The sequence below is a fragment of the Sabethes cyaneus genome, chromosome 3 (genome assembly GCF_943734655.1).
Source record: "Sabethes cyaneus chromosome 3, idSabCyanKW18_F2, whole genome shotgun sequence".
Lineage (NCBI taxonomy): Eukaryota > Metazoa > Arthropoda > Insecta > Diptera > Culicidae > Sabethes > Sabethes cyaneus.
Genome location: NC_071355.1, coordinates 234057622 through 234301414, shown reverse-complemented (window position 1 = coordinate 234301414; position 243793 = coordinate 234057622). Strand labels below are relative to the sequence as shown.

At 41.3% G+C, this 243793-nt stretch overlaps 1 protein-coding gene across 11 annotated transcripts; it reads left to right on the top strand.

The window, feature by feature from the left end:
- The first annotated feature begins 3190 nt into the window (after positions 1–3190).
- On the top strand, positions 3191–154166 carry LOC128743934 (uncharacterized). Of its 11 annotated transcripts, XM_053840645.1 has the most exons (30): positions 3191–3687; positions 95908–96651; positions 107512–107730; positions 119769–120088; positions 128309–128831; positions 128991–129138; positions 129199–129305; positions 129369–129593; positions 129659–129964; positions 130303–130683; positions 131090–131238; positions 131301–131576; positions 131639–131926; positions 131991–132077; positions 132168–132233; positions 132390–132434; positions 132974–133015; positions 140988–141077; positions 141143–141222; positions 141300–141460; positions 141524–143655; positions 143720–145074; positions 145177–145292; positions 145357–145469; positions 151959–152080; positions 152199–152349; positions 152421–152677; positions 152769–153720; positions 153789–153910; positions 153992–154166. In XM_053840645.1, exons 2-30 carry the CDS (start codon positions 96531–96533, stop codon positions 154149–154151), a joined length of 9114 nt encoding a protein of 3037 aa, XP_053696620.1. In that variant the 5' UTR covers positions 3191–3687; positions 95908–96530; the 3' UTR covers positions 154152–154166. The 11 variants fall into 11 exon arrangements, with proteins under 11 accessions (XP_053696620.1, XP_053696613.1, XP_053696615.1 ...); XM_053840638.1 differs by having other exon boundaries at positions 3191–3484; positions 129199–129593; XM_053840640.1 differs by having other exon boundaries at positions 129199–129593; positions 141300–141448.
- The last annotated feature ends 89627 nt before the right edge of the window (positions 154167–243793 follow it).

Sequence of the window (243793 nt, the reverse complement as noted above, 5' to 3'; positions counted from 1 at the left end):
AATTGATGAAGGGACGGTAAGGGAAAGTAATGAAGAAGGATTTTTTTGGGAATGGCGGCGAAATAGTGGAAAGGAGGGGGGGGGGGTTAGTAGGTAGCTACGATTAACAAGATGTCGTTGTGACTCCTACCTTTTGTCCAATGCTGGAAGGTGCATGGGTCGAAGCAAGCTATAATCTGGGATTATAACCGGATTTGAATCCACAACGATCGATTTAGTTTTGGAAATTTCGAGGGGCAAGACACTGTTGAAAATATATTACTTTTCCCTGTGGAAATATTTTTTCAACCTTAATATATTGACCTTTCCCATCCATAACATAACCTAAAGCCTTATAAAGTTATACATTTATAGGGCTTTCATAGGGCCTAATATATATCCACCTTTTCGCGTGCTTAATGGCGGCTAGTGGGTACACTTTTCAAAAATGTTAATTTGCTTTTTGCAACTCTGCTCACGTACGATTGATAGTTGCACAACAACAATAAAAGGTCGAAATGTCAACTTGACGCAAATAAAGTTACCAAAGGCATACTAATGTTTTCCGAAAGGTTGTACCCACTAGCCGCCATTGCGCACGCGAAGAGGGGGATTAATATATGATAATGTTATGAAGTGTCTTGCCCCTCGGGAAAATTAACAAATGTCTGCCACATTAACAAATGTATCCCACTTGAAAAAAGACGGTCTCAGCTTGGCTGAACCGTTTTGATCGCTCATAATGACAGGTGGTGGTTTCAGAAGGCAAGATTTTTTTCTATGATGAATTGAGACCCCTCCCATCTTTAGAAAGGGGGGCTCCCATGCAAAAGAAATACAAATTTATCATAACTTGAGAACTAATCAAGTAAAAGAAACTAAATTTGACATGTGGGGGGTTAGATTCCTGCATCCAATCTAGTAAAATCTTCTCGGAGCAAGAGACAGTGAATCGACGCCGCTAACTTACGTGCCTGTTGCCATTCATGTCAAAAGAGAAGGACATTCGAATGGCACGTCATATTTGGCCCTTTTAAAGCGAGTGATATAATCCTACGTCACCCTTTCGTACAACCCTTAGGTATACACCTTGTAGTTTTTAAATGATCGGTTTCAATGAGCCAGAAAGCAGTGAGGGAGAGACAATAAGCTTACACTTCATAAGTTACAGATTACAGCTTACAGCTTCACACATTCAAAACTTTGACATTTTCCTACTTTTTTTAAAACTGGTAAATTTTGCATCCGGACAACTTCGCACTTCCGAACCGTAATAGAACGAAATCGGACCTGTTAACCGGACCGGAACTCGGACTGCAATTTTCGTTCCGATGTCTAACATTTCCAAAAGTTAAAAACGTTCTAGAAAAATTAGTTGTTTCGTAATAACAGTTTTCTAAGGAATTGCGGAAAACGCGCTATCCTTAAAAGGTTAGAGTGCACAATTCCAAAAGCACGAGAATAAACGGAATGAACATGGAAAGCGACTAGATTTTGTTCCTTGTTTAGTTGGTGTAACAAATTCATCAGCTTAAACGCATATTTTGTTTAATATTTATTATCTTCTTTAGGGCTTAAAATAGATTGTGAAGCTTAAGCGGAATAAAACAAACTATTGTTACTTGGGTAGTAACGTCACAGTTCATTTTTATGACCCAAGAAGTTTGCGAGTGCTAATTGATATCCATAAAGTAACCATAAAACAAATTTCACATTATAGAATTAAATTCTTATTTAGTTTAGTTATTTAAATTATTACTCCTATTATGACTTATTTACTTAGAAGTGATAGGGTAGTTGATCCAATAGTTGTGGTAGTACCAATAGTTGCGCCACTATTCATTATTAATGCATATTTTCGTCACCGTAGCATTTTAGATAAAACCATTACATTCATTATATAAAACAGGTTTTTAGAAGTATTGGTAGTTAGACTACACCATTTAAAATTAAAGCATTATTTGCTAAAATGCAAATTTTCCAAAATCTAACGCGCAGTTGGAGCGCACAACTATAGGCGCTCATCTATAGTTTTGCTACGATGTTTTTTCACTTAGCAACCTAGCAATGTATATGGAATAACACAATTAAAGGAACATCAAACTTAATTAAGGAAACATTAGCGCAACTGTTGGTACAATATAATTGAATCGGAAAATTCATTTTTTCTTTATAAAGCTTCTCGTACAACGAAAGCAATTGTCTTGCCTTGTGACTAATACCTTGTATTTGATAAATTTATATCCCACAAGCATTAATTGAAGCATATAGCTCAATAAACAAGCAAAATGAAGTTATATTGTGCTTAGTGGCGCAACTAATGGATCATCTACCCTATATTTATTCATTTTTCATTTTTTATTTTTTATTATTTTCATCTAGTTTATGTGTTGTGGATAATTTTCAACAAAATTTATTAACTTTGTCTCATAAGAAACGAGTTGTTTTGCCAGAGCATAACAAACAGTGGATTTGGCTGCTTGTTGTTGTTGAACATTTAGAAGAAAAATATCTGTTTAAGCCCCTATTACAATCTGTGAAATTTTATCGTTGTAGTAAGCATAAATCGGTATAATAACCATTCTAATATCCTAAGAAAGCTGATTACAGTCTTGGTCGATTAATCGATGCTGTTTGGCTTGCGCAACTAGTTTCACCATGCATTCGTAAACTTCCCGCAGGAAACCCCCAAACAAACGGCAGCGAGCATTTGCGCATGGGACCATCTTCAATCGCCTATTCTTGCTCGGCGCGGTCGGGCAAGGATTCCGTTCCGTCCGTTCGTCCGTCCGGCGTAGTGTCATTCGCAGGGGGCTACCTACCAGCTAGCAGCTACCATTGCATTGGCTGACACGGCACGGAAATTCAGCAGTTTCAGTTGCTGTCTCGCGCTCGCCTATCGCTGGTCGATGTCATCCGCAACAACGTTCGCCGAATCTCGTCGTCTCGTGGTATAGTATAGTCTATAGTGTGGTGGCGGTGTGTTGTCGATTGGGTGAGTTCGCCAGTTCGCATTCACAGAGTTGCGAGCTGAGAGCAATAATCCATTCCCAACCAGTCACAGCACAGTCAGTACAGGCAGAGTCGAGCCACAGCCGCGCGACGAAGGTGGCGGCGCTGCCATCAGCAATATAAGCAGAAGCCAGAGACTCGTTCTTTTTCTCCTTTTTCTTCTTCCCTCGCGCGCTGCCTGCCCTGCCAGCACTACCGTACCGCCCCGCCGCAACTGCACCACTTTGTCAGGCCAACCAGCCAGCAGCCTCGTCGGCTTCGTCGTCGTCGTTGTCGTCGTCGTCGTCGTCGTCATCCATGCCTTGTTGCCCTGCCGTACCGTGGCCTGCTGCTTGCTCTGCTCTGCTCTGCTGTGTGTTGAATTCACATTCATTTCGTGCGATGTGAAAAATAAAAATGGCTGTAAATATCTTGATATCCGAGCGATATAGGTGAAAAATAACAGTTTCATAGTGTTTTTCGGGAAATTTTACCCCAAAACTTGGTGTCGTAGGTACAGATTAGTGCCACGGATAGCTGAGTGGTGGAGTTTGAAGGATTTGAGCAGGTGGAAGAGTGTTTTTGTGAAATTTGAAACTACTCATTTTTGTACAGTTCTGGAATAGTTTTTTTTTCTGGTGCAAATCAGTGGTCGTTTCGAATGGCAGAAGAATCTTTGTGATGCTGACGTCGGTTTTTTCTGATTGGCAGTGGAAGGTTTGTAGAAATGGTGATATTTTAAGTTAAGAATTTTGGTGGAGTTTATTGAAGCGGAAGCAGCTGTCATTCATCATCGCATATCAAAAGACGCCGACTGCGACTGTCGCAAACTTCCAGGGCCGAATCGTGCAAGATGAAGGTGAGCACCTTACTATTTTAAATGTTTTTGCAATAATGGAGAGCTTTGGTGGGGCTTGCGTGGACACTGCCTCGGGCTTTGTCTGCAGCACTTTGGTCAAGAATAGCATGTCCAGTTCTAGCCCGTGTTTCCCCTCCCCGTATCCTAGCAGGGTGCTGAGTTAGGTGTTTTCCAGTTTTCTGAGAAAATCAATAAAATCAAGATTCGTCGTGTAATTCGTAATGATCGCGTTAAATTGGAAGGGGCTCACAAAGAAGTAGGTACTACAGATAAAAGGGGGAGCCGGAGCCGCAGTGAGTCGGGGGAGATGGGTGAAAGAAGTACAACAGAGCAGGAAAGCGAGCGGCAGAGCGTGTTAGCGAAAAAGAGAAAGAGGAAAGCGTAAATAAATCATTCACTTTGTACTTTTATATTGTCCGGACAGCGGATGTGCGTTCAGTTCCAATTGTCATCGTAATTGTTTTTCTAGAAGCCAAATCGGGGAACATTTAAAATATTTTGGCATTCTCTGGCTTAATATTTTGAATTTTTCTCTCACGCTCATTGGAAAATTTTTCAGATCATTTGCCTGCTAGAGGAAAGTTATCTGATAAAGTATCGCTATCAATTTAAAACCCTTTGTTTGGGGTCATTCTTTCCGGTGTATTTGACGCAAACTTCACTATTCAGAGAGTGGAACCAAAGACAAGACAGCGCAAACCGAGTCAGAATGCTGGCCGCTTTCTGCAAATGGTGGCTTGATTGCCCGTTGCCGTGCCGAGCCGAGCCGAGGGTGACTGTGCCCTGACAGCATGTCGGCTGGGGGGTGTATATGGGACGGAGGACCGAATGCTTGGCACTGGCATGGCAGAGTCAGCACAGGGAAAAATTGGAAAACGAGAATAATGAAGAAAAAAAATAACGCCGCGTGCGGCTTTCGGTGTATTGGAACTGGCATCCCGACTCAGGTCGAACGTTGGGCATGAGCGGGGACTTGCTCGCTGAGGGACGCTCCGCGCGTGTAGTCCGGTGAATGTTTTATTGTGGTGATTGGGTGTGCTGTGTGCTGTAAAAGCGAACGAAGTAAACGGCGGAGAGAGACAGGTTTCCGCGGCACCGAACCGACAGCAGCACCGCGGCACCGAGAGAGATTCAATGTGTGCTCGCCTGCTGTGGGAAGACGGTGCTCGAGCGACTGATTGGAATGGCAGAGGTGAAGCGCGCGGGGTGTAACTTTGGCCAAGAAGGGTGTTCTTGATGAAGCGTTCAAACCCAACGAGGGGTGCATCGATTGTGCGGAGCGGGTAGATTTTGTGTCACATAGAATTATTAATCCAATTTCACGTGCACGGATTCGAATGTAGGTTTTTATGATTAATAGATTTACAACAGTGAATTGTTGGGCAGTACATAACTGAAGCTGAAATTTTAAACTACTTGAAGATAACATCGATTCGAAAAAAGGCAAAAAATATATTTTAGAAATACAGTAACAATTACTTGGTCAATCCACAACTGTAATGCCCCTTGCTAGTCGGCAATAATTCATTCGATTTCACATTTAGCTGGCTCCGACAACACTGCGATCGCTTGTTTTTGTGGATGGATTTCGTATTTCCACCCTTTACCTCACGTTGCGTTCATTTATATTTTTTTTTCCATATGTCTGGGCTACACGCCAGCCAGCCATATCACCAGTCCATCAGATCGCAGTTAACCTGCGGTCGAATCATCGAGAAGAGGGCAGCAAAGCAAAGCAGCCGCGGTTAGTGGCTGGCTGGTAGGCGTTCGAAAGAGGTTTCGTGTGTATGACCGTTTCTCGCCTCATACCCATCGTCAATTTGCTCATATCTATCGGCGCAAATGGCGGAGTAATCGAAGCGCACAATCTATGCGACTTTGCGTGTCGATATCTGCTGCGTTATTGATGGAAGTATTGGAGCTTGTTTGAAATCATTTTGCCTCAGAGCATTTTTCAATCACATCTTTTGGAAGGTACCCAAAACGGATTTCTGCATGTATTTTAGTTAAGTAATAAACACGCTATAATTAGTTTATTCTTTTTTCAAAAACGATCCCCGCTTTTGCCCAGCGTAGGTGAACCTATCCTGCTAAACGTGTCTCTAGCTTGGATGGACAGATATCTGACGCGAAGAAAAAGGCTATCTTCCACTGGAATCGATTCGATTTTTATTACACCTATTCTCTGCAGGTTTCATCTTCTTCGGTCCGCTCACTTCGTCTCACCTGTTGGCCAGTTGGCGATGATTGGGCGACCGAGCTAAACTGAGTTGAGAGCATTTCTCTTTTATTCGCTAGGCAGAAGTTAAACTTCCCATCCTCAGCTCCATACTTGTGCCTGCCCTCTATAGGTCGTAGCACAGCACATCTTGCCAGTTGTTGCCACATGCTATGTCGTCGTCGTCATCGCTCCCGAATCTCCCGGTCCCGGTCCCGGAACCCAATTGCGAATATATCGGTTTTAATTTTGGCCTTCTTCCTTCAATCAATTCAGCGAAGTTCAACTACCCATTTCTCCACTCGGCGAGTGAGTACTCTCTTTCGTCGTATCGTATGTACAAACCAACCAGTGTGCACATCTCCAAGCTAGTCGGAAATTTGAGGCGGATGATGATGATGGCAGCGGCGGCGGTGACGATGACGACGACGACAACAACGACAACGACGACGACGATGAAACGAGGATGAACAAATTTTACACCGTCAGCCAAAATCAACCGAACGCAGCTCCTCTATTCCCATGTGCCCGGATGATGATGGTGGCCTGGCCTGGCATGAATCAAGAAATAACGACGACTGCGACGCCATATTTATTGTGCAGTAGGACCACCGGAACGGCGCAGTGTGAAACTGTAATCGTTTTATGATTGTTATCTGTTGAATTTCTCGGGCATATGTGGAAAGAAAAGAATTACAGATTTACAGGGCTTTTGTTTGTTGAACTTGTTTCACAACTAATGCCCAATTAATTAGGCCAATGGTTTAACTTTGGCCATTGGAGAATAATAATTGCTAAGAAAAATTTATCTGTGATGGCATTTTAAACGAGAAAAGTTTCTTTGTATGCATCCATCTTAAAAACGAAGGATTAAACACTACTTTGACAATGTCACCAGCAAGAACAACAAATTTTCTATGTTTATATCAATAAGAGTCCAGCCGTATGGTACGTGGAAAAATATGCACGATAGTGTGGATTTTAATTCAGCCCCTGTCCTTTGTTCTAAAAATCGCCATTTAGTTTTTTGCCCTATTAACTATAATAGAAATTTTAAAACAGCTGTCAATCGATCTGGAGTGGCACTTTAATATTATGATTCATATTTATCTCAATAGGCTATTTAGAAATTTAAATACATGCTTGCCCACTTCTAGCAGCAGAGAGCCGGGGCGGCTCTTGCTGAATCAAGAATTCCTCTTCCCTGTACTCGGTCCTGGGCTACCCAGTCGGGTCGCCAATTCGTTGCGCGTCTCGATACACGCAAGCCGGCTTCAACCTGATCTAGCATAGCACGTTGGGCCCCTCTATTCCTGGTACATGGCGGTGCATGCACAGTCGTCCGGCATCCTTGCGACGTGGCCAGCCCGCTGTAGTCTCCTGACTTTCGTCAGGTGTACAATTAGAATTACTCCAAGTAGTGCCTGCAAGTCGTGGTTCATATCATACGCCTATTCCACTCTCCGCTTTCCGTTTGTACTCCGCCAAAAATAGTCCGCAGCACCTTTCGTTCAAATGCGGAAGTGCACGTACGTCTTCCTTAAGCAAAGTTACTGTCTAGAATCCGTAGATGTCTTAACTTAGCGTTTTGTACATCGTCAACTTTCTACGGCGGCGTATGCTCCTTGATCGAAGGGCCTTGCGGAGGAAAAAGTAGGCTCGATTTCTAGTTTGAATGCGTCGTTGAATATCTTACTCGTACTGTTTTCGACGGTGACCCAATTATACGAACTCATCAACCAATTCCAGTTCATCGCCGTTAATAGTTTCTGTCCATGAGAGGCAAACGATGCTATCTCTGGAACCTCTTCCTATCATATATTTGGCTACTCGTTACTCTCGTTGCGTTGCCCACTCGCCGGATCACACCATCAATAGCGATATTTGTTGATAGAATAACAAATCGACCACGTTCTGACAGATGGTCCGCACTTTTCAGACATTATCGACGTCAGAACATATCGGGGCACTAACATCGATTCGGATCACTACCTAGTGATGGTAAGGATACATCAAAAACTATCTGTTGTGAACAACATACGATACCGGCGTCCGACACGGTATAATCTAGCACGACTGAAGCAACCGAATGTCGCCGAAAACTACGCGTTATCTCTCGAAACCGCGCTGCCGGAAGAGGGTGAGCTGGATGAAGCCCCTCTTGAGGACTACAGGGATACCTCGATATAAGACAATTTATAATTTCTAAAAGTTGTCTTATATCGAAATTGTCTTATATCGAAACATGGTTTTTTCAAAAAAAAAATGCATTAGCGGACGCCAGTTTTGCTCTGTGTTATGTGTTTACGGTTTTTGAACTATTTATTATTGTTTGAACTATTATTTTTTTACTATTTTTGGGGTATTTTGAAATAATGATCATCTTCATGGCATCGATTTCAGAATGGAAAATCAGCTCTGGTATCGTTATCAGCTATGTCAAAGGGATTTGTTTCGATATAAGACAAAATTGTCTTATATCGAATTGTCTTATATCGAGGTTGTTTTATAACGAGGCTGTCTTATATCGAGATATACCTGTATTGGAATGCCGTGAACACAGCCATTAACGCCGTAGCGAAGAACGTCCTAGGCCGTCTGCTATTGGCTGAGAAGAACGCAGCGCAGGTACTAATGCTTCGTAGAGCCACCCGTCAGAATGTGGAGCGATTCAAACAGAAGCGGAGGCAGCAAACCCGACTCTTCAAGGAGAAGAAGCGCTCCTAAGAGGAGAAGGAGTGCGAAGAACTCGAGCAGCTGTTCCGCTTTCACGACTCACGGAAGTTCTATCAGAGACTCAACGAATGGCTATGCTATGGGAAATGTTGGACGAAAACGGTTTTCCGGGTAAGCTTACTAGACTTATTATGGCTACGATGGATGGGATCCACTGCTGTGTGAGAATCTCGGTGTGAGTGTCGGACCCATTCGAATCTCGCAGGGGACTTCGACAAGGAGATGGTCTTTCCTGCCTGCTATTCAACATTGCGCTTGAACGTGTTATAAGACGAGCGGCGATCGAAATGCGGGGCACGATTTCCAATAAATCCAGTCAATTTATCTGCTTTGCTGACGACGTCGATGCTGTCGGCAGAACATTTCATGCTGTTGAAGATCAGTACACCAGACTAACTGTACTGTCCGCTAGGGCAGTACCGTGGTAATCGACGGGGATGAGTTTGAGGTAGTCCATGAGTTCGTATACCTTGGCTCACTGGCAACAGAGGACAACAATACCAGCCGTGAGATTAAAAGGCGTATTAGCAGCGGAAGTCGGGCCTACTACGGACTCCACAAACACTTGCGGTCGAACAATCTGAGCACACTGCACAGTGCACACTGTACAAAACGCTAATTAGATCGGTTGTCCTCTACGGGCACGAAACGTGGACACTGCTGGAAGAGGACCTACGAGCAGTCGTTGTTTTCGAACGGCGGGTGCTAAGAACCATATTTGGCGGAGTGCAAGAGAACGGTGTATGGAGGTGAAGAATGAATCACGAGCTCGCGCGTCTCTACGGCGAACCCAGCATTCAGAAAGTGGTTAAAGCTGGACGAATACGCTGGGCAGGCCATGTTGCTAGAATGCCGGACAACTATTCTGCAAAAATGGTTTTCACGTCGAATCCGGTAGGAACAAGACGAAGAGGGGCACAGTGAGCGATATGGCAAGACTAGGTGGAGCGAGATCTGGCGAGCACTGGGTGCGCGCGGAACTGAAGACCAGCAGCCATGGATCGAAATAGGTAGAAAGATGATGTTGCGTAGGCCTTGTCGTAAGACGTTAGGCCAATTAAGTAAGTAAGCGATGTTGAACAACTTACCGGAAAGTTCATCCCCTTGCCCCAACACTGCGCGATTTGAAGGGACTCGAGAGTGCCCGCATGTAACACATCACTCGCTCCAGGATAGCTTTGATCAGTCGCGCCAATTTGTCCGGAAAACCGTACTCGTGGATTATCTGCCATAATGCATTATGCTCGACTGTATCGTGAAATCCACGAAAATATGATGCGTGCCGACATTTCTGAAAAATTTACCGGAGAGTAAAAATTTGATCCGTAGTAGCACGGGTCCCCATCGAGACCGCCTGGTACGGCCCTACGAATTTTGTTGCTATTGGGGATAGACGACGTAACAAAATGTGGGAGAGCACCTTGTAGGTGGTGTTGACCAACGTAATACCGCGGTAATTACGGTAGTTGCGGTAGTTCCTCCTCTTCCCAAATTCTTCAAATTATCCAGAGAACTGCCATTGCTAGAAGTTCTTGGCCATTTTTGTAGAATTCTGTCGGGAGTTGGTTGTTTCTGGCAGCTCTATCATTCTTCAGCTGGTATATTTCTTGCCGGATCTCTTAATACTCTTACTCTCAAGCTTATTCTACTTCACCGAGTCTTTCGTCACACACTAGTGCTATCTTTAGTTATAACGATCCCTGGCGAGTCCTCAGTGCATTATTCTGACCAGTACACTAACTATAAGAGTGACAAAGAAGCTTCATCGGGGTTATATAAAATACATCATGAAAGAAATGTGATGAGTAGCCTGAAAATAAACCCATGTCAAAGTCACTTTGACTTCGAATGACCTGATTCTCCTAAGATGCCAACCCGCGACCGCTCGCTTGTCAAAAACAGACTCAGTAGCCTTGCAGCTTCCAGAGCCCCCCTCAAATCCATTTAATTAAAGTCCCATCCTCGCAGCTTCCTCCCTAAGTTGTGTATGAGCGAAGACTGCTCAAGACTGGGTATATTTATTTATTTATATTTATTTATTTATATTTATTTATTTATATTTATTTATTTATATTTATTTATATACAGTCAACAGGTTAAAAACAACCCCAATGACTCACTTAGATTAATTTACAGATAATACAAAGATTATTTACAACATCAGACCGATAACGCTCTTATAAAATTGTTTTTAATAACACATCTACACAAATTAAAATCGAAGCACTCGAAGTAATTCTCAAAAACACGACACATATTTATTACTGGTTCATGCATCCCGTAGTTTGTATTGGATCTCCCTATATCGAGGAACATACGGGAGTGCACGTCTTCCGATGTTTACGACCAAAAGAGTGAAAAGTTCAGGACAGTCAATGTAGGACGTTAGTAGGTAGGTCGCTGATGGAACATCCCTTGGCGACATCTCTCCTAACGCTGAGTGAGTCATACTGGATTAACGGCATGCAGTGACCGGCATAACGAGGTTGATTATTTCGGTCATTTCATGGCAGGTGATGTAGTGCATAACGTACAAATTTACGTTGCACGGTTTCGACTTTGATGATCCCAATGTGATAGAACGGCGCCCAAACGACCGACGAATATTCTAGCGTTGAACGCACAACGCACTAAAGCACAGTTTAAGCCTTTGAGGCAATAAACGTCCTGGAAATATTTGCCGAATCAGAAAATAAATCCGAACTGCGACAAGACCTTGGAAACAAAATATGACACTTGATCTTTGAATGTCAGTGAGGAATCAAGAAGCACACCAAGATCTTTTACGATGTTCTCATGTTTTAAAGATGTACCATCGAGAACGTAGGCATAAAGCGCTAGTGATCGCTTGCGTCCAAAGGAAATACACAGCATTTGGAAGTGTTCAAAACCATACGATTTGTCTTATACCAAACTGCAAAAGCTTGTAGTTGTTATTGAAGAGAGAGGGCATCACTTGGTTTGTTGATGATGTAATAGAGCTTTAGATCGTCTGCGTGAGATTTTTCATAACAATCCAGGATCAGGTTTGCATCACTCATGCATAACAGAAAGGAAACGGACCACGATGGCTGCCTTGTGAAACTCCGGACTTAACTGGAAACGAAGACGAAACATAATCTTCTTTCTTAGCGGACATATTTCGTCCGTATTTTCAGGTATGGAAGCAACCATAAGTATAGGCTCCCACAAATGTCTAATCTCTCGAATTTAGCCAGCGCACTATCGTGATCCATTTTGTCAAAGGAAGCTGACAGATTAGTATAAATGGTGTCTACTTGAGAGCCTTTTCCATATGGCGAATGACAAAAGAAGTGAACGCCACGACAAGGTTTGTGGTAGTCGATCGCTTTGGAACGAAACCACTTTGTTCTGGTAAGAGCATTTCTGCGTCAAAAATTCAACAACAATTAATTCAAAAAGTTTCGAAAGACACACAAAGCGATAACTTCTCGATAGTTAGATACGGAACGCTTGCATCCCTTTTTGTGAATCGAAAAAACGTAGGAATTTTCCAGCAGCTAGGAAAAACACCGGAGGCCAATGAGCACTATCTAATGTCTATGGACAGGGTTATTACGTCCTCCATGGACGACCGCGTCAAGTGTTATTTGGTGTATATGCCGTGCTCTTTATATGCTTTGCCCAGTCATGAGTTATGCAGTTTACAAGGGCCAGTGTAGAACAGACCCAGAACAGAGTAAAAGCGACTACGACTTTCGCTCATATGTCGCTAACTGCACAATTCTACTTCGAGCGAAAAAGGGCTGCGCGTATAACTACAGCCAGAACTCTGGCGGTACCCTAAGTCTTTCCCTCAGCTCTGCAAATACCACTGATGATATTAATGTCTGTCACAGACAGTCTTGCGTTTTAACATCTTGCAGTGCAATGTTGAACAGCAAATTCGACAGCCCATCGGTTTGCTTGAAACCGTCTAACGTTACGACTAACGCTTGACTCTGATTCGTCAGAATGGTAGCCTAATTAGTTTTGTTTATCACAATAGATCAACTGAAAAAAATAATTAGTTTTGTTGGATAACCATATTCAAGAATAATCCGCAACAAACCATTTCGCTTTACTGAATCGTACGCCGTTTTAAAGTTAATAAACAAATGGTGAGTCTTCAAGCTGAAAGTTGCCGAAGATCTATCGCTAGGCGAACATTTGTTTGGACTCCATTTATCTTTACCTAGCATAAAAAGATAGTCTAAAATACACAAACCAGGAACCAAAGTGCGGGAAATGTTGACGGCAAATTGCTATCTGGTTGAAAGATGAGTTCCAAAAACGATCATACATTAGATTTCCATATCGAATGACAAACAGCTTAAGAAAACTCCGAGAATATCTTAATTCATTAGGAGAACTATCGGGTGGCAAAACGACTCTTTTGTGTGAGTGGCTCTGAACCGTTCATTTACTTCTGCGACCCGTTTCAAATGAGCGGCTCATTATTCACGGTTCGTTTGTCCGATTAGCTGACAGTACGGTAAATTACGATTCACGAACCAAGCTTTGCGTCGCCTTCGGGTAAGTTTAAGGAACCGTGGTTCGTTTTGAAGAAACGTTCATTTGAACACTCTTTCTTGTGAACGGGTTCATTTGAACGGCTTGTAAGCCGTTCGCCCATCCCTAATGTGCAGCATCACTTAATGTTCAAACTTATGTTTAAACTGGTATTTTATTTTGGCTATTCATGGAATATTATCGTTCAATTCCGGGAAGTACTTTCGTCGTCCAAAACAAAGCTTTTTCCGGAATAATTATTTATCAACCAGCGGCATTGACATTTCAGCGTCGAAATCTGTCCCTCGATTCCGGGGCTCTTATCATCTTTCGCCACTTTATTCCGACTCTTAATCTTTTGCAAATGTACTGGTGGGAACAGTTGAACTTTTTTGTTATATCCCGTTGGCTCAAAGAATCCTTTTTGTTGAAGGCATGAAAAAGAGAACGTTGTCCTTCTGCGTTCATAATTTTGTCTGGTCCTCCATTATTTTGCTTGCGAGTAGTTGTTCTAGATCTTAGGATGTGGTAAATAGTGGAAACCGCAACATTTTCGGTTTTAAAACGTACCGTAACTTCTTACCGAGATCTTTGTATCATTCGTAGAAGTGAAAACGCGATCACGAAATGCTTCTTGTTTTGACGCCATTTTGAGCTGGCAGGAAAATGAAAGAGGCCTGACACATACACAGTCTCATTTCTCACTGAGCTCGTTTATTATTGTGCATTTTTCTTTTTTTTTTTTTTGTTAGGGAGGACTTAGACTACTTTGTCCATTGAATTGAACTTTTGTAGTATATCCTTATTTGCTGTACGTGGCAGGCAAACCAAACACCATTATACAAGTGATTGGCTGTTTGCCGCTACACGTTCCCAGTCAGGTATGATATGGTTTATGAAACCAATAACCTTCCCGGGATTAGCAGACCAAAGCTCACCGGGAGATAAACAACCCTTGTCGAGAAATTTAAATCTGCTCGTATATAACGCACCACAACTGCATAACAGATGTTCCGAAGTTTCACTTTCAAGATTGCAAAAGCGACAGATATCATTACCAACCCGACCAATGTTTTTAAAATGATATCTACTCGGACAGTGCCCAGTTACTAGGCCAGTGTATGTACAAAGAGCTCTCTTATTGAGCTCTGTGAGCTTTTTGGTGGTTTTTGCATTTGGAGTTATGAATCTTTTGGACTGGTTACATCTTCTGACTGCCATCCAATTGGCTGTCACTTTTTGTTCTTCCCAGCGTCTAAGTTCCATTTTTATTGTGCAATTTGATATTCCGCAAAAAGGCTCCGGACCAATAAATTGTGAGTTAGAGCCTTCCTTTGCTAAGTCGTCTGCTATTTCATTGCCTTCAATGCCGCAGTGTCCTGGAACCCAATACAGATTGACTGAGTTCATCTGACACATACGTCGCAAAGAAAGAATGCAATCCCAAACTATTTTAGAAGTACATTTACAAGCACTTAGTGCCTTCAGTGCTGCTTGACTATCAGAGAAGATGCAAATATTTGCATGTTTATATTTCCTCCTCAAGCAGACATTTACACATTCAATTATTGCAAAAATCTCCGCTTGAAACACAGTTGGCCATGTTCCCATTGTCACTGATATTTTTGTTCCAGGATCGTAGATTCCAGCACCAGTTTTTGAACCAATTTTTGAGCCATCAGTGAAAAATATCGTTGAGCCTTGACGAACCATAGGAACTCCAATCTCCCAATCGTGGCGCGTTGTAGGGAGTGTCATAGTTATCCTCCGGTTTCATCCAATCTCCATTCATACTTAACACAGGCCCTATTTTAAAGTAATTCAGAATGCTCATGTGACCAGAATGATCCGATGAAACATTTTTAAATTTATAAAGCCTCAGAGCACATCTCTCTGCTTCTAATTGCACAAATTCATGCAAAGGAAGCAGATTGAGAATTGCATCTAATGATTTCGAAGGAGTACTACGCATTGCTCCGGTTATTGAAATGCACGCAAGTCGTTGAAGTTTTGCAAGCTTTGATTCAGCAGTAGCCTCCTTTGTTTTTGGCCACCAGACTAACGAAGCATACGTAACTTTCGGTTTTATAATAGATGTGTAGATCCACATTATCATTTTTGGCTTTAAGTCCCATTTCCTTCCGATGGTTTTTGAACATAGCCACAATGCACTGACTGCCTTGTTTATCGCTACGTCGAGATGTGCATTCCAGTTTAGCTTTGCGTCCAGAATTAAACCTAAGAATTTTACCTGTTCACTAAATTTTATTTGTTTTCCTTCAAGCTTGAGAAGCTTTAAGTTCAGTTTTCTCCTTTTAGTGAAAGGGACAATTACGATTTTTGTCGGATTAATGCTTAAGCCCTCCTTCTTACACCAAGATTGGGTAAGCCTTAGAGCCTGTTGCATTCTTTCCGAAACTATGTTATCAAATTTTCCTCTCACCATGATGACAAGGTCATCTGCAAAGCCGACAACTTCGAAACCTTCAGTGATCCAAAGCGAACGTGGTTTTTACCGATCGGCATCGTTATCAATCCTCGTAAGCCCGATAAAGTGCGGATAATCTGGGATGCAGCAGCGGAAGTAAATGGAATCTCCTTCAACTCTATGCTGCTGAAGGGCCCGGATCTTCTGACAGCTATAAATGCCGTTCTATGTCGCTTCCGACAGCGCCGTGTGGCCGTCGCCGGAGATATTAGGGAAATGTTTATGCAGCTCAGCATGCGTCGGGATGACCGTTTCGCTCAGATGTTTCTCTTTCGTAAGGATAGGTCTATGACTCCAGAGGTCTACATCATGGACGTGGCGATTTTCGGTTCCACTTGTTCACCATGCGCCGCACAGTATGTGAAAAATAAAAATGCAGAAGAATGGAGTAAGCAGTTTCCCGATGCAGCAGTAGCTATCGTCGAAAATCACTACGTGGACGATTATCTGGATAGTCGTGATACGGAGGAAGAAATAATCCAGTTAGCCACCGAGGTGAAAACCGTGCACGCTAAAGCAAAGTTCGAAATTCGAAACTGGATGTCGAATTCCAAGGAAGTGCTTAAAAGAATTGGAGCAGAAAGTTTGGAATCGCAGAAAGATTTATCGGTGGACAAACAAAACAAAACAGAGCGTGTCTTAGGTATGACGTGGAGACCCGACGAGGACAAATTCATGTATTTCCAATGACTTGTAGCTGGCTGGGTCATATCCAGGAAAATAACAGCGAGGGATTCGAAGTTCATTTAAATGCTGTAGCTTGTCAATCCATTTTTCCCAGAGTTTCAGAATGGTTTCTGGTACCTCGTCATCCCAATCCGCACCAGATCGCCAGAGTTCTTGGATTATGATTTTACCGTGTATTAACAGATGGGAAATCAGACCGAGTGGATCAAATAGGGACATGACCAGGCGCAGTATGGTCCTCTTCGTGGGTGGAGCTTCTCCCAACAATAAACTGTAGTTCAGCCGGTAACACGAATGAAAACATGAATATGTCCTCGTCGGGTCTCCACGTCATACCTAAGACACGCTCTGTTTTGTTTTGTTTGTCCACCGATAAATCTTTCTGCGATTCCAAACTTTCTGCTCCAATCCTTTTAAGCACTTCCTTGGAATTCGACATCCAGTTTCGAATTTCGAACTTTGCTTTAGCGTGCACGGGCCAGTTTCGACTTGATCATCGACTGGAATCATCGGAAGTATGGCCATCAAAACTCAGAAACAGTTGTGAATGAAATGCGGCAAAAATTTCACATTTCTGGACTTCGCTTAGCGGTTAAGAACGTCGTGAAACAATGCAAATGGTGTGCAATACAAAAGGCTAAGCCACTAGTACCACGAATGGCAGCTCTCCCTGAGGAACGTGTAACTCCAAATGTGCGACCGTTTACCCACGTTGGGATTGACTACTTTGGTCCATTTATGATTAAAATAGGCCGTAAGCAGATCAAACGTTGGGTGGCATTGTTTACGTGCCTAACGATCAGAGCAATACATCTAGAGGCTGTAAGTTCTATGACAACGGAATCCTGCAAGCTGGCCATAAGAAGATTTGTCACACGACGAGGTGCGCCTCTACAGATCTTCACGGATAACGGGACCAACTTTGTAGGTGCTAGTCGAGAGCTTGCAGATCAGATCAGAGGGATTAATAATGGGCTCGCGACAACTTTTACAAATGCCGATACGCAGTGGAAATTTATTCCACCAGCCTCTTCGCACATGGGCGGAGCGTGGGAGAGAATGGTGAGATCTGTTAAGTCAGCAATGAGATCATTAAATCAGTCGCGAACGCCTTCTGAAGAAGTTTTCCAGACAATTCTTTGTGAAGCTGAGTCGATGGTGAATTCGCGACCGTTGACATATATGCCATTGGAACCGCCGCAGTATGAAGCTCTTACGCCTAATCATTTTATTCTACTCAGTTCTAGCGGAGTGAAACAACCTGAACAGCCACCAACAGTAATGCAAGATAGTCTACGAAATGGATGGAAGCAGTGCCAATACATGTTAGACCGGCTTTGGGTAAGGTGGGTGCGTGAATATTTGCCGACAATAACGCGTAGAACAAAATGGTTCGCTGAGGTGCGATCGGTGCAAGAAGGTGATGTTGTATTGATACTGGACGAAGGAGTACGAAACCGATGGATGCGAGGAAGAATACAGAAGGTGATACCTGGAAAGGATGGGCGCATCAGGCAAGCAGAGGTTAAAACTGCTCTAGGAGTTATGCGCAGGCCGGTAGCTAAGATAGCGGTTCTAGACGTTGCTGATACTGGTAAAGCTGCGAACCCGGAGCAGCTTTACGGGCCCGGGAATGTTACGGCAGGCGTTACGACCAATACGCTAGCGTCGTATGTTACCGAAGGGCACGCTGGTAAAATGAGAACTGGGACCGGGATCAGCACACAGTCATAATGACAAGATCATTTGCATTCAGTCCGTTAATAGATTGTCATCTCTGGATAAGTGCTAATTAATTTTCTTAAAATTTCAACATTATTAAAATAGAGTAACGAATTTCGTGAGTAGCTTAGGGTATTTTGTATCTATTATTACTTATTTTGTTATTCGGACCAGGTTCCAACATTATTAATACGCGGCTGCACGGAGTAGGCCGACCTAGCAAGTGAGGTTAGAAGCACCGTAGGACAAATAAAGTCACTAAAATTGTAAGCCCTTTTTGATAACACGTGTTCCGCATTAAAACTAAAAGATATAAATTTACAGCTTTAAAGCTCGTTATGGAATAAACCATTTAGCTGACAGAACGGTGACTTTTTCCTATTTGCCGGTGGCAACATTCAGCTTCTAGACTCCTAAGTAGATCATCTACAACTAAAGACCACAAAAGTGGTGAAAGAACTCCTCCTTGTGGACATCCCTTCATTGCCTTTATTGTCATAGAGGACCCTCCAAGCTCAGAAGTGATTTCTCTTTTTGCCAGCATGGTATGAATCCAGTTGATTATGTGCGTATTATATTTTCTTCGTTTCATAGCATCTTTCATAGATGAATAGGAAGTATTGTCGAAAGGTCTGAAGGATTTGGGATTCATCCTGTCTCTCTTACCAGCTTTCGGTATGAAAATGACCTTAACTGATCTCCATTTCGATGGAATGTATTTGAATCTTAAACTTGCCCTAAAAATCTGCATGAGCGCCGGTACCAGGACTGCTTCACCTTTTTGAAGCAGTGCTGGAAATACTCCGTCAACACCTGCAGATTTAAATGGTTGAAATGATCTTACAGCATTTGCCACTCTCGCTGTTGTAAAGATTTCGTCAGATACATCTGGTGCTATACCGTCTGCTCTACTAGATTCTGAGAAAATCTCTGTAGAACAACTTTCTACACCTATACCTTCCGAGATCACACACACAGTTGAGCCCGGAAAATGTGTTTCCATCATCAAGTTTAAAGTGTCACCTGGATTTTTAGTAAAATCTCCGTCTTGATACTTAAGATTACCTAGTTCGGTTGTGTGATTTTTTGCAAGGGTTTTCTGTAGTCTTGCAACTGTTGGTGTGTTATTTATGGATTCGCATGTTAGCATCCAAGATTTCCTCTTAGATTTCCTTATTTCTTTATTATACTCAGTTAGAGCTTTCCTATATTCAGTCCAATTTGACGTACGTTTGGCTAAATTGAACATTTTTCGAGTACTTTTCCTAAGACGTTCCAACTTCAGGTTCCACCACGGTACATCCCTGTTAGAGGACGAATGTTTGATAGGACAACTATTGTTGTAAGCATTAAGAATCACTTCATTTAATTTTTGAGAAAATGATTCAAGTTGTTGACTCGAATCAATATTACACGTTGTAAGTGTGTTTGAGTTTAAGTGATGAACATACTGATCCCAGTTTGTTTTCCTTGGATCACGAAATGTCACAGGCGTAGTGTCGCCTCCACTCCATTCAAACATGATGTTTTTATGATCAGATAGTGAAGTTTCATCTGAGACATGCCAATTCCGAATTTTCTCAGAAATTGCAGAGTTGCAAAGTGTCAAGCCCAGTACTTCTTCTCTGATTACATTTGAAAATGTGGGTTTATTACCCAAATTGTATATATCTATATTGTTTGATGACAGGTATTCAAGAAGATTTTCACCTTTTGCATTTATGTCGGTACTGCCCCACACTGTGTGGTGAGCGTTTGCGTCACATGCAATGATAAACGACTTATTAACTTCGCGGCAGTATTTAACAAACGATGCGATTTCAGGAGGAGGCACCACAGAAACATCACCAGGAAAGTATGCGGAAGCGACTACGACTTCAGTTTTCCCTTTGATGGTTGGTACCTCCACCATGACCGCAACGATATCACGTTTGATGAATTCCGTAATAGGATAGCATTTCAGCGTATTATTGACTAGAACTGCTGTTCTGGGCGAGTTTTGATTCTCGTCATAGAACAACTTACATCTTTCAATTTGAATTCCGTGTATTTTTCCTTTGTTGGACCATGGCTCTTGTAGCAATGCCCTGTTCAACCCCTCTTTATTAAACCTCCTACTTAGGACCGCCGAAGCGCCTCTAGCGTGATGGAGGTTAGCCTGCAAAAACTTAATTGGCTTCATTTTTATTGGATATTCGCTCCTCATTCTTTTTAGGCGGAGCCGTACGCCAAATATGCAAGTTTAGTTTAGCAAGTGACCGAGTTACATCCTTTAGCCATTATTGTGCATAGGGGCCTCAAAAAAAATCCAACATTTTAGCTGCCACCCGTTAAAAGAGGACGAAGTGCCGATGTTGCAGTTTTATTTCTTAGGGACACTAAAAAAAGAGATAAAAGAGATTATTGAAACAACAGGAATGTTAACGCATGGTAAAAAAGAGGAGAATATTGTATGGAGGACAACGCATCCCGAGATAATTATTATAGGCTATAAGTTAATTGTTTTCTATTTGCTCTATTTACAAGAAAGCTGACGAGCTGGATTGTGAGAACTACCGTGAGACCACTATCTTCAATATTCTCTACAAAGAATTTTTCCAAGTCACCGTCCATCGACTGTCGTCACTAACTAGTAGTTATTATTGAAGTGAAGTTATTGGATTTCAATAAAAAATTTCAAAGTATCAACATTGTAACCACAGGCGTATGTGGTCTTAATTTAAGACGAGAATTTTACAAGATCTGTTCTTTTAATAGCACTGGACAATATTTACATTATTCCTTTAAAAACAAATTTGCAGTTCAGAGATTTTTTGGGTAATGCAGAAGAACACGAAAATCTAATTTAATACCTGGGCCTGAAACTCTTCAATTCATTGAGCTCGAAATTTCACATGCAACAGTGATTTGTGTCAAAGCTGATTTAAAAACTGTTTAGCTCCAACCGAATCATATTATATTCAAGTTGTTATAATATGATTCGGTTAGAGCTAAACAGTTTTTATAACTTTTTAGAATATATAAGATACTCGTTTCTGCAGATTGATAACCCAAACAGATGCGGCATGAATGATAGCAAATTTTAAGCATTACGCACAGCGACAGCCAAAGGATGCAATAATATTGAAGATGTCGTCCACAAGCTGGAAAGCATAGTCGGAATATGGCTTTGACATTGCATTTTACCATTGGGGCAATTGAAATATGTGGACTGCGGTGCTGCTGCCAGCGCAGCTAGGTGGGCGGCCAATTCTCGATACATCGAATTCGATTGCCAACCGATACGGGAAAATATCACCAACCCGACAGCGGTATTCGGTATATACAATGGTACCGGAGCGTTGGCATATGGCTTACCGTGTGTGTATCTCATCACAGCATGGAATATGAACCAGAGGAATGAGAAGGACCCGTTTCGACACCACGTTCTTGATGGGGGGAATCTGAAGCTGACAGTGGAAATGCGTACGTGGCTACGGAAAAAGTACACTACTGCAAATAAGAGTGGTCAAACGGGAGCTTATGGCATTCGTCACTATACCCATTCCCGATGCGAGCCGGTGGAGAAGCGGCAACTGCATTTTCCGATGGTATCAAGTTATGTGCCAGCCTGCACCAGGTGCTTGCAATGAGGTGCTGTTTCAATACATATATTAAGAATCGTATGCACACAGAATAAGCCCTACAGAAAAATGTACATTTTGCCAAAAAAAAATTTTTTGTTTTCATCTTCAACTGAAACAAAATTATTGTTACTATCGAAAATGCTCTAGCAAACTTGTTGCGAAAGTTCACTGACTGCTTTTGAGGTCGAACAATTTCTATGAGGTCTAGCTACAGTTCAACTTGCCAGTGCCAACAGTGCCAAAAATCCAATGAGTGCTCTCTATCTAGTTGGACCTTCCAGCAGTATCAATCCAATATTCGACTGAAATGAACGCAGGGAAAAAGATGACTCCACAGCAGGACAAAGCCTCTTTTAATTATGCATATAGCCGAGACCCACTGATGGTAATTTTCGATTTACCATTTCGATTTCGAGCCGGCATATTCGGTTACATGTGTGGGTATGTGTACGTTTATACGTGTCCCATCTAGCCACAGATTCCATCGATCCACACTGGCCATCGTACGAAACGCTCTCGTCAGCATTTCGCGACTCTTCGGGCAAAACTCGGTAAAATTAGTAAGTAATAAATTAAATTTATGGTCGTCCTGTATTGATCCGGCCCGTCAGTAGGTAGAACAGACAGAAGCTTTCCGCTTCCAGAGCAGAAGTCCAACCCACCGGTGAAGATATTGGCGTAAAGTGTTGGTACGCTTCTGTGCGGCGTTTCCCCCCTAAAAAATCGATTAATTTTCCTTCGTCCTTTACGGTCTGACGAGATGTGTCGTGGTTACTGGTGCCTGCTTACAACGACGACGACGACAACAACGGCGACGAATATACATCGACGCTTCGTTAGTTGGAAAACTTCCTTTCCCCACCTTTTCGAGGCGTATGTTTGTCCTGTGTCTATCCTACGGTTGCTGGTTGTTTCTGTCCCATCATCAGAACTTGAAGCTACTTATACGAACACAACATCTACCCCTTCCCAGCCGTGGTCACCAAGCAGATGGATTGCCGTATCCGTTGTGAACTGATACAATGAAGCATTTGCGCGGCGGCGGTGAAGGTGAAGAAAGGAACGCCCGAAGGAAGCAGAAGCAACGTGTGTTATTTTAACTTGTATTGGGTTCACAATCTTCTCGACTCGCACTCATAAATCCTCGAAGAAAACATGTTTCTATTTAAATAACAAAGGAAATATATTACACACCTCACCCGACCGATCCATTCGCACTCACTGTTGCCCTGCCCGAGCTTTCGTTCGACCATCACATCACTATTACACAACGAAAGGAGTCAACGATTGCGATTGCTTGATCCGAGCCGAGCTTCTCCGGCTTGGCTTGTTTCGGGATTGTTATCTAGTGTTTGTATGCAGCGCGATACAATTGAGTTCCGACCCCCGGGGGCTAAAGGGTTATGTCAAGAAGAAAAGGACGTTTTGTTTTTTTTATTTCAAACAATCTAGCGATAACATAGGTAAATTACTGCAAAAACAAGGTAGAAGCCTGTGACTAATCTGTCCCCTGGTGTGGCAAGTCACTGAGTGGTGGTGAAAAATAGATTAAAATTTACTAATTCCAATTATTTGCTAATAGTATGGTCTAAAATTTGTTCTTAAGGCGTTCAACGGAGTGACACGCTAGGATTTCAGCGTAACGAACATCAATTTTCATTCTGCTTTCTCTAAACCTGTACAGGGTGCTCCACCTTTTATGTCAGTATGAAAACATTGAATAACTTTAAGAAAAAACAACCGATTTCTATTAGTAATGCATTTTTATTTAGTTTGGTTCCTTAACTTCCTGGTTCCTCCTTCTTGGTTTAGTTTTTGAAAACAATATCAATTAAGTGGCCACCTTTAAGGTACCCCGGGGCAAGTGGGAATACGGGGTAAGTGGGAACGGAGCTCATAACTCTCTTCAACCTTATTTTCTCCAACCGAACCTTTCTAGAAATGAAAGATACAACTCAAACGCATGTATTAAAATTATAGATTATTTATAACAGGCATTCCAAACATCAAAATTGGACTTCAAATTTGAGCGTTATTTTCAATTTGCGTTGTAAGTTTGACGCACCTTTCTATAAATGATATTTTGGCCACAGGCTTTACGAAAAAGTACATGTTTTTCTGACAGTAGGTAAACACAATGAGTGTATTAACAAATTACACCCGAAAACTAGTTGTTTAATTTGACAAACGGCATTAAAAAAATTGGGTCGAAATAAGGTCGGCACTTCAAAGCACCCGGGGCAAGTGGGACCTATTAAAAATAAAGTGTTTCAGCACAAAACTTCCTGTCCTAATACATTTTTTAGATGAACTACCGAACATTTTCAGTTCAATTACATAATTATTATACCAGTAAAGCTTTAAAATAAAACCGAAGAGGACTAAACCAAGGGCCCAAAAAAGAAGCCCATACGCACAGCTTGTGAGGGAGCAAACAGTTTGGTCACATTTTGGTTACACCTGAACGATGTTAATTGAATTTGGAAAGGCAAATTTGATATAATTAAGCAAATCTGCAACTGTAATTGAAACAATAAAGTGTTGTGGTTATTATAGCGTAACTATCTCTTATGAGCTCTACCGAATTGGGCATGGTAGAACAAACAGATCATAATCGTATTTTCGAGCTATTAAACAATGGTTAATCCTAAATTACGTCTCGCAAGAATTGGATACTTACTTACTTACTTACTTAGGTGGCTTGCCGTCCTAAGACAAAGCCTGTTGAACAAAATTTCTCCATGTAACTCGGTTGAGGGCTTCCGCTCTCCAATTCCTCGGACACCGAGTACTCTCCGCCAGATCTCGCTCCACCTGGTCTAACCATCTTGCTCGCTGCGCTCCTGGTCGTCTTGTTCCTACCGGATTTGAGGCGAACACCATCTTTGCAGGGTAGTTGTCCGGCATTCTTGCAACATGCCCTGCCCATCGCATCCGTCCAGCTTTAGCCACCTTCTGGATACAGGGTTCGCCATAGAGCTGTGCGAGTTCATGGTTCATCCTCCGCCTCCATACTCCGTTCTCCTGTACGCCGCCGAAGATCGTTCTTAGCACTCGTCGTTCGAAAACTCCGAGCACTCGCAGGTTCTCCTCGAGCATTGTCCATGTTTCATGCCCGTAGAGAACAACCGGTCTAATAAGCGTCTTGTACAGGGTGCACTTTGTACGGGGACTTAGTCTGCTCGACCGCAATTGCTTGTGGAGCCCATAGTTATCACGACTTCCGCTGATAATACGCCTCCGAATCTCACGGCTGGTATCATTGTCCGCCGTTACCAGTGAGCCAAGGTAGACAAATTCATCGACTACCTCAAACTCATCGCCGTCGATCAATATACTACTGCCCAAGCGGTGTCGTTCGGCCTCGGTTCCGCTGGCCAGCATGTACTTTGTTTTAGACGTATTTACCTTTAACCCAATCTTTTCTGCTTCGCGCTTTAGTCTGGTGTACTGTTCAGCCACCGCCACAGATGTTCTGCCGATAATATCCATGTCATCGGCAAAGCAGACGAATTGACTAGATTTGTTGAATATCGTGCCCCGCGTGTTGATATCCGCTCGGTTCATTACACCTTGTAGCGCTATGTTGAACAGCAGGCATGAAAGACCATCACCTTCACGAAGCCCTCTGTGTGATTCGAATGAACTTGACAATCCACCCGAAATCCGAACACAGCACTGCGTACCATCCATCGTAGATTTAATCAGTTTGATGAGCTTCCTGGGGAAGCTGTTCTCGTCCATGATTTTCCATAGCTCTTTCCGGTCGATGGTATCATATGCGGCTTTGAAGTCAACGAATAAATGATGCGTGGGAACTCTGTATTCACGGCCCTTTTGGAGGATTTGCCGCAGTGTAAATATTTGATCCGTTGTAGACCGACCTTCGACGAAGCCGGCTTGATAAGTTCCCACAAATCTATTCGCAATTGGTGATAGACGGCGGAAAATGATTTGGGACAGCACTTTGTAAGCGGCATTGAGAACGGTGATCGCTCGATAGTTCTCACAGTACAACTTGTCGCCCTTTTTATAGATCGGGCAGATAATCCATCTTTCCACTCCTCCGGTAGCTGTTCCGTATCCCAAATTCTAACAATTAGTCGGTGCAGACAAACGGCCAGCTTTTCTGGTCCCATTTTAATAAGCTCCGCTCCGATGCCATCTTTTCCAGCTGACTTGTTGTTCCTTAGCTGCATGATGGCCTCCTTAACTTCGCCTATCGTTGGGGTTGGCACCTCTTCCCCGTTTGTTGCACCGTCGAAATCGCTTTCCCCGCCGCCTGGGCGCCATTCAGGTGTTCCGCCTGGGCGCCATTCAGGTGTTCGTCGAAGTGCTGCTTCCACCTATCCGTCACCTCACGATCGTCCGTCAGAATACCGCCAGTCTTATCCCGACACATTTCGGCTCGCGGCACAAAGCCTTTGCGGGATCCGTTCAGCTTCTGGTAGAACTTCCGCGTTTCCTGAGAACGATGCAGCCGCTCCAACTCTGCATATTCCAGCTCTTCCAGGGTGCGCTTTTTCTCCCGAAAGATTTGGTTTCGCTGCATCTTCTTCTGTTTGTGTCTTTCCACGTTCTGACGTGTGGCACTGCGCATCTTGGCCGCCCGCGCAGCGTTCTCCTCATCCATCACCCTCCTACATTCATCGTCATACCAATCGTTCCGCTGATTCCGGGCCACATGCCCGATGGAGCTCTCCGCTACACTGCTGATGGCCGTTTTGATAGTGTTCCAACAGTCCTCGAGAGGGGCTTCGTCCAGCTCGTCCTCTTCCGGCAGTGCAGCTTCGAGTGAATGCGCGTAGTTTGCGGCGACGTCTGGCTGCTTCAGCCGCGCGAGATCTAACCGAGGCTGGCGTCGGTACCGAATGTTGTTCACAACGGAGAGTCTTGGGCGCATCTTAACCATCACTAGGTAGTGGTCCGAGTCAACGTTAGCGCTTCGATAGGATCTGACGTCGATAATGTCTGAGAAGTGCCGACTGTCGATCAAAACGTGGTCGATCTGTGATTCTGTCTGATTTGGTGGCCTCCAGGTGTACTTATGGTGGATTCTGTGCTGGAAAAAGGTACTACGTACGGCCATATTCTTGGAGGCGGCAAAGTCGATAAGTCTTAGGCCCATTTCATTGGTTCGCTGGTGTGCACTGAACCTTCCAATCACCGGTTTGTATTCCTCCTCCTGGCCGACCTGAGCATTGAAATCCCCGATGACGATCTTGATATCATGTTTTGGGCAGCGGTCGTATTCACTCTCCAACTGCGCGTAGAATTCATCCTTGTCGTCATCGGTACTTCTGAGGTGAGGGCTGTGCACGTTGATGAGGCTTATGTTGAAGAATCGGCCCTTGATTCTCAACCTGCACATTCGAGGATTGATTGGCCACCACCCAATCACCCGTTTCCGCATCTCGCCCATCACTATGAAAGCTGTACCCAGCTCGTGTGTGTTGCCGCAGCTCTGGTAGATGGTATGTCCATCTCTGAACGTACGTACCGTTGCACAGTGGGGAATCGCTGGCCAGCAGCCAAAAAATGAAAGTTCATTTCGACTCTCCGTTGTATTTTTCCTGTGATTCTATACTATTGAAGTGTTCAAATCCAAAATTTTAGATCAATATGACAAAATTTGAATTTTCTATGAATCTTGAAAGTATGCTATCTCAGCATGTTTTAGCGTTTTTTTGAAAAATAACCCAATATTTCAAAACATGCTAGAGGTCTAATGATAGCTCAGATTTCAACGGTGTCTAAGGAAAAGTTCTTCAAAAAATAGTGCTGAATAAAGCCCATTGATTGAGTATGCAGTAATTTTATCATAGTATGCCACAATTTTAATTTTCATTAAAAAAGTGCCATATTTTCGCGTAAAACACGCTTAAAAGTTTTGAAGCCAAGGTTCGCCACTATTGGCACTACCGGTAAAAGTTAGCGTAAAATATGAGCTTTCAAATGGATATAGTCTCATTTAGCGCAGAGTAGCGCAGAGCACAGATATTACGCTTGAAAGGCTACTATATCAGAATTCAACAATATAGACAAAATGCAAACACTTAAAGTAAACGGTGGATATCTTAATTATGGGTTATCTCCTTTACATTGCTGGACAGGCTGCTTCGAATGTATGGTCAATATTGCATATTGACCAGATTTTAGAGGCTGGAGGAAATCTCGAGGATACAGCGATAGTAATGACGGAAATCCAGCTCGAAGATCTTATGCCAATCCTGGTATTAGTTCTGAAATCACGGGTATAGATATGAAATTAATTAAAAGGTTGAGAAACTTTCAAAGAGCAAGTTCTTGAACACATTATTTTAGAAAAATGCGAAACTTATGGTTTGTATACCAAAAACCTTTATCTCAGGGTATTATAGTCCTCATATAATACGTCCACTGCAATGCAAAGAATTTGAATTAGCGGTCATAGGACGATAGGACGAATGACAGAAGAAGCACCAAAATAAGTTTTTTTTGTTTAATTATAGTCACTTTAACAACTCGGGTCATTCGTGACTTCTGCGGGGTTGGAAATTGCACCACGATCTTCGGTGTGAGAGGCGTAAATGCTAGCCACTACACCGGTATTGACCCTCACAAAAATAAGGTTATTGCCCTATGCTAAAAATAGTAATAAAAATACAAGATAATATTTTACATGCAAATATGAGTGTGAAAATACAAATCGTGATAGAATTATTCGTCTTCTTATTTCTCCGGATAAAGCTTATAGCTTCTTCGAAACGGAAAAATGTAATTAAAAAAATCTTTCTGAGAACGCTATATTACTATTGAAGACGAAACGTAAAATCAGTGATTCTGCAGAATGAGAAGAAGAAGAAGAAGAAGGAGAGAAAGAAGATGGAGATAAAGAAGATTAAGAAAACTAATAAGGGGGAAAGTTTTGATTTTTTATTAATATTAACTTGGATATATGGATTGGACTATGGATTTTGTGTTGATTATTAAAGCTCATACTTACTTTGTATTGTATTATATAATGTTTTATCCTATAAAAATCCATCTGCAATAGTTTTCTAAATGACCCTCATTTCTTATACGTCATTATACTTAAAAAATACTTGAAAAATAGTTGAAATTTCTCCCTAGCACAAAAAATATACGTTCTAATGCAAAATAAACCTGAAATTCGGGCTCAGCACCCCAAAATTACTTAAGAACCACATATTATCCTTGATTCAAACAGATTTTTTTGCTTGGCCAGCATTTGTATGGAGTCGCCCCACTGTGCGTTGAGCTCTTCCAGCACACCTCCTGCAGCGCTACGACGTCGAACTTGCGGCTCTTCAATACGTCGAGAGCACTCGAGTGCTCCCTTGGAAGTTGAGAGATCGGCAGTTCCACGTCCCGAGTTTCCAATCCATAGTCCTTTTCCGTCGCGTGGGTCTATTCCGATTGTTCCAGTAAGAATATATTTGTTCTTAGTTCCATGCTTTAGTATTTTTCGTGGTGACGGCTTGCAAAGCCTGCTACACCAACCCCCTGTTTCGCCGGAGGGCCAACGAAGCTCGAAAGAGCCCTCCTTTCCTGTCAGCATACGACCTTGGCTTCCACCGGGGTTGGTTACCCGATCTCCACCAAAGTTGCTCGTATCCCGGCTGGTACCACGAGGCGGTAGGAATAGGAGTTGCTGAATAAGAGGCTATGAACCACTGTAGGGTCTATTTTATGCCTACACGTGCACAAGGCACCGACGGTACGCATTCAGCCGTTTACCAGTAGAATTGGATACAATGACATATTCAACTACATTTCATTACAATAATGTTTTACAGCGTAATTGCTCACGATCTGTATTTTATATAAATTAGAAAGTCGCCCGTTGTGATCTGATTTTGTTACGCTATTTTTGAATGAACCCTTCGTACAAATATTGCTTTGATTGCTTCTTGCAAAACTTTAGCATTGTTGTATATTAACTTACACAATTTACTTTTTTTATGCTTTTAAAACAATTTTATGCTTTTAAATCAAATTTGAATATAGGTCCCACTTGCCCCGGTAAGTGGGGCAAGTGGGGCCTATCGCCATAGTTTTGAAAATTCTCCTCCAGATTCATTTCATGTAAATTGATGGGCCTTTTTCGTAATTAATCCTTCGAAGTGATACCACTGAAAAGTTTCAGTGCTGAAAGAATTTTGAAATAATCATAGGTATAGAAAACACAGTGGAATAAACCCAAACTATGCATTTTTTAGGTCCTACTTGCCCCGGTGTACCTTATTAGAAATTACAAATTGACTCCTTTTTTCCGCGTTTCCGATTACCTTTTTGAACATCTCGGGTGTTATAGCGTCGATTTCCGTACGAATATTTGCCTTGAGCTCGTCAATAGTTTGTGGCTGGTTTTTTTTTTCATGTGTGGACTCATTACTGCGACCAGTATAGTTGATCTATTGTAATATCGCCCGGGTGTTTGCTGTATGACCTGCACTGCATTTCTTTTTGCTATAATCGCTATTGAGTGAGCGATATGCTTATTAAATTTTATGCGTACTTGTGTGTATTGAGGTTTACTCTTCCTTCAAAACTTGATCTACTTTACCCACTTATTCCTCGCTGCTAGTACTATCCCATATTATAGCCGTCCCTGGTGAAGACTTATTCGTACCTCTGACCAGTACACTTAAACTATAGGAGGGACATTTGCATTGTCAAGAGGCTTCAGAGGGTAAATATAGAATTCAGCATGAAGGAAGGGTAAATGGAGGGGCCTGAGAATAAACCCATCCTAAAGTCACTTGACATCGAATGGCTTGATTCTACTAAGATTCGAACCCACGACCACTCGCTTGTCAAAGCAGACTCGGTAACCTTGCGGCTACGGAGCCCCCTTGTGGCTGGTTGGCGTAAACCTTGCTTTTGAGATAACCCCACAAAAAGAAGTGTGTGGGGGGGGGGGGGGGGGGGTTCAATCAGGTGATCTGGGTGGCCAGTCAATATCGCCTCTTTTTGACACCAGACATCCCGAAAATTTTCGTTGTACAAATTGAATTGTTGAATTCGCAGTGTGGCATGGTGCACCGTCCTGTTGAAACCAATAACCTTCTAGACCTTTTTCGCGCATTCGTGGGCAGACATAATGAGCCAACATCGAAATCACAGTAAACAGATGGTGTGTTTAACTGTCGTCCCTGTTTGTAAAGTTAGGCGATCACAAGCCGATCAATTTTAGACTTTTCTGGTTATTTTGACACTAATTTTACCACGATCCGCCCAGGGTGAATATTGCGTTACTAGATACGCTCTCCAAAAATGTAGTAAAGAGATTGGCTACCTCCTAACTCGAGTGAGAAGGTGCTTCTTGAAGTCGGAGGAACATTGTTGCCAGTTTTCCATTTTTTGAAACAGCAGAAATGCGATCTTTATAGAGCCTTATATCGTCTAAGAGTGAATCATAGAGAACTAATAGCTTCGATAGACAAATCCTTCAGAAATGTCGGGAGTACAACGTCGCTCGGTACGGTCGTATTTTCGCGGATTTCAGGGTTGCATACGATACAGTCGAGCGCGAACCGCTATGGTAAATATTGCTGTTTTTAGTACACACGAAATGAACCCAGCATTGCCAACCTGAACCCAACGATTCGAGCGAATCAATTGCGTTCGTGTTCGTGCTGTTTTCTTCATTCATTCATTCTCGACAATAGTGAATGCAATCAAATGTGAATCGTAACGACAAGCGAATTTACAACAAGCGTAAACATTGCTCTGAAATTTGAATTAATTTCCTACAGCCATGTTTTGGATGATTTAAAAAAACAGGCAGTTTAAAAAATTAAACTTTGAGAAATATCAGTCAAGAGCAAGACAATTGACTGACAGGTTTTTTTTTGTATGGGCTTATCACTTTGACCACAACATTATTGATCTATTGTAATGTTGCCCGGGTGTATGCTGTATAGTGCAGAATACAGCATACACCCGGGTATTTCTGTGCTTTATCGTTATTGAGTAAACGATAAGCTTATATTTTTTTATGCGTGCTTATGTGTATGAGGGTTTTACCCCTGCTTCGATGCATGTCCTACTATACCAAACCTGTTTCGCCTCGTTATAGTTAGAACTGGTGAGTCCTCATGAGGTTCGACCATTACCTCAATAGGTCCTCATACCAGTATACTAACCATAAGAAGCGTCTTCGGGATAATGTAGAACTCACCATGAAGGAAGGGTGATGAGGGGCCTGAGAATAACCCCATGCTAAAGTCACTTTAACATCGAATGGCCTGATTCTACTAAGGCCCCGTACAGAGTAAACGCGACAGCGACGCGACACGACCTCGCTCTCATGTTGCTAAATGCACAGTCCTGCTTCGGGCGAAAAAGGGCTGCGCGTATAACTACAGCAAGAAATGTCGCGTCGCGTCGCATGTCGCTTGCACTCTGGCGGTACCCTAAGATTCGAACCCACGACCATTCGCTTGTCAAAGCAGACTCGGTAACCTTGCGGCTACAGAGCCCCCGACTGACAGGTTAGTCGAGTCGAAAACAAAGAAAGGCAAATACTGTCAGCAGTTCAGTAGTCATCATGGACTGACAGGTAAAAGAATACTACTAGGGGTAAAACTGTACGCGTTGATTACGTTTTATATTCGCCTTCATGCAGGGCTGTCAGTTGGCCTCGAGGCCTAATGCGCCAGTCGTCGTATGTACGAATCTCGACTGGGAGAGGCTGTTAGAGTCAATAGGATTGCAGCAGCTGGCCGTGCAATTGTTCTGTACTTTAACAGTTGGCTGCGAGGTCTGTCGTACAAAAAATAGAAGGTCAAGTTTTGATAACGGAATGTAGCACCTGGGCTTTGCTTTTTGCAGGGCTGTCAATATTTTCGAGCACTGCTCCTGAAATGGGAATTTTTCTAGTAGGAAAATCGAGCCTTTCGGCCATTACTCTGGAGTAACAAAAAAATGCCATCGGAAAATTTATATCACTAAAAGATTAAAATTGGCAAACAAAAAACTACTTTAAAAATTTTCTAAGACTTAGAGCATGGTTTTTATGATTGCGAAAAGTTTGTTCTGCGGTGCTTGGCTCAAGAATTCAGTTTACAATTAAGCATTGTCAGAAAAAATCGGATAATTTACCGAGTTTTCTGGGAAGATAGAAAACATCAAATTTTTCGAAAATTATTTTCATTTACAAGCCTATCCACTTACCAGTGTACAAAATCTTAAGAAAAACTAAGAACGTTCGGTTATTTTCGTACGATAAAGGGTGTCCCACATCAAATTGCACCACGGAGGAAACGCTGTAGAAAATTACCCAGTGGGTATTTTCTATTGAAAATGTGCGTGGAAGTAGATCTCTATTTTTATCGCGGTCACTTTTTCGAAAATTGTAAAAAACGGCGTCAGCCGAAAAGCAACGTCGCGAATTTATTTTGCGCAAGCACCTGGAAAATCCTCAACTCTCTCATCACGAATGATGAGACTCACGTCAAGGCGGACTTCTGGCAGCTTCCGGGGCTACTGTACTTCACCGCCTAGCACAAGTTTGATGTTCCACAGGAAGTAAGGATGCAGAAACTACAAAGTTTTCCAAGAAATACATGATTTGGCAAGCGATCTGCTGATTTGGCAAACGGAGTGCGCCGTTCGTGACTACCGGGACTGTAAACGGGCAGATCTACCTCAAGGAGTATCCACAGAAGTGTCTGCTTCCTCTGTTGATGCAGCACGATCTTCTGGCCGGACCTAGCTCCGTGCCACTGTTCAAAAGATGTCCTGAAGTGGTACGAAACCAACGGGGTAACTTTTGTACCCAGGACATGAATCCCCCAACGCACCGGAACTAAGGCCCATCGAAAATTACTAGGCTATTATCAAGACGACATTACGGAAACATTTCGAATAGGTCAAATCTGAGGAAGACATGAAGAAAAAGTGGTTTTCCGTACAGATGAAGCAGTAGCCAGGTTGTACAAAAGTTTTTGAGTGGAGTTAAGCGTAAGGTGCGAGCATACGGTTATGGTATTGAAGATGAAATAAAGATGCCAAAATCTTACTAATGGGTTATATTTTGTTTTCTGAAAGTTTGAAAAGGATCGGTCAATTAGGTAATTTTCTACAGCGTTTCTTCTGTGGTGCAATTTGATGTGGGACACCCTTTAATCTGGAAGAGCAGCCAGCTTCCACCAGGAATACAAATTTATTTCCAAATTAGTTGTCTTGACAGGTGGACATCTTGATCCTAAAAACAGCATAATGGTTGCTTAAAATGGACGTTTTATTAAGGCCTGAACCGGGTTATTATTTTAAATACTTCAAAACCTTGTTTATTTAGCCGGCTGGCTTGCCCCGGGGGCTGAGCTGCCAGAATGGCATTCATTTCTCCGTGGCCATTACCTGGCATGACGCCGCAGACTCGCAGCGAAAACTCTTATTGCGCTCGCTCATGCTCCGCTGCACACACATAAAACCACTACCGAACTGTGTCGAGTGTTGCTAAAACTACTACCACACGAAATAGGGATCGGGATCGGGACATATTTTTCCTCACCTTGCGGAAGCTGCAAAAACTGGAAGCATCCTCCCTGAGCGTTGCAACTGCAGATGAAAATAACCGAAACCGTTCCTATTGTGGACCACTTTCGCAATCAACTATGTGAGTGTTTTTTCTCACCTTCTGTACGAAGTCGCACGGGTAAAATTGGTACCTGTACGCTCATTTGGAAAAGGGGCGAGAGATAATTAATTCTGTTGTCAGAGTTTGTGCCTTAACAGGAGCACGGCTCGAATGGCACGTTGTGCACACTTCGAATTCCGCCCGAAATATTTGACTTTCCTTCTTAGTTAAGATGCATGCATAAATATTCTCCGAAAGCTTCAGAACAGATAATTTATGACCTTCCACGCGGAAAAACGGTTGTCGTCAAAAAACAGCACAAAAACAGTTTAATTGTTGAAGCATTCGGTAATGGTTCGTACAATTCCTGACCAGCAACGGTGGCCGCTGTAAAAATGATACACCTTTGAGTGCCGCAGCATAGCTATGTAGTTTCCTGTTCAAGAAGGCCCGGTTGAATAAAAATAGCATAATCGCATTTCCTGCATTTTTCTGCAGTGGTCCTTCCCACACATCGACAAAAGTTTGAACCCATAATCTTCCCGGTAATCATATGCACATTGCACGGTAAACGATTCCGTCCATGGTGTATGTTGTTCTCTCCGAAGGGCCTTTCCCTCGAGCGAAGCATAAATCCGTTTCTCGTTAGTCAAACGGAGGATTTTTTTTACGGAACGCGGCTCTCCATTCGATCAATAGCCGATATCTCCTGGATTTCTGATTCCCTGCTGCTTGTCGTTGATGATGCCTTTGCTGATGACGATGTTGAGGTTGAGGTTGGTTGGTACAGCACGCCATATCTGGCGAAGCAGAAACAGAATCTCACTACACTGCATGCATGCAGCAGAGCAAACGTACGTAAGGCGTGGGGTGCTGTGGTGCTGCGCTGTGCTCTCTTGCAATTGCAGCTCATCAGCCGGTTCTTTGGGTTTTTGTCGGGGTGCCATGGCGAGGTGTCGCAATGCTCGTGTGTGGTGAAACGTTGGGTCTGCTGCTGTTGCTGGTACCAACACAAGCAACTGCCAGTCCAAGGGGATATTCGAATGTGCAAACTAGATACGGGTCGGGTATAGGCAACTCAGCTGGATGTCAACCGCTCCTTCAGTCACCACCGAACGTTTCAGAACTACACGTATGTATGCAGCCCTTCCCACGGCTTGCATATATTTTAGATATGCAAAACTTCTGGAAATGAAACAATGGCAGGTTTTTAACAACTGGAATTTTAGTATAATATACTAGAAGGATGATGTTGTAGAAGATGTAAGTCACAAAGCTATACTTTTACTACATTTTTTTAATAAAGCAATGTGCTCTCAAGATTATTCACTTAAAGTTTTATCACTAGAACCAGTGTTTATAGCTGTGAAACATAATTCATGGATGTAGACACAAAAAAAACATTAAACTGATGTCACTGGCTAAGTTTTTGATTTCTTTAGTCCATTTAAATTGCATCCGATTTCTATATGCTTCCAGTTCCAGACCTGTGCGATGATTCATTCAAAGTTGTTACGCGATATTTTCTAAGTGCTCGGTAACTAAGAGAGAAATTTCAAACCCAGCGGATTTCAGAGTTATTGTTCAATACATCTTTGTACTCCTAGAAAACTAGGGTAAAATCCCCTTCATTTGGCCAAAACTACTAGAAACAGGCACGCGCCTGTATACAAGGACCACACCATTGGGATTCTTATAAAAATACCTTTCTTTTGATATTAAAAGATTGATCCTAGTCCAGCGGCATTTGGAGATATTGAGATAAAGGACTTTTTTGCAAAAAAAATCCCCATTCCTTTACTTTTTGGACATGAAAAAACGATGGATAGGCCATGGAAAGACATCAAACAAAAAAGGGCGAAATGCCGAAAGAAAAGGTTCAAAAAATAAAAAACAAAAACACGACAAAATGATGACGAAACTGTTCCAAAACATCAACGAGAAAAACGACAACAACCATCGAAAAAAGCGACATAAATACCAAAAACTGAGGTTAAATTGGGTTAAACTGAGACCATGAAAATGCAATCAAAAGATGCCAAAAGATCATAAAAAAGACGACTAAAATATTACAGAGATGATAAGAAACGACTAAAAAGAAAAGAGATTGAAGAAATGACAAAAGACGACGAAAAGGCGTCGAAAATACAATAACAACAAGATGATGAGAAAAGATGAACACAAAAGAACGACAAAAAACTGCAAATAGACGACAAAAATATGACAAAGAGGCGTGGTGAAAAGAAAACGTGAGCACGATGGAAAGATGACGAAAAAGTGGTGACAAGTAGGTGAAAAGATGACGAAAAAGATGAAAGGCGATAGAAATAAAATGGAGAGACGCTAAAGAAACGAAAAAGTTGAGACAAAAAATGTTAAAAAAGACAATATAAAGGACAAAAAGACTTTATAAGAAGGCGACAGAAAGATGGCAAAACAATGACAGGAAATGCTAAAAAACTTCACGTGACGACAAAAAGACGCCATCAAGAGCAAGTAAAACCGCCACAAAAGACGATAAAAATGACAACTAAGCGCCAATGTCAACACAAAAATGCTAAATATTAGAGAGAACGGAAAACAACTAACAGGCGTTAAAAAGACAACATAAAACGATAAGAAGTCGACAGCAAAAGGTAACAGACCGCACATAACAAAAAGGACGAAAAAACCAAACGAAAAACCGAAAGATAAACATGAACGACCGAAAAACAAAGACGAAAGGTGAATGCTAAAATATCAACAACAAAAGTGGAGAGTAAGCGTCCTTGAATAATTTAGGTCAAACCTCAAATGTACCATAAACTAATTTGATTAAAAAAAGTATTAATGTACTTCAAATGCAATCAGGAACAATCTATACCTATAAAAGAGGATTTCTGTCTGTCTGTCTGTCCGTATGTTCCTTTTAGAATCGAAAACTACTGGACCGATCGGCGTGAAAATTTGCATGTAGGGGTTTTTGGGGCTACGGAAGGTTCTCTCGAAGGCAAAAGTCCCCTCCCCCACTAAGAGGGGGGGGGGGGCTCCCATACAAATCTATGCCTAAAAAAATGGATTTCTGTCTACCCGAATGTTCCTTAATGAATCGAAAACTACTGAACCGATCGGCGTGAAAATTTGCATATAGGGGTTTTTGGGCCCAGGGAAGGTTCTTATGATGGTTAGAGACCCCTCCTCCCACTAAGAGGGGGGGGGCTCCCATACAAATGAAACACAAATTTCTGCATAACTCGAGAATTAATCAAGCAAATGGAACAAAATTTTACATGTGGGTGTTTTTGGAGACAAGGATGTTTTCTATGGTGAATCGAAACCTCTTCCCACTTTAGGAGGGGGGCTCCTATACAAGTGAAATACAAATTTCCTCATAACTAAAGAATTAATTAATCAAATGGAACCATATTGTGTGGGTGTGGGACCATATTGTGTGGGTGTTTTTGGAGGCATGAAATTTTTCTATGATGAATTAGGACCCCTTACCCCCTGGATTCGTTTAACGTGTATTCTTCTGGAACTCCACAATCACCGGAACCCGGATCACCGAAATTTTCAAAGCGGAAACTCTTAAATGTATAAACAACGTCGATGGTTGCTAACCAACCGTTTCGCGCACTTCTGTTCCACAAACTGTGAAAACTAGATCACCTATTTTAACTCACCTTGCGGAAAACCTTATTCATGCATTATCGGCCATAGCTATTTGCGTTCAACTGTATCGTATGCTGCTCTGAAATCCACGAAAATATGATGCGTGGGCACGTCGCACTCCCAACGTTTCTCCAGGACTTGTCGGAACGTAAAAATTAAATTCGTAGTAACACTGGCCCCTATAAAGCCTGTCTGATACTGCCCTACGAATGCTCTTGCTATTGGGGATAGTCAACGCAACAAAATCTGGGACAGACTACACGTTCATTTCAACCTTCCGGTAGTTTCATATCCTCCCAAATCGTTAAAATTAATCCAATGAAGTGCCGTTGCCGGGAGTCGGTCCTTTCCGGTGGCTCTATTATTTTTCAGCTGACCGATTTTTCGCCGGATCTGTTCGAGATCGGGAGCCGGCACTCTGTTGGCGTTTGTAAGCATATTTAGGTTAATTTTAGTTGCGTTTACTTCTGCTATATTGCCGTTGAGATGCTCGAAGAACTGCTTCCACCTGTCGACTACCTCGCGCTCGTTTGTGATTAGATCCCTTCCCTCGTTTCTACACATGTCAGCTTCAGGTGTGTAGTCCTTACGAGTTTGGTCCACCTTCTCGTAAAACTTGCGCGTGTCATTAGCCTAGAACAGTTGACGATCCCTGTCCTCCTTCTGGACTTGCGAGTGCTCGGAGTTTTCGAACGACAAATGCTAAGAACGATCTTTGGCGGTGTACAGAAGAAAGGAACATGGAGGCTGAGGATGAACCATGAACTCGCACAGTTCTATGGCGAACCCAGTATCCTGGGGGAAGGTGGCCTAAAGCTGGACGGATACGATGGGTAGGGCATGTTACAAGAATGCCGTACAACTATCCTGCAAAGATGGTGTTCGCCTAAAATCTGGTAGGAACAAGACGACCAGCAGCGCAGCGTGCAAGATGGTTAGACCAGGTGGAGCGAAAACTGGCAAAGAGTACTCGGTGTCCGAGGAATTCGAGAGCGGTAGGCCACAACCGAGTTAATTGGAGATTAAGATTGTTGGTACTTAGAAAGCACATGCATCTTCCAATTGTAAGCTGGAACTAAAATCAACGCTGTGTTCACAGATATTGAGGCCGCTTTCAACACATAGATCGTCGGTGTATCTAATAGACTGACCTCATGGTTGACCTCAAATCTTACATCTTGCATGTCGTGCCTTACTTATAAAGCTGGATTTCATAGTTTAATGTACATTTAGTAATGCTTCTGGAACTCCACAGGGCAGTAACCTGGGGTCTTTGCTATTTACCTTATACTTCAACGACATTTCTATTCTGCTGGGTTCCGGATTCGTACTGATATATGTCAACGATCAACGAAATATAAAGAAACCATACCAAAAAGCAAAGGCTTGGATTATAAAGGTCTTTAAAACTTGGCCCTGCTGGCATATTTAAAAATACAAAAGTTTGGATTTATGGTCAGAGCTGCCACAAATACAGGTATTTTTGCATGCATAAATTTGGGACCCATCAATTATTTCTGTTGCTGTGATTTCTGGCTCTACTAATGTTCCTGAATTTTAAAGTACTCCATAAACTATTTATGTTATTTAAAAGATTAGACCGAGAAAATCAAATACCCCGAAGAAAACGGCAGGTCCCAAATTTATACATGCACAAATATCTGTATTTATGGCAGCTCTGTGCATGGTCACACTAATAGTGTAACACGATGCTCTATATTTTATTAATAAGCTACTCCATGGACACCTCCCTTGAAAAATTTCGCTTTTCTTACGCAGTGCATTCTACCACGAGTAAAAATGGGAAAATATTGTAGCCTAATTTTCAACATTTACATGAAGGACAAAATTCACGTCAAGGTCGGTCGGGTTATGTTGGATCGTCGTCGAAAATGGAAGAAAATATGTGTTGAAATTATAAATAGTGACATGATCAGATTCCATGAAAAAATTTGTCATCCAAATACAGCATATTAGCTTTTTATCCATTTTATCGAAGTTTTACGTCTGCTACCGGTTTACAGCCTTTAAGTAAATGATCATAAATTAAAATTTGGGTATGCAATAAATATTAGCTGTAAAAAATATCAACTGGACTATTAGCAATGGCGGCGTATTGCACACGGAACCGACCGATGGGTGCGTCGCTGGCCTGCCGGGCCGTCATTCTCTTAGCTGTTCCAATACGCAGCAACGCGGTGGAGTTCGCGTCGGAAACTTACGGTGTATTAATTCACTCACGATGGCAAATAAAATAAATTACTGTTCGCTGCAGTTGAAGGCAACTGGACTTCTTGCTCACGTCGCTCACCGGTATGGTGGATCGATCGGGTGGCCCAGGGGTGTAGTTTGAGTCTTCTTTCGCTTGTTGCTGCCCGAAGAGCTCGGAACCCAAATGCAAAGATCCGCACCTACCTACATTGGGTTGAGAGCCAACGAAAAGTTCATCTATCCATCACATTCGAGCGTTATCCGGTCCTGCCGGACTCGGTAGGCAGCAGCAACGCATCTTTTCCAGCCAGGGCTTTGGCTTTTTCATTTTCGCGAATGGCTGGTAGCGCGCGGGTTGGGAACAGAAAACGGTCGCCAGTGCGGGAACCATGCCGAAAGGGTCGTCGGGGGTGGTGGGGTGGCTGTGGGACGAGGCAAAAAGGCATGTACAGCAAAATATATAATTTTCTCATATTTTCTGAAACTGACACAAAAGAGAAATGAATTAAAAAGGTTTTGCAGCGCCAATATGCGGGCTGAGCTCAGCGCTGCCTGCCAGCAACAGTCAGCGAACCGTCAGCGAACGGATTTTGCCGTGCGGTGGCTTCTGAGGGTCAGTCTGCTGGCTGGCTGAGGCTTACTGTGTTTCTCCCGTATTCCCCGCGCGCGCACCCGTTTTGTGTCTTCAAGGTTGGGTTGAACAACTAGCAATTTGTGTACGGAGAGTGAACCGTATAAATATAGCATACGACCACGACGGCAGAAGTTTTTCTACGCTCTATCAAATTTGCTGTGTTGTAGTCCGTTTGTATACCGTTTATGGTTTAAGCTAGCTGAAATTTTGTTGTATGAAATAAATTAGATCGGCAACATAATATGAAGCACTAACCTCTCGCCTTTCTTTTTTTTTTCAGGTACACTCGATTGTTTCAGTTGATTTTTTTGTAAGTACACATTGAATCCCCTCCTAGAGTCCTGAAGCACTTGAAAAAAACGGAATAATGGCCGTTTTAAGTATCAATTTTGAACCATTTTATTGGAACTGTTGTATGTTGTGCTAGAAAAACCAGTATCGACTTACGCTCAATGCAAGAATATAAAACACTAAAGGATCATTTCTGTATTGCTCAGTCCGAATTGGTACTCTTGCTAAATGGGTCGTAAATTTTCGACATGACTTGTGTTCATAATTTCTTATCCGTCTGCATGTGGCGAAGCTGCATCATTCTCGGGGCGACAAGGCCGGTTCCATGTGCACAAGAGACCGGCTCTTATCTTACTGTGGTTATTCGGAAGATTGATTCCCTAAAGGGGAGCGATTTTGTTTCACTGTGTTTTTTTCTGCTGGTAAAGTACATCATGAAAAGTATTCGGTTATTAAGTATTGAGTTAGAAGAGATTTATTCGCAAAGCATAAGTTTTTTGGGCACTACTCAAGGTTATTTGTTTGTCTCAACTCAATAGAATCTGTAAATTTAGCAACACGAACCTTTTCCTTTTCGAGTAATAATCTTCAGCAAATTTTCCGACATATTGTCTTGAAAAATCTTGTGATTTAATGCCATATTTCTAGACATAATAGAACACCATCAACTGATTTGCTACGATTAGCTAGAAGTACCTATCCCAAAGAGTAAAGTTTTGGGATTAAACATCTTTCAAACATTTGACCTTTCTTTATCGATAGACTTCGTAACCGACCGGTAGAGTACAGAACAATTACGGGGCTAGTGCAACGTTCCTTCTAACTCTATCTAGCAGTATCGCCTAGCCAAGAATCGAACACACGATGACTGGCTTGTTAGACCAGTATCGTGCTTCTGTAGTATCCAAATCAGCCTAAAACGCATATTGATTTCCGCCAAAAAATTCATCCAAATCTAATGATTAGATACTCTATTTACCATGGTTTTAGGAAAATTTTTTAATGCTCAGTTTTGTGTTTCGAAAAATCTTATGATTTGCTGTTTCTAGAAAAAATTGACAATGACCGATTTTGGGTCCGGGATGTACTGTCAACGGATCTTTCGGAGTGTGCAGTCTGATTCACCGCGCTACAGGATAGTGTGTGATTCATTCTTATTGACCAACAATCAACGGGCCGGCCCATTGTAGCCTTTAGACCAGTGATGACCAAACTGCGGGCTGTAAGTGGCCCTTTCAGATGATTCGTGTAACCCGCGGACTGATTTGAATGGTGAAATGGTGGATTTGATGGTGGGTAGGAGAAAATTTTTTGATGACATAGGAGTCCCACAGTTTAATCGGTATGCCTTATGCATGTTGTAAATCTGAATGCTTTCCAGTTTAAATCTTATGGTGATTGCTAGAAAATGGTTTTTGTTGTTGCCTATTTTACATTTTGTTATGCTCAGGAATGGCCAGAGTTTATTGCGGCCCGCGGCATTCATGGGCGATCTGATTTGGCCCGCACCATGCCTATGCCTGGGCACCACTGCTTTAGACATTCGCCAAGTGTACGAAAAGCTTCATATCGGTTGGTGCGTAAAGAGCGCTCTTTGTGATAGTACTTTGTGTAAACCGAGAGTATGCCGTAAATGAAAAAGATAGATTCAACAATTTTGTAGATAATAATAAGCTCTATAAGTGCTTCAAAGTTAGCTTTTTCAAATTTAGCGTTGTTGATGTGATGCGGAAATAAAAAAAAATAAGGGAAATCGAAGCACAAAGAGCAGGACAGTTGTTAGATTTATACGGCGGCATATGCTCCTTGATCGAAGAGTCTTGCAAAGCGAATAATAGGTCCGATTTCCAGCATGAATTATTGTCGGCTGTAACTGTCCGTCCGTCCGAAACGTCCGCTGAAAACACAGTATTGGTCTAATTTTCACCGAAAATATCAAGAAACTCAGATTATAAAGCGAACGGTGACTAACTCAAACAATGGTAATAAATGAACTCATCGACCACTTCCATTTCATCGCCGTCTTTTGTTGAAGATAGTTTCTCTCGCTTCGATAACCGCTCGCCAGATCATACCTTCAATTACGATGTTAAATAACTTTTGTCCATTCACTTGCAGCAACCCTCTGCGCGATTTGAAGGGACTCGAGCAAGATTGTTTCCATAAGTCTATTTGTTCGGAGAACCGTTCTCGGGCTTTGTATCTACCATAGCTCTTTGCGCTTGATTGTATAATATGTTGCTTTGAAATTCATGAAATTTGCGTGAGCATGTTTTACTACCGACATTCCTGCAGAATTCGTCAGTGTGCAGATTTGATCCGTTATATAACACGGGCACCCATAAAGCCCTCCTGATGCTGCCGTACGAAATCTCTAACTATCTAAGATAGACGCCTAACAGTACTGGGAGAGCACTATGTAGGCGTCGTTAATCAGCGTAATGCCGGGGTAATTACTAGATTGCTGTAATGATTGCCCTTTTGTAGAAGGATTGCCCTTTTTGTAGAAGGGATCTCAAATCACACCTTTCATCCATTCCTCCGGTAGTTTCTCCTCCTCCCAAATACTTCAATTTTCCATTGAAGTGCCATTGCTACTGATTCATTGCCATGTTTGTAAAGTTCTGCCGTGAGCTGATCCTCTCCGGCGACTCTGTCAGTCTTCAGCTGTCCGGTTACTCGCAGGATTTTTTCGGAATCGGAACCCGGTACACTAAAGATTATCGTTTGTGAAAAGTTATCTTTAATTCCGCCTTACTAAGACAAGGCCTGTTGATCAAGGTTTCTCCATGTAACTCGGTTGTTGGCTACCGCTCTCCAATTCCTCGGACACCGGGTATTCCCTGCCAGATCTCGCTCCACCTGGTCTAACCATATTGCTCGCTGCGCTCCTGGTCGTCTTGTTCCTACCAGATTTGAGGCGAGCATCATCTTTGCCGGGTAGTTATCTGGCATTCTTGCAAGATGCCCTGCCCATCGTATCCGTTCAGCTTTAGCCACCTTTTGGACACTGGGTTTGCCCTCGAGCTGTGCGAGTTCATGGTTCATCCTCCATACTCCGTTCTCCTGTACGCCGCCGAAGATCGTTCTTAACATTCGTCGTTCGAAAACTCCGAGCACTCGCAGGTTCTCCTCGAGCATTGTCCATATTTCATGCCTGTAGAGAACAACCGGTCTAATAAGCATCTTTTACAGGGTGCACTTTGTAAGGGGACTTAGTTTGCTCGACCGCAATTGCTTGTGAAGCCCATAGTAAGCACGACTTCCGCTGATCATACGCCTCCGAATTAACTCCGCCTAAGGTTATCTTTAATTCCGCCATCTTTTGTTTTACCGCCATTGAGATGCCAATCGAAGAACTGCTTTTAGTTATCGATCGCCTCGCGCTGCTTCGTGATCAGGTTTCGGTCCTACTGCCGGCACATAAAGGGTCTCGATGTATATGGTTTACGAGATTAATTCACCTTCTTATAGCAATTGCACGTGTCATTAATCTGGAATAATTAATCAAAATGGAATAATCAAAAATACATATACTCGGGTTGCACATATCTTCCCTTCAACCTGAGTTTTACTTTGCCGGCAGTGAAGGTAAGTTATAAGAACCTTCGCGTCTCTAGAGATTCGTGAATGGTAGTAGAAAAATCTGCGGTATCTGCAAGCTTAACGCTAATATTTTTTTTTTGTTTAGATTATAGTTACTTTAACCAGCTTGGGTCATTCGTGACTTCTGTGGGGTTGGGATTTGAACCCGGGTCCTCGGCGTGAGAGGCGTGAATGCTAACCACTACGCCGGGACTGACCCCTTTAACGCTAATAAATCTCACAATATTCTGAAACACGTACCGTACACTCAGGAGCAGGGATGTAAAAAATGCTTTTAGCGATCAACAACATAGGAACGATCAGATTCAGATTCGTTGACATCACTACTTGTAAGCGACAAATACTTTGTCGCGATCTGTACAGATTATGACAATTATTATATCAGATCATGTGCATTGATTGATTGCGTTGAGATATATAGCAGATGCTGACGATCGGTTATGTGCACCGTAAACCTCAATACAGTAATAACTCGATATAAAGCCACTTTATTTTTGTTTTCGTTACGTTATATCGAAGCAAAAACAAAATTTATTGCTATTCGAACGAAATTGATTGCAATTGAAAAAAGAAGTTGAAAGGCGTTCCCATCCAGCACCAACAACAACCCGTATATCGCCACCAAAATAGTACGAATAAGCCAGTTTTGCCGCATCAAATACGATTTATTAGCATGTGTATATGTACGTAATGCTGATTTTTAACTTTTCACTTTTAATTTTATACATATAAAAATGCTAGCTGGGGTTAACTGTCAAATATAATGATGATTGTAGTTTGAAAGATACATTAAGAAATTCGTAGAAGCGAAGAACATGTTAGTTGAAATTTGAAAATCTAAATTACAGAATTATATCATGACTTACAAAATTTTAAAAATAGAAATGATTGTCACACAGTAGAAATGTACACCACAATGGAAGTTAATTCAGTTTGTTATTGATTTATTATTGATATTGATTGATTGATCGACTGTTACGAGTTAAGAGAACAACATTTTGTGGTTAAAGCTAAAGATTCACTGTTTGTCACGATCTGTACGAATCGTGATCTGTACGTGTAACAATAGCTCACAGATTTGATCAAAATCATTGATTTTCCATCCCTGCTCAGGAGTACCACAAGGTAGCCACTTAGAGTCTTTACTGTTTGTGATTCAAATGAACAAATTGCATGAAGTTACCTCACACGCAACCGTTTTAAATTATGCCGACGGCGTAAACATCTTTTTCCCATTAAGACTATGCAGTCATCCATAGCATTTTTCCTGAGCATTTTGGAAAGTTCTGTGAAAACTGCGGATTACATGTTAACACGTATATATGTTCAGTGATGACATTGTGAGCTGCAATACAATTAGACATAGGCTTTTAGGTTACACAACAGAGAACACACATAATGGCATTGGCGACTTGCTAATGAGATGATGCCATGTGAGTATGATCAGAACCTTATCCTGTAACGTAACAGGGTTACCGTAAGGCAGTCAGTTGGAACCACATTTGTCTGTGCTACTGGGACACGCTCTTGATTTGTTAGAGTATGAAAGAGTGTAAAAATAGTAACTTTCAGTCATATTTAGATACCGTTAATTCCGCAAGCACCATTTTGTTGTAAACTAAAAGGTATTAGTGGATTTAACCCAGGTACTGTGTTTTGACTGCTTTAAAGCAAAGCCTGGGTGCTAATTCCGTTATCGAAATTTGACCTTCTGTTTTTATACGACAGACTTCGCAACCAGCTGTTAGAATATAGGACAGTGCGGGGTCAGTGCTACGATCCTATTGACTCTAACAGCCTCTCCCAGCCGAGATTCGAACATACGACGGCTGGCTTATTAAACCAGCGTCTTACCGTGACTGCCCCAAATTCTGCGCAGCTCCTAATTCTGCGCATTTTTTTATATAAGTATTTTTTAACATTGTGCATAACTATGATCATTGCGTTATTTTTTTAATAACGTTAATAAATATTACGCCATTATTCACAAATGGGCCATAATATTTGAGTGCGAGATAATTTAACGTGAAACTGAAAGTATTTTATATGTCAGAAAACATCGTCGTTAGCACCAACGCTAAGATTGTCCTGCTAGAAAATTAAGAAATCTATGATAGAAATTCTTTGCAATGATCAAATTACCCAGCATAATTAGAAAGAATAATTAGTTTTACTCATGTTTTAGACAAAAAGAGTGATTGCATGTATTGCTTTCCTCAGAAAAATGCGATGCAATAATGCGCAAATTTAGGCACAGATTTTTTATTCCTGTCCCAAATTCTGCGCAGTAATGTATCCTATGAAGAAAGCGCGAAAGAAAACGCAACCTCACCCAAATGGCTGAGGTATAGCGGCATGAAAATTCAAGTAGAATCTTTAACTTGCATTGATTTGAATCCTGTGCTGTGTCTCGGGGTCCGAACCCACGAGCGCCAATTCATGAAACCATGTCTTCTTCTTTTTTTTTAAATGTCCAACCTCAAGGGGATGTCAGAGAGTGGAGCAGTAGAGTGGAGCAGTGGTTTCTATATGAAATCACAATTTTTGGTATTAGTCTAAAGTGTAATGTTCAGTATGCAGAAAACCCGAATCAATTCGCCCTTCACATTATCGAGAATAAAATATTTAAAATGAAGCCATCAAAATGATGTTCCTTTGCCACCCGGACAGCACAAGAAGGCCGGATCATGAATTTAATTATGGTATTGTAATGGCTAATGCCGGATTTTTTGGTGTGCTTTCAGCGTATAAAGACATAAAAAGCATGGCAGGAGTATTTATTTTCACTTTTTAGGTGCGCAGAATTAGGAGCAAACATGCGCAGAATTAGGAACATGGGCAAGAAAGTGCGCAGAATTAGGCACCGTGGATAGGTTTACAAAACGAAAAATATAGTAAATTGTTGGTCGACTTATAATTCCCATATTTTTACCAGATATTATAGACCGTAGTACTACACGTTGCTGCTATCCACGTTGTTAATTTAAATCTAGAATACTTAGAATAGTGGAAAAATCATAAAAATGTCTTAACTGCGCAGAATATGGTACGTACCTCGAGACCAACTGGGAGGGCCTTGACTGCTTTAGAAAAGGCTAAATAATGCACATAAACGTTGCAAGAATGCAAGAAATATATATACACTTTTTTCCAGTTAACTATGCGACATTTTTTTAAATTGTACAAATCGAGGCAAAAGGTATCAGAATTTCATGAAAATTTGTACATGGATATAGTTTAAAAAACTTAAACGTCCTTAAGACTTGATTTTATATGGACAGACCTCACACAGCCGGCTGCTAGTATACAGGGCAATTACGATTACGAGTTTCAAACATACCACGACTGGTTTGTTAGGCCGGCATCGTACACCGAAGGTAATCGGAAGGGGGGCTCCCGTACAAATGAAACATAAATTTCTGCATAACTCGATATTCATAGACACACATTAACAAACGAAAATATTTTAACAATAGTCATTCCGAGAAACAACCACAAACATGCTAGTTCTATTAAATTAAATAAACATCGAGCCGTATTCAGCTAGCTTATGAATAAAAAACCACATTTAAAAGATTCGAGGTCTCGTATGTTGCCAAAAACCTGGTAAGAAAATATTCCGATTTTCTCGAACATTGATCAAAAATTCATGTCTCGTGAACCCAGCATCGTGAAACAATTTTTTTATGGAAATGGAGGCACATTTTCTCAGTAAATCAGGAAAACCATTATCTAGAAAATTTGCATAATTTTTTACGGTGGTAAAAAAAATCATATAAAAATTCAGAAAAACTTTATTCTAACTTATAGAAAATTTTCCAAATATTTTTTTTAGTGATTTTTGGGAATTTTGTGGAAAACTTTTCTGATCATATTTTTTGGTTTTTTACTAACCCAAATTTACTCACATATTTATAAAAAAAGGTTGTTTCATGGGATATACGTTTTTCAACACATGAATCGTATTGTTACTATATTCATTACATTGTAACATAGTACATAGTAGAGTAAACATTTTTATGATAATGCAGAAATCTGTTAAAATTATTTGAAAAATGTTTTCCTCAATATTTTTCCCAGTCATTTATAAGCCTGTAAGCTGAGCACTTGAGCCCAAACTTGTACAAAAATTTTGAAAAATGCTCTAGCTCAAGACTTGCTCTACCTTCCTCTTAGAGGTGTGCGCCGGTCAGATTATCGGCGGCGGCGGCGCAGGAATAATTTTTATTCGGCGGCGGCGGCGTCGCCGGCGTGACGCCGTGCGTTACTATCGGCGGCGGCGGCGGCGGCGTGCATCGGCGTGCGAGTATTTCACACCGTTAAAATACCGCATTTCGTATTAGTTTAAACAAAATCTTTTTGAAAACCGGACTAAAGTTGACAAGTAAAACAAATCTTAATAATGCTAATCTATTTATTTTTTATTTGTATGTTTGTGAATACGCAATATGGTAGGTAGGTACGGGTACATAAAGGGCAGGAAAAGTTTGGATACGCACCCCATCTTTCGATTTTATGCCATACATATTAACGTCTGATTGCTATAGATCGAATTTAAATTTCTGCTTTCTGCCTATGTGTTTTTTTAAATTAAGGGATATTACATGCATTGCGTATAATAGACGACACCTAAAACTTTGCGGGTGAAATCGGCAATGTTGCAAATCGAGCGAGAATTAAAGTATGCGCAGTCTCATGCGAGCGAGTATAAGTAGCATCCAACGTTTACGCAACGACGCAAGCGCACGGTACACAATCGTCGATGCTGCGTGCATGCATCCTACTACCTACTTACTAGCGAGCGCATAGCTTCAAAGTGTCTTTCTGCACAGCCCACTCACAAAGCCAACAACTCGTGAGAAGCCAACAACCTGTGCGGGCTAGCGGCATACTAGAATATATGGATACATATTTTACGTTTTTTTCCTCTTTGTTCACCTTACGCCCTCACTTACACACGCGGACTGCGAGCCCTCGCGAGTGATCGGTGTCAGCTGCTCGGATTGCAATTACGAGCGAAGGCGGCAACCGTGGCCGATAGTTGAATACACACTCGCAAAAACTTGTCGCAGGGCATGAAAAAATAAGAGCGAGAGTCCCAAGGAGATGCTCATGCCGGCGTGTTCGTTAGAACAAAAAGGCGCGTGTAAGAAAATTAGACCCCACGAGTGCGGGCTTGCAACACTGGAAATCAGTATCAGGGTAAGACCGGCACCTAAGTTTGTCAGCCAGTTTACAGGCACGACAAAAGTCAAAACATGTCCCGGATACTTTTGAAGAAATGGCTTGGTGACCGGACAATCTGTACCTATAAAAATGGATTTCTGTCCGTCTGTCAGTATGTTCCTTATAGAATCGAAAACTACTGAACCGATCGGCATGAAAATTTGCATGTAGGAATTTTTGAGGTCGGGAAAAGTTCTTATGATGGTAAGAGACCCCCTCCCGCACTAAGAAGGGGGGCTCCCATACAAATGAAACACAAATTTCTGCTTAACTAGAGAACTAATCGAGCAAATCTAACTCATCCCCTTTTTAGGAGGGGAATTATGATCTCTCCCACCTATAAGAGAAGGGCTCCCATACACATGAAATACAAATTTCCTCATAATTCGAGAACTAATCAAGCAAATGGAACCAAATTTGGCATGTGGGGGATTTTAGTGGCATGAATTTATTTTATGAAGGTTTGAGACCCCTCACCCCTGTGGTAGTGGGGGCGGACTCTCATACAAATGAAACAGAAATTTTTGCGTAACTAAAAAACTAATCGAATTCGAGAAATTTTAGGCTCTTCCTTAAAACCACAGACAAACAGACATAACACTCGTTTTCCATTCTTCGTACCGATTAAACCGTTATTTCAAAATTGGGCTTAGTTGGGAATGTCTCCGTTTTGGTCAAAGTGGCGCTTTTTGACAACAGAAGGGGAATTCCCTATAAAAAAAACTTACTACTTCGTGGGATACCCATGTTGCTATTTGATATTTGGGAATGTCGATCATAGATGGTGCTAGTGTTCAGGCTAAATGTGAGGTACGATAATTTTTGTTGATTTTTCTTCCAAGAGTTATATCAGTTTGTCTGTGATAAAACATTAGTCAATAACAAGACCACCAGAAACTACCTATAGTAACACTAGATGATTCAGGGCGAGACGGCCGCGAGTGTTGTCAGCGACCTGCCGTCGGAAGTGCCGTCCACTGCGGAGGGTAGCCCCCAGGATTTATGTACAGCACAGTTTAATTTTTGGCAATATGAAGTTTGTCGGGTCAGCTAGTAGTTGTATATACGGTATATAAGTGGTAGCCATAACAGCCGTAACATTGAATAACATCTGTTTTCTCTGCAAAAGACTGTAAACGAGTTGCAGATCATTCAAGAATTAGAGGTTAAAACGTACTCGCGAGTCCATTCAGTCGGGTCCATTTCGCGTACATCCAGTCGGCGGCACTCGCATTATTTTGGTTTATATTTCGATATTTGACGGTTCATATCGGTCATGACGTCTTAAAATATCTAAAGTAATGAATACTAACAAGTTCAGTGTATAAAAACACAATTGATGCTATTCTAGTAAAAGTAAGAGTTGCCGTTCTTACCCTCACTGCCAAGGAAAGTAATCATACCTCCCAGACGAAAAGCAATTTTTAAAAAGAAATTAACACCGGGAAGCAAGACAGAAGTTTGACGGAAAATGTCATACTGAAGTTTATTTAAGTTAGGTATTTTCGATTCGCTCTCAGTTGGATGCGCGGCAATACTCAGGGTACATCTACGCGGCAGTTAAATTGAATCTAAATTAAAGGTACAATATAAGAATGAATTCACAAAACGGGTTTACTATGTGCTGTCAACATTTTGACCCGCATTTTTGTCAATGTTGGGTTATATCGTCGGCGTGGGAAAATGGCCTCGGCGGCGTGGGAAAAAGGACCTAGGCGGCGCGCCAGTTCTAAATCATCGGCGGCGGCGGCGCATGCAAAAGTGTCGGCGGCGGCGCGGCGCGGCGGCGCACATGTCTACTTCCTCTATTCATAGAAAGTTTGCTTTTGGCAGTGAGAGGTGAAAGAGCTGCTTATAAAAATGACAATTTACAATATGTTTACCATCAGCTATTATAGCGGAGCACCGTGCGTCGTCATTAGTATGTTGACCGCCGTAAACAGCATGCGATCGCCATGAATTAAACATTATTTGGATTGTTAAATATTTTCCCGTTTTTCCCCTCCCCATCCTGCGTCGCTGCAAACCGCTTTATGTTGAACATGAAAGAAATTGCAAGGGCAAGCAAAGGATCGAATTTATTTGTTGATGACGGATCGACGAGTGCCTTATTGTTGTGTGATGTAGTCTGCACAATTTGGGCCTCTCAATTTTCATAACAACATTTCCTCAATCCAGCGGAAAACAAAAATAGTAAGTAGGTTGGTATGCACGTTTCAGTTGAGGTTGCTTTTCATTCCTACTCAACATATTAATTCGGAAAGTGCTGAAACTGCCCTTTGAAAAGCTATTTTGAAGTATTGTAAATTTACCCGAGTGTGCTCATTGTTTAGGTTTAGCCGTCGTGCCGTGACTATAGTCAAGTTCGAGGTTATGCTGCTTTGCTATAGAGTTTTACGCCACACCACCGAGTGATTGGTTTGGACTCTCATAAATGTTCATTCATCTGGTGTGTGCTGCGAAGCATAGCCCCTTTTGGTTGTTTGCGTGTATGCTTGATCGCTCTCTCTCTCTCGCTTTTTCTCTTTGTCCATGGTTGTGCTGTTGCCGTTGCCGGATTTGGTGGTATCCGATGCAATAATGGAAACAGTTTTCGCACTAAATAACAACCCCAACAGTAACAGCTAGGGAAGGACGGCCCTGCGGTCGTTCCATGAGGAATGTGAGTGAGGAGGAAATGAGGACCTACAAGAACAAAAAGAAATGTTTAACGACGACGGTCCTCTGATGTGAATGTATGTATATGATACGTACGAAACAGTTTTGAAAACCGTCCCAACATGAGATGACGCGTAGCATAGCATAGCACAGCGCTTCCGCTGCTGAGTTGAGGTGCGATGTGATGTGGGCACTCCGTTTCGGACTATGAATGATGAGAGCGCCGGTCCATCTTCCGCTGTGTGCTTGACGTTGTCGGAGTGTGTGTGAGCGTGTGTGTGCGAAGCAGAATTTGGATAGGGCACGATATCGGAGCCGTTGTCTTGTCGCGTAAAAACGGCGAGGAGCAGCAGCAATGTTGGCTGGCTGGCTGCCTGCCTGCTAAACGGATTGTATGCTCTTCGGTCGGTCGGTTCGGTAGTCAGTCTCTCGTTGTCGTCGTCGGTGATTCGTCGCGTTGGTTTAGTAGTGCAGTGCGGAGCGAGTTTCACCACCGTGTGATTGAGTTAATTAGTGATCAATAAAATTTTCTATGCGATAAAGTAACGTTAGTGCTAGGCATAAGTGATCGTAACATGTAATCTTTATATAATAAAACTGCTAATCGCCTTGTGTGATGTTCCTGTTTAATTATTGTAAGTTGTTTTCGAGATGGAAGGAGGAGCATATCGAAATGGATTTAGGTGTCAAGTAGAATTGGGAATATGCGAGCGTTTTGTACAGTACTATCAATAAAGCAAGCAATTACGATTGTGTAATGAGACAACGAAGGTACTGCGCTCTTGGTAGAGTGTACCCGCTGCTACCAACCGAACCGTGTGTTTTGTCTTGCCTTTCGATGGTCAGCAGCGTTGTCGCGCTGTGGCTCTTTGTAAGTTTTGCACTGCCCATTAGAGCTGAGTGGTGCAGGCGGGGGTTTTTTTTTCGTGTTTCAATCTGATTCCTTCAGCACGAATTTCGAGCTTATACGCCGCAGGCTTTTCTGAAAGTTCGTCCGTCCGTCCGCTCTTTGCGCTTTGGCTGGTTTGGCTGGCTGATGAGTGGTCGTCTCCGGCGGCGTTTTGTGTTGGATTGAATGGTGTTTTGCTCTGTGCGGCTCTGCGCTGCACATGTTTGCGGATGTGTTGGTGCTTACTGTGAAGCGCGCGACCGATCCGAAGAGCCACCAGCCAAGCAGCAGTGAAAAAATAAACACTTGTGTATGTGTATCCACATTTTAATATGTGTATACAATATTTCTAAGGTGATTTTCTTCATATTAAATGTTTCAGATGCATTTTTTCGTGCTCTCGCACGCCAAAAAGGCAGCCATTTTGACTACTCTCGGTGTGCGCTCGATTGTGTCGCCGAACGGGGCAACCGGGTCCCGTTTTAGCAAAGCCGACCCGACCGATGTACAGCAGTGAATATACGTACAGTGGGATTGCAGGAAAAAGAGACACACACGGCAGCGGCGGCGCGACAAAAGCGATCGGCGGCCAGACTGTGCAGAATACGCGAAGAAGACGGTAACCGCATTCGTGTTTCGATCCCGTGAACTAGTCAAGTGGAATAACATTCTGAAAACATGATTTGATTGGTGTGATTTAATGCACCTGTCAAACCGTAGAATATCGTATCTCTCAGGTGAGCTGTGAGCGTTACTATTGTTACCAGATATAACAACCTAAGCGTGTAAACAAACAAACAGCTGGTGTTTGGGAAAGTGCGTATGTGTGTGCCCGCCTGGTGTGAGATTGTGTACTGTGAAAAATATTCAATCTCGTTTTTCTTGTATTTCCATACTAGCTAAGTATATGTTAAGCTTATCAGTATTGACAAGTGACTCATGAAGAACCGCGTAGTGCGATTATTATTTGTGTTCATCAACAAATTAAAGAGATAATGCCAATTTTCGCGAAAGAAAACGACACATGTTCCGACCGCAGCCGTCGCCATAGGCGATCGAAAGAAGCAAATTCGCTTGAACGAACAGCAGCTCCTCGTTCTTTGTCTCACAAAAGCTGTACCAGCGCAGCAGAGATAGCGAGACTCACACGTTGATTTGCCTTGGAATGCTGTACATCCAGCGGGAGCCTACAAAGGTAAGCCAAAGCGACAGCAGATATATTGAACCATTTAGAAAAATCAATATTCTTCCATAACACATTCTGACTCGGTAGAGCTTGGTGTCTTTTTCTCGTGCTTCCTCTCTCCGCCCCTAGTCAGCACTACTTCACCCCCTCCCCCCACCAGTTGTGCTGCTGCTGCTGCTCGAACGTTATCGTCGTTGTCGTCGTAGTCGTTGCCGTCGACCGTCTTGTTGTTCTTGCTATTTCTCTTTCAGTTGAGGTTATTATAGAGTAAAGCGCTTCGCTCTGGTTTTACTTCTTTCGCGTTAACCCACCCATCCCCCGCCCGGCACTGCTGCTTGCTACCACTTCTACCTACAAGGCAAATGCCGTACGTACCCCCAAGTCACCCCAGCCCCGAGATTCGGATCGGAGCTCATACCGTCCACGGTTCTCGCTCGCTGGCTGGCTTTGGCTTGTAGGATTCTGGCTATCGTAAGCACCACCTCTCGCACCGTCTGCAGCAGCACCCTGTTCTTTTGATTCGTCAAACCGAACCGAAGCGCGCGGTTGTTGTGTAGTTCCATATCCAAATCATCCACGGACACGGACAGCAGGCCATGCTGGGATGGTTATTTGTGTCGCCGCGATTCCAGCCCTGTGCTGTTTGCTCGACCTGTGTACCACTCTGATGATGTGGTGCGTCGTCCATTCCATAGGAAAGAACAAGTGTGACGCTGCGCTGCCTGTTGGCAGGGGGAATTATTGCGATTTTTCAGTGTTTGAAGCTGAAAAGAAGATGAAAACGAAGGCCGACTTTTGGGTGATGCAAATTAATCTTCCCATTCCGGGGAAGTTGCCTCATAAAGGGGAGGTTATTTTTTGTGTGTGAAAAATGGGCTGGATTTTGCAAATCGTATTTTATGTTTTGTTCGATTCTGCGGTTTGAATTAAGTCTTCAATATTTAAACTCTGCCATCGATAATTACTAATCAAAAACCTCGGACCTGGGTTTTAAAGAATCCAATGCCTCCCAGCATGGATTTGGACTTTAGAAGAGTTACCAACGTTGCTTGATAAAATCGGCCAGTAAAAAAGTGATGTCAATAGACGAAGCCAAGGAGGGCTAAGGAACAGAAATCGGTTTAAAACGTGTTATTGACTTTTCTGGATGCCTCATGTAACTTTGTTCGCAAATAATAGTAGCGTCCAGGCTTCAAATGGCGAAGAAAACTGGCGAGACATTGGCCAGTTGAAGACTCTTAGGAAACACCGACTCCTAAAATTCTATAAAATAAGTAAGAAACCAACTTCATTTAATATTTTCCATGATTTGAAAGAAGGACAAACTACCGGAGTAAAGAATGGATAGTTTAGATTACTCCATCAATGAAAAGTAAAGATCTTTTTCCGTCGACAAAAAAGCAAGAGATTTCGTAGGACAGTATTAGGTGTGCTTTATGGGGTTTCGTGCTGCCTACGATCAGATTTTTGTGCTCCGATAAATTCTTCAGAATTGTTGAGATTGCAGGACAGTATACGATACAGTCAAACGCGTACAGCTGTGGCAGAAAAGGTACGATAATTTTATTATTTAAAGCTTACAGTGTTCTAGAGATACAACAAAGCTATAAAAGCACTTGTTTTGAAGTAGGGCTACATCTTACTACAAGGTGCCATTTCCAAATTTATATTCTGGAGAGCGTCACGAAATAATGAAAGATTTTGAAAACTAATAACTCTGCCAGTTCTGAACGGTTTCCAATAGTTTGTATACCAATCGATTCATAAAAGATGTAACCATTGTATGGTAATTAGTGAAAATTACGATAAGCTAAAGTTTTTTTCCATACATTTTCCGTGTGATAGAATAGCCTTACTTCCCAGGCAGCAGGCACAGACGACAATTATACACACTTTTTAGCTACTAGAATTTCAGTTATTTCCATTAACAATAAAAAGCGACCAAATTTCCTCGTTCCAACAGGCCGTAGATTACTTATGTCGCTTGAACCAAGACTAATTTGATGTCTTGAAAGTAAACCGGTTGGGGAAAGTGCGCAACGACACCCTCAATTTGAATGATTGTATGGATATGCTGTTGTAATGTGCTCAGAAATGATGTCTTATAAAAAAGGTGATGTACTTACTTTACGTTACTTTAATAGCCGACAATCCATATTAGCGGATCCTAGCCGAATGCATTCGTGATTTCCAGGATTCTCGGTTTTGGGCTGCCAGTCTCCTGACACCCTGCACTCCTGCTGCGCGTGCATCTTCCTCGTTCGCACACACCCAACGAGTGCGTGGTCTACCTCGAAGTCGACGATCTTGCACAGGTTCTCTGCTGAACACTATTTTCGCTGGCTGTTCTTCTGGCATTCGGGTTACAGGTCCAGCCCACTGTAACCGCCGGCGCCTGATCAGTTGCACAATGTCATCATATTTATACACCTCCTACAACTCGTGGTTCATGCGTCTACGCTATTCACCGGTTTCCATCTTGCCGCCAAGTATTGATCGCAAAATTTTTCGTTCAAATACACCTTCTTTCAACGTCCATGACTCATGAGCGTAGAGGACCGGCAATATGTACGCGTACGCAAACTTCTTGACTTTAGCTGGCTACGAAGCGCCCAGAAAGCCCTATTTGCAGCCAGGGATGCCACATATAATTCTGTGTTTTTAGCTGGAAAAATTTGGCCATCTGTACAACGAGGAAAAATATCTGTGTAAAAATCTGTCCAATACCATACAACGGAGAGTCATTTTTCTGACTATTTCCGTCTCTTTCACTCTCATGTAAAAGCTCAAAAATCTGTTTAATCTATGTAAATTGGCGATGTATTCTATGCATACAGATTCTGTACAGGCGATTTCTTTCAAATATCTGTTAAACACAGAATAATCTGTGCATGTGGCAACCCTGTTTGCAGCAGCAATACGTCTCTTCACATCTCGAGTGACGTCATTGTCGCGTGTTAGCAGAGTTCCTAGACATGTGAATTCGTCGAAAACCTCGTACCGTTCCCCATCTATTTCCACCTCAGACCCAACACCATTCAAACTTCCACGCTCTCTGCCAGCAAACATATACTTCGTTTTGGAAGGGTTAATGATCAGTCCGATTCCCGCAGTTTCTTTTGAAAGGCTTAAATGTCTCTACAATAGCTCTACGATCAACACCAAAAATGTCGATGTCATCCGCAAAGTCTAGGAGCATGTGCGATTTAGTGATGATGGTTCCATTCCTTTGCACGCCTGCTCTTCGTATCGCCCCTTCAAGTGCTATATTAAACAGTAGGTTAGAGAGTGCATCGCCTTGTTTCAATCCGTCTAACGTCAGGAATGCATATGATATAGACCAAACTTGTGTTTTTAGCCTTTGACCTTGAAATGCGGTCAGGCATTTATATATTAATTTTTTTTGAAACGGTGGTTATATTAATGCCTGGACCGCATAAAAGGTCAAAGACTAAAAACACGAGTTTGGTCTATTTCATAGGAACGGAGCCTTTCTCCGAAAACCCGCGCTGAGAATCGCGGCTAACACGCTGACAGACGAACAGCGTCACGCCTTGCAGTACCTCAGTACCGTCAGTACCTTGCAAGTCGTAAGGGCCTGCATAGTGTCGTCGTCCTGAGAGTAAAAACAATCGCGGACAAGCCACTTCTATCTCTTACAACTTTAACATTTTGTAAGAGTTAGAAGCGTCTTGTCCGCAATTGTGTCTAGTGATTGTGGTGCTCTTACGTTAGCACGAAAAATTTATTTGTCAGTAAAAACAAGTTACATTAAAATTTCTCAGTCGGTGGTTTCTACAGTAGATGGAGAAAGAGGCACAATTTATGTCTAAAAATAGCCCAACCCATGTCGCTAGCTTAATAAGGGGACTTGTGCAGTCTCCTTTTGTCCAGCGCCTCTATGGTTCAAAGGTACAAGTACCAGCGAACCACATGCCCTGGCGGGTGTTGTGGGTTCGAATCCGGTTATAATCTCAGATTATAGCTTGGTTCGATCCATGCACCTTCAGGCATTGGATAAAAGGTACACACCTAAAAAACTCAGCAAAATTTGCCGAGATTTGGACAGCCGAGCGTTCGGTGAAAATTTCAGTTTTGCAAATCGACGTTTACGGATCTTTACTAACGTTTGGCATCATAAAAAATTTTACCGAACACTCGGCTGTCCAAATCTCGGCAAAATTTTGCTGGCTTCGGCACTTTTTTTTTAAGTGTGTAGGAGTCACAACGACAACTTGTTAAGCGTAGCTACCAATAACCCCTCCCCCTCACCTTCCCGCTCTTTCCCCTCCACTCAAAAAAAAAAAAAAAATTCATTGCTTTCCCCTACCGTCCCTCCATCAATGGTAGAACCACCGTTTCAAAAAATACGAATGCATCTGATAGTTCACCAGATATTGTGACGCTTGATTTTGATTTGTCTTGCCGCAGTTTATTAGCTTGGTCGGAAACCCGTATTAGAGCATTATCTGCCATAGTTAATTTCTTTTCAGTGAATCACACGCTGCCTTAAAATCCACAAACAGATGGTGAGTTTGCAAGTTGTATTCCCGAAGATTGTCAAGGATTTGACGCAAGGTGAACATTTGATCCGAAGTCGATCTTCCTTCTCTAAAACCACACTGGTAATCGCCGACAAAGGATTCAATCTGTTGAACAGAATACGGGAGAGTACCTGATAAGCTGGATTTAGAAGTGTTTTGCCCCGATAATTACTACAATCGAGTTGGTGTCCCCTCTTGTATATCGGGGAAATCAAGCCAGTCTGAAGGCCTGAAGGCATCCTTTTTCCAGCTATAGCTGCTTATTCTCCACTTTTAGAAGTTCGGCTAGAATTCCTTCCTTCTCAGCAGCCTTTCTGGTTTTAAGATTTTATCAAAATGGAAAAGGTGATTTCGTGTTTGTCTTTTTGCGTTTTTTGATTTACGGGTTTTAGACGTAACCCAGAATGAAGAAAGGAATAAAATGAAGAAATTTTCATTCAGTTACAAGAATACACGGTATCAAATTTTCCATATTTCCTTTAGCTTAATTGACATAATTTTTGCTAATTTGACTGCATGTTAAATAAACCACAGATATCGCTAGAAATATTTTGTTGTAATAGCTTTAAAATTGATCCTTCATTGTTTTGAGTAATTTATCTAATATTTGTGCCTACTTCCAGTAGCGCGAATGTTGTTTGCTACTAGAGTCAGTTCAGTAGGATCGTTGCACCCGTAATTGTCCTGTACTTTACAACCGTTTACAGCCAGTCTGTCTATCGATAAGGAAGAGTAATGTCAGAAGACGTCTATACTCATGGGTTTGTTTTATATACGTAGCCCTGGAAGTTATACAGGTTTATGTCGCTATAGCAAGACGGAAATGACCGGACATGCACTGCGATGCCTGGCGCTTGAATTAACACATGATGGACAATATGCCAAAACAAAACATGCAATGAAACTGAATCTATTAAAATTAGGTAATAATTGCAAAACCTGTAATTGAATTGTTTATTTGAATTTCTGGCGTTTTATACTGCACGTGGCTGTATATCGGCTTTTTGAATGCATAGCTGTTGCGAATTACCATCCATCAATTCTTTTCAAATTCTCCTTGTCTGTAAAAAAGTAAATCCTAGGTGCTTCATTCCGTTGTTTCGAAACTTGATCTTTTATTCGGAAGACTTTGCCGCCAGTTGTTAGAGCACAGCGCACTACTGGCTTGTTAGGCCAGCGTCTTACCTCGAGGCCGTCGGGAGACTTTTTGTCAGTATTTTAATGTAAATTAGCATTATCAGTACTATATGTGGGTTAGCAGTAAAGTAGTCATATATTTTGCCAAAATAACTTTTAAGTAGCATTTACGGTGACAAATGCTTATTGAATTGCATTTGAACTGCATTGCTGATGCGCATTGGTTGTCGCAGATTTGCAGCAGAGTGAGTTGTGTTTTGCCATTTAAAATATTTCAAAAGTTGAATTGAAGAGTAGAATTGATACATCGAATTGTAGTATAATATTTGACCTTATACTATAATGCACAAACTTGAACTGATCTTTACACGAAATCTATGAAAAGGTTAAACGGCATTGAGGGGAGAAACGGTACGTACATTCGCTCCTTTGAAGATATGCTATTGAAACAACATGGAAATGAAGGAAAAAGGTCAGTAGGAGGCTATTTCAAGCTAACACGGCTGTATCTGGCTTGTCCAGTTAACCTCAGAGTACGATGCTGGCCTAATAACCCAGTCCTCGTATAGTCGAATCTCAGCTGGGCTGCTATAGAGTCAGTAGGATCGTTGCACTAACCTGTAATTGTTTTGTACTCTAACAACCGGCTGTGAAATCTGTCGGTAAAGAAGGGTCAAGTTCTAAAGCTTGATGCCTATGGCTTTGCTTTTTATAATCGTAAAAATCAAATGTGGAAAATAAATATGGATGAGCAATATCTTACATTTAAAGATAACTTTTACAAACAATTTAAGACAGCACCAATGGGCATCTTACCGCTATCACCGTTCCAGCGCGAACTATTTATGGCCAGCGTTGAAAATAGGCCAGAAAAAAATCCGAAAGATGGGAACGAAACATCGATAATGTCATCAGCATTTTATAAAGGGAAAAAATGGAAACCACTTTAACAACCATAATTGTACAACTCAGACAGTTTTCCGAAAAATGAAAAAAATGCACTGAAACACTGATCTACACTGGCCGAAAAAACCAAATTACAAACAGGTTGGGATCAACAAAGGGTACGAACGAAGAATTGAAGAAATCAGTTGCCGACGCTGAGTAGTAAAGTGTACATCCGCCAGACGAGAAGGGATTTTGAAGGTGAACACAAGGAACATCGTAGAGGCACAGAAGTAACAAACAACTGTTTTATGCCAGAAAAGTTTATTTGCAAATCCACTTATTGTGCGTTCACCAGAGGTTGGAAAACTCACAAAATGAATAGATACGCCGAGCATCGGCAAACGGTTTTTATCATGATAAAACAGCTACGCGAGTGGTTCAATTCGCCTATAACAATGAGCAACATACACTCACGCTTCGTAGCATCGCTGAATATACGAATATCGTGAGCAACGCAAAAGTGCCAAATGACGCTTTCTGCTGCTTGTAAAGCCACTAACACTACTTTAAACTATTCCCTTTTCGTGGTAATATTATTTTGAATAATTTCCGACGTCCCCGGGCATTCTATATCCGAAAAATCGAACACACTCAATGTTCAATATTCAATTTTTGAACGAATTCTGATGTTCACATTGAGGTTCTGTTCGTGATAAAATTCAAAGCTGATGCGTGCATTATCGGCGAGGCAGGCGAATAGTGTATGTTCATGAGGGATGTTAATCGATTCAAATGATCACTTTTTCGCGAATTCTCCAACCACTGGCGTTCACAGATTTTAAGGCGGCGTGTGATTCAGTGAAGAGAAATAAATAGTGTGGAAGATAATGCTAGAAAATGGTTTTCATGACAAGCTTGACGGTTCTACATTGTGCATGAAGATAGTGGATGTGATATAATGCTCATTTGTACCGTAACATGGTTTAGACTCTGGAGCAAAATGACGGGTTTAGTGTTTGTCATGACATCGATGTATGAAGGATAGATATGTAGAGAACCGGCGTTATCATCAGATTTTACTGACGGCATTGACATAAACTTTATAAGAAAAAATCAATATTTCCACAAAAATTGTCAGTTTTACGACGCTTGTTTCAACAGTTACTAATTCTTGAAATAAACGATGTCCGAGAAAATCTCTCTAAAGAAAATTCTCTGAAAAAATTCCTACTTTGGCAACACTACATTTGTGTGCAACGAAATACGTGTAATTTTACATCCTACAATGTTCAGCTAAACTGATGATTCGTTAATTCCCGGTACGGCTCTGTAATTCAGGATTAGGTTTTCGGTAGCTCAAAATTGGTGAATGGAACGAAACGTTTTCCTCAGAAAGCAAAGGTCAAAGGTGCCTGCAACAGGTGGGTGGGTGGAGCGACCTTCTTGCAGCAATAGTAGCAAGCGTTAGGCTTTATCCTCGCTTAGAATTAAGCAAATAACGAGTGGGCTTTTTGAAAGCGGTCACGGTAAGACGCGATATGACGCACGTAGTAGAATATTTATTCATTAAATTCAGTAATACAAAATTTGAATCTTCTACGAGATGTCGGAAAGGTTGCTAAAAAAGTTTAAAAGTTAATCAATACAATTCACACGAACAGTAAAGAAATTAAAGCGTGATATGTTACTTTTTTCCATTTAGTTGCCCACTAACTAAACACTCAACTAACTAACCACAGCTCTGCTTATCGAAGGACGAATAAATTTCATATAATTTTCTTGGAAAGTATGAATTGTATATTTATTATGTCAATACGAAAGTCGTTATGCTCGCTGCATCGCCGATGCAGAAAAAACGAATCTCTGCTGTTCGGTTTATGGACGAATCGGAAGATGGACGTTTTTTACGTGCAATAACTGTTTTAATGTCGAAAAGATTGCCGTATCTTGCTTGATTAAATACCGTATTATTTTTATTTCTTCAACCAAATTGTGATGAAGTTAAAGCCGGTTCGTTAATGCTATGTTGATTGCGATACCTTATTACTATTTATATTTAATATGCTGAAAACAGCTTTATTGTAACAACTAATGCAGTGCAATAGCTGCTTGTCTATGATAATGTTAATAACCTTGGTTTTATGATTTTTGTCATAGTACAATTATATGAGGGTCATTGTACGTACGATTGCTAAATTACCCTATTAGCTGTTCTGGAGTAAAATTATCTCATTTTACCCATTTCTTTTCGACTGCACTTGTTGTCTGTGTTCCGCTAATTTTAATGCCGCCTAAGCTGAAAGCATAAGGCAAGCAAAATTATTGTTTCAGCATTGGTTTAAATTATGGTTATTAGAAGTTGTTTAAGTGCCATCTATTGTTTACTAACCGCCCAGTTAGCTCTGAGATACATTGTTGGCCTAACAAGCCAGTCATCGTATGTTTGAATCTCGACTGGGCGGTGCTGCTAGAAGTCAGTAGGGATCGTTACGCCAGTTTCTCTACTCTGATAGCCGGCTGCGAAGTCTATCGATAAAGTAGGTTCAAGTCTTTTTAAGTCCAAGTTCTTGGTAAAAGCATTTCTTATTCTGGTTTTCAGTATTAAGGGCACGAATTGTATCTGCATTTGTAGTCCTACAGCTTGCCCGTATTGTTGCCTCTAGATATATTTCGTTTTATCTATTTTCATTTGCTTATAGTAAGATATATTATTTAATTTTGTCATTTGTTGACAACAAAAGGGTAGGCCCAAATCAGAAAAACACCGCAGAAACTGGTCAATGCCTATTATACTGAGAAATTAAAACAATCTCCGATTGTTATCATAACCATTTGACCCAAAAAGCACACTGATCCTTAGATTCGGCTACTGTACCAATTTTTTCCAAAGATGAAAATATCAAAATAAATAATGTGGTTTGGGGAAATGCAATTCATCAGCAGCAAAAACCAACTCCACTCTATCTTTCTTCCCTTTCCCTTCCACGTTACACATACCGCATCCATCGTCACAGGTCAGTCAAATTCGGCCCGGTTTACTCTCGCGATGGAGGACAAAAAAACCCGTTCGTGGCGATGGCGACGGCATCTTTCATGCTCTGGTGATCCTCTGCTGCTGCTCCAAAACATCACTGAACCGGTGCGGCGATGCTTGCGCAACTGTAGGACATTATGCTGTGCTGTGTGCTGTGTGGGGAATATCTAATTTTCCACTTTTCATTTTGCGTGCGCCTAGCTTTCTCGTTCCGTTTCGTTCCGTCCCGTCCGGTGTCCCGGAGTCGAATCTTTGTCCTAAGCCGCCCACCAGTGCCTGTACTGCCAGGCGGGAGTGCAATTTCTCAAGGGATTTCGGGGAAAAAACGATTGGCCATCGTTCTCTTTCTTTCTATCTCTACCTCGCCTGACGTGGTCGGAAACTAGAAGCGACAGCACCTGGGAAGGCGCTTTGTGGGAAAAGACATTAGCCGTCGTTTTTCAAAGTTTTCCGGCTGTGCTCTAGCAAGTTTCTGTTTCCTCGGTCCTCTGTCGAAGCGGGAGATGAAGAGAGCCTGTGTGAACGAGAGAAAACGGTGCCTATTTGCTTGAATGGTCCTTTACTCGCTCGATAGCGGGATTTGACAACAGGAGGTGATGGGTAACCCGAAATCCATATCTCCGATATATTGCTGCCTACACTCGCTCGGAAAATCATTATGACACACCAACAAGCCAGGCATAGCAGTTTCTGCTACCAGGGAAGCGAACGAAAAGCGTAGCCAATTCGGGATGGAACTGTAGTGCCGCAGGGACGTGATCCCTGGCAGTAGCACACAACAGTCAGAGTCAGGTCTTGCCTATAAAAGCAGTTCAGTTGTGTGTTTTCCCTTCTACACGATATCTGGCCTTTCGTTTCGTATTTCGAGCGAGTACGAACGCCTGGCCAAGGATATATGGGAGTATATATTTTCATTTTCGCTTTATTTTTACTGCCTCGCCCGCCAGTGCCGGCTTCGCTCGCTACCGCGTGTCCCGAACCTTTTTTGCAAACCACCCCAAAAAGCATGCGGCGGGTGGCATTCATGAACCAAGAGGGACAGAGACATATACACACAGCGAACATGCAAGTCGAGACACAGGAACTTCCAACTAAAACCACTTTCCGCAGGCACTCGTCCTTTTCAGCATGCGATTGTTGTTTTCTTCTGGGCTCCCTGCCTATGTGTTCCCCCCTCTGTCTCTCTCGTCAGCGATGCTGCTCAAGCGAAGTGACATGCCCAAGCCCAACCGAGCAAACTCTGGAAGGATGGTTTTTATTTATTCCTGGTGCGATAAAGCTCCATACATAAATCCATCCACATAGAATCACAACCGAGTGTGCAATAGTTTGCACCCTGCATACTTCTGTCGGCTCGTCGCAAGCTAGAGATCTTGTCGATTGTGTAACGACCCAGCGGCTGATGATGTACACAGGTTCAGGTTGCGGGGGTTTAGGATCAAATTTTCAACGCCGTTTCGCAACAGCCTCCGCGAGAAGTTACCTCTGGAGGTTCTAAAATCAGAGCTTCAAGTCCGAAATAGGTTCGTTACCGGTACATGTGGTGTGCGATTGCGATGACTTGTACGGATGGGGAGTGAATCCTTGCTTACCTGCCTACATCGTGCTGTAGCAGTCAGGGGCAGCACACGCGCGAGAGAGACAGAGTGCTTTCCAATTTTCGATTCGTTACATTCAGTTGGACGGCGGCGCGGCGGCAGCATACCTGGGATTAAATTTGACTACCTCTAGGGCCCGGTAGAAATCGTCGACAGCGTCAGCCAGTGGAAGGAACGAGTAGGTTTTTTGTTTGTAACGCTGCTGTGCTGGTGGAATAATTTTGATAGATTGCCATGTTGGATTTTGCCTTGTTCCGTGGGATGGATTTCACGTTTAAATTGGCAGTGAATGTTGCTGTGACAGTTTGCTGTTTGTTTAGCCGTGCTAGAATGAATGCTTGTATGTTGCATTTGCACAGTTAATTCTATTAGCGAAATTTATAGTGAAAATGGATTGTTCAAATACTGGATGTTTGCAGTTTAATGATGCATAAAATTTATTATTCACTTGAGAATATATGTTGAACTAATTTATGTCAGAAAATATCTAGTAAAAGTGAGATTGTATTTATTCCTTCATCATTATATTCATCAGATCTGATTTGTCAGTACAATTTGTCTGTACATTTGTGCATATTCCAAGTAAATTGACAACATTGGTATGGATGGGTGACTACTTTCACAGCTTGAATCTAACGTAAACTTTGGTTGCTGGTAATCTTACGAAGCATAGTTGCTGAGTTATGTGCAAATGATATTTTAGGGCGGTTTTGGTGTAATTTCTCGTTACAAGGCAAATACGATATCAACAGGAGGATATTACTTGATGAAAATGCATGTTTTCATAACTCACATATCTGTTTTGAAAATACGGTGAAAATAATTTACAAAATATATTCCGCTTTTCCATAATTTAATCAAACCCCGTCAAGCGCCTAGCGGGGTAAAAGTGCGATTCACGGACGGGGCAAAAGTGCGATTCATGGACGAGGCAAAAATGTATAGGTAATTATATACAGCTTTAGGCATTATATTACAGATACTAGAAATGAAAAATTTGCAGAAAACTGTATGCTCTACAGATGTTGGCCGAAGGAAAATAATGTTTTTCCGCTGATGAAACAAAAAACAAACGTTTGGAAAAGTTTCGATCTGACGGTGGTTGCAATACACCTGCGCAAAATATGAAAGGTCTAAATTGAAAATATTCCTTACCGAAATATACCGCAGATTGAAGATAATATGGTTTTGTTAGATACTGCTGTGCCAATTTCATGGATTCGAGCTTCGCACTTTTCCCCGCGGTATTCGCACTTTTGCCTCGCTAGTGGGGTAAAAGTGCGAATCGGCACTTGATCAGAAGAATAAAGAATTTATATTGCATAACACTATAACACTATTATTCCAGATGTGAATGTGAAGACATTGAGTTACTGCATCACTATAAAATATATTTTATTGTTGTCCTTCTTTATATCTCACAAAAATTGATGACAGCTTCAAACATGGCACTTATGCCCCGCCCTACTGTATTAGAACAAAGTTCTGTCTATAAAGATAGTCTTGTTAGTTCTTGTGTTAGCACGAATCAAAAGTGAAATTAAAAAAGAATGAGAAAAATTCAAACAACATCCAAAAAATTAAAAATAAGACGAAACAGGGTCGAAAGCGTTGAAAAAAATAAAAAAAGAGTCAAAACAGAATTAAAAATAAAGTAACAAGTGTAAATACAAATTTAAGAAAATAAATTAAAAAGATTCAAAATCTGCCAGAAGAGTTAAATATGATTAAAAAGAGATAATCAAAAAATAATCAAAAAAGAATTGAAACGGAGCCAAAATAGAGTCAAAAGAGGGTCTAGAAAGAATCAAAAAGGCACCTAAAATGAGTTCGAAAAAAATCAGGGATCAAAATAAAATTGACAAAATTGAAAAAAGATTAAAACGAATTTGTAAGCTGTTAAACGAAGGTCAAAAAGAATTCAACAGTCATAAAAGTAACTAAAATTCACACAAAAGTCAATCATGACTTGAACAGACGACAGAAAATACTCAAGAAAGCCATAACATTCAACAACAGATCTCAACAATAGAAAAGTTCAAAAGTTGAAAAATCAGTCAATTAAGTTTTTGCATTAAAGAAGGCAAAAAATGTAAAAGAGTCAAGAAAGATTCAAAAATATATACACCGAATTAAAAAAGAGTGAAACAAAATTCAAAACAAAATTTAATACAGGCTAAATAGAACAGAATAACGTTGAAAATAGTTAAAAAAATATAAAAAAATAAAAAAGAAAGAAAGCGGTAAAAAAAGTTAAATAGTTAAATCGAAAACTTCAAAATCAAAAATATACATAAAATTAACCAAAAGAGAGTCAAAAACAGTAAGAAAAAGGCGAAAATAATTCAAAAGAGATTCAAAGAAAAATCATGAACGAGTTAAAACTAAGTGGCAAAGGTAAGCAAAGTTGCCGAGTCGGCTTTGACAGGCGAGTGCTCGTGGGTTCGAATCTTAGTAGAATTAGGCCGTTCGTTGTCAATTGATTTCAACATTACCGGTAATAATGAGAGTTTTATTGCGTTCTTATGATGGTTTAATGGCCAAAGTTGGTCGTTAATGCCATCAATAAAAATAACAATATGAGTTTAGGATGGGTAGAGTTTATTCTCAGGTCCCTCATTAACCTTCCTTCATGCTGAATTCTATATTACCCCTCTGACAGTGCAAAAGTTACTCTTATAGTTAAGTGTACTGGTCAGAGGAACGCAATGAGTCCTCGCCGGGGACGTCTATAATAATCCCATTACAAACAAGCACGCTCACTCAATAGCGATTATACCAAAATGAATGCAGTGTAGATCATACAGCAAACACCTGGGTTATATTGCAATAGATCAATGGTACTGGTCGCAGGGATGAGTTCACGCATGGAAAAAAGTGAAAAAAGAGAGAAAATAAGTGAACGAGAAGGGTCGAAAGAATCACAAATAAATCAAAAGAGTCTAACGGCAATGATAAAAGGACTTGAAAAGAATTAAAATAGATCAAAAGCGTTGAAAACAAAGAATCAAAAAAGTAGTAATATGATTCAAGGGAAAACCTAAAATAGCTATGAAAAGAACCAAATAGGTATCAAAAAGTGTGAGAAGGAGTTACAAAACGTTGACATCTTCCTCCACTTTGAGTATATGCTCGTCAATGCAACTTTGTGCTCGAACAATATTATGCTGACAATTGTTATTGTAATGTAATTTAATGTGTTCTTGTGACATTGGTTGAAACAAAAAAAAAGTCCAGCAGGTTTTGCAGATTGAGACAGCTTTCAATAGACGTTACAACTACGAGTAATTTTGATTTGTCTGCGTAAATATAATTACATCCATCATTTGAAAGCAACGACACGTCTTTAAAGTATATTGGAAAAAGCAATAGACGAGCAATATCGTCGCCTTGTGGTACCACCCGATTCGGCATAAAACTCCATAAAACCATGGTAGGGTTTATTTCTAATTCCCGTCGTAGTAAGTAAAGCCATACTAATTTTCATCATTTGTTGGATGGATTTAATGAATACTGCAAAAGTTCTTGTGCTGATTTGACTAAAACACACTTACCTACCGATCCGTGAACTTTGAAATCACTGAAAAGCGATTATTAAAGCATATTATTGAAATTACGCAACTGACTTTATTTCTTAAATTCGTCGCACCGTTTTAAAATCCGTCCATCAAAATTTTTCATCGTCCGAACTAAAAATCACAACAATGTTTACGATGCTAACGTGCATGTATTTGTGTAGGACGACATGACGAATGTTATTCTGCAAAATTTCTGCAGGTCAGGCAAGTTTTCCTGGCTGTAGAATAACGACAATGCCTTGCGTGAGTTCTTTTCATTTATGAATGACGGAAATTAAAACGATTAGTCGACATTTTCTTCTTTGTCGCACGAAAAAACGAAGGAAATTTGGCTGGTAGGACTTCTTTAATGATAAAAAGCATTTAAATAGATCTCAGCTCACTTTGATTGATCGCGTATGATAGACAACAAACAAATAAAAATGCTGATATTTTTAACAATTTGCTTTGTATAGGACGGGAATAGGCAATTACGACGAAGCAGTAACATACGCTACATCTGCTTTGGCATTTAATAGCAGTAGGTCGAAGAAACGGGTTCCGTACGCCAATCGAAAATCACGAACATTTTGACGTAGGACCATGTCTTATGGGAAGGTTTTGTTCTGCTAACTGCTTGTTTTGAGCACTGGTATCTCAGCGATTTTCCGAACGATCTTCAATATTATCAACCGGAAAATCTTCTATGCTTCAATCTTAATAATGAAAACTATAGATTTTTGAATATGCGCTTTAGAAAAATTGTTAAATGTCGTCTCATGTCGCTTTTCTGCTTTTCATCACTTTTGAAACTTTAGGTGGAATAGTTCGCTTGCCAAAAATATTGTACAATATCAACCATATTTAACATAATGTCTCCTAAAGAACACGAAAACTTATGATTTTGTGTTCAGCATTACTATATATAGTTTCCTTGTGTCTGACTGTAACGCTAGATCCAAGCAAGCTGTTGAATAAAAAATTTTCTAGACTCCAGCACGCGTTGTGAAGGTAACAATGATTTCAGTCAGTGGGTGGGTGGGTGAAATAAGAAATTTGATGGGCTGCCACATAATGCGATACTGATTTTAACAAGTCCTGCGCTTGAATAAAAACATTTGATTTTAAAACAAATTTTTGAAGTAAACGTAAACCGTTTGAGATTGATGGAGTAAACGTGTGATTTGGCACGTGATGATAAGGACAGCCTATGATTTAATCAAGCTATAATTGATTATCAGATGCTGCCAAATTAGCGCATACTCAATTAAACGCATATCCTGTTGAGTATCTTTATACCTGCATTTGCTTCTTTCGGAGTTTCTGACGAGAAGCGTAGCTAAAACCCTTCTCGAATTAGGTGTGGGATGAATCACACAGAGGTAATGTAGCGTGTTTTCTTAAACACAGTCTGGTGTTTTATCAAGGAACACATTCAAACTTTGATGATAAAAAGGCAAGAATTTACCAAAATGTGGTTTATGTGGAACGTGTTGTTCCATGATTTCGTTGCTAAACTGACCCGACCTGAAATATCTCAATATAAAGTAACATAAATATTGAAGTTCGCAAATTTAGATTCTAACTATAAGAATTTAGTAGAAGTAGGTTTAGACATTTACTGTAAAGTATTTTATTTCAAGTATATTAAAAGTATTCTATTTTTTTAAAGAACTAGGTCGTAAAAAAGCCGTCGAAATCTCCAATATCCAAAGATTTTGTATTGCATTGACTCGATTTCAAGCAAATAACTAATCCAAGAGTTTGTCCAGTTTACTAAAACGAAGGTTGTTTTTTTAGTTGTGGTCCAACGAGTGATAGCGGATTGGACAGCAAGCGTCTGTCCGGTATATTTCAATCGATATTTCTACAATCATAATGTTGGCGAGACTGAATCGAGACACGGTTCTAAAATTGAGTGCTTTTTCAAAATGTACTCCCTCGAGCAGCACGACAGATTTTTGCCTTTTTATCTAAGCCCCATTGGCTTCCTTTGTAGAGTACATGTGTTTTAATTAATAGAAGGTTGCCAATTTGAGAGCTGTTTCGCTAATAAATTTTAAGATTTTGGAATCGTGGTTAGCCACGACGGGTCAACCTAGTAAAAAACAGATAATAGTTTTGATTGTTTAGGAAGAATACAATTCTTTATGCTATTTGCGTTTTCATCGACTTGACTTGGTTCAGTCGTGAAAAAAAAATCATATTTAAGGTTATAGTAGCAAAAACGGAGCGGTTGTGTCTGTAATACAACTTCTTGAGTTTTCAAAAATAATGCCGGCAAGAAACGCTACAGGCAAACTATCGTCGATTTTTTTATACCACAATTGAGCGCCCTTAATGTGGAGGAACTGTGGTTTCAACAAGACAGTGCATCATGCCACATCGCATGTGCCGCAATTGATCTATTTAAAGAAACCTTCGGGAACGAATTATTCCGGCCTGCAAGATCATACAATTTAACACCGTTTGATGAGTCCCCATGAGAAGAAAAAACATCGTTTAATTATTTTGTTTGAGGCTATGTGAAGTCGTAGGCAATTAACGCTTTGGAAGGCGTGTCGCTGATATACCGTATCCATTGCTCCTGGGTACCTACTTCCAAGTCATGTAATGTTGAATCGCTATAAAGTATTTCTACTAAGTTTTGCATTGCATAATGGCTACGAAATTGCAAGGAAAAAATCCACAACTGAAATGTTGATAGGAAGAAGAAGAATTTAAATCATATCACATTCTTTGCCCTCAACCTTCGAAATCAATTTTTATGTTGCTTTCCCAGCAGGCTTCTGACCTCACGTAATACTTTTTCGGATCAGGGTCAGGCATCGGGGAAAATAAATTAAGCAAAAGTATTTTGAAAGCAGTGAGTAATGGATGGCGACGACTTCTCAGTGCAGTCATTACTGTGGATTTTGATTTAAGTAAATCGTTAACAAAGGAACAGTATACCTGTGTTTTAAAGTATACATATGCAAGGACTAGAAAAAAAAGGAAATGTATTTAGTTACACTGGTTGACATGATTTTTCTTATGAAATTCACAAATAAGAAGCAATATTTAGGCTCTGAAGCATACAACTTGCTACTTGTTGAAGACAAATCGATCTAATCACAGTTCGACGAACTGTGAACCGATCAAGCACAGGCGAAAGATAGAAAATTACTTCCATTTATTTCCTGCATCGTGTCGCCCAGTGTTATATTGGTTTCAAACCTTCTAACATTCTTCTATCTTTCTCTTTACCGGTCTTCGGTATACCTGCTTGTATTTGAATGGTTTCCTGGCGCATGAACCAATCCTTTTTCGTTCATTGCAAGTCTTCGGATAGACTCGCTGCTGGACAGAGAGATATCCTTTTAGATTTCAGACACTGGTTGGCAGCTTGCCGAAGATTTTTCGATTGTTGTGTGAGACTTTGAACTTTCTGTTGGTCTTCTCTCTGTATGTGCATCGATTCCCGTTCGGTGGTGCAACTCATCATCGTATACGACCGGTGCTGCTGGCTGGTGGGTTGCGGAGTGACGTGGTCCCACTCTGTGAGCTGCGCTCGGCGTATACCTGTGTGACCGGTGTGGACCTTTCCCGTTTCAGCGAAACTAAAGCAATTACCTCACACACACGCTCGACGATAGTGGACGGACGTGGAATTATACACACTAGCAGTTGGGCCGCGCAGCGCTGGTCGTTTGGAACAGGAAGGCCAGTGAGGTGGAACCAACCGACGCACGAAACGCGTCGAGTAATAAAAAAAAGCGGAGTTTATTCGTAGTCGTTTTGTTCGATTCCATTTCGCTCTGCCGGCCACCAGTGGATGGGTGTGTGATTTTGTGCGTCTGTCGAAGTATATATCTGCTATAACACGAATCGGTCACACAATGAGTGATGAGGTGATACGTCAATTTCTTGAAAAATCCCATCGTATTTCACCGGTCGACGTGTCAATATTTCTTACAAACGCAGCTTCCAACAGTTTGCCGAGGAATAATTTTGCTCGGGTTTACAGTTGAATCAATTTGCTCTTTGATTGACCGTACCTTATCGGTCGGGCTTTTCATATCCCCTTAAAAGTGTGGTTCGTGTCTCATTTGAAGCATTACTGTACAGTAAAATAGTAAAATGGTCACGTTTTACTTCCAAACATCGCGAAATTACGTACGCGTAAATTGTAATTTGCAAACCTCCTTCTCGATGCAATCAATGTTCAATTTAACGAACCAAAACCAGACCCGGCCGGCAGGTTCGCGATGAAGGTTTTGGATCTTATCTTGTGCCAGCAGATTTATTCCTATATAAATGTTACACGGTTCGGACCAGCAGTAGTAGGGCAATCTGCCGAACAAAAGTACACGCTCGGTGAATCGGGGTGCAAAATGAGAATAAGTTTCCGATCCGCATCTGACTCATCGCGTTTTTTTCCTGTCTTCAAATAAGCCGCCGCTTTCCAGTGATGTGTCCGTTGGTTCTCCTGTGCTGTGCTCCTGGCCGATTCGGTTTAGCCATCTCAGAGCGAAGAAGCATCGTTTTGTTCGTTCGTTCGGTGAACGATTCCAACGATATATTTGCTTGAAGATAAATCAGTGCGCGATAGCTGTGTAGTATGTTGTGGATCGCGGAATCCACGAAGGAGGAGGGGGTGAGCTTCGATCGAAAAAGCTGAAGTCATTCCGCGAGACGGCGGTACCCACGGTTGGCCACTCGGTGAAATGGTACACAAATGTGTACGACCATTTAGGGTAAGAAAATTGCGGAGGCAGGCAGGCTGTGGGCAGTGGGCACTGAACTTGAAGAATTTATAAGTAATTACTGCTGCTGCTGCTGCCGTTGTTGGCTTGTTGAGGTGTGATTGGCGCGACGTGAAAGGGAACCCATGAAGACAATCGCCGGATGGTTCGAAATTTCGATGAACCCCATTTTATACTTGAACTGGATTGGATGGTTACACCATCTTTGCTGTGCTCTTCTGCAGAAGAGCGAGGTGAAATTGAAAATATCTGTAATTTATCCTCTTTCTTGGAATCCGGAATATGTCGAGCCGTGATGAAGAAATTTCCGTTCAATTTTATTTTAAAGGGAAACACGACAGCGTCATTGTCGGATTTTTTCTCCCATTCTAAGAGTTCGATGCCAATTTAAAAGTGTGTTCAATTTTTACTAGATTTTATTAAGTAAGTTTTGTATTGCAACTATAGTCGTTGAAGCGACACTGTCTGAATTTTCGATGAAAGACTAATAAAGGGCAGTTAGTGGATATATCTATTTGTCGTCGCGGGGTTGAAAAATACTACTGTGGTGTGCTTATATACAGTTGATTTTATTAATACTTGAATTTACTAATGTACCTATAGCGATAATACACCATTTTTAGAAAACACATTCACAACATATTTTTGTCAATCCTTATTTTATGCAATCTAATCATATTTTTTCTCTTTTCTTTGCAGGTGAGCATAACAAACATGATTTATGTGCGAAGTCTATGAAGGTACTTCATTACATTCGTTAGTAAAGTTTAATCTTGGATGTTCAGAGATATCCAAATATTATCTTCTTCTTCAAAAAAAAAGCAAAGCCTTGGGGTTTAACGTTTTTCTAATACATAACCTTTTTATCAACCGGCTATTAGATTACAGAAAATTTTCGGGGCTAGTGCAACAATTCAACGGACTCTAGCAGCACCACCCAGTGAAGATTTTAACATACGGCGATTGGCTTGTTAGCCCAACATCGTACTTCGAAACTAACTGGGCGGTCTCTGTCGGTTTTCCAGCTGAATACTGTTTTTACTGGTCTCTTTTTCGGCTTCCTTGCTACGTGACCAGCCACTGAAGCCTGCCGTGTTTTATTCATTTGACAAAATTCGCGTCATTGTATGCTTGGTAGATTTCATGTTTCATGCGCCTGTTCCATACTCCTTCTAATACGCCGCCGAGAATTGGTCACAGGATCTTACGGTCAAAAACACCAGAAGTTCGTCGATCATTCTCTTTCAGTGTGAATGTTTCGTAGCCGGGCACTTCATAGAGACGGGTTTCGTACGGAGCTGCAGGCAACAGAGTCTCAGTTGGTAACATTCTCGGTAGAAGGCTCCATAGCTATATCCGCCTTTGTACTTCACGACTCACATTCACATCATTATCACATGTCACTAACATACCAAGGTAAACAAATTCATCGACCACTTCGAGTATCGCCAATTACCACCATCCACCACTGTAGTTCTAACACCCGAAGCGCTACCACGCTCTCTACCAGCCACTTGTACTTCGTTTTGGCAGAGTTTATGATAAGCCTTATCCTCGCAGCTCCGCGAAGCCTAGGAGCATGTGAGACTTCGTGATGATGCACGCCTGCCCTTCGAGTAGCACATTCCGATGCAATATTGAATGGCTAATCTTTTTTTTTTTTTTTGAAAACCATTCTCAAGTATAATCCGTCACAGCTCATTTCGTTTAACTGAATCATACACGGCCTTGAAACAATCTATAAGGCAAAGCAAAGCCTAGGTGCTACATTCCGTTATCGAAATTTGACCTTCTGTTTTTATACGACAGACTTCGCAGCAGACTTATAGTACAGGACAATTGCAGGGCCAGTTGCTACGATCCTATTAACTCTAAAAGCCTCTGCCAGCCGAGATTCGAACATACGAGGGCTGGCTTATTAGGTCGGCATCATACCTCGAGGCCAAATGGGAGGAAATAATACAACTAAAAATCGAAACAATTTCTTTCAAACCTTGACTTCAAAGCATCAAGGAAATTACTTCGATTTTTAGTCGCTTGTCGATGGTATGTATGGGATAGAATGTGTGTGTGTGTGTGTGTGTGTGTGTGTGTGTGTGTGTGTGTGTGTGTGTGTGTGTGTGTGTGTGTGTGTGTGTGTGTGTGTGTGTGTGTGTGTGTGTGTGTGTGTGTGTGTGTGTGTGTGTGTGTGTGTGTGTGTGTGTGTGTGTGTGTGTGTGTGTGTGTGTGTGTGTGTGTGTGTGTGTGTGTGTGTGTGTGTGTGTGTGTGTGTGTGTGTGTGTGTGTGTGTGTGTGTGTGTGTGTGTGTGTGTGTGTGTGTGTGTGTGTGTGTGTGTGTGTGTGTGTGTGTGTGTGTGTGTGTGTGTGTGTGTGTGTGTGTGTGTGTGTGTGTGTGTGTGTGTGTGTGTGTGTGTGTGTGTGTGTGTGTGTGTGTGTGTGTGTGTGTGTGTGTGTGTGTGTGTGTGTGTGTGTGTGTGTGTGTGTGTGTGTGTGTGTGTGTGTGTGTGTGTGTGTGTGTGTGTGTGTGTGTGTGTGTGTGTGTGTGTGTGTGTGTGTGTGTGTGTGTGTGTGTGTGTGTGTGTGTGTGTGTGTGTGTGTGTGTGTGTGTGTGTGTGTGTGTGTGTGTGTGTGTGTGTGTGTGTGTGTGTGTGTGTGTGTGTGTGTGTGTGTGTGTGTGTGTGTGTGTGTGTGTGTGTGTGTGTGTGTGTGTGTGGGTGTGTGGGTGTGGCGCGTGTGTGTGGCGTGTGTGTGTGTGTGGGGGGGGTGTGGCGTGTGTGTGTGTGTGTGGCGTGTGTGTGTGTGTGGGGGGGGTGTGGCGTGTGTGTGTGTGGCGTGTGTGTGTGTGTGTGTGTGGGTGTGGCGTGTGTGTGTGTGTGTGGGTGTGGCGTGTGTGTGTGTGTGGGGGGGTGTGGCGTGTGTGTGTGTGTGTGTGATAAAGAAAATAGGTGTACGAGGGGGAGAGAGAGAATATGTGACAGAGAATGAGTGTGTTTGAGAGATTCATACCATCCGTTTAGTGGCGAAATACAAACGCAATGCATAACACAACCGATCAATCATACCTCTGATTGTGCAGCAAAACGAATGCATTATATTCTTTTTTTTACATTTCTGTTTCCATCAAGTTTCCTTTACCGTTTAGAGCAGCGGATGACTGCGAAACAGTCAATTGACTGGCACTAACGAAAAGCAACCGCGCTATCGTATAAAAACAACCATTACAAGTGCATGGAAGAAGTCGGTCGGAACGGACGCCGTTCGACACAAACGAACGTTTTGCTTGCGTCGGACCGACACCGGCTGACAAATTTTTACTGTTACTGTTTACTGTGCCGATTTGGAAAGAAAAAGAGAAACGAAAAAATACGTCACCTTATGCTCCCAGTCAGTTTACAGTTTACACTCTTCAATATGAACGCAAAGCGGGAGAATGACTGTTGACATCTCTTGAGAGACCACATTGATGGTAGGTGTAGGCAGCAGTTTTCGCAAGCAGTCAAATGATAGTTTACGAAGCGCAAATTGAATACAGAAAGCCCTGGTCTTGACACAGTTAAACAACGGACTGTAAACGAAGAAGTATTCAAGTTTCGATTATAAAATCTGACCGTGTGGATAAGACTATTCGAATATCGTATCGAATGTTGATACTGTAAAATCTGTCGTAAAGGGTGTCCACGGTAAAATAGCAACACACTCAAATTGCTCTAGCTTTTGAACCGTTGGGTAAAATTAATTGAAAAATTGCATGGAGAAAGTTCAAAGTGCATTGTTTATACTGTGTGAGTCTTTTTATCAGGTGCGCAAAGATATGAAAAATGCCGCCGAAAGAACAGCTCGTTTGCGAAAAAGTTCTGCACAAGTACATCGAAAATCAGAATCTGTCACATCGTAAAAGCAAAGCCTGGGTGCTAATTTCCGTTATCAAAATTTGACCTTCTGTTTTTATACGAGAGACTTCGCAATCAGTTGTTAGAATACAGGACAGTACGGGGTCAGTGCTAGGATCCTGTTGACTCTAACAGCCTCTCCCAGCCGAGATTCGAACATACGACGACTGGCTTATTAGACCAGCGTCTTACTTCGAGGCCAACTGGGAGGTTGTCACATCGTGCCATCGGTAAAAAGTTGAGTATCCCAAATTCTACCTACTGCAAGGGATAAGTTTGATGTTCCAGAGAACCTCTGAAAACAGAAAACGTCGCACTTTGCCAAGAAATTCTTGATTTGGCAAGCATATTTATGTTTATGTCGAATGCGGAGTACGCCTTTCGCCAACCCATGTACCATGTACATAGACGGGTGTGTTTGAAAGAGTGTCTCCAAAAGCGATTTCTTCGTCTTCTGATGTCCCACAACTGTCCTACGATCTTCTGGTAGGATTTGACTTCATGCCATTGTGCAAGAGCCGTGATGGAGTGGCATAAGGCAAATAATGTCGATTTTGCGCCGAAAGATCATAACCCCTCAAATATACCGGTGCTGCGGCCAATCGAGAAATAGAAGGCTATTATGAACCAGAATCTTCAGAAACATCCTAAAGTAGTCAGAACAGTTGGAGAAATGAAGAAAGTATGGGTAAATATGCAAAACATGTCGATTTTGTGGTTGTGCAAAATCTTATTTGAGGAGTTAAGGTCGAAGTAAGGCCATTCGGATACGCAGGCGAAATTCAATAAAATAAATACGCTAAAACTGTGAATGAATAATTTACTTAATTTCTCGTCGTCACCTTTTTTTTAATTTCACAAATAAAAAAAACTCCGTCCTCGAAACTGGAAGGCACCCTGTGGATAATTATGCAAAGATTTTCTCTGAATATATTCAGATAGAAACCCTAATTTTACGGCAAGCGTATTGTGTTGTGACGTATTGAACGCTCAAAATTAACGGGATTACCCGAAATAAAACGCTACCTGAAATTTGTTAGCTGCTCGTCCCAAGCCGTCGGTTTTTTTTGTATGGGTTAAAGTTTTTCCAATCGCATAAGCTGCTAAGTGGCTTTTAACATGCAAATTTACCTTGCAAAAATAGCATCATCTCTTGGGGAAATCTGGGTAAAGCGGACGATATTTTATTTTTGTGGTTTGTACATATCCATTTTGAATGTATCCGCTGGTTTATCCTGAACAAATTAAACCTTTTATAAACTATAATTGTTACTCACTGCAAATAATTTAATTTTATACAAATTATAATAATACTCCGTAAAACTCCAGGAAACACCCTCACTTGTCTTATGTTTCTCCCCACGGTAGCTGAAAAAAGGCAGTAAACCCCGACCGATTCGGTAATGATGGGCAACTCCCTAAATGAATCTGCGAAACTATTGCATCACGTTCGGAGTCTTAATTCACCTCTACCCAGCCGAGCCGCGCACACTGGTCGAAACCGATCAATTTTATGTGTGCGAACTGCGAACAGACGACGACGATGGTGGTGTGGTGAATTGTCGTCGGAAGTCTGGAATCGCCGGGCAGAGGGAAATTGTTTAATTTCATTTCTCGACGTTTCGTAGCTCGTTGCTCAGGCTCTCGACTCGACATGGAAGCGACAACGACAACGGTTCGGGGTGGAAGTGGAATAGTTTGGCGGATTCATTTTCAGCGAATGACACACTGGAACCGTGGTGTTGGTTAGCTGGCCTCGATGTTCTGTGCTGTGCTGTGCTGTGCGGTGGTGCCTTTATTTCACCGTTCAGTGGCACTTACCTCCTCCAGCATGGCTACATAGAAGGAGAGAGCACATAAATTCATCACTGTCATGCGAATCGGTCTTGCTCTGCTCGGCTCGGAAACTATCAGCAATAATAGTAGCAGCGGCAACAACAGCACCAGCAACAGCAGCAGCAGCAACAACATCAACCCGATGCATAGATCACACTGTTTGGATAAGCGCGGAACCAGTTCGCTGAAGTAAAGTACGGTGGTCGTATGCGTGACCTGCAGGAATGGGGTTTACCTCCGGTTTCGACTTCAGAAACGGTGGGGCAGTGTGCACGAATAACGGCTTTCTTTTTTAATTGGTCAATGGCGGTTGGCTCGATCGCATCGGTACGGCATCGATTTTATTTATGCGGTGACTGCGGGCAGATGATTTGCTACCTGAATGTGCGCGAAACCTGAGCCGGCGAGACGTGTATTCCGCTCAGTCGGTACGAAACGAACTATAATTAGTTACAGGTTCGGTCGAAATACATCGGTAATGTGTCTGGTGGCCGCACTCTAAAATAGACCACTCAGAAATGTATGCTCGGCGGTCTCTGTGGCTGACTGGTCGAGAACCGTTTCGTGCTGGAATGGAATGCTTTTTGTTCCGAACGAGGAAGGGACGGCAGAAGGGCAACAACATGTTGTGGTGATATGTGCCAAAAAAGAAGTTATCAAATTCACACTATTAATCGCTTATAATTGATCGAGACCACCTTTGGGTACAATCTCTGAATGATTTCCAATTTAATATATTTTAATGAAATGTAACACTTCTCCTAACGAGAAATCACTAGCTTGGCCCAGCAATACATTTAAGAGTTATTAATATCTCAACTTCACCGTGGGCGGTTCATTGAGAGGGCTTTAACATTTGCAGTATGCAGTGATTGATTCTTGTAACTACTGGACAGTCATAAATTAACGCTGAGGTTAAACCACACCTCGCTTTTCGTGAAAGACAGTCTTTGTTTGTGCTCAAATTTCAGCAGCAAGGATAGTTACAAATGGTCTAGCCTGAAGTACTTTCCGTAAATGAAATATTAAAACGAAATATAAGACCAACCGTTTTCTCGCAGTTATAATTCAACCATCGCGGGCCTGCGTCAGAATCCGAGCGAACGACAATTTAATTACACAGTTTGCACAAGCAAAAATCTACCATACACAAGTCCCCGTCCTCGTCCCCGCCAACTTTCCTGCCATACGCGAACCGTCCTACCGTTTGGTGGCGTCTGTGTCTCTCCACCCGACCAGGCCAGGCCAGGCCAGGCAACGGTGTCTATCTCTACCGTTCACCACTGTGTGTCTCTGTCTCTCTCTCGCTCTGCGATGCCCCATTCTACTACTGATCTGCACGGTTTCTGCTGGCTTTGGCGCAATAAAGTTGAAATAAAGCAAAACTGTTCGGCAGCGACGACTACCAAGAAGCAGTTGCTCTCGTCGTCGATGATGGTGTTGGAAGAGTGCTGATTTGTCCCTCCGGTCCCTCTGCCTCTGCCTTTGCCACCACCACCCCGTCATCCTTCACACGAGAAAACACGTATAAACCCTGATGGAAGGTGCGGTCCCTCGCCATCTCTCCGGCAACCGACAACTGCTTCTATAGTCTATACGAAATGGCACACACATGGCAAGTAAACCCCGAGAATAGTGTCTTTCTCTCCGTCGGTTTCTGTGTGTGCCTCTGTGTCTCTACCTCGACCGACGATTCGATTCCGATGCCTGCCTGCCTGGCTTGGCCTGGAAAAATGGTGTACTCTCTATCTCTACCCCGGTGTGCTTGCGCCATAACCTCAAAGTGTATGCAGCGGTTCGCTCCAGTGTGAGTCGGGAAAAGGGCGAAGTGAAGAAAAAAAACTATATTAAAATATGTAAATTTTACTCCGAGGAAAAAGCGAAGGAGCAATCACACAATGATGACGGGAAAGCGGACGAAAGTCGGGTGTTGTAGGGACTTTCGAGGAATCAGCTGAAGTAGGTCCGCACGGGTTCTCTCACTGGCAGGAACGAAACCGGGCACCACCAGCAAAGGGGCGAAGACATATTTCAAATGGGAACATCAACCACTTTTTCATCCCGCGGCATCTCTTTCTCGATGTGTACTTGTGTGGCACGTAACAGGATGCCAGTTCGATTGTTGTGCGACCGCGTTCCTTGCTGCTACGAATGCGCACCCGTCGGCCCAGGACAGGATGTATGCAGGAGAATGTGCTGGCGTAGCAGCAGCACCTACACGAAGTCTTTCCCTGCCCGAGCGAAGTGCTGCCGGATTGGAATGATTGAGCGAAACGAACAACTAATCGATCGAGCGGCCGCTCTCGAGCATTATTCCGGTCGGAGGGACAGAAGCAAGCTCGAGTGGCGAAAATGGAAGGTTATGCAGAAGCAGCAGCAGCAGCAGCTTCAGTGCAAACAAGCATCGTTCGCAATGCAATAATCGAAATGGATTTGAGCACTGAGTTTATGGTAGTTCTTAGGTAATCGTACAATTACCGCGTATAATTCACATAAAATTATGGTTGCCGGTTGTAAAGCAATGGTACCATTTCCTTGCCCCGTTATTACGAGTGAAGTTCGCTTCGTGAGGTTAGTAGTGCGCTTCAACCACTAGTTCGCGTACTGTTTTGTGAATCCAGTTAGAAATCGATTTACGACTATTGTATAACGTATACTCTTCTAGTCCTTGTGGTTCGCTTCGGACGACCCGGATGGATTTCGAAAACTTTACGTTTTACCGAGGAGGTGTTATTATTACGCCTCGTAGCTCTAGGGTTTTAAATGAAAAAGCTGCCCGCGACGATGTGAAATAACGAGTGTATGAAGTTATTATTTTCGATTAAGTCAAGAGCTATAATACAATTTTAATTCAGATTATAGAAAGGAATTCTTCCAGTGATGAAGTAAGCCTTAGCGATAACATCATTCTAATGATGTACAACAAATGCCTTTATGTCATACAAACGAACTTCAAATTGATCGCACACATTTTTCAAGTACATATTGAAAATGCGAATTGTGTAAAGAATAAAAAGAAGTGGTCCCAAATGAGTTCTATGGGGAACGCCATCGAAATAAGCAAAACCAGCTAAAATGTTTCACCACTTTCTCCCGTAACAACGCAAGCATTCACACAACGTGTTGAACAATCGATTTTTCGAAGAAGAAGGACCATTCTATGAATTGATTAGCATGTAACATAATTCTGATGAAAAAAATATTTTGTTTTTTTTTATTTAATAGACTTGCTTTGTTTTTACGTTAAAAACCCCAAAAAAGTCATCGCAAACATTTTCGTTGGCCTCTGGTTTGAATTTGATTTTAAACCATATTCATCCACAGTCACCAATGTCCTCTAAATGAAGTTTTTTCTGCTATTAGACAATTTTTGATAGTAATGAAAGTTTTCCAATTCTACTCTCTATTTGTTTTCAAATAGGAGGCGTAATATATATATATATATCTTTCAGAATGATAAAAAAGCAAAACCTTGGACACAAACGTTTTTCATAGACTTGACCCTTCTTTATCGACAGACTTCACCGCCGGCTATTAGAGTACAGGATAGTTACGGGGCTGGTGCAACAATCTTACTGACTCTGTCTAGCAGCACTGCCTAATCGAGATTCGAAAACAGAATGATAAATACATGGTGAATTTAAAAGGACAACTTTAATCTTTCTCAATTTACAGACTATACTACTATACTCTACGCTGACCAAATCAATATTATTCCTAGAGGTTTCAAAATACAGTAATACATATTCCGATTTTATCAGGCTATAAATTTTGATTAACTTTTGAGTTTTTTTAGTTTTTCAGTCTACTGACACCATTCCGATTGCTTGTGGAACGTTTTTGAAAAAAATATGACTTTTTCTTTTAAATTGGACAGAGGAAACGGTAGAAGAAAGTAATGAAACAAAGGTGTTGACTCAGGTGAGGCAAGGCTTGCAGGAGAAAGAGCGGAATATTATGTAAGGGAGGGTCGTTGAAACCATGCTTATTAAGTTTGTATAATGTTCCCCTTTACCCTGGCCAAGGCCCAGGACCATGGAATACAACCTGATTACGAATCCGGTTATAATTGGCTTCCATTATAGATAGGTTCCATCAGCGGACCCTTGGGTAAAGAGGAACAGTACGCATACTTGATTGAGCGCTGCTTCAATGACCCTCTCTTACCTAAGAATGATTTCTTCACAGTTTTACTAACTTACTTTACTTTTTTGGCGATGGTCCGTCATCGATCATGCGCCGAACGAATTATGGCCCTCCAGTACTGTCGATCCTGAGCTGCCATTCTCAAATCCCCTCAAAAACCAGTTGACCGTGCGTCGTCTTTGACAGCGCACATCCATCGGATGCGGGGTCTGCCCCGAAGTCTACGGCCTCTGCTTGGTTCGCTACTGAAAATAGTTTTGACAACTCTTTCGTCGGGCATTCTGGCTACGTGTCCAGCCCGTCGCAGCCTGCCACATTGTACTACTTTCACTATATCAGCCTCCTTATATTATTGATACAGCTCGTGGCTCATATGTCTGCGCCACACTCCGTTTTCCATTTTGCAACCAAGCATTGATCGCAGAATTTTACGCTTAAAAACTCCAAGCACCTATCGGTCAGCTTCCTTTGGCGTCCAGGATGCATTCAGGGTCACCAAGAGGATTAGTGTTCTGTAGAGCGCCAGTTTTATGCGAATATGCAAACGATGGGTTTTCAGCTGGCTACGTAATCCTTAGAAAGCCCGTTTCGCATCTACAATTTGTCGTTTTACTTCGCGGCTTTTATCGTTGTCTCATGTCACGAGCGTACCAAGGTATATGAATTCTTCAACTACTTCATATCGTTCCCCATCCAGCTCCACCTCGGCACCTATACCGTTTGGACTCTCACGTTCCCTGCCAGCAACCATGTACTTCGTTTTGACGTTGTTAATGGGAAGTTCCGATCTCGCTTAAAAGGCCACCGCTCTACGGTTGATTCCGATGATATCGACGTCATCCGCAAAACCAAGTAGCATGTGACATTTCGTGATGATATCCCGTTCCTGTCCACGTTTGCTCTTCGTATTGCACCTTCTAAGGCAATGTGGAGTAGCAGGTTAGAGAGTGCCACCCTTGCTCACCCGCTATTCTAACGCATGATTTTGACTCATCCAGCGTCGTACGAATCAGTGTAATTAGTTTCGTCGGAAAATCATGTTCTAGCATTATATGCCACAACTCATTTCGTTTGACTGAATCCTACACCACCTTAAAGTCCACAAACAGATGCTGAGTCTGCAAGTTGTACTCCCGGAGCATATTTATTAATTGACGTAGTGGAAACATCTGATATGTCGTGGAGCAACACTCACGTAAAGCAAGTTGGTACTCACCGACGAAGAACTCCTAACGGTCTCAGTCTCAGTCAGTCAGAACAGAATACGGGAAAGCACCTTATAGGCTAAATTGAGCAATGTAATGCCTAGATAGTTTTTGCACTCGAGTCGATGTCTCTTTTTGAAAATAGCCTAAATGAGGCCATCCTCCGGCATTTGTTCTTCCTCCCAGATCCTGAAATTGATCCGGTGGATTGCATCGTACAGCCGCTCACTGCCCGCATCTAGAAGTTTAGCCGGGACACCGTCCTTTTCAGCAGCCTTACCGTTTTCAGCTCATTGATTGCCTTCTTAAGCTCTTCCTGGGTTGGTGGCTTCACAGTTTGGCCATCGCTCACTTCTTCATTACACAGTTTTATCGAAGTAAAATGCTGGAAGAGTGATGGATGGGCTAGAGAGTATATCCATGCTTACTTAAGTCAATAAGATTCGATGACCATCCGCTTGTGTCAGGGGTTTGGTTTTCCTTACAGACGGAATAAGGCTCTTGTAGTATTAGATGTTTTTAAAGAGGTATAGAGCCTTAAGTTAGGCTCAAGGTAGGACACTGGTCTAACAAGCCAGTAGTCCTATGTTCGAATTTTGATTGTGAGAAACTATTCGAGTTAACAGGATCAGAGCAGAAAGTCAAGTTCCGTCGAACTGTTGCACCAAGAAAGTCAAATTCCGTCGAACTGTTGTTTTGGTTTTTGGCTTTAAGTTGGCAAAACGTTTGGTAAGTGCGTATCACAGCATGGAATGCGTAGCCAGAGACGTCGTACAGGGTGTACCGAAGAAGCTATGGTTTTATAAGCCGGTAAAATCATTGGTCCGTTTTTTATTTCAAAAATAATACCGGCCAAAATGTAACAGCTAACGTTAACCATCGCTACACGGTCATGATCACCGTGTTTTTTTGTACCACAATTAAGTGTTCTACATTAAGGACACTGTGTTGGAGCTATGGTTTCAACAAGATGGTGCAACATGCCACACTGCACGTGCCATAATAGATTTATTGAAATAAACGTTCGGTGAAATAATTTTACTTAATGGATCTATGAATTAATCTTCAAGATTTAACGTTGGACGTTGGATTTTTATCTGGGGCTGAATGAAGTCTATGGTCTACAGTGATAAACCACAGCGGAATGGTATCTGACTGATATATGACTGATATGTGACTGATATATGACTTCCATTGCGGTATAATACGATGTGAAAACTGGATTTTCCGATTGGAGCAGAGGTGATCGTATGTTGGAAATCATATTTTGATAAAAATGGCAAAGAATTCTCTTCCGATGATGCCAATTGCATCACAGTTTTGAACCATGACACAGGCAAGGAGTCCAGTACTACAACTTTTGCGCGATTATTATCACTAACCGGGTTTTCATTTTTACCATCGGAATTTTTACCACACAAGAAGGTAAATCTAGTTTGTGTAACAACAATTTTGAAAACTTACAGGAATTTTTCTACATGCAAATTGTTCGTGCATGCGCGAACGCCAGGTGCCAGGCATCGCGTGATCCAAATATTCGTGTTCAGGATCATTCCTTCGAAATCGATTTTACCCTAGGTATTTTTATATGGAAATGAATTCACGCTCTTTCCCATTAACACCTTGTTTCCTTCTTAGAGCTCTATACAAATCTATAAATTCTATAGTTTATAATATTTTTTTCTTGGCATATTTTGAACCATCACTGCATAACATAATTAGGAAACAACATTTTGAACAATTTAACAACTAGCTTCTGAGCCAAGTGCATTTCAAATATACCTGGAATCTTATCTGAAATGTTTTATTTTTTTTCTTGCTGGTTGATGTTACCACACCACATTATCTTGATCATATCACGAATTACTCACGCTTTTTGAGTTTATCATGCAATCGAAATCAAACAGTAGTGATCCACTAGACTGTGACCTGCCTTGCTGTTACTACGAACTCTCCAGACGGAATTGGAAGTGTGAAAATCGAGATAGTTTGTTACCGTTCTGTAAAATAACACATTTTTATGCCTCACTTATGCAATTAAGCATCCGATTAAACCTATTGTCAATAGTGAAGCAACTTTTCCATGTCATCCACTGGTGCAAATCTAAATCGATTAGTATAAGTTACTTTATTTCTCCATGAACTTCGCTCGCGAAAGCTACCTCAGTAAAGTTTATCAAAATTTATCAGAGTTGCTTTCGTATGTTTGAATTCTATTTATTGTTTTGAAGTTTCGGAGCGTAAACTTAGGATGATGGTTCGTGGTTAGGCGTCACGAACAAGTCCGGCGTTCCACAAGGCAGTAATCTGGGGCTACTGCTGTTTATTTTGTGTTGTAATGATGCTGTTTTTGCTCCGGATGAAAGCTTTAACTTGTTAATTTTTGCAGATGTTGTATTCGTATTGCTAGAAATCGTTGTATTGTACCTATTTTTCATTTTTATTAAGTGGCATGGTGTAGAATTGAATGAGTTCAGAAACGTTTGACACTGAGAAACCTGCCTTGGCGTGACCCTGGCTATTTTCCGCCTCCTCGACATTTCTATCTTGCTCTACAGACTTTGACAGTACCCTGATTAAGATGAACCTCTCGATACTGAATCCAAAACAGCAATGGACGCTCCATAGAATTTCTGCGAAGTGATTTTCCGCCCAGTGTTATGACTACATATGAAGAACTGTTGTTAAAATCACAATCCGCGTGTGCTTTCCATTTCACATAAAATTTGTTCTAGTTTTTGCCTCCTCATCTGAAGGGTCGTAACTTTTCGGTTCATGCTGTCACGTTTGCTGGTCCGAAAAACTTCTCGCATCAAAATAAACTAAAACATGACTAATAAATAACGAAAACATTTCATAAATTGATGATAACTGTACACCGCACTTCGGCGGGGTTTATTTTTTTCTCTTCTCGGAATACATTAATTTGCTGTCACACTAGCATTAGCCCGACTAGACAGGCATAAAACGGTACTACCCATTGACTGCCTGCCTTCCACGGTCCATTGCTTTAATCTCGTTCAATCACGTTCGACGGCTATCCAATTTAGTTGAACCCCATTACCATACCACGTATCATACATCGCCGTGTATAGCGCCAGCCAGCATCATTTCGCTTTTCACCATTTTATTTCACGTTTCATAGCCGTCGCGTTGTATGCCACGCGGTGCCGCGCAGGACGGCACGCGGGGGAACTGGCGGATCCCTTCCGCTCAGTGTACCGAAGCGAACTCATTCGCATGTTCTCCAGTTCCAAATTACCGACTTTGACTAAGTTTTCTAGAGGCTCTCACACTCACGGGCTGTGTTTGTGTGCGCTGCTGCCTCCTGATGACCGCAAATGGCCATTTCGTTGCACGGTCACGACACAACGGAACGCGCTCCCGCTCAAGTGGAATATAGTGGTCACAGCCATGCACACGAAATAATGGAAAGAAACAAAAAAAAGCCAGTAAGAGCTGCTATGTCTGTTTCGTTTCCTCCATGCCGTGCGTGCCGGGTGGACAGTGAGACCATATGTCGAGCTCCGGGCTCGAGAGCTAGGGTAATGTATGTGCACATAAATATCTGAATAAACAATCGAATGGCCCCTTACGCGGCGTTGTCAGTATGTACAGAACGACGACGTTTTTTTTCTTCTCCGGAATAAAACGGTGACCATCCACTCAGTACTGATGCACACCACCCACCAGTTATACTGGCTCTCCGCGATCTGAGCCCAACCGATCGGCAAGATGGTTGGAGCGAGCGAGAAACATCGAGCCGTACCGTAAATCGCATGCACTGCCATTTTGCCATTTCCGATTCGCCAGCAGTAGAAGCACCCAAGATGACATGAAGTCGACAGAGCGGGCCCATTCAATTTGGAGTGAGTTTTATAGCCGGGTTTCGTTTACTAATTGGGTGGTTATCTGCACTATAATTTCGGTGCTGTTTGACGTTGAGCCAATCTGAGTCATTAAGTGTGTGGCGATAAAAATTTGGGAAAAACTTTAAACATTCAACTGCCTGACTCACTGAGGTTGTTGTTTTTAGAAATTGCAAGGAAGCATTTGATCCGATTAAGCAAATGTTAGAATTTTGAGTCAATTATACGGAGAATTTTACAAATTCACAAGCGCCATGGTCGCCGTATTCGCTCTAGCGAATAGAAAGTGCTGCCAAATCGCCTCAGAGAGAGGTGCAAAGTGTACGCGCATGGACTGGACGTGTTGGCAGGCAGCAGTTTTGCATTCATTTCATAACCTGAGCCGAGAAGCGAAACGAAACGCGTGAGGCATCACCGCGCACTCATAACCGTTTTGTATCCGATGGGACAGTAAAAGAAAAAAATAAATAAAAATAAAACTATATCCAGCGCCCATACGAACACACATTATAATTTCAAATGTCGTCTGTTTTCTCGCTGCTTGAAATCGCTTCTACATCACCCCGTTCCCGTTGCCTCGCCGGCGCGCACTCGTAGCTCGCCTCCCGTACCTACACGTCTTCCTGCTGTTGGTTGTACTGCGTTGAGGCTTTATACCATCCGGCCGACCTGCTCTGAACTTACATTTTTATATTTTATTTCGAAGCCGTAATAACCCTCCCCGGTTCCACTCGGGATGTGCGAAACGTTACTCAGCTGCTTTTATGGCTCATAATTAGGGGACTTGCACACACTGAACGCCTGGTTGGTAGCTCTTTTGTGCTGTTTATCACTTCTGCACGCCATCCGTACGCCATCCCATCCATCATTGATCTGCACACTGCACTCGCACTCGCACTCGCACTGCACCCCTACGGTCATTGCGCGTCTCAATCGCACTCAATCGCTGGGCGAGGTGAGCGAAATGAGGTATCAAGCTCGAATACGAATGACAATCCGAAAAAGTGATTTGTTCGGTTGGGAAAATGTCAAATTTGCTCGCTCGGTGTCCGCGCAGCGGGTTTTTTTTTTGCATGTTGTATGACCCATTATCATCCTTTCTGGTTGGAAATGAAATCACTGGCAAGCTGCAAGCTGGGTTACTCTAAAATGTGTTACCTATCAACGAGGTGAAAACATCGCACGGTCAGAACATTTAGTATAATTTGGATAGAATTAGTAATTGATGTAGTTTTTTAGTAGAAAGTCCCTTGTTGATCACTTCCTCATTAGAGGCCATCCCCCTTTGTTTTAAAGTCACTTGCACATCTGTTTTCGTATCGTAAATTCCCAGAATGCAAAAAACAAAGCTTTTTTCTTATTTGGGTATTCATACTCCAATCCGTCCCTCCCCCAGTAAGCTTCCGCGCTAATAAAAAACAACAACAACAATCATCAAAATCATCATCAAGACCACTTTGGCATACAGAGCAAAATTATCATCAAGATCATCATCATTGTGACCATCATCATCAGTGAAAACATCGTAAGAAAGGATTTTTTATTACCTTAGGGAGGTTAATCAATAATAAAATGACATTTATGATACCCAAAGTCCAGAAACATGATATTCAAGAATTTTCTTTTGGGCAAAAAATGATTCGATTAACTAAACTAATAGTTTCATACTAAAACAGCCAATTCTTGGAAGCATCCTGGAAAATGACGATTACTGGAACTATTTTTCTTGTCGACGACTAGGCCAACTGAGCAGCATGTACCGCAGAGAGAATTCCAATGAATAAAATGGAACCAGTAATAATACCTAATTGCATTCAACTCCTTGAAATTAAGGGGAAGGAAGAAAGCGTGGACCTCCCGTACCGAACGCTTCCTGTATAATATTTTTACAGTACAATCGCTGGGAGTATCTTTGGTTAAGTGATACTCGTGGTCCCTCGGAGATGAACTAATGGCATTTTGACCAGAAGCCATTAGTTTTTTTTGTTAGAATATAGTCACTTTAACAGTTTGGGTTTTTCATGACTTCTACGAGATTGGGATTTGAATCCGGGTCCTCGGCGTGAATGCTAAAACTACAATTGCAAGATCGCGCACATCTTACCTTGGCTATTCAATTATACAAATTGGACTATTTCCAGGTATGACGCTAGGTAGCGGCTTGGGATGGCTAGAGCTATATTGGGCGTTTCTTCCTAGTTGCCTTCCCCTAATTGCCTTTTATACCCGCAAAAAGAATGAGATTAAATAGTCCGGACTGACAATATAAGTAAACACCTGGACAGTCGAGTCCGGGCTGTATAGACCAAAAATATATTGGGTTGATCAATGGCAGGTGCGAATTAAACCCACCTCTCTCGATTGCCGGCCGTAGTGCGATACCTCTACACCGCTGCCGCACCCGTCTATTAGGTAGCCTAATTCCGATTTTGTCAGCTCCCTATTTTGTCTACCCCAGATTTTATCAGCTTTTTATACAGATTTTGTCAGCCTATAAATTTTGTTAAACTTTTGTGCTTTTCAACATGAAATATAAAACTTTTCAGCCTGCTTGAAACTATTCTGATTCTCTGGGGAGAGGTTTTGAATAAAATTATGCCTTCTTGCGAGTAATTCGAAGTCAAACTTAAGGTATTTTCATAGTAAAAGTTCCACAGTTCTTAAACAAGGAAAGTTAGAGGTATACTATATTCAGCAATGTTGTGTATTTTGTGTTGTAAAAAACTGATTTTAAGGATTTTTTCAAGTATGAGAAATAGGATTTTTCTATCTTTGCTGAAGAGATAGAAGGTTACTGTCTTCAGCAAAATTTCTTGTAATAATATGTTGAAAAACTTTGCAGAACACATCAATGTGTTATATTGAAACTGAAGAAAAGTAAATTTTTTATTGCACTTTTGGGGGGATAAATCAAAATTTGAATTCCGCTGGACGATAGAACTTTTAATTTTCAGAATTTTCAGACTCTTCCAAAGGTTCCATAAACCTAAAATCAAGTTTTCCCGCTCAAAGCTAATGCGCACCAAAAAAAGTTCTGAACCAGTGTGTTGTGCCCGGTTCATTGAGCTGTCGGTTGACCAATTGAGGGTTAAAATTTAATTTTTAGTAGAAATCTTCGATATTGCAAGGTCTTAAGGTGAAATTAGTCGTCATCGATTTTGCAAATTTCAAAAGCAGTTTTCGTGTTGCTACATATGCTAATGCTAATTACGAAAAATTTCATTCAACTTTTACTTAATTCCTTGGTTGCAATTGGTTACAAATAACATCAAAGCCAAAGCACGTTCATCGCACATATGACGTGCCAGTCAGATCTCTTTCCCTTTTGGCGTGAATGGCAACCAGAGGAGTTGCCATTGATTTTGGTACCTACTTACTGTTTGATTCATCAGAATCACTAGTCAGAAAGCAGTTAAGCACTGCCTATTAGCTATAATTTTACTATTACTAGCTGTTACTTTTAATATATAGGCTACTTTAGCATTGTCGTCATCAATGGATGTTTAGTACGCCAAATTTTGACAATTTAACACCCCTGATGGCAACAGGATTACATGTAGGTTACGGTATCGATTCACTGTATCCTGCACCGAAAACCTTTTACTGGCAACTATCACTGCAGGCTGCCCCCGCTAGCCATCCGTGCTGCCCGCTTGCCTTCCGTGTTAACTAAGTTTGACCTTGAAACTTTACATATATTTTCACTATTAAGCGTACATTTTATCATGGACATTTTATCTATCCAACGACATATTAATAGTTATGTTTCGTTTAGTAGTTTAGAAGTTATAAGCATTTAAAATCTTTTATTCAAACGTTACACTTTTATTTTCGTTTTCACAAAGTGCTACCCACTATAGTAAACAAGGACGTATTCCTACGTCAAAAAGGATCCGTTAAGAGCCTGGTTACAAGCTGGGCAGTATCAAGTCATTAGATGCAGGCTTGTCATTTCCTCACTCATGCAACTTTTTTTGTTCAACACAATGAGCAGAACTGCTTTCAGAAATGAGAAATAAATCCACACAATGAGAAACAGACTAAACATAAAGAGAAAAACTGACGCGCAGAAAAACTTCTTAATGCGCTCTTAAAATGAGAAACTTTCGGTTTCGCGCTCGGTCCTCTCGGTAACAGCAGTAAGCGTGAAAACAGAACAACCGTGCGTGTACAGAAACTATAGACTCAGAGGCGTCAAGGCAATTAAACGTCGTTAAATTTTGAATCTTAGCGGAGAATTACCTTTGTTTATAATGGGACTTTCCTGCAGGTTCGCGTCAAGAAGCAAGTGCATGGGAATTCCAATGTTGTCATATATAAATAACATTTTTTGCACTGTTGCCGTTGTGACATGTCTAAAGGGCCAAACAGAATGCTGCATCAACGCGTCCGTCAGCGTTATTCTGTCAGTTTTCCCATGGGTTTGCTGCCAAATTGACGCTGACGGATGCGTTAACGCTGCATTCTATTTAGGCCTTTACCATATGCTGCAGTTGCGTTCACGGGCAGCCAAACTCAACTGAATATACTAAATGTAAGAATCATGATTCAACTGCATTAAGAAATAATATTTTTCTGATGGCAATGACCGCTATTTACAATCGTCGTTTTTTCTCAACGCACTACCCATGTTAAAACTACTCGTAGTTGTCATTCGTCAGCGCATCGCATCAACGTATTCAAAGTGTATTAACATTCTGTTTCTCCTCAATGAGTAGCGCAGTGTGCGGTTGCTCATACAATTGCGTTCAGCAAGAAAGAGAAAACTTAAAATGAAACAGAGCAGAATAAATCACGTTGAAGACTGAGCACAGTTTGAATTTTTCTCTTCTTTTTTTTTTTCTTCTGAGGAGGAATCATCCCTGATTAAATGACAAATTACTTCGAGATGAATTCTTCATTACTCCGATAAAGCCTCTTTTGATTGTTTGAAGTCATGTTTATAGATATTAGAGGACAGATAAATGTGATGATTCGCTTAGAGTCAGTTGTGCAGGCTGATACTGGCTTCAGAAACTAGAGCTTTAGAATGGTGATTACTTTGAGTATTTGGTAACACTATTCGACAACACTATTCTTTTGACCAAAAAAATTGCTACAGCTGTTGGATCGAGTAGCAACTTCTGAGAATTTTGTTGGTTTCAGACAAAGCTAGCCTCTGCTCATGTAGAATCACAATTTTGGAAAACCAGTTTTACGTTCCGTAGGGAAGCAATGTAGGACCATCACGTTTTCTCAATATTCCTATAACGGAATTTTCATGATTCCGGTGTGAGTGCAAGCTATTGATAAGCATATAATCTGTAAGTGTTTATTTCAAATATTTGTCGGTAAATTTCTCAATTATTCGATTTTTGATTTTAATCAAAAAGAATGTGTGAAAAGGAAACACAGTTTTAACAGTTTATGATCAGCATATAACCTGTCAAACAGCTTGAAATGCTCCTAATAGAAAATGATTGCAGATTTAGAACAGATTTTAATTGTTTTTCCTTTTTAATATTACTCACAACTTAGTCGTGTAGTCGGGAGACAGCGGTAAACATATTACTATCACTGAGAGGGACAACAGTCGTAACTAAAACACAATTTTCCTAGTTGACTGAGGACGCAGCATGTTCTCGTTAAAAGCGAAACTAGTACCTAGTTAAAGACGCGTATGCGCTTCTTTCAGGGTCGTCTGTTACTTTTTTCCTCACTTCCAACACAGCAGTAATCGTCGCTTATCAGCGGCGTAATTTAGCAGCTCGTTAAAATGAACATTGATTCTCACGTGAGGCAAACAACTTGTGTACGATTTGTGACTAACAGTTCGTTTCTTTTTCCGTTATCTCTTTTCAGAAATGACACTACTGCAGATCCATCGCAATTCCGCTCGCTCGCTTGCTCGCTCGGCTCTAGTGCTGTGTCAGAATACAGTTGCGTTGCACTTGTTTTCGAATATTTTCACGCGCAGGATTCGATGTGTGTATTGATGATCCGTCGGCGGCTGGCGGCGACTTTGGCTAAGTGCATATGCGACCAACTAATCATGTCGGGTATATCCCCCGTGCAGTGTTCCTACCGTTCGAAATGTGCCAATCTGCTTGTACTCTTCCTAGTGGACCATCATATCATAGCTACACGACGTTTTTGTTTCCTTTGTTTAGAATGTTTTAGTTAATCGTTTTGTTCCTTCTTGAACATGCCATGTTTTCTCATCTGCTAACTGAATGAAAGCGGGCAGGAGGGGGTTTGTTTTAATGAAGAAAAGGTCGACTGACGACGAGAATGCCCACTAAGAAGAGCACAGAGAAAAGAAGCGAAGGTTTTGCTGTTTCTATTCGGGCGTCTGCTGAATTGAGCCAAAAGAAAGATCTGTAATGGTGATGGAGAGCTGCTTCACGAGAACAGGAAAAAAGAAAACGACAGTCAGGTTTTGACTTGCCGGCAGTAGTTGGGCGGACGCAGGTCGTGCTGAAGTGCTGCGGTGTTCGGTTCGAATGTGGTGTTATTTCAGTGACTGTGCATACAAATTTTCTGTCAAAATGAGGGAGTATGCCAACCGAATGATGGCATTGTTAGGAAATGTGATATTCAGTGTGCTATAGAAGTTGAGATAAAACACTCGCTACATTGGAAAGTGTGTTTTCAGTGATTGATTGGTTTGATTAGATTTGCTCCAGTGTGTATTTTTCATTATATTTGTTTACGTTTCAGTTAAGCATCATCGCTCGACGAAGGAAAAATCTCTTGTGCTATAATCATTAATCAGAAGGCGAAAAAATAGAAATTAGTGCTAGTGCGAACATCTGCGTTCGGCTGTAAATATATGATGAGCGAGAAGAAAAATATCAAATAAGTCCATTATCTCGCTCGATACCTGTACAGAGTGCTAAAGAATAATTCAAATAATCGATATCGTTAATCGAGAGTGCTACGAGAGTGAAAAGAAGAGGAAGAATCGAATTTGTTGCTGGTCTTGGAGCGAAGCTCTGCAATCAGTCGCGGTGTCCTATCAGTGTGAGCGTGCAACCAAGACCCCGGCCCTGGAATACGAAAGGGGCAGAATCCGATGAATTGTATTGAGGAAAAAAAGAAGAAAAAGGAAAAAATAACCCAAGTGATGTAAGGAAGCGGCAGACAGAAGAAATCACGTGCAAAAGTTGAACACAGCTTCGTACCGGAAAACGACCGTAAGAGCAATAAGGAAACCGAAACAGAATCGCGCAAAATCTGGTTTTCTCTCACCGAGAAACCGTCCGTCGTCGTCGTTGTCGTCGTTGCAGTAGCGCTTGAAGCGCGCATCGAACGGAACACGCACACCTGTCAAGATAGGGAAGATGGACAAAGATGGTGACAAGAAGGGTGGTGACAAAAAAGGTGGGCAATCCGGAGCCGGCTTGGGAGGCGCAGCCGGTGTTCCGGATCCTGCCTCAATACTTGACGCAGCTTCGCTGTTCGGTAAGTTTACCTGCTCTTGATCTAGCAGCATCACCGATGCAAATTTTCATGCAACATGCTTGCTGCTATCTTATCTGGTTGGTTAGGTTTCTACGCGTATCATAATGTTTGTTATCCTTATCCGACTGTCATGATTAAGCTGCAACGGAAGTTGTAATTATTAGTGAATAGAGTGTAACAACTGCTGAAATGATGATTATGATAATCAACGGCAATCTGTGCACTGACTCAATGAATGTATGCTTTATTAAACGAACAATTCAACATTTGCAGTAAACATGAATAAACTGCAAATCGTAACATATATTATTTTAGGAACTTTTACCATTAGTTTAGTTACCACAACTAGTTGAACTATCGTCTTAACTTCACTCATATATTCGTTTCGCCGAAATTTGCAAATACCGCCTGTATATATTTATTGCCTACAACAGTGTTATGATTAGGAGAGGAATAAAACAAATATCAAATAACCGTATTTCGCCGAACCATTGTACAGGGATTTAAAAGAATGTAGAATGAACCTTGAAGGAAATCGGTAGGCATGAAATGCTTGAGGTTTCCTCGATTTTTTGTCAGCACGGGTTCAACAGAAATTCTGCGGAAACATTTCCAGTTTCAGTAAACGAGTTTCTTTCAATTATTCAATTGTTTGGTTATTTTTGAAGATGTTTAAAAAGAGCGGGTACTAATTTTCAATTTAGAGAGTTCGGTTAAATCAACATTAACACTGTCTAAATAATTGATAGAAAATTGCCAAGCTGAGACAATTCCATGATTAACTGCTGCGATAAATACTATTTGTATTCGTACCTTTGAGGAAATACTGAAAGGGTAGCTTTCTAGTGGAACGTTTTTGAAGCATCCGTTTAACGATTGCAAATATGTTTCCCATGGCATTTGTGGCGATGTGGAAAGTGAAACGCGGCCTCATAACAGCGAACGTTGAACTTACAAGTCTTCCTTTCTCTAACGATCACTAGGACGTGGCCGGGGGAATATTTATGTATTCAATGAGAAAGGCAACGAATTCTATCACTCTAAATTCGTAAGCAAATTGCTTACTATCCGTGCTTAACCCCTCTAAGGTATACATCATTTTTAGCAGTTTAGCAGTTTATCAGTAAAGTATGTCGTGTCGCATATCAAAAAACATCAGTATTCGATAAAATTGCGATTGGTGATCATCTCATGTCTCTCAGAGGCCGTATGACCGGTTCCGGGCCTGGGGACGGTTTCTTTTTACGGAACGAATTTCGGAGGAACTTGTCCGGGACCTGGAATCGGCCATATGGCCTCTGAGAGACATGTGATGATCGCCAATCGCTATTTTATCGAGTGCTGATGTTTTTTGATATGCGACACGACATACTTTACTGATGCTGCAATGACCATTTATGGGTACCGGTTCTGGATTTATAGTGTCCCCCCGGATCCGGATGGCGCGCAGCATGGCTCATAACTGCAGCAAAGTTACTGATATATCCACAGTCGATGATATGTTTACAAAAACCAACAGATTTCAAACAAATTTTAAATATTTGGCAACTTTATCTGAAAAAGCCATGTCTCGGTCCCCCAAGGAACTCCGGAATAACTCCGGGACCATATGACATATGGCCATTATCTATAGATATTATGAAAATAGAAAATATTTTCGTCAAAATTCCTAAATTTGGTGAAAAAATATGGAAAGATAAAAAAGTTATAACCATTTTAGTGAATTTTGCGGTGCTAAAAATGATGTAGACCTTAGAGGGGTTAAGCATAAATGAGTCATTGATTCTATAAATTTTAAAAGCAGTTTTTTTATTTGAAATAGAAATTCTGTTCATGAAAATTTTTTTACTGTGTACAGATTGGCAAGAAGAAGTGAATACATTTCCAAAAACAGAACCTCTGTTTGGGCCCAAAAACTGCTTCCGAAATGGGGCTTTCCGACGAAAAGTTAAAGACTGTTCATTTTCTCTTAAGTGTCGGTATTTTCACCTCTTTTTCTTCTCTACTTTTTATTATTTTTCAACCAATCTCGTTCCCTAGAGTCAGGAAGTGCCGAGATTAGTTATAAATTTGCGCTTGGACAAGAGCCTTCATTACGCACCTTGAGCCAGTACCACTTTTATAACTTGCTCTTGAAAGATGTTGCTGTGTTAGTAAATACAGAATTTACTTCTCTTCTTCAGCAGCATAGAGCCGGGGTGGCTCGTGCTGTTTCAAGCACTCGTCTCCATTCAACTCGGTCTTGGGCCACTCGTCGCCAATTTCCTAGTCGTCTCAGAAGTCGCAAACCGCTCTCGACCTGGTCGAGCCATCGTGCACGTTGGGCCCCCCTGTTCCTGGTGCCGGTGGGGTTGTTGAAGAGGACTATTTTCGTCGCACAGTCGTCCGGCATCCTTACGACGTGTCCGGCCCACCGTAGCCTGCTAACTTTCGCTAGATGTACGATGGGAGTCTCCCCAAGCAGTGCCTGTAGCTCGTGATTCATACGCCTCCGCCACTCTCCGCTTTCAGTTTGTACTCCGCCAAATATCGTCCGCAGCACTTTCCGCTCAAACACGGCAAGGGCGCGTATGTCCTCCGTAAGCAGCGTCACGGCTTCAAGTCCATAAAGAACTACTGGTCTAATAATGGTTTTGTACATTGTTAGCTTCGTGCGGCGGCGTATGCTTCCTGATCGTAGCGTTTTACGAAGGGCAAAGTAGGCCCGATTTCCCGCTTGGATGCGCCGCTGGATCTCCTTACTAGTGTTGTTGTCCGCGGTCACCAGCGATCCCAAATACACGAACTCTTCTACCACTTCTAGTTCGTCGCCGTCAACGGTTACCGTCCGTGGGAGGCGCACATTTGTTTCCTTTGAGCCTCTTCCTTTCATGTATTTGGTCTTCGACGCATTTATTTTTAGCCCAATTCTCCTAGACTCCGCTTTCAGTCTGGCGTAGATTGCCTCCGCCGTCGCAAAGTTCCTGGCAATGATATCGAAGTCATCTGCAAAGCCTAGAAGTTGGCTACTCTTGGTAAAAATCGTGCCTCTCGTTTCGATGCCCGCTCGTCGGATCACCCCCTCAAGAGCGATGTTGAACAGCATGCAGGATAGACCGTCACCTTGTCTCAACCCTCGTCGCGTCTCGAAGGGACTCGAGAGTGTCCCCGAGATGCGTACGAAACACATCACTCGATCCAATGTAGCTCTGATCAGTCGCGTCAGTTTGTCCGGAAAACCGTATTCGTGCATTATCTGCCATAGCTTGTCTCGATCGACTGTATCGTATGCTGCTTTGAAATCAATAAAGATGTGATGCGTGGGCACGTTGTACTCCCGACATTTCTGCAAGATCTGTCGGAGAGTAAAAATTTGGTCCGTAGTTGCGCGAGCCCCCATGAAACCCGCCTGATAATTCCCTACGAAACCTTGTGCTATCGGTGACAGCCGGCGTAACAGGATCTGGGAGAGTACCTTGTAGGCGGCATTTACCAGCGTAATACCGCGATAGTTGCAGCAGTCTAGCCGATCACCCTTTTTGTAGATGGGACAAACCACTCCTTCCATCCATTCCTCCGGTAGCTTTTCCTCCTCCCAAATCCTCGAAATAACCCAGTGTAGAGCCTTTGCTAGCGTTTCTCCGCCATGTTTATAAAGCTCTGCCGGTAAGCGGTCCTTCCCAGCGGCTTTATTGGTCTTCAGCAACCTGATTTCTCGTTTGACTTCTTGGAGATCAGGTGCTAGGACATTACTATCTTCCATGGGCGCTCCTAGGTTAATTTCCGTTCCGCCTCCTTCTGCGACTTCGCCATTGAGGTGTTCATCGAAGAACTGCTTCCATCTGTCGACCATCTCGCGCTCGTTTGTAATTAGATTCCCTCCCTCGTCCCTACACATGTCAGGTTTCGGTGTGTAGCCCTTCCGAGTTTGGTTCACCTTCTCATAAAACTTGCGCGTGTCATTAGCTCGGAATAGTTGCTCCAATTCTTCACGATCTCTGTCCTCCTTTTGGCGCTTTTTTCTCCTCAGGATCGTGGTCAACTTGTTCCTAGCTCGTCGGTACTTGGCCAGGTTCTCTCTAGTGGCAATACTTAGATAATTTTTCCAAGCATTTTTTTTCTCCTCCACCGCTTGTTGGCATTCCCCATCAAACCAATCATTTTGTGTACTCCGAGGCTCAATACCTAGTGCCGTGGTAGCGGCCTCTCCGATGGCCGAGCGTATTCTGCCCCAACCGTCTTCGAGGTTTGAAGCACCTAACTCCTCGGAAGAAGGCAGTGCCTCATTCAGTACTCGCGCGTAGTTCTCGGCAGCTTGTGGGTTATCTAGCTGCCTGATGTTCAGCCGAGGAGGGCGGCTTTGACGTGTCCGGTATACGGTGGACAGCTTTGAGCGCACATGTACTGCTACTAGGTAATGGTCAGAATCGATATCCGCACCCCGACGGGAGCGTACGTTCGTGATGTTAGAGAAGAACCGGCCCTCTATGAGAACGTGGTCAATTTGGTTCATTGTACGTTGGTCAGATGATCTCCAGGTGGCTTTGTGGATATCCTTGCGCGGGAAAAAGGTGCTTCGGATCACCAGGCCTCGGGAAGCTGCGAAGTTTATACATCGTTGGGCGTTATCGTTTGTGTCGGTGTGCAGGCTATGGGGTCCTACCACCGGTCTATACATTTCTTCCCTACCGACCTGGGCGTTCATATCCCCGATGACGATCTTGATGTCCCGTGACGAGCAGCTGTCGTACGTTGCCTCCAGCCTCGCGTAGAACGCTTCTTTCTCATCGTCGGGTCTACCTTCGTGCGGGCAGTGCACGTTAATGATGCTATAATTGAAGAAACGACCCTTTATCCTCAATACACACATTCTCTCGTTGATCGCCTTCCAATCTATCACGCGATCCTGCATTCCGCCCAGCACTACAAAGCCCGTTCCCAGTTCGTTGGTAGCGCCACCGCTCTGGTAAAACTGGGCCTTTCCGCCACGTATCTTCCATACCTTCTCTCCTTTGCGACAGATTTCCTGCAGAGCTACGATACCGAGTTTGCGGGGTTCCAGCTGTTCAATCAGCACCCGCTCGCAACCTGCGAAATTTAGCGATCTGCAGTTCCAAGTCCCGAGTCTCCATTCGGGACAGAATTTACTATGAAGGTAATAAACTCATGCTAAAGTCACTTAACATTGAATTGCCTGATTCTGCTAAGATTCCAACTCACGGCCGCTCCGGGAAGCACACCATAAGATATATGCTTCCCAGGTCACTGAGCGAATCGTTTTAATTAAGGATATGTTCGTTCCTACGATAAAACTTAACCTTGACGTGGTGTGGGGTTTTTAATCAGTAAATAAACAGCGGTTACGCTTAATTCTGAATGTGGGTATATACATATTAGAAAACTATTGTGAACTATTCAATTCAGTGTTCTAGAATGTATAAAATCATCTTTATAAGCAAGGAAATTTAGATAAAGTTAACCAGGAAGAAGGTGAGAAAAAAGGTAGGAGCAAAATAATAAAAATGTTTGGTTAAATTCATAAATCCCGAAGGAAGAGAAAAACGACAAGGTATACAGCCCTATGGGTTGTACGTAAGGGTGACGTAGGACTATATCAGAGCATTAGATCAAAAACTAATGCAAACTGCATTTCTAGCATATGTAGGGGAGATAGCTGCAGGTTGAGACCAATTTTGTTTTCGGTCCACAAAACTTCATCAAAATGTTTCAATTATGAGTGCTATACATCATTGGAAAGGTATTTCTATTCGATTCAGAAAAAAGTGCAAAATACTTGATTTTAGAAAAATAAAGAAATTATGGTCATTTCCGTGAAGGTCTTTAAAATTCGCAAAAAAAAAATTGTTGCTGCAGGTTGACACATTTTTTGTTTTTACAATAATGAAAACCAAATCCATTTTATTTGTACATATGGTATTTTTGGAGTATCAAGCATTAAATTTAGACCATTTTTTTAAATTCTGGGCAAGATAAGACAAGAGCGACCGGTAAGGACGTCAATGTTTATTTGACCTTCAACCCAGTATAAAGCATTGAAATTCACAAAACTTATTGCAAACAAGTTTAACTTGCTTATATAGCAGTTTTCAATATATAAAAATGGATAAAATCCAGAAAAAAAATTTTGGCCTGCCAAAAATTGCAATTTCTCAACTTACAGCACAACCAAGCCATTTTAACATAACCATTTTTATATCATCACAGTACATATAAATAATCTTTGATGTAGAAGAGCACTTCAATATGTATCAAATACCCGCTCGGCTCACAAGGAAAATATTCATCTAGTTTCTTCTAAACCAGCTTAAACAGCTGCAAAGGTTTAGGTTTGATGCTTAAACTAAGATTTGAGGCGCTATTTACATTCATTTAAAAATAATCGAATTTTCTCAACCTGCAGCAGTCTACCCTATGTTTATAAAAATCTACAAATGTCTTTGTTTAAGTGTCTCTTGCTCCGGTTAAAGTTTTAGTGGTTTACTTTCACAGACTACCGCTTTTTACATGCTCACATGCCAAATTTGGTTCCATTTGGTTAATTAATTTTCAAGTTATGAGGAAATTTGTGTTTCATTTGCATAGGTACACCCGGGGGGGGGGGGGGGTACAGGGGGGGGGGACCCCTGTAAAAAGACGGATGAGTCTCAGTATACCATAGAAAAAATTCCTGCCTCCAAAAACCCCTACATGCCAAATATGGTTTCTTTTGCTTGATTAGTTCTAGAGTTGTGAGGAAATTAGTTTTTCATTTGCATAGGAGCCCCCCTCCTACAGAGGAGAGGGGTCTCAATTCATCATATAAAAAAATCTTGCCTCCAAAAACACCCAAATGTCAAATTTGGTTTTATTTGCTTAATTAATTCTAGGGTTATGAGGAAATTTGTTTTTCATTTGTATAAAAGCCCACCCCTCTTAGAAAAGGGACCCCTTCCTCAGTACACCATAGCAAAAATTGTTGTCTTCTGAAACCTCCACATGCCAAATTTGGTTCCATTAGCTTAGTTATGAGTTAATTTGTATTTCATTTGTATGGGAGCCCCACCTCTTACGCCCTCCATAAAATTGCTCTCTTACCCCCTCAATAAAATTTCTATCCAACGCCATATAAATTGTTCAGTTTCGATCAGTAGTTTAGTAGTTATTACCATTTGAAATCTTTCATTCAAACGTTACACTTTTATTTTCGTTTTCACAAAGTGATACCCAGTCCCAGCGTAGTAAACAAAGACGTAGTCCTACGTCAAAAAATTTCGACGTCTTAACGTTAGCATGATTGGTCATTCGACCGTATTACGCAGCTGTACAGGCTACCGGGATACCGGGACATTTGGTAGCGGTCGGTTTTTGTGGTTTGGCGACAGATTCCTGTTATAAGTACTGCGCATTACCATGTTTTCGAGGGTTGGGAGCCGGGTGCGACTTTATGGTTTAAAACTTCTATCGACTACCGCGAACGTGCTGCGTTCAATTTGAATTTATGTACTTTGTGAACCTATCTTGGGACAGTGCATAAATGCTAGCGGGATGAAAAGTGATATTTTTTTTAAATTTTTCGTATTTATTACAATCATTATGCTAGTAACATAAGACATTGTGCATTGACTTTTAAACCGTTACTCCGAATTGACTGAGCAAAATGGTGTTACTAGTAACATAACAAAATAAACATTACTTGAATTATTTTAATTAATTTCATTTAAATTTTTTTCGTGGGACGAGCCCTGATAAACTGTTACCCACTAGTGGTCCGAGATCCAACTTTCTATTGGTTCACTTGTTGGTGGTCATTGGTTGAATAATTATTTCTTGAGTTTTGCAGAAATTTGTGCTTAAATCAAAACTGCGTGAATTCTAAAATTCTCGTATAAAAACGTGTAAATTCCAGAATTCGCGCAAAAACCGCGTAAATTCTAAAACATCACATCACATTACAACAAATACACAATCGACTGGTTTTACCGTACCACAAAAGGAACACAGGATAAATTACAAGCACACAATATAATATATGGAATTAACTGTCAAGAGTGTAAAGCTATGTACGTTGGACTCACAACCAACAGACTGAAAACGAGATTATCTGGCCACAAATCGGATACAAACATGTTAGACAAAATAACACAGATACAAGGCCAAACTACAAGAGAAATACAACCGGCACAAGTGAAGGAAAAGACAGCGATCATTACACACTGCGTAAACACCAACCACCGATTCAACCTGGAATCAGCATCAATATTAGATCGAAGCAACAAATAAACACGACTACCCATATTGGAAGTTTGCCCCATCATAACGACAGACAACATCCACAAACGCACCGACACAGAAGAAATAAGTATATGTTACTCAGCAATACTAAACATACTAAAACATAAAAATTATAAAACCCTCACACAGACAAATACAAATTAGTACGTACATAAATGATTAACACTGCACACAAACAGAATATAAACAGCTAACAAGAAATGCAATAGGAAAAATCAAGCCAAGAGTTAAGAATATCGTGACCAAAAAACTGCTACAAATGAGTGAAATTGCGACACAATTAACATATTTTAGAGATTACGGACAAACGAGTGAGTTCAAATAATATCAATTACATCAACATTAATGACTATACAATATTTACTAGACCATTATACATCCAAACCGAAAGTCAGACAACACTATAGGCCAGAAGTTACTAGACAAAGACGGTTTAAACTTTGTAAGTCATACAAAAATTACAAGATAGGCTACGATTAACTAACAAACGACACATTCTAAAAACCCTGAAGAAGATCTAAACCAGAGATCGAAACGTTGGCGTAAAATAAAACAAATCGTCCACTGCATTTAAAGATTGAACAGCCAATCCTCCAACCTGCTACTATCACAGTCGAAGAAACTCTCAAAAACATTAGTTTAAATAATTTAACTCTTCAAAATAAAGTCGTGTGATTCAATGATTATTTAAAACGTTCATTTGGCCGATCATTTGACCGACTTCCTTCGTAGTTGCGGACTTTGACCAGACAGACCAGCAAACAAGACCAACAAAACAATTTATTCTATTCGCAGTGAATTTCGTAGCATTGAACGCTGGAATTACGGTGCATTTCTTTTCCCTTCAATTTGTATACGAATTTTAGTTCCTACATTGCAGGACGCGGTACTGCACTTTTCGCCTACATCAACTTTTCTTCCATATTCCGTGTGGCAAATGGTCGTTTTAACCCATTATGACCCGGGTATACCTAAATTTAGACCAACTGAAGTGAAACTCTGTAATCTATTATATTATGGCTCGAATGTGTCGGGAAACGCAAACTCGTCATTTGGAATGATTTCCAGGGCTAAATGTCGCAGGTTTAATATTTTATAGACTCAGTTTCAAGCAAACAAATTACAAAGTTGTTTACAGATTTCTTATCGAATTTTGTGATAGACTTTACATATAAATATCAATTTACATGTCAGGTAATGCTTCGTCACTAAATGTAGACTTTTCGTGCGTTTTGGAGACAAAGTTTTTTCGCCATTTTTTCCACTTTTTTTCCGCCATTTACCACAACTTTGCACTGTTAAAAATAGAGATGAAATGACAAAAACTGACAGATTATCTCACACATACATAAGATTGATGTCTTATCTATCTCTCTTGGAGTGATATATTAACAATGCTAACTATTGAAATTCAGCAGTAAACAGGTTTTGAAGACGAGGTATGATATATCATACGCTAGAACATAATGGGTTAAGATATCGCTCACGACACATTTCTCGGCTTCCATGATAATTTACACAGAGCTAATGCACGATTTTCGAAATAACAACTGTATTTTAACTATGAGCCGAAAATTTTTGTTCAATGAACTTATGAACCAAATTCAAGAATAACAATTTTACTGCGATGCACGCAAACGTTGGTTTATAACTATGCTGAACACCACAAGCAATATGTGGTTAGTAAGTTATTCATACTATGCGTCTAGTGCAAAGATGGTCTCCAACCCAAATGTTTCGATATCTATCATAAAACATAACTCTTACTCGTTCATTCAATCTTTATTAATACTCAAATCCCCAAAAAAATCCCAAGTTTCATTCAACGGTAAGAAAGTATGAAGTATTTATATGCATAATAATGAAGGTATGCAAAAACGGTATACCCTTAACGCCCAGCGTTGCGTTTTCGCAACGTAGCGTTGGGGGACACAGGGTCAAAACTAAAAATACATGTCAGCGGCTTTTTCTTAGTTGACCTGAAAGAGAATTTTCCTGAAAGTTTCAACTTTCTATCCCTGCTGGGAAAAGTGTGGGGGCTTAATGGGTTGACAAATTAATTATATGCCTGACCTCATTAAAGGTCAAGACAAAACACGAAGTTGGTCTAGGATGAAAGTAAATTATACACCTAAGTATTCCGGTGACTCGCCAAATAAACTCGATGCAACAAAATGTCGTTGTCGTTAAAATGGTATTTCCTAAACTTCTTGTATCTTTTTCTATGAAATTGCATTACGCGTTGAAACAGCTTGTTTTGTTTTGTTTTGTTGGTAGACGTTTATAAAAGACAGTTTTGTTAACAAAACACAACTCAAGAAAAATGAATCTGCAAACGATTTTCGACAAAAATATTAATATAAAATGTGTCATACTCTGTTACCCTAGATAACGATTTCATAATTAGCGAAAGCAATCTATTTTTGGGCCAGTTGACGTCGGTTCTTTGAACAATAAACTGTATCTATTTTTAAACGCTTTTTAATGAATCAAAACCATTGATTACGCTTGTTGCTAATAAAAAATTTGAACTCAAAACAGGTATTTCATGTCTCACAGCTAATTGGATTTCTTCTTTCCCCTCCACAGCATACTGGGGACGTGACCCCTCGGCGATGGCTGCAGCAGCAGCCTCGAATCAACTGTTCGGTTCCCAGTTCGGAATGCCCGGCGGTCTCGGTGGACTAATGCCGAACGCAGCGGCCAGCTCTGCCGGCGGTTCCGACCGCTATTCGATGTCCCACTCGCACCCGAACACAATGGCTGTGGCCGCATCGCAGGCGGCTTCCCTGGCCGGTTTGCATTCCAGTGAGTATCCAATCCACTACATATTTGTTGTTTGTTAGTCATCGTCGGCAGTTGAACGGGCGAAGGGGCATTGGGGGCATCACATGATTTGTACCGGCTGAATAGTATTTTTCAAGTTTTGTGGTTATATGATACGCGGAATTCAGAATGGTGAGATTAGTTATCGAATCGCACAAGAAGAGGAATTCACCTGATTTTCACTTTCAGTTTACGATTCGTTTGCGTGAGAATATTTGCTCTAAATACTATTGTTGGTAGATTTGCTTTGGAAAAACGGCAACAACGCTGTATGTGTATAAGTATCGATGAGATATGTTAGTCCAGGTTGTCTGCCTTATTAATCACAAATTTTGTCATTCAGTGCTAATCGATGTGGACTGTGACTCTTTAAGTTGTATTCATAACATAGTTAAAATATGATGACACGTCAAGCCGCTGTCCATCGATTTTCGGTTGACTCACAGTTTTTTTCGAGAGTCTTTATTTAACGCGGCATAATGACTCATATATTTTGCTTGGAACGCATTTAACATTTAATAAAAAATTACCTAAACTCTAGACGCTATCAATGCCAATCGAATGCCACACAAATTCCATCAGCCATTTACTGGTCGCTCCTATCTGTCCGACAAATTTCAAATCACAATCAAACGTACATGATTCACTAGCACTAGCTGCTGGAAGCAATTTAATCGTATGAGTATTCATGCATGAAAGTGCCATGCAATTATAGCTTTAAAGACCACGTAAATTTATGCAAGCAATAATAATTGGCACGTAATAGCCTAAACACATGCAACAGCTTTAATGCTATTTTCGGCATGTTTGTACATTAAATTGTCTGCATATGAAAGAACTCATTCATTTGATGTCAGTTTTCATGCAATCCGAGAGTGGAAATTCAAGCGATATGTCAACCGCTTACGATGACAGCCGGATGTTAGCGACAGGGTCCATGTTATCATTAGGTTCAGATTTTCTGTGCTGACCACCGACCGGATAGATGATGGCTTTAAATGCCAACCAGATGTAGGCTGGATAATCACTCTCCTCCCGCAATCAATTGAAATCCGTTCGTCATGCTACTAAGCTGGGCTACTTTTTATTTCACACCTGCAGCAGCAGCAGCACACTATATGTACTGGGAAAAGCGCTATTGATTGAATACTCTAGTACTGTGCCGTCGCGTCACCACGCTTTGCGGGCGGCGGCGGCGGCTGCATTGCATTGTTACGGTTCAGTGGAGCTTAAATCGTATTAAAGTTGATTCGTATACGGCGTTGAGTTGACGTTACCGGATCGGGGCCACTTTCGACAGGCTGATTAATGCTCGGCACACAGCGCGATCAGTGCCGATTGCAAAAGTAAACCGTGTATTGCCAGCTGAATCGTGACTAAACAATATTGTCGGTTATGTGATTGGTGTGAAGATTGTGGGCTAAGCTGACATAACGAGAGCCGAGTTGGGGTGGGGTAATGTGGTTGGGTGTTTGTTTTTTGCTGTACAGATGAGATTTACTGGAAATGTATTCAGGTTTGAAGCGTTAATTCAAGCGAAATATGAACTGATTGTTGATCGCGTAAAAATTAAAAGCTGTAATAAAAGTCATGTAGATAGCACTGTTGGAGGTAAAAGTTACATTCCTATCATTTTTGTAATCATTTGTTGTGCACGTGTACTTTGTTTATACATTTCCATGTTGCCGGTAGCATGTTTTCGTTCCTGTGAATCGATTAATGTGAAATTCGTGAGATAGAATTATAGATTCATTCACTTCAGAGTATATCCATTTAAATTAATTGGATTAATTTGGTTCAACTGCTTATTCAGATGCGCTTCAAATTGCCCATTAATCCGCCGCTCGTAAACTTTCTGGGAGTACTTTTCAGTAGCTTTCCGCTGATGATCGCTAGACGTTCAACAGTATTTTCCTCAATGGCTTTTAGTTGTTGGTAACCCGCGTGTTTGAGCCGTCTGAAAAGCATCGTTTATCAATTAAAGCGCCCAGAATCCTTTCCATTTTTTGTATGAATCTGGTTTAGCTGCATCACTGCTTTTAAGAAACTGAGAACAGTTCGAAATATTAAAATTTACCCGAAAATTCAATTTTACATATTTGCCTTCCAGTTGGCCTCGAGGTGCTACCTAATAAACCTAATAAGCCAGTCGTCGTATGTTCGTATTTCGGCTGGGAGAGGCTGTTGGAATCAATAGGATCGTAGCAACTGACCCTGCAATTGTCCTGCATTCTTACAGCTGGCTGCGAAATCTGTCGTATAAAAAAACAGAAGGTCAAGTTTCGATAACGGAATGTAGCATCTAGGCTTTGTTTTTTTTTGTATATTTTCATCTTGACAGCTCGACCGATCTGTAGTAGCAAAAAGATGGCGCACCATGCCGTCATGCCAACGTACTGGTCGACTTTGCATTACGTTCAGTTGAGTCATCAAACATTTTGGTAATATGGCACCCGGGCTTTGACGCGCTGTTGCACTTTTTGCAAAGTGTCACACAGTGACAGTAGGATTTTTTATTCGAAACAGATGCTTACTTTAATATTACCAAATGTCGTTGATGTACACTGTTAGGCAAATTAAAGCTGTCCATCAGATTCCTTAGATTCTTCTGTGGATCTAACTCTTCTCAGGACCGTTCCAGGGATTCAAAATAGTTATTTTTATTGGTAGCACCAGTTTTGTCAACCCTGGAATTGTAAATCGCCCACAACTTGATGGCGTTGAGGTCCGGACTTCATGTTCTTTTATGCAACAAGACTGGAAGAAAGACTTGGTAGCATGCTTCGGGTTATTGTCCTGCTGAAATACGAAATTCTTTTCAAGGCCCCTCTGCACTAGCGCAGTCTGCAGGTTTTCCCGCAGGATGTTGATGTAGAAATCTGCCGTCTGCCGTCATTATACCGTCGATTTTTAAGAGGCTTTTCGCGATAAACACCCATATACCATCCCATTTCCTCCTCCATGCTTTACGGTGCTTTGGATGCAGCGCTTCTTAAGCTACTCAGCTCCTCTATTTCTACTAATTATAGACAAACGTAGGCCATTTCACCAATGCGAATACCAGTGCGGCTTTCGATAGGGACGCTGCATGATGGACCTTGCAGATGCACAGATCCTCAATAAATTCCAAGAATTCAACTTGCAGACTCACCGTTAGTTTATAGACTTCAAGGCGGCGTACGATTCAGTTAAATGAAATGTACTGTGGGGCAGATTATGCTTGAACATGGTTTGTCAACAAAACTTCATCTTCTTCAGCATAGAGCCGGGGTGTCTCGTGCTGTTTCAAGCACTCGTCTCCATTCAACTCGGTATTGGGCCACTCGTCGCCAATTTCCTAGTCGTCTCAGAAATCGCAAGCCGCTTTCGACCTGGTCGAGCCATCGTGCACGTTGGGCCCCCCTGTTCCTGGTGCCGGTGGGGTTGTTGAAGAGGACTATTTTCGTCGCACTGTCGTCCGGCATTTTTACGACGTGTCCGGCCCACCGTAGCCTGCTAACTTTCGCTAGATGTACGATGGGAGTCTCCCGAAGCAGTGCCTGTAACTCGTGATTCATACGCCACCGCCACTCTCCGCTTTCAGGTTGTACTCCGCCAAATGTCGTCCGCAGCACTTTCCGCTCGAACACGGCAAGGGCGCGTATGTCCGTGAGCAGCGTCACGGCTTCAAGTCCATAAAGAACTACCGGTCTAATAAGGGTTTTGTACATTGTTAGCATCGTGTGGCGGCGTACGCTTCCTGATCGTAGCGTTTCATGAAGGGCAAAGTAGGCCCGATTTCCCGCTTGGATGCGCCACTGTTTCTCCTTACTAGTGTTGTTGTCCAAGGTCACCAGCGATCCCAATCTAATCTAATCTAATCTCTAATCTCACACTAACGCAGCCAATTCTTGAAGGCATCCTGGAAAATGACGATTACTTGAATCAATCATTTTTCTTGTCAACGGCCAGGCCAACTGCGCAGCATGTACCGCAGAGAGAATTCCAAGGAATCAAGTGGAACCAGAAAAAATACCTAATTCCATTAAACTCCTTGAAATCAAGGGGAAGGAAGGAAGCGTGGACCTCCCGTACCAAACGCTTCCCATATACATAGATAATGATTTATTTACAGTCGTAGGGAGTATCTTTGCTAATAAAGGTTAAGTGATACTCCGGACCCTCAGGGATGAACTAATGGCATTTAGACCAGAAGCCAGGCTGCAATTGGCCAAGGATATAGCGCCTTATTTCGCTCTCTGAAAATAGATTAGTTTGCCAAAAATATTAGTTTAAATCATATAATACTTGAAAATAAAGTCGTGTGGTTTAATGGTTGCCTAAAACTACATTTGTAAGGTTAGGAACTGAAAACCGCACGACCCCGCACCTCCTAGCTTGGCTACTCAATTATACAAATTGAAGTATTTCCAGGTATGGCCACGTGGAGGCGCTAGGTAGGGGCTTGGGATGGCTAGAGCTATATTGGGCGCTTTTTCCTAGTTGCCTTCCCCATTTCATACCCCCAAGGTCACCAGCGATCCCAAATACACGAACTCATCTACCACTTCTAGTTCGTCGCCGTCAACCGTCCGTGGGAGACGCGCGTTTGTTTCCTTTGAGCCTCTTCCTTTCATGTATTTGATCTTCGACGCATTTATTTTTAGCCCAATTTTTCTAGACTCCGCTTTCAGTCTGGCGTAGATTGCCTCCGCCGTCGCAAAGTTCCTGGATATGATATCGAAGTCATCTGCAAAACCTAGAAGTTGGCTACCTTTGGTAAAAATCGTGTCCCGTTTCGATGCTCGCTCGTCAGATCACTCCCTCAAGAGCGATGTTGAACAGCATGCAGGATGCCCTCGCCGCGTCTCGAAGGAACTGGAGCGTGTCCCAGAGATGCGTACGAAACACATCACTCGATCCAATGTAGCTATGATTAGTCGCGTCAGTTTGTCCGGAAAACCGTGTACGTCAATTATCTTCCAGAGCTTGTTTTGATCGACTGTATCGTATGCTGCTTTGAAATCAATAAAGATGTGATGCGTGGGCACGTTGTACTCCCGACATTTCTGCAAGATCTTTCGGTTAGTAAAAATTTGGTCCGTAGTAACATGTGAAAAAAAGGCAGATAGCGGCTGCCAAAAGGGCCTTCTACGGATTAGGTAGCCAGCTGAGGTCCCGTAGCCTGCAACTCCGTACAAAACTCGCGCTCTATAATACGTTAATTCGCCCGACTGTACTCTACGGCCACGAAGCGTGGACGTTGAAAGAGAGATCAATTCTTGAAGGAGTGTGGCGCAGGCGCATGAACCGTAAAATATACCAAGTATACAAAGATGTGGATGCTCAAAGAAGCGACTAAAACACGGCAGGCTACAGTGGGCTGGCCACGTAGAAAGGATGCCGGATAAGAGACCAGCGAAAACAATATTTAGCAGAGTACCCGATAGAGGCTGACGACTTCGCGGCAGACGCCGTACCCGTTAGATGAGCACTGTTGACGAGGATGCTAGAGCAGCGGGCGTTAGGGGCAGCGGAGAGGAGGTGGCTCCTGAATTCGGCTTGGATTCGATAAGCGGATTGTCGCCGAAAAAGTAAAGTAAGGCCATTTCACGGTGCCTAAAACCGCCCATCTGCTAATAAAAATTCATCCCTCTGGGCTTGATGGATCAGCTAATCAGGTGTACTCCGGGTGGCGGATAGGTGACAGATATTAAGAGAGTTAGGTTTTTTGTTTTCGGTTTCTGCCCGTTGCAATCTCTTTATGTGAGCAGAATTCACACTGCCCGGTAAGAGTTTGTCGGACGGTGTCAGACGAACGCAGGCGAAAGGTTCGTTTGTGTCGGACGACGTCTGACAGACAATTATTACCGGATTCAATTGTGGTTAGTTCGGCAAGGCAATATCTACTCAGTTTGCTCGTGAGCTGTACTGAGACCCAATTAGCAAAACGCTACAGTCCAGTACCTGCTAATAAAATTGCTTATACGTTTTTAATTAGTTGAAAATCGTTGAAGTCTAGTTGTGTTCAGATCGACCTATCAAAAGACCCTGCTATCATCTATATTTTTGTTCTTTGCCGTTCACGTGTTGCCCTATCCTAAGGATACTACCCACACTTTTAATTTTTACTTCTTCCTGCTATTTCCTTCGTCTATTGTAAAGATTGTAAAGATTACAAAATATTAGAAATGTATAAAGGTCTTTGCTTAGCGGCACGGGTTGACGTGGAACTACGATGTAGATTTTTAGTTATCTTGAGCAAGAGAAGCTCCTAACCTTCCCAGACGACCTCGATATCATTACTAGAAACCTAAGAAACCTTGGGACGGCGGAGGCAATCTACGCCAAACTAAATATGGAGGCTGGGAGGATTGGGTTACAAATCAATGCGTCCAAAACCAAATATACAGTAGGAAGGGGCTCCAGCGAAAACAACATTCACTTCCCACGGACAGTGACTATTGACGGCAATGAACTGGAAGCGGTTGATGAGTTCATATATGTGGGATCTCTGGTCACCGTCGACAATAATACGAGTAAGGAGATTCAACGATGCATTCAAGCTGCAAGTCGAGCCTACTTTTCTGATGATGATGTACAAAACGCTAATCAGACCGGTAATCCTCTACGGACCTGAGACAGTAACTTTGCTTACGGAAGGGAAGACATACGTCCTTGCCATATTTGAACGTAAGGTGTTGCGGACTATTTTTGGCGGAGTACAAACGGATAGCGGAGAGTGGCTTAGGCGTATGATCCACGAATTGCAGGCACTACTTAGAGAGTTTCTCATCGTACATCTGGCTTGGGAGGTTGGGAGACTACGGTGGGCCGGCCACGTCGCAAAGATGCCGGACGTTCTCTTCAAGAATTCCACCGGCACCAGGAATAGAAGGGCCCAACGTGTTATAGATGGCTCGACCGGGTTGAAGTTACCTTGTATGTGTCGAGACGTGCATCGAATTGGCGACGAGTAGCCAAGGACCGAGCATAGTGGAGAGCGATTCTTTATACGGCAAGAGCCACTTAGGCTCTCGGCTGGTAGAAGAAGGACATTTTTTAATGCTCAATAGTTTATTGCGGAAATTTATGATGTTTGCTAGGTGAGGTAGAGATTAAATTTACCAAATTCTTGTGCTCAGTGTATCATCATTTTTCAATTTATTAAAATTTGTACAGGGATACCTCGATATAAGACAGCCTCGTTATAATACAACCTCGATATAAGACAATTCGATATAAGACAATTTTGTCTTATATCGAAACAAATCCCTTTGACATAGCTGGTAACGATACCAGAGCTGATTTTCTATTCTGAAATCGGTGTCATGAAGATGTACATTATTTCAAAATAACCCCAAAAATAGTAAAAAACTAACAGTTCAAACAATAATAAATAGTTCAAAAACCGTAAACACATAACACAGAGCAAAACTGGCGACCGCTAATGCAATTTTTTTTTTAAAAAACCATGTTTCGATATAAGACAATTTCGATATAAGACAACTTTTAGAAATTATAAATTGTCTTATATCGAGGTATCCCTGTAGTCATAAATACTCAGACCCCCTAGTGTCATCGCACATTTCTGTATAACTTATAACACCAGTTAACTTTAATCGAATATGGCTCTATACGCAGTCATGACGTAAACTATTTTGAAAAGGGAGGAAAAGTAAATAAAAAGAAAAAACACACCCGGTGATGGTTTCATCACGAGACTTGCCGGGGTGACTGTCGACAACGCAGTGCTTATTTCTATCGCACTGACTGAGTAGATAACACTGTATCTTCTGTATCTCACTGTATCGGCGTCAGCAGTAGACACAAAGAGCAGTCACACGAAAATAATATCGTTGCATAGTAGTGTGTGATGTGTATATGCACATGATAGATTTGGGAGACTAAAACAAAACTAGGTATTAGACTACCTAACGGTAGTTTAGTGAGTGAAACATTCGGGTACCAACTGAAAGAACGTAGGCGCGAGTTGTAGCGTAGAAATTGCTTTTGCCACAATAAAAAATGAAAAGCTATTTGCGCTCAGTGCGTAAATCGCCACAGGACTACCCATTCTTTGCATCAGACACTTCCTCCGTTTCCAAAATATAAAGTTATAATCAATTAATCAGGGTTATCATTGACAACACTGATTCGCTCTCGTCAATATATTCGAAAATAGTTGAAAACACTTTATTATGACAGATTTATTTGCAATATGATTGCCCTCCAATAGGAGAAGTTCAAGATAAGTTCATTCATTGTTATTGCTTAGACAATTATAGCGGATTTGCATACAGTCAAGTTCTGTCATCTCTTCTTCCTCCTCATTAATTCATCATTATCAACGCATTGTGGCACTAGCGTTGTCCACATGGACTCTTTCATCATTGTCACAACCACATTCTCTCAGCCTTGGACAGACTTGGCTCTAACTGCCCCATCTCGTGCTGCAAACGGAAACGGAATATAATTGCCATCCAATTAACATGTGTGATTCCAGTTAAAAATTATTATTGTCCCGTGCAAGTTTTCTTGACACTCTGCTTTTCAGTTATGTTTCTACTTGCCAGCAAAGCAATACAAACGAAAGTATGTAAAGAATTCCGTAGCTAGTCTTTGAGTGGTGGAGAACTCACCAGGAAAATCTAGGCATCACGTCACGTGGTCGAATATTCCATACAAGACTTTAGTTTCGAATAAATTCTTTAGTGTATCGATATCAATCTTTTTTCTCTTTTTTTCAACGGTTTACTCTCAAGACATCAAGTTAGTCTAGATTTTATATTCAAATGGTTAAATCGTTCAAAGGAAAGACATGGTTTAATACTTTCACAAAATTATTTACTTTCAGGGCATCAACTTCATCTAGCTTTTTTCGAAATCAGTAATTCCTGACCTGTTGGGATGGAAGGACTCGGTTACTCTATTCTTTCGAAATGAACGAAATTGCAGGTGTATAAAATTATCGTACCCGGCTTGGGAAGCACAAGCGTACTTTCATGTGATTGGCTGATTCGTTCAGTAGTGGCAGTGCCTAATATTTATGCTTACTTTAACTGACTCGATCAATTTGTATTATATTCTCCACATCAATCAATGCATAACAAATTTTCTGACCGATCTATGTAAATACATCTTTGAAATCCATTGAAAAATGGCTGAGTTACGCAAAATGTAACCACTTTTCGTTACATGTTCATTTCTCATCCATCTAGAGTGCTTCCCATGTAATTTTCGCAAATTTGAATGTAAAGATTTGAGTGGTTTCCTACAAATTGTCTAATATGTATTATTGGCTTTGTTGCTTACAGCCACATGTTCGCCGCATGAAGCAATCTTAGTCTCGCAAATAATAACGAGATAAACTCATTATCTGCGGTACATATAACAGTTCTGTGCATCTGCTAGCCGTTATACAAGCGAAAATCGCCATCACGTAGGTAGATTGAGGCTTCTTTTGATTCCGTCAAGCTTGATTATGATAATGTTTTCATGACCAGCCGCATAATTTCTTTCCTATTAAATCTTATTCAAACCAAATTAGGCCCTCCCCTCCGACAAGCAGGTATGCTTGATTTGTTTCAAGTGGGCGAAAGCGATTTCTGGCCCGCCCTATGCCGCTCGATAGCATCGTATCGACCGCGCTCGCCAGTATGTTCACGATTACGCCATAAATCCATCAGTTATGTGCTGTGCGGCTTGTGTGGCAGTGAAAATTCGAGTCACGTTTTCAACCTGGTTGAACTTTGGAGCAGCAGCGTAGATCACATGAATGTGATCCGTAGACCTAGATCATCTTTTTCTCCGGCATTCGGGTGGTTTGCTGTGCTTCTTTGAATCACTTTGTTAATGTTTCGTTATACAACAATGTTTCCTAATCACTCCAATACTGCTCAAACGCTGTGCAGAGTAATTCTGACTGTTTGTTGTTTGATTTCATTGAGATTTTTTTCCAATTCCGTCCTTCCACGGAAATTCCGATTCCGATAGTAAATCCAGTATCAATGTTATTTACTTTATCGAGGTCAATGAGATCAAATCATCCCAACCAATCCTACATAAAATGATATGCAATCTGATATACATTGACCTCCAACCTCCAACCGCTCCCAACCCCCTGTTGCATCGGCAAATGACGGCCACATAGCTTCCTATATCAAGTTCAAGGTTGTCTGAAATTCTGTTGCCACTTTAAATATCGGCTTGAAGCCGGTTTGATGTTCGAATGTTGGTATGTACATATGTATGTATGCATATGATACGCTCCACGCTCGAACACATTATGTGCGTCGTTAGTGAATTCGGCCGCGTGCTGAGAAAGGGCCTTATGTATCAGTACCGTCATCATCACCGTCATCATCGTCAACAGCACATCACCATCAACCGAATCGTTATATCAAAAGCCGGTTTCCATTCATTGTTAAACGCACGCTTTCGATCAAACATGTTTCGTGTGAGTCGGCACTTGTGAAGTTTTGTTCACTGTTTGTGTGCCGTATGTTCACAAGCTAGGATAAGCATTAATTTATATAAACTCGGGGTAACACGCCGTGAAGTTTATGTCCAGGGTTAAAAGCGCTTTTTTCTGTATTTATTCTATTAATGCTTTCATCGCAAAAGTAATGTTTAATATATACATACATACACAATTGTGGTTGCGGTTGGATACCGCTTACAAATTGTTCACTTGTGTGAACACATACAACATACTTTTTTATGTTGCTCATTGTGTCGTAACTGCATACCACCCTCGAAGGGCACTCAGCGACACCCACGCTGTATACACTATTGCATTTCATACAATACATATATTAGTTTGATACATACAGATGGCGACAGAGGAAAATGTTGCGGTTCATCGAACCGGTTAACACTCATCGTAAACGATCGCAATGAATGCGTTTTATTCCCGTCTTCTACAAATACTACTGCTGAAAAGTGCATTCAGTTATGGGGTGCTTTCGCACACAAATCTGTTATTTTTCGCTCTCTTGATCATTGAGAAAAAGAGCGAGTGTTTGAGCATTGTTCACACAGTCTCACAGTTCCTCCCCTTCCGAGCGACTCACACGAGTACGCATTCGTCACAATACACATACTGCTGGGTGAGTTGTGAAAAACAAGCGAGCGCGAGAGCGATCGGTCACTTCTCCCGTTCTCATTCATCGTCCACATGTTACTCTTCGATGACAGTTTGCTGCGATGGTATGTGTGCTGCCGTGCCATGCCAGTTGCCGTTGGAGTGGTGCGACATTCTGTGTTGTGTTGTGTTGGTGGTACACCGAGAGAAATAACTTGTTAGCAAACACTTCGGAAGGGTTGTATCAAAACAAACAATGATTTGTAAAAATTTATGAATGTACATACTCTCGCTATGTTGGATAATGCTATGAGTGGATTCTAAAGTGTGTTTAAATTGAAGTAGTTTGTGGGTGATGTAGAGTATTTATCACTGTTTTACGCTATGTGAATAAGCTTTGCTGGATTGAACTTACCCATATTACCCATTGTACTTGTATTAAAATTGTTTTTTTATTTTGGTTATTTTTCTTTTGAAATTAGAATTTTTTTACAAAATCTTCCATGATGATGAAATACTTCAACAACCAAAACCATGGAAAAACCATGTTTTACCTCATGAATTAAAAGATTTTTTTTGTCCGTCAATTTCTAATTTTATAAGGATAAAAATTTCACGATAGGGTGGTTTTTGTTCCTAAGTAATGACCGAAAAGTCATCAATGTCCCTGAATATTACCTGTCTTAAAAATCCGTTTAAATATTTTAGCATTTCGCAATTAAAAACTTGTAATTGCGTAAATGCAAGTAACTTTTTTCGTAACTCAGGCAACATAGGAAGAAATCTCAAAAAAATCGGAAAAGTTGGGAATGTGTTCTGAAAAGTGCTTATCTTATCTTTTCGTATCACTAAAATAAATTTAATGATAGATTTTTTTCGCTCTTGACTCATTGTCGAAAAATTAATGTCCGAATAGAAAATATTCTAATTCCATCGAATTTTCTTTCCATTATAGGCTGGTGGTCCATGGCGCAGCTAGCGGCACAGGACTACTTTGCGCGGCTGCAGGCAACCGGCATGTCGCAGCTACAGTTTCCACACGGTGCCGATTTGGCCGGTGCATTTCCCGGCGGGCTAGGCCTCGGCGCACTCGGTGCGGCCGGTGCCGGTGGCGCAGGTGGAGCCGGCAGCACCGGTGGCGCCGGCAGTGGAGGAAGCAATGGAAAAGGCTCCGGCGGTGGTAAAGGCAAGAAACGGGACCGAAGTAGCAACAGTAACAGTAGCAATGCCAGTAGCAGCGGAGGAGGCGGAGGAGCAAATTCGTCATCATACAAGGTATGTTTCAAGAATAATTATTCAAATGTATGATAGTAATAACATTAACATTCATTTGTCAAAGTGGATGAACTCAGTCAGAACGAAAGCACAAAGTTTTCCTCTCCCGTTTACCACAGGTTCGGTGTCCCTAACTTCTCTACTTCTCTGCTGTCGCTGCTGTGTAGGGAGTGAAATTTTCCGTTTTTTCCGTCATTTATTTAAGCACTTGAATCCTACGCCATAAATGAGTTTTCCCGGGTAACCAAAGACCGCTCGGAACTTTTTAGTGGGATGGGTTTCCGCCGGTAACCCCGCAGATAAGGCTAAAAAGTATCGTTGTAACGTGCACGGCACGCGGTAGGAATCACAGATGAGGCCAAGATCTCCGATGCTGTGCCAGAGAGAACGAAAGAGGACATAGGAACAAAGCAACATAGTGTTGTTGTTGGTTGCAGGAAAGCTTTATTTCACATTTCTCATTATAATTTGATGCCACTGTTGGCTGTCTAACTCTCGGACGCCGCCGCCACTGTTTGTGTATGGTCGGAGTGGGATGGGGGGTGGCAGGGCAAACGCTCTTATTTTGCGGCGTACCCGACCCTGCCCTGTTGTCCTGGGGGTGCACATTCGCGGAATCGTAATTTATCTTGCGTTACAATCCACGCAATGCTGTGAAAATTCACCGAGCGTGGGATACGAACGAAAGTGATGGATCAATAAAATTATTTAATGTCGAACTAGAAATGAGGTGATTGGCCATTCATGGATTGAGTAGCAAAAGTCGCGACGAGGTGCCGACTATCGAATCAATGTGAAAATATAACTCCTTTGTTTTGGTTTGGTTATTGCCACTGATTGTAAGGCCCGGGGCGCTGCAACGTCGCCGACGGGGGCTGCAGAATTGTTGTGCTGTTCCGTTTCGTTCCCTCGAACCAATACAGCAATTGACGATCGTAAAAAGCGTTCATGGCCATTTAAGTCGATCGTAACTTGTCATAATCTGTCGTGTTAGTTAGGAAATTTTATGCTTTTCCAATGCCCTGTGATTGACGTCTATAAACAGTTTTTCTGTTCACAGAATCCAAGTGATATTATCGTTAGAATTGCATTGGTGATTGATTTGAATTTTCGTAATTTCAAGCTTTTATTTCTGGTCATAAAATTTATGTACCTAGATTATATTGATATGCTTGTCTTTTTTGGTAACATTTTACTACCGATTTAAGCGAAATGCATTTTTAGTATTGCTTGTTTTATATATGTATGAAATTTTAGTAAAAGCTTTATATTTGGTACGAATTTAAATTTGGTATGTAACAGGTCAAAAGACTGAAAGTTTGCACGTTACTTTTACTTTAATTTATTCTATCATCTTTTTAGAACTGCTCTGTAATATTTGGGTGATATATGTGAACTGCATTACTATTCACTATTCCAAACTAAAATAGAAAGATTAAGAATATGATTTTGGTAATACATACCACTAATGATTATTGTTGAGAAAATTTTATTGCCGTTTTTGGCACAATCGGGATGTGTTATTAAATTTCATGCCCATCCCACAACGTAACATTCTCTGTTATGCAATGTGAGAGCAGCTGAGAAACTAACTTTAGATAGTTTGTAATAGTCAAACTTTGCGTCGACAGTATATTCATAGACGAATCTTTGGGAGTACAAATATTTGGTCTAATTGAGCGATTTCGTGTATTTTGTTTTACCGGATAGCACTTTGTAAAAACAAATAGGGTGCTAGGGGATGGATTCGTCTACGGCGGCGTTCATCTACTTTCCCGATATAAAGACGAATAAACATCATTAGAAACAACTTTGATACGGATTAAGCATAAGCATAGGATACCGCCCGTGTGCTGCTACTCCGTTATTGACCGATGAAAATTGCAAAATGATGGCTGGAAAAAGCATGCTTGGGACAGCACACCGTTCCTCATTGCGTAACCTTATCAGGTCCCTGCATGCTGATCAATACCGACGCCGGCCACGGTCCTGGTGGGATGGGAAGGAATGTTAGTCCAATACTTGTTGCTACTAAAGACCAGGGAATCCTTTGCATCTTCACAAGCATTACGGGAAAGGAACTGTTGTTAGTAGAAGGGAGAGCTAGATAAAGATCCAATTTAATTGAAAAGTAATTTGTCGAAAACTACGCGCGGTATCGGTGGGAAATAATGCAACAAACGAGGCACATAAATAAACGACGCCAAATTGCCATACGAAACACTGTTCGTTATGTAAACATCATTTATTTGAAATTAATCTGGATGTACGAAAATTTTCTTGTAGTCATTAATTACGAAAAATAAGATCAAAAATACACCTTTTTTGTAAATTTAATCAAATTAATAAATTTAATAGAATGTAATGGTACTACCATAAACAACCGTGATTTGTTAATTTTTATCGAAAAATACTATGCACATGCAAGATTCACGGTGGCTTGAAATCCAGATGAAAATTAAAAACCAGGCACAATAAAACGAGCCAATATAGTCCCTAAGTTGATAAGCATTTCCTCTTACCAACGCTAATATGCAGAGATATAGCGCCCTACGCGCTTAGAACCAACTTTGATACGGATTACATTCAAACTATTACTTGACTTTAATATTTATGGAATGCCTTTTCGTTATCGACGAATAGATAATGTTTTGAAAATAAGTTAGGTCCATGAAAATCGAAAAATTTTCATTAAAGTTTTCTTGGAACTTATATTTTGATTTTTTTTAATATTGTCTTCGACCATCGTCTCACTATACCCGTTTGGCGTATAAATTTTATGAAATTTTGGGACACCATTCGGTAAAAACCTGTACTGTAATTAAAAATAACAAAACAAGAGTAAAATGGTGGCTTCACTCTGTCCAAAGTCCAAAGTAGAGACTCTATATTGCTTCCTTGTGGAGCACTTCGAAAACATTCTTAGGCCATTACAAATATTTAAAAAAGTTTTTGTCCCTCCGGTGTTGGGCCACTGAAGGGGGGGGGGGGGGGCGAAAAAAAATTTTTTTTATTTTTTAATCGAGCAAAAAAAATGGATTTTAGGCATTTTTACTTGAAGTTTAAACGTGAAAACAAAATCTATTCTTGCATTTATTACGCTGTTATTTTTCATGCAAAAATCTACGAACAAAAAGACAAAAACGAAAGAAAATTTTTTTGGCCGAGTTTCGGAAATTCCACTGTTTGAACTTCCATTTCTATTTAGTGCAAGAAGCGTTAACTTAACTCGTACACTCATTTTTCGAGTTTTTCAAGCTGTAGAGCCCACAGACAATTGATTTTATAAAAAAAATTTAACTTATATCCTACACATTATTTTTTTGCCCCCAGATTTTTCAAGTTAATTTCCAAGGGGGGGGGGGGGCGTGACAAAAACTTTGAAAATGATTTGCAATGGCCTTATTTCGAAACGCCTGACTTTTAATTCGATGTCCTATGTCCCTTTTTTTTCTAAAAAGTTTTGCAAATTAAGCTGAGGCAAATTTTTAAACTATGTCTTTTTCGAAATATTTTTCTGCATTTGGCATAACGGGTGACAAATAAAATTATGGATTTTTTTCTCAGGCTGCCAAAAAAGACAGAAATACATGAAGAAGATCTCATTTACCGAAATTAATGATACATTGTCCGTTGTTGAAAAAAAATTAGTGTACATTTGGAAACGGTCCGTAAACGAATGTTCCGAAGGCGAAGCTTCCGTTTGATGTCGGAACAGAAGCGTTGTACGGTCGCCATATCAACTTTGCAAATGCATCGCTTGATTTTATCAATCAAAAATCGTTTGAAATTCGTGGCTCTCCAGTTATTTTTGTACACCAAAGAACTCAAAGTCCCGAAGAAATCTTCGTTTGGGCGCACTGAGACAGATTTTTAGGGTGGTGGTTTTTGGGTACAAATGGGATCGAATGGGTATTCAGGAACGATTGTGGTTTTTGGCGTAATGCGATGATGCTCTATCCGGCCAAAACACGTATTGTCCATCTGCATGATGATGTTTTTGTACAAACGGGATCAAAATTTTCTTTAAACATTTTTCTGGTGCACATCTTAATTGATAGCCAAACCAGATGGCTTGTTGTTGAAGACACGAGAAAGAGAACGATGTCCTTCTGCGCCCATAATTTTGGCTGGTCTTTCACTACCTTGCTTGTGAATAGTTGTTAGGCATCTTAGGATTTGGTAAACAGTCGAAGCCGCAACATATTCGCTTTTTAAATGTTATACCGTATACTTTTTGCCGAGATTACTATGGCAGTTCGTAGAAATGTACAACGCTCCCGAAATGCTTCTTGTTTCGAAGCCATCCCGAACAGGAGCGAAGAGCAAAATAATATCAAAATGTGTTATTGGAAATCGAATACCTCATATCAAAATTTGGTCTTGTTTTGGCTGACATAGTTGGTAAAATAACAAAAAATAATATCAAAATGTTACTCCTTTAAGGCCAAAAGAATAACTACCTGAGTTATTTGAACAACAAAGCAATAACATGACTGTATTCAGAGTTTAAAATAACATATTTTAGTGTTATTAGGTATTGAATAACAAATGCAGTAGTATATGAGATATTAAAAAATCATTTTATAAAATATTTATAATCTAAAATCTCTTTAATCAATAAAAAAAATTGTATGATATATATCGAATGTCATTTTAAGGCTAAAATAAGATATGATAAGAAAATCAGTTATTAAACTCATCTTCCAACCACTGTTTTCTATATCTACTCAATAACAAAATGTGTTATCATTGTATCTCCATATCTATTTAATAACAAAATATGCCATTATAACACAGTCTGTTCGGGTTTTTAAGCAAAACTGGGCAAGCATAAACAAAACAAAAAATATTGACAAAAAGAGGAGAGAGAGCGCGCTAACACATACATACTCTTATTTCTATTTGACCTCGTTTGTTGTTGAGTATAGGGGCCTTGAAAAAATTCCAAAATTTTAGTTGTCACCCGTTGCTTTGCAATTATTATTATTATTTTTTTCAAAACGGATCTTTCAATGCAGAATATTATTTTCATAACTCCGTAAACTTTCAAACGCCGTAAACTAAACGAGTTTATATTACCTACTTGCTTTATTTCTTGGCGACAATCCGCTTATCGAATGTGGGTCGTATTTAAGAGTCGTCTACACGCTTCTCGATCGTGGACTGCCACTCTCCAGTCGCTCCTACCCGAGCAGCAGAAAATTACTGAAGAATACCCGATCCAGATATTTTTTGGTGAATAACTGCATATTTAAATTAGGTATTGACGAGCTTGACATAAGAGCAGGATTTAACGCTCAAAAACGCCAAGAGCTCGTCTATCGCTCTCTTTCAACGTTCACACGCTTCGTGGCCGTAGAGTGCCACCGTAGAGAAATGGCATCTTATAGAGCGCGATTGTCGTACGGAGCTTCCTCTTTAAGATGTATGTATGCTGCTACCACCATGTTAACTCTCCGGTTAACACCGATGATATCGTCCGCGCACTCTAGGAGCATATGAAATCTCGTGATGATGGAACCGCTTTTCTGCACGCCTGCCCTTCGAATGGCACCTTTGAGTGCAATGCAATGTTGAGCAGCAAATTCGATAGTCCTTTATCTTATTTTAAACTATCTAACGTCACAAACGAGTCCGATGTTTCACCTGCTATCCTGACGCATAATTTTGAACCATCAAGTGTAGCACATATCAGCCTAATCAGTTTTTTGGAAAACCATGTTCAAGCATAATCTGCCATAGCTCATTTCGTTTAACTGAATCGTACGCCGCCTTGAAGTCTATAAACAAATGGTTGAATTCTCGGAATTTATCGAGGATTTGTCGCAAGCTGAACGTAGAGCGTCCCTCTCGAAAACCGCACTGGGTTTCGCCAACAATGGTTTTCTGTAACGGCCTCAGCCTGAGAAACAGGATACGGGAGAGAATTTTGTATGCAGAATTGAGGAGAGTAATGCCTCGGTAATTTCTGCATTCGAGTCGATGGCCCATTTTGTAAATAGGGCATATAAGACCTTCTAACCAGTTCGTAGGTAGCTCCTCCTCAGTCCATACCTTCAGTATAATCTGATGGTTTGCACAATACAGCCGTTCGCTCCCGGCTTTCAGAAGTATGACGGAGATGCCGTCCTTTCCAGGTACTTTGCCGTTTTCCAAAGTTGGTGGATCCACAGCTTGTCCATCATCCTCAATCGTTATTTTATTTCTGTTCACCGCTCCATCTTGTTCACTATTCAACAGTACATCTACATATTGTTTCCGTCGCCTGGCCATTTCCGATCTTTCGGTTATAGGGTCCCCCTCCTCGTCGGTGCACATAACAGGAGTTGGCACGGTCCGATTCCTGATTCCGTTGATCGTATTGAAGAAGCTTCTCGTATCGTACCTCTCGAAGCATTTCTCTGCCTCCTCAAGAACGCATTCTCAGTGCTGGCGTTTCTTATGAAGGTGAAGTCCCTCTTCGGCAGCTCAGCTGCAGTACTGATCGCGTCGCGGATGTGTCTCCACTATTCGTTCAGGTTCTCTTCAAGTTGTTCACCGATCCACTCACCAGTCGTCCTAGAGTACTCTGCAGCAACTTCTTCCGCTGATAACCGCCAAATGTTTAGTCGCACCTTTCTCGGTGGTTTCGATCGGAATTCGTTGAACAATGATAGTACCACCGCGCTCTCCAATATTTCCGGTTCGTCTGAGATGGTTTTGTGTTTTAAATTTTACGTGGTGAAGTGTCTGTTGCGAGGAAATAAATATTGGATAAACTGGAATATTTCGGTATATAGGCTAAAAATATATTGGGTCGTGCAATGGCAGGGCTCGCACATACACTCTTTCAGTTGGTACCCAAATGTTTTATTGACTAAACTAAACACTTATATTGGGTGGTCTGATTCCTGGTTTTGTTTCTGCCAATTTTATCACATCACACCTGCTCAAGTAAAAAAATAAAAAAAAACTCCCGGTGGTAAGAGAAATACTAAACTTGCCGTTGCGGCGTCCGGCAATAGACTGCCTGTTTCTATCACACTGACTTAGTAGTTAACAGAAATAAAAAGCAATCATATAAAAATAATTATCGTCGTCAAGGCGACCTCATATAAGGGCAGTAGTTTAGTCAATAAAACATTCGGGTACCAACCGAAAGAGCGTGGGTGCGAGCTCCACCCGCGATTGAACGACCCAATATATTTTTGGTCTTTGGGTTGCTCATTTGAAGTATAGTTCTACTGGGTGTTGTTTCCAAAACTAATTCGATTTCATTAAGTGTCACGTAAAAAAAGACTGGCATTTAATTTTCATGAAGTGCCACTGGAGAGATCTGGATTTAGCAACGATAGTTGTTTTGTCTTTCAGATTTTGGAAAAAAAACTGAATATTTTTAAATCTCCGTACAATTTTGAATGTTTCAACAACTACATTTGGTCGGTGCTAAATCAGACCGAACCAAGTAACAAAACTCTGATTTCGAGAAAAACGCGTTCAAAGTTTGCTGCTCTGTATGGTTTCTACTTATTAATCGTACGAAATCATCTCATAACTCTGGATGGATGGTTAGAAAATTCTTGATCGTTTGCTGTCAATTACTCATTTTTTTAAATTTTGTGACTTGGTCCGGTCTGATTTAACACCGACCGTTTAAGAACCAGTCTTGATTAACTATAAGTTCAATTGCCATTTTTTAGTATCGATCATATTTGTAACAATTGTTACGTCAATTAAGTTTTTTTCTTGTTGTTACGAGTTCTAGTTCGTTCGTTTTTGAATATTCGAAAGAATCTCTTCCCGAAAATAAAGAAAAAACTGTAAATTTTAAACTAAAACATTTCTCCCTATGCATCAAATGAAATTTCACCCATTGTAAATTACGGTTTGATTGGCAAGTGTTCAAAATTGGTTTTTTCCTACATCAATTGTGCTGAAAATTCCCAACAAAAAAAAGTTCAATTATTTCGATTGAGCGACATTATTGATTCCGTTCCTCATCCGTTCATTCGCTTCACCATCGAATTGTTTTATTCGCAACTGTATGTAATTTTAATTTATTCCGCGTCGCCTAACGGTGCCGGTAACGTAAATTAATTACCCATTTCCACACACACACATACCACTCACACAAACGCCCACCACAGCAACAACCCCGTCACACTTTTTATCTGCTGAATTAACAGATCCAAATGCATTCTCTGATCACCTGTATTCCCCCTTTCTATCTACTTTCAGAACTCACCCTCTCCGTCCGTATCGCAGGCGGCAGCGGCTGCAGCCTATAAGCAGTCTCTGTACAGCCAAGCCACCCTGCACAAAGAACTGATGGCCATCACGGCGGCGGCAGCTGCAGCACAAAGCCAGCAGCAAGCTTCGGCCGGTGGAATCGGTGGCGGTGGTGGCGGAAGTGGTGCTGGCTCCGGCATCGGTGGCGCTAGCAATCAGTCTGGTTCGTCAAAATCCAAATCCTCCTCGTCATCCCACGGTGGTGGCAGCGGCATCGGTGGAAGCAATCGGGGTGGTGGTGGTGGCGGCAACAGCAGTGCCGGAAATGACGTACTATCGCTCACACGAGGATCCTCATCGTCGCCATCGGTCAATTCGTCGTCCAAATCGCAGCAGCCATCGCCGAGCGTCACCATCAGTGCCAGCAATCTGTCCAATTCGTCGCCCGGGAACCACCTGCAGAACCTATCGCGGTCTGGCAAGGATTCCGGAAAAGGCGGCGGCGGAGGTAGCAGTTCAGTATCGGACTTAGGTGAGTGTGTTTTATGAGTATTTAATGGGAGATAAAATGCAATTGATACGATCCGGTGTAGAACAAGAGTCATTATGTTGTAAATAATAATGACTTTCCAATGCAGCTTTTAATATACGGTAGAGTAAAAATCGAACCCATATTGATGTATGATTACAGGTCTGAGTGCATCCATGAACGCCCTCAGTACACTTTCGCAGTTTGGCAATTTGGACCTGTCCACACAGCAGAATGTTACGGCAACGATGAATGCGTTGGCTGCCAGCTCTGCCAAAGCGAAAGACTATATGTCATCCGGAATACTCAAGTGAGTTGTTTCTCTAATTTGTATTGCATCAAACTGCACTAACTTTTTGTTACATTACAGCGATCCGTCTTCGTTGCTCGGGGTGCGCCTACCGCCGGACACCGAGATCATTAAATATACCAGTTCAATCGCGAGCCCGAAAGTGCCGGGATCGACCGGGCGTGGACGTAAGAAACCCGTATCGTTAGATGAAAGTTCAATTTTTGCTCAATTACATGGTTTAAGTGCAGCCAAACGAGCGAGACTGGAATCGAACGATTTCGGACTGCAGGGTACGGTTGGTGGTTCCGGTCAGGGTGGCGGAAATGGCACCAGTGGTGCCGGTAATTTGTCCGCTCATGGTGCGGGGGGTTCGAGCGGTAGTTCGACGAGCACCAGTGTCAACAACGATCGGATCGAAGTTATCAAATTGCCTCCTACAATCACGTCCAACGGAGTGTATAACGCCGGAAAAGGTAGTTAACTGGTGAAGGTTTTTAATTATTTATTGATTATTGATGAATGTTTCTGTCTTTACTAGGAAAAGACTCCTTATCAGATCCGGTGAATGAGTGGGCCGGTTTGAATCTCAGTGCAAAATCTTCCCCATCGATTGCATCCTCACTAGCGGCGGCGGCTGCTGCTGCAGCAGCGGCAGTCAACGAGCCACAGGATGATGCACCACTAAATCTGTCAATGAAACCATCAAAATCGTCCGACAGTCGAGAATCATCCGTGCCTCCTTCCGGCTCTACGACCCCCAGTGCCAATAGCCTACAGAGTCTCAGTACAATCACGGCAGCTCTGGGAACTTCTGGTGGAAGCTGCAATTCGGATACGCCACGATGTAAGTTTAGCGGAATATACGCAAGATATGATTGCTATTTGTAACCATAGTTAGCCAAAAATTAGCTGAATTTTAGACAGGAATGCTTCAAAATTTTACCTTCTAGGATTGTAGAGTCCCATCTTGCATGTCGAATCCCAAACAATCCCTAAGCTGATCCTGCCACACTGACCGTGTCACATCTCCAGTAAGCAATGCGATCACACTTTCACGCTTCTCACCATAACGCTGCTGATCCTTAGAAAAAAAAGTTGTATCAAGAAACAACATAAGATTTTCCACCTTCTCTCTTTCTCTCTTCCACATATGAACGTGCCGTGAAAAATAAACACGTGCAGCTCGTCGAAAATCCAACAACAAAAACCGCTCGGCTGCAGCAGCCTTTGCGTCCTCGCTGGCCACTGGCAACGCTTTGGGTGGCAGTGCTTCATCCGGCGACACTAGTAACGCACTAAACAGTAGCATCAGTTCACTGCTGTTGGCTGCAAGCGGCGGTGGCAGCAGTGGCGCTGGTAGCGGTACCTCCGCTGCGACTGGTAGTGGCAACGGGAACCAAACGGCTGGTGGAAGCGCTGCCACCGGAGCCGGTGCTGCCGGCGGAGGGGGAGCCAGCGGTGTGAACAATCATTTGGCAGCCCAGCTTGGGCTGAACAGCTCGCTGTCCGAGCTGCTGAAGATCTCCAATTACGAGGAGTACGATTATGCGGCGCTCACTGGATGTTAGTATATCGTGATTCGTACAATTCCTAAGAATACTTGCCGTGTCGTATTAAACAGAAACCTGTTGTGGGATGATTTGTTTCAAAGCACTTCTGTATTTAGTCTCAGTGGGTTTTTAGGGGCTTACCTGTAGAAAAATGCGGATCTTTTCATTGTGTTACTAGAAGTAACAATATTTTTGAGACATATTTTGTAAATTCCATAAATAACTACAATAATCGTCAGTAGTTAAGCAAAACTAAATTTCGTAACGTATTTCAATCCAGCAAAATGCTGTAACAGACCGGTAATTACAGTCACCCGCATTAGGCCCAGTAGATGTGTAGTTTTTCACTACAAAATGTTATTTTTTGTGCGTTAATTCGGTAAACTTCTTGCGCATTAATAAGTTTACTTCAATTACAGCTCAGTTCAAGGAAGGCCGTCCACGCAATCTCGGCCGGGGAGTATCGAAGCCGAAAAAGAATACGGTAGCGTCGCTGCTGGCACAAAGTCGGGCCGTTGGTTCGAAGCCATTGACCGCGCAGCAGCTGCTTACCCAAGAGGCCGAAATAGTAAGTAGTTGTTTAACCGTCTAGAAACAAGAACTCATCATCGGGTGTTGTTATTCGTGCAGGAAAAACTTCGCCAAGCAATGATCGAAGCTAGTCAATCGATGGATAGTACATCTAACACAAACACGGATAGCGAAAGTGTAGCCGAGAGTGGAATGTCCGAATCGGAAGGGGAAGAGCAGATAAACTTGAAGGAGCTGCGGGTTCCACTGGAAAAGGGTTGGCGGCGGGAGACGGTTATCAGGGGACTCACCAAGAATGGTCAGATAAAGGGCGAAGTATTCTACTATCCACCCCAGAGTTTGAACAAAATGAAAGGCATGAATCAGGTGCAATTGGTAAGATAGTAACACTTCAATTGACAGGGCGGGTTTTAAACTGGTTCGCTCTTTTATCGCAGTATCTGGATCAGTTTAAACCGAAAGATCTAAACCGGGACCACTTCAGTTTCTCGGCGAAAGCAATCGTTGGAACGTTCCTGCAACCGGCACCACCACCGTATGCTACTGATGGTGAGTATATCAAGATGACCGACGTAGAGGTCGCCCGAAGATTGGAGGAGCTGAAAATGTTCACGCGTCATACCGCGTTGGGGGTGGAACAGCGAATCGAAATCGCCAAGCAACAGCAAGCTTTGAGGGATGCTAAGAAAATGGCCAAGGACGAAATCAACAAGAACAAGGAGAAGGTTTGTTGTTTTTCAGTGGCACAATGATGAAAACAAAATTTAACTTGTTTTGTTTTTGCTCCAGGCTCGACAGGCAAAAGAGGCTGAACGCAGCGAGCGATTGGAGCAGCAGCGAAAGGAGCGGGAGCTCAAAAATCAGCAAGCTTTAGAGGTAAGAAACAGTGTTTTCACTTGTTTTTCATTTTATAATTTACATAAAAAAGCGAATTATTACATTGAATTTCACTTTTTTTTCGCACAGGCCAAGAAAAAGAGGGAGGAAGAACTGGCTCGACAGAAGGCAGAGGAGGCCGCTCGAAAGCAGCAGGTAAGCAAGAAAAAGTTCCACTAGCGTTTCGTTTGTTTCTTTGATTCAAAACATATTTTTCTTTTCATTAATAATCGATTCAATCCGAACATTGGCATTTTTTACTCGCGCAAAAAACTTATTCGTAAACCGATTACCAAACAAAATTGTGTACAGGAGAAAGAACAGAAACGGCAGCAGGCACTATTACAGAAAGAACAGGTACAGCTCCGACACCCTGTTACATAGTATTGTCACCTCAATAGGCAAATAGTCAATAGCAAATGTGTGTGTCATTTTCCACATAGTTTGTAGACCATCGCCAGCCAACACAATAAGATCACACCTTAGATTTGTTTTTTGAGTACAAAAATTACGACTTGTGTGCGTGTCTATTTTGTGTTTTCGTATGTAATTATATTTTTTTTTAGTTTCAAGTAATATTTGTTCAATTGGTAGTTATATAATCCTCACATAATTTTCCCTCGCCCGTCGTACCAACGTTACCATCCGGCATTTGTGACTAATAACGCTCCAGGCCAGTGCTGTTTACCAGCCGAGGATGGAGTCATGGGTGATCCCATCGAATATCAGTGTCTCTTCATTTAGTCGAGTATGAAATGCCACCAGCAGCGCCTGTCTGTCTATCTATCCAAATGTACATTTCACTAAATAAGCCTTACCAAAACCAAACCGACACCAATAGAGATGCTTTGTAACTTATATCTTTGGAACAACTTTTCTTCTCTGCTACCATTTAGGAACTCGCCAAACAGAAAGAGCTGATGTACGCCGTTGAAATGGTAGGCATCGACAATGTCTTTCTAAGGGATTCTAGCTTTCATTTAGTTCAACTCAAAAGACTAACGTTTTACGATATTGGTTTGGCTGTTTCCAAGCTTTATCTTTTCGTTCTCCTCGTGTTACTTAAAAACAACTAATAGCTACCTAGATAATATTTTTTCCCACACACTTTGCTAACACACTTGTTTATTTTGCGCCGTTCGGTTAATAATGGGGTGTGTAAATCTAGTGCTTCTATATATATGTTTGAACTAATCGGATTACATAATCACTCATTCATTAAAGTTTTACGCATTTTTGGGCAGATCAAATAATTGGATTGGTGTAGGGTAATCAAAAAATCTTGGGTTGTGGTAAAGTTAGAATAAATTGTTTTATTACATGTCTTCATTACGGTCTAAAAATATGGAATGCTCAATAATACTTTGCGATTAAAAAAATGTTTTTATAACTAGCAAATAAATTCTGAAATCATCAATATCATCAACGAAAACAGCGTTTTTAACTTCTTCTATTGATGAGAGAAACTTTTGTTACTCTGCCACAATTCCCAATTTCCAACGCAATTCTTCTCCTATTGAGCAAAACTAGTTGCTTCTGGGCGTAGATCCAGATAGTTTGGCGTTAAAGCAACATGAAAATTTATCAAATTTCGAGGATTGAAAAAGTTTTCTTGTAATCGCGTTTCTTGCGCAGTTTTTATGTGATTTTTGTTTGAAAATACACAATTTTCAACAATTTTTCCTTTGAGGTGATTGATAGATTGATGCGCATGTGAACTCTGTGGAGGAACATGAAGCGAAACTAATTCATTTTTATCGTTGAACTACGTTTTTATTTGCATACTGCCCATAAACGCATAACGCATCTGATTATTCACCAGTTTCGAGATAAATCCGGGAATATCTTTCAATATTTCAAACATAACATAAGTTTACAACATATTTGTTCCCAAAATGTTGAAAAGAATACTAAATTATGTCGGTCACAAGTAAACAAATCACAAATCAGTCAGTCACAAATAAACGCATAACAGTCTCAGTAGTAAAAATCTATCAACAAACGATTTTTTGGGAATGGCTGGACCGATTTGACTGCAACAACGGATTATGTTATGACCTAGAAGAACGTTGTTGAACAGAATTGATGAACAGATCAGATGTACAGTCCCGAAGATATAGCCGGAACAAGTTCCGGAATTTGAGTTATAGCAAACTAATCTAAGTACTCGAAATCACAAAACTAGCACATTTGTCATCATATTAAGTGTCCAGGATCACATTGGTCACACTCGGACACGTTCTGGGAGTATTCTGGACACACAGAAAAGCGAGCAATTTCAAAATTGAACCAAACCTATCATGTGATAACACAATAAACTCAAAATAACAAGTTCAGGGATGGAAAATCAGTGATTTTGATCAAATCTGTGAGTTATCGCCACACGCACAGATCGCGATCCCTACAGTTCATGACAAACTGTAAATCTTTAGCATTGATCACATTGCGTTGGTCTCTAAACAGTCTCAGCAGTCGATCACAGTGTTACATCTTACCTAGCTGCGAGAAAAAAGGTTACTCATATTGTTTGTATTGAGATTCATACGCTGCACACAACCAATCGTCTGTATCTGTTATATTTCTCAACGTAATCATGCAATGAACATGATCTGACATAAGGCTTATCATAAGCTATACAGATCGCGACAAAGTATTTGTCGCTTACAAGTAGTGATGTCAATGAATCTGAATCACTGAACGCTCCTATGATCTTGATCGCTAGAAGCGATTTTTTCCATCCCTGAACAAGTTACAAATAAAAGGAGCAAAGACTAGGGAGAGATTTCAGTCAAAACAGTTCAAAGAAAAGTCTAAATACGATCTTAATTAATGATACATTTTATTTAAATTCAAGCGTTGAAAATTCGAAGAAAATACTCAATACAATTATCGTTATCGACATCATCACACTCTTTATCGCCCAGGTTTACCCAGAATAAAATTTTCTCATCATTTATTACTGGGCGAATAACGTTCAACAGAGTATTCCTCCGGTTATTGTCGATCCCCCGCGCTTGCTGTTCAAGATATCGGGTTGTGCATCCACGGTACCGGAGATGCCATTTATGGACATTGTTTACCGGTCGGTTCAAACTTCGAGTACTTATGACCACCCTTTAGTACTGAATCACCACTGGAAACTAATAGATCATCTTTGGAACTATCCTCACTCCCATAAAATGGTCCAGTACAGACATTTTAAAAAAGTTGAAATAAACGAGCGCGTGAATTATCAAAACAACAGCGACACGTGGTCTTAGAAAAACACTGCAGAGTCACAGGCAGCGCAAGTGGATCAAGGCATGCTGTGACTGTTAGGCATCTATTCTTTCTAGCACAAGTAACGCATACCAGTAACTCCGATAGTTTTTCTAAGGTTTGGAACAAATTTTTTCTGTGTAGAAGTATCTTGTGAAGTTATCAAAGTGAAGTTAAAAGCTTAAAAGCATCTCATAGACATTTTTTTTTATTTTCAAACTGCGTCGTATCCTGTCAGCACAGACTAACAGACGTAACACTTCGAACAAATTTTCTAACAAAACGTCGTTTCAATAACACCCCTAAAACTTAGACACTAGCATCGCCTGGCGTAGCCTTCGCGCTACGCAGAGTTGGTCGCTATAAATTTAGCAATGCTATAAATTTACTTATATATTATTAGATAACAGCGCCAGCGCAGGCGAGCGGCGTTCTCGCGCAGCGACTGTTGTTTAAGTCTTGGCTTAAGTGAAAATTTGAAATGATCGTTTTTATTGGCGATGGAATGAGGCTTCAGTGTTACATCTGTTAGTCTGTGCTGTCAGTTTGAGCATAATTGCTCTTGACTAAGGAGGGGTTCAACCTTTATCAGAACTTGCTTTTGACCCGAGAAATACACATTTTGTGTTTTAGTTGACTGGATAATAATATGTTCGATTGAAATTAGTGTTTCACTTGTATGAGAGCCCCCTTCCAGAGTGGAGAGGGGTCTCGAACCACCACTAAAACATTCCTTGTCTTCAAAAACCCTTACATGCCAAGTTTGGTTTCATTTGCTTGATTAGTTTTCGAGTTGTGCAGAAATTTGCGTTTCATTTGTATGGGAGCCTTCCGTTTCAGAGGTGGAAGGGTTCTCGAACCATCATAAGAATCTTTCCCGGCCCCAAAAACCCCTACATACAAATTTTCACGCCGATTGGATCAGTAGTTTCCGAGTCTATAAGAAACATACAGACAAATTCAGTTTTATAGGACTGCGGTCTCGATCATTTTTCTGAAAATATTTTTTTTAAATTCTGAAACGAAGCAGGAATTATCAAATACTTGAACACAATTAGTTGCGATACTGGTCATTTGTAATAAATTAGCTGTGCATTATTTGAAAAAGTCTGTCTAAATAAACTTGAAAACAGATAAACAAATGTTCATCTAAAGAAGAGAATTGGTTTGAGAAATCTGTGACTAATATTCTATAATGATAGCATTTCGAAGAAACGATGGAAATTGTAGAAGAAAGTAATGAAATAAAGTTGTTGATAGTTAGGGCGATAGTTAGTTAGGGCGAGGCAAGACGTGAAGAATTGAAGTAACACTTACAGGTTCGTAGTTCGTTCCTTTTTACCAAAGTGAGAGATTCGTAGATTGGACCAAACTATAACGGGAGCCGAATTTGACCGCAATATTTTGCCCAGGCTTTATGATTTGCAGATATGGTCGGTGTTAAGTCAGACCGAACCAAGTCACAAAACCCTGATTTCGAGAAAAACGCGTTCAAAGTTTGCTCTGCTCTCTATGGTTTATAGCTATCAATCGTTCGAAAACATCTCATAATTCTGGCTGTTTAGAGTAAAATGTGGCTTGGAAAATTCTTGATCGCGACTTAGTTCGGTCTAATTTAACACCGACCATATTATGTAACCTTCAAAGTACAACGGACTGGTTTTGTGTGCCAGAAGGGCGCTGGGTTCAAAAATGCCACTGCGACAGTCACGAAGATTGTCTTTTGTTGCTGGCCCCGATAGCGGTTTGCTCATACCCATTGCTGGAGTTGAGCTGGGTTGTAAGACTGTGCCCCAATTAGGTATTACATGGTTAATAAAACCAACTACCTTCTTGGGATGAAGATTCCATACTAAGTAGATAAACTGTTTGGCTTGTCTACAGCTCTGCGCTTTATACCAACTGGATGCTATTTCTAGCTTTTCGCAGGTCAGTAATTCGCTTTTGACAGCGGATATGGAGGTGCCCAGAAACGGTTCGGGGCCAATGAACTGATGAGCAGATCCTTATCTCGCTAGGCTGTCGGCAAGCTCATTGCCCTCGATTCCGCAGTGTCCAGGCACCCAGAATAATGAAACTTTGTTCTGGCGGGAGAGCTCTCTCAAGGTTGTGCTGCACTCCCAAACTAATTTGGATGCACATTTGGTGGACTTGAGAGCCAGTAGTGCAGCCTGCCTGTCCGTGAAGCTTCTGATTTCAGCATACCTATACTTTCGTTTTAGACATATCTTGGCGCAGATGTATATTGCATATACTTCCGCTTGGAACACGGTGGGCCATTTGCCCAGTGGAAGAGCTTCCTTTATTCCGGGTCCGTAGACTCCAGAACCTGTGCAAGTCCCAATTTTTTTATCTATCTGTAAAGAAGCAGATGGTACCGGATGGAAGAACAGGCCCTCCATTGATCCATACAGCGCGATCAGTAACAATTACACTGTACGAAACATCCATGTTAGGCCGTGCCTCCATCCAGTCAGAGATTGTCGTTACTAGGGGTGATAGTTAGAACTCCCTTAGTACGCGAAGGTGACCAATTTGATCCCCCTCAAGTATGTTACGACATCTCTGCAACCTTAGTGCACCGAGTTCGGCTTCCTTCGTCACATGAAGGGTAAAGGTGCAAAGGTCGTCGACGTACGCAATGACCTCATATCCATGCTGTGATAGCTTGTGCAAGAGTGCGTCGACCACCAGTGCCCAAAGCAAGGCGGAGAGAAGTCCTCCTTGAGGACATCCTTTGATCGCTGAGATTGTGATCGACGTATCTCCCAATGAGGCTGTGATTTCCCTGCTTGACAGCATTGCTTCAATCCAGCTCATTGTCGGCTGATCAGTCCCTTTATTTTTTTTCATGTGTGGACTCATCACTGCGACCAGTATCGTTGATTTATTGTGATATCGCTCGGGTGTTTACTGTATGACCCGCACTACATTTCTTTTTGCTATAATCGCTATTAAATGAGCGATATGCTTATTAAATTTTATGCGTACTTGTGTGTATTGGGGTTTATCCTGCCTTCAAAGCTTGATCTACTTTACCCACTTATTCCTCGCTGCCAGTACTATCCCATATTATAGCCGTCTCTGGCGAGGACTCATTCGTACCTCTGACCAGTACACTCAACTATAGGTGGGACATTTACACTGTCAAGAGGCGTCAGGGGGTAAATATACAATTCAGCATGAAGGAAGTGTAAAATGGAGGGGCCTGAGAATAAACCCATGCTAAAGTCACTTGACATCGAATAGCTTGATTCTACTAAGATTCGAATCCACGACCACTCGCTTGTCAAAGCAGACTCGCTAATCTTGCGGCTACGGTGAGCCCTTATTAAGGTGAGCCGTGTTAATTGAGGCGAATGACGTGTTATCGACGGACTGGTTAGCAGGAATCTATATAACATTCCTTTGTATTAAGTGTGCGACACTTGTTTAGACTCCATCATCACTGGCAGAGCTAAATTATTTTATTGACACATATTGTGTCATCCCCGTCTACAGTACTCTCCATAAGAGTTTTGACGTACGACTACGTCTTTGATTTCAAAGCAAGTTTGAGAATAACAATAACTTTCTATACTGAGTTACAAGCGGCTCTATACTGAAACTATACTGAATTTTCTTCTACAAAGTTCTAAAGCATAAAGTTTGTAAGCATAAGCATAAGCGTAGGATACCGTGTGCTGCTGCTCCGTTATTGACCAGGGCCGATGAAAATTGCAAAATGATGGCTGGAAAAAGCATACTTGGGACAGTACGCTATTCCTCATTGTGCAACCTTATCAGGTCCCTGCATGCATTGCTGATCAATACCGACGCCGGCCGCGTCCGGATGCGGATCCTGGTGGGATGGGAAGGAATGTTAGTCCAATACTTGTTGCTTCTAACGACCAGGGAATACTCTGCATCGTCACAAGTATTTCGGGAAAGAAATTGTTGTTAGTAGAAGGGCGGAGCTAGATAAATGATAGATAGATATCTTAATGGACAATGTAATCTGTCAAAAACTACGCGAGGATTCGGTGTGGGTTTATTAACATGTCCGCGAATTCACTTAGCACCGACTATCTCGGATATGAACATGCACGGAACGTGAAAATATATCCCCTCAACCTACACATTGTATCAATGAGATAGCTTGATTTGGCGCTAGTGTACATTAAATTGTCCATATACACTAGCGCCGTAAGCAAGCAAGTCCATGTTGTAAATAACAGCTTTTGGTAGAACGACGATTTAAAATCGTTCATGTTCACCTGCAACGTACTATAGCTGAATTTAGCTCGTAGATTACACTTCGTACTCCAGTAGTTAAATACGGTCTTGCAAAAGTTTTGATTTTATAATAAAGATTTTCTGAAAAATTGCGGAAAACGAGCTGTACAGTAACGACGTGAGAAGAAAAGTTATATTTTTGCTGTCAGATCATCGCGATCAATTTGATCTATGGCTATCAAAGGAATAAATAAAATATTTTGGGACTGTCCGTAGTTGTACAGAATTGGTTCATAAAATTTTATTGTACAAATTAGAATGATAGGTGCCTAAAATTAACGCGCCTTCGAAGTACTGCAAATTTAGAATGCCAGTTGGTCAAACTAAATAAATAAATAAAACTCGTGTTTTGTCTTATTGCAGCAATTTTAAATGGCTTTGTTAGATTCTTCATAGCAATCAAAAAACCATTTTCGTATCAAAAATGCGTTTGGGCGCAACAGTTTTATAAGGGTTTTATAGCTAGATATTAGTATTTTGTATGACTCGTTCATATTGGTAATGTGGGCACATTGGACAAAGTGAGCTTGCCTACAAAATGGAACAAATTGAAGCATCGAGGTGCGCGAAAGTAGGATCAAATTGGAATGATATATTTTCGAACGCGTATCTTCATTTATTTATTTTTATAACATAATTTGATACTAATTTGAAGCTTGTTTGAGCAGCTGAGTATTAGTTTTAATTACTGCTTTGTTACCTTGAAATTAAATTAACAATTTTTGAATTTTTCATTTTCGACCTCACGCCTAAGATTATTTATCTTTATCTTTGTAGGAAGAATGAATTTAATGTAAAGATGGATAATGGATGAATTAGCCAATTTATAATTTTCACATTAAGCAATTAAAATAACTGCGTTGCTTAAGAAGGCTATTTCAATTTGCAGATTAAATTGACTGCAAACCAAAAATTGTTGGACTATAATATGTAATATTGTAAATAGATACTGGGATAAATTTTTAAAGTTGGCATGGGAAAATCTTATATGCACTAACTAACTTGAACATGGACGCATGCTTGAATCTCTGTTAGAAGCAATTGTTAGAGTTAACAGGATTGTAACAATAGCTCCGCAAACGGGCCACGCTAACAGAACTTCACTTTACTTTAATATCTTTACATTACATTTCCCCCATTTTCTATTACAACTAATAAAAATAAAGAACACAGACCAGAGCAGTAAGATTTCAAAGCAGTATAGATATAAGATAAGATGGTTTTTCGCTTTGACTTAACATAGCAGTTAAACAGTTTGCTTTTGCTTATGCACTAGATTTAAGGTTGAAATGCATGCAGCTCGCTTGTTGCCTATATCAGAAGCTAACAATCTTGTGATACAGCATTTGTAACGCATGTTTTACCATCCAATCACAGGAAAGGGAACGACGGCGACAGCATATGGCCCTGATCAAGCAGCTAGAACTTCGACGGAAATTCGAAGAGAAGGAGAAAAAGAAGCATCAGGTAGAGACAAAATTTGTTGCAGTTGTCCCTATCAACCACTAAAATGTTCATGTTTTCCCACCTAGGTTATCCTGGACAAACTAATCCAACGTGAGAAGAAGTTAGCCATGCGAAAACGAGATACCAGCATTCTTCAGGAACTAAGGTAAGATATATCATCATTACGTAAAGCTCTTGGAACTTAACTCTAACCGATCCTGTTGTTTCATCCTTCCTCAACAGAAAACCCCAGGAAGATTCGGAAATCGTCGACCAAACCGATCTGCCCGGTCTGCCCCGAATACCGGGACTAAAGCTCACCGGTACCGGTTTTGCCGATCTGCTGATGGTGTTCGAGTTCCTGCACAACTTTGGTGAAACCCTCGGTTTCGGTGAGTCCACGGGTAATCTCTTTCTAATCGAACCCACTAATTTACCACTGACCGTCCGCTTATCCAAACGAACAGATATGGAATCACTGCCTACGCTACAGTCACTGCATTCGGCGCTGACCTGCGACAACGCGCTCGAAGCCGAAGAGGAACTGCTGTCGGTGATGACGCACCTGCTGGTGTGTGCTATCGAGGATCCCGGTATACCGAATCCGGGACGGCACACCACACTGCTGGGGCAAACGCTTCGGCAGGCTGACATCACTCACTCGAATGTTTCGGAAATCCTACGGATATATCTGTATGCGGTCGCGATTGGGGAGGTGAAACAGCAGAGTGGCATCAATTTGGAGCGGGAACGTGAGCGTCATCATTTGCCCACGGAAGAGGATATCAAGACTGCCAGTGATAAAAATAGACAATTCTACGAACTACTGTCGGAGAACATGCGTTACAAGCTGTCAGAGCTGCTCAAGGATAAGCCATTTGTATCTATCAATCCCACAACTAAGGCGCAAATTTTGGCAATGCTGTGCAATGATTTGCTGTTAAATAAGGCGGTTTGTAAACAAATCGAGGGTAGCCTGGAGGCACAAGCTCAACTGAAAAAGGAGCGGTACTTGTTGGATAATAAAATCAGAAAATACAAAATGTTGGTCGCGCGAAAACAACGGTTGGAACAATACGAAAAAGCCCAGGCAGCTGCCCTGGAGAAATCGTTGTCCATGAAGGCGGCTGAGGATGCCAAACGGGCAGAGGAAGCAGCCGCTGCTGCTGCCGCCGCCGCGGCTGCTGATGAAAGTGGTAACACAACCGGTTCAGTTGAACACCAACCAGGGGAGGAGAAGACTGACGGCGGTGAAGTAACCGAGGTAAACGATGATGCTGCAGATCCCCCCTTGGTGGCAGCTGGTGAAGGAGAAAATCCAGCACCTCTTCCGGTGCCAGAATCGGAGCACAATCACAAGGAGGAAACAGTGATACACCCAAGTCAGGAACCGACTCCTTTGAATAACGGAACTAGCACTCCGATGGAGGAAAGCCCTATTAAGGTTCCACCACTTCCACAGATGCACGATGATTCGCTGGCAAAACCGAAAGAGATGAATTTCAACGAAATGGGTGACATGTCTGGCCTAAATGTGTCGCAGCAAACAACTGCTGCAAGCGAGCTCGATAATCCTTTCTCCAAGTCAATGATTCACGATGCTCCGAGCGAGCGAAACGATGAAGACAACAGTGATCTAGAGAGCGAGGGAACTCAACTGGAAGAGGACGAAGACGCACAGCTGACGGCAGAGGAGGCACAGAGAAAATATGACAAAATTTTGGAAGAATCGTTCCAAAACAAGCAACAGCTGGAGTACGCACTGAATCAGTTGCGTGTGAAGTGTTTCGGTCAGGATCGCTATTGGCGCCGGTATTGGAATCTGTCCAAGTGTGGCGGTATTTATGTAGAAGCTATGGAATCCACCCAGTCGGATGTGAGCAAGTATGAAAATGCTCTCGATGAGGTGTATGCTAGTCAGTTGGCACAAGAGGCAGCGACTGCCGCAGCGGACACAGAAGCGCGACAGGTTAACGAAACGGTTGACGAGGAGATACCTCCGGAGGATGATTTACCACGTTTTATTCCCACGATAGCTGATATCGTTAAACGTGATCGAGATAAAAATAAGGAAAACAAAGATTCCAACGAGTTTCCACTTCACGTTGGGCTGGAGGAACGCAAGCGAAAGCGTTCGGGTAGAAGCAAAAAGAAGCACGATTTCTACAATCAAGAAAACGCAAATGACAGTGAATCTCAGGATGTTCAGGAAGAGGATAATTCCAGAACTAGCTTCAGCAATTGCGAAGAAAGCCGAACGGATTCGCACTCCGAAGCTGATCATCTGGCAGTAATGCCGTCAGCGGCAGCCGCACCGTTTGAAGATCAACAGGCAGCGAAGGTGATGCCATCGGTGCCCGTGACTGTGCCACCACCACCACCGCCACCGATGGTGCACCAGGAACCGCCCGTTCCGGCACCGATTCCGCTGGGAGTAAAGAAAAAACGCGAGGATGACCATCTGATGGATATAGAGGACTCTATCCCCACTGCGATTCTAGTACAAAAGGGCAACAACCACGACGAAACCAAAATTGTCGAGGTGAACAACCAGATCGGAGGAGTGAACGTTAATCGTCAGCAGCAGGATGATGGGGATGTAAGTATTGTCTATCGATTGTGATTTGTCGGGGTGAAATGTAACACGCTTTTTGTTTCTTCAGGTTCAGCTGGTTCAAGAGGAAACGCCTACCATTACCATTCCGGACGACGATACGGAAAGTGGTGACGCCAATCGACATAATCCCGGCGATATGCAGCGGCAGGATTGCACCGATCTGAATCCCAACGGCACCGGCGGTCTCGTTGGTGGAAGCAACTGTGATATTAAGCCAAAACTGGAGAATGGTGAAATCGGCTCCGGCTGCGAATCGGGAGAGGATGGCCACGGTAGTAAAGCTCTCTATGGTAACGATGTGGAGATGATGGAACTAAAGGAGGAGAAGGTGAAAGCGGAATTCCAGCACAGTATGAATCAGTATCTGATGGAACGTTGGTTTTCCATTGTCGATAAGGATCTACCTTTGAGCAGTACCGAGTGTCCACTTCCTTCGCTCAAAGGAACCACACCGGCTGCGATGGCTCGGCAGATCTATACGAATATTACCTGTAAAGAGATATGCCAGATACAGGGCAATCGCTGGGATATTGGTAACAATATTCAATTTTTCAGTGTTCCACTGGAGAAAGGAGTGGATATTCACTTTAAAAATGAATCCATTTTGTCTTCGTCTGGATTAGACGAAGAAGAAATGAACGACGTTATTGCGAAGAAACTAAAAAAAGAATCGGAGCAATTGACGGATATTAAGCCGGTAACTAAACGGGAATCCGTTGATGATAATCAGTTGGATGTAAAACACGATATTAAACAGGAAGGCGAATCGGAAGAGTTTGGATCGTTTTCACTTCCGGCCTATATGACGCTTACTTTGAGTAATTTGACTGCCTACGTACAGTGTGATCAGTTTCAGCCATTACAAATGACACCTGAAGAACGAAAACAGTTGGAAGAAATCAAGATTCGTGGAAGCTTGCAGAAGCCGGAAATCAAACCGATCGAAAAACAGCTTCGCCACGGTTGGTGGAAGATCAACGAAATTGAAGAATTAAATGATTTCATAAAATCACTAAACCCGCGAGGAGTTAGAGAGCGAAGTTTGCGCCAGAACCTGCTGGAGTCATTGTCTGATAGTGTTAATCTTACTACGCCGTATCATGTAGCTCATCCGCGGACGGCTCCGCCGCAAACTGGTTGGATCGAGTCCGAACCGTGGAATGCGTGGAATCCGGCGATTGCTCGACGGGTGGAGATTGCACTGCTGGACCAGATCGAAGCGATGGAAGACAAGGTTGCATCTGCTTCAATGCAGATCAAGGGTTGGCAAATCCCGCAGCGAGAAGGGGACAGCGATAACGAAGTCGCCGAGGAGGTTACCATCGATATGCTGCGGGAGCGTATTGCCGGACTGGAGGCAGCCATCGAGAGGCGTTACCTTAAACCGCCGCTGGGAATCAAGTGAGTAAAGTAGTGAGAATGCAATTTTGTGCGTCCCACCATCCAACAGTGGTGTGGGTTCGAGCTAATCCATACTGATGGCCAATTATCCTCCTATTGTAGTACGACGGAAGCCCAGATGGCTGTGATTGCACAGCAGGAATCGCATAATCACAGCGCTGCGATGGCCAACACGTCCAACTGCTCGAACAGCTCCGAGGACGAAAACATTCCGAAAGGTTGGTATTGCGCTTTTTGGTGGGTTGAGTTTATTTTTTACTGACCATATCATCACAATTGCAGGGCTTGTGTCATGGCGCGACGCGGTCGAACGATCGGTCACTACCGCCCAACTATCGATGGCACTGTACGTGCTCGAGTCGTGCGTCGCGTGGGACAAAAGCATCATGAAGGCGGTAAGTTAATTTTCACCTTATTTTTTTGGTCTTAGTTTTTGATTCCCGTTTGAGTTTTCGATTTTTCCTTGTTTGTCCAAATTATCCTAAACCTTTCCGTGTCCACGTAGTTGTTAGAATGGATCCTTTGCCCAAAAAAGATGTAGAATGCGTGTTTACCTTTTTTCGTCGAAATCTTCAAAATTACTATTTCTACTAACAAAAAAGCCCGTTTTATATGGACAACCTGAATCGGTACTATTTTTTTTCCTTTCTTGCTTGCTGTTTCCATGAGACATCTGCACTAACCACTATTGTGATTGCAACAGACCTTTCTGGTAGGGAAAATTTAACATCGGATTTCCAAAAAAAAAACATCTTTTGTAATAAAAGCACAATATTACAGAAAAATTAAAGTAAAAATAAGTGTAAGTCATTGTCAATACGGAAAGTGCTACTTTCCGTATTCAAAAACTGACCTGCTTTTGTTCAACAGACTTCGCAGTCAACTGTTAGATAACAAAACAATTGCGGAGCCAGTGCTACGATCCTATTGACTTTAACAGATCTCCCAGCCAGAATTCGAACAGAACATACGATTACTGGCGTGTTAGACCGGCATCGAACCTCGAAGCCAACCGGCAGATTCTCACTCCTTCTGACCCTGGTTTAATCCTGTTATCTTACCAATTCGGCAATTCAACGGTGGTGATTTTGGTTCATGATAAGTACGAGCACGCCGAAAATAAGGCTCTTATGCTTTAGCCATGTCTATATATTCTACAATTCAGGCAAAGACTGCCATCCAGCTTGAACTAGCTATCAGCGAGATAACGTTGATTCACGAATGATCAAGTACGAAGGCTCAACTGTGGCTTGCATTTCTCATCTAATTAGGAAATGCGTATTAAAACTCAACGGAGTCATCTGAGCAGGGTTTGTTAGCTTGTTTCACGTCCACTTCCCACATTCCCCCGAAGTGAGGGCTTCGAGGAGATGTAAGTGACCATTCGAATCTCTGTCGAGAGCAAAAATTCCTTAATATTGTTCAACTCAAGCTCTTTCTAGTACTCCATATTCAAAGCTTGAATTTCTGGTTGAAAAATCTAGTGCTGAACAAATCGCAAAACGTAAGAAGCAAGCGTGAAGTATACCTAAAGATAATCGGGTGTGTTCGTGCTGTTTCAAGCAGTCGTCTCCATTCAACTCGATCTTGAGCCACTCGTCGCCAAGTTATTAGCCGCCTCAGAAGTCTCAAGACGACAGAGAAATTGGCGACGAATGAGCCAAGATCGAGTTGAATGGAAACGACTGCTTGAAACCACGAGCCACTCCGGCTCTAGGCTGCCAACCGCGCCGACTCAAAGTCGCAAATCACTTTCGACTTGGTCGAACCATCTTGAGCCCCCCTGTTCCTGGTGCCGATGGGGTTGTTCAACAAAACTGTTTTCGTCGCACTTTCGTCCGGCATTCTCACAACGTGCCCGGCCCACCGTAGACTACTGACATTCGCCAGATATACGATGGGTACGATCTCAACAAGCAGTGCCTGTAGCCCGTGATTCATACGTCTCCGCCACTCTCCGCTTTCAGTTTGTATTCCGTCAAACATCGTTGGTAGTACCTTTTGTTCTAACACTGTAAAGGCGCGTGTGTTCTCTGTGAGCAGCGTCACAGCTTCAAGTCCATAAAGAACTACCGATTGCCTCCGCCGTCGCAAGTTCCCTGACTATGATATCAAAGTTATCTGCAAAGCCTAGGAGTTGGCTACCCTTGGAGAAAATTGTGCCTCTAGTTTCAATGCCCGCTCGTCGGATCACCCTCTTAAAGGCGATCCTGAACAGCATGCGAAATAAGCCGTCACCTCAATTCCACCCCCGTTCTACAACTTCGCCCTTGAGGTATTCATCGAAGAACTGCTTCCACCTGTCGACCACCTTGCGTGTGTCATTATCTCGGAATAACTGTTCTAGTTCTTTACGATCTCTGTCCTCCTTTTGGCGCTTTATACTCCTCCTCCATGAACCCAAATTGCTGCAAGAGATGTAACCACGGCAGTTGGGTATAATGACGTTGCAGACATCTAACTCCAAAAGCTTAGATCCAGAACACAGTGTTGTAAATCCATGGCAGTTTCCTTCCAACCGTTCTTGTCCTTATTTCAATACAGGACACGGAGAAAAATTTTATCTGCTCCCATAAAAGGTTGAAGATCCGTAACAAAGGAATTTCAATTATCGTTGCAAGTTTTGAGAATTGCTGAGTGCACTCCATCAGGCCCTGGTGAAAGCAAAGGTTTTATTGTAATGTAATATAGCTTTCATTTAATCTGATTAGCCAGAATATGTCTATCACGTTGATCGGAAACCGTTACACAGGTTCGACAGTCGAAAACTGTGGAGAAATGGTCAGCAAATAACTAGTTCACTTTTCTCCGCATTCGTTGTTACCACAACATCTGCAGCAGATATGGTATGATTAGGATGATGAACGAAGATCTAGCAAGAATCATAGGATGGTCTCAGCGAAACAGACGAAGAGCAAAGCAATGTTTTTGAAGAGTCGTAGAAACACCGATCAAATCAATCTTCTACTTCTTATCACTATGGACGGGCAATTGAATGTACAGAGAGTGCAAAAATTCTTCGTTTCTTGGCTAAAATACCTAGTAAATCAGCAATGCGGGAAAATAAGCGCAAGCCTTCGATCACTCTACGGTTCTGCTTCCGCTGCCTCAACCGCCCCACGACTGAAATTGTTCTAAGTATTGATCGTAACCCAATTGGAGAAAAACGTAAACGGACCCCTGCCAAAGAATTTCTACGCGCACCGTTCATGTGTGTTCCTGCGCAAAATGATTAGAACACAATCTCCACCAGTGTTTTCATTTTAGAACGTCGCCTAGAGAACCTGATAATTCCTTCCAACACCTCGACTAGCTACTTTAATTTACTGTTCGTTAGAGGTGTGATAAGCTATAACTCGATACCTCCGGTTATCAAGCGCTCAACTTCGGAAACAGTTTTTAAGAGGGGCTACTTCGAATGTTGGAACCGCAATTAACGGGTGGCAACTAAAATTTTGGAATGTTTTCGAGGCGTCTATGCACAACAACAAACAAGCTCAGAACAAAATGAGAGTTTGTATGAGTTAGCACTCTGTCTCCTCTTTCCGGCAGTATTTTTTATTTTGCTTCTGCTTGCCAAGCTTTGCTCAAAATGGTGTCCAAACAAGAAGCATTTCGCGAGCACGTTGTACGCTTCTACAAATTGCACAAAGATCTCGGCAAAAAGTATACGATCTTCTTCTTATTCAGCAGCATAGAACCGGGGAGGCTCGTGCTGTTTCAAGCACTCCATTCAACTCGGTCTTGGGCCAATCGTCACCAATTTCCTAGTCGTCTCAGAAGTCGCAAATCGCTTTCGACCTGGTCGAGCCATCGTGCACGTTGGGCCCCCTGTTCCTGGTGCCGGTGGGGTTGTTGAAGAGGACTATTTTCGTCGCGCTGTCGTTCGGCATCCTTACGACGTATCCGGCCCTCCGTAGCCTGCTAACTTTCGCTAGATGTACGATGGGAGTCTCCCCAAGCAGTGCCTGTAGCTCTTGATTCATACGCCACCGTCACTCTCCGCTTTCAGTTTCTACTCCGCCAAATATTGTCCGCAGCACTTTCCGCACGAACACGGCAAGGGCGCGTATGTCCTCCGTGAGCAGCGTCAAGGCTTCAAATCCATAAAGAACTACCGGTCTAATGAGGGTTTTGTACATTGTTAGTTTCGTGCGGCGGCATATGCTTCCTGATCGTAGCGTTTTACGAAGGGCAAAGTAGGCTCGATTTCCCGCTTGGATGCGCCGCTGGATGCTAGTGTTGTTTTCCGAGGCCACCAGCGATCCCAAATACACGAACTCCTCTACCACTTCTAGTTCGTCGCCGTCAACGGTTACCGTCCGTGGGAAGCCTCTTCCTTTCATGTATTTGGTCTTCGATGCATTTATTTTTAGCCCAATTCTCCTAGACTCCGCCTTCAGTCTGGCGCAGGTTGCCTCCACCGCCGCAAAGTTCCTGGCTATGATATCGAAGTCATCTGCAAAGCCTAGAAGTTGGCTACCCTTGGTAAAAATCGCATACGGTACAACTTTTTAAAAGCGAAAATGTTGCCGCTTTGACTATTTACCATATTCTTAGATCCCCAAGAACTACTCGCAAGCAAGGTAGTGGAAGACCAGTCAAAATTATGGACGCAAAAGGACTTCGTTCTCTTTCTCGTGCCTTCAATAACAAGGATTTCGTGAGCCAACGGCATGCCGCAAAAAAGTTTAATTGCTCCCACCTGTACATTTGCAAAATATTTAAAAGAGTCAAAATAAAGTGCTGAAAGAAGACAAGAGTCCTGGAATACACCGAGGGACAGATTTCGACACTGAAATCCCAAAGCCGCTGGTTGATAAAAAAATATTCCGGAAAATGCTTTGTTTTGGACGAAGAAAGTTACTTCCCTCTTTTGAAGACGCACATTCCCGGAAATGATCGATACTATTTCATGGATAGCATGAATCTACTGCATTTCCTAACATAAAATACAAGTTTAAACATAAGTTTGAAAAGAAAGTGATGCTGTACATTGCCATTTCCGAGAGAGGTATTGGTTATCAATCAAGATGTGTACCAGAGCGAATATTTCAAGAAAATTTTGATCCCGTTTCTTCAAAAATATCATGCAGATTGACATAATGTCGCATTACGCCAAAAAACACAAATGTTCCTGAACAACCATTCGAGTCCATTTGTACCCAAAAAACACAAACCTAAAAATCCGTCTCAGTGTCGCCTAATCGAAGATTTCTTCGGGATTTTCAGCGCCACGGTGTACAAAATAGCTGGAGAGCCACGAATTGCAAACGGTTGATTGGTAGAATTAAGAGAAGCATTCGGAAAGTTGACATGACGGCGGTACAACGCTCCTGTTTCGACATTCAACGGAAGCTTCGCCGAACAGCCCATTACGGACCGTTTTTATATCGTTTCGTACCTTTCAGTATTTCAGATCTTCTTCAGCTATCGTTGTCTTTTTCTTGACAGCTTGAGATATAAATTTCAAAATTTTAGTTGCCACCCGTTATTGTTAATTATAAAGTATTATTTTAATTGCAATACGAAGAGATCCGCAGGTAGCAAATTTAAAAACGGTCACCTTAGCGCTACTAGGTAATAAATAGATAATAATATGTTCGCGAAAAGACCGCAAGCTTCGGTTTTGCTTTTAACGAAGGACCACAATTTGGCAGTCGTAGTTGCTCTTGGATTTTGCAAACATGCCAAGCCGATTGTATCGACGAATATTGACGCTGGCAACATTAAGTCATGTTTGTGAAAGGATTCCTTCAGGCCGCACTCAATTTGGAGGGCTATGGGAGACTGTTGTAAAATCTGCCAAACATTATATCATACTGGACAAACTCGCTTGACATTCGACGAAATGTCAACATTTTTGATTCAAGCCGAAACGATTTTAAAAGGTTGACTAATTGACTAATGCGTCTAAAACAAACAAAAAAATGATAGCAAGAGAGCCAGCCATCCCATGGACAGTGACTATTAACAGCGGTGAACTCGAAGTTAATGTATTTGGGGTGTCTGGTTACCGCCGACCGCATTCAAGGTGAAAATCGGGCCTGTCTTTTTCCTCGCACGACGCTTTAATTAAGGAGCATACGCCGCCGCACAAAGCTAATGATGTACAAAATGCTAATCAGACCGGTAGTCCTTACCGGACTTGAGACTGTAACTTTGCCTATGGAAAAAAATACCAAAATATCCATGAACCATCCCTCATACGTTTTGTTCTGGACGCACGCAGTTTTCAATTGATACACTAAAAACTATTCCATGGTTCAATTCTGAACTACCGTTTAAACACATTGTAAAAAAGTCGTCGTAGTATTAACGATTCGAAGTTGTGCAAAACCGAGAAATCCGATGTGTGCTTTTCGTAGTCTAAACCGCATGCTTAAAAATAAAGTTCCCTTATTTTTATTCCTTTGGTTTCATTATCATAATATTCGCAATTCGCTTATCTCTTCTGTTTCTTTTCTGTTCTTTCTTTTTTCGGCTATTTCCTTTTTGGTTTCGCGCGACTAACCAACACTGAAAACGAACGAAACGAACAAACGACGCGGGCATGCCCCCCTATTCAGGCTGTCGTTGCAAACGAACAAGCATTCAAAACACCCACAAAAAAGCAAAAGAGTTCGAAGAAGAAGGCAAATAACGCTAGTCCTGTCCCTCCTATCACCACTAACGCTGCCATCTGTAACTCCCATAAATCACCACAATCATCACAAAGTCCCAAGGGCGGTTGTTTCGCCGGAGGCAGCGGTCTATCTGCTGCCGCCAGCCTCGATTCAGCCAGCCAGCACTACCGCAGTCCGCTGGCGGTCAAAACTCACATACTGCAGCAGCTTAGGAAGAATCGCTCGAAACCAATTCCCTCTTCTAAACTTCTTTTGCAGAATTGCCAGTTCTGCCAGTCGGGTGAGCAGGAGGATAAGTTGTTGTTGTGTGACGGATGCGATCGGGGTTATCATACCTACTGCTTTAAGCCGCGAATGGACAAGATTCCTGATGGTGATTGGTCAGTATAGATGATTTTTTTGTTTTACATTTTAAATATTTTGTGTATTGTTTTTGGGGTAGAATACGAGAGGAATTTTTTACGGAATTGCACAAATAATGTTCGATTTATGTTTTAGGTATTGTTTCGAGTGTAAGAATAAAGCTACCGGTGATCGAAAATGTATAGTCTGTGGAGGCCAGCGGCCTCCACCCTTAGGTAAGATGGTGTACTGTGAATTATGCCCCCGAGCGTATCATCAGGACTGCTATATTCCACCTATGTTAAAGGTAAGAGAAATTAAAATTAGATATTGCCCTAAGAATCGGTTGCTAGATGTAGTTTGTCTTGTTTTTTACAGTATCCTAGAGGCAAATGGTATTGCCAAAATTGCATCTCGAAAGCTCCGCCCAAGAAGAAGCCGCAGCGCAAACCCAAAGAGAAGCAAAACCACAACTCCTCGTCGACCCAGCTTAACCAGTCCAATCTTAGCAATCAGTCGGCCAACCAGTCGTTGAATTCATCGCACGAAGAGATCCCACCGTCGACGACACCAACGCACATGCCGGGCACGCCGGTTTCCAATCCGAACTCGAACGTAAACATCACCCCTCTAAGGTAGCTATTGTTGTTTGAAATGTTCCGCATTTCCCCTTACCCCATCTTTAGAAGAACAAATTAAAATTAAACGAGAAACCCATTAATACAGTCCAGCACATTCAGTAGCATCCACGACCCATGAAGAGCTGTCGTCGACTACTGCCGTCGCCCAGTGTTCCACACCGATGCCAACGCAGTCAGAGTTCAACCATCAAGCTGCTCCTCTTCCCTCGCACCATCAGCAGGCAATTGCCTATCCGCAGCAGCAGCAGCCGTACTCCAACCTCGAAGGAACTCCGGCGTCTAGTGTACTCAACAGCTTTCAACTGCCGCCACCGCCGTTGACCAACAACTATGATCCACAACAGCAGCAACAACAACAACAGCAGCAACAGCAACAACAGCAGCAGCATCAACATCAACAACATTATCAGCATTACTACCAATCTCAGCCACAGCAACATCAGTATTACCCACAGCAGCAGCATCTGCCTCAAATGGTCGATTATAACATGTACGCCCAGCATCCGATGCAATCTCAGCAGCATATGCTGCCGGAATCTCACCTGTATCAACCAGCCGGAAGCAGCAATGTTGCTTCGGTTGCGCCCGGAATGATACCGTACGCAAACAGTCAGCCGCCCGTTGACAACAGCAGCGGTATGGATAGCAGCAGCCTAAACGTTTCGATGGGAAGCAACGACGGTGGTTCTTCGCAGTACGAAGGCCACCACACGCCACAGCAGCAACCCTGCCAGGACAATAGCGGTAGCAGCAGCATAACGACACCCGGTTCCGCTTCCGCTGGGTACTATTCTCCGTCGAGTGCGAATGCATGCGCCTCCGGTTCGGGATACGATTCGGAAAAGCACTGCGAGTCCTCCGAAGAGCAGCTACCGTCCGCTTCGGCAACCGGTGGCAGTAGCGGTTCGCACAAATCCGACAAAAAGGATCGCAAGGAACGCGATGAAGCCCGCGAGCAGGCCAAGAAGGAGAAAAAGGCCACCAAGAAGCTGATGAAGGAGCTGGCCCCGTGCAAGACGGTACTGGAGGAAATGGAGGTGAGTTGCGGATGTTCTCTAGTTTCGTTCATACAATTATTTAAATTATCCAATTTTATCTTACACAGGTGCACGAAGATTCCTGGCCATTTCTGCTGCCCGTAAACACCAAACAGTTCCCGACCTATCGGAAGATCATCAAATACCCGATGGATTTGTCGACCATCAAGAAACGCCTACAGGACATGGTGTAAGTACCTTTACCTACTGGCTGGGATGGACTTCAGAGTGCAGAGCACTGAAACGCATCCTCTTTCTTTTCTTATTACAGTTACAAATCCCGTGATGATTTCATCGCCGACGTGCGGCAAATATTCGACAATTGCGAGGTCTTCAACGAGGATGACTCGCCGGTTGGTACGGCCGGGCACGGAATGCGTAAGTATTTCGAGCAACGTTGGGCCGAACTGACCGAAAAGCACGCGTCATGATATCACGCCGGCAGCGGAGCCGCTAGCCAGAAATCATTGCAACAACCACAACAACAACAGCAACAACATCCGGGTGCGGTAGCAGCGACGGCAACAGCTGCCGCGTCAGTACCACCAACATCAACAGTTTTAGCAGCAACAGGAACGCAACAGACGGAAAATCCGTTGGAACAGACGTTACAACAACCGCTTTCGTCATCGTCGTCATCGTCGTCCTCTTCGGTGTCTTCGATGACGGTACGGTTGGAGTCGCGAATTGGAGGGGAAACTTTGGAACAGCAGCAGCAGCCAGTTCCAGTTGGGGGCACAGTTCCTGAGCAGACCATAGATATTACGGAATCGCTATCGGACGGAAGAGAAGATCAATAGAAGAAGAAGAATTACAGTAACGGCAGCTGGCAGCAGATTGCGAACGATGCTGCAACAGAAGATGGGAACGAGCAGTAGTTTTTTTTAGGTTCACTTACTGGATTTCTTATTACGATTCTCGCCAAGCGAGGACTATTTCACTATGTGAGAGAAAAATACCGTTGCAGTATTTTTTTGTATTTTCTTTTCGTGTCGTGGGTATAATTAAATGCTTTCTGTGAAAATGATTTAATTTGGTTTAGTTTCAAAACTAAAAGCTGCAAATCATCGACCTTTAAAATGGAATCGTTCAGTATTGTTCGGAAAATGATAATAAAAGGAAAGAAAACGATAAAGATTTAAATGTTTCGGAAAGTTTTTTGAAATAAGATCAAAATTACAAAAAAAAAGATATATCAAAAAAATCATAAACTCAACACTAACTTAAATGTATTCAAGCAAGAAAATAGACTGTTCTACAAGTAATGGAAAAAATGATAATTTATTGAAGAAAAAAATAAGAAAAAAAAACTACAAACTCCCCTCTACCTTTAGCGTTAGCAGTTTCAAACATGAGCGTTATACTAATTGAAGAATACGAGTGAAAACAGACAGAACTCCCTTCTGAATTGGCATCAAATTTAGACATGATTGAGCGCGGAACCCGAAAAGTAAAACTTATACACCCATAAAACAGTTCAGCCATGTGACTGAGTTGTGACCGCGCGAGCTCTCCAAACTAAAATAAAAACTATATTTTTTAACGTACACATATATTTATAGTCCTTGTTTCCCGCCCAACAACAACAACAACAACAAATGAAAACTCGTGTGTAGAAAAGCATAAACTGTGAGACTCGCGCACGCGGTGGTGTGAGTAACGAAATCTCCCCTCCCAAACGAACTGCTCTGCTGTGCTTAGCGGGGGAAGGGTGGTCACACCTACTTCACATGCCAGCCTCCCCCAGGAATAAGCCAGCAGCAGCTCGACACTGGTGTGTAAATAGTAGTGTTTAGTTATTTTTACCGTTAAGTGCAAGAAATTTTAAATAAAGGCGCAGATCTATTTATAAGAACCATAAAACTGAAAACAATTGTCTACCACTTATCGTCTGATCGTGGTGATTTCAATGCGAAAGAAAGTGATGCCAGACAAACACACACACACATAAGCTGACGCAAATAGGAACTTATTTTTTTAAATTAAAATTTGACTGGTTTTTGCATAGGTGCATTTTATTCGGTTGTTTTTTTCCGGACAAGTAGAAGCACGCCGTCTCTAGCCTGTAGTCGGTTTTTTGATGGATTTTTTAGGAGAAACTTCCACCTGATTTTAACTTATGTTTCAGTCGAACGAAGTTTGCTACGATGCTTATTTAAAAAACAAAAGAAAGAAGGAAAATTTAAATTGCCGTCCCAGCGACGAAAGCAAAACCTACTGACGCTCTCAATCCCCCATGGGGGGACGAAAAATATTTATATATATAAAAAAACGAAAATCAATCACGTTAGAAATTATGTGTAATTTAGGCACTTTGTAGGCCATTATATCGAATATTATAATATTCCTGTACATTTTTCGATTCGTTTATCGGTTCCCATCTGTAATGTAACACTACCGAAGCAAGTAAGCGTGTATTTGTAAGTAAAAAAAGGAGTAACACGCTGGAGAGGCAAGTAGGCAAGTGACTATATTTATGAAATTTAAGATATGAGAAAATACGACGAGTAAAAAAACCAACAACAAACCAACAATGAGTAGTTAACTTTTTGTGGCATGTTCAACCGCAAGTTCAATGCAAACAAATGGATAAAAGAAACACAAAACACAAAATAACACAATTAATTAAAAACGCAGTAGTAGTGATTCAATGTGAATATTGTCGATGTACTGATTAGCAAGAGTAATACGGGGAACGGCGAGCGGGGCGGGGGCGGACAGCGACGTGAATTTTCATTATCCACAGCGACGCGCTGCCACACTGCACACAGCTGGATTCGCTAGGTTTTTTGGTTTTAAGCGCCAATTGATTGAGATGTTTACTTTGAATCGAGCGGTTCGACTTAGCATTTTTTCTTCTTTCCTTGCTTTTGCATTGACTTATGATAATATTTTCGACACGTAATGTTTAGGTATTTACGCGCAGGCCAGCAGAAACAGGCGCAAGCAAGCGGTCATTTCATAATAAGAGTAGTATGTTATTATATATGTACATATTTTGAAAATTTTGCGAGTAAGGTAATAAATAGAATAAAATTATTGATGAATATAATTTGAGAGGACCTTTTGAGATTATGAATTTGTAAGAAATCATAATGTACGCGAGTGCAAATAGGGTTTATTTCTAATTCCCGTCGTAGTAAGTAATGCCATTCTAATTTTCATCATTTGTTGGATAGATTTAATGAATACTCCAAAAGTTCTTGTGCTGATTTGACTAAAACACACTTACCTTCCGATCCGTGAACTTTGAAATCACAGAAAATCGATTATTAAAGCATATTATTGAAATGAAATTACGCAACTGACTTTATTTCTTAAATTCGTCTTACCGTTTTAAAATTCGTCCATCTAAATTTTTCATCGTCCGAACTTAAAATCACTACAATGTTTACGAAGCTAACGCACATGTATTTGTGTAGGACGGCATCACAAATGTTATTCTGCAACATTTCTGCTGGTTAGGCATGTTTTCCTGGCTGTAGAATAACGACAATGCCTTGCGTGAGTTCTTTTCATTTATGAATGCCGGAAATTAAAACAATTAGTCGACATTTTCTTCTTCGTCGCACAAAAAAACCTAGGAAATTTGGCTGGTAGGACTTCTTTAATGATAAAAAGCATTTAAATAGATCTCAGCTCACTTTGATTGATCGCATGTGACAGACAACAAACTAAAATATTAACGAATAACTAGTTTTGCATTGTGTGTCATAAAAATGCTGATATTTTTAATAATATGTGTTGGATAGGACGGGAATAGGCAATTACGACTAAGCAGCAACATACCCTATTTGTGCTCATCTTGTGACAACATAAATAGAGAACAATTTAGCGCATATAATGAACAAAAGAGCTACTAAATAAAACAATGATTGACTAAAATAGAAAACAGCATAGATAGAAGTGTAACAAGAAAGATTAGAGTTCCATTAGACGATGTCATCGGATTGAAGAAACAATTGACGACGTCGAATGCAAACAGTTAGTGGAGGAGAAGATTGCAGCGTGGGAAAGAATGCTGCGCAACGACTTGTGCCGCATCGAAACGTGTAGAATCCAGAAGGATAACCTTTTTTTTGAAAAAGTATGAAGTGGTCCGGAACGCAGTACTTCGACGAGTATCTAAACCGCGATATTGGACGGAAACAGGTGTCCAAAAAGTTTAGACTGGCTGGAAAACTACTGGCTAGAGTGGTTATTTATATAGATCTGATTTTACTGCACAGTCGTCCGGCATCCTTGCGACGTCCACCACCAGCTTGGTTCGACTGTTGTGCGGGTGTTGTGGGTTCAAACCCGGTTATAATCTCAGATTATAGCTTGGTTCGACTTATGCACCTTCCAGCATTGGACAAAAGGTGGGAACAAAAATGACTACTTGCCAAGCGTAGCTACCAATACCTCCCCCCCCCCTTTCCTTTGCGCTCCCTCCCGCTTTCCGTCCCTTCATTAATTGTAGAACCATCGTTTCAAAAAATATTAAGTACACATAAAGTGTGTTTCAGCTTAGATTATTGAAGGAACTGGATATGCCCTTTGATTTCCTCATACATGAGTAAAAAATATGACATCAGCACTATCTACTAGCGGCAGGGCTTACTAGACTATCATAGTGTTGTGTCGCCTTCTCATCGTACAACAGATGATATAGTTACGTTCGCACTCGGTTCATAACACCTGGTAGCGGTTACAGCTGGCATGAGAGACCATCACCTTGACGAAGTCCTTTGTGGGATTCAAATGAACTTGACAGGGTTCAATCCCGGTGTAGTGGTTAGCATTCACGCCTCACGCCGAGGACCCGGGTTCGAATCCCAACCCCGCAGAAGTCAATAATCGCCCAAGCTGTTAAAGCGACTATAATCAAACAAAAACAAAAAAGGAGGACTGTCAACCTCCCGAAATCTGAAAACAGCGCTGTCTACCATCCATCAGTTTGATGAACTTTCTGGCGAAGTGTTTCTCGTCAATAATTTTTCATAGCTCTTTACATTTGATGGTATCATACGCGGCTTTGAAGTCGACAAACTAATGGTGCGTGGGAACTCTATTCATGACCCTTTTGGAAGATCTACCGTAGTGTGAATATTTGATCCGTTATAGACCGACCTTTGCTTCGACGAAACCGGCTTGATAAGTTTCCACGAGTCTATTCGTCATTGGTGATAGTCGGCGGAAAATGATTTGAGACAGCATTTTGTAGGCGGCATTGAGAACGGTGATCACTCGATAGTTTTCACAGTCCAACTTGTCTCCCTGTTTGTAGATCGAAAAGATAACCCCATCTATTCACTCCTCCGGTAGCTGTTCCGTATACCAGATTCTAACAATTAGCTGATGCATACAAGCGGCCAGCTCTTCTGATCTTCGCCTATCGTTGGGGATGGCACCTCTTCCCCGTTTGTTACACCGTCGTAATCGCAGGTGTTCATGGAAGTGCTGCTTCCTCGTACCGGTCACCTCACGATCTCCTGTCAGAATTCTGCCATTTTTATTTCGACACATTTCGGCTCGCGGCACAAAGCCCCCGCAAAGACTCCGTTCAGTTTCTGGTTGAACATTCGTGTTTCCTGAGAACGATACAGCCGCTCCAACTCTGCATATTCCCGCTCTTCCAGGTAGCGCTTTTTCTCCCGGAAGATTTGGTTGCGCTGCATCTTTTTTGTATGTGTCTTTCCACGCTCTGACGTGTAGCACTGCGCACCTTGACCGCCCGCGCAGCGTTCGCGTCATCCATCACTCTCCTACATTCATCGTCAAACCAATCGTTCCGCTGATTCCGTGTCACAACGGAGAGCTTTGGGCGCATTTTAATCATCACTAGGTAGTGGTCCTAGTCAACGTTAGTGCTTCGACAGGATCTGACAATGAGAAATGTCGACAGTCGATCAAAACGTGGTGGATCTGTGATTCTGTCTGATTTGGTTACCTCCAGGTGTTCTTGTGTAGAAGTTTGTGCTGGAAGATAGTACTACGTATGGCCATGTTCTTGGGGGCGGCAAAGTCGATAGGTCTTAGGCCCATTGCATTGGTCAGCTGGTCTGTGCTGAATCCTCCAATCACCGGTTTGTGTTCTTCCTCCTGGCCGACCTGAGCATTGAAATCTCCGATGACGCCCTTGTTTTGGGCAGCGGTCGTATTCACGTTTCACGTTTTGGACAGCGGTAGAATTCATCCTTCTTGCCATCGGTACTTCTGAGGTGAGGGCTGTGCACGCTTTGATGATGTTTATGTAGAAGAACCGGCCCTTGATTCTCGGGGTATGAAATGGGGAAGGCAAATGAGGAGCGTCCAATATAGCTCTAGCTATCCCAAGCCCCTACCTAGCGCCTCCACGTGGCTATACCCGGTAATGCTCTATTGAGTAGCCAAGCTAGGAGGTGCTATACTGTGTCCCGGCTGCCTGATCTCATAATTGAGGTTTTGGACAGACGCCACACGATCTTGTTAATAGGTAAGCATAATATAAGTTATTTTAATTATTTTTTTCGTTTTAGCTTATGAAGCATTTACTGCTATATTGTGAAAACTTTGGCCAATACGAGTATTAATACTGCACATGGATATTGGATACCAGAAGAAAAATTAATTTACAGTCATCCCAGTATTATGGGCCAGTTAAGCATGATGATGCTACAAAATTATTGGTAGAAACACAGATTCAAATAATTTACAGTTTATTTATAACTCAATTGGTTATAAATATATCATAATTTGATGTTCTGTTGGTAAACTTATTCCAAAATCACACACTTTTTTGCGGAACAACAAAATGTAAGCATGTTCCATTCCCAGTATTATGGGCCACTTTTAAACCTGGTCAGAATTATGGGTCAATGTTCCCAGTATTATGGGTCAGTGAAACAAAATTGGTTTTATTTCGAGAAAAACGCGCGCGCTCGTGTGTGTGTGTGTGTGTGTGTGTGTGTGTGTGTGTGTGTGTGTGTGTGTGTGTGTGTGTGTGTGTGTGTGTGTGTGTGTGTGTGTGTGTGTGTGTGTGTGTGTGTGTGTGTGTGTGTGTGTGTGTGTGTGTGTGTGTGTGTGTGTGTGTGTGTGTGTGTGTGTGTGTGTGTGTGTGTGTGTGTGTGTGTGTGTGTGTGTGTGTGTGTGTGTGTGTGTGTGTGTGTGTGTGTGTGTGTGTGTGTGTGTGTGTGTATGTGTGTGTGTGTAATTCTCACGATTTAGGGATCTTGTTGTATCTTGTACTGAACTCGGCAACTGTCTGGATGAGGTAAGGTTAGATTCAATTTTAGGGAAGCTCATCAAACTGATTCAATCTATGATGGATGGTACTAAATTCTGTGTTCAGATTTCGAATGGATTGTCCAAGTTCATTCGAATCACACAAAGGGCTTCATCAACGTGATGGTCTCTATGGCAAACCAAGTATACAAAAAGCGACAAGCTAAACGGATACGATAGGCAGGACAAGTTGCAAGAATGCCGGACAACTATTCTGTAAAGACGGTATTTTGTTCAAAACCGGTAGGAATAAGATGACCAGGGGCGCAGTGAGCAAGATAGTCAGACTAGGTGGAGCGAGATCTGGCAGAGAATACACGGTGTCCGAAGAATTGGAGAGCGTTGGCCCGCACCGAATGCATTGGAGCAACTTTGTTCATCAGGTTTTGTCTTAGGACGGCTAATCAACTAAGTAAAGTAAGTAAGTTCAGGAAGAGGAAAAGTATTTGGTCCTAGCGTATTAGTTTTGGATGGTTTCCAAAATTAACGCGGAACTGTACTGTACGGTAGATTGTGATCCCTTGCAACTTCCTAAACTTTTTCGGTTTGTCTTGCTAGATCAAGAGCGTGATGCAATATATCAGGATCATAGTGCTTCGATTTCTGTATATTGATTTTCCTTGCACATTTTTTTGTTTTACTGAAAACAAACTACAATTTTAGTCAAAAACAGCGAGTACTGTTGATTTATATGCTTGATCCATAATACTGGGAAAAGTTAATTTTGCTCCCAGTATTATGGGCCATTGTTAAACTTCGTATATTAAAGCGGAAAATGAATTTTTCTAGTTGGTTTCACCGTAATTCAATTAATACATACCTATTCCCTCGATTCCCATCCATTTTACGCCCAGACATAAAAATGTACGCCGCTATTCAGCTTATAATTCACTACCGACTTTTTATAACAACCGCAAAAATAACAACAAATCGACGGTCGATTGATGCCTACTGACAATTATCGGAAAACTAGGAAAATTAGCGCATTGGAACTAAGTGTATTGCTGTCAAGCATGCAGCGGAATGTTGCTTCTGTCTATTAAACTCATACTCGATGGTTAAATATTAGTTTTCTATGTATAAAACTAAAGTAAAGTATAGACTGGCCCATAATACTGGGTGGCCCGTAATACTGGGGTAACCGTAATTATTAGAAGCACTTATGGAAACTAAAAGGACGCAACTCTATTCCATTCGAAGGACTGCTGGTGAGATTGTTCTATTTTTACCCATATATACCATATTTCATAAATAAACTAGAATCGGGAAGAGGGAGAGACCATCAGAGCACTTGTTTGAAGCGGTGGGCCTAGGGAGAGTGAAACAGTCAACTTTCTAGGGTTAATCTTGGCCTGATTAACAACACATCGTGGATAATGAGCGGGCTCTTCTCCCCACCTGCTGGAGTCATTCTGCATTAAGACGGTTTATTCAACGATGGACTCAGGTGACTTAGCCCTTGGAAGGAGATTCTCTAAATCCCTGGTACGTGTAAGTGATGTTGCTTATCGACCAATTCACTTTTGGCCCTTCATACAAGAGTTGGGAAGCGTGACCAATCGTTGAATATGTTCAACTCTTTTTGACATGATAGGCTCATTGCTATGAACGGATGTTCTGCTAAGGCAGGTGGTAGTACCATATATTCATATTCATATTCAAGAACCGGCCCTTGATTCTCGACCTGCGCATTCGGTGCACATTGCTAATCATCGGTGCACCTCCTAATCACCCATTTTTGGCATCTCGCCCATTACTATGAAATCTGTACCTAGCTCGTGTGTGTTGCCGTAGCTCTGGTAGATGGTATGGCTATCTCTGAATGTACATACCGTTGAACTCTTCCAGCACACCTCCTATAGCGCTACCACGTGGAACTAGCGGCTCTTCAATGCGTCGGAGAGCACTCGACCGCTCCCTTGGTAGTTGAGAGATCGGGAGTTCCATGTACCGAGTTTTCAATCCATAATCCGTTTTCGTCGCGTGGGTCTATTCCGATTGTTCTTTCGCTTAGTGCTTTAGTTTCTTTTCGTGGTGGCGGCTTGCAAATCCTGTTGCACCAACCCCCTGTTTCGCCGGAGGACCAACAAAGCTCGAAATAGCCTTCGGATCCTTCCTTGTCGGCATACGACCTTGGCTTCCACCGGGGTTGATTACCCGATCTCCACCAAGGTTGCTCGGATCCCAGCTGGTACCACGAGGAGGTAGGGATAGGAGTTGCTAAATAAGAGGCTATGAACCACTGTAGCACAGAACAGAAGTGGAAGTTAAATCCAAACACGTACATGCTACTTTCTACAGATACTATCGAACCTGGCGGTGGTGAGTCACTTTTTTCCACGAAAACACCCGAACGCACACGAAAGCATATAAAAGCTGCTATGCGATAGGTAGGGTAGCGAATGTTCTGCATATATTCGCTGTTATTCGCTTCTGTGCGAAAACTTTCCCAAACGAAAAATAAAAGCAATAAAGACTCTGTTACCAGTTTTGATAGCCGAATCGTTCGGACTTCCACTTCTGTTCCGTGACTGTAGGGTTTACTTTATGCCTACAGGTGCACAAGGCACCGACGGTACGCATTATTCAGCCGTTTACCTGCCAATTCTATCATTTTGGTTCGTACAAAAAATATTCACTTTAAAATAATTCGTAAAAAACAAATTGTTCACTTATACCAGTGCTTGCTGTTTGTTGACCCTAATTTTTTCATATACACTTTTGAAATATAGGACAGTTATGCGCATAGCTCTGCTTCAGCATATAGTGCTGCCAACTATCTCCTATCGAGAGAAACATTACTATATAGTAATTTCATTATCTACCCCGCCGGTTAGGTGGCGCTACGGTACCAGCAATCCCGCTTACCAAGTGATATAAGCGCATACACAAACCACCTAAGATGACGGTGCTTCAGTTTCGTCTCAGCAAAAGTGGTTTGTGTACTGGGAAAGTGTCGACTTGCTAAGCCTTCAAATCGACCGTCAGTGAGGTTCGTTTCCAGCAGATTTTTGTTCCATCGCAAACGGTTCAGTTAACACGAAGTGTCGTTTACCACACCAAGCGTAATTGATTCGAATCAAATTTGAACAAATTTCTGATTTTACCTTAACAAGTAAAAATTGAAATTGAATAAAAACAAAATATATGTGAAAATGTTTGATTTTGAAAAAATTGTTTCAACATTTTTAAGGGAACATGCCCATAGAATCAAAAAACAGTGCTCTTATTTTTTTTGGAAAACTTCAACCGCACTGTGTTCTCCAACTTTTTATCACATACCTAACTTGTCATAAAATTTTTGTTTTTAAAAACCTGTGAATTCGCGAACATCAAAAACACACTTCAAAAAATTTCTAATAATTAGAACATAGTTTTTGCGACTTTTCTTTTGATTTTTCACCGCCGTGTGAAAAATTTGGTAAAAACGTTTTACAAATAATATTTTTTCTGCATAGTTAAGAAAATTTACTACTAATTTCGAACAAGAATATTTATTCTGCGATTCTTGGTGCTTGAGATCAAGTGTTCCTGCTATAACTATAGAATAATAGCAAATACGGTATCGTGAATTTTTTGCGTCTAAAAGATTATTATTAAAATATTATCAATTAAAACAAAAAATTTTCTAAAATTTTGTAATAAAATTGAATATTTAGTAGTTTAGAGTATTTCTGGCTTTTCTTTAGAGGCTTCCACCCAAGCGTCGCGGTGGAGAATTCAAGAGTTATGAATGCTTGAAATAACCGATAACCGAGAAAATAAAAAAAATCGCATTTTCCACCCTGAATTTTTAGAATACAGTGATGTTCCGATTCTGTCACCCTTATGTTGAATTTTGGGCTGACAAAGACTGAACTGACAAAGTCAAGACTTAAAAGCTTGCAGTATCGAGGACTTCTACTAAAAATTAAATTTTAACCCTCAATTGATCAACCGAAAGCTCAATACAATCTTATCAGCCGGGCACAGCACACTGCCCAGAACCATTACAGTTTTGAGCCGGAAAACTTGGTTTTAGGTTTATGGAACCTTTGGAAGAGTTTCTTAAAATTAATAGTTCTATCGTCTAGCGGAATTCAAAAGTGCAATAAAAAATTTGTTTTTCTTCTATTTGAATAGAACACATTGATGTGTTCTGCATAGTTTTATAGCATGTTATTACAAGAAATTTTGCTGAAGACAGTAACCTTCTTCAGCAAAGATAGAAAAATCTATTTCTCATGTATAAAAAATCGTTAAAATCAGTTTTTATATTTTAGCTGTTTTTGTAGTTGTTGTATAACTTTTTCAAGTTTCACAAAGTTGTAAAAATAGTTAAAATACACAATATTTCTGTATATAGTATTCCTCTATCTTTACTTGTTTAGGAATTGTAGAATTTTTAAAATAAAAATACCCTAATTTTGTCCCCGAATTACGCACAAAAAAGATGTCATTTTATTCAAAAAGTCTCCCCAGGCAATCAGATTGGTTCATGCAGACTGAAAAGTTTTATAAATCATGTTTAAAAGTACAAAAGTTCAACAAAATTTTTAGGCTGACAAAATCGGGATAAAAAGCTGATAAAACCGGGGGTAGACAAAATCGGGGACAGACAAAATCGGGAGCTGGCAAAATCGGAACATTACTGTATTGTTTTCGTAAGTGCGTAAACTATATTTGCACATAAAATTTCATGGTATTTTGTCGTACAGAGCTTTATCCCTACATATATAATGTCGTTCGTCGTCTTTTGTACACAATTACCGTCCGAGAAGCAGCGTTGCTAGATTTTGCAGAAGAATAATCCGTAGTTTTATCAATTGTGTTTCTATCACCGAAGAAAGCGTTAAAATTTCGTTTTAAAACTAAAAAGAAGCAAATTTTATTCAAATTTTATTTCTTTTGATTTTGAAAGTGTCTACTTTTTTGAATCAAATCAGTTCATTTGAGATTTTTCGTTCTTCCGTCTTCCATCTTACATTGTTCGTCGTTTAATTTTTTCGTCTTTTGACTTTAATTTCTGGTCTTTTTAATTGTGTTAACTGTATTACCTTTTGATGTCGTTTTCTTGCCGTTTTATTGTTGTCTTTTTAATGTTATTTTGTCGTTTTTCGTTTATTGGTTATCGTCTTTTGTGGCGTTTTGGTTGTTCTTTATGGCATCTTTTAATTGGCATTTGTAATCTTTTTTCCAATTTTTTGTTGCTGTTTTATCGTCTTTTAAGCGTCTCATCATCACCTGTTTTGCATGTAATTACAGTTTTTTAGTCGTATTTTATTATCTTTTTTGACACTTTTGTTGTTTCTTTGACATTTTTAGGCGCCTTTTTATCGTATTTTGTTGTTCTTCGTCTTTTCCCCTACTTGTCATAATTTTTTCGTCATCTTTCCATCGTCTTTTCTTCTTTTTTTGTCGTCTTTTCTTCATCTTATTGTTTGTCGTGTTTGACCTCTGTTTTAGGCATTTCGGTCGCTTTTTTCAGCAGCGTTTTTCGTTTTGTGTCGTCTTTATTGCTGCGGTTTTGGCATCTTTTCGCTGTCATTTAGTCGCCTTCTTTTCTTCGTTTTTTCGTCATTTTTTCATCGCCTTTTATCATCGTTTCTTCGTTTTTTGTTGTCTTTTTATCACTTTTTTGTTGAGTTTTATTGTTCTTTTTGTTGTCAGGACAGCAAAAATGTTGTTTTTTACTGTCTTTTCATCGTTCTTCCGTTGTTTTGCTGTCGTATATTTGCCTTTTTTTCATTGTTTTTTTGTCGATGTTTTGACGCCTTTCGTCAAAACATGTTTCCGTCTTTTTGTCGTTTCGTATTTCTGTCAACTTTTCATCGTATCTTCGCATCTTTTCTCGTCATCTTTTTTTTGCATTTTTGTCGTCTTTACGCTGTTGCTTCACAATCTCTTCATTGTCTTTTCTTCGTAATTTAGTTATCTGTTCATCAGTACTTTGTTGTGTTTTCTGAGAGGTTAGATGTCCAAAATTTTTTAATCTAATCGTGTAGAAATAGTAAAGTTAGTTTATGCAAATAGGATAAAGATTCCAGCTACTTGAATTTAAAGATCAACGTAGTAAAGGATTTTGAATTTCTACCGCACAACAAAAATCATATTAGGAACTGTTAAAATAAGGAATATAGAAATGAAAATAAGTCGCTCTTTTTGTCGTACACACTTCGATTTTTTTTCGTAAATTTGCCCCTTTCGACACGCATAAAAATGGAACATTGTAAACCATATAAAATTACGTGGTATTTCACAAAAATAAAAGGCGAGTGCTTCATTAAAAAAACTTTTAGCAATAAAATCTCCTTCGGCATGTCCAAACATAAGTAAGAAGGTATTACTTTTCGCACGTCTTGTGTTGAAAATTCTAATCAATAAATTATAATTTATAGTCTCCATCTACCATTTGAAACATCTCTCAACCAAAGTCATTTCCTTGCTTTGCATTTACGGTTTACCAATTTCCATTGAAACCATCCTTCCATTTCAAGCGATAACGAGGACGCTAGCTGCCCTCGAGGTATATGTTTTGCCCTGCCTGCCCGAGTAGGTACAACTCATTTCGAAATAGGACCCGAGTGCACTTTACATAAACGACAACAACGCGCCAACGGAAGATGCAAAGTAGACAATTTACAAATGTTTTACCCCTCCTCTCGGGGGGCGCCCAAATAGGGCTAAGTTATTCCGACCAAATTGAAATAATAAATAAATAGATGTCGATTCCGTTGGTCTTCCTCCTCCGGGGGCTCCGAGGGCTCCGAGCATTCGGTTTCCGTTCAAATGTCAAGATCGTCCTACCAACCGACCGACCGACCAACCGCGCAAGGCCCTTTATTGGCAGTATGAACCAACTTATAATTGAATAATCACAACCGAAGTGGAAAATTGCCAACAACAACTATATGTGCTCAACTCTTTCAAGCTGCATTTTCTTTTGCCTCTTTTTCCCGTCGTTACCAATAAGTATCTCCATTTAGAGGAAAATAGGGTAAGGAGGTGCAATGAGCGTTTTTCCTCCGCTTCCGAAGCTAAAATTTCTAATCATTTCTCAACGATCATGGAAGCTATTTTCCACAAAGTATGTAAATAAACATGTACATTTTCGAATACGTTGAGCCCCTTATTTCCCTAGCAGTGTGACAGAGGACCCGAACAGACGCACAGAGGCCGGAGCATCAACATAAATGTGAAGCCATTAGCTAAGCAAGCCTAGCTAAAGTGAATGTGATAGCTGGAGAAGAAATAGCCGACCGTAGGCTCGTGGGTATCCGATGCCTCATTTATAGTGACTTAAAATATGCATCAGGAACGACTGCCTCCACAGGCTGCACTGAAAAGCGAATGAGGAGGAAAAATCGGGTGGGTACGCAATTCGCCATTTGGTCGCTCGCTGCGCTGTGGCAACTTGCATATGATGATGATGATGATGATGCGTTCGAATCCTAGTTAGTGTGTTCATTATTCATACGAGGCCAATCGAAATGGTGCACCACAGCGCCCAAGCACTGCTGTCTCCGTCAGGTTGTTCGCCTACAGCCCACTCTGCATAATTGTATGAGCTTTCAATTTGTTCACAATTTGATCGGAAGCGAATGCATGCTAGTTGCATTCAATTTCATGTTTTCGTGACAGAGCATTCACGACCGTTGCTGCGCTGCCGAATGCGATCACGGCACGGATCCATGTTTGCTCTCCGGCTCTTGATGGTTGGTGCATGATTAGGGTTTTAAATGGACAGTAATTGGATCAAATTTACAAATTTTCAGTCTGGCAGAGCAAGCAGCCGATCGGAATGGAGGATTGGTAAGCACGCAAATGGAAGATTTCATACGTTTACAGTAGTTTACTATACGACCAAGCCAATGTAACTATATTTGTGAGCACAAAACTAAAAAAATGCAATTTAGTTGTCAGCCTTCATCAAGTAAATTCTAATTAGGTTTTATACATTCTAGTAGGTAAAACTGTCAAATAAAACAGACTGTGCTTGGTGAAATAAATTGAATAACTCAGTTAAGGTCATCTGATGAATTAGAAAATGAAAATAAATAAAATAAAATAAAATAAATAAAAAATTAAATAAAACCGTTTAGTAGTTCAATTGATTACAATAATTGAGCGAGTATTCTAAATTATGAAAACAATTTGAAAGTTCAATTAAATCAATTTTATTGGCATTCCTACACCGAAGTTCAGGTTAGTGAGAGTAAAACGATGGTACTAGCAAGCGCTTCAAACTTGTTAATTCAATATTTGATTGGGTTTGATAGACTATGGTGACTTGCGGTGTTTTCGGAATGGGCAAGCTAACCTCCGTTTCTAGTCTGATTACCTACGACGCCGTCTAAAGGTCTCTGGAAATGATGTATCACACCTTCAATAGCAATGTTGAATAACATTCAGGACAATCCATCCCCCTACCGCAGCCGAACTGCGCGATTCGAAAGAATTCGAGAGTACCGTCGAAGCACGCATTATCTGTCACAACTGTTCGCGCTCGACTATATCGTATGCTGCCGTGAAATCCACGAAAACATGTTGCGTTGGCCCGTTGTAGGGGAAGGGCGGTAAAGACGGACACCTTAAGGTAAAGACTCTACTCAAATATAACTGTATTGACCGCAATTTTCATACAAACTGAACCTATAAGTCTCTGTCTAATAAAGTTACAACGTGTGCTAGGAAATTTCTTCCAAAATTTATGCTTTTTTTTAAATATTATAAACATTATGTATAAATCAGAGTATCTGCGCATGGGCAGGAAAGACGGACACTCGCAAAAAGGTGTCACGAGTCATCAAATTATCCGTATTAAGGTGCAATTAGTCGTCATCGATTCTGCCAATTTCAAAAGCAGTTATTTTGTTTGAAACAAAAATTCTGTTTATTTATTAATATAACATTCATCTGACTAATTGTCTTAATGAAAAATTTCGAAAAGTGACACAAAAATATTATAGTCTACACAATAAAAGCTTTTGTCGAAATTTGTTAGACGGCACACCAAAGTCTGTTTATGAAAATATATTCGCTGTGTTCAGATTGGCAAGAAGAATGCAGTATTTACATTTTTATAAACAGAATCCCGCTTTTAGGCCGAAAAACTGCTTCCGAAATGCGGCTTTTCGACGAAAAGGTAATGACTGCTAGTTTCCCGTTAAGAAAGATTAACATATTTCATCATGTATTTAGGAAAGAATTGGTTTGGGAAAACCCCTTTCCCGATCCCTTCTATGAGCGAGCAAATAAAATGATTCCCTTCAATATTTTAATTGGTGACGAGTTAATCGTTTTTAAAAGTTGGCCTATTCCAACTGCTATATGACTTCTGGTTACTTTTACATATGTAATATGTATGCATTTGCAATGCTAAATCGTTGTTGGACAAAATGGGTTCAAAATCTGTGTGTCCGTCTTTCCCTACCGTTGCGTGTCCGTCTTTCCCGACTTGGATACCATTTCTTCAATCTTCAATAACTTTTCACTGAATATTCAAAAATTAACCAGGCTTACAATGGATATTCAGTGAAGGATCAAACTAACGCAATGTTTAGCATGAATATGTGGTTTATTAACGATTTACCAGCTATTTTCTTCACACACAAAATAACATTGGTTAGCGTATCTACGCATTTTTTTTGTTTTGCTTATAAATTTGACAGCTGCGCTGCTAAAAATCGGCAGTTTCGTTCAAAAGTGTTCATTCAGTCTATAGAAACATTTCCCATCATTGATTTGCTTCACAAAATTATTGTTTATGAAATATGGCAAGTGTCCGTCTTTACCGCCCTTCCCCTACTCACGACATTTCTGGAAGAGATATCGGAGGGAGAAAATTCCTTCTTGTGCTGTCCAGATGGCACAGGAATATTGTTATCATTTTGATTGACTTATTTTAAATATTTTATTCTCGGTAACGTGAAGGGCGAGTTGATTCGGGTTTTCTGCATACTGAAGGAGAACAGCTTCCCCAGGAAGCTCATCAAACTGATTAAATCTACGATGGATGGTACGCAGTGCTGTGTTCGGATTTCGGGTGGATTGTCAAGTTCATTCGAATTACACAGAGGGCTTCGTCAAGGTGATGGTCTTTCATACCTGCTGTTCAACATAGCGCTACAAGGTGTAATGAACCGAGCGGATATCAACACGCGGGGCACGATATTCAACAAATCTAGTCAATTCGTCTGCTTTGCCGATGACATGGATATTATCGGCAGAACATCTGTGGCGGTGGCTGAACAGTACACCAGACTAAAGCGCGAAGCAGAAAAGATTGGGTTAAAGGTAAATACGTCTAAAACAAAGTACATGCTGGCCAGCGGAACCGAGGCCGAACGACACCGCTTGGGCAGTAGTATATTGATCGACGGCGATGAGTTTGAGGTAGTCGATGAATTTGTCTACCTTGGCTCACTGGTAACGGCGGACAATGATACCAGCCGTGAGATTCGGAGGCGTATTATCAGCGGAAGTCGTGCTTACTATGGGCTCCACAAGCAATTGCGGTCGAGCAGACTAAGTCTCCGTACAAAGTGCACCCTGTACAAGACGCTTATTAGACCGGTTGTTCTCTACGGGCATGAAACATGGACAATGCTCGAGGAGGACCTGCGAGTGCTCGGAGTTTTCGAACGACGAGTGCTAAGAACGATCCTCGGCGGCGTACAGGAGAACGGAGTATGGAGGCGGAGGATGAACCATGAACTCGCACAGCTCTATGGCGAACCCGGTCTCCAGAAGGTGGCTAAAGTTGAACGGATGCGATGGGCAGGGAATGTTGCAAGAATGCCGGACAACTACCCTGCAAAGATGGTGTTCGCCTCAAATCCGATAGGAACAAGACGACCAGGAGCGCAGCGAGCTAGATGGTTAGACCAGGTGGCGCGAGATCTGGCGAGAGTACTCGGTGTCCGAGGAGTTGGAGAGCGGTAGCCCTCAACCGAGTTACATGGAGAAATTTTGTTCAACAGGCTTTGTCTTAGGACGGCAAACATACGGCATCGAATGGGAGGACTAGTGACTCCAGCTCAATATGCTTGAAACGAAAGTACAGGCATGCGAAAATCGGTATCTTCACGGACAGCCAAGCAGCACTACTGGCTCTCAAGTCCGCCAAATGCGTGTCCAAATTAGTTTGGGAGTGCAGCACAGCATTGAAGGAACTCTCCCGCCAAAACAAAGTTTTATTACTTTGGGTGCCCGGTCACTGCGGAATCGAGGGCAATGAATTTGCTGACAACCTAGCAAGACAAGGATCAGCTCAGCAATTTATTGGTCCTGAACCGTTTCTGGGCACCTCCACATCCGCCGTGAAAGGCGAACTGATGACATGGGAAAAGCTAGAAATAGCATCCCGTTGGAATCAAACACAGGGTTGTAGACAAGCTAAACAGTTTATCTACCCAAACCCTGCAGTAGCTAAAAAACTACTCCATTTAACTCGTAGTGAACTACGCACGATCACGGGACTCCTAACAGGACACAGCCCCGCTCTTTATCATTTAAAGAATATCGGCAAGGTATCATCTGACACCTGCCGCTTTTGTAACTCTGAACCTGAAAGTTCAGCGCATCTGCTCTGCTATTGCGGAGCTCTTGCATTATCAAGGCACAACTTCTTAGGAAGTTTCCTTCTTACTCCATATCAGGTATGGAGCCTAAATCCCAAAACGGTCATTGGCTTTATAAACCATGTAGTACCGAATTGGGGCACAGGATTACAACTATTCCGCTCAACTCCATCAATGGGTATGAGCGATCCGTAAACTGTGTACAGCAATCGGGGCCTGCCACAAAAGACGATCATTAAGACTGTCGCAGTGGCCTTTTAACCCAATGCCCTTCTGGCATACAAAAAAAAAAAAATAGGACGGCAAGCCACCTAAGTAAGTAAGTAAGTAAGTAAGTAAGCATACTGAACATTACACTTTAGACTAATTCTTACTAAAAATTGTGTTTTCATATAGAAACCACTTCCCCACTCCCTGACAGCTCCATGAAGTTGGACATTCAAAAGAAAATCAGAAGTCATGGTTCCAAATGAATTGGCGCTCGTAGATTCGGACCCCGAGCCGCAACACAGGATTCTAATCAAAGCAAGTTAAAGGTTCTACTTGAATTTTCATGCCTCTATACCTCAGCCATTTGGGTGAGGTTGCGTATTCTTTTGCAGGATACGTTACTGCGCAGAATTTGGAACTAAAAAATCTGTGCCTAAATCTGCGTACTACTACATTGCATTTTTCCAACGAAAGCAACGCATGCAATCACATTGATCATTGCAAAGAATTTCGATCATAAATTTGTTAATTATCAATAATGATAGTCGTAGCGTTGGCGCTAACGACGTTATTTTCTGAGGTATAAATTACTTTCAGTTTCACTTTAATTTATTTCGCTGTCAAATATTATGGCCCTTTTGTGAATAATGGCGTAATATTCAACAGATTTATAACAAAATAACATAATTGTCAGAGTTATGCACAATGTTGAAAAATCTATACCTATAAAAATGGATCTCTGTCTGTCTGTCCGTCTGGCGGTATGTTCCTTATAGAATCGAAAACTACTAAGCCTATCGGCGTGATAATGTACATGTAAGGGTTTTGGGGTCCGGGGAAGGTTCTTATGATAGTTAGATACCCCTCCCCTTCCTAAGAGGGGGGGCTCCCATACAAATGAAATACAAATTTCCTCATAACTCGAAAATTAATCAAATAAAGGGAACCAAATTCGGCATGTGGGGGTTTTCGGAGGCAAGAAATTTTTTTGATGAATTAGGACCACTTCCCTGTTTAGGAGGGGGAGGGGGGCCCTACAAATGAAATACAAATTTACTAATAACTTGAGAACTAATCAAGCAAATACATCAAATTTGGCATGGGGGGGTTTTAGAAAGCAGAAATGTTTTCTATGGTGAATTATGACCCCTCCCCATTTTAAGAGGGAGGGCTCTCATATAAATGAAATACAAATGTCCTCAGAACTCGAGAATTAATCAAGCAAATGGAACCAAATTTGGCATGTGGGATATCTGACATCTTGAATTTTTTTTATGATGGTTAGAGACCTCTCACCCCACAGTGGTCAAATTTGGAAAAAACACGGACATTAACAATTGGGTAAAAAATACGTAATTTTTCAAGGGTGGTGTTTTCGGAGAAGTTTAATAATAAAATATAGCGCATCTTTTTGCATTATTAGCGTGACCGTGAATTCATCTATTAGGGTGATACGAACATTTGTTTTTTTTTAATTTCAAAAAAAAAAAAAATTTCTTCAGAAAGTTGCAGAACATACTAAAATAAGCAACTTTGTTGAATACATTAACTATCTATATCTTAGCAATTGCGAAATATAATGTTGTGTCAAAAAGGAGCGCTTAAAAATTAAATATGCTCAATAACTTTGCACACGATTTTTTTACTGTTTCGAGTGTTCTACAAAGTTATTCAGTATGCTAAAATACACATTTTCACTGAAGATTGTTTGTCGCTAGGACGCAATTTAATAAGTTATAAAATAAATGAAAAAATTTCAATTTCGGACAGCTTCGCACAAACCAGACAACCATTAAGCGAAAATACTATATTTTATCTATCAAAATGTCAGGCGCACTCCGAAGGAATCTCAGAAAAATCAATTGAAAAATGTGTTATTTTAGAGTTACAGTATTTAACAAAGTTGCTTATTTTAATGTGTTCTACAACTTTGCTGAAGACACCATACCTTTTTGAACGCATTTAAATAAGCGAAAATTTGTATCAGCCTAATGAAACCACCAAAATCACAATAGTTTGTTATAACGCAAAAATGAGTTATTTTTGAGGCACAGTGTCTTTGGAGAAGTTTAATAATAAAATATAGCGCATCTTTCTGCACTATTAAGGTTACCATGAATTCACCTATTAAAGTGATACGAACTTTTGTTTTTTTGAACTTCAAAAAAAATTTTTCTTCAAAAAATGGCAGACATACTAAAACAAGCAATTTTGCTGAATGTAGTAACTATCTATCTCTTAACGGTTGCGAAATATAATGATGTGCCAAAAAGAAGCATTTGAAAATCAATTTTGCTCAATAACTTTGCACACAATTTTATTGCTTTCAAATGCTCTACAAAGTTATTCAGTATGCTAAAATACACAATTTCTCTGAAGACTGTTTTTCACGAAGATGCATATTTAATGAGTTGGAAAAAATTTTATTAAAAAATAACACATTTTTCAATGGATTTTTCCGAGATTCCTTTGGAGCGCGCCTGATGGAAATAATTTTTTTAATAGATAAAATATAGTACTTTCACCTAATGGTTGTCTGGTTTGTGCGAAACTGCCCGAAAATTTCTTTTAGAGTATTTCAAATTTTTTTTTCATTTATTTTATAACTTACTAGCTGACCCGACAAACTTCGTATTGCCATAAATTAAACTGTGTTGTACATAAATCGTGAATCTCAGATGACCTTCGTCACAATCTTGAATTTGCAAGTTTCTGGGACGTTCGTGCGTGTTTTAATATACAAATTTTCCTCACAGTAAAGTAGAAAACAACTCCCCCCATTGCTTATCCTGATAAAATAAAGCGGATAGCATTTAAATATTCACCATCATTACAAACCATTTCGCAGAATACCATTTCGCGAAAAACCTTACGCGGGATGTACCGTTTCACGGAAAATCTTTTCATAGAAAGTACCATTTCGCAGGGGCGACTCTACTGAAGGAAAGTAATAGAGGTCAGTAGATATAGGAAAATAAATAAACCAAATGCCAAATATGGTTCCATTTGATTAATTAATTCTTATGTTCAAAAACCTCTATATGCAAATTTTCACGCCGATCGGTTCAGTAGTTTTCGATTCTATAAGGAACATACGGACAGACAGACAGACAGAAATCTATTTTTATATGTATAGATTACGTGATGTAAAATAGCGTAGCGTGTATTGCATACATGTGGGCTTATTAATGATGCTTAATGTAAATATATATCTTTAAAAACGTTTTAGGCTATTTACGTTTTATTTAGTGGAAAAATTTATGTGATTTTGGTTACGTGTTCATTAATTTGTAAGCAGCCAAACGTAATAAATAAGCCTATAAGTGGAATAAGTGGTTCACGGTACGTGGTGAACGTACCATATTCTGCGCAGTTTTATGATTTTCCGGTATTATAAGTATTCTAGATTTAAATGAATAACATTGATAGCAGCAACATGTAGTGCTACGGTCTATAATATCTGGTAAAAAACATGAGAATTAAAAGTCGACCAACAATTGAGTATATTTTTCGTTTTGTAAACTTATCCCCGGTGCCTAATTCTGCGCACTTTCTTGCTCATGTTCCTGCTTCAAAAATTTAGTGCCTTATCCGAACATTCTCAAAAAGAAGTACACGAGAATCGGATAGCCTCAAATTGCCATGACGAATCCCACCCCTTCTGATCTGGACCTTACGGATATTCCTTGCGATACGTGCGGAGAAGTTTCTACCGAAAATGAAAAGATGATCGCTTGCCATGGATGCCTAAAGTGGCTTAATATGCGTTGTGTCGGAATTTCCGATGCAAAAAAGGAAAGCAAGTAGTATTGCGAAGAAGAAGCATGCCAAAGGAAGAAGCAAAGATTTCGCTCCAAGAAAGGTGGTGACGATTACAGCGCCAAATCTGACCGTTCGACATCTCTAGAGAACAAGCTGAAAGCGATGGAGGAGAAGCAGAAACGAATAGAGCAGGAGCTGGAAATGTAGGTGTTAATTAAAAGAAAAGAGATGGAGTTTAACCGAACCATCGAGATGAAGCGGATGCTGATGGAAAAACAGCTACTCGAAGAGGAGGAAAAGAAAAATAAGGAGATGCAAGAAGCCATTCTTCAAGCACGACAGGAACAGCTAGATCGGATGATAAAGCAGCAAAAGTCATTTGCGGACTAAATGAAGGCGATGGATGAAGCGATGAAGCGATTGAAGCAATCCGCGTCGAAGAAGTCCGTTGTTACTGGCGAAGGAGTGTCTGGAAAAAGTAAAGGCTGGAGTCCGAGGGTGGAAAAGCTGACGAAAGATAATCTGAAGAAATTCGAAGAAGTCCAGGTATAAGCCGCACCGACCAAGAGCCAACTGGCAGCGCGAAATGGGATTAGCAAGAAGTTGCTCATTTTCTCGGGAAAGCCGGAAGAATGGCCGTTATTCTTCGGAATGTACCAAGCGTCCAACGAAGCCTGTGGGTACTCGGATATCGAAAACCTTGTGTGGCTTAGGGTTGCCAAGTGGCCGGTTTTTGGCCGGCCCGACCGGTTTTTCACTTGCAAAGCCGGTGGCCGGTCAATCCAGCAAAAAGGCTGGTTTTCCGACGTATGAAACCGGATTTGTGCTTTTTGCCTGGTTTGTTAAATTTTTTGATAAATTTATTACCAATCCTGAACAGTGGATCATTGAAGATAGCTAGTTTTGCAGTGATAATACCTTGCTTCTGGCGGTAATATACATTAAATTGTCCACTAGCGCCAGAAGCAAGTAGTTGTCACTCAAAAACTAGCTATCTTCAATAATTTACACAGGAAACTGTCTAACGAACGTTACACATTACAGACATATCCTCTAATATGCTGCCACAACCCCCCCCCCCCCTGCGTTTTTTGAAGGCATGACCGGCCGGCCGGTTTTTGTAATTTTCAGACTTGGCAACCCTAGTGTGGCTCCAAGAATGCCTAAAAGGTCAAGCTCTTGAGATGGTTCAAGGCCAGCTGCTTCTACCGAAATCAGTTCCGAAAGTAATCGCAAGGCTTCGGTAGATGTTTGATCGTCCGGAACAACTCCTGCAGAGTCATCTGGAGAAAGTGCACAAACTGGAGCCTCCGAAGGCCGGAAAGTTGGCCGCATTCATTCCCTTTGGTATAGCCGTCGAGCAGCTGTGCGAACATTTGGAGGCGGCGGATCTGAAACAGCACTTGATCAATCCACTACTTATTCAAGAGCTGGTCGAAAAGCTCCCGGATAACGACAAGCGTGCCTGGGTGCGCTTCAAGCAAGGGAAGAAGAAAGTAACGCTTAGGACTTTCACCGATTTTCTCTCTGAAATAGTGTCGGATGCCTGCGAAGCTAATGTCAGCATGGAGTTTGGGTCTGCCGGAAAACCCAACACCGATAGTCGATCGGGAAAAGCCCAAGGCAAGCCGAAGGAGTATGGAGCAGTATCCAACCACAGCGAATCCGAAGGTCAAACCAGTGACGAAGGAAGCAGAAACATGAAACCGTGCAAAGCGTGTCAGCGCACAGATCATCGGTTGCGGTATTGCCAGAACTTCAGAAACCTGTCGTTCACAGACAGGATGAAAGTCGTCGATCGTTGGAAGTTGTGCCACGTGTGTCTGAACGAACACGGATCGGCGCCATGTAAGTTCAAGTTGAAATGCAACGTAGGTGGTTGCAGACAACCACATAATGAACTTCTCCATCCAATCGATGGTGCCAACGGAACCAGCGCGCACATCCGGACGAACGACGGTTCGCTGTTCGGGATGATTCCGGTTAGCCTACATTGTGAGGAAAAGTCCGTCACTGTCTTGGCCTTTCTGGACGAAGGAGCGTCGGTAACCATGGTGGAAAAGAGCGTTGCGGATCGCTTGGGCGTTGTTGGAGTCCACGAAAAACTAACAATAAAGTCGACGGCCGACATGTCTAGAGTGGAGAAGGACTCCAAACGGATGAACCTTACGGTGTCAGGTGTCGGAGAGGACGAGAAGATGTTGTTAACATCACTCCGCACCGCCGAAAGGTTGATGCTGCCTAACCAAACGATAGATGCAGGGGATCTCGCACGGCAATTCAAGAACATGCGAGGTCTGCCTATTGCGTCGTACAGTGGACGACCAGCGATGTTAGTAGGATTAGACAACCTCCATGCATTCGCCCCACTGAAAGCCAAGATCGGAGCAGTAGTAGATCCGATAGCGGTGCGCTGCAAGCTTGGATGGACGGTCTACGGACCGAAATAAGCAAATGCCACCGAATCGGAAAGTGGATTTCTGGAATTCCACGACAAGGGCTTCGATACAAAGATTGAAGTGCTTCAAGAAACAGGGGCTGTTGAAGGCGGACGTCTTCAATGTAGCAGGCAGGAACCGAAAAGGCTGGAGTTGAGGTTTTGTACAAGAGCTGTTTCTGGGACTAGACGGCTGAGTGCGACATTCGTTGGTGCGCGTGGTCACCAAGGTGTACCATTGACCCGTAGCCAACTTAGCGCTGATCGAAGTACGGTAATTCCTAGCTTCCAGAGCAATTACCGGATATTACGGGCAGGGGTATGTTGACACCGCAGGGCAGCACACCAACACAACAATGCGCATCGCAGCATGCTGATGCTTGATTGATATGCTTGATATCGGCTGTCAGTTCGGTATACGAAAGAGAATCAAAACATACCAAAAAGTGTAGTGATAGAAAAAGATAGTTTGATTGTTGAAAAAGTTTACTAATTAAAGTAAAATTAAGAAGCTGAAAAGTGGTGTGAAGTGATCTAACTAGAAGCTACGAATTACAATAAGTAACGATTAGTTTGTCGGCGAATTCTATTAAAATATTATAATTTCTCGTGATCTAAAGTGCTCTACGACGAAAAGTTTCGTCTTACGTGACTACTTGGCTAACTTGAAAATATAAGAAATATTAATTAGTTAATTAATCGGTGAAAGTCGTAAGTAATTAAGATACGAAGCAACTATTTACGCTAATTAGTGTTGAACTTGAATAGGATTAGAACGAGTAAACCTTCAAAAAGCAAACAAATCGCGAGACAGAAGTAAGGCAAAGGAAACGGTTATAGCGCACAAGAGGGCAAAGTGGACTACTTCTTGTAAGTTTATTTAAAAATGAAATTAATTGAAAATTTGCTAATATAAAACAAGCATTGCCAGCACTATAAGAAGGTTTGCAGTAAAGTAGCTGTATATTTTGAAAAAATAGCATCTAAGTAGCTTTTAAGGCGACTTAAATGCTTATTGGCTTGCAATTTTGCAAATTTGAATAGCATTGGTGATGCTTATTGGTTACCTGGGATGCTTTCATAGTTACATAACTGCCTAAATGAATCATCAAAGGTTGAACTCCTCAGAAACTTGCAAAACTCGAAATTGTGACAAAGATCATCCGAGATTCATGATTTATGTACAACACAGTTTAATTTGTGGCAATACGAAGTTTGTCGGGTCAGCTAGTACATACATATGTAAAGAAAAATGCGCAGAATTAGGAGCGGTCACGGTGATTTTATATGATTTGCGATGTTCCATTTATGTGCATGTCAGAAGACGTAAAATTACAAGATTTTTTCGAAAAGTGCATTTCAGTTTACGTCGAATGTGAGATTCATTTTCTCGTTCTGTGAGACGAAACAATACCGCTATGGAGAATCTTCTCAATTTCATCAAATATTATAAATATATGAATATATAATATAATAAATGTTATTATAATATTGTATTCATAAAACTAATTTAAATCGGTATTCGGTATTATAATTTATGACTGAGTTTCGTAAATCATTAAATTAATTGGTTTTAATTGCATGATTAGAATTACTTGTGGTCACCGAACATTGTAACCAATTTTTTTTGATTGCATCAGTATGTAGGCATTCAAAAGCTATACAGTAGCCAGTACAAAAGACTGAAATATATATGACTGACCAATGTAGCATTTAACTGTCACGTCATCAGAAAATTGCTTTTAAAAGATACAATAAGCATTATTATTAAAACTTGACTCGAAATACCAGTGTACAGCGATATGCAAATTCGATCCACAGAGCATATGGCGATAATGAACAATTAGGTACTAACCTTTTATGTATATATTTGCTACACACGCAGTTCCTTTTAACCAGGTGAGATAATACGGTTGTCTTACACCGACGGAGTAGTTGTCAAACAGCATGTGTGAACTAATTGACCACAGGCTCATTTTCATACGACAAGACAGACAGATCGAATGCCTTTTAGAATGCCTTCTTGAGATGTATGCTGATCAGTTCAATTGCGGTTTGACTCATCAAAGGATATGAAAGGTCGAAGAAAAAAGGGAAAACATATGCAAATATTTATCTTTCACCTCAGGGCTAAATAACATGATGCATCAGTTTGTTGCATCCTATGCGCAACAATTTGACCAGGTTAAAGCATAATTTCGGTAACGTGTTTCAGTGGTTAACCTCAACAATTGAGCTGGAAAATGTAGTTGGAATCATTATTGCAACTAGAAGCTGGTTCAATTGACATCGTGCTCAGTGAGCCCATGCTCGTTGTCCGTCAATTGCATCTGTTCCAGGGTGCTATCATTTGTGGCTTCAACCAGAAATTGATACTATTTTCATCAATTCCAACTGGTGTTTGAATAATTGATTTTGGTTCTTATGTTGCATCCCAATTATGTGTAACAACTAATTGAAAACATGGACATATGGCTCGTCTGGTACGATTGCAAAACCGAAACAAGACCCTCAAATTGAAATAAATTAGCTGGCAATTTTAATTACTGCGGTTTTATGTTTTCACGGAAAATTTGATATGATTAATGACTGCAGCAGTGGTAACCTCGAAAGTTTTTTTGCGTATTAATTGGCAATACCCATGCAAAACTATACAAACCCTCGATTAGATAAACCCAACCCTAAACATGGTCATTATTATGCAAATTACGAATAAATCAACTGCGACGAGCGATGCTAGGAAAGCCCACCTGGCGAGCTGCGCGAATGATGGAACACGCGCGCTGTCTGTCTGCCCTATTTTAGTTGAGACCGAGGCAAGATGTATTCCAATTATTTGATAAATGGTTCGATCCAGTTTTTCGCACAGCCAGACAACGCTCAACTACCTTGAGTCGTCGTCATGTGTTTCAATCCGCTGCGCAACGGTCACTAGGTAATTAGTTAATCAATAACCATATTTATGAATAAAAAAGCTCATCCTTGCGGAGGGTGGCGCTTGTTTGAGTAAGTTTTGAGCAATCCACTTTCATCAGAGTAGGCGATATGCAACAATAAGAAAATTGAACTGAACTGACGTGAAACAAGTTCAGTGAGCAAATGTCACTTAGAACTATTGAAATTTGAGTTTTAACGAAGTTGCTTGGGATTATTGTTGCCAAAGTTAACAAATATTATAGAGAGCCCTTCGAAGGTGAAAGTTATAATCTCCATTGAAATATTGCTAGTCAAAATCAATCTTGTCATCAATTTTAAAGGAGAAAATGTTCAGCTTCAGTTAGTCTGCAGCTTGAACTACCTACCTATAATTACCAAGTGACATATTCTTTTTTTTTCTGATTTTTTTTTCAAGCATATCCAGTGCAAGCTATTCAGAGCAAACCCGGCCAGTCACAAAAAAGGCGAGCAAAAAGGTAAACCATCCTGATTTAAATATTTTTCACATTCCCCAGCGCTGCTCTCGATTAGGTCCGTGGCGAGAATCGATCACCAACCGGTCAACGTTCATACACGCCAGGATTGGCCATAATGGAGCAAAAGTTGATTGAGACAATTTAATGCAACGGCCGATAGTGATACTGTCCGTCGTCCAGCAAGTAAGTGCTGATGTAACCAGTACTCGTAGTTATGCATTTTTTACTCCTATAGTAAGTAAGTAGCGAGCAGCAAGAATAAGATGATGGATCCGAAAGGTTTTGCGTGCTGCTGAAAACAACTGCAGCTCTCGCAGGCGGCGGCCATATTTGTCGCTACGCAACAGGCTCGGGGTGCCGTTTGTCCATAGCTGGAATGCTTCGTCCGTTTGCGATAGCCGACCAGAGGAGACCCTTTAATCAATTTAAATAATATCATCACCGTTTTTGCATTTGGCGCGTTGGCAATAATGGCAGCAATTCCTGGTCGTTCTGTGCCACTACCATACTAGCGATTGTAGGAATGTGGACAAAATCGAAACGAATGCAGTGAAAATTTGCGGCCGCGGACGCGCGACGCGTGTTAAACGCAATTTTCCAAAACGCCAAAATGGTGGCTACAAGAGTTGGGGCCACTTTTTATGGTGCATACATCGGGCTGGTTTTTTTCCTTCTCTCCAACCATGGTGGAATTGGACTCAATTAATCATATGGACACAGGCCAACTGTGAACCGTGAGCGAATCAGTATGGTAAATCGTCATCAATTATAGCTATGATAGTTGCCCGATAGCGCTGCGATTCCTATATTCGGTCCGATGCGATGGTGCCCAATGTTGTTAGCTAAGAGCCTGCTTGCTGCCCGGTAATTGAGTACTTTTCTAGCGAATTAGCGCGGCTGATCGTACGCACGTGATACGCAATTAGTTTACGGTGGTTGTTTTTCTCGCAATTTCGAACGAGCCACTGTTTGCTGCTATTGAAATGATCTCGATCTGACGACAGCCCATGGCTCCTTCAGTCGCCAACCGGTGCCAACCGCGGAGATGCATATTGGACAAGCGATGATGTCAATTTGCTATTTTATCGCAAGTTGATCCGAAATTTTCATAAAAAGTTGGTTTTATTACGAGTGGTCATTTGTTGTGCCCAACAACGACAACTTTATTAAGTTTGATTCGACTATGTTCACATCAACGTTCAATAGATTTTGCTTCAGTAGAACGGATATGGTAAAGGAGTAGATTGCCTTTTTCTGAATTTGTTCTCCGACTTCACGTCAAAGAGCTGGTTAATGTATGAATTTATATGCCTAATCTATTGCTATAATGATTTTGATAATCTTTCCATTCTTGTGCAGGAAATTCTTACGAATTTAAATTTTCCTCAAACAATTTATTGTAATTACGTGCCAGCTTTTTCTGTGAATGTGTACAAAGTACAACAGTCCTGATTTCACATACCACATTTATCGTTGAAAGCCACAACATGTTGAAGCAAAGGTTAGCAAAAATCGTGATTTAGGAGCCGACAGTCGCTTACTTCACAGCCGGTTAAAGCAAATAACACACCAACTTGTGGAGGTGCTGCTGTTGCTGCTCAGTCTCCGACATACATATATGAAGGTAGGTAGGTATGGTTGTTTCTTCCTTTCGGCCTTTTCTCGAACGCGACCAACCAGCATAACAGGAGGAGCAGTGCGAAACATTTCCACCCAGCGCAGAGCGCAAAGTACATAATCATATTTTAATGCAAAACAAAGTACCTTCACAACGATATTATTAATGTTTTCATTTTTTCTCACTTCGCGCATGTTTCATTTTTTTTCGTGCTGTTCCTAGCTGCCGTGGCCGGGTCATCCTTGTTTTTTTTCGAGAATTATGATTATCTGCACGAACGTGTAATACTGCAGGAAGGTTGCTATTTTCGTTGACAGTGCAAATTTGTTTACTCTCAGCTGGACTAAGTGATGTGCAAGAAAAGTGGTTTCGTTAGCTGTTACAACTATTATTTTATAAATCTTCTTTTGAGTGGTGAATGAACACCAAAGTTTAAAACCACCCTTTATTAATCCAATTCCAACCAACCTAAATCTTCTTTTTATGTGCGTATCTAACGGTATGTGCGGTATCTAACTTGCTTTTTTTAAAGTGGGTAAGTGCCTAGGATTTTATTCAACACGGATGAACTCAGCTTCCTTTCGCCTAAATGTGTGTGTTTTAGTATAAATGATTTACATAAAATATTCCAAGATTATCTCTAATTTGCTTCTTTGTCGATTCACGATGATTGTTAAATGTGGCCATCATTTCTTGCGTAGTTTTAAATTCTATCTATCAAACGAAAAGGTCTAACACTTCTTACGACGAACGTCCATCATTCATGGTAGCTTTACTTAAAAAATATGGCGAATATTATACCTGCCGGCGAGTATGTCCTTTCCCCTACAAAAACAGAGCCTTCAGTTCTCTAAGCTTTCTGTTCCAATTAATAAACATAACGATTTATAGTTGAGCATCTCTCCGGTCCATCCTATATTCCGCAGGGCATAGCGAATAAATTTCTTTTGGATTCGCCTAATTAGCTTTTTGTGCACTTCGTAGAATGGTTGCCATATTACACTTGCGTACTCAACATCACTTCGTACCAAGGCATTGTACTATGGGATGACAGTATGCGGATCCTTTATTTCTCCATTGAGGCGTTTGATCATGCCAAATAAAGAATTTGTTTTTGCGACAACCTTTTCATGAAGCCGGATGAAGTTAAGCTTGCTGTCCATTTCTACCCTAAGATCGTATACATGGTCTCTTCTTGGTATTATTTCACCTTCCATGAAATAATCAAAGAGCAGTTTATTTGTTTTTCGGGTATAGGAAACCAGATTACACTTCTTCGTATTCTTCGGTCGAACGTTTCGAAAAATCCGATGAAATGTTGAACACGATCCAAGAACTCGACAGCCCTTAACAGATTTCACCGGGAGGAAAACCTTTACATTGTCAGCGTAAATTAAGATGTAAACTCCAGGGAGAAATCCCGGGAGCTCGTTCATGACTGTGGCGAAAAGAAATGGTCCTAGATGACTCCGCTGAGGCACATCAGACGCTTATTCTCGACTTTCGTTGTAGATCTTTCATTATTCGCCTTTCATTTAAGTTTTTCCGTCTCATCTTTTATTCTTCCTTCGTCTTTTATTGTTCTTCGTGTGCTTTTTCGGTTCGGTGGCGGTTCGGGTTTTCGCTCTTTTTAACATCTGCCTTTCTGACATCTTTACATTGTTTTTTTTTTGTCTATTTACAGAAATTTGTTATATTTTTCAATGTCTTTTGTTGCGTTTCTCTTGATTGCGTCTTTTCGTCCTCATTTGTAGTTTGTTTTGGCATTTCTTGTCGCTATTTCGCTGTCATTTGGTCCTTGTTTCATCACCTAAAGGCAGGAATTTAGTTTTTTCATCAGCTTTTCAGCTACTTGCCATCAGTTTTTCGTCATTCTATCGTTCTCTTTTCACCTTTTCGTCATCTTTATGTTGTCTATTTTCCGTCTTTTCGTTATGTTTTTGTTGTTTTTTGACGCCTTTTTGTCGGCTTTTTGTCAACTCTGTATCATATTTTCACATTCACATCTCATTTCCGTCGTCTCTTCGTCATTTTTTGACTCCGTTTTTGCATTTTTCGTCGCTTTTATCATCGACTTCCTACCGTTTTTATCCTCTTTTTTTACTGTTTTGGTACATTCATTTTTTCATCGTCATTTAGCCGATTTTGTTTTTTTGTTGTCTTTCCATTGGTTTTTGTTGTTTTTTCATCTCATTTTTTTGTCGTCCTGTTTGTTATCATTTGTCAAGAGAACCAAAACTGCCACCAATGACGATCACTAGAACTGTTGCAGTGGCCTTTTAAATCGATGCCCTTCTTGCATATTATAAATGACAACTAAGATATTGGTTTCTTTGCTGTCATTTCATCATTCGAATTGTTGAAGCGTCGAAGAGATACGTTTTTTAAATGATATCTGTCGTATAATTGTTATTTTTTTAATCAATTTTGTAGCATATTTCGTCGTGTTTCTGACGCTTTTTAGGCGACTTTCGTAATTTTGTTTTGTCGCTTTTGACTTTCATTTTTAATAAATTTGTTTTTTCGGCAGTTTTTGACGATTTTATCATTATTTTTGTTGTTGTTTTGCCATTCTTTTGTCGTCTTTTCTTAATTTTTGCCATCGTCTGGCCGTCTTTTTGTTGACTGAAGTTTCTGAAGCGTCTTAAAGAACGAAGCCTGAAATTAAAGAAAAGAAAACTTTTTTCCGAATAAATTTCACTATTAATTTTATTCACGACAGATACGATTTTCGCCTACGACATGCAGGCTTTATCAATATTTGTTTTCGGACTTTTTTTTATTGTTTTTACGTCTTTTTGTTGTGTTATCTTTATTTCGCAAATGTTTTGTAGTTTTTTATTAACTTTTCGTCGTTCTTTAGTCGTCTTTTTGCCGAATATTAGTCATCTTTTCATCGTCTTTTTTGCATTGACTTTCAAAGCTTTGTTTTTTGTTATGTTGTTTGTTGTTGTACCTGTTTTATCGTCTTTTTATCTTCTCTTCATCACCTTTTCTACATCTACATCTATTTCGTCGTTTTGCATTGTCCTTTTTTGGCATTTTTTGCTACTGCTCTGACGGTTTTTTCATCCCATTTTTGCCATCTTTTGTTTCATCGTCTTTTCGCCGCCTCTTCGACATCTTATTGTTGTCTTTTCGATACCTTTTCGCCGTCTTTTTGTCATCTCTTTATTGTCTTCTCTTCGTATACGTCGCATTTTTACCAACTCTGTGCTCTATTCTGTAAGTCACGTCGAGCAACTCGGCTCGACTCAGTCACTGTCGAGTGTCGAGTGCAAGAAGAACGGGCAGCATAGCGGCTCAATGCACGACTAAAACAAAGCTAGCTCAGGCGTCGCTTGCTAACCGTTTAGTCACTTGCTTTTTGGCGGTGGACTCAGTCGAGTTACTCGACAAAATCGGGTCGCGTATGACTTACATAATACCAAAAGTCGACTAGTCGAGCAAAGTGGCACTCGACGTGACTTACAGAATAGGGCCCATATTTCTGTCGTCGTTTCATGGTATTTTTGACATCATGTCAACATATTTTCGTGGTCTTTTTCGGCCCTCAGAACTTTCTTTGCATTTCCGGTTTTCGAGTGATTCCTATACCTCTATACTAAATGTTTATTTAGTAGAAAGGCAAAAAGAGCTTGCAAAAACTAGCTAAGCATTGCTACGATGAAGAATTTAGCCAAGTATCGATGAGCGCGGAATGAGTTGACTACGATCCTGAGGAGGAAAAAGCACCAGAAGGAGGACAGAAATCATGAAGTGCTAGAACAGTGATGGCCAAACCGCGGCCCGCGGGCTGCATGCGGCCCTTCGTGATGATTCGTGTGGCCCGCGGACTGGTTTGAGGGATGGCGGACTTATGAATATTTTTTTTGAATACACAGAGGTCACTCAGATCAGTTGTAATATCTCGTGCATATTGTAGATCTGATTGCTTTCCAGTTTAAATCTGGTGGCGATTCCTAAAAATCGACTTTTGCTGCTACCTATGTAACATTTTGTTATTCGCAGAAATGACCAGAGGTCATTGCGGCCCGCGGACTCATGGGGCGATCTAATTTGGCCCGCACCACGCCTATACCTGGGCACCACTATGCTAGAACAACTATTCCGAGCTAATGAGACACGTAATTTCTATGAGTTGGTGAACCAATTACGTAAACACGCACAGCGAAGCTCGATATGTGTAGGAACGATGAGGGATACCTGGTCACAAATGAACGCAAGGCGGTCGACAGGTGGAACCAGTTCTTCGATGAGCATATCAACGGCGACACAACAGGAGACGGAAGTTAACTTAGAAGTGCCTACAAATATTATGAGCATGCTGGTACTCGATCTCGAAGAGATTCGGCGAGGAATCGGTCAGCTGAAGGATAGAAGAGCCGCCGGAAAGGACCAACTCCCGGCAGCAGAACATTACAGAAATTGCCTAGATTCGCTAGAAACGGCACTTCACTGGGTAAATTCTAGGATTTGGGAGGAGAAACTATGGGAGGAGTGTGTTGGAGGTCCATCTACAAAAAGGGCGATCGGTTTGATTGCTGTAATTACTTGCGGAATTACGCTTGACAATGCGGGGAATGGTTTTCCGGACAAACTGACGCTCTGATCAGAGCTACTCTGGAATGAGTGATGTGCTCTGTGCGTGTTGCGGATGCACTCTCGAGTCCCTTCGAATTGCGCAGACGGTTGTGGGTTGTGGCAAAAGGATGGACTACCCAGCAAGCATTTTCATATGCATAAAAAAGGTAAAAATCAGCATAACGTACAGATAGACATGCTAAATAAATCGTAATTCATGCGCAAAATTGGCATATCCGTACTATTTTGAAGGCGATATACGTGATTACGAATAATTTTGAGCGTTACGACTATATAAGTATTAAAATACGATAATATCCGATTAAGTGCGAGTCGCTCCGTACTACTCTACGATTTTGTGCTCAAAACGTATGTATGTCAGTCATTATCATTATATACGACAAAAATCAACTTGATCCCACTTTATCCAGCTTTAGTTACGATTTCGAGTTTGTTAGGAGATATTTACGATAGTTTTCGTACATTGATATACGAGTTGGTGCCAGCTGGGTATCCTGTTACTCAACATCGCTATCACACTTTCGGATCACACACGCGGATCACACTTTCAGATCCGTCAAGCGGTCATCGATATAAGAGGAGCGATCTTTCCAACAAAAGTAGCCAACTCCTAACCTTCGTAGACGACCTCGACATCATTACTAGTAACCTTGGGACGGCGGAAGCAATCTACGCTCGACTAAAACCGGAGGCTAGGAAGATTGGGTTACAATCGATGCGTCGAAAGCCAAATATATGGTCGGAAGAGGCTCCAAGAGATAACAACATTTGCCTCGCACGGACAGTAACTATTGACGGTGATTAACTGGAAGTGGTTGATGAGCTTGTATATTTGGATCTCTGGTTACCGCCGACAATAATACGAGTAAGGAGATCCAACGACGCATTCAAGCTGGAAGTAGAGCTATAAAACGCTAATTAGACCGGTAGTCCTCTACGGAATTGACTCTGTAACCTTGCTTGCGGGAGACATACGTCTTCTTCTTCTTCAGCAGCATAGAGCCGGGGTGGCTCGTGCTGTTTCAAGCGCTCGTCTCCATTCAACTCGGTCTTGGGCCACTCGTCGCCAATTTCCTAGTCGTCTCAGAAGTTGCAAATCGCTCTCGACCTGGTCGAGCCATCGTGCACGTTGGGCCCCCCTGTTCCTGGTGCCGGTGGGGTTGTTGAAGAGGACTATTTTCGTCGCACAGTCGTCCGGCATCCTTACGACGTGTCCGGCCCACCGTAGCCTGCTAAATTTCGCTAGATGTACGATGGGAGTCTCCCCAAGCAGTGCCTGTAGCTCGTGATTCATACGCCTCCGCCACTCTCCGCTTTCAGTTTGTACTCCGCCAAATATCGTCCGCAGCACTTTCCGCTCAAACACGGCAAGGGCGCGTATGTCCTCCGTAAGCAGCGTCACGGCTTCAAGTCCATAAAGAACTACCGGTCTAATAATGGTTTTGTACATTGTTAGCTTCGTGCGGCGGCGTATGCTTCCTGATCGTAGCGTTTTACGAAGGGCAAAGTAGGCCCGATTTCCCGCTTGGATGCGCCGCTGGATCTCCTTACTAGTGTTGTTGTCCGCGGTCACCAGCGATCCCAAATACACGAACTCCTCTACCATTCCTAGTTCGTCGCCGTCAACGGTTACCGTCCGTGGGAGGCGCACATTTGTTTCCTTTGAGCCTCTTCCTTTCATGTATTTGGTCTTCGACGCATTTATTTTTAGCCCAATTCTCCTAGACTCCGCTTTCAGTCTGGCGTAGATTGCCTCCGCCGTCGCAAAGTTCCTGGCAATGATATCGAAGTCATCTGCAAAGCCTAGAAGTTGGCTACTCTTGGTAAAAATCGTGCCTCTCGTTTCGATGCCCGCTCGTCGGATCACCCCCTCAAGAGCGATGTTGAACAGCATGCAGGATAGACCGTCACCTTGTCTCAACCCCCGTCGCGTCTCGAAGGGACTCGAGAGTGTCCCAGAGATGCGTACGAAACACATCACTCGATCCAATGTAGCTCTGATCAGTCGCGTCAGTTTGTCCGGAAAACCGTATTCGTGCATTATCTGCCATAGCTTGTCTCGATCGACTGTATTGTAACCTTCGTTTACATATTTTTTATAAAATTAACTCTGCCAATTTAACATGCTTTTTTCAATCTGCTCATAATTCCCAATCCAAATTTCCTAAGTCCATCTCTGAGCAAGCTGTCGACTGTGTGATTGATAGCGCTCCAAACCTTCGGGTGGAGCGGTCACTCACACGGGTAAGCTTGTTCGGGCATATCTAAAACAACCTGAGTAAGCTGTCTACTGAGTGGGTGATAACCCTCCAAGTCTCTCGCTCTGCGAGGGGCGGACGGATCACTCACTTAGGAAAGCTCTCTCGGGCATAGTTCAACAGGTTTGAGTTAGCAGTCAACGACGTGAGCGATATCCCTCCAAGTCTGTCGCAGTGCGACCGGGACGGACGGATCGCTCACTTCAGATAGCTCTCTCAATTATCTGCCAGAGAAACGGTGATGCGATCGACTGGGTGAGTTATATCCCTCCACGTCTGGCGTCTCTCGTCTGGGACGGAGCGGTAACTCACTCGGGAAGGCCTTTTCAAATACAACCAGAAGATTCCTCTGTAAGTGGGATAACCCTCCACGTCCCCGATAGACGGAGGGGTCCCCCCCCACAGGGTTGCCCACAGATACCATGAGAAACACAACCAAGGTATTCAGAGCCATAGGGTATTATACAGTAAATAATGGTTGCCAGGACAAAAGATTGTTAAAAATTGAAAAACTTTTAAAGATTCAATTTTTAACTGACCGAACTTATAAAAGGGTTCAGGCTCGATAAACATATCATTTGATGTTTGGAAAAGTAAACGACAATTTTTTTTTTTTTTTCCATGTGTGGACTCATTACTGCGACCAGTATAGTTGATCTATTGTAATATCGCCCGGGTGTTTGCTGTATGACCTGCACTGCATTTCTTTTTGCTATAATCGCTATTGAGTGAGCGATATGCTTATTAAATTTTTTATGCGTGCTTGCGTGTATTGGGGTTTACCCTTCCTTCAAAGCTTAATCTACTTTACCCACTTATTCCTCGCTGCCAGCACTATCCCATATTATAGCCGTCCCTGGCGAGGACTCATTCGTACCTCTGACCAGTACACTTAACTATAGGAGGGACATTTGCACTGTCAAGAGGCTTCAGAGGGTAAATATAGAATTCAGCACGAAGGAAGGGTAAATGGAGGGGCCTGAGAATAAACCCATGCTAAAGTCACTTGACATCGAATGGCTTGATTCTACTAAGATTCGAACCCACGACCACTCGCTTGTCAAAGCAGACTCGGTAACCTTGCGGCTACGGAGCCCCCCGTAAACACAATAGTGCGCGAGAATCGTTTTGTCCGTTACTATTTTAAAAATATATTTATATCGATTTGATTATTGTCGGTGAGATAAAAAGGAAGATTTTGTCGTGTGTTGTGTAAAGTTAAAAGGACTAAACTAGGTAATTGTCAAGTGGTTAAAAAAAAGTGTATTGTGGAAAGTAAAAAGTCTATTGTAAAATCTATTGTTTATTCTAGTGTTAAGCTATAAAAACACAGAAAGAGCTAAAAGCGAACAATTTACAAACACGTAACGAAGAAACAAACGTGGATAAAAAGAATTATAAAAGTAATAGTGCCGATATACAAGGAAGAAAAAAGGTAAAAATAGTTTTAAGCAAATTATAAAATGTGCAAAAGTAAACTAAGGCTGGTGTAGGAAAAACTAAGGCTGGTGTGTGAAAAAGGCTAATATCCCTCGAAAAGGTCCTCGAGGGACCTTTTATTCTTGGACTATTTCACAGGCGCAGAACATCAGCGCTAGCAACTGTACCCAGTGAGCCTGCGTGCCCGTCAGCATTCGGCGCAGAGCGAGTGAATCGGTGTTCTTGGCCGTTGGATCGTTTGGTACAGGCCGAGTCGCAATACCATCCGGTGTCTACTGTTGACCGTACCCGCCGCAAAAGCCTCCCTGCGGCTAATTCAACATATCTGCAATTCGAACACCCTTGCGTTGTGTAACGTAGCTGTTGATACACTCATTGCGGGACGAGAACAATACCCCGTACCATCAAGCTACGGTAGCCGAGGCCACTTTGACCACATTAACATCAAAATTGCCGTGTGTGGAAAAACCGTCGTCGTCGTTGAGAGGAGAAGGTCGTTCCACCAGCCTTAGATAAGCAAGTAACCTAGATTTAAGCCAAAATTGTCGGGAGAGGGCAAATAAACCTGTAAATTGTATACATAATCTAGAGTTTTACCAACAGCGTCACCGTCCTCTAATTTTATCTTCACCTTGATTGTAAATTTCGTTTGCGAGCTCGAAAGGAGTTTCAGTCCTGGTCGTTTATTTTTCTCCTGAGGTGTGACCCGAATATAAACTCGATCATTGTGTTTCTGGTAGCATTATTCATCGTGATATTATCCTAATTGTTGGTTGATTTCCATCGGTTTCTGTTTGCGACGGAAACACTTATTGTATTGAGGAATAGCCGTGACGCACAACCGTTTCTATCCGTTTTAGCACCATTACCCTTCCCTTCCCTTCCCGCTGAGCAGTTTGGAGGGCTACAAATTGGCGCCCAACACAAAAAACCCACGAATATATTGATTATTACATTTATTACATTTGTTTACAGCTTTTAAAATCTCCGTACGGGGAGTAGAAAACAGTACCCTGTTTTGTGGACTTAGTTTCGTCCTCCAAACGAAAAGGTACCGTTCAGATTAACAAAATGAACGTAGAATTTGACATGCAATATAAAAGCTTATTAGTTCATCACCTGGAGAGGGATGAATTTATTCACGAATTAACGGTGCGCGGTATAGAATTTACAGATAGCGAAGCGCGAGCGGTTTTGTCGCGAAGATTACGAAATAGAATTAAATTAGATCGCGAAAAAAACACTGAAGATTTCGATTTCAGTCGTTTAAACTCGTCGGTGGACGAAGAAATTAAGGTAATCGATAGTAAAATAAAAGAGATAGCTGATTGCTTGTCTAAAAGAAGCGGTTATGAAGGGACCCGCGAAAGTCTGAAAACTCGGTTAATTCATTATTTTGCGCGCGTCAGTCGTGCGACTGAGGAAGCAGAGGACGAGGAAGATTTGGCGGATTTAGAGAGTTTGCAAGCGACCATTCGTAGTACGTACAATATACATTTCTCTTTGTTTTCGGCGATAGGGCAAGCAGAATTAGCGAAACAAATTAACCAGTCGATGGCAAATTTGGCTATCGAGTCACAAGCAAACCAAAAAAACCGTTCGTCTTCTTCAGAGAGCCAAGAAGAAAATATGGTTTTTAGAACTCCCGGGAAACATTTAAAACGTAGTTTGAAATCTACAGAAAGGAATTATAATAACGGTAATTTTCCTAATTACAATTGGTACCCTTTTGGAATGCCATTTAATCCATATCAGTGGATGTTCAATCCCACACAATTGCAAAATATGCCTCCACAAACAATGCTTCGTTTCGGTTCGACTGATAACATATCCAAGCGAACGATTCCCGTTGTTGATCCGGTAGAACAATCGAAAAGAGAATCGCGTAAAATAGGTAGAAACTCGCATTCACAACAACAACCTTCGCACAATATTAGATCATTGTCCGAAGAGTCCGCCGATGCCGAATCGGGATGGTCATCGGACAGGTCTCATTGGAAGCCGCGAAAGTATACCCGTAACTCTAACCGTCGCGAACGTCTGGTAAGTCCCAACGTCGGGAAACGAAGGCCAGTATCCGAGTGGAAACTCAAATACGATGGGTCAGATAATGGCCAAAGTTTAATGAAGTTTTTAAAAGAGGTCGAATTTTATGCACGGTCGGAGAATACGTCACATAGAGAATTGTTCCGTTCAGCAATTCATCTGTTTAGCGGCGCGGCAAAAGCATGGTTTATGTCGGGTTTCGAAAACGAGGATTTCGGATCGTGGGACGAGCTAAAGGAAGAACTCAAGCGGGAATTCCTTAGTCCCGATCATGACCACTCGAGCGAGTCACGCGCGAGCGCGAGAAAGCAAGGGCCCAGGGAAAGGTTCCAAGATTTCCTTTTAGATATACAAAAAATCTTTAACTCCCTAACCAAACCGTTAACGGAACGAAAAAAATTCGAAATCGTTTTTCGAAATATGCGCGCGGAATATAAGGGTCACGCTGTGTCCGCCGAAGTGGATAATCTAGCCGATCTCAAACGTTTCGGGCGACGATTAGACGCTACGTATTGGTATAAGTATCAAACACCCGCGAGCGAAACTAACCCGCGTAGTAGACAACCCACTCAAGTGAATGAGGTTTACACTGGAACGAAACCAAAAAGTAAACCGAAAATCGAGAATGAATCGTTTAAAACTCGCAATTTCTATAACTCCCAATCGCGCGCGAACGATTCCGAAGAACGAGCATACAACATGAATGCCCGTCACCATAATCAACCCCGTGATATGGAGCAGGGTCGTCCCACTGATAGAGTCCCGGCTTCACAACGCGGATTACAAGCTTTATTGGATCGTTATCAAATTCCCAAAGAAGGCATTTGCTTTAATTGTCGCTTAGCTGGCCATCATGCCAGGGAATGTGATAAACCGCCACATAAATTTTGTCAGCGATGCGGTTTTCACAATGTTGATACTGATTGCTGCCCGTTTTGCGAAAAAAACGCCAGCAAGACTGTCCAGGGGGGCAGGCCAGTCAATCACTCGTAGAGTCCCTCAGCGAATACGAACACCATAACATCTTACCAACGTTTGGCTTATCTAAAGTTTCACCCTCCGATTACATTTATTCCAACAAATATGAAATTAATGAATTTATCATACACCCCGATAACGACCAGAGACCATTTGTGCGAATATCCATCCTTGGTCTTTCGATAGTCGGTCTACTGGACAGTGGAGCACATCTAAGTATATTAGGGAACGATGCAATGAATCTGATAAAAAGATGTAATTTGAAAATTTTCCCGGCGAATGTGAATTTGAAAAATGCGAACGGAAAGGAATTACCCGTAATTGGACAAGTTCACCTCCCAATTACGTTAGAAAATGAAACTAAAATTATACAAACCTTGATCGTTCCGTCTTTGAAGAGAAGACTTCTGCTAGGGATGAATTTTTGGGAATCATTTAAAATAAAACCTGCCATAGATAGAACACAAATCGAACTACTAGAATTAAATGAGGAACACACACATGAGTCGCCTGAACCGGAACAGCCTACTGATGAATGTGAATCACGATTGAACAGCTTACAGAATAAAGAACTAGAAAAAGTGAAGCAATCATTCAAAGTGGCAGAAGAGACTCTAGACACCACGAATTGGATTAGTCATAGAATTGAACTGGCAGATGAAGCCAAAAAGCTTCCCCCAGTACGAATTAATCCCTTCCCGAATTCACCGAAAAGACAAGAACAGATCAATGAGGAACTGAATCGAATGCTAGAACGTAAAATCATCGAAAAGTCCTACAGTGACTGGGCTTTACGCCTAGTCCCTGTAGACAAACCCGATGGTTCGGTACGCTTATGCCTCGACGCGCGCAAGCTAAACGATCGTACAGTGAGGGATTCATATCCGCTTCCTCACGCCGATCGGATCTTAAGCAGACTTGGGGCAGCTGAATATATTACCACCATAGATCTGTCCCAAGCCTTTCTACAAGTTCCATTACACCCAAGATCCCGGAAGTATACGGCCTTTTCGGTCTTGGGTAGGGGACTATTTCAATTTACGAGGATGCCATTTGGTCTAGTTAACAGCCCAGCCACGCTTTCACGGCTGATGGACCGAGTATTAGGAGGGGGCGAACTAGAGCCAAACGTTTTTGTATATTTGGATGACATTATCGTCATCGCAAATACGTTTGAGGAACATTTAGCACTTTTGAAGGAGGTAGCCGAACGACTTAGAGCGGCTAACCTGTCTATTAATTTAAATAAGTCACGGTTTTGTGTGCCCGAAGTTCCATATTTAGGCTATATTCTGGGGCGAGGAGGCCTGAGACCTAACCCAGACCGCGTTTCGGCGATAGTAAACTATGAGCGACCCCATTCTCTCCGAGCCCTAAGGAGATTTTTAGGAATGTGTAATTATTACAGGCGCTTCATAGCCGATTATAGTGAAATTACACAACCCCTAACGGATCTTCTTAGGAATAAACCCAAAACTATAATTTGGAATGATAAAGCGGAGTTTTCGTTTAATAAAATAAAGGAGCTACTCATCTGCTCCCCGGTTTTAACAAACCCCGATTTCACACTTCCGTTTTCCATTCATTGCGATGCGAGTGACACAGCTATAGCTGGAGTTCTTACGCAAACGCATGAAGGCACAGAAAAACCCATCGCTTTCTCTTCCCAAAAGTTATCGCAAACGCAACAAAGATACTTCGCCACCGAGAAAGAAGGCTTGGCCGTGATTAAAGCAATTGAAAAGTTCAGATGCTATGTCGAAGGTTCCAGGTTTACCGTTTACACGGATGCTTCAGCGCTAACGTACATCATGAAGAGCAGTTGGCGAACCTCTTCACGTTTATGTCGCTGGAGCATGGACCTGCAACGACATGACATGCAAATTGTACACCGAAAAGGTTCGGAAAATTATGTTCCAGACGCTTTATCTAGGTCTGTGGAAGAAATAGCACAAGTTTCCGATCAACCAGGATGGTATGCGGAAATGGTACGAAAAGTTGAAGACCACCCGGAAAAATATAAAGATTTCCGAGTCGAACAGGGGATTTTAAAAAAAAAAATAGTGGCAGTCAAGGAAGATTTGCTCGACTACCGGTTTTCGTGGAAAACATGCGTGCCCGAATCAGCCAGAAAAAAAATCATGGTTGAGGAACATGATGATAAGATGCACTTGGGGGCTGAGAAAACGTTAGCTTTCGTAAAAAAGAAATACTTTTGGCCCCGGATGGCCGCAGACATACAAACCTATATCCGGAAATGTTCCCTGTGTCAGCAAAATAAACCCGCGAATCGGTCCCAAATGCCCGAGCCCGGTAAACAGCGAATCACATACAAACCTTTTCAAATAGTCGCACTGGACTTTATACAGTCCCTTCCGCGTAGTAAAAACGGCAACATTCACTTACTCGTAATAATGGACCTCTTCTCTAAATATTGCCTCTTGGTTCCGGTAAAACGCATTTCCGCGGCACTAGTAACCAAGATTCTCGAGGAATCTTGGTTCCGACGGTATTCGGTCCCGGAATATATTATCACTGATAACGCGTCCACATTTCTTTCCACCGATTTTAAAACACTTTTGACAAAATACGGGATCCAACATTGGGCCAACGCGAGGCACCATAGTCAAGCGAACCCGGTCGAACGTTTGAACCGAACGATAAACGCGTGTATCCGATCATACGTAAAACTAAATCAGAAGATCTGGGACACCCGGGTGTCCGAGATCGAATATTGTCTCAATAACACGCCTCACTCCGCGACCGGTTTCTCTCCCTACCGGATACTATTCGGACACGAAATAATCGAAAGGGCCGAAGAACATCGGATGGATAGGGATAGAGGTGAAATGACGGACGAGGAAAGGGTCAAGATGAAAGGAAAGGTAGATGAGCAAATTTACTCGATCGTCACTAAAAATCTAAGAAAAGCACATGATAAGAATGTAAAAGATTACAATCTTCGTTCTAAAAGTACGGCTCCTAACTACGTAGTAGGCCAACGGGTACTACGGAGAAATTTCCGTCAATCTTCTGCAGCAGAGGCATATAATGCCAAACTAGATGCACTTTATGTCCCCTGTGTAATCCTGGCACGGGTGGGTACTAGCTCCTATGAGCTCGCCAACGAAAACGGTAAGCCGATTGGCGTGTTTTCGGCAACAGACCTAAAACCTGAAAATTAACAAATAACAGATGAAAATATCAAGAATAAATATTTATATACTCACCGTTAAAAAGTCCGGCCGGACATCCCTGAAGAGATATTTAATTTTGGCTCGCTGAAAGTAGAGAGAGATAGGGTAAATAATATATGTTTGTTTGTAATTTTTTTTATATATGTATCGATTATCGAAAACACACTCCTTCCTAATAATTTTTCGCTTATGCAAACTGATTAAAACCGCCAAATGTAACGTTAACCGATTAGGGTACATACGATCCAGCTTGCATTAACGGTGCACCACAAAAACTGTTAGGAAAGACCGGTTTTCAATCCTTTTTTTTAGAAAATTTTATGAAATACTTACCCGAGAAAATTTTAAGTCCATGATGCTTGCTTGTTTGCTTCTCTTTAATAGGAATGGCACACATTCACTGTTGCCAACTAACGGTACTGTTAGATACACATAAGTATTGGGGTGAGCTCTTTTGCTTCTGCCAGTGAGTGCAGAAGCAAAGTGAGAACACAGAGATGGAACAGGAACGTATTAAGGGGAGTTGGAAATGATTTGGGTCGCGAACAAATCAATCTCCATGCTCATACATAAACAAAAAAAAAGTCCATACAACAGGAAAGTAAAAATGCTAGTAAAATAAGAGGAAGAGAGGGTTGATAGGGCATTGTAACCTTCGTTTACATATTTTTTATAAAATTAACTCTGCCAATTTAACATGCTTTTTTCAATCTGCTCATAATTCCCAATCCAAATTTCCTAAGTCCATCTCTGAGCAAGCTGTCGACTGTGTGATTGATAGCGCTCCAAACCTTCGGGTGGAGCGGTCACTCACACGGGTAAGCTTGTTCGGGCATATCTAAAACAACCTGAGTAAGCTGTCTACTGAGTGGGTGATAACCCTCCAAGTCTCTCGCTCTGCGAGGGGCGGACGGATCACTCACTTAGGAAAGCTCTCTCGGGCATAGTTCAACAGGTTTGAGTTAGCAGTCAACGACGTGAGCGATATCCCTCCAAGTCTGTCGCAGTGCGACCGGGACGGACGGATCGCTCACTTCAGATAGCTCTCTCAATTATCTGCCAGAGAAACGGTGATGCGATCGACTGGGTGAGTTATATCCCTCCACGTCTGGCGTCTCTCGTCTGGGACGGAGCGGTAACTCACTCGGGAAGGCCTTTTCAAATACAACCAGAAGATTCCTCTGTAAGTGGGATAACCCTCCACGTCCCCGATAGACGGAGGGGTCCCCCCCCACAGGGTTGCCCACAGATACCATGAGAAACACAACCAAGGTATTCAGAGCCATAGGGTATTATACAGTAAATAATGGTTGCCAGGACAAAAGATTGTTAAAAATTGAAAAACTTTTAAAGATTCAATTTTTAACTGACCGAACTTATAAAAGGGTTCAGGCTCGATAAACATATCATTTGATGTTTGGAAAAGTAAACGACAATAGTGCGCGAGAATCGTTTTGTCCGTTACTATTTTAAAAATATATTTATATCGATTTGATTATTGTCGGTGAGATAAAAAGGAAGATTTTGTCGTGTGTTGTGTAAAGTTAAAAGGACTAAACTAGGTAATTGTCAAGTGGTTAAAAAAAAGTGTATTGTGGAAAGTAAAAAGTCTATTGTAAAATCTATTGTTTATTCTAGTGTTAAGCTATAAAAACACAGAAAGAGCTAAAAGCGAACAATTTACAAACACGTAACGAAGAAACAAACGTGGATAAAAAGAATTATAAAAGTAATAGTGCCGATATACAAGGAAGAAAAAAGGTAAAAATAGTTTTAAGCAAATTATAAAATGTGCAAAAGTAAACTAAGGCTGGTGTAGGAAAAACTAAGGCTGGTGTGTGAAAAAGGCTAATATCCCTCGAAAAGGTCCTCGAGGGACCTTTTATTCTTGGACTATTTCACAGGCGCAGAACATCAGCGCTAGCAACTGTACCCAGTGAGCCTGCGTGCCCGTCAGCATTCGGCGCAGAGCGAGTGAATCGGTGTTCTTGGCCGTTGGATCGTTTGGTACAGGCCGAGTCGCAATACCATCCGGTGTCTACTGTTGACCGTACCCGCCGCAAAAGCCTCCCTGCGGCTAATTCAACATATCTGCAATTCGAACACCCTTGCGTTGTGTAACGTAGCTGTTGATACACTCATTGCGGGACGAGAACAATACCCCGTACCATCAAGCTACGGTAGCCGAGGCCACTTTGACCACATTAACATCAAAATTGCCGTGTGTGGAAAAACCGTCGTCGTCGTTGAGAGGAGAAGGTCGTTCCACCAGCCTTAGATAAGCAAGTAACCTAGATTTAAGCCAAAATTGTCGGGAGAGGGCAAATAAACCTGTAAATTGTATACATAATCTAGAGTTTTACCAACAGCGTCACCGTCCTCTAATTTTATCTTCACCTTGATTGTAAATTTCGTTTGCGAGCTCGAAAGGAGTTTCAGTCCTGGTCGTTTATTTTTCTCCTGAGGTGTGACCCGAATATAAACTCGATCATTGTGTTTCTGGTAGCATTATTCATCGTGATATTATCCTAATTGTTGGTTGATTTCCATCGGTTTCTGTTTGCGACGGAAACACTTATTGTATTGAGGAATAGCCGTGACGCACAACCGTTTCTATCCGTTTTAGCACCATTACCCTTCCCTTCCCTTCCCGCTGAGCAGTTTGGAGGGCTACAGTATCGTATGCTGCTTTGAAATCAATAAAGATTTCTGCAAGATCTGTCGGATAGTAAATATTTGGTCCGTAGTTGCGCGAGCCCCCATGAAACCGCCTGATAATTCCCTACGAAACCTTGTGCTATCGGTGACAGCCGGCGTAACAGGATCTTGGAGAGTACCTTGTAGGCGGCATTTATCAGCGTAATACCGCGATAGTTGCAGCAGGGAAGACATACGTGCATTTGTCATATTTGAACAAACAGCTAGTGGAGAGTGGTCTAGGCGTATGAATCACGAGTTGCAGGTACTATTTGGAGAGATTACCATCGTATACTTGGCGAATGCTTGGAGACTACGATGGGCCGACAAGGATAACGGACGACTGTACGGTTTAATGCGTTCTCTTCAAGAATCCCACCGACACCACGCATAGATGGGCCCAACGTGTTAGATGGCTCGACCAGGTTGAAGCCAATTTGCTCATGTTGAAACGTTCAACGAATTGGCGACGAGGAGTCCAGGACCGAGTACAGTCGAAAGGAATTCTTAACACGGCAAGAGCAGATTGATTGATTGAAGAAAAGGTAATCGGTGCCAAATTTGAGAATTTTACTTTTTGCTCTAAAATTATTATTTTTATATGATCTAACTAAACTGGGCGACATTCTGGGTTCAACCTTACCTTACCGAACGCTCCGCTTTTGTCAGTACAGTATCAAGGGCATTAATTCGTCTTGTTTCGAGATACCATCTGGGGTGCCCCAAGGTAGCCATCTAGGGCCTTTAATATTTATACTTTTCATTATTGAGCTGGGCAGTCTTTTAAGCTCATCATCTAAGATCTTGACTGCTGTACTCTCCAAAGCGATATTGATTCTTTTTCACGATGGTGTACTCTAACTGGTATGCAAGTTAATGTTACCCCTTCGCAATATTAGGCCTTCGCAATATTTGAATTCGTCAAAAGAAACACCAACGCATTCCACGATGTATTCGCGCTCAAATCGTTGTATTGCGCACTTGTTCGCAGCATTCTGGAGTACACAGTTGTTGTGTGGGCACCATATTATACTGTGCATATCATCAGGATAGAGGCCATCCAAAAGATTTTTTTGAGATATGCTCTGCGTCTTCTACCCTGGAACGATGCCGCAAATCTACCAGCCTGCGAGGAACGTTGCAAGCTCATTGATCTGCTTTCGTTAGCTAACAGATGAAAATTATTTCAAAGGCTTTTTGTCTTCAGATTACTGTGATGTTGATCGCAGTTTTCTCTTAGGCAGCTCCGAAATCGTATCCTACTGTGGCAGCCCTCCCACCGCACAAACTACGGATACAATGAACCTTGGGCCATATGTTGCCGTGTTTTCAAAGAAATTCGTGAAGCGTATGATTTTCAAATAAGTAAGACTGTTTATAAACGTAACATCCAATCATTATATTAGATAAATTGTCTGTGTAACTATATTGAAGATGTAACAAATAAAATTAAAGTTATCATTTCCATTCCTTAGAAAAAAAAGTCTTTAAAATTCTCACGTCAAAACTCAAACCGCTAATGCTTGTAATTGTAACCGGAAAGTCGTCATCATGCACATCTTTATCATACATACAAACAAGCCAAATGCAATCCCCCATAAGTTGGGCAATCTTCTTTCTTTTTTTTGCTGCGATTCGGCGGAAATTGGCGAAGCTGTGAAACCATTCTTCCCAACCCGAGTCCGGCCCGAGTGGGCGACTATTGCGGAAAGTCCCCCAGCCCAGCGCGCAGCATGCGTGGTGAAGGCTAATGATTATATCGCGATCTTGACTGCAGCAGGCGCGATATGACTCTTTCTGCTGCAAAATATCTTGCGCCTCGCCTCCGGTTGGCCCCTGAACTGCACCGGACGGTTGTTATTATTGAAACGTACAAGTAACGACTTGAATGAATTTATTACTTGGTGCAATAGCATGTCCGGCCCAGGTGAAGTTTTTTTTTCCGCCGAAGGTGGGCTTTGGCTCGTTACTCTGGTGAGAGGGGAAATTATGGTTATGATCCTGTTGGGTGTTGTATTTATGTTGCCACGTTTTATGTATTTGAAATACAGCATAATTTTAAAATAAATAAATCATTGCTTGGCCGCTTCATGCTACGGGGCCTCGGGTAAAGGGTTATAATCAACTGCTATGCGATTGGCAGTATATTTTCGTTATGGCAAACCTTTCAGGCTTTTCCTTCAGTCGTATCTCTCGAGAGTCAAGAATAATGAAAGGATTTTAGTGTGAAATTCACGCACTCCCGAAGCACCGAGGAAACCATAAATTGTCAAACAGATCAGGAGGGAAGTTCATCGACTTCGGGCTTCTATAACAAACATGTTGTCAATTAAGGGAACAATCAACGGCAGCCTGATGCCAACAGAATCGTACACAAAAAGTCGACAGATTTTACAAACAATGCTTAATTGAACCAGGGCAGTGCACTACGAAGGGAGAAACCCATCCGACCGGGTTAACCAGTTCTACATTTTCAAGTCCAACCAACCAACGAACCAAAAATTGATTAAAAACAAATGTCGGAAAAAGCAGAACACAAAAATCAAATACCCAACCGCTTGCTTGTACGATCCTCCTGCCTGGCGCGGATGCCTCCGGCACCCAACCCACCGAAAAAAAGGCGAAGAAACGGTGTAGCGGTCAGCAGCTCAGTATGCATGGCAGACAGTTTGCGTTTCGTTCTACCACTTCGTCTGCCTCGAAACGCAAACCTAAAATGGTTCCGGTGCGCATCGGCCAAGACGGCCATCATTTGCAGGAGGCACAAAAAAAAGACGTACCGAAACCGAAAAAATCTTATTTTAAGTGAAATTGACTGTCTATCCAGCAGCGGGCCGCGAATGATATAGAGTTGTACAAACATGCGAAACAGCGCAGAATGAAGCAAATCGGGAAGAGCTGCCCATTGTCGATTCAGTCGAAAGAATGTCGGTTGGGCAATCAAGCCCCAGAGCAGCAGACCCGGCCGCGTTGATGGAACGAAAAAACCGCAGACAGACGGGTTCCAGTAACGAAGTTCTTTTTTTTTCGTTGAGAGCGATTGTTTACCGATGGAGGAATTTGACCCTTCGGGGAATGAAAGTGAGCAATCGAAAATGCTATTCCGAAGAAAACAAAAAATTCTGTTTATTATTTTGAATAATATCATTGAAAGATATTTCCGGAGGGTCGATTGAGTTGCCGTTCAGAAATATATTTGGGACTTTTTTTTGTCGGATCCGACGATCCTTAAATGAACGAAATCAAATCTCAGTTTTTTGATCAACACTCAATTGCGCCCATCATCATCATCATCATCATCGACTCCGGGTTAACCGGTCAATAGGGTTGATGAGTGGACAACATTATCACAATTATCAGCGCTTTTCGATCGCTGTACTTCATCGTACTGCTTCCACTTGAATTGGTTTGATAGCCAAAAGTCAGGTTTTACCTGCGTTTCACCATCCGATCCGAGCGACTGTTTGATGTAATAAGTCGTTATTTTGACACTTTTCCGTTGAGTTTGGCTCCCCCGGAAAGTTGAACAACAAAAAGTGCAACCGGTAGCTCTCGGAACTCGTTCCCGTCATCGTGTGGAACGATGAAAAGATAATTTCGTGGCAAAATTTAAACCCTACACCAGAAGGGCACAAAAGAGGAGACGATTTCGGTTTGCAATTTAAGGTAATTTAAAGTAAAAAAAAAAGAAAATTGTTCGGTCAGCCGGTCGGTGGAGTGCGGCTGAAAGCGTATTCTCGGAAGCCATGCAGGAAGGGATGCGAGGGTGGTATTTTTTCGCCACTGCACTGGTCCGGTTTCGGGATGGACTTGTCCTTTTTCGATCGCTCTAAAATAAGCGGTTTTCGAATGTTTGGACTTCGGCATATTGTTGAAATGCAATTTTCGATCCTCTGCGGCGACTGAAGCCGAACTGCATGCGGGTCTTGATGGTGACAAGTGCACTTGCGGAGCGGCGAGGATGGGTGATTTCACTTAAGATTACACTTTTGAGGCCTTCTCCGTATAGAGGTAGAAAATTGCTTTTCGATTTAACAGCAGGATAAAGATTTTATTTTTGGAGTGTCTGCTCCGGTTGGGGGTTGTCTGCAAGTGGCTGGCTAGGACGGGGGCTTGCGGAGTCCAATCAGCGGACATGAAAGCGTAACGAGTTCGAAACTGATATAGCAATTTAATTTTACCGTCGAGACATCGTTCCAGGTCAGCGTCGTCGTCGTTGGCGGAAGCGGGTGTACCGAGGAGGACCTTTAAATTTGCCCTTCTCTGGCTTTGTGCTGGCAAACTTTGGCTACCGATGGCCGGGTCATCGGGAGCCCACTACGATTTCAATTAAAAAGTTGGTTCATATTTGATCATTATAAGGGTGCAGTCTTGTTTGTGGAATTGCTGTTACAAAAATTGAAGCATTTTTTTATTATTTGGTTCGACCTCACATGGTATCCGTTAGAGAAATTAAACACTGCAGTTTAGTTCCGGCAAAATATCGATACAATTTGGTACGAAAGAAAATTAAATAACTAGATTGAAGGACAACTCCGATAAGAGTTGTCGGTCAGTCGTCGTCCAACACAAACAAACCTTTAGGTTGCTTCCGTCCGACGTCGTGCGATAAATTCTTATTGTAAGCGCAAGACCAAGCTTCAAAAAAGATTTTTTTAAACGAGCAAAACATATTCGTTTTAAGCATTTTTACTTAAAGTTTAAACGTAAACACCAAATATATTCCTGCTTTTCACACGTACGTTATTATTTTCCGTGCAAAAATCTACGCAAATAAAGACAAAATCGAAAGGATTTTTTTGCCAATTTTCAGAGATTCAATTTTTTCCACTTCTGAGATAGAAGCGTTAATACTCCGTGACAAAAACTTTAAAAATAATTTGCAATGGCCATATCAAGAAGGGCGAAAACAGATCCCGGATTTTGGCTAAAACGGTTAGTAAATGTCAGAAAGACAAGAAAACTAAATAATATTGAACATCGCTTTTTTCCAAATACAAGAATGTTCCGATTTTGTCTACCCCCGATTTTATCAGCTTTTTATCCCGATTTTATCAGCCTATAAATTTTGTGCTTTTAAACATTTTTTATAATACTTTTCAGCCTGCTTGAAACTATTCTGATTATATGGGGAGAGTTTTTGAATAAAATGATGCCTTCTTGCGAGTAATTCGGGGTCAAAATTAGAGTATTTTTATAGTAAAAGCTCTATAGTTCCTAAACAAGCAAACATAGAGGTATACTATATTCAGCAATGTTGTGTATTTTTACTATTTCTACAACTTTGTAAAACAAGAAAAAGTCATACAACACCTACAAAAACAGCTAAAATAGAAAAACTAATTTTACGTGTTTTTATTTATGAGTAGTGTTCGACATCGGAACGAAAATTGAAGTCCGGGTTCCGGTCCGGTCCGGTCCGGTAAAAAATCGGAACGAATTTTTTAGGTCCGATTTCGTTCCGGTCCGATTTAGCTCTGTTCCGGTTCCGGTCCGATTCCGGTCCGGAAGTCCGAAATTGTCCGGATGCAAAATTGACCAATTTTTAAAAAATAGGTAAATGTCAAAGGCAAAGCTTTGAATGTGTGGAACCTTCCGTAACTACTAAACGCTAACCGGCCTGAAACGGATAATTTAAAAAAAATGGAAATGCGACACCATTAACTGATGCTTGGTAGCTTACCAATCATGGAATGGTACACTTTTAGACATGAAAGTCAGCTTTTAATTAAATAATTGCCTGTCAATCGCCAGTTTATGTTCTGAATCTTTGAATTTGAAAATTAATTCAAATTCGCGATTTTTTATTTTCTCAGGAAACTTCCAATCAAATTTTACAGTTTTCTCGGACATCACTTGCTTCAAAAGTTTATAACTTTTGAACAATTTGTTTTATGAAACGGCAAAAAATTCTTAGCCACTTGACAAAAATACCAGTTGGAAAAAATATTTCTCACGGTGGTGGAAAACTCCTGTAGAAAAAAAAAAATCACTGCAGTGAAATTTTTGACACTAAAGGGCCAAACAGAATGCTGCGTCAACGCGTCCGTCAGCGTTATTCTGACAGTTTTCCCATGGGTTTACTGTCAAATTGACGCTGACGGATGCGTTAACGCTGCATTCTGTTTGGGCCTTAACAGATAAATGAATTATCTAATAAGAAAAAAATACAGTGGACTCTTGGAAAAGTTAACTCTCTGAAAAGTTAATTGTTCAGAAAAGTTAAGCGAATATTAGCTCCCATGCAACACATGCAATTTTTGCCTTAACTTTTCTGAGAGTTTAAATTTTTTGGTTATCCAAAGCGTTCATTCACACACGTGTGGTTTCCTTCTATCTTTAATTCTCCTTTTTCGATTTCTTAACGCCTTTTCACAGTTTCTTACAGAGTCTCATCATAACTGGGATTAAATTAAACTCTTGTACCGGACAGTTGTAGCAACAGTTCAATACGGGCACATGCTTTTCTCAGGATTTTTGATAACATACTGGAAAAGCGCAAACTTAGATTGAATTTTAAATGCTAAAGAAGGAACAGCAGGGACGAAAAATAAACGCGAACATTACCAAAACGTTGGCGTTGATTTCGAAAAATCAAAAGTTAACTAGTATAACCGACTATTTTAAATTTACTGAAAGGAACTAAGTATTATTCCATAAAGAGGTTTTTTTTCTTTTTTTCGGGTTATCTAACTGGTCGCTTAATCTTCTATACCTATAAAAATGGATTTCTGTCTGTCTGTCTGTCGGTAAGTTCCTTATAGAATCGAAAACTACTGAACCGATCGGCGTGAAAATTTGCATTGTAGGATTTTTGGGGCCGAGGAAGGTTCTTATGATGGTCAGAGACCCCTCCCCCCACCAAGAGGGAGGGCTTCCATACAAATCAAACACAAATTCTGCATAACTCGAGAGCTAATCAGGCAAATAGATTAAAACTTGACATAAGGGTATATTTGGAGATAATTTTTTTTAATGGTGCACCCTTCTTCTCTTTAGGAGGGGAATTATGACCCCTCCCCCTTTAGGGGAATGAAATACAAATTTCCTCATAACTCGAGAACTAATCAAGCAAATGGAACCAAATTCGGCATGTGGGGGATTTTGTAGGCAGGATTTTTTTGTCATGACTTTTCCATAAAACATAACAGACAATAACAAGACCACCAAAAACTTTCTGCAGCCCCCCGCAGAAATCAGCTCTGTCTAGGTTGATTTGTTTTCCTAGGTCTACCTCTATTACTTTCCTTCAGTTGGATCCGAACGAGCGACAACGAGTGAGGAGAGGATCACCCCGAGGATCGAAATGGTACTTTTCATGAAAAGGTTTTCCGTGAAATGGGACATTCCGCGTAAGGTTTTTCGCGAAATGGTATTCAGCGAAATGTTATACAATCACGGCGCATATTTAAGTGCTATCCGCTTAACAGGGGGATTGTTTTCTACTTTATTGTTAGGAAAAATTGAAAATTTGTAAATTAAAATACCCATGCTCTCATAGTGACGTAACTGCCAAAATGAGTTATCTTAGGTTGAGCTCCTCAGAAACTTGCTAAACTCGAGATTGTGACAGATTCACGATTTATGTACAACACATTTTAATTTGTGGCAATACGAAGTTTGCCGGGTCAGCTAGTAGCATATAACACTCTGCGCTGAGCCCTTTTGTGATGTTAACAAAGTGTCAGGGAGACCTCAAACATCAGTTATACCTGACGAGGCAGGCAATGTCGCCCACTTAAAAACAGGTAGAGTCCCAAGTCCGGCCCTGCGTAGACTCCATGAACTGGCTCTAAGATCTCTCTGCGAAAGGCCGGAATGCCATATTTGAAATATAATGATGACGATGATGATGATAATGATGATGATGATGAGAAGAAAAATGATAGATCGAATTTGTAAATGTGCTTTGGACTTTTTGTACTACTTGAGTTAGACTAATCTCATATTTTTATTCTTGACCTTGAAATGCGGTCATACTTGAGTTGTAAAATGTAGTATAGTGAAGTGGAGGATTCGTCAGCCCCGTCTGACACCGGTCATCAACCGCGCGGCCGCTTTCTATTTTCTAACACAAACAACGACAAATGAACTAATAGGAAAGACAAATTTCGGAGCATTGGCGGTTATCAACTTATCAGGGCAAATTGAATCTTTCATTCCCCCAGCATTTATGCACTGTCCCAAGATACACAGTAAATTGAGCGCAGTACAACTCGGACGTTCGCGGTAGTCGACAGAAGTTTTAGAGCTTATAAAGCTTTATAGAGACGCACCCGCCTTCCTACCCTCGAGACCAAAGAGCTAGTGCAGTAAAGCTGTGGGCTTAAACGTCTCTCTAAGACTCAACCCCTCCCTATCGACAGACCCCGCGGCCGGCCATCAGAGCACAGGTCAGCCACGGGGTCAGTGCAAAAATCCTACTGACTATTTAGCAGCACCGCCCAGCCGAGACTCGAACACACGACACGAATTGACCTAATTTTCCCATCTGCTATCTAAGCACTTCTATTATTATACCCGTAATCATTATAGAGTGGTCCTTCGGCATCCAACAGGATCTGGTATCCCACTTACATCCCCTTACTAGCCCTAAGCCAACCAATCCGACATTTTTCGGACATATTTGTGACAGCTGTAAATAGGGATGAATCCCAAAAACATTCATCTATTAATTATCAGAGATCCCCATACTGGCCTTATTCTTAAACGGAATAAAAGCACTTTCTGAACAACGCAACAATCGCATTTGGTAAATTTTCACCCCGAGTTCCTCTTGAAATCACAAAAGTATTTTGACATATACCCACAAAGCCCTACACCACGACAAGGTTCAGTTTTATCGTAGGGAAGCATTATTTCATAAAGATCTTGCTACATATTTCTTTATGTTACAACTTCCAGATACTTAAAAATGAGTATTCTGCATCCGAGAATATATTTTTCGCTTTTGTGTTTATCATTTTCAATGACTCTTAGGACTACTCACAAAAGGTAATATTTCGAAAAAGTTAATCGACCCATTCACCAATCGATTAACTTTTCCGAGAGTCCACTATATTTCAAAATTTCTTAAGACTTAGAACATGGGCTTTCCAACATTTGATTAGAATTTTGCACCGTCATAGAAAATGATGTGGAAAGCTTGTTCCAACTAATATTTTTCCTGGATTGCTGAGAAAATTTTATTGCATTTTCATAAAAAAAATTGTTCTGCAATGCTTGGTTTTAAAACTATAAACTTTCGAAATGTGCTGTGTTCGAAAAAATCGAAAAATTTCTAGTGGAGTTTTCTGGGAAAATAGGACAGGATATTGTTTTCATTAAAAAGTTAACATCCTATACTCGTAAGCAAAATTTCATGAAAATCTGAGACTCTTCGGCCTAAACCTATACGATAATTTTGAAAAATCCGATGAAACTATTGAGTTATCTTTCATATTGGACCATAAGCGTGAATATCGGTTACCTTTGAAATTAAATTTTGAGGGATCATAAGGCACGAACCGATGCTGCGAAACGTTCGGTTTTAAGACCCACAGATATTTTCTAATTTTTCAAAAATAAATCGATTCGCTGGACTTGTTTTGGAGCCTTCAACAGAAAGTGTATTATTGCTAGCGAAATTATTGCCTTTCCTCAATACTGAGGAAGTGAAAGGAAATTAGTTTTAAGCATACAAAGCAAGTCCTAGTCATCGTTTCCACTGCGGTCAGTTTTACGATCAAAAGTGCTCCGGACTTTTCCGGACTTTCAACGGAAGACCTGGTCCGGTCCGGTTCCGGAACGCTTCGTTCCGGTTCCGGTCCGATAAAAAATCGGACTCAAAAATTTCGTTCCGATCGGACTTCGGACCGGGTATCGGACCGGACTTTCCGGACTTTACCCGGTCCGATGTCGATCACTATTTATGAGAAATACAATTTTTCTATCTTTGCTGAAGAGATAGAAGGTTACTGTCTTCAGCAAAATTTCTTGTAATAATATGCTGTAACACTTTGCAGAACACATCAATGTGTTATATTGAAACTGAAGAAAAATAAATATTTTATTGCACTTTTAGGCGGATTAATCAAAATTTGAATTCCGCTGGACGATAGAATATTTAATTTTAAGAAACTCTTCTAAAGGTTCAATAAACCTAAAACCAAGTTTTCCCGCTCAAAGCTAATGCGCACCAAAAAAGGTTCATGACCAGTGTGCTGTGCCCGGTTCATTGAGCTTTCGGTTGAACAATTGAGAAACGATGATTCTACAATTGATGAAGGGACGGTAAGGGAAAGTAATGAAGAAGGATTTTTTTTTTTTTTTTTTTTTTTTTTTTTTTTTTTTTTTTTTTTTCGGGAATGAAGGGGAAGGGTGGAAAGGAAGGGGGGGGGGGTAATAGGTAGCTATGGTTAACAAGTTGTCGTTGTGACTCCTGTCTTTTGTCCAATGCTGGAAGGTGCATGGGTCGAACCAAGCTGTAATCAGAGATTATAACCGGATTTGAACCCACAACACCTGCCAGGGCGTGTCGCTCACTGGTACCCGTGTACCTTTGAACCACAGAGGCGCTGGACTCTCGCTGGAGTCCAGCGCCTCTGTGGTTCAAAGGTACACGGGTACCAGTGAGCGACACGCCCTGGCAGGTGTTGTGGGTTCAAATCCGGTTATAATCTCTGATTACAGCTTGGTTCGACCCATGCACCTTCCAGCATTGGACAAAAGACAGGAGTCACAACGACAACTTGTTAACCATAGCTACCTATTACCCCCCCCCCCTTCCTTTCCACCCTTCCCCTTCATTCCCGAAAAAAAAAAAAAAAAAAAAAAAAAAAAAAAAAAAAAAAAAAATCCTTCTTCATTACTTTCCCTTACCGTCCCTTCATCAATTGTAGAATCATCGTTTCAAAAAAAAAAAATATTAATATATGCCTGACCGCATTTCAAGGTCATGACTAAAGTCACGAGTTTGGTCAATGAACAATTGAGGGTTAAAATTGAATTTTTAGTAGAAGTCTTAGATATTGCAAGGTCTTAAGTCTTGTATTTTGAAAAAACTTCGAAAATTTTTTTTCCCGATTTTGTCAGTTTCCCCATTTTGTCAGCCCAAAATTTATCATGAGGGTGACAAAATCGGAACATTACTGTCTCTGAAAATACGAAAAATGACAACGAATTTCACCTAAAATTGCTACAAACTGTTTCTATATCCCTGGAAAGGCGAAAAATTATCCCGAATATCGTCTAAAACTATTTCTAAATGTGCGAAAGGCTAAAAAATAAAACTAAATTGTGCTCTCTCAAAATCACCGAAGACTGTTTCTAAACACTAGAAAAGGAGTGGAAATTACCCCTAAAATCGTTAAAAATTGCTTTAAAATATTTGAAAGGGTGAAAAATTATACCAAATTTCTTCTAGAACTGATTCTAGATTGCAGTGTCGGAGCCGTACCAGACTCCACGGGATGGAACAAAATGACTTCCTAGCCTTGTTGTGCAGAAATTTTGCCACACAAGCTACAAGCAGTCGGGAAAATGAGTGCTCTGTTCAAGGACTTGTAGATAACAATTTAACTCCTCATTCTTATTTTTAAAAGGACAATTTTGGTCCGCAAGTCCGTCGACAGCAAGCATTCTACATGGGGGTTGCACCCGCGTTCTGCTTGGGCACTGGTGGGCAACAGGATGGAGAAATATAAACTTTCTTGTTCTCGAAAGGACGATTTGGTTCGCAAGTCTGCTGCAGCAACACTAAGCCAGCTACTTCCCAGAACGTCTTCAGGGGATGTAATGGAAGCATTAGTTTGAAACTATTCCATTTATTGGCTTTTCTCTTTGATGTTTCCAAATAACACATGGAAAAATACTGAAATACTGAAAGAATTGCGCACTGCTTATATAGCACAGAATCCTGTATTTTTCCTTGCTGCTGCTCGTCTCGCCCGAAATAGGTACAATGTAAGACGATGAAAACAGGTGTGGCCTATTTCGCCACGGTGCGCAGTGGGACCATTCTGGAAAAAGGCGGTCAAAAGATTTTTCTAGCTTTTTCTGACGTTTTTTTTGAGCTTAGGTGTCTTTGGAGAAGTTTCTTAAAAAACTATTCTGCGTCTGTTGACATTTTCATACAATTAGATATTAAAATTAACTTTTTACAGAAACTAGATAGCAGGTTCATGTGTTCAGCAAAGTTGTAGAACTTTGAATTTCATGGAACTTTGCCGAAGATACTAAGTATCTGCATCATATGGTTTGCGAGATATAATTGACTTTCTATCGTGAACCCCTTAAAGACAGTTTATTAAATTTTTTGTAAACAAAACCTCATCTAACAGGTTTGACATATTCTACAAACTTTTTAACACTATCAAAATACGTAATTTTCTAGAAGGTGTAAATATCGTATGTTGCTTTATTTGCTTTAAAAATTTATTTGAAACATAAATTTAATCGGTTTACAAGTAATTTTTTCCGTAAATAGGCACCTACTGGCAGCTGGGAGGCCACAAAGTCTTATCGAGAAAATCAGTCAAATTTTCCCGACACCACGCTTGGGTGAAATTCGCCGTGTGGACCGATCCGCCGTCCTGTTGAAAGACGTAATGATCTTTCCCGTAGAGGCCATGAAGTTCCGGGCCACAATCTTCTCCAGAACCACGGTCCAGAATAGTACGCGGCGTTGATTTTCACGTTTTTCTCGATAAACACCAGTGGAAGCTTCCCACGCTTGGATACGGCCCCCCAAACCATCACCGACACGGCGCTCTGGAACCGCGGGATATTTATGTGGGACGGGGGGATGCTGGCCAACGTCGGCGCCCTACTGCCGATCATTTTGGATATTCAGCGGCTGTTGCAATATGCAGAGTTTCTCATCAGAAAATATGAACTCCTGAGCAGCGTGCCGCGAATGTATCAGTTTTGCTCTGTCCAGCCTCTTCTTCGTTGTAGACTCCGTTACCCCGTGAACCTTGTGTTTCGTGTACGGCCTGCATCCCAGGTCCTTCGCCGTGATGGTGTGGGCTGTCCCGATCGACACATCCAGGTCAACAGCGGTCTTCCGAATCGAGCGGTTCATTTTTCGACGTACCCGCTCCCTCACCACCTTGATGACTGCTGACGTCCTCACCGAACGCGGCCACCCGGATCTAGCACGGTCGTTGGTCGAGCCCGTCTCCCGGTACCGACGGATGGTGTTATAGATGAAATTCCGCTTCACCCCGTGGGATTTCAACCACCGAAATATGTCGCTGGGTCGCTCACCTCTCGCAAACAATTTTACTACGACGTTGCGGTACTCCTTCATCGCGCGCGATAAACAAATAACAAATGACATCAAGTAGACACCTTGCGTGTCAGTTGGCCTACATATAAGGCTATAGCTGACACCAATACCAATAAACAGAATGCACATGATGCGCAGTTACACAACGATGAAAAGTTGTATTCGAACTTATTGAACACCTTGTACAGTGTGACACATATATTCGAACAAAAATCATTTTATGCTTGCAACGGCATATACAATCAATACAATCAAACTAATACCATGTGTGTGTGTCATCATTGCTTAAGTCTTACTTGACGTAGTTTCATTTTCGTATTGTGTCTCGTTCGGTGCAAACGTACCAATGTTCAAGTTACGGTCGTTGATAATAAATAAATTCCGGAACGGTGCTACATGCGGCACTATTTTTCGTGACCTCAAACATCTCGGCATAAAAAGAGGATTTGCCAACTATACAGTAAAAAGATTTGTCGAGACGAGATCTGTTGAAAACCGTAAAAAACCGGAAGAAAACGAAGCGTTAGAACTGCAGAGGTATAAAAGGTTGTTCGACAGTGAATTCGTCCGGCAGTTGCGACCGGTCCGCACGGAAAATGGCAGTAGAGCTGACTATTAACAGAGAATCTCTTCGGTGATGGCACGGTGATTGTTTGTTCTTCAAACCCCGCGTCATGCTCAAAATGATCGGCTGTGATCGGTTTCGATCATGGACGTCCCAAAGCACACACGGAATGTACGGACAACAAAATTCATCAGCGATCATGGTATGTGGAGGCATTTCAAAGAAAGGGAAACTTCCTCTTGTATTTAATGAAAAGCGTGTGAAGGTTAATGCAAAATACTATCTAGAAATGGTCTTAGAACAAAATTTGTTGTCTGACGGTCAGGGAATGTATGGTGAAGAATATTACTGCTTTCAACAGGTTGGAGCTCCAGCCTCCACCGCAAATCTTGTGGAGCAAAGGTGCAAAGTAAATCTAACGGATTTCATATCGAAAAAGGAATGTGGTTCGGAATCGCTTGAAATCGCTGAGAATTGCTTGTAAATGCCAGAAAAGCGGAAAAATGAAATGATTCGAAATTGTGGCTAAAATCCAGGTATGGCGAAAAATAATCCCGACCCAGCTAGCATTTTCATATGTATAAAAAAGGTAAAAATCAGCATTACGTACAGATATACATGCTAAATAAATCGTATTTCATGCGCAAAATTGGCATATCCGTACTATGTTGGAGGCGATATACGTGATTACTTGAGCGTTACGACTATATAAGTTTTTATATACGATAATATCCGTTTAAGCGCGAGTCGCTCCGTATTACTCTACGATTTTGTGCTGAAAATCGTATGTATATCCGTCAATATCATTATATACGACAAAAAATCAACTTGATCCCAGTTTTAGTTACGATTTATCCAGTTTTAGTTACGATTTCGAGTTTGTTAGGAGATATTTGCGATAGTTTTCGTACATTGATATACGAGTTGGTGCTAGCTGGAAAATTTCACTTGAAATATTTTCTAAATACTACACACTTAAAAAACTCAGCAAAATTTGCCGAGATTTGGACAGCCGAGCGTTTGGTGAAAATTTCAGTTTTGCAAATCGATGTTTTCGGATCTTTACTAACGTTTGGCATCATAAAAAAATTTTACCGAACGCTCGGCTGTCCAAATTTCGGCAAAATTTTGCTGACTTCGGCATTTTTTTAAGTGTGTAGAAAAGCGAAAAAACAAGACTGTTTTGAGTTTTAAATTACCGAAAACGGTTTTTAAATGCCAAAGAAGGAAAAATAAATGATCCCGGATTTCGCCTAAAATTGCTTCTAAATATCAGGAAGAGCTTAGACTGATCTCCAATTTTGCCAAAAACTGTTGCTAGAAAAGCAAGGGGAGAAAATGATACTGAATGTTGCTCAAAATTACTGAAAGCCGTGTTTGAATACCAGAAAAGATGAGAAAGTTGCTTAAAATCGCCGAAGATTGCTTCTAAATGGTAGAAAAGACGAAAAAAGGAAATTATTCCTAAAGGTGCCAGAAAAGCGAAGAAATGATCCCGATTTAAATTTGTCCAAAATCGCTAAAAACTGCTTTTAAAGACTAAACTCACGCTTGGCAGAACAAGAAAATGATGCCGCATTTCGTTCAAAATCGCTGAAAACTGCTCCGGAATAGGGAGCCTGTAGACTCTAAATATCTTATTTTCTAGCATTTTTAAACAAATTTTAATGCGGCTTTATATTTGAGTTGATCAAAGCCGTGGCTTCGGTACAGAGAACAGACCAACCAGAAATAAAAGAAAAGTGTCTAAAAAGGTGTTTATGTGTGTGTGTGATACCATCCATCGCCCGCTGACCGGCAGCGCTTTTATGTAAAACAATTACTTGCATCTATTAACTAGAAAGTGTATGTCTCTATATGCAAATAATTTTAGCCCTGGAGATGGAAGGTGATAGCTCTATTGATTATCCTGCAACCCATTTCTAGAATGCCTGGATGTACACGTACATTCCGAGGTCGCCTTCATGGACAATAAGCCCCGCATGGATACTTTTAAATATCCACACTTCCAGAATAATTTTCATTATTCTGGCGCGTATTTGGTTTAATAAAATTGATAAAATCAATAATAATTGAAATAGAACGATATTACAAATATTTGCATTCACCCGTGCATTGCATATCTCTTAGCGCTAGCGGCTCTAGTACTCTCGCAAATTCATGAAAAGTATCAATTAATCGATATAGAACAGTAATTTTATCGATATCAATAACCGTCGATAATTTAACAGCAAGTGGTCCAAAATATTGCCAACTATCTACAATAGCTGGTCAGAGTGATTTGCAATTCGCATAGCAATTACTCGCGGCAGCAATATACGAATGAAAACAGAATACTTATCCTTGTTTGCTGAATAAAACTTCCACAGATCACATAGAATCACTCGCCGCAGTGCAGGAACCGAATAGCAACTTTTCTTGATTTATTCGATTGAGAGAGATAGCAACTCGATACATCTCACTCACACCAAATAGCAAAATTTGTTACGCATTTTGTTCGCAACTACTCGCTGCTAATCGTAGCACATAGTGCCATCTCGCTTACACTATCAGCATCAAACAAACTGGTAGAATTTCAAGTTATTTTCCCAGCTAATTTTCACAGCAAAATTCACTTTCACGGAGCTTCCTTTATGCTTTTCACAAACAAAATACGCCTATTTATCGTTTACAACCATTTTTAACCATTCTAACTGAGAAAACTATTAAAAATTACAAAAAGTTCTGCCGCCGGCACGAACAGAGCACTTTTAGTTCCTAAAAAGGTGTTTATGTGTGCAACTAGAAATACCTCGGAATACTCCAACCCCTCGAATAATCACTTGCAGTCGAAAACGAGATGTCGCTGCCAACGCAAATATGTAACTCTTCACAACAATGTGATGCAGGCAGAGCCGTAGCGTGACATTGGGGCGCCCTTGGCGGAAGCTTAATTTGGCGCCCCCTCCTTTCCTAAATCAGTGTTTTCTTCAGGTTTATTATTTTTTTCGTATTCGTCTCTCATCCAATATTTCGCTGCACTTAACGTATATATTAGAAAAATGGACTCATTTCGGATGGTGATACAGCGGTTCACCGGAAACTTCGCTATGGCCGAGAAAAAGTTAGACGTTGGCATATTATTCAACCCTTTCGTGACCTTGGCGATCAGTTCCTTCTCCATTTTGGCAACAAAATTATAGAAGTAAATGCTCCGTTTGAGCTCCGCCCAAAGATTTCCTATAGGTTGCAGTTGGGGGACGTTGCGAGATTTGGTGATCGTCGGTACAACGTTTAGCTTCAGCCGGTTCATCAACTCCAATAATCTTTTCGGATAATGGACCAAGGTCAGGCCAGCCAAAAGACAACATCCTTTACACGATACTTCTTGAAGGCGGCAATTTCCGGTAGGTATTTCGTTCTATATGTTCGAATCTTCTTGTTCACTGTACACCCCGAATGAAAGAACAGCGGCTTGAACGTTCCTTTCTCGCTGATCGCTAGCCACAGAAGGATTATTTGCGGGAACTCGGGGCGGAAGAAATACTTGACGTCATCACTTACCTTCTTGGTTGGGGATGTAAAGTACTCGGTCCTCTGCCGTCCTCTAGGCGATTGCTTGTTACTCAGACACAGTCAGCCTCTACTGGCGCACCCGCATAAGGTGACAATTTTGGCCAAGTACTTTTTCACCGTTTAGCCGTTTGCTCAGACCTCCCAGCTTAAGCTGCGGAACGATGAGGCCACCTTGCTCTCATTCTTCAATTTTCAGCTTTTGCTGCACGTTACGGTCCAGCACCAGGCTTACGTTCAACGCTTCTGGATTTCATGCGGGGGAGGATGTTATAAATGCTAGATTGGTTCTATTCAGCAGGTACGAAGTGCTTTACCATGTCCAACTTCTTCGCTATGGGGTGGAGCTGGCAGTACGAACAAAGAATCAAGCGTAGTTGTTTCGCCATGGCTGTCAACTGATCAACTGATAACGTGGCATTAAAAATTGCTAAAATCTGTCCAGTTTTCGCTAATGCATTACTGAATATAAGCCCTTTTTAGCGCCCCCAAGAGCTAGCGCCCTTGGCGGGGGCCAATCTCTGGCCTACCCCACGCTACGGCGCTGGATGCAGGTAAAGGTACATACATATTCTTTGATGCGTTTGGTAAACAACTTCTGGAGGGCGCCCCTGGGAGATGTTTTCTTCGAGCTTATTTTCTGTTCTCTTTGGTTTCAGTTAGATTAGTAGTTGTTTGGGATTTGGTTCGCCTTTCCATTTTTTGCATATTCCGTGTTATTCGTCACATCTGCCCAAGTAACCAATAAGCCTTTCAAATACAAGCCAATAAGCATTTAAGTCACCTTAAATGCTACTTAAAAACTAATCCTCTTATAGTGCTGACTATGCTTATTAGCAGGTGAACAAGAAGAATTTGAATAGAATTTTGGATGCCAATTTAATGCAGTTATATGCTGTCAAAAAGCTAATAAACTGCAACGTACAGTATAAAATGCCTAGAAGTGCACCTAGAGGTATACAAACAATGATAAGATGAGATGATGAAAGGCAATATTTCAAGTTATCAAATTTTTCTGCAATGGTAAGTAGTTTTGTACAGTTACATATTACATTAAGTAAACCCCTCGACGTTTGTAAAATAATAAAATTACCAACAAAATTATTTAATCATCATTGATTGAAAATGTGTGAGCTGTTTTCTAAAACAGTAAATTAATGTGGTTCAATGACCCCCTTTCTCCGGAGAGCCAAACAATAATCAGCATGTTATTGGCTCGTCAGCTGTCAAAACCGTAATCCCCGAGGGCCTGTCAACCTGTCAGCCGTTTTAACACAACTAGTTTGTGCAATCGAATCGCGTTGTTTGGACTGCTGAAATGTTGGAAAAATTTTTCAAGTAAACCAACCTGCTTTGAGCTGCTGGAGGAAAGAGTTTGGGGAGGGGTGGTGCGACTCGAAGTGGCGGCAGAAATTTCTACTGGAACATTTCAATTCACGCTATTTCGCAAATTCTCCTATACCTACTTGCAGTTGGGTTAGGTGTGAATTACGAAGGCATTTCTGCATTGTGCTTTCAACTGCAGAATTGTTTTTTGCACGACTAGCCGCCCCTCGCAGGGTAACAACCTGTAGACAGAAGCGCACAACTGCCGCAGTGGATGGCCCCTGGTTCCTAGACAGAGCACAGAGTACAGGTTTGCTTTGGCAGATGTTTCAATCGATAAAACTACTTTAAAAATAAGCTGTTTAGTTTTAAAATATGTTCGTGATCGGCTAACGTTGGTTGGAGGCAGCCCAACTCGGAAACCCCTTTGCAGCTTTGCAATCAACTTTTCAAAACGCGAATGAAAGCTTCCTGTCGGCCGACCGACGACGACGACGACCGACGGTGTGACGGTGAAGTGTAATTATAGTTTCCAAGAATAACAACTAACAAGAACAAACCTCGTTATTAATGCAAGGCAACAGGAGGAGGTGGTTATAGAAAACATAAATAGTTGCTTGCATCATAGTTTCTGCGCCGCCAGCCGCCATCGAGAACGTTGAGTGGCTCTTCCTGTCTCGGTGGTTTGGGATTCGCAGCAACAAAAAAAGGGCGCGGTAAAATTGAGAAATAAACCAATTTGTATCCACCATACTGGTGAGGCCCGGTACGGTGGCAGGCAGCCGGCTCTCGAAACTAGCTTTATCATTAGAACCGTAATTTAATTTCATGTTTCACTTTCAAAGCACGGACAGCCAATCATTTATCATAGAAACTTAATTCCAGACACCCAAACCCAAGCCGGACAGGCTGTTATTAAACTTAGGCGGTGCGGTTGGCTTTTTACTATTTAGCTCTTCAGCTAGGATATGGGTAAACTTCGGAACCGTCGTCGCCGATTGATCGTAGGTTTTTCGGAGAGGTTAGTGTTCAAAATTAGTTGATTTCAGCAGTGTTGTGGTGTTTTGAAGATCCAGGTATTTTTCAAAACCAGATTTTATTTGTAAATGAAAAACTGTCTCACGTTAATAATAAAATAGTACCAATAACATTATTGTTTGTTGTTGTAAATTATTGACCGGCTACAGTTGTAGGAAATAAGGTATTAAAACACGTTTTTACAGCTTAATGGCGAAATATATTACCATGTTGGTTGTCACATGCAAACTCAACCCCTGCCTGAAATCATAAACTGAACTAACAAAGATAAACCGTTAGATCCATAAAACGGATCTATTTAAAATATACAAACCGTTGTAACGTAAAACGGAACAGACTGCACTGACGGTGGCGGCGGCGGCTGTTTCCATGTGATTATTACATTTATCATTTTCATAAACAACCAAACCACAATGGGATTTTCCGCCTCACGTTTCCGCCGGCAGTCTGCTGCAGTCTGGTCGTTTGCCAAAATACTCCTTGCACAGTTTACCCTTCGGCAGTCGGTTGTAGCCCTTCTTCTACGGTCAACCTACGAACGAAACGGAAATGAACCCAAAACGGAGCAAAAACATTGCCACTTTATCGTTGTTTTAGCTCAAACAGGCTGGCAAAAATTACCTAATAATGAACATGTATTCAATTTAGGATGTTCCCTCGTCGCTACTTTAGGGCTATCGAGCGGCAAATGAAGTGCAGTTGTTATCTGTTTTCCCCTGCGGGATTCTTGATTTAACACGAGGGTGATGTTTACTTCATCTAATCAAAATTTTACGATACTGTTTTCGGCAGGGAGTCCCAAAGTACAACGAATAACAATCGTCTTTGTGAAAATATTCACAAACTTCGGAAATATTTCAAGTGACCAACAAAAAATCTGAACATCCCTATAAGTCACCCCTGGCGGAAAGCGGAGTGAATATCCTGGCGAACGTTTTCCGCTATGGCATCGCTTCGTAGCCATTTTAATTCAATTCACTTCTGCTCTTCGATGGAACGGGAACCCAACCCCGTTTCCATTCCGTCGAACCATCATAGTGGAGCGAACCGACTCGAAAACGACGACGGTCACGGTTTAATTTCAGGGGTGAAAATTCAATCAAACATAATTCCTTTACAAGCAACCAACCCTCATCGTGTGTTGACGTTACAGATGTGGACGCTATAATATTAGCCATAGGATTCCGTGCTATTCTTCAGCAACTTTGAGTGAACAAGAGAAAAAAAATGCCAACTCATAAACGCGCCATTATACGCCATCCCTTCCCACCGAGGTTTGCCGGCTTGGGAGAAGAGTCCTGCGTAATGGTTGCGAAGGTAGGAACACGGAGAGGATGAGGGTATCTGCGTCCTTTACTGAAAGGGATGGTCTTTCATGTTGATTAGTTGTCCGCAGTATTCGTTACATTCGTTGTCTCACACAGGGGTGGCAATTGAGTGCTAAGCAAGGTAGAATGAGTTGCAAATTTGTTGGCCGATGTTGACCGATATTGATCGCGTTTGGTTCCTGAATATGTACTTTGAAGCGTGTCCGGAACTATTACTTTTTTGAGTAAAATAATTCATGTGTATGGAGTGGATGTGAATATCCGGTTAATTATCTTCATCGTACCGCTTCGATCACACGCCTCCGAAATATTATTCTCGTATATTTTTCGTTTTCGGTATTCAAAAAACAGTCACTAACGGGTGCACAATTATTTTTACCGAGGACAATATGCGTGTGATAGCTTTCTAGAACATTTGAGCCATTAATAAAATACCGACGGAAAAGAAACACAAATGGAACAAAAATACAGCAAACAAATTGCTTCTATCAGCCTCCAATTTTTCAAAGGATGCTTTGGCATTTGGATCTTTTATATGCCGGAAGTTGTTAATCAATAGGTTAAACCCCAATGTTTGTTAGAGGCTTTAAAATTAGTTCAATAATTTATTGTTTCTTCTGCTGAGCCGGACTTTGCGGATGCAATAGGTTTTTATTAAGGGGACATAAACGACTAACAATTTTGAAAAAAATCATTATATTTTTATTTCAGATGTTGATTCTGCAATCTTTTCCGCTTACTTTGATATTTAATTTGTAATGATCCGATCACGGGATGTGGCCGAAAAACGATCTTACATATAAGAATTCCAGTACAAATTTAGTATCAAAATAAACGGAAACCACTGCAGAATCAAAATCTAAAATAAAAAAAATAATGATTCATGTCCCCTTATAAACGTAACAGGAAAAGGTTATATTAATGATCCTATTAGGAATAATTTCTTCGTGCGTGTATAATCGGGATACAAAAAGAATAAGCGCGGTGCTTACAAGAGTTATAAGTATTAAAAAAAATGGATTTCAATAGACCTGATTTAGGGTTTATTTCTAATTCCCATCGTAGTAAGTAAAGCCATTCTGATTTTCATCATTTGTTGGATGGATTTAATGAATACTCCAAAAGTTCTTATGCCGATTTGACTCAAACACACTTACCTTTCGATCCATGCCCTTTGAATTCAAGAAAAAGCGATTAATAAAGCATTTGATTGAAATAACGCAACTGACTTTATTTCTTAAATTCGTCATACCGTTTTAAAATCCGTCCATCAAAATTTTTCATCGTCCAAACTAAAAATCACAATAATGTTTACGAAGCTAGCGCGCATGTATTCGTGTAGGACAGCATGACAAATGTTATTCTGCAAAATTTCTGTAGGTTATGCAAGTTTTCCCGGCTGCAGAATAACAACAATGCGTTGCGTGAGTTATTTTCATTTCATGAATGACGGAAATTGAAACGATTAGTCGACATTTTCTTCTTTGTCGCACGAAAAAACGTTGGAAATTTGGCTGCTAGGAATTCTTCAATGAAAAAAAGCATTTAAATAGATCTCAGCTCACTTTGATTGATCGCGTATGAGAGGCACCAAACTGAAATATTAGGGAATAACTAATTTTGCATTGTGTGTCATAAAAATCGTTGATATTTTTAATAATTTGTGTGCGATAGGACGGGAATAGGCAATTACGACGAAGCACCAACATACCCTACTTTTAGGAGGTTGAGAGTCTTGTTTCTTTTTCAAATTAAAGAATTTATACAGAAAATCAAATTTATGCAAATGGGCGACTTGCGACAAATTATTGGTCATTGGTTTATAATTTTTGTTAGTGTTGACCATAAAACATAGCTTATTCGGTACTTTCAAGCAACTGTATTACGATAACAGCCCAAGTAACATTGAAGATTTTATTACACCCTTATGATGGTTTTCGTGACCAAAATTGGTCGTAAATGCCCTTATAAGAGTGCAATAAAACTCAAGGGAGGTTTTTGGGTGGTTATGTTGGTTTTATGACAGGACATCTTTATTTATATTCACACTAAAAGGCTTCGATCACTTGGCAGGAGCTACATTCGGACTGGTGGCTCTTGGGTTAATGTTCCGCGATATGTGATATACGAGTATCAGCAATCATGGAATAGAAATAGGCAGTCCTGTTGCCGGACGTCACTACGGCAAGCTTAGTGATTTTACCGCCACCGGTTGTTTTTATTCTTTTCAACTTATGACTAACTAGTTGAGCCCGAATCTTACGATCCGGAATATATAAATGTCTGTTCAGAATTCCGAAAACTGCGGATACATTCCGTTGGCCAGTGTTTGCGAAGATGTTTAATCTTTGTATTAGTTCTTTGAGTTCTTATATTGCATAATATAGCTCTAAGATGTTGTACATAAAAGAGTCATAGCTAGAAACTGAAACATAGTTTTTATGGTCGTATTGAATTTTATTTAACTGAATAATGTTTGCAACATTTATGTAGTCTGGTTAGAGTAAAATGTTGCTTACAAAATTCTTGATCGTTTACTATCATTAACTCAATTTTTAAAATTTTGCGACTTGGTCCTGTCTAATTTAACATCGACCGTATGATATCGCAACAAGCAATCAAGTTGAGCAGGCGAGTCGAGCAGTCGAATCAAGCAGTCTGGTCTAGTCGAGCAGTCTAGTCAACCAGCTGAGCAATCGAGCAGTCCAGCAGTCCAACAGTCGATCAGTGAGGTGACTGAGAATACAACCCATTACTACGAAAGCATGACGTCCTGTCAGAGACCTGTTTTTAGTTACCAATAAGCCTCCTATGACGTCCTGTCAGAGACCAGGTTTTCGGTACAGAGATTTACAGAGGTACAGAGCAGTTGGGTCGAGCAGTCGAGTCGAACAGTCAACTTGAGCAGTCAAATCGAGCAGTCTAGTCGAGCAGTTAAATCAAGCTGTTCAGTCAAGCAGTCCAGCCGAGTTGAGTCGAGCAGTCGAGTTGGGCAGTTAAACCGATCAGCCGAGTCGAGCAGTTTAATCGAGCAGTTAAATCGAGCTGTCGAATCAAACAGTTAAGTCAAACAGTTTAGTGGCTAAGTCGAGCAGTCTAGTCGAGCTGTTGAACCAAGTTGTCAGTTGAGTTGAGCAATCAAATCGAGTAGTCTAGTCGAGCAATTGAATCGAGCAATTGGGTTGAACAGTTGAGTCGAGCAGCCGATTCGAATAGTCCAATCGAGTAGTTGAATCAAACAGTTCATTCGAGCAGTCGAGTCGAGCAGTTGAGTCGAGTAGTCCAGTCGTGCAGTGGAATCAAGCAGTTGAATCGAGCAGTTGAGTTGAGCGTCGAACCGAACAGTTGAGTCGAGCAGTCTAGTCGTGCAGATAAATTATGCTGTCCAGTCATGCAGTCCAGTCGAGCAGTCGAATCGAACAGTCCAGTCGAGCAGTCGGGTCGAGTAGTAAGTCAAGCAAATGTGTCAAGCAGTCGAACCGAGTAGTTGAGTCGAGTAGTCTACTCGAGCAGTTAAATGGAGCTGTTCGGTCAAGCAGTGAAGTCGATCTGTCCAATCAAGCAGTTGAGTCGAGCAGTCGAATCGAACAGTTCAGTCGAGCAATCAAATCGAGCAGTCTAATCGACCAGTCCAGTCGAGCAGTCTAGTCAACCAGTTGAGCAATCGAGCAGTCCAGCAGTCGACCAGTGAGGTGACTGAGAATACAACCCATTACTACGAAAGCATGACGTCCTGTCAGGGACCTGTTTTTAGTTACCAATAAGACGTCCTGCCAGAGACCAGGTTTTCGGTACAGACATAAGCCTCTTATATAAATAGATTCTCGTTGAAACGGGGCCACTATTGATATAGGGGCCTCAAATTTTGGAACTTTTGTACTTGATTGACTAAAAAATAAAATTTTGTCTTCTTTCTCTTATAGATAGCTGCCAAAAACATGTATTCTACATATTTAAAAGCCCAGTTCTTCATCTTTACAGAACCATCCCATTTGTTAGTTGTATCATTGCAAATTTAGGAAATAACAAATGACATAAATCTCCAAGTTTCTTAAAAATTAAACGTTTTCTGAAACTGTCGGGTCCACTAGCGAACGAGCGGTCCACTGTTTTGAAGTATTAAAGATGTAATTCTCATTTTTTAAACCATTTTCAACCAATTCAGAAAGTACAAATGTTCCAATATTTGAAGATCTCGTGTCAATAGTTGCTCCGTTTCACGGACGAGAATCATCTTGGCTCTGGTCAATACGTAAACTACGTTTTTGGAAACTGAGGTAGTGTCTATTGTACTGACCGAGTAGATAACAGTCTATCTTCTCGGAGGCACGATATGGACGATAGGCATAAATATGTTAGATATACGGACGTAATGCATAAATACGTTAGGCATAATGGACGATAAGCATAACGGACGATAGGTATAATGAATGTTAGGCATAATGGACAATAGGTATAATGGATGATAGGCATAATGAACGATAGAAAACTGACGTGCGGAACACATAATGTATGGTAGGGATAACGGACGTTAGGCAATTTGCCGTTAACTTGCAAGCGGTTTAATCAACGCAGTTTGAAAATGCAAATTATTGCATATAGGGTGAGCTAGATTACATACGAATGGCCGAAACACAAATGGACGCAGCACGGATGGCCGAAACTCAACTGAACGAAATAACAAATGATATAGTAGATCTGATAGTCCAATCAAAACGGCTCAATCAAAATGAGCAAAACACGAATGACCGAATCACAAATGGCCTAAACGCACATGGTCGAATGTCATAGAAAATTTTTGCGGCATTCCACCTGCTCAAATGTTGGGTATGTACCGCCATTACTTGCTACCGCTCGTTTGGACTCAACTAAAGAATAACCCCTATTAGTCAGTATACCTAGCAAAATGCGTGCACCTAAATAGAGGTTATTTCTGCGGTGATGCTGTTCTCCTGCAGTGGCAGGCGCTTCCGACGGCATGTCACCGACAACCCTAGTGTCCTGCGTCTGTCTCTTCCTGAATCGTCTATGACAAGTCATAAAATATGTTTCCGAATTATACTAAAAGGTCGTTTCGTCAAATGTTTCTCTGGAAAATTGTTTATGGTGATGTTTTTATGGCGAACGACATTATGCCCAGCAGCATTTTACCAAATGAATTTATATTAAATGGGCGGCCCGGGTCTCATTGTATTGTGACGCTAAGATGATTAACTGAAGTACGCATCGTAGGAAAGCCAAGTTTTGTAAATTATGCCTAATGTCCATTATGCCTAATGTCTGTATGGCTATCGTTGGTATCCTCAGTGTCGCATACCCGCTATCTCGCAGCATAGGGTTTGAATAGCAAAGTTGCCCGGCAGCGCTCATTTATAAGCAAGGCAAATAAAGCAAAACGTCTCAAGTTTGCGAAGGAGCATGCTTTTAAGCCTCTAGAGGTTGGAAAATGGTTCTCTGGACGGACGAATCAAAATACGAGTTTTTTAACCGAAAGCGATGGGTTAAAAGCGGTTTCAAAAAATGATGGGGAAGGCCCTTTATTTTGCCTATCAGTCCTTTGCAGCACTTTTTACTGCGTAGCTCAAACCTAGAACATTGATTATACAGTAAGGGTAAACGGGGTAACAACGCCCGCCGGGGTAAAACCGCCCACCATGGTTTTACAGGGCCTTGCTCAAATTGGTGTTAAATGTTGATGACAGTCATATTACTGAATGCGTACGCAATATTTTACAATACCTTGTACAGCAATATCGTATAAACTATCGGAGAAATAAATAAAAACAGATTTTTCGTTATAATCGTTTCGTTTTTTATAACTTTGTTCCCGCAGAACTTAGGGTTTATTTTATTCAAAACGTTAAAATATATTAATCGGTCATTTGGGGGTAAAAGCGCCCACAACGAACGGCGCAAGACCGTCGTGCATAATGCTAGTGCGATAAGGAGATTTTTAAAATAATTGCATAGTGTGGACCAAAGAATCTCAGATTTACATAAAACAATATAAATGTGCTTAGTTTGTAGCTGGCAGGCTGTTTGGAAAAATCTAAATTGCCAATTTTCCCTGCGGGCGCTATGGACATTTTCTTGTTTTCTCGGATATAGCTTTTTTCAATAATTCCTCCCTCTTGGAACGAATATCATGGAATAAACATATTTTTTATGAAAATATAGCAAATTATCTTAACAATGGAAAAATAATATGTATCTGCTTTATCAATCAGAACAATTTGAAATGTCAAAAAATGACCCACCGCACAGTGGTCCCATTGGTATCAGAACACGCGTTTTTTTAATTGCGCCGAAATGGTTGATTACACTGGTTAAGTAAGTTCAGAGAAATTTCTCAGCGTTAAAAGCTCTTTCATATGGCATGAACAATTATTTGATTAATCCCCCTAAAAGTTAGATAAAAAATTTATTTTTTGAACAGTAAGAGATATAGCAAAACAATGTTCTACAAAATTTTTGAAAAGATTATTATAAAGAACTTTGCCAAAGAAAGTAACCTTTTAGCTATTATAGTTTTAAAGATAAAGAACAATTTTTAATGAGACTTTACGAAAATCAATTTTTTGACCACAGTTCTTTCTACAGTATTTACACGCATTAGACATGTTCGGCAAAGATTTTCTAACAGTCAAATTACATACTTTTGTAGAATATAGTAACTTGTTATCGTCAATATTTGCGGAGAAAATTTAAGTTTTCGTTTAAAAATTAGCCAATTTTCAACAGCAATAACTCCCAAACATGCAAATATATTCAAGCCATTTATTACCCATGTGAAAGTACAAGAAAAATACTACAAAATGCAAAACAAATTAGCTTGACCCTGGCTATCCCTCTACCAAAACACTCGCATTGAAAATTGTTACTCGGTTGAATTTAATATGGCGTAGTGTAAAAACCGTGTTATCCCGATCAAGTAAAGTGTGCAAAATAAATTATGAAAATGTGTAATCCAAGCAGCATGGATTATTAAGATTTTCAAAATTCGTTTTCGGATGAAATTTAATTACTGCAGTTCGAGGTGTACAAATTTCGAAGTGTATTTCAAGATACTTCATCGCTGTTACTGTGATTATCAGACCTCGTCAAGTATTATCAGCTCGAAAGTTGCATCACTAAACACGTTTTCTGGTGAAGAACTGAAGACAGTAACTTTTTTCGTAAAGTACGGTTGCGATGGAAGATGGAACCGCAGATCTTAGCGAGTATTAGCAAACATTCATTGATGATGATGGCACGAAGTCCAACTCAAGCCTTTGTGTCACATCAATTGTTGCCATGAAAGCAGTAACAAATGGAAGGAATATATTCCTAAATCCCCATCCATCTTCGTCCAGATATGTTTCTTTGAATTAGCTTAATTAGATCGTCTTCGACCAGGTATTGCCGGCCGTTGCATCTCCAGTTTGCAAAGGAAACGGCTGCACTAACACTGCAAGAAAAAAAATAACATAGACCAGCAAATCGCAAAAATTCATCCTACATCCATTGAATGTGAAGGTAGAACGGTAGTGGTTACGAGCTGATGATGACAATGGTGGACAAGGACATACAACAGTTCCGAACTCATCACACAAGGAAGATCTCCAGAATGGCTACAGATACGGATCTTCTGTCTGTTAGAATCTTCTGATCCGGTAATTTCTAGCATGAGGGAACTACCAAATAACAAAAACGCCATGTTCTCTGAAGATGTACCTACTGCAACTGTTGGTCAGTACATATGATATGCACAATAATAGCGATAGTGAGGATGAAGAATCTTCAAATACATTTCGAAATTCGTACACCTCGAACTGCAGTAATCAAATTTCATCCGAAAACGAATTTTGAAAATCTTTTTCTCTACAAATAATCCATGCTGCTTGGATTACACATTTTCATTATTTATTTTGCACACTTACTTGATCTGGATAACACGGTTTTTACACTACGCCATATTAAATTCAACCGAGTAACAATTTTCAATGCGAGTGTTTTGGTAGAGGGATAGCCAGGGTCAAGCTAATTTGTTTTGCATTTTGTAGTATTTTTCTTGTACTTTCACATGGGTAATAAATGGCTTGAATATATTTGCATGTTTGGGAGTTATTGCTGTTGAAAATTGGTTAGTTTTTAAACGAAAACTTAAATTTTCTCCGCAAATATTGACGATAGCAAGTTACTATTTTCTACAAAAGTATGTAATTTGACTGTTAGAAAATCTTTGCCGAACATGTCTAATGCGTATAAATACTGTAGAAAGAACTGTGGTCAAAAAATTGATTTTCGTAAAGTCTCATTAAAAATTGTTCTTTATCTTTAAAACTATAATAGCTAGTAGGTTACTTTCTTTGGCAAAGTTCTTTATAAGAATCTTTTCAAAAATTTTGTAGAACATTGTTTTGCTGTATCTCTTACTGTTCAAAAAATAAATTTTTTATCTAACTTTTAGGGGGATTAATCAAATAATCGTTTATGCCATATGAAAGAGCCTTTAACGCTGAAAAATTTCTCTGAACATACTTAACCAGTATAATCAACCATTTAGGCGCAATTAAAAAAACGCGTGTTCTGATACCAATGGGACCACTGTGCACCGGATCAATTGCACGAACTTTAATACCCATATTGTTATATTTTATCTTAGATCCTCTCTACTCCTTAAAGATTGACTCCAGGATGCCTAACCCGATCCATCTTGTTGTTTAACGAAACTACACGCTATCATTTTGAAGACTGTTGGTACCTATATTACTGATATTCTTCCAATACGAGTGGTTGCCGGACACTTTTTCGAACTTGCGAATCTCGGGGAACCATTTATTGTTTGATAGCAAACTGATTCAATTTGTTTAAATTAGATAAATTCACGAATCCAATGCCACCAGTTTCATTCAAATCGGTTGAATATTGTTAAAGTTATACGCTATGGCGGTTTTACCCCGTTAGTGGGCGTGTTTCACCCCGCATGGAAAAATACTCTATTTTCTTGGACGTGCTTCCAAATCGCAATAAAAAATAGAAAATCATTTCAGATATTTATGTTTTTATTTTTTACATGTAGGTAATAGATCAATTGTTCATTTAAAGCAGATAAATTAGAAATTGAGCTACAACTTTTTTTTATACAGGTGGTTTTGCTTTGGCGGGCGGTCTTGCCCCGCCTACCCTTACATTATACATTACACAGTCTTTTTTCGTTTTTCTTTACATACAATGCATAATCAACCGCGGACGAGCTTTATCCAACGAAAAAGAAACTTTAGAAAACCTGAAAATAATATGCTTACCGTAAGGTTTATAAAGTTCACTATTCTAGTCAAATACCTAAATCTACAACATCGGATGGACAACTCGCGACAAAGTTGATACTATCAATAAGAACAGTTTCTTTCGAGAAAAAAAAACCAATTCAATTGCACTGCTCGGTGTGGAATGAAAATAAATGACCACAAAGTGCTTTTGTGGACAGTCATTCCGATAAGCGGGAAGCGGTTTCTAACTAAAACGAAAACTGTCATCAAACAAAACGGCATCTCAATACATGACTTTCCGTGAGCATTGCTATGTCATCCTTATCCTAAACTCGCCTAACAACCAAAAATGGAACCTCCGTCGTCGTAGTCGTCGTTGTCGTCACCTCCAAAGCACTTTGGTCAGCCAGCGCTGCCCACGACCACTGCAATGGGACGGACTGGGACAGGATTGAAGGCTCCGGGCCTCGCAGCATCCGTGGAAGCACAAAACGCGTCAGCGGGTCCAGATAGGCGATAAATAATGACCATCTGCTGCCGATGCGGGAGCCTAAGTGGTACATTACAGCGACGATGCATCGTCAGCATCAGTGTCAGTTCGAGTGTGTCATGCAGTCTACACGATGGAGATTCCAGTAAGTGAGTGAGTGAGTACCTACAGAGTGCTGCTCACTATCATCGCTGGCTGTCCGATCCGGACCCACAGTGCATGCAGGCGATGACAAAAAGATCAACTCTTGGTGTCATTAATTTGAACAGGCAAGATATAAATCGTTTTCGTTTTTGTTTCATTTTGTTTCACTAACAAGAAAACTGTTTTCAAAATTTGTGGTTTGAAATATTATTTCCTTATTTTGTCTTATTTAAAAGCTGTAGAGATTAATTAAACATTTAAAGCTTTAAATCACTCTAGTCGGCAAACTTGTATTGAAACCGAAATGAGCTTAGGTTTTCTAACATGGCCGAAGAATCTGTATCGAAGCGGACTGCCCGTTGAGCTAATTTTCCGCCTTGAGTAGGAATCACACCTAATGATTACCCATTGTCGACGAATGAAAACTCATCGCCGGCCACAAAAATACACCGCAAACCATGCCCCCAGATTGCTCTGTATTATTTGGGCTGAACCTTCTGCGCTATCGTCGGGTTCATCGTCATCACCCATCTTTATAATCATCACCATCATCATCATCATCATACTAAAGCGGCCGGCAGCTCCGATCCATTTCTTCAGGGTGCGATTCGCCATGCATTTCCAAGGAAAGACGAAATTAATTACAAAAGTAAATAGATAATGATTACGGTCGAATGAATGGAAGTCCGGTTGGCCAACAGCGGACGGATTGATGAAGAATGTGCTTCCGCGGCAGCTCCCATAATTAGCGCGGTAATCATGATCCAGCGTGTCTAGGTGGAAAATAATAACATACACCGACCGAACTGGCGGGCTAGCGAGCGGCCCGAAAATATATTAAATCTAGCTCAAAAGGAAGTTATATATTATTTTATTATTCGTGATGGATGAAAGAAAATTTGTGGGCCAGATCCAAGCGAACTGATTACGGAACGCCGAAAAGATTACCAAGTATTATGGAACAAAGCACCACACGGATGGGCGATGAGCGCACATCGAAATACCCGGAATTAGGTTTTCCCACGTTCAGTTCGTGCGTTTGGTATCAACGAAGATCTTCTGATTTGCAGAAGAAGAAATTTCAGCTCTCAGGTGGCTATTGTAATCCTATTTAATGAACACCCGAACAGCAACCCTCCCAAACCAGTGATGGCAGGAAATATTTTCCACAGCATTTTTTTATTGTTTAATCTTAACTTTGCTGCAAAACATAACGACAGCACTGCTAGAAAAGTAAGTGAGAAATATAAACCCATAATCAATAAACTCATCTACAACAATGATTTGACTCTCGCACCAACAGGAACCCAAACAGATCCGAAAAGGTAGAACCGAGAAAAAAAATTCAGACCCATTATCCCTTCGAGGCAATGAAGATCGAAACCAACAAACTTTTTGACTTTTACCGCAAAGAGAGCAAAACAAGCGCAACCTTGACTACATTGTTCAATTTTGTCAATATTTATATCGATCGTGCCCGTCCTCCCGGCGGGGATCCGGTCTGATCGGCGGTACGGTACCTGCCTGGCACAGTGCCTACAGGGAAAGTTAGCAAACGATATCCTGATCGTCATCGTCGTCTCGATTGAAGTTCGATGCCTGTGGTCCAGTCCAATGCAGTATGCGGATGGCGGCAACTCAAAGCTTTGGTGACATAAATTAACGCTTACCATCGGAACAGGTAGGTAACTTGCTGACTGCTGCTCATTGGTGATTTCTATCGAGTCGCACCAGGACTTGCCAACGGACGAATTCCACCCCGTTGCGGTTAAGGGATCGATCTTCGATAGGAGCCATGCCGGGAGATGGTGTGATATTTTTGTTCGAAACGTGTAGCTGCCGACTTTGAAGTACAACAGACTGGATTATTGTCGTTTCCAAAAGGAAACTGCTGGACGTGGGATATTAATGGAATTGTCAACTTGATTCGCACCGTTGTTGTTGCATGGTGCAGACGGTCTACGTGGGTGGTCAGTAACGCATGGAAAGGAGTGTCGTTTGATATGAATCGAGCTGTAGCAATATGGTCATGGTAGCTCAGGATTAATTACTTTTCATTAAAAAAAAAAGTGTTCAGAAGTTGACAAATAATTCAAAAAATTTTTAGACTACAGAAGGCAGAATCAATTTATTCTACTCTTTCTGGACGACTTTTTAAATCTTTAACGCAAGGTATTTTTAACTTCTAATCACTGACTGACTGACTGACTGACTGACTGACTGACTGACTGACTGACTGACTGACTGACTGACTGACTGACTGACTGACTGACTGACTGACTGACTGACTGACTGACTGACTGACTGACTGACTGACTGACTGACTGACTGACTGACTGACTGACTGACTGACTGACTGACTGACTGACTGACTGACTGACTGACTGACTGACTGACTGACTGACTGACTGACTGACTGACTGACTGACTGACTGACTGACTGACTGACTGACTGACTGACTGACTGACTGACTGACTGACTGACTGACTGACTGACTGACTGACTGACTGACTGACTGACTGACTGACTGACTGACTGACTGACTGACTGACTGACTGACTGACTGACTGACTGACTGACTGACTGACTGACTGACTGACTGACTGACTGACTGACTGACTGACTGACTGACTGACTGACTGACTGACTGACTGACTGACTGACTGACTGACTGACTGACTGACTGACTGACTGACTGACTGACTGACTGACTGACTGACTGACTGACTGACTGACTGACTGACTGACTGACTGACTGACTGACTGACTGACTGACTGACTGACTGACTGACTGACTGACTGACTGACTGACTGACTGACTGACTGACTGACTGACTGACTGACTGACTGACTGACTGACTGACTGACTGACTGACTGACTGACTGACTGACTGACTGACTGACTGACTGACTGACTGACTGACTGACTGACTGACTGACTGACTGACTGACTGACTGACTGACTGACTGACTGACTGACTGACTGACTGACTGACTGACTGACTGACTGACTGACTGACTGACTGACTGACTGACTGACTGACTGACTGACTGACTGACTGACTGACTGACTGACTGACTGACTGACTGACTGACTGACTGACTGACTGACTGACTGACTGACTGACTGACTGACTGACTGACTGACTGACTGACTGACTGACTGACTGACTGACTGACTGACTGACTGACTGACTGACTGACTGACTGACTGACTGACTGACTGACTGACTGACTGACTGACTGACTGACTGACTGACTGACTGACTGACTGACTGACTGACTGACTGACTGACTGACTGACTGACTGACTGACTGACTGACTGACTGACTGACTGACTGACTGACTGACTGACTGACTGACTGACTGACTGACTGACTGACTGACTGACTGACTGACTGACTGACTGACTGACTGACTGACTGACTGACTGACTGACTGACTGACTGACTGACTGACTGACTGACTGACTGACTGACTGACTGACTGACTGAAATTTCAAAAATGTCCATCAACAATAACAACCATGAGACATGAGGTCTACCGTTATTAATTGTTCCGCCATACCTTTTCTATTTACCACAATTAAGACTAGGCGAATGACCTTAAAGTGCTAGAAGCAATCTTTTTCTTCGCAATTATGGAAATGGATCTTAAATTGTCCACTAAGTACAATAATAAGAGAAATTTTGCAACATTAAATCTTGAATCATTTTACCCACTGTACCATCTCCAACAATCATCAACCCACCCTTTCCCACTGCGATTTAGAATTTTATTACCCTAAACTTTAAAATGATACACTTTATGGATCTCGTAAATTGCCACCCGGTGCCTGAAGTGGCGTAGATAATTTCGGACAAATAATTCACACGCCCGCCCTCGGCCTTCAACGGGCAGCTTTCCAGCGCGCTGCCGGCACATAAAACTTAATCCCGAAAATAGCGAAATTCTCATGAAAACTCCATTAAAATTATAAACGGCTCTTTCTCTCTTTTGCTACGACGACCCGGCATCTGCCACCGCCGCCGGCCGCCACCCGCAGGAAAGAGTTTAGCAGCTATCGGGGTTCGCGCTGCAAACGGCAGGGTGGGTGGCACAGTGTGTCTCTGTCTCTCTTGCTTGCCTTTGAGGGGTTATGATTACGAACGCCAGATTTTAACTGTACTTTATTGTGCGAATTGTTGCGTCCGATTAAATCACTCACCATCACAACAGAGCGAGGGTGGCTGGGAAAGAAAACCCGGATTAGAAAAACAATGTTTTGATGCTGACAGTAATTCAGACTCTTGACAACCGTTAAATTTGGAACGGAGCCAGGCAGGGGTTACTAGCACTTAAGAAAGATGTTCCCCCTAACGAATAAATATGTATGTTGTGGTCGTTGGTATGGGAACTTGAAGATTTTTCATCTTTCGAAAAATCTGAAGATTGTACATATCAAATGAACATTGTTCCTTTGATGATTGTAAAATTGACGCTATTTATTTGTTTGACAATCACAAAAATAGAACTTTTTTTTCTAAACAATGCGAGTGCACACTCAACAATCTCACCTAACCAATTTGAGACAAAAAAATTTCCCAACATTCCCAACGCTCGCTCGCATTATACAGAGCATCCGAAGCAGAGCGCTGATAAACTTTGAAGGTCTAAACGGTTGTGTTCGAAAAGAACATTCCCGATCTTGTAGCCTATGCTTTTATGCACCCTGTGAAGCCACAGTCAATGAGAACCCTCTGCTGGAAGTCAATGTTCATGTTGATACCAAAAGAAAAATTGCCGCAGCCGCCACCGAACGATGACGATGGTCAACGGACGGCAGGCCTTCCTTGGGTCCAATAAAAGGCCAGAAAAATAGATGAACAATGCGTCTAATCGGGCTATTTGTCCTTCAACACCGATATTTTTTTCGAAGGTTTCTGATTCAGGTTACTTTCAACCTTAACCGACCATCCGCAGGAGTCACGGTTGTTGGCCGGGACCACCAACGTTGAACCGTGGACCATGCTGATATAACGCCGGCCGGCCGGTCGGTCGGTCGGTGATGGTTGGTGAGATGTTATCAGTGGCATAAAATTAGTGGGATTGATGACGACAGTTTCTTTAATTTGATGGCACCTATAGAGCTGCTAGTTGCATCACAGGAAGGTGACAAACCTATAGGAAGGCGATGAGAATTTTACTTTTACTACTGAAATTCGATAACCGGCATCGGAAACAAGACACCGAATGCTGTTGAAATCATGATTTTGGAAACTTACTTTAATTGCCCCATTGTAGACCGAATGAACATAAATTTGGAGATCAAATCAATGATAAATGTCTTATAAATGGGTACTAATTTTGATCAAGAACAAAATGATTTTCACTGCAATGGAGAGTTAATTTTGATTTTAAAAGTATAATAAATTCTACATAACAAAATATATTCAAATCATGTAAAACTAATATTTCAAAATATTTTGTAGAAATTCGTAAGCTAAGTAGGCCATTTCACCGTTGAAATTTTCATCAAGGTTTAAAATTGAAAAGAAAACAGCTTTAAAGTTTTGCATGATTTTTTGTTTGTTTAGATTATAGTTACTTTAACCAGTTTTGGGTCATTTGTGACTTCTGCGGGGTTGGGATTTGAACCCGGGTCCTTGGCGTGAGAGACGTGAATGCTAACCACTACGCCGGGACTGACCCCGGTTTTTGCATAATTAACAACATACCTTATTCGGATTTTCTTGGGAGTTTTCCAACCTAGTGAAAAATTTTGTGGAAAACTTAAAAAAAATACTTTTTCTGAATTGCTGAGAAAATGTATTTTCATTTTATAATAGAGAACAGATTTGAAAGTAGCTGAAGAACAACAGGAGGAGAAGGAGCTGATAAAGGAAGTAGACACAGTCAAATGAACTATTTTTGTTTCTTGAACTAGTTTTATTTCTTGAACTATGAGAGTTGTTGTTACAGTAACGTATGTTCAAGTGGCTGATAGACGAAGGGGACCCTAGTAAGGTCGGGCAATTAGCTAGTATAATATAAAAATTACGCAAAAATGATTCCAAAACCGCACATAAATAATACAGAAATGATACAAATCAATGTGAAAATAACACAAAATAACGCAAAACTGACAGAAAAGGCTCACAAACGCGACACAATTACGAAAATGAATAAAAAAAAATTAAATGAAGATGACATCTTAATGCACAAAAATAACTAAAACATGACACTAACAGAAACTTTGTTCATGAATTTTTGGATTTTTAAATTTTTGAATCCTTGAACTCTTGAACTCGTAGACTTTGAATTCTGTGATTCTAAATTTAATTGGACTCTTTTTGAATTTTCCTTGGACTCGTTGAACTCTCCTTAGAGCCTTCCTGAACTCTTCCTGAACTTTTCTTGTATTCTTAAAATCTTCTTGGATTCATCTTTGACGCCACTTGAACCATTCTTGGACACTTCTTGGATGTTTGGTCACTTCTTAGACTCTACTCGGAACCTTTCTGGATCCATTTTAGACTATTCTTGGTCGCTTCTTCGTCATTTCTTGGATCTTACTTGCTTCCTTGGACCCTTCTTGGACTCATCTTGGATCCGTTTTGGATAATTCTTGGACTCTTATTAGGTTCTTCTTGAGCCCTTCGTAGACACTTTGGTGGACTCTTGGATCTTTTTTTGACTCTTATTGGGTCTTTCTTAGACCCCTTTTGGACGCTTCTTAAACCCTTACTGAATCATTCTTGCATCCTTCTTGGGCTCTGTTTAAACTCTTCTAGGACTTTTATTAAGGTCATCTTGGACACATCTAGGACACATCTTGGATCCTTCTTGGACCTATTTTGGAATTCGAACCGATCTTGGACCCTTCTGGAACTTAAACAAGTTACTGGACTCTTGTAGGACCCTTTTCTCTAACTTTATTTGACCCTTGTTGGATTGTTACTGAACCCTATTTAGACCTTCCTCAGGCTCTTTTTGGGTCTTTGCTAGAATCTTGTACTATTAGACCCTTCTCGGATTCTTCTGAGCCAATTTCGTCCACCCTTTTTGTACCCTTTGGTCCATCTTGGACCCTTTATGAACCCGTCTTGGACCCTTCTTAGACTTTTGAACTCTTCTTAGATCCGTTTTGGACTCGTCTAGGACTTTTCTTGGACTACTTTTTTGGACTCTTCTTGAACTTTTCTTTGACCTTACTTAGACCCCGTTTAGACCCCTCCTGCACCTCTCTGGCATCTATTTATATTCTTTTGCGATCCTTTCTGGAACTTTATTGGATCCTTTTTAGACCCCTGTTGAACTCTTGTCGGATTATTGCTAGACGCTTTTTGAACCTCTCAAATTCATCTTGGACTAGTTCTGGATTATTCTTGGAATCTTCTGCATCCTGTTTGGATTTTTCTTAGGCCTTTCTTAGATCCCTCTTGGACTTTGGTTGGATCCTTTCAGTTAGGGCTTTTCATTGACCCTTCCTGGACCTTTCTTAAGTTCTTTTTGGACCACTTTTGGACTCTTCATGGACCCTTTTTTAACCCTTCTTGGAGCCTTTTTAGATTCTTCTTGGACCCTTGGAAACTTTTTGAACCCTACTTGGATTTTTCGTGATCCTTTCGTAGATCTTTTTAGACCCTTCTTAAACACTTCTTAAATACTCTTTTTGGACCCCTTTTGGACCCGTATTGAACCCTTCTTAGATTTTCGAACCCTTCTTAGATCCGTTTTGCACGTTTTTGGACTTTTCTCGGACTACCCTTTTAGACCCCTCCTGGACCTTTCTGGCAATTATTTATACTCTTCTGCGACCCTTTCTGGACCCTTCTTGGAACTTGGTGAGATTCTTCATGGACTCTTTTACGACATTTCTTAGCATTTTCTTTAACACCGACATCTAGACCCTTATTGAATCCTTTTTAGACCCCTCTTGAACCCTTGTTGGATTATTGTTGGATGCTTTTTAAACCTCTCGGATCCATCTTCGACTATTCTTGGTTTATTCTTGGAATCTTCTGCAACCCTGTTTGGATTATTCTTATGCCTTTCTTAGACTTCCTTCAGACCCTTCTTGGACTTTACTTGGATCCTTCTAGTAGTTTTCAAGTACTTTTTATGGACCCTTCTGTAGGGAACGAGCCGAGTTAGATGAATGAGCGTAAAACAAATCTAATGAAACTGAATTATTTACTTGAGTGTAACTGAAACCCCTTGCATAGGAAGAATACCGTCATACGAACGACGTTGTTCCGTGTTCCGGAGGACTCGGTTGGAAATAACCGACGGACACGACACCTTCTTGGACCTTTCTTAGGTTCTTTTTGGACTACTTTTGGACCCTTTTTGAACCCTTCTTGAACCATTCTTCTTTGATCATTTTTGGAAACCTTTTAGACCCTCCTTGAACTTTTCATGGTTCTTTCTTAGATCCTTTTTACACCATTCTTAAATATTTCTTGGATTCTTCTTGTATTCTTTATGGACATTTCTTAGGCTCTTGTTGAACCCCTCTTGGACCCTTTTGGGACTTTAATAAGACCCTTCGTTTGACTTTTATTGGCTCCTAGTTTGATTCTTGTTGAATCCTTCTAGGACTTCTCTTGGCTCCTCCTTAAAATCTTCTTAGACCCTCCTTGGATCCTTCTTAGACCATTCCTCGACCCTTCTTAAGCCTTTCTTCGGCTCTTGGACTCCTCTTGAACCCTTCTTGAATCCTTTTTAAAACCGTCTTGGACCTTTGTTAAACCCATTTTGGACCATTCTTGGAACTTTCTTCAAGAACTTACTTGACCTCTAGAAGACTCTTCTTGTAATTCTCGTGAATCATTGGACTCTTCTGAGACCCTTCTTGAACCTTTCTTGGACTTTGCTTGGAACATTCTAGGACCAAACCTCGTGTTTTTAGTCTTGACCTTGAAATGCGGTCAAACATATATTAATATTTTTTGAAACGGTGGTTCCACAACTGATGAAGGGACGGTAGGGGAAAGTAATGAAAAGTTTTTTGAAATGGTAGGGAAAGAGTAGACAGGTGTGGGGGGGGGAGTTATTGGTAGCTACGCTTAACAAGTTGTCGTTGTAACTCCTACCTTTTGTCCAATGCTGGAAGGTGCATGGGTCCAACCAAGCTATAATCTGAGATTATAACCGGATTTGGGTTCGAATCCCAGGGCATGTGGCTCGCTGATACTTGTACCTTTGAACTATAGAGGCGCTGGACTCGCCTTTTCACTCTTTCCCTCCATTTCAAAAAACTTTTCATTACTTTCCCCTACCGTCCCTTCATCAATTGTAGAACCACCGTTTCAAAAAATACGTTCTAGGAGTCTACTAGGACCTTTTATGAACCCTTCTTGGCCCTTTCTTAGGCTCTTTTTGGATCCCTTTTGGGCCCTTCTTGTTCCCTTTTTTAACCCTTGAACCATTCTTGGAAACTTTTTCGACCTTTCTTGGACTTTTCGTGGTCCTTTCTTAGATTCTTTTTAGACCCTTCTTAAATATTACTTGAACTTTTTGTGAACTCTTTGATTCTGTCACTTTCGTATCTTCGTGCAACGTAAGAACTATTGAACTAATAACTTTGAAATCTTTGATTCTGGTTGAATCCTTCTTGGACTACTCTTGGCTCCTTCTTAAAATATTCTTAGACGCTCCTTGGACCATTCATCTAACGTCTTAGGTCTTTCTTTGGCTCATGGACTCCTCTTGGACCCTCTCTTGAAACCGTTTTGGACCTTTCTTGAACCCATTTTGAACCATTCTTGGAACTTTCTTCAAGAACTTTGTTGGCCTTTTTAAGACGCTTCTTGAAATTCTCGTGAATCCTTGGACTCTTTTGAGACCCATCTTGGACCTTTCTTAGGGTCTTCTTGGCCCCCTCTTGGACCTTCTTAAACCCCTCTTGGACCCTTCCTAGACCAATCTTAGACCCTTCCTAGACCACTCTTGGACCCTTTTAGAATATTTTTTGGACCCGTTTTGGGCCTTTCTTGGACTCTTGAACCCTTAAACCATAGTTAGACGTTTATTGGATCATTCTTCTACTCAGGTTGTACAATTCAGGTACCCTCGAGCCCTTCTTGAGTCAGTCTTGAGCCCTTCTCGGACTTTTCTTGGATTTTTCTTGAACCCTACTTGGGCCCTTCTTAGGCCCTTCATCGACCCTTCCTACATCCTTCTTCTTCAGTTTTATTAAACAGAAACAACTAATTCTTTATTATACTCTTATGATGGTTTTTGTGACCAAAATACCATTATAAGATTGCAATAAAACTAATATTGTTACCTGGGCAAACCTCCGGAATGGCTTGTTTGAGCTCATCAACAGTAAAATACCGCTCGCCATGGGCAAAAATTTTACTAACTGGGAGTCTCCAGATGTTTTTAACAGGATTCGATGTCCAGAGAGCGAGCTCTGCAAATCAAGTTGCTGATTCTTAATCCACTATTTGGTTTCCTTATTAGCGTGATAAGCAGCGTTGTCCTGTTGGAACTACAATTTTGTACGGAGATATTTACGCAGAAATGGTAGAAGCTGTATGGTGCCTCAATTTCGTTTTAACCCTAAAGTGACTGACCGAAAATCCGACAAAGTTCGAGCAGTTGAAGCACCCGGTTATAAAAATAAAAATTGTCACTTAAACGTTTCAATTTACGTAAAATTATGTAAATAACAATTATTTGGAGTCTTTTGACGATATTTCAAAAGGAGCAGTCCGAAACTGGAACTCGAAGATTTTGACAGGGGTACAGGTGTACCCGGTTGATCAATTGTGGGTTGCGCATGATTTTGATTTAGTCTTTTCCTAAATTTGCTTTTGGATGATGATTGAATTTTAACACAGGTTCAAGTTTTATGAAATAATTTTTTTCCAATTGATAAAATTTCACAATTAGCCTCATCAGAAGTCGATTAAAGCCGTTTGGAGCGGTATAGACAAAATTGATAAATATCGAAAATTTGAAACAAACTTTACAGAAATAAATCTATTTTTACCTTTTTGTCTAAGCTAAAAAAAAACCTACGGAATTCAAACATAATTACCGTGACCGCTCCTAATTCTGCGCATTTTTCTTTACATAAGTATTTTTTAACATTGTGCATAACTATGATATTTGTGTTATGTTTTTATAAATGTCTGTTGAATATTACGCCATTATTCACAAAGCAGCCATAATATTCGAGAGCGAAATAATTTAACGTGAAACTGAAATTATATTTTATATGGTAGAAAACATCGTCGTTAGCACCAACGCTAAGATTGTCCTTCTACAAAATTAACAAATTTATGATCGAAATTCTTTGCAATGATCAAATTACCCAGCATAATTAGAAAGAATAATTAGTTTTAGTCATGTTTTAGACAAAAAAAGTGATTGCATGCATTGCTTTCCTTAGAAAAATGCGATGCAATAATGCGCAGATTTAGGCACAGATTTTTTATTCATGTTCCAAATTCTGCGCAGTAATGTATCCTACGAAGAAATCGCGAAAGAATACGCAACCTTACCCAAATGGATGAGGTATAGAGGCATGAAAATTCAAGTAGAATCTTTAACTTGCATTGATTGGCATCCTGTGCTGTGTGTCTCGGGGTCCGAACCTACGAGCGCCAATTCATGAAACCATGTCTTCTTTTTTTTACTGTCCAT

What these genes read in the sequence shown, in the direction of transcription:
- LOC128743934 (XM_053840638.1), top strand. Translation starts at nt 96,531, where the DNA reads ATGGACAAAGATGGTGACAAGAAGGGTGGTGACAAAAAAGGTGGGCAA. An exon ending in CAATTCGGATACGCCACGAT is followed by an intron (nt 129,965 to 130,302) that starts GTAAGTTTAGCG and finishes AAACACGTGCAG; the next exon opens with CTCGTCGAAAATCCAACAAC. An exon ending in TTACCCAAGAGGCCGAAATA is followed by an intron (nt 131,239 to 131,300) that starts GTAAGTAGTTGT and finishes TTATTCGTGCAG; the next exon opens with GAAAAACTTCGCCAAGCAAT.